This window comes from Channa argus, chromosome 3 (assembly GCF_033026475.1).
Source record: "Channa argus isolate prfri chromosome 3, Channa argus male v1.0, whole genome shotgun sequence".
Lineage (NCBI taxonomy): Eukaryota > Metazoa > Chordata > Actinopteri > Anabantiformes > Channidae > Channa > Channa argus.
In genome coordinates, this window is record NC_090199.1 from 16,228,922 (window position 1) to 16,472,714 (window position 243,793).

Here is a 243,793-nt window from a genome sequence, read left to right on the forward strand (position 1 = left end):
TCAGACTCATCAACCTGTCTGATACTCTTTTCACTTCTAGAACATTCCTCACAAACATAACTCCCACTCCATTTCTCTTCCTGTCTCACCCATGGTAGAAAAACTTGAACTCTGCTCCTAAGCTTCAAGCCTTGTTACCTTTCCACCTGGTCTCCTGGACACACAGTATATCCACTTTCCTTCTCTGCATAATGTCAACCAACTCTCTAGCCTTCCCTGTCATAGTCCCAACATTCAATCTCCCTAATGTCAGTCCTGCATTCTTAGCTTTCCTCTTCTCTCTCTGCCTATGAACACACCTTCCTCCTCTCCTTCTTCGATCAACAGTATCCCAATTTCCACCGGTACCCTGTGGATCAACAGCACTGGCGGCGGTCGTTGTTAACCCAGGCCCCCCCCCCCCCCGATCTGGGATGAAAGTCATTTTCGGTGTGAAAGTCATGATTAAAATTTTTAATTTGGCATGTGTTTTACGTCAGATGCCCTTCCTGACACAACCCTCTGCATTTATCCAGAAGTGGGACTGGCACCAGTCCTTTGTCATTTAATAAGTTTGCATAATTATATATTAAAGGGGTTTCATCACAACTCAACTGTCCTGGTTCTGAAAAAGACACTGAATAAAAGATGCAGTAAAAACATCAGCTGATGATACTGAATGCCTAAAAGTTCGGAGTAAAAATGTTGATCATCACAATACTAGTTTTAAGTATAATCACATGACGTACATCATATAGTGTCAAGAGGAATTGTTTGGGAAATGTGCTTACCCTTCTCCTTTGCAAGAGTGAGATGAAAAAATCTATAGCATTCTAGCGCCTCTGAGTTAGAATCTTATGCCAAGAGCAAATTACCCTATCATAACATAAATGCTGCAAGGAACAGGAAACACTTAGCCCAGCTCTATAAAATAAAAAAAACATGCCAACATCTCTAAAGCTAATGAATTCTGTTAACCCTTAGATGAATGAGTGGGTCAAAAATGACCCAGTGAGGTTGTTTTCTTTTAATATCTTCATAATGAAAAGTTGTTTCATAACCCAATTAAGTAATGCAATAAAATTTTGTACCTAATATTTATGCATTTTAGGAAATTGTAAGTTTTGTATTACTACCCCAATCTTCCATAGGTGCACTCTGGAATTTCATGTTTCTTTGACTGTCAGGAATATATATATTGAAATATATATATTCTGTGGACCACACATACTATAACACATACTCTTAGACGCGGTAGTCACAAAGGACATGCACATAAATTTCTGAGGTAAAAATAATGAAGCGATGTGCGATTGTGTCATTAATGTCTATTGTGTGAACGAGTGTGTTTCTTATCATCTATCATTAAATTTGTTTATTTTATAGTTTGCAAAACTAACTAGCTAAGATTACTGTATGTATTGCATGTGTGTGTCTTTGTGTGTGCGCATGCATGTCTGCATTTATTTATATAGCTACATATTGATCGATGGTTTGCTTGTCATTCAAATCATTCAAGTAAAAAAGATGGTAAAGTCAACAGTCAGTATTGAAATTTAATGTAGTTTGTCACAACTGCATACAGTGATGAGTCAAGAGGGCAAGAAAAGAGAGTTACTCACACGCACACACGCATATACTCTCTCTCACTAAGGGCATGACAGGGCACTACTACCCTATGTTCCGGCTACAAATTGAAGTTTCCTTGAGCAAGACACTGAACCCCAAGTTGAACCAGACACATATACACAATACAAAATGGATGTTCTCATTGTTCTATTGCTGTTGTGTAATTTTACATTGTTCAATTAATTAATTAATTGAAATTATTCTTGTGTGGACAAAAATATAATACAAAAACAATACAAATGATTATTTTTAACCAAAATAACAAAAGTGGCATAAAAACACACTGATTCTAAGATGGGTCATTTAGGGTCCAGTCACTCGTGGATCTAAGGATTAATGTTTTTTTAATTTATACGCAAACAAAAACCCATCCATCTCTCTCATATACTCTACAAATGGCTAATGCTGTTTTAAGGTCCTTTCTTTTTCATTGTTGCAACAAGAAAATGTTCAAACAAAGAAGCTTTTCAGCTTGTTATAACATAAGTTGCACAGATATATTGCCTTATTAACCTTTTTTGTAAAGTATGTACTTTTGTATAATCTTAAAATGTTTTTTCACAGTTAATGTTGTTATATTACATTTTAACTCCATAAATATTTTAGGCAAAAGAATGGAAATGTCCACCAACAACTTGAAAGTGTGAATCAACCTTAGATAAGTGTGAGTTTGTGTATTTAGTATGTGTATTTTTTTGGGCTGATTGATCTGATATCAAAAAGACTGTTAAGGGTTGGGATCTAGTTACATTAAGAGTGTATTAATCTTTATTACCCTGCATTCTGTTCTACAGTATATTTATATATTAGTTTTTTTTATTACAATTATTTCTTTGTTTTTTGTATTGTGTTCTACAGTATATGTTTTGTTTTGTTTGGCTTGTTTACAATTATGCTCAATGTGGCAGCATCTGAATTTTGCTGGATTCACATCTTTTCATGCAGGGCAAATGTTTACGTGCTAAATCATGTTTCTGTTTTGTTAGCAAAATAAGCAATATCTGCAGAGATTCTCACTTATGCGGGTCTTGGTATGTTCAAGAGCTTTTTGATGCCAGATATGTAGCAATGAATTCCCAACTGATCAATTGAATATGCAATAAACACATCCCACAGAAGTTTGTCAGAAGCACCATCCTGTTGTCACTACCTAAACCTAAACTACCATTGACCTAAAAATCGAAAAATATTTAGGATTTATATAGATAGATATTGTTCATAGACAGTTTTGTAATTATCAAAGTATGTGGTTGTTTATCCTTTTTCTTGTTGCATGGTTTAATAAAACACTAAATCTGCTGCATAAAGAAAATATCGATTAAGTTTCAAGGCCTGTGTTTGTTAACATTGAGACGCACCCTTTTCTCTCTGTCTAACTCAGCTGAGTGCAGTTTCTGTGATGACTAAGAGACTGAGAGAGACTGTTCACTAGAGGCTCACCACCACCACCACAGCCACCTGCTTGTCATGAACGAGGTCTTTGTGATTGACATAGCTATCTCATCTGCCTTCCTCTCACGCCCAGTAAACACTGTGGCCTAAAAGCAGTGACCTAGTCTGTCTGATGAGAGCACACCATAAACTTGATTTTAAAGTGTTCCCAGAGACAGCATTTTAAATTTCAGTTGGAGTTGGAAATCACCTCAATTAAATTTGTTCCCAGAGGCAAATCACAACTGGAGTCACTGACTCAAAGGTCTCCTTCAAAACATAGGAAATATAAGAATGCGATTTACTTGTCCTTCACCTCTTTAGCACTTTTTCTTCTATTTTCGACCTTTCTTTATTCAGCTCGGTGCTCAGTTAGAAGGTATGGTTTACAAATCATAAAAAAAATTATAGTGGGGTTTTCTAATGATCAGACATCTGTACATTTAAAAAAACGGTAACAATGCATTAAAAGCTGGTAGTTGTGTTTAAAATCATGTTGCTATGAATTGTTGGTGGTCTTAAAGATACCACATATAACAGCCACTTGTTTTAATGTAGGTTATTTATTCTCTTTTCAAATGCAACCAATGCAAAGCAGCCACTTGTTGTGTTTCTTGTGTTGTTTTGTTGTTTTATTTTTGGAAGGAAAGTAAAGGCTTTAAGTGCAGCTGCAGGCTAGCCTGTTGGCAGCTGTATGCTAATGGCTCGCCTTGTTTGTGACTCTGAAATCAAAGAAAGGCTTATTCTGGTCAGTGCTGGCTTCAAGGCTGTCAGCTTTAGGAATGTAGTAAAACAACGAAATAAAGAAAACTAATTTAATTATTGGTTTCGGTAATGGAAATCCTAGGCAAGATGCAGAAAACGATGTACATATATGCCAGTTAGTCATTTAAGGCCCTGTGCTAAAAGCCTGTTTTTACTTTACAGTAAAACTATAATAATGCATTTGATGCGGGTTACATAACATACGTAACATAATATTTAATGCATTCTAGCTAGTATAATTATACCTTCATCAGAATCAAATTAAATTTCAATTATTTATCAAGGGGGATCCAAACTTTTGATTTGAATATGATTATCATTATTTTACTGTACATTTTTCATGCACTCGTTGACCATTTTCGTTACTTCTGATGATGAAGGAACAGTGGTTGTACCTGCATGTCCATTATTATTATATTAGCTGTGGGGTTGTTTGCATGTAATTTCAGTGTAAGGGGAAGCACACATAACCCTAAACCTAAAATAATATCAATGCACATTCAGCTAGTGTTCATCACCAAAAATGGTCAAGGAGTGCATAAAAAACGTAAAACGTTTATACATGATATGGTATATATTAATAAAAACTATATTAGTGCAAAGGTTTGCATCCCCATAGTTACATTCCTAAAAAATTACTTAAATTAATTTATTATAAAACAATATTTGCAATAGCTAATAGGGCATTAGAATATGGTAATGATGATGCCCAAACTTCTTCTGTGACTTCAAAGAAAAGAACTTTAGAAGACTTAAAAACAAAAATAAAGAAGAGGTGATCGTTACTGAATGTTTCTCTAATCACTGTTCCCTTTCGCTGCTTTACCCCCTGCCCTGATTGTAACCTTTAATTTTCTCCCCACATTTTTTGGGTCTCTCTTCACTCTTTCTCTGTATTAATTCCCCTCCTATCTCCCTGAGTCCCCCTTTACCTTTCTCCACTCCCTATTTTCCCTATTTCCCTCCCTTCTTCTCCATCTAGGCTGTGTGATATGTAAATGTTCAGACAGCTGCTCTCGTTCTCTGAGTTTTGATTCAGCCATCAGCGTAATTAACGGCTCTCCAAACTGTGACTCATCACAAACGAGGTGAGAGCAGCTCTGTCAGCCAATGAGCACTGATTTCCTCTTTGCTCTCTCTGTGGCCTTTTCTCTCACAGACATGATAGAACATTTACTCAGACATTTACTGAGACATTTGCACACCTATCCCTAAAACATACTCTTAAACATTTGTGGTCATCTCCCAATGGATTAGTTTCCCTGCACACTCTTCTCTCACCCCTCTATCTTCCTCCACGCCTTCCTGCTTCTCTGTTCTGTCTTTCCGACTCCACCCTGCAGTAACTTATCTGCTCCCTGGCCCTTTCTTCCTCCTTGACCCTACTTATCTCTTTAATGGGGATATCAATTAACATGGTAACCTGGGATCGCCCAAGGCCCCTTAGAGAATTGATATATAACATCTAAAGCCACAAAGACAGTCTCCAATGTGCCCATCTGCTCCCTTTCTAGCCCTTTCTTCTTTCCATCCTTATTTTTCATCTACAGTGGTTTAGAGGGAATGATTAATTTTCTCTGAAACATTGTTCTGTGTTTGAGGCACTTGCTATTTATACATATAGGAGAAATGTTTACGTTGTGTTTTAATAATTTGGCAGGAGCTGGCAAGCCACATCTGCACACCTATCCCAGTATGTTGCAGACGCACACTCTGTTTTAACAACAGGGCAGGTGTGTAGAGTTGGCTGCATGGCAGAGAGGTCTGTGGTGAGTGGAAAACACATGAGACAGACACAATTTGTTCTAGTGCAGGTGCAGTGTAAATAAAACAAACAAAGATGTGACCATACATGTGCAATCAGTGGCTTTTATAAAATTGTTTTGCCTTGCATCAGTTCCCCCACTTCTCTAAAAGTGAAAAGCTGCAGAGGACTCGTTGGCAAGTTTTCTTGCAAAATCATCTAAAATAAAGATCATGCTCCGATGTTTTGATGGATTAACTTGTTTGTAGTGTTTATGCTTGTCTGACTGTATTGTTAAATGCTTTTTATCATTTGTCATTTTTAGTTAGGTCACGACAATGGGTATAAATTAGCTGCTGAGCTAACCTTGGAACATTTACACTGCTGTTGCCAGCATCATTAATGTGCAATGTCCCTTAAATAAATAAACAAAATTCCTACAGAGAAACTGGGCTTGTTGGTGTACACAGTGCAGTGCGGGAGAATCTGCCAATTCTGAAGATCCCAATGGCAAATAGGGATTATTGTGAATTTTTTAGATAGTAATGAATGATGTTACTACCTTTTAAATAAAAATAGCTTATCTTGTAACAGTGCGTCTAGGAGAGAACAATTAAGTAATTGCCTTATTTTTCCCATAGTAGCTTTCCATAACTGTGGTAATCAATCAATAATTGTTAGTGAAGCAGTTCATTACAATCCATAGTTTTTGTTTTAAATGACATCTAGCAGTAGTGTGAAACAGCATCAGTCTTTTCAGCATATGGCCCCAATGTTAAAGTAACAAAGCCTTCTAATATTGCCACAGTAATTATGATGGTGGGGGGGAAAGGAGCAATAAGATGACATTTTTATATATTGTACAGTGAGAAGAGGGTGTGCTTTTTCTTTAAAAAATGACTTTTAAGTCTAACCAAGTCATTTGTGTGCCCTAACCAAGCCTTTACCACATCACATCATAAAAGGCATCTCACCATTAAAGGTCAGCGTAACCCTGTGTCATAAAAATTACTTGCTGTACAAAGAAACTGCAGCTGCAAATGTTTTTGTAAAATGATTTTCTTTTAAAACAACAAGGTTATGTTGTTAACTTACTGAAACAATAAGTTGCAAATATATTATTACTGAGAATATCAGTAAATTGTTCTCACACAACTTACTTCTTTGTGTCAAAATATCTGACCTTGCAATTCACCATCCACTTTTTACATAAACCCTAGTACACATACAGCTTGTCTGTCCCTACACCTAATCTTTGTAAAAATGCATAGGGAAGCTATTGTTATTGCACTTCTTTTGGTGCCAGGCAATAAATTAATTGATACAGTTCCTTATAATGGCACCAAATTGGTGGCTAGTTTTCTGCAATTTTTTTGAGTCTAAACACTTGAACAAATAAAAAAAACCCAGTGGTTTGGTTAGGGATAGGCACTAAAACGTCAGAGTACAGTGTGGGCACTATATAAAGATAGAGTTAGTACACTAAAAAAGTGGTGGTTTACATTAAAAATCACTCCTCTCTTAACATAACATGTCACATGACTGGATGCAAGAACAACGACAGCAGTAAAAGCTGAAGCTGAACACTGGACTTGAACTCTGGTCTCCTCTGGGAAAGTCCTTTTTTATGTGACTCATCCAACTACCCCATACGCTTCCTGACAACATTTTGAAGGTCTAAATGGTACTTGACGTTCATAAATTTACTACAGCCACTATATAGTAAGACTGTGTAGCTGTTGGTCATTTTTGGCTACTGGTACAAATGACCTAAAAATCATATTTTGTGGTGCTCAGAATCAGGCAAAGTTGTTTCAATACAGCTCTCCAAATACATACTCCAATACATGGTATTTTGGGTAGATGAGCGTTAATTCAATTTTGTCTATATGCTCTTTGGTGCTTTTTAATAATTCCTGAAATAATATTATAAAGATTAGAAAAAATAACTACCCAGATAAAATGGCTAGCTGTCAATCTTGTGCCTCAATTAATTTCCAGGGTCTTTCTATGTAACACGCTATGTAACAAAATGTAAAATGGTAAGGATAAAGTCTGTTTAAATGAAGTGCTGCTTGACAGATTGCAGTTTAATTGTTTGTATTGTTATTCTTAAGCCCAGAGATATCCCCAGAGGACACACAAACCTCCTTGAATATAATTAGCATAAAGTTTGTCTTTTTAATTTCAGCCAACCCATTATTATCAAGCAGCGTTCAATGATATCAGTGTTTTTCTTTTACATTAACGCTGGTTCTCTCTTTCTGTGGAGTCCCCTGGCTGAAATTTGGTGGGACACCCGTATTTGAAGTGGATTGGCATGTGGGTATTTTCACTTAATAATTGGGTGAGCAGTGTGTTTCTTTTCTAATGGTTTTGTCCCTCTGGTTCCAAAATGTGCTGCCTTTCAGACTGGTTCCTCTTCTTTCAGTGCAACATGATTAGCAGGACTACCAGCTCCGTTTTTGCATTTACTAAACGTTTTTGCAGCTACTAAACTGCTTTTAACAGCTCTTGAACTGGAGACTTTGCTGTGTTCATTAATGATGTGACCCCCATGTTTGGTTGCAGCATTACTGTCTCTTTCAAGTTGTAATAAAGGTGCTTTAAATGTGGCCTGATTGTGTGGACTGAGCAAGCTGGGAATGCTAAATCTGAGCACCAGGCCTCCAATCGATGGCCAAATTTCGTATTGTGGGCACCACATGTACTTTGCAAATAGGAATTTTTCATAACAGCAATTATGACTTATTATAGAGAAGCACAGGTAGAATATTAACAATGACTCTCCTGATGACATGGGGATGAGAAAGGGTTGATTCTTCACAGTGTGATAGTGAGCCAGTATGCACATTACCAGGAACCTGATGCTGATGTCAAAATGTCTTCTCGGAAAATGCCCATTAGTTGAATTCTTCTAAATTCCACGTGCAGTGACTTTGAGTGCAGGATTTGAGAAGCAATTTCAAAGAATGGACATTGAAACACTCAAGACATGGCATTATAACTGTTGAGAGTAACACACTCCATCACTAATACAACACAATTACAATACAATTACAGCAATACAACAACTAATAACACAAAAATATACAGAGATCAATTAGTGCTTCTTTAGCACACATTATTGTCAACATCCAGGTTTGATTCATTTATTCAACACATAAACACAAACCAACAGTGGAAGCATTTCACACTTTTAAAAGACATTATTCTGCCAGTGTCACAATAGTTTCTGCTACTCTGATTGTAGATACTTTCTGATGTTTGAAAGGCTTTAGCTGCCCTGTCATTATCCTCTTCTAATACTTTTCACTGATTGCACCCTTAATAATAGTGAATCAGAAGCAGTAGAAAGCACAGGTAGTAGACACAGGGGTGAACAAAGACGTTATACAACTATGTGTTTCACATGAGACACTTACGGTGTGCTCACACTGGGCAATCAGTACTGTGCCTAAGCATGTTTGACCCCCAAAGTCCAGTTCATTTGAAGAGTGTTATCGTTCTGTTCCTGGCTGAGGCACAGGTCAGCGTACCTTGCTCTGGACTGCTTGAAGAGGTGAGCTCATGCACAGTTCATTTTGACTTGACAGAGTACACATCACTGTGATCGCTAACAGGGTCTGAGTACGAATTCTACGACTCTTCCCAAGCTCGGGCAGGCAAAAAGAGAAAAGTGTCAGGGGTACAATCATGCTCTGGCAGGCTACGAAGCAACCAAGACCTTAGAGGCTGCAGTGCTGAACATGTGTTTAGTTGCTGTCATGCTCACCTTTAATTGAAACAAACATGGTAATTTTTTTCTTAGCCTTCCAACAATGGACAGGATGACTTGACCTTATAGTGTGAAGTTACGTTAGGCATCTATTTTCTACTGTCACAACGTAAGGTCCCAGGGTCAACAGTGAAATGACATCAATTTTTAAATGGAGACAGAGTTGGGAGGTGATGACCTGTAGTGACACAATGGGACAGAAACTAATATTAATAGAATTATTGATATTCACAGTTATCTAGACAACACACCTTAAATCCCACCAACACTTCATTGTTGTCTCACACAGATAAGCACTGCTAAAAGGGTTTTAGACTAATATCGTATTGGTAATTTATTTTGCTTCCTCCAACATTTAAGCTTTTATATTAGTCTGAGAATCAATTAGGGGGGAAGAAAATATGTTCATCCATTCCTTAGTAAAGATTGTAGCCTAGAAGGACCTGTGTTCAGGGTGTATGCAATGTCAAAGACAGCAAACCAATTTTTAAACTTTTTGCTCGAACCAATCCTGCCACTGATGTGGTCAGAGGGTGAGTTAAACCGTCACCTCTGAGAAAAGAAATTCAAAACCAATCAGAGCCGATCCCATCTATATCCATTATACTCTGAACTGGATCAATAGTGACAAGGTCTACAGCTCATCACTCTGGGACTGTCAGCAGGAGAAGCCCTAATCTAGGAAAATGGCTGGCCACCAGCGTGAGCTGAAGGAACGTATAAATGAAATATGGATGTTTATCAAGCTAGATAAGATTTATTTAGATGTGTGTGATTAAGTGTTTGATGTTACACTTTGAACACAATATGAGCCAGGGCTTTATCAGATGGGGAGGGGAGCTAGTCTCTATGTGTATGCGTTAGGATGTGCATGTGCGTTGTCTTTTTTCCCCCTTTATGGTGTTGGAAATGCTTTTTTTTCTTTCTTATTTAAACCATGTTGCTTTGGTACCCCCTGAGATTTCAAACCCCTGGGTGGTCGATATGGCCTAGTTTTTGAATTTCCTGCTGCACACAGAGAGGCACACAAACAACTGGCACACATAGTCAGCCCCACTCACTTAGGGCACATACACGCACACGGTAACACTGATCTTGTAAGCGCATCGACAGAACACGTATGAAGATGCTTTATTCTGTCCTTTTCATTGCAGAGAGGGCAAGGAAAATATCTGAAGAGGGAAAAGGGAGGAGGTGAGAGATGAAGAAGGGTATGGAAAGTAGGATAGGTGGGTGTTAGGGGGAGAAGGGGGAAAAGGATGGAAGGAAAGGGAGGGCTGCAAGTATAATAATGTGTCACAGTATATGGAGCCGAGCCAAAACACACGCTGTGAATAATCTGTGGTGGGTTTTTGCTGAGCCGGTTGTTGTAGCATTAAAAATATAATGCCAAATATGTCCCAGTGTCTGGCTTGCCTTAATGATGACAGCCCAGGGGATGGATAATTAAGACGGAGGGATGGGGAGTGTGCCTCTGTAGCTTTAATAGTTTTCCAATGGTTGTTAGTCAATGTTATAGTATAGGAAATTGATTCTTTGACCAGCTCGGTGACCCCACGAGTGCTACTTTAGAGCAGAACACACTCCTGATTGGGCAGAAAATGTGGTGGGTGAACAAAATTGTATAAAATACCACACTCCACATGGCCATGTTCACGTAACAAGCTAATCTTTAAGGACTGCGACTGTTTTAAATAAAGCACATGTAAGTTCTTCAGTCCAGACGAGCCTGAATAAGAAACATGTACCACGAGTTTCCTCGCATTATTTAAGTGACTCAAGAAAGAGAATACAGATAGACAGATGGATACAGATATAACAGCAGGCGCATAGTAATAAGATTTATCACCTTTAAATCCAGGTTTAGACCAGTCTAAAGCTACTGAAGAATTGAATCCCAGAGTGTCTTAAACAACCCACTCTGAAGCCAACGTAGCTTTTGCAAGGAAAGTCTAAAACTTTAAATCCACAAAGTAAGAGCTTTATAATACACACTTCTGTCCTTATGACTTCCTCTGCCCTTTCAAAGAGAAATGAAAAGGATCTGACTGATAAACCCATGATCTAACTGACCAGTTTACTCCCTAAATCACATGTAGGGATGTATCTTTCACTCACTGCATTGTTAGCGACATACACATAGGTCATATAATGTTAAAACATTGTCTTCCTTAGTAAACAGTTCCATATAATATTGGACAGCAAAAACATGTACCAGTTATGTACCATACAGTGCAAGCATGGATCAATATCCCAACATTTATAGACTGTTGGAAATATCACTACAAAGACTCCAATGAACCCACATATATACATACAAATACACTGAGATGCCCAAGTACAAAGCTGACGTGCACGCACACACAAAAACACGCACACATTTCATCCCACATGCTCTGTAAATAGAGAGCAGGATGTTGCAGACATTTGGGTGCATGAACAAACAAGAGATGATCCTAGAAAGACAGTGTGAGAGAGAAGGATAGAGAGAGAGAAAGCAGAGCAGGAGGGATGAGAAAAAGGGGTAGAGAGACGATGGAGATGGAGAGAGAGAGAATGGAAGAGCTAGGGGTAGGTGGACAGATGAAGTGGTGACTCAGGAATGAGATATGAAGAGAAAGATTCACCACTTGGAATTATTTTCCTCCTCCTACTCCTTTCTCCTCTCTCGTGCTCTCTATGGGCAGGGAAGGTAACAAGAGACAGACATGGATCTCACCCTGAACTTTGCCCTTAATCCACCAGCTCCATTCATCTTCTCTCCTCTCTGCCCTGTCCTACCTGGTTTGCTTCTTTCCTTTGTTTGTGTCCTCCTGCAGGACGGTGTCCAGAACTCTACTACTATTTGTAACAGCAGTCAGCAAAGATCACGATAAAAATATAGTATGAAACCTTTTCTGATATTCTTTTACACCAAACACAGGTTATGGTCCAGACTTATGTCAATGTGGAGAGGAGCTGGTAAAGCCTCCTGTGATCCAGGCTCAATGAACAGGTCTACCAGAAGGAGATTTTATTTTCTAAAAGTTTTTGGACCTGAATCGAGAGAAATTTAAGATTTTTTTTGTTTGAAGTAGAACAGAGTTTCGAGCGCAGTGGATTGATTTCATGTCTATTGCTAGAGCTAGCTTAAGTTGCATGTGGCAGCTTTAATATAAAACCGGGTGTCATGAAAACTTGAAGCATTAATATTGCTAGTGCTTGACACTGTTCCCTCTGACCAAAAATCAGCTGAATAACATATAAAAGATTTGCACCTGCACAAACTGTTAAACTCCTGTGATGATGCTGTAATAGGGTTCTCTCGTAGGAAATTGTGTAGCCAAGGTACCGGGATGTTATGCATTGTGCCTCATAAATAGATGATGGCCTAAACAATAGCCACACTAAAAATATATGGCATTAATGGCGCGAAACAGCACATCTGCTCTTTCTCCACGCAGGCCACGCAAGTTTTTACTTCATAAAAGTTGATGTTGCTGTTTTACGATGAGGTTGGACATCATTCAAGACAATGTGGCCCGCCTCTGCTATTAAGCTCTACTATAAAATAAAAACCTGCCATGCAAGTTAGTAGACTATTAAGTATTTGCTAATTTATAAATTTTATACTAAAGTACGTATTGATTGATTTTTGCATTTTTTATCTGTAAAAGACAAAAAAGAGTAAACATGGAGATCACTTCCTCCCCAAATTCCCAAGACAGTTCCCACAAAAAATAGTAAAAACTTCATCTGTGTGTGTATGTGTGTGTGAGCGTGCCTGTGTTTGTGTGTGTGTGTGTGTGTGTGCAGGACTCACAGTTTTCCTGGTGACATTCAGCTTCGGGGCAGTACCAGTCTCATTCCTATTGGATTGTGAATGTTAAACAGGGACCAGGGCCTTCGTGGGTATGCGTGTTTCAATTGTTTACCATGACTTTTAATGAGTTCACGTGGCAGGTTTCATTTTCTTTAATGCATAAGTGGTTAGTGTTGCATCTCCTGGCCTACCTGAATAACGTTTAAGTGGAGCCGTTTCAGTTCACCTCTCTCTCTCTCTCTCTCTCTCTCTCTTTGTCTCTCCTTCTCTCACACACTCTTTCTCTCTCTCTCTCTCTCTCTCTCTCTCCTCCGGAGCTTATCTCGGTGCGCATCGTCAGCATCAGTTTGAAGTCAAATCTGTCAGCTGCTGCCTTGCCCGGTTCCTTTTTCCGTCTCTTTCACTCTGTGTTGGTGATCCCGTCTCGTTTAAGAGGTAGAGTCCCGGATTAATGAGCTAAATGTGTGTAATTATTGATGTACTTTTTGGGTGGGAGCAGAGAGTGGGGTGCGGTGGGGGTGGGGGTGACCTCGATTACAGCCCAGGATGTGAGCGTCTATAGGCTGACGTGCTTTCTCTCTTTACCTTTTCTCTGTGCAGTTCAGTCGGGACTGTGGGAGCGCGTCTGATCGCTGTCTTCAACTTGGGCTGAAGAAAGAAGGGGAAACTCCTCGGGATTCTCCGTACATCGAGCTCTCATCCGGATATTCTGGTGAGCACACTTTGGCCACAATTGCTGCTCGGTTGTAATCTTTTGCCTTTTTTTCCTTCCTCCGGCTGTCATTCGAAAGCTCTCTTTCTGATTTGTTGTACTGATTTGAAACGGGCGTGTCCAAATAACCCGGGCACTTTAGTCTTCTTTTAAATTAACAACTTAAAGAGGCATGTCATGACTTGTTTCCTCATGCCAGAAGCTGAGAGGGAGCGTGGTAGCGCAGCTCCACCGCGGCTCTCTTTTAAATTTGTACCCCATGGCTGCGAAGTTCTGCTTATTATGCATGGAAATTAAAGGTGCCCATTTGTGACAATTATCAGTCAGTATTCCCATCACGGAGGGCGAAGAGAGTAAAACACAGGCAGCCAGGGTGCAGGAGTGGGGAGAAAGAAACATTTGTGGGATCCCTCAGGGAAGTACTGCTTCCCACCTTTCATGAGAGGGATTTTATTAGGCTTTTATTTCTGAAAATGATGACATTGTCTGATGTTCTACTAAAGCTTCTGCTTAATATTCTATTATTGTCAGTGTCATTAGTCCCTATTATAAAGATAGTGACATCCTACAGTACTGCTGGCTGTGCTGTAGGCAGAAATCTATGGGGCCATTTGCTGCTTTTATTGTCCTGTTTATCAATTAAGCTTGTCTATAATGGAGATATCACACTTCCTCCAACATAAAACATTACTCTCCCACACACCATCCGCTAGCATCTCACCTCCCACATAGCCACACTTGCTGTCCACAGCCGATTATCTGGTTATGTGCCACCATTTGCACTAATAGAGAGTCCCTACTTAATGTAATAACAACTTGATCTGTCGACCCATGCACAACAGCGGGCCGCTTAAAGGCTCATAATCGGTGTCATCAAGGGCAGATTGAGAGACCGGAAAGACACAGAGGGCATGATAAAGTGCCTGTGGAGGTTGTGTTATTGTCCACGTACAGTTTAGTGGTGTTTTTCCTGATACATGTACCCACAAGTGTTTCTTGGTGTGTGTGTGTGTGTGCTGGCTTTGCTCAGTTATGTGTATGCAAAGAAAGAATAAGTGAGCAAAAAGAGACAGAAAGAGAAAGAGAGAGAGAGAGATTATGCTAACTCAAAGTATTGGAGGGAAAGGAAAACCCATGTAAGCAGTTTTTCTTTGAGCTTCTATATTTTTATATTTAGCTGTCAGGGCCTTCACTGATACACACTGGGCTCCTCTGGATTTGACATGCTTGTCGCCAGCATGAGGTTTATGTGGAAGAAGGCTACCGCTTATTTTAGCTTAGCTATACGACTGCAAGACAAACAAGAGGATTGACCGAGTAAAGCCACAGACTTAAGCACAAATGAAGCCAGCTTCAGATGACACGAGAAATTTGAGGCTCCACTGTGTTATGTCTCTGCTCAATTCTTGAAAACCTGAAGTGAGAATGCAGAAGGAAATGATATTTTTCCCACAGTGGGTGAGCTGTGGATATTTAATAATCAGACCTGATTTCATGTTTCTAGCTACATTTAAGGTCAGCGTAATATACCAATGGAAATTCATTTCTTTTGGAGAGCATCCCCTGTCATCGCTCCTCAATTTACCTCCTGCGCTCTCTTCAGATGAGTTTCGGTCTGGGATTCACACATGTTTCTGCTGAGATTGTGAACTTCACTGTAGACATTGCCAGGCAATCATGCAACAAACCGATCATTTAGCCTTAGCGACCCCCATCAGTTTTTGTCAGGTGAAAATGAGATGATGTATTCTCATGACGAGCTGACACAGTATAGCTGATGGCAGTCAAGATGATGATGAAGGTGATGATAGTGTTGTTCTAGCTTTTCTTATAGCTTTAATACTGTTCGGCTGATTATCCCTGCAGAAACTAGATCCTTTCTTAAAGTAGGTGGGTAGGTGCATTACATCATGATGATAATAGTGTTACAGAGCTGCAGTCAGTAGTAGGGAGCTGCCTCTTACACTGGAACAAGATAAAAAAGGACTTGATTTCCCAGAATGCTCTTCACTCTAAGAGCTATGTGACTTGTATTTGAGCAGAGGCAAATACCGAGTTAAAGTCCTCTTGCAAAATGCAGACAAGTTGAGAAGCTTTTGACAGCATAAAAGAATGGATCTACTTGCGTGTGGTGTTGTTGTAAGGATGGTGGGCTGGCAGTATCATTGCAGTCTTAAGAACATGACAGTCCGTGCAAAATTGTTGCAGCATACAAAGCCGGTCCTGATTTTTCCATGTGACAGATTTTGTGTGTGTGTGTGTGTGTGTGTGTTTTCTTTCCTCGGGTTGTTGTTTGTTCTCTCAGACGCACACTTAATAAGTCACTCATAACAGTCAAATGTATATGCATACACACAATACAGTATCTAATTTTTAACATGGCCAAATATGAAAAACACAGAATTCAACCCATTCTCAAAGACACCAAGATGCACAGTGATGCTGTCACACTTGCCCACACACTTAGGTAAAACCCTATTGTTTCTTCCACGTATCCACCTGTTCTGTCATACTGTACATGGCCTTGGGCTTAAAAATACACACAGACTCACAGTTTTAGCAGGGACAGCCCTGGTGTGCTGGCGGCAAACCAAAGAGCTGATGATAACGAGGTTGAAGTTAGTTAGGATTTTAGCTGCGCCTCAACCTCCTAACACCCTTTCTAAATCTGATTCATCCCAAAATGAGATATTTTTCCAAGAGAGGGAGATGAAAACACACTCTCTCACCCTCTGTCTTTCTCTTTCCCTCCCTTTTTCCCCTGCCAAATACAGTTGAGCTACCCCCCCTCTATTACTCTCATACTCTCACACACTGTTTCACACCCCGTTCCTCCCTCCCGTTCTCTCACATCTCTCTCTTCTCTCCTCCCCTGGCACCACGATGTGTTTCTCTTTAATTGAGATGCATTTCAATGTGGTGCAAATTAGCTCTCTACAGCTCCAGTCTAAACTTGCAACCTGTGTGTCTCTCTGTGTGTGTGTGTGTGTGTATGATATACATATATGTGTGCATGTGTAATCTATACCTATGTGTGTACATGTGTGCCTTTATTTGTGTCTGTGTTTGTGTGTGTGTGTGTGTGTGTGTGTGTGAGTGAAAAGAATTCCCACATTTGAAAGTGAAGGCGCTACCTTCCTGTTCTTATCTCCAACGCATCTTCTGATGCTTGTCTCCCACAAACTTACATTTTTAGTACAGCATTAATAACATTCACTGGTTTGGCCTTCTTTGGTATGTGTCTCTTGAGGAACTGACTTGCTCGCCCCCTTCCCCCTTTGGATTAGAATTCTGATCTGTGCCTCTGAGAGATGACAGTACATGGCAGCTCATTAGGGAGAGGGATGGAAATCAGGAGGGTCAGGGGGGTTTTAAAGACATGTTTCAGTTATGCAATGCTTGTCTCCTCAGCTGATATGATCTGGTACTGTTTCGCTGAAGGAAAAGGCAGGATGGTGATATCTGGAACAACTAGATAGCTAGACAACTCAAAGCATCAGAAAATAAATCAGAGGTGTTGAAGGTGATTAACAAGAGTGAAGAAACAATAATTAACAAAAATAACACTTCTGCCATGTTGGCTCAGTTTACTTGTTCTGACCTTTCTCCAACCTGCCATCTTGTTATTTTCTTTATTTTGTATTATTATTATTTTTTGTTAGATTTTAAAATGTTATAACTTTTTAGGCATGTGAAAGCTCTTCAAAAGAAAAAGTTAAGTATTATCTGGCTGAACAGCACCCTATAAGAGCAAGAGGATGGTGACCAGTGAATGGCCAAAAAGTGGTCTGGAGTTACATCTTAAATATAAAATTATCATAACATCTGAACAAACATTAAAATTATGTAGAAGATTAATATCCTGGAGCGGGTGATGTCTGGTGTATCCTTGTCTCTGTTCATAAGGTTCTTTGTGCCAACAGGGTATAAGTGTGAACATGGTCATTTTATTTCATGTGCATATTCATATGCACACAGACGCATACAGTATGTGCCTGTGAATGAGGGAGACGAGTTGTTAGGGAGAGTGATGCTGACAGTGGGATGACCTTGGGGCTCCCAGTCTTCCTCCTGTCGATGAAGGGAATGACTTAGTGCCTCCCTCCCCACCCTTGATGGCTCATTTATTATCATTAGGCACACAGTCAAAAGATGCTGCTCAGGCCCTCAAGACAGAGTGGTATGTTTGCGGGTATGTGTGCTTGTCTGTATGTTTGTGTTTCTGTATATGTGTGTGTGTGTGTGTGTAGCACTGGGAGTGAAAGACAACAGGACAGCGAAAGAAAATTAAGTCTTATGTCTTACTAGAAGTGCTGCATGTCTGGGCATATGTGTGTATCACTGTCTGTTTGATGCAGACACGTTGCCTGTCAGTCCACATCTGCCTGTGAGACAGGAAACTGTTCTGTATAAATAATGGTTTGTGCCATAATCATAACCTTACGTCACCTCAGCCAGCCAGTGAGCAACATCAGTGGTATATGGCTACACCAGGGCGGCCTCTGTGCTATCGTTTCTCAGGTTGATGGATGGAGACTTCTGCGGGCCAGTCAATACCCAATCTGAGCTTCACTGTCCTGATTTAAGATACAGCAGCACCCAGGTGACACACTCAGAAGCACGACACTTTAATCACTCTGAGCATCAACTCTACACTGCCAAGATTGGTGCGTGAGTTAGTGTGTGTGCGTGTCTGTGTGTGCGTGTGTTTGTATTAGTATCTCTCTCAGTCAGGCACTGCTGTAATCACACAGCGATTGACTAGTGCCTGCACTTTGACAGAGTTAACATTTTTTTACAATGTAAAGGGAATAACATTACGTTTATGAGGGAGGATTTATGCCACATGAAGCTTGAAATGTAATGTACTGTAAGAACACATATAGGAAGTGAGAAAAAAATGTGTGACTTTATGTTAGCCGTGTTGTAAAAAGAAATAAAGATTGCAAGAAGCCTCGTGTACACTAAAATTTAGCACAAAATACAAATTGTTGTTGCTACTCTATGAAGTGTGGCATCCTTTTCCTGAGTACATGGTGGTTTACTGGATTTACAATTTGATTGCCAGGGTTTTTTTTTGCTGCGCCCTGTCTGTGCCCTATATGATTTATTTCAGCTCTGGTGAAACTCACTTTAAAGTCACAATTAAAATGTTACTTATGCTCAGTTGTCAAGAGCAGATGTTAGAAGGAAATATGTAAAATACTTTGACACTGAATATTTTTGAGATAATTTCAGTAGGAACATTGTCAGTGAACAGTTTGAGTTCATTGTAAACGTGTCTCTACTGTATTAATGTTGCGTAAAAACTAATAACTCTTTCTCCTATTTTCTCCTGCAAACGTTCTTTTAATTACTATTCCTTTGAATAAACAGTGTTGCACATGTTTGTGGCAAACATGTTATACACCCATGGATTGTGCAAGGATGGAAAAGTGAGAATATTAGAAGTGAAAAGGTGGACAACCTAAATTTAGCACCTTAATGTGTACAAGCTCCCTGCAGTTGCAGTTTATGAGTGCATGGTGCAGGAGAGAACGCTTCAGTACATGTGGTAATCAGGGGAAGATTGTGCTTGTATGAGTGAGCGGCTGAATATCACTACTTTATCAGAGTAATATGTTTGCAATGGTTCAAATTGTTCCCCCTTGACATGTCATCGTTCGTATACATACACAACACAGATTTACTTAAATACACAGATGCACACACATCTCCAGCCCCTCCAGTTTGACTGTTAGTCTAATTTATGAGGTGCCGTTAATTTGGCCTAAACGCTCGTTGCGAGACCTCACTCCTCTTTCATCCTTCCATCTCTGCATCCCTCATTCTCTTCCTCCCTCTCATCAGTCACTCGGCAGAGTAAATCAGAGGGGTGGTATTGCACAGCAGGCAATACATAGACTGGACACCTTGACTAATATATGGCTGTCCTTCTCTCTCCCTCCCTCTTTTCCTGTCTATCTAGCTCTTCCCATCCCTCCCTCTCTCCATCTTTCTTGCCCACTGTCTAAATCAAATTTGGCTCCTCTCCTCTCCTTTGTTCCTCTTTTAGATTTGCCTCTTCCCCATTTCTGTCTACACTTCTTACGCCTCCCCTGTGCTTGTTTCCTGTGCACTTTCCCTGTGCTCTTTTCCTTTTCCTCCACCCACTGTATCCACACTTCCTCCTCACGTCCTCTACCTTTCTTCCTCTACCCTCTGCTCTCTTTCTTTACTCCCTTACCTTGCCTTGCTCCTCCTTGCCACCTCCGTCATTCTCCTGTTCTCATGTTAGGTGTAAATTTAGAACAGAAGGCATGAGGGGATGCTTTGTGTGTGTGTGTGTGTGTGTGTGTGTGTGCATGAGAGAAAGAGAAACTCTAGATGAAAGCTTCTCCGAGTCCCCATACAGCACTCAGATGGGGCTGATTAAAAACCTAAAGCCTTGATTTTCATCCTCATTTAAGATTCACATAAAATCTCATGTGCACAAGGATATATGTACACACACACATGCATGCACATGCATTCACACATTAACACACATATACACACAGAAAAATTTCCCCCCTCATTATCTTCCTCTTATTTCTCTTTTGTTCCTTATTCCTGTCTGTTTTCTCTCTCTCACTGAATGTCTGAAGGTGATTCTTGCTGATACATTTGAAGCGAATAGAAACAAAGTCAAGTATCTGAGACTCCCTCATCACTTTACTTCACACTGTTCTCTCCAATTCCATACATGGCACACACTTGGGAGTAACCCAGTGCTGTACTCACAGTACTGGATTGCCCACTACCATCATACATCACTGTCCATCTTCCCAGCTCTCTCTCTCTGTTGTCTCTTTCCCATTTCTACCCCCCCCACCCCCCCAACTCTCAATCGTTCTGGTTTTCATGTCTATTTATTTGCCATTTTTACCTTCTCGTTTGTCATCTGTCACAGAGTTTCTCTCTCTCACTCACACACTAACACACACACACACACACACACATCTACTGGCTATGGCTTTGTCCTTTCGAATCTCTTTTCTTCAAATTCCCAGAGCACTTAGAACTTAGCTTTTCCTCAATAAATGTAATGACATCTTCCCTCCTGTTCTCTGCCACATGTCCCTCCACCTTCACTATCCCATGGTAACAATTAATATGTATTTAATTACTATGTCATTGACCAATGTTCGTGGAATGGTTACACTTTGGTTAAGTTTAGGCCTGAAACACACAATAAAGGTGCAAATAGTTTGAGATAAACTTTGTACTTTTTTTACTGTTTACTTATTAAGAACATTGTAGGATACTGTACATTTCTAATCTATTCCAGCAGAATGGACTAAAAGCAAGTATAAAATAGTGCCCAACTATCCACCCTATCAGTAATTTGTAGTATAATTAAAACTGTATAACCGTTCCATTTGGTAAGGTTTTTGGTGATCTTGACATGCAGGTTGTTACAAAGAGTTTGAGCAATGATGGAGAAAGTTGTCTAACATCCTTTAAGTTTAACTCTTGAGGAAAAATTCTATGTACTGGAAGTATGTCTGAAAAGCAAATGTTGAATGACATGACTGCATGAATTAAAAAAACACAAATAGATAAAAATGGTAGAATGCACAAATACACGGATTGACACATGAGAGCAACACGTGTCTTCTGTCCTCTCATCACGGTTCAACCTGTTCAACTTAAACAACAACAAAATTCGGTCACAGACATGGAACTGGCAAATCAACTATGAATCAGCTGCATTTTCTTGTGTGAATCTATTATATAGCTGTATCCCTGTGAGATCTCTGGGAGCCAGGCCAAGTGTCTCTGGCTGTGCCATCTCCATTCGCTGTGTGTCTGTTCAGTCAGCCCAACAGAAGACAGATAGAACCACCAGTCTGCTCACCCCTCTAGTCGCAGCAATGTAATCAGACCTCAGCAGCCATAAACCACCAGCTATGGACACTCTGCCCAGCCCGCTGTCACAAACACACTAACACCTACACACAGAAATACAAACCCGAGTGCACAGCTACAGACAAATTAATTCAACTCACAAGGACAGATTTGTGCACACAAGCCTAGACACAATCTGTAAACACACAAATATGAAATTGACACAAATGTATGCTGCTACATTGGCACATACATGCATACATATCTGTAGATGTTGACACATATGTGAACACACGTACAGTAGCATGAAGCAATGTGTCGAGTGCTGAGTGGTGGTCCTCTAGAAGTTAAAGGTTTTTTTACACAAAGCATAGTCCAACATGCCCCGTTCTGGCGGGCAGGAAGGATGTCTTCTGGCCCAGGGGGCATACTGCTCTTCCTGTCACTGGTTTGTGTGAGTGTGCGTGCGTGCGTGTGTGTGTGACTGAGCGCTGTATGTGAGCATGAATGGACTACTGACTATGTGTGTGTGTGTTAAGTCTTGTGTCTTAATCTTCCATCACTCTTTTAGCAACTCCATCAGTGTCTGTTTCCCCTTCACCACCGCCTGCCTCTCAGGCCATTTTGTGTCTGTTTGCCTTTTTGTTATCTTGTATCTTTTGTTCTCCTCTTCAACAAACTAACACTACGTCTTCCTCTCCCATCGCCCTGTCTTTCTTCACTCTCTCTCTCTTGTGCTGTAGCTTTGTGGTGTAAAGGATGGTGGATGACTGTGCTTTAGGAGATTTACTGCTGGATCCTGTCTCTGTCAGGTGTCGAGACGAAAGGAAAGCGATGAAGGGGGAGAGAGGGTGAAGCAGATGGAAGATAGAGCAGTGCACAGGGAGATGAAGAAGGGATAGAGGGGATGGAAAGCGAATCTGAGAACGAGACCATAGAAAGGGACGAGAAAGAGAAGATTATGTGGGAGAACACAGAATAAAAAGAATTTGTAGAATGAGTGTAGAATAGAAAGCAAGGCTGCAGCATGTTTTTTAAACAGACAGCGAATATAGTTTAACACAGTGGCTCTGTACTCACATAAACCCTAAATGAGTCCTCTTTGTCCTTTACGTTTCCTCCATACTCTGTTTCTCACTGTAACATTAACATACACACACAAACACCATCATGGATACGAACTAATTGTCAGTTTCCGGAGTAACTTGCTCTTTCACTGACCAGAAACCAATTTGTGCTTCTTGTTTAATGCAAAGATTTGCTGATGTCTGATTCTTATTTAAAACCAACTCTCCCAATGGTAAAGCTCGGCGAGCCTTCAGAGGGGTTGAAATCGCAGCTGAAAGGCCACTGTGGTTGTGTTTAACCCACTAATAGACCATTCATAAACTTTAATGACCCCCATGAGGAAACACACACACACACACACACCTACAACAATCTAACTGGCTCAGTGTAAAGCAGAACATAAATTCACAGATGCACACAAATTACACTTCTCTTACTATGCTCGAGCATGTATTGCATTTTTTACATAATTCTGACATCACTACTACATAATGGGCTTTGTTTGAAATGAAATATGGTGGAAAAATGTGATACTGTATCCAGTCACTATACAGCAGATGGGAGTTCCAAAATCTTACTACTGTGGCCACACTATGGTCTAGTGAATAATATTTTTTATAGATTTGCTTTAATCAAACACAAATTCCACACTATTTTAATGAGACATACTGTTACCACACTGTTGGCTGTGGTGTTATCAAGGAAATGCTCATAAAAGTGCAACTGCTCCTCATCCTGCAAGGCCAAAAATAGCCCTGCATCAAAACAACACAAGGGGCTGCTTTGGTGTGGGCGTGTAGCTACAGGTACTGTACTGGTGAGGAGATGAGATACAAACCAGGAAGTGCAGATTGAAGCCTTATAATATAAGACACTTAACAACAGTTTATGCTCCTGTGAGGAAGGACTTTACAACTCTGGAAAGTTAGAACATCAGCAATAATTTACTCCTCCGTCTAGACGCTTATGAGGTAAACAGTAAGATTAACACATTGCTATACTGCACAAGGATATAGATTCACAGAGAAACACACAGAACTGAGTCATCAGTCTGTAAGAAACATACTCATGATTTAAGTGTTTGGGTTCGTAGTAAGAGTATTTGTCTTTCCAACCTGACTTTAGTATTGAAATACAGCCTTGTGATCACACTAGGATGCATTTATTGTCAGGCTCATACACACCATGACTGGTGGTTAGGTTCACACTATGTTAGTCTGTTAGTGACAGCAATGCTGGCAGCAATGTCTGCACAATCTGGACACCTCATGTCATTAAAACATGGCTCATCTACAGAATGCTCCTGCTTATAATGAACACTGTTTTCCCAGAGAGACTACGAGAATGGCAAATAACACATTTTGGCTCACATTCAGACTTAAGTTAAGAATGTGCAATGACGAAATGAGAGTCAAAGTGTGCAAATTAGTACTCAGATCTCAAATTTATGTTTGGACAAATGCCAAGAGAGTCAGAGTTAACAATCACTGTTTAACTTTCCCTGAAAGAATATGTCACTTGTCTAGCTTAATACCTGAGTACTTTTCTGTTAATAGCAAGTCTGCAATGTATTAAGTTAAGTACTGCTGTTTCAGTGACTGGTCAAATCACTATGCTAGATTTCATTCGATTATGTCGCTATTTATATTGGTTAAGAATATATTTCTTTAGAATGTTTGTAATGAAAATCGACCATCAATCTATCTCTATTTGACGTCCAAATAAGTATTGTGTTTTGGTCTCAATACAATAATTGTGATCGCTGAACCAAGTGGTGCAGTCAATATATTTGACTACGCTTTAAAACACAATATTACATCGTAAAGATATAGTCCAGCACATCTTTAAAGATGGGAACAACTTGTATAGCTTCACTGGCAACCTTTTGCATACATATTTGCATCTTGACATTCTGCAATTAATTTGACCCCAATAATTGACAGTTTATTATTTTATTCCATTACACTTGTCTGTCCATACTTCAGAAAAAGAACACATGTTTTGAAAGTAAACTAAAAATGATACATTTGTCACCCGAAGGGCAGCAAAAAAAAAAAGCACTCACAAACTTATATTTACATGTGGATAAGCTGACCACACACACCGTAAACATGTGAGCATGCATGAATGACCACATTATTTGCTGTGGAGAAAAGGGAGAGAAAGAGAGAGACAGAGAGAGAGAGAAGAAGTAGAAATGGACTGAGGCCCCCATCTGTCAGAGAAAAAGGACAGGGTAGGAGATAGACAGCAAAAGAGAGAGAGAGAGAGAATGAAGGGGGGGGGGCATTGGGGGGGTACTGACAAACTGCAAACAGCATGTGGATGTACAGACACAGGCTGTGAGACAGACAAAAAAGGGGGAGGGCGAGGGGGCACTGAGACAGAGAGGAAGCAGGGACAGGAAGAGGGAATCATAGGCAGCAGCCTGAGAGAGTGACAGAGTGCAGTCCTGAGAGGGAGAGTGTGTGGGTGAATGTGAGAGCAGTGCTAGCTAACTCGTCTGTCAATCCGAATCTGTGATTGACACCTCGGGGTCCAGCGCTCCTCTCTTAGCCCACTGGTTCTTCCTGTCAGGATGTAGGGCACAGGGTCACACACACACACACACACACACACACACACACACACACACACACAAAGAGAAGATTGAATACCTTCGGTAAGCTGTGTGATACACACACACACCCTCACATGACGTAAATATGGCGTAAATGTACATGCTCATATGTGCAAGTGTGTCTCTTTGTGTCTGTATACTCACACACACTAATGGCAGACACACACCCACGTGCAGGCGGGGTCTTGCAGAGGTGAAGTCTCCTGTGGCATCCACTCTTGCTGACTAGACCTTAACCTTTGACTTATGACCTTTGACCTTTCCACTGTCAGCAGTACATCTTTCAACTGGACATATTTTTCACATCACACTGTCTGTCTGTGGGGAGGTGTATGTGTGCGTGTGTGTGTGTGCATGTGTGTGTTTATTGGGTTTTCATTTATTCACATTGTATTGTTTATGCTTATGCTTCAACCTGTTTGAAATTTATCATTTAGGTTCTCGTTCTTTCCTGTGTGCCTCCTCTCTTCTCTAGCTCACATTCTTCTCTTTTTCTACATGAGAAATGGCATAAAACCTTTTGTTTTAGCATAGTTGATTAAGATGTAGTTACTGTACACACAGGTGTTTAAATACCATACAACACACCAGTGTCCTTTGATAAAGGAATGATAAAACTATGTCGTCTACATTACCGTGTGGCAGTCACGCTGTGCGTTTACGTGTATTTGTTTTTTGTTAATTTGCAAACTCAACTACAAGTTTAGTTTTTTCAGACCAACTGTATCTGTGTTCTTCAGTAGATTGAGTTTGGTGATTCATCTCGTAACCTAAATACAGTATTTCAGTCTCATAACTGCAGAAAGTCATTAAAGTGAGGAGAAGCAACCTTTCTCCATTAAGTGGTCGTCTTTAAATTACTGTATAATCCACAATTGGTATTTTGGCATAAACATTTATTCTGAAACTGCTGTTCATTGTTATGAGAATTCTCCGTGTCCTTGCAGATATGCACAAGGTAACAGGCTTTAGTGTTGTTTTATTTATTTTTTTGTTCTCCTTGTTGTATACGTCTTTCTTACAGTATGGAAGTCAACTGGAATCTTAATTTATGCGTGCATTTAATTAAAAACATACATTGTAAGACCAAACCAAAGGTCAAATCTATGCATATTTAATCAGAGATGGAGTATTTGCATAACACAGTGTAGTGCTATAAATAAATACATTTATAGCAGTAAAATTAGGTATTTCAATTTCAATCCCCATATAACTGTTCATGTTGTTTTCTCTTTAAACCTGATATTGGTCAATTTTTATAGCAAACATTGACTTTCTCAAAAACTAACAGTTTTGAAATCACATATATTACACTTTTTTGAATCAGTGTGGCTTAACACCTGCATTGGCACTGGTGTGAAGACGAGCGATCTGTTCACTCAGCATTGGTCAGCGGAAGGAGATGAGATGCACCGATTGTTCCTACATTCTGTGCTCTATCCGTGCAGCTTCCATGTCTCTTTAAAAAGTATCACATTCAGATTTACACGCACACTAATGAGAGGAGGTGTCCATCCGGCACTTTGTGTATGTGTCTTTAACTGTTGCAGCGGTAGGGGTTTGTGACTAATGGGGTCATTATTGATGCTGAGTCAGGATTACCGCTGATTGCGATGGTTGGATACCGACCTAACGAGTGTACAAATAAACACATGCACTCTCTCTCTCTCTCTCTCTCTCTCTCTCTCTCTCTCTCACTCTCTCTCTCTTTGTGACTTTCTGTTACTCACACACAGACACTCACCGAACACACACACATTTTTTCATGCTCTCATAGGTGCACTTATGCACATAAACCTCCCACCTCAGCAACTTACTTAGACATCCCTCTCTCAACTACACTAGACCTCTTGCTCTTGCACAGACACAGATGCACACACCGTGAGCTTTGTATAACCAGACAGATTGCAAGTGTACAAACGATCCCTACACGTACACATACACACCTAAATGTACACACTTACGTCCATACATTAGTGTACAATACAGAATTACTGTCCCAGACACAAACCAGTGTTTGGTTCAAAACAGCTGTGAGAAAAATATTCTCCATTAAGTGCGCCACAGCAAATATTCAGAAGTGATACTTAACCTTGGGCAGTAAACGCTTGTTAGAATGAAAATGTTCGTCTGAGACATCTTGTACAGTAGGTGAAAATACATGAGCTATGAAAATGTGACTGAATGAAATAAAACAGGATGAAGTTACAGCATAGCATATTGTATTCTCAGCTTTTTTGCTCTAGAGATGAGCAATGTGGTTGAAAGCAATATCACATTACTCTAACAGTAATGCAATTATTGTTTGTAGTATAACTGAGTTTCAACATGTTTAGCATTGCATTAAGCACACCTGTTCAAAGGGATATTCATTTTTATATATGAAAGCCTGTTTACTAGTCATGTAATGTTCAGCCCATTACAAATGTTGTATAAGTGCTTTATAAGTCAGAGGAGATGATTCTGAGAAATTTGTGCTTTCAACACTATGAATAGGTCAGTTTTCATTTGTCAGTCTCTTGTTAGATTGCTACATTTTTTAGTTTATTATTTTATTCATTTTTATATGAATTATTTAAAAAGTAATGGTATTTTATGTATAGCTTTATGCATTTATTTATTTTTTGTTTGCCCCATGAATAAAAACAAACACATTCCCAACATTTATAACTAAACGTAACTAAACATTTGGCTATGTGTCAGTGTACATATGTGGTTGCATCTGACGTGTCTGGTGTTGTGAAGTCCCTCCATAGGGGTTGCCCTCTCTTGACTCTCACTAAATTGTATCTTCTCGAACCTTGTTGAATATACGCAGGTTTGGTTCATTGATTTATTGCTAAAGATTGAAGCAATGTGTAAATGTTCAGTGTATGTGTGTGCGTCTGATGTGTTTCCATGGTTGGATTGGGCTTCCAGGGGTCATGCTATTTAGCACATGAATTACACTCTCAGAACTGTTTATTCTCAATAATATCTCAGCAGGACAGCCTCAGGTTTTAATCAAAGCACAAGTGGTGTTTGTGTGTGTGTGATGTGACAGTGTTCTCTCTTCCTGAAAGCCACTGTAGTTTCAAAATCAAGTCTTTTATGAAGTTCTGCTGCTGTGGGCAAACCATTAACATTTCATGTCACCCTGCTTTACTCTATCTTACTCCTATGGGTATGAGGCAGAAAATCCCCCTGGAATAATCCCTGCTACAGTCTGCAAAAGCAGACCGAAGTGCCCATACTTTGTTTATTGAAACCTGTGTGTGTGTGTGTGTGTGTGTGACAAATTTAACAAACAATATAAAGTTGACAAACTAGTGACCCAGAGCTCAACCTGCAGTGTTTGAAATGTTCATTTTGACAAACACATTTGCATAATGCCTATGAAAGAGCAGTTTTTTGTTTTGTAAATCGTAGGGGAGATTTTTACTCTTAAGTTTCATCACTTTGCCAGACTTTATAGTCTTTTTCTCTTGTTATGTCCTCACTCTCTTAACATTCACCACTCACTTGTCAGCTCTGAAGTGCAGCTTGCCTTAAGTATAAGGATTCAGTGTGTAAGCTCATCTCATTATCCCCGTTTGTGCGTGGATGCGTGAGTGTGTGCATTTGCCTGTGTATGTGCTCTTCATGTAGGAGTGTATAACTGACTGTGAGAGTGTGAGTGAGTGATGGGTGTTTAAGCCCCCCTCTCTTGCACTCTGTTTGAAATAAAGCGACAGATAATCGCAGGGCTCTGGCGAAGCGAGCTCATCTGAGCGCCAATCGATACGGGTGCCATAGCTTCAAAGCAACCCTTCAAAGTGGAGAAATAGCCATATGCTCTACGTGCTGTGTGTATGTGTGCGTGAGTGTAAGTGTGTGTGCATGACAGACACGGAGAGGGTGGGATAGTCTGAGTAAATGTGTGGTGAAAAAGAAAGAGAGAGATCGCGAGAGAACAAATTGGGGAGGGGGCAGAGTCAGTGAGTCTACAGATGAAAACTGTTTTCATTTCATAGCAAACATTATCATATCACAGTTGACATGTGAAGTGCTTGTGATGCAACTGATGTCGCTATTTAAATTGGACAAAATCATTGTTTCGTTAGCTGGTAATCTCCTGATATTATGTCTCTGTCATCTTTTATTCAGCAAACCGGCAGCAGCTGTGGCCTTTGTTGAGAAAATGGGCTGGGAGGAGACACATACTTGTAGACACACTCACTGACAAAGAGTTTAAAGACCTGGAGATATTGTGTGTGTATGTGTGTGTGTTATGTGTGCGGCATGAGTGAAGCAGAGAATAGGTTTTATACAATGTACCGAGAGACAGTAGGAATTGAATGTGTGCAGGAAAGAAGAGTGTGAGAGAATGACAGAGTGAGAAAGACGGAAGGGGGTGTACAGAGATGTATTTTAGTGAGAGCGAGATGGGGAGAGAGATCCCCAAACCATGCTGTGTTTAGCAGTGCCATCTCACCTTTCTCAAAGTGAAAATGAGAATGTATTTTTGACTTGACTGTGTAAAAAAAAAACTTTGGTGCGTGAGTCTGAGTGTGAGAGAATTTGTTTCTGTGTGCGCCAACATGTGTAATCTTAAATCTAGTGTTTGTGTGTGTGCGAGTGCACACGCGTGCGTGTGCATGTGTTGTGAGTGTGAAGATACTAATGTGTGTGTGTCAGCATGTCTAATTAGCTGAGACAAGCAGGTGTAAACTAGTAATTAATGACACAACTGACTGACTTTATTATCTCCACATGAGCGTCTCATGCTGGCAGTACAAACACACATACATACACACACACACGTAAACATGCTTTACATTTGGAAATTCATATTAAAATCATATTCTGTATGTGTGTGTGTGTGTCAGAGAGAGTCTTTACTACACAAAAAAAGTAGAGTAAGTGGACACAATCATCACACGTCGCCGTACGGCCACTCAAACACTCATTTAGTTTGCAAATGGACTCATTACTAATGAATCACAAGCTGCTTTAGAGCAGGCTGAGCACACAGTAATGGTTTGGCCATCCTCCAGAATCCAGACACTACCACACTCACACACTCACACTTTCACACACAAACACACACACACACACAAACACACTGACAGAGATTGAGAGCGAGTGTCCAAAAGCCCCAATTACCTTCACATCCAATGTAAGAGAACAAGCTAGAAAGCTAATTACAAGTCCCACACATGTAGATGGAAAACATTCAAGCACACACACACAGGCAGATTATATGTCACCAGAAATAGCATTTTTTTGTGTTTTTTTTCACTGTGATTGTTAGTGGTTACAACAAGCTCATTATGGGGAATATGCTTGTGTCATTGTATTATTATGAAAATCCTGATTATAACCTATGAGTCGATCTTTATTAAATCATCAATAATAGTGTATAATTTAGTGAATCCAGTTTTAGGCAGATTGATTTACAAATCAGTATTTTGCCAGGCTTGAATGAGATCAAATTATATTAGATGCCTCCAAATGCACAATGTTGTCATTCAGTAAGTGGAATAAATATGTTTTTTTATTTATCGTTTAAGAACTATCAATCTTGTCTCATGATGATTTACCGAGGCATAAATATTGCTGATGCTTTGTCTGTCTCTCTGGTGTGCGAGCGAGTGAGATGGCAGTGATTGGACAGAGTAATTGGACCTAATGAATATGTCAACAGCCTGTTTCTTTCTCTCTTCATTAAACACAACTTGGGTAGATTTACTGTGCTTACCCAACTTAAAGACTCCATCAGCAGGCGACTTTTTACTGACACACACAAACAATCTGCACACGCACACATACACATACAGCTTAGCTCAGTAGATCAATGGCCCCTTGGCCAATGTCTCCTTAGGGAGGGTAATCTATCTGCTCCTCACTAATGAAACACTCTGATCCATCCGCATAAGTGTAAGTGTATGTGTGTGTGTGAGTTTGTATGTGCGTGTGTGCGTGTGTAGGGATATGATGACATGTTGTTTGTTGTTAATTATACATTCTAGGGTTGTGTATGAACATTTATAATTGCTCTACCTTCATTCAACGTGCATTGTTAAACAACATAGTTTTACTTTTTTTCACCTGTCAAGTTGTTGTGTGACAGGTAAAAAAAACTGTCTTGTTTTGACAGTGTTCGCTCTCTTTGGTGCCCAAAACAAAAGTCAGAATTGAGTTGAGTTTGGTTGAGGTTTTCATTTAAACTTTCAATTCAGGCAAAAGGAGCTATTACCTACACATCCTCACATCGACAAAGGAAGATTTATACCCACAAAATGAATTTGCAAGAGATATTCCATAACACCCTTGTGAACAGTGATTTCTACATTTGTCTTTGTGCTTCATTGGTTAAACCAATCGGTTTATAGCAACTTTGTGTATCACTAATGTACCACCGTGACCCTTATGAGCTTCTACTTACAATTCAATGACTCTTAAATTCAACTCACAGGTTAACTAAATGGTCCCTGGATTCTATTTTGGTGACCTTTTCACAAGGAAAAATTGCTCGTCAAGTGAGCTCAACCTTAATATGACAGTGTGTCAAGATACATTTTTTTTTTTTATAATACAAAGAAACGTTTTTATAGCCCTAGTTCATCTGCCACATGTATGGCAGCCAGGAGAGTGCAGCTGTATGAACTATAGTAGGTCAGTGGTTGGCAAGAGAAGACAAACACCCAACAAACCAGCACATTTACTCATTTCCTCTTTGACTCTATACCGTAGGTAATGAAGTTCGGAACTGGGAGGGCAAGAGAAGAATAATTGTTGTACATATTCCTAAGATTTTGCAAATCCAAAAAAGCTATTTCTATGGTATTATTTGTTTCTTTAAACTCTGTAAGTTGTCTCCTAAACAGCCACTCACAGGCATATTTAGGAGCAGCCTCTCTATGCTTGTCAAATGATATTCAGAGCAGCATAAAAGGTTTCATATTCTTAGTCAAAGTTGTCAAAAGCCACCTGGACTCAGAACTTTATAAAGGTTAATATCATTCATGTTTTTTGTTTTGTTTCATTTCAAGTCGGATAAATCAGTAACATAGGATGTGTTTAGTGAATCTGTTTGTGATTTCACATCATTCAGAAAATATTCTTTGGAAAGTATAAATGTGCAAAAGAGAAACTTTTTGAAATTATACTGTAGGAATTTGAATATGTGGAACAGTTTGTGGAATGAGACATCCCTTAAAAGGATGATTTTTAGGGACTTAAAGGCTTCTCTAGTGCAGATAACTACATGGCTGAAGACAGGAGGAATAAGACATTGCAGACAAATGCACAACAAGCCTGCTTGTGAAATGTAATCTGGTCTAGCACTTTTTGGAAATCTCTCCAGTTCTATCTCACACATTCTCCTATGAAGTGTCTTGAAAAGTTGTTCTGCATCTGCAAGGAATAGAAATCTAATTTCAGTCTTTTTGCTCTCCTTCCCTCTTGTTCCTCCCTCTCTCCCCTATCTCCCCCATTTTACACCCCTTCTCTTTGCAGTTTGGCGTGCTGAAGTGCTTCTTAAGGTAAGAGAGAGTCTCATTGCGTGTTTTCCTTCTCCGCTACTTTCTTCATCTGATTTTCAACCCATAAAACACAGCATGCCATCACCACTTGGCACAGTGTGTGTATCACGAAACAATCTGCGTCCTCAAATTTTATTTGGCTCAGGATCCTGCTTACTGAAACACAATAACATTGTGTTAAGATAACAAAGAGACACTCTGGGTAGCACTCCCACTGCAAAGTCATGATCAGAAATGTACAGAACTGAATCAGCAGCACCCTCTCTGGGATACTTTTTATTGGTATTATATGGCATATGTGATGCATTTCATCCTTTCTTTGTGAATACATAATTTTAATCAATAAGACGTAGCATAAAAAGCAACTATGCGTGAAACACACACGATAAGAATGTACAGTAAACCCTCTTTAACATTGCGCAACTGAACCTGCCCGTCAGAAGCTGTTACTCATAACAGGGTCTTCCTGTAAAAAAACAAACAAACAAACAAACAAAGAACAACAAAAAAAAACAACACAAAAATGCCCTTTAAAGGCAATGCCACTATTATTGTTTATTTATGGGTTACAGTTTTCAGCTTTTCTATATCTCAACTTTATTACTTTCAGGCTTGCATGCTCTGTAATAAAATCAGCAGACTCACAATACTTTCGAAAGAAAATTAAATGTGCTACAATGCCATACAACTGGGCCTGACCTTGGTTGACTGCAGTGTGAAATGTGAGCATAGGGAAACCCTGTGGTGTGTTGCAGTGCTTTGGTTTATTTTATTTTTTTATCTTTTATAAATCTGTCTATCTTTTGGATGTCCTCAGCTTAGTAATTTCACTTTGTCCAACTTGGTGGAAAAAATGGATGTTCCTAAATTGTATCTTTCTTTATTAATTGATTCTTTACATAGTTGTAATTTGACAAAGAAACACCAAATGTCATATTTCACAGGTGACAGGTGGTATTTTACTGTGAAAATAAATTGAAAAAATACCCATTATATATGAAGACCCAAACTTGGTAAAAGATGGTAAAAAGTTTTGTGAAAAGCCAAAAATATTACTGAATGCATTAATGAAAATATGGTCAGTTAAATAATTAAAATGATGTGTTAAATAAAAGAAAAAGAGTTAAACTTTTGTTTTAGCCACTTATTAGTTGGTTTATTTATTTTTGGGTAATAATGGGGAAAAAATATATAAAAAAACTATTTTATTTTCTCTGTTTAATATCTCCACTTTAATTAATTAATTTTTAGGGGTCTAATTTCTTTAATAAATTCTGTCAGTTTGAGGGTAATAAATATTATTACATTTAATGGAAGTTTCATATAATGTGCCTAATTACACCATATTAGACTGAGCCACACACTCTAATTTTGTTGCATTTGCAAAAATAGAACAACTATCATTACCTTGGGAACACATCATTTCTGACACAACTTCATACAACTACATACTGAATCAGCCTGAATTAGTAAAAAAAGGTGGTCACAGTGCCCTTAAACTTCAGATTTGAAAACTGGTAAACTCAATAAATCTGTTTTTACAGGGATTTTCTACAAACAAGTATTGCCATCTGAATCGTTTGAAAGATGCTTTTATCCCATACAACTATACAAATATTAAAAATAACCATAACAGATACACAACTCAAAACAAAAAGAAAAAAAAAACATTTGGCTCAAGTGGCTTGTTAAACTTTTTCCTGCATTTGTATACAAAATACTGCTACATATCAATATTGAGAAAATGCTGTGATACTGTAATTATTGCTGAATTTTGTCCAAATCACCCACACCTCCTCAGCACTAAGGACAAGTAGAGAGGGGGTTTGCCAAATTTTCCAAAGAAGTGAAGGCATAAAAAACACCACATTTGTAGCTATAATGTTTTTATCAAACACGGGCTAGTGTTTGCTCTGGTGCCCAAGGTTATGTTAAGGCATTCTTGTGTGTGTGTGTGTGTGTGTGTGTGTGTGTGTGTGTGTGTGTGTTTGATGACATGTGCCAACATCTTAGTCTTTGCCTCCTTACTTGTTTGTCTGTTTCCCCGTGTTTGGAGTGGACCCTGTTGGGACTGTCTGTAGAGCCTCATTAGTGGCTAAGGTTTGGCTGGTGTGCTGCTACTGAACATTCACTCAGGGGCACAGAGTCATATGTTACTCTACTGCTGGCCCATCTTCCACATTGGGCCTCACTTGAGACTGAGTTTTGTGTCATTTTCTGTGCACATGCATCTTTGTATGGTAACGATGTCACCCTTTGGTTGTACTAAAGTAACGTTATGAGACGAACACGAGTAAAACAGTTCTATTTTATGCTAGAAACAAAGATCCTTTTTACTCACACAAAATGATGCATTGTTAAAAATCAGGACGGGTTCTGATAGTATCTGGTTGCAAGTTGAAAACAAAATACCCATACTCATGAAACACTGAAGTGAAACAACCCCCTTATCAAACTTTTCATTAGAATTTGTGGCATTTCTGATAACTTGAGAATGACGAGTGCTTCACCTCAGCCCGACATTACCTCGTCTACTGGTGTGTGCCTTCAGGTAACATTAACTGTATCATGCATACAAAACACGAGTGCACAATTTAATTGATATTCACAGAACTATAACTTAGATATATTATATTTGCCATGCTGTTTTCACTTTAGCGTCTACGGCTACTGCTGCAAGACAGGCTGCCATAGAGTAAACACCAATCAACCTCACACAAAGAGGAAACATTTGTGAAATCACTTTTTCTTACGACTAACAGAGATTTACATTTTGTCCAGAATCTTGGAAAAAAAACATTTATAAGAGATTCAAAAGGATTTGGATTTACTAAGAGGATTCTGAATGGGATTCAGTGACATGCACCGCCCTTCCCAACCAGACAAAATCCGGACAACCAAGCCCTCCTGTGGTAAAGTCTGAACTGAAGTAATCTCTAAAATATATAAAGTTGAGAGAGAGAGTTAAGCCTGTTTTATAAGCTGTATTTGTTCACATTTAGGCAAACTGGCACCAATACTGGTACCTGTCTGCAAGTATGTTTAGAAATGTTGTCATAGTTGTAAACACACATATCACTTGGAAACAGAAGAATTTCTAAAGGACCGAAGACATTACTTATAATAAAATAATGATGTCTGGTTTAGTACATTAGTATCATTAGTTCCTTACACCTCTACACAGTTGGAAAGCCTTTGCTCCATATACTGCATAAAGTCACTTAAATGAGTTCCACTTTGGCCACCTGCAGCATTAAATCAGACTGTTGCACCACAAATAATGACATAACTAGGTGACACTGACAGGTAATTTTGCTAATATACCTGTAAGACTTCTATTGCTAATAGATTATATTTGTTTGTGTGTGTGTGTGTGTGTGTGTGTGTGTGTGTGTGTGTGTGTGTGCGTGTGTGTGTGTGTGTGCATTACCTAGATAGGCCCAAAGCAAGTATTTTCTTCCTAACTGAGTTAAGATCTTTTGGCAAACTGAGGACATTTTGTGAGTCCTACAAAGTGCGAAGCCCTATTTGTGGGTTAAGACTATAGGTTTTAGGATTAGGGTTAAACAATTACTTGTGATGCTTAGGACTATGGTAAGGGGCTAGGGAATGCATTATGTCAATGAATGTCTTAACAGGAATAAAAAGGAATGTGTGTGTGTGAGTGTGTGTGAGAGAGAGAGAGTAAGAAAGAAAAAGAGAGAGAAATTGTGCAGCTGTCAGTAAATTCCAGTCAAGGCACTTAAATTACTCCAGATGGCAGGTAAAAGGAAACGATGAAAGGTAAAAATTTGCCAGCTGACGAGTCTGGATGTCAGCTGATAACATGTTGAGGCTGTTTAGATAATTCAAAATAATAGAACATTTCTACCGAGGCTGGCCACGGATTCAAAGAGTGGCACACAGACATTTAAAGAAATAAACAGGCAGACTGACAGAAATGTAAATAAACATAGATAAGCAGATTTCCCCCTGCATAAACTGTATGTATACAACAGCTTTAAACAACTGAAATTGTGTAATGTGTTGTGTTCATAATAAATCTCATTTACAGCCTTAGCTTTAATAGCCTCGCTCAGCAGGAGAAAGGTTAATTGTCACATCCTGTTACAAATAGACAGGACACCTCCCCCTGTCAAACACACACAGACCATGAAAGAAACATGTGTGTCTGTATATCTGTTATGTTATATATACAGTAGATGTAATTTAGGATCTGTTTGTTCTCATTTCTCTCATCAGTCCGCTGAGACTTTCATTTATTTTTCCTCAGCTCACTTCACATCCTCTCTTGCTGCTCTTTTTCCACCAGCCATGTTCACACTGTGACAGGACTAATGCTGCAAAATTCATTCATGGTGTCGTTCATCAGGAACAGATGGACAATGTCCCTTTGGATCAACTTTCTTCCCTTTGCTAGAATGTGTGAATTGAGCAGGTTTATCACATTTCTTTAGAAAAAGACCCAGCACAATTCTAAAACATAACGACAGATGAGTGGACAGAGGTGTTCAGTGGGTGTGAAGCAATGAACCACAGAGAGTGATTGCTGTTGTGTTCTCTGGCAGAAGCCAAACAGTTTAAAGCAAAGGAAAAAAAGAAACTGACATTTCAAAATGATCTACAAAGAAGTTGTAGATTTCTTTTTCCTTAAATGAACAACACTTCCTTAGATCATAAACCATTTTCTCAGTTCTCTTTTAATGCCATCCACTCAACTGTGGTATCAACTTTCTCCTGCAACATTCCCATCAGTTTCTTTCATTGAGTCTTCTGTCTTGTTTGTCTTACCCTCCTATTTTTGTGCACATCCACCCCCTACTTTTGTTGTCTTCCATCCACCTCCCCTCTCTATCCTCATTTCATTGCCAGTCTAGACAGCTTCACCAGCAGGTGTTGGGAGAGGTGGAGAAAGTAGGGTGAGAAGGAGGGAGGGAGGGAGAGAGGAAGGGAGGAAAGGAGCCAAGGGGATAAGGAAGACTGAGCAAGAACAGAGAGAGATTAATAGATCAAGCAGAGAGGCGTATGATGAAAGTTTAGAAGAGTATGGAGAGGAAAGGAAATGAAAGGAAAGTAGAAGGATAGGTCAAGTTAAGGTAGGATTGGAGCAGAGAGGAAGGAGGGGAAGTTATGGGGGAGAGAGATCTTAGTAAATCAGGTAGGTGCCCTGAAGAGGGGATGGGTGTGGAAGAGGCTATTTTAATGCAGAGTAGAAATCAGGTGCTCGATGTGGGGGGAGGAAAAAGTGGCAAAGAAAAGAGATAGGAGAGATGATGGGAGGTGTTGAGCAAAGGAGCAATGAGTGAAAAAGAAAAGTGTGAAGGGTAGGAAGGATAGGAAGGAAAGACATTGGTAGGATGAGAAGAGGGATAAGTATCAAGAAAAGGTGGGGGCCAGATGAGAAACAGGAAAAAGCACCAGGATGTATGGATAGATGGATGGAGTGCGTGTAGGAGAAAGGACGGGAACAATGTTGCTGTGCTTTTACGGGAGGACACCGGCTGCAAGGAAGTGGGGTGGGTAATAAGGCTATAGCTCATTCCTGTGGAGGTGTGTGTATGTGACTGTGTGTGTGCACGTGTCTCAGAAAGTCTGTGCGTGCACTAGTTGTGTGTCTGTGTGTGTGCCTAGGAAGCCGAGAGCAGCTTCTATCCTATTAGTGACTACCTCTCACTGGATGACTTATATGCACCTCGTTTTTCACCAATGGGATGACAGCAGATGCTTGGGAAGAAACAAAGAAACACACACACACACACGTTTTTACAGTCACATGAGCAGCAACAGGAAAACTATGCTCCTGACACTGTCAGTACGTAAAAACCGACAGTTTACAAAAAAATTTGATTGTGCCAATAAAAAGCAATTACCCCCTTCTCAGTCTTCACCTTTAATTTTTTCTTTTTCAGCATTGAATCGTAGTCAATTTAATTTTGGTTCTTGACAAAAACAAAATTACAAAACAACCTCATATCAAGGTGAAAATCCCCCTCTGAAAATAATATTGATTAAAAATATATTACAGAAATTAACTGCGTAAATGTATCTTTCACATATTCAAATGATCACTGTTGCAGCCAGTTGGTTTAAGAAGTCACTCATTTAGATAACTGAGATTTAGATAACTGGAAATAACTGGAGAAATTAGCCATGTGCTCTTGTTTTAAGGTAATTAACCACACAGGGCTGGTTTGAGATATGTGCATTCATGTGTTTAAATTCATTAAAAGAGAACATTATATAGAAACAGGAATAACATATTTTGTCCTGTGAGGTTTTTTACCTATTCTTTCAGATAATGACACTTTCTCATAGAGATTTTATTTTGACCAGGGACTTTTTTAAGCTTTACCAGGAGTTGAGGCAGAAAATCTCAGGAAACTTGATAATATGGTACTTTAAAGCAGGCTGAACAGCTAGGGAATATATGCAAATCTAGGCATCCTGGATAGACATCTTTTGCTTTTTTCACTTATTCTTTCAGGACTTGTAAATGTTTTGAACAGCAACATTACTGAAAATGAAAATAGGATTTAAAATCTAATTCTGGACCCGAAAAAGGCAGTACTGTAAATTGGGTTCTCCTCAGTATTTTCTAGCTCTGTCACTTTTAAAGAATTGGCAGCTGCCAAATGTACTTGCAGTCTGAAAAACTAAAAGTTCGTTCAATAAGAATGTTGCTCAACAGATTCACGGCATAGGTAGACTCCACTACACTTCTAAATGTGTCAAGGCTATGAGGGGGTAAAATGCTAATGGAAATGTTTTCTTGCAGCACTTTATTCATTTGTTACTACTCTAAAAATATTCAGATCGAGTGTAAATAAATATATTCCTCCTAAGCTCCTAAGAGTGAAAAACAGCAACTTTCTAAAACCATTAAAAGAAAAATGAATGTGAATGAGTTTTTTTGCCACCTCATAGAAATCACTGGCCAAACAACTGATGGCCACCTAATTCAGAATTTTCTGTTTGTTGGCTTATGTGTTTAAGCGGTGGGGTACAAATGGTGAATAGCTTCTTTTGAACTACAGTACAATGTTTGGCTTTGCTTTGATTATCTGTCAGTATCTGTCAATTCATTGAGTTCTTTCCTCTTATATATTTCAGCAATTCCAATATTTATGCCTCTACACCGGGGATAGCTGTGGTCCACTTCTATTCAAGGATGAACTGATTAAGTTTGGTTGCTATGAATCAAAAGTGAAGCTCACTGTCAACTTAGCATCTCAGGAATGCCTGGAGTGAATTTCATTACATCTGGCACAAACATCTACCTGGATTCATAGATGAACTGATTAGACAGTCATCCAGGTAAACTGCAATCTTACTGGATGGCAGAGTCACACGACCACAAGGTGGTAATTCAATGTCTCTGATTCTGTTCTCAAATTCTCACAGCATCCATTAGTATTTGTTCTGCTGCACAAACCACAGCTCCTCAACACTCCCAAGAAATTGTGATATTGTCCTCCTACAGCCCTGAACAGGATAAGTGGTTCAGATAATGGATGGATGGGCAGTGTTGAGAGACACTCTGTTCTGTGGATGGATTTTTAGTTATTGGCGTGATAACAAATGTCAATTGAATTGTGACTGACGTTATACAACTTCAGCTGGCTGTAAATCTTGTCATGAATTGATATATTGGCCATGTTAGTTCACCCAGGCTAAGATTATTTTCACAAGTACCATTTGAAAATTACAGACTCGTCTATGTCTTCTGTTCAGCTAACAACCTTGAACACTTATACTGGGTGTCTGAGTGCCGTATAATAAGTTGCTCCGGGGAATTTTGTAATTGCAAGGTATTTAACAAAATCCCCTGCTATTTTGCAAGGTTTTGCAATTTTGACCTGTCTCCATTTTTTTATTTCATAAAACATTTTAGACTTCTAAAACAGCACCTCTGTATCAGAACAATAAATAAATCTAGTGAGCATTTAAAAACAATTTCAAACTGCATTTGAAGAGAATGAGGAGACAATGATACACCCGGCATAGCCACTGGAAATCATTTCAGTTAAAACTGGGTAGATGATTGGTACTTTAATAGAACAAAAAAATCCAAAAACATTTTAAATAGACACACATACACACAGTTAAAACCTCTTTTCAATCGCCTCTTGTCCTTTAAAGTGAAAGTTCATTTGTGGTATTGCAATTTACCATCTCCATGGTGACATTTCCGGCTCAAAATGAAGACTGACCCTTTTAGACTCCTCACTCGCTGGAGTCCAAGCACACCCAAGGACTAATGGTTTGAAGAAAGAGGATATAACAATCTATCCCAATAATTTTTGGCATTTTAATTAAATTTATGCATATTCTTTCCTGTGAAGAATTTGGGGCAGCTGTATCAGTGAGAGGGGGAAGAAAAAGAGAGAGAACTAGAAAATGGGTCACTTTGGCAGAGGGACTGAGAGGCTTCATTAGGAAACCCGTTGCAGTCCTTCTGTGGCCATTCTAATTCTGCTCCAGCATTCCCATTCAGCACTCGTGGGAATCTTATATCAGCCTAACATTTGTGACCTCGTCAAAAGCAAGAAATAAGCAGGTGTCAGGTCATGCTGGTCTCATCCACCACCACCTCTCTGACACCCTGCCACCTTTCTTTATTTAATCTACCTAAATTAACGCTGCAGCTCACTCACCCGGGAGAGAAAAATGTCAGGTGTTCTTTACTCAGAACTGCAGTATCTCGGTGAGAAAACTCGCAAGCATTGTCTCAGGCCAGTAAACAAATTAGGATTTGTAATTTTGCCTTAAAAAGACTGAAACTACGAAAGATATGAAACAGGGGCCATCACTGTCTCTACTTTAGAGACTCTTCCTTCCTCTTATCGCTCATTTGCCCTTTCTCATTTGCTATAATTCACCTCATCTCCCTTTCTTTTCTTCAGTCCATAACACCCATTCATTTTTCTTGCCTCACTCTGTGTTGTAGATACTTTCTTTCACTTCTTTTGCTCTCACTTATTCGTTTTCTTGGCCCCAAGCACAGTAGCATCTAATATGTCTTTAAAAGTAGGACACCACTGGGTAATTTGTTGCACCTACCAAATGATATTTCAGGATTGTCACCATACAGCCATGACTACAGGGCCAACCTAAGCACACAATGGTGTCTGCTGCTCTGAAGAACACTCAATGCGCTTTTCTCCTAATTGTAATGTTAGATTGAATTTGAAATTATAGGATTATTGTACAAAGGCATGACACCGTTTCACAGCAGGGATGTGTGTGCCCTTTGTTTAAGATGTATCATTACAATACACAAATCCACTACATGAATTTAGCTTAAAGTCAGCCTCTGTTGTAGTTTTTCTTTCTACCTGAAGGAATTCTTCTTTAAGGTTCAGCATTTCTCTCTTTTGTGGGGCAGCAGAAACATTTTCAAGGGATTTTCAGTGTGAGTTGCATTAGCTATGTTAATGTGTACTGGAGCATTGTAACCCGACTGCATTCAAAATGCCAGATGCTTTTAAAAAAAAACAAGTTTTCATTGTAATTTAGGATCATGTGACTTTTTGGTCCCCCTTATTTCTGTCTCACTGGTTATTGGATATAACTTTGGTCAAATAATGCTCGGGCTTTTTTCAATCTCAAGCACCAGGTCACTTGTGGAGACTCAGTTGAATTATGCAGATATTTTATCATTCTTCCCCATGAAACTCTCAAACATCCTTCCAGGGGCAGATTAGATGCCTATCCATTGGTGTAAACTCTCACTCGTCAGAGACACACACATTTAGTAAACAAGTTCAAGTTGTTTATGCTAAACTATGTCATGCCGCTCTGAGGGTCCCTGTTGCCAGTATGACCTGTAATAACCTCCCTAGCATTCTTGGCAAACTTTGATCAGTGCTGCATACACACCTCAAAAGAGTAAACATGTTTACCAAGTTACATTTGCTGCTGAAATATATTTTCTTTAGAAAATTACATTACTGCTCCGCATATGATTTTGAAAAATTTCACACTCCATTGCCACAGTGAATGAGAGAGTGCAGCTTGAGGGTGGTTGTGTCTGGATGTAAAGTTTGTAGGTAATCATGTCAGTGTTATGGGCCTACTGTGACACATTTAAAGTAGGGCTTAAGAGACAGCCATCTGATGTTGGCAGCGATGCACACCCTCCTGCCCTGCTTACCCACTTGCCTTGATGTTGAGTCCAGTTGACAGAAACCTAAGAAGAGTGTTTCACACATGCTGAGTGAAGTCAAACCAAAGTAGAGCGAGTTTGACTGAGCTGCCCCGGTTAGGGTTAGACATCAAAAAATTATCTGGGCCATTGCTGTGCAGATCAGCTCAGAAATAGTTTGGTTCTTGGTGTGAAAATTGTATAATAAAGCACTTAAATACGATGCAGCTTTTCCCTGAATCATTTCAGCCACCTACAGAAATGTTGAAGGTTAAGTCAAGACAAAGCAATGCGAGATACTTGCATTAAAATACTACCAACATTTTGACGGCCAATGAATAGACACATCAGATATTAACATAACAAATTCAAAGGCTACTCTGAAGGCCTCCCATGGGAGTCCTCAGAGGGATTCAAAGCTTCTACATATAAACGGGTTTGCCAGCCCTTTCACTGCAGGTAGCACTATATTAATAAAAAAAAAAAAAATCAGGGTGGAAACTACAGTAATGCCGTGTCCACTAAAAAGAGGATAAACATAACTTGTCCTAGCCGATAGTGCAAGAGCTGCAAACTGAAATTGCTTGCACCAACATGAGCTCTCCAAATGATCTACTTTCCAAAGTCTTTCTCTCCTGCACAAGGCTGCTGAGGCTTTAATTACTCCTGCTAGGCCAGCACAGGTGATGCACATTCTCACTAACAAGGTGGTTTCCAACCAGGGAGCACTGAAACCCAACAGGAAAACAATATGATAGAGAAGGAAACTGGTGCCCACAATTGAAGGTAACCAATGCTTATAATAATCCTCTACCCAGCTGATTTCACCAGCCACGGTTAGATTGTTACAGGAGAAACATAGTGCAAGTGGAGAGGAATCCAAGGAGGAATGTGTCATCAACTGAAAATAAAGTGTGAACTACTTTTCACACGTAGTGCACATACATTTGCTACAGTGCACATATGTATAAGGAAGGGCAAAACTGGGATATATCATAGGTCTTAGACAGATCATCACTACCAGGCAGAAGCACCTATTCCCCAAACAGCTTTCAATTCTGTTAAGAGAGATGTTACCAGTATCACTTGAAACAATGTGTTTACAGGCCAAAGGAAAGCAACAGTATAGACATGTGTATTGTTTTTTTATGTGCAATTAATTTGTTCTTGATCTTTACATCATCAGACCCTGCAGATAATGTATGCTGCCATCATTGTCTCTGCCCTTATTTAGAAAGTCGGGCAGCAACAGAAAACAGAAGTGGTGTAACAGCACAAACTAGTGGTGACTCTTTATTATGGCACTTTGCTTAAGTTTCCAGTGACTGAATCATTCTAACCATCTTAATACTGTAAATAAAGATGTTGTATAATATCCTGACTGTGACTGGTCACAGTAAGAATTAGAATAGGTCATAACTGCTCACATTAGATCCTTACATTGATATTTTTTTACTTATGTACTGTAGTGACTGACTCAGCACTACTGCTGAGGTACATTTGACTTAAGGAGGATCTCTTAACAAATAAACTGTGTAACTCTGCTGCACTCCAGAGATGGCATAGGATTTAAGAATAACGGTATAGAGTCACTCAACTTGCAAACCAAGGAACAGCAACAACACGGTGTGCGTGCGTAGGTGCGTGTTCATGCACGTGTATTTGGTCTTTTTTGCTTACGTTTCACACAAATCAGTACCAGTATTCATATGTGTCCTAATGTAACCCCTTTCATCTGTCTGAGTGTGTACTTATCATACTGAGGTGCTGTATGCTTTTCTCACTCTGGCTTTCTAGCCCCTCATCCCCTCACAGCCTGTAAGGCTTGTAAGTAACTGATATGGAAGTCTTGAAAGCCTTAGAAGCCCCCACTGTAGGGGTTGAGCCATTGCTGTCCATTTGACTTGAGCCCAGGGTTAGCATGGGAGGCTTCAATCCAAATACTATGACACACACACACACACACACACACACACACACACACACACATGCACACACACACAGAAGCAACTACAAGCAGATAAAACACAAGGAAGTTAGTTGAAAGACAGACTTTGCTCAAAGAGCACTTAGTTCTGGAAGTCTAAGGCTCTGTTCCTAATCCCTTTCTTATTTTTCCTCTCCCATTTCCTTCCCCTTCCCCTTCCTCTTTTCTTCTCCCTGTATGTTTTATTTCTTTCAGGAGAATTCTGGGGTGATTTCTTACTCTTTCATTCCTCAAGGATGAAGCAGCACAGCGGACCTGTGTATTGAAACAGGTAGGCTGATTATCACGACGACCTTCAAACAGACGCATAAACACACAAAACATTTTCCTTCTCTCACTGTCAAAAGCATATTTGTTCCAGGCCAGTTTTGATTTATGTTGCTAACAGGCTGTGCCAAGTCCACAGAGAAAAACACAGAGAGTACAACATATAGTACAAAAAGAAAGGGAAAGCATTTCTTCTGAGGAGAGCCAAGGAAGCACAGAGAGAGAACCATCCTCATAGATGTGAAGAGCGAATAAAGACATTGTTGACAGGATGAAAGTTTAACGAAACATCAGCTCCCCACAAGAGTGGCAAATGTGCTGCCGCCGCAGTGGACAGACAGGAAGAAAGACATGCAAAGAGGCAGACTGGCAGATAGGACAAGACAGAGCAGAGATCCCCAGCTGTTTTTAAAACGCTGCCTCTGATACATTATTGAATATGCAGCTCTTCAATGCATCACTGAGCTCTTCTCTCATCTTAGCGCTCAAGTTTGCATAGCGTCACCATTCTAAATATAAAGCGTTTGCTCACCCCTCTTTGGCTTGTTAAAAGATGCAGAGGCTGCATGTAGGCTGTGTGTGTTGCTCTGAGTGGCACATTTTCAGTTTTAGTTGACTTTGTGACTCATTTTGGTACCAAGCCTCAGCAAAAATAGATTTTATCAAATTTGTGAAAGTATTGTAAGATGATACGCAGAGTACGCTAAGGCGAGCCGAGCGCTTCAGTGGGAGTCGCATGTTCTGTACAGTGAAGGAAGTCAGACGTTACCGGGGGGATTGATTTTTGGATCAGACAGCACAAGGAACTAGTGCAGCAATAAATTTGCACACCTTGAATATCCCACCCCTTTCCTTGTATTTGTTGTCTCGGTTTGTTAAGTTGGATTTGGATGAATGTCAGTGTCATGGGACCTAGTTTGGATGGAGTACCAGGTCTTGTCTACAGGTGGCAGCAGTGCAACATACCCAGCAGGCATGCTTCTGTAGCAGATTCATTTGGCCCATTTTTTTATAGCAAATCGCTACACATATTTCTTTGTCTCATTCAAATCAGGATTTCAAGCAAATGATTCTTCCTAGTCAAGAAAAGCTGTGGAAAACCAATCAAAATGTTGCTAACAGTTTAAACTCTCATGAAAAATATTTTCTTTTCCAGCTCCCACTTTCAAACTTCATGTTTCAGGATGAACCATGAGCGAAGGTAGGATAGTTTTCTTTAAAGATGTTTCTGTGCATGTGTGTGTACAGGTGTAAGCTTTCCTGTCCATTTGTAAGAAAATGTGCACATCTGGGTTCAAGCGCTGCTGGGGGTGCATCGGTGTATGAAGTTGTATGTACATATGACGGTGTGTGTCTCTGTTTTCTGACAGATGTTGTAATGACATGATTAGCCCTCTGGCTGCCAGTAGCTCTGTGTGAGGTTGCTATAGTGACTGTGGGTTGAGTGTTGGGTAGGCCAGAGAGGATTATGAGGGTGGAATAGGAAATGAAGTGCCTGGTGCCTCCGGCCTGCGTGTGTGTGTGTTTCTGTCTATGTTTGTGTGTGAGTGAGTGGGTGTGTTTGTGTGATGTTTATGTCAGTTTGTTTGTATCTGTACAAAGAGCGCAGCAATGAAGAGACACTCATCTGTGTAATTGGGAATTTGATCAAGAAAACTCACTCAAACACACAATCTATCATGTAAGCACATGCACACTCAGACACACGCGCGTTCACTCTGTGTAGGAGCGACAGAGACAGGGATCCTGTAATGACTGTAGAGTGGGCTGAGGGTGACCTGCTCTGCCTCAAGACTAACACCATGAGTGGGTCGCACTTGTATCACTTATCACTTAAATTGCAGCGTCAATGGAACTGTTGTGCAAACTGGTACAAGCATGAGAAATGGCCTCTGCCTCCATGAGCACAGAGACTGTGAAACAGTGCAGTTTGAATCACCATGCTACATCAAGAACAAAGCTCAGGTGCAGAATCTTTAAATGGACCTCGTTTGAGTTTATTTATTAATTTTTATTCTGAAAGGCAACATGATTCCATAGACTTTTAAAAAACTAAGCCGGTGGCCTACTGTTGCTGAAAAAACAGCGACAGACTTTAAAGGAAACTTCAGACAAAGGAATTGGGAATGTTATTTTAGGAAGCCCTCTAGGTCTGCAAAGAAAAGTCCCAAGTTAGAGCCAACTCTGTGGAACAGACAACCAAGCAAGCCCATTTTAGAAGCTGAGATTCTCACCAGCTACATGAGCAGTGTTTCTCTGATATCTGAGAGGACACCAACAGCAGAGGAAAGGCCCGATGATGCAGAAAGAATGAAAAGGAGCACCAGGATAACAACAGTAACAGGAGATGGAGGCTAAATTCAAAATTGATCTTTAAAAGTTAAAGCAGCATGAGTATGAGAAAAGGTCATCATTAAAATAAGTATAAGCCGAAAAAAATGTGTTTATTATTATCAGTTTTACATTCTGGACCAAGATCTAACTTTTCAGCTGGAGGAATGTGACTGAGAAGGGGCCTCTCTGAAAAGCTGCCTGATTGAAGAAGTCACCCTTGCAGTCTGGACATTGAGCAGGTCAGGCTTAGAGCTGTGACACAGGAAGCAGACATTCAGGCATTGGCTGCTGTTGGGGCTATCACTGAATGTCATCCTACTTTTTGCAATGTGTTGGCAGTAGTCCGACATTTTAGCCGATTCAGCATGTTGAATCAGGCTGGGTCGTGCCAGTGAGAGACCACTTTTTAAGCTAATCACTACATGAGAGACTCCATCATATTAACAATGATAGAACAACTTATATATTATAACTTCTTATCAGACACATTGCCCTTTGGTTTTAGCTATAAACTGTCTGTGGTGAGTGAGAATGGTGTGAAAATGGTGAGAAAAGGCTGCTTGTTTTTAGTTTTTATATCCACTGTCTTTTGGTTTCCTTTTTTCCCATGCAGGCACTAAACATACTGTACATGCTGGCTAGCAATTGGCTATACAGTAATGTGCACAAATTAGTACCCTCTTACTTTGACAAAACAAGTAAAACAAAGAATTTATTTTCATAAATATAATCTTTAAATCACATTCAGCTAGTACAAATGTTTCTTCAACAGAAATTTAGTTAATTTTTAATTAATTTATAAAGGGGGGGAAGTAAACTGTTTAAATGTTTAGATTTTTACTTAAACTTTTAAATAAACTTTTTGACCTTTTTTTATTGTATTTTTTTCTGCTGATGAAGGAACATTTATAGTAGCTAAATCTGCATCAGTATTACGTTAGTTTTAAGTCTTTAGTTTGCATTCCCTTACACTGATACTGCAAGTAGAAGGGTGCAAGCTTAATCGTAAACCTAGTACAAAAATATTGCTACTTAAGACAGGAGTGATTTATAAACTATTTAGTAAGTGTAAAATTAGACCTTACAGGTGCTAGAGGAAAGGGAGCAGGACTTCAGTACGAAGATGGGGAGTAGCTGGACGACTCATTTTGCCACAGCTTTTTTTTTTAATATGAGGTCTGCGTAACACTGGGAAGGAGTGAGTGTAATGATCTGATAACACCAATGCTCAATTTTTATTGTGATTTTATTATGATTAAAGAATCTGTATTAAGATGGAGTGTCACATCACTGTGGGCACCTGATCTGTGAGTCAGTATTTGAAACTGATGCAGCATTTTGCGGTGTCTTGGTTTAGACAGTTACATGGCCAACAAAACTTTAATTCATTGATGGCCAGTCATCTAATATATTTTCCTATATATCCCATATATCCCATATATCCTAGTAGTACTGACTTGTTCCTGAGAATTCAAACAAAGCCAATTATATATAAAGTGCAAATTATAATGTTAATGCAAATATGTAAAAATAGGAGATTGAATTATTAAAGAATCGTGTGACAGGATGCATTAAAAAAAAAGATTATATTTTAACTGAGGTGATAAACAACCTGTCAAAACTCTGATTTCGTTGATGTGCTAGAGTACCTTAAGTGAACTGATCTCATTTTATGTAACAATTTAAAGCAACCCTCAGGCTCTGCTGCCAGTTCACAGCTATCTCGAGAGTGTGCAGTCTGCTGTGCATAATAGTCATTGTGAGATGTATAATGTGCTGTACCATACAGGGCTGGCTTCACACAGGGATTACACACAGATGATTCTTCAATAGAGAATTTAGTCTCGGGTAGCTGAGCTTAATCCGTGCCGGTGGACATGGACCACAGTGTTGTGGAGCCCCAGCCAGATATGACAGAGAACAGAGACCAGTCAGATTAGTTCATATTAGGAAGAGGGCTGAACTTGAAGCCACCTGACACAGTCTCTCTTGACAGTACCTTCCAAATCTCTCTACTATCTAATGCAGTCTGAGGGAAACATGCTTCCTTTTCCATCATTTTGACTGCCTCTTTCTTTCTCCTGCTCTGTTTCTGCCTCTCTGTGTGAGTATGAGAAAATAACAGAGAAAGTGTGTGTGTGTGTGTATGTGTGTAAGTGTAAGTGTGTGTGTGTAAGTGTGTGTGTGTGTGTGTGTGTGTGTGTGCGTGTGCACTTCAATAGCCTGTACATTTCTAGGTCACTCATAGCCTTGTTCCCATTGTCTCCGATGCTGTAATTACCCTCACGTGAGTCACATCTGATAATTAGGATGGTCCAAGCAGAGCTAAGCCACACACACACAGTGCACATTTACCATGTGACACACATACACACACATCAGTCATTAGTGGAGAGCTTAACATGCAGTACAGTGCTAATGGGATTATCATTGCTGAGGGTCTCACTTATCAACCTCTTACCTCCTCTTAGAAGAGGTTCTTAAATGCAGAGAAGAACTGTTCATTTCTCTATGAATTTTTACATTCTTTTTTTCTTCCATCTATTTTGAAACTCGATGAGAGATTTAAGTCACTGTGCATTTCATTTCCGTGTCCCTGCTTGAGCCCCCTTATATCCTGTCTGTCTCTTCAGTCTGCTCTCAAGTAAAATGCCAAAATATCTGGGTTTGAAGCCTGTTTTACCTCTGACCATCTTATCATCCATGCTTGTTGTCAGAATTTACCTGTATTAAACCTGTAAAAGAACAATAGTGATGTCTCAGGATGTTGGAGTACACCTGTACATGACCACAACAGCAAAACCAGATTTTTAGGGGCTGTTAGATTACTCTTCTTTTATTTAAATGTCTAAAAATACATTTTATAAATTATTTTCAGGACAAAATTACTACTGACTCCTTAAGGTGTCGTCTTTGTGCCCCAAGTCACAGATTGCCGGTTCCATTAGTGTTTTGGTTTGTTTGTTTTTGTCAAATAATTTTGGCAGATCTGAACACAGAAAAGAATCATGTACATCTTAAGAATAAAGCATAAAGTGGACCAAAAATGAGTAACATAAAAAAAAAAATTCTCTCTGATTCTTTGATTAATATCACCTTTATCTTTACCATTGCGGGAGTCCTGAACCCCCCCCCACCCCCCCCAACCCCCCCCCCCCCACCCACAGGTTGGGAACTATGACACTGCTATAAAAGGTACACAATATTTAGACAGTGCAAGATATACAATGTTTTGAAGAAATAGTGTGCTGTAGGATGAACATTTAATCTGTCCCAAGAACAAAAAATCGAGACAATTAAAAATATGTTTATTCTGTATGTACAGCAATCTGGATAAAGTCTGAACTAACTTTTATTTGTTATTTACTTACTCATTTGTTCGGTTTCATTCTGTAGTTGCATTCACATGTAATATTTGCCTCTCTCCATTTCAACCACTCTCTTCCTCTCTCAAATGCACCCATTTCATCACATTATGTAAAACTAATATTACCCCTAACCATTCAGTTTTTACTGTTTATTCTTCTCTGTGCAGTGGTTATAGAGATATTGACAGTGTAGTGTAGAGTGATTCTGTCCAGGTCACTGTGTTGAGTGGTTTAATAGAGACAAGTGGAGGGCTATCTATGGCATCACATATATTGCAGAAGATGTGGGAAAGAGAGGCCCTGCAGAATCCAAACGCTTAAATACCATGACTCACATTCAGAGATGTAGAGACATGACTCACACAAACACATGTGAATACACACATACACACAGAGGCAGTGGATTAAGATGGGGATTATGGAAGCGTAGCTGTAAAACGGGCAAAGACAGATCAGTGTCATAGTTCATAAACACACACACACTGGATATGTATTAAGAATGTACAGTAAGATGGATGTATTCTGAGGTGGATGGCATAATGATTTGGGTTCATGCGTCATGACTGTGCAGTATACAAGCTTAAATGGCAAAGCAGTTCAATAGGGCAGCAAAGGAGCTTTAGCAATCAATTATTGAGCCAGAATAACAGAAACCAAAAGCTACAAATTTCATGCCTGTGTGTCATAAAGTATTTTAGAATGTTTATAAATCTAAGTTCAATGTTAAATGGCCTTCAAAGAGAACTATGATAAGGTTTGTGATCTTGAACATTTTGACTTATATCCAGAATAAACTCTACCACAGCACAGCAAAAGAAAACAGCCTTGCGAGACAAATGCTCACAGCTCTGAGGCTTTATCCCAGCACAATGCTGCTTGATAACATGCCAACAGCGACTATGCTAACATGCTGTTAAAGTAGCTCAGCTCAATATATTGTTTACCATGTCCACTGTCTTAGTTCAGAGGCCTACAGGTCTTTGACCTGATGATAGCACTGAGTGAAATGTTAAGGAATAAATTGGTGATTTCAGTTCATCCCTAGTGCCACATGATTGTGTGTACCATATATAATAGTAATCATTTCAAGACCACTGAAATTTCACACATGTCGTACAGCTGAATGCAATGACCATATACATGCACACCCACATCATGACAAAATGGGTGGGAAGAGTTCACCTCTCTGCTATTTGCCACTTAGCCTTGGTAATTTAAACAAATTGCCCAGTCAGAAACCCTGGGCTGCTGTGAATCAGAGCAGATACAGCACAGCAGTATCTGGGCCTTCTATACTTTGTGCTGCTGGAACTAAAATGCAAGGTGATTCTAGACCCTTTCTGATACATTTCAGAATCGGGTCACAAACTGGTGACAGCTTGGTCACATCCTGATCATACATAATTCAGCATTATTTGGCCGTCTACACGTCTGTCCTGCTGCATCATGCATGTTTTGGTCACCAGACATCTGCTATCAGTAAGCAGCTCACTGGAGGTCTCTGGCTCCCCGTGATCCATCTCTAACAACTGTCAAACTTAATTATCAATCTCTCCTTCACTTTCTTTTATGTTCACTCTGCATATTTCCGCCTGACTTCCTCAAACTCTCCCTTTTTTACCCTCCTCCTCTTCTACATATCTCCGCTTTTCTTTCAGTATGCTGAAATATATAACTAGCAATTTGTCAATCTCTCTCACTATGACACACACATGGACACACAAATACATGCAGAGGCATCCAGACCGCAAGAGCTTCTGTGGTGTATAATGACAGATAATTGGCTATTGTGGGTTTGCCCTTGGCAGCGGGAACCAATCACAGTGACAGCCACTTCTCTATGACCCATGTGTATGTGTATGTGTGTGTGTGAATGTGTAAGCCCGACCATCTGAATGTGTACGAAGCACTGATTGTATTTAATTTGTCTGTCTGTCTTTGTTGCTCTGTGTATAGAAGTAATTGCTAGACTAGCGTATGCAGCATGTAACTAACAGCTCTCTTTAAGTTTAGATCCCTGTCATTGTCGCATTTATGTAAACATAAATAACCTGCTCAGCACTATGCTATGCATTTCACAGTGTGTGTGGACAGATAGTCTTTTTCTGTTCAGAGGTATATTGAATTATACTGTGTGCACCTACACAAATGCACTGCCATATTACGTATGTACACGGGTGTAACCGCTCTAAAATATTCTTATTTTGTACCACTCACTGCTTCTCATTTCACATTCTCAGGGTTTTGTACAACTGCCTCAAGAATCACCGCTCTACACAATGCAGCCTTGCTGTTCTTTACCAATGTCACAGCTGCTTGGCTTGTCATTCATCACTCATTTTGAAGCAGTCAGCAGCCCTGGTTAATGGTGTGCTTGCTCGCCATTTGTATGTAACCTGTTGACTCCATCTGCTCCAAACTGATCTGAATAATGATTTTCTTTCTGGAAAATAATCCTGATGTTTTCGTTCACTTTGAGGTAAATTCTAGCTGCATCAGCAGCACCAATAGTCCAAGTTACTCACTAATTTACATATCCACTCCTTTTGATTTTCCTTTCCTTCCCTATATCATTCATGCATGTATTTCTTTGTCCTGTACTATGTTTCTCTCTCTGCCACTTCCTCTTCTCCTGCTATTTCTCTCTCTCTCTCTGTTTGCACAGATTTTAATTTCCGCTCCTTCAGTAGTTGGAGTGCTCATCCAACCCATGCACACAGCCTAAATGAGATCCTGTATGTGCATGTGATGTGTAGCAAGGCTTTCACCCTGTTAATGTGATGTTTTCTGTATCGCTAATATCTGCTACCATAAAAATGTGCACGCTTGCCCGAGTGCATGGAGGAGGGGCTGTGTACTTCATAATAGGAGCCAGCTCTATATTCCCAAATGCAAATTCCTCTATGTGAAAAGAGCAGGCTGGATGTTCATCATTCTATACTCTCTTCTTAGTGTTCAATCAGAGCTTTTTTAAGGGCTGCAAGGCAGCTCACTCCAGCCTTCTTTTTCCCCCTGTCATTCCCTCATATTCATTTTGACTCAGCACACAAAAACACAATCACACATACACACAATCTTCACAGCTATACCTTCCTGCCTTTTGTGGAAAACAGTGGATCCGTCTCTTGTGTGTGATTAAAGTGCATAACATCGCATGTAGCCTGAGTGTTTCTTTGTAATGATGCTTAACATTCTGAACCTACAACATATAATTTTGCCCACCCAAGCTCATCTGTATTGTGTTTGTGAAAATCAATTCTAGCAATGGAGGTTTTTACAGTTGTGTGTATATAGATATAGAAAAAAAAACATTTCTGTAGATTGTGATTTCAAATTTCTCAATTACTTCATTTTCCACAGCTACACCAGAGGACTGCCATTGTCAGAGCCAAATCAACATGTTTACCACAGGTGTCAAAAGACTCAATCATTGCCTTTTAGCAGCTGAATTGCAAAGACATTGTAATAGCAAGGTTAGGTGTAAAGAAAATGGAGACATAAAAAATGTTTTTGTCCTCGTAATGTAATCCAGAGATATGATTACAGATAAGGAGATAGATTTTGTATACGCACAATAAACGAGCCAGCAGTCTTTTCCCTCTCATCCCTCCTTCTGCTCACACTCTCCTTCATCTTAACTGCATTAGTGTCCCCCTGTATAAAATTATGGTTGTAATTGTCCAGGTGCAACAAATGAAGGTGCCCTCTCTAATACCACCCAACATATTAATGGTTAGCAGCCGCACAGGCTTTTTATATGGGTAAAAACAACTAGAGAACTGGAAAACACCAAGTACTTCCTAAAGGAAAAAGGTAATAATAACATGGTGTCTGTGTGTGTGCATTTGTGTAATATGTCTATTTGTAAATGCATGTGTCACATTTCCACCTTATTTCGTGTCTGATGGAAAGTCCTCATTAGTTGAAGCATTTGGGATGTTCTTCTGTGCGCATATGTGTGGACGAAGGTGAGGTTCAAGTGTCTATTGAAGGATAAGAGGTCAATAGCATTTGTGGGGCACTAATGAAGCATCAATGATTAAAGCATGTGTCTGTGTGTGCCTTTGCAAACGGTGAAAGTAGATGGTGCTGTGGTTCTCTATGATGCTGAGATTAGAGGCAATTATTGAAATGTCATGGCCTTAATGGGCCACTGCTCGGCACCCCGCTCATGAGTTGACTTTCAAAGTGATGGAACAAGGAGCTGTTTGCTGGATCGCTCATCAAATCATACCTCTCTACTTCTTCACTTCTGACACAGAAGAGAATTTAGAAGCTCACTATTCCCTTTTATCGAGGGGCAGGCCAGGGTGAGTTGACACAGTAATGTTCTTTAGAGCTGCAGCTAATGAGCTTTTCCTCAATCTGTCTTTATTCTATAAAATGTCAAACAAACATACTTAAATTGCTTGTTTTTTAGTACAAACTGCAAAACTACTGTATTCGCTTCACTGATTAATGTAAATGCAGTATTCACTTTTTGAGAGGCTAGAGCTAGTGAATTTTTAGCAATTGAGCTTAACAAATGTTGTAAATGAGTAATCAAATATCTTCAGCTCTAATAATCCTGCAGACTCTGTATTTCTCTAATGTCAGTCTGTGGTAGCTCATCGGCCAGTCTGTCAGGAAATATATCTTTCTCAATTCAAAGGTATAAGTAATCCAACTAATGATGTTTGCTTTTACAGCAGGTGTTCCACTACCAGGACATTGTGCATGCTGACTCACCTAAATTTAACGGAGCCATCATTAATGTTATTGGCCACACTTCTCATTGTCCTTGTTAGGATGAGTGGACACATCTGCTGGGGAGAGATCTGGTGTCTGGAGGAGAGAGTTCAGGAGATGCAGTAGATACCATTTCTCCAGTGCCCCAGTAGTTAATTTTTTAAAGTAAGTCGTTGACCGCTCAGCAGGTACACAAGAGCTAAGTTTACCTAAGAAATATTCACCATAGTTCACCAGTCCTTCTAGTGCCCACTTCAGGCCAAAGCTTACCAGTTACCCAGAAACTTTGAACGCAGTAAATTCGCCAGTGTAAGATATCCAGTGACAAAGTCTATAGACTTTGAGTCTATTGAGTAAGATCAGCCCCAGTGTTGGTGAGAATATCTAGAATAGGATTCGCCAATGTAAAGTGTGCAGTGTCAATGCAGATAAACACTTCAGGTGTGAGGCTGAGCTATATGCACGCAGAGACAAACTTAAGAGCAGTGTTACTGTTTTGTCAGTGATACTATATATAACTAAATAAAACATATACTAATAAAGCTTTAATATGTTTTTTTTAAGGTAATCATCAACATGCTTTGTTTGTTCACACTGAAAAAGCGATGCATTATAGTAGAGATTTAAAAAAGATCATTTATACATCAGACTTTAAGAAGTCAAATTAACTTATTTTAGTTACGTTACACTCTAGACATACAGTAAAAATAAAAATAAAAAACACTAATGTTGAATGTTTTAATTTCTATACTTTTAATACATCTTTATAAATACATTGTTGTTGTTGTTTTGACTAAACTGCAACATTTATTAAATGGAGTAAAGTATAAAATTCTAAATTCTGTAGTAATTAAAAAAAAAAACCACTGTATTGGGAATAAGTATAACACCTATTTAGAATAAATACCATTGGAATTTATTTTGATTAAACACTGATATTGTGGTGTCAAAAATAAATGACACTGTTGGTGTTATTTTCCTCATAGTGTAAACCTTGAGTCACACTTATCATAGTGTAAACTGGGGTAACACTTAGTGTAAAAAAAAAAAAAAAAAACTCTTACCAGAGCTGAATTGACGCTGAGGATTTAACACTACATTACGTGTAAACTTTAGTCTCTGAGGAGTGGGACCATATGTTCACTGACTAATTTTGAAAATTATCTCCTTGAGTGAATGGACACTGCTGAATTTACTGTGAACCCTTTAAAGCAAGAAAGCTGAGAAAAATTATTCTCTTTCACTGACTTGTGTACACAAGCTCAAGTTGAATTGTTGACCATCACTTGATAGCCAGTGTTTACTTTAATGTATGTCCTGGAAAACATCGCTAAGATTTTTGTGGTTATTAGCATACGTTCTATGTTAAAGTCATTGATCATGACTTTGAATTTATTTCACACTGGCCTAGTCACTCTTTGGCACTTTAACTCACTATTGATTATTTATAAAACAAAACTGCTTTATTTAATCCAACTAAACCTTTTTTTTGTTTTTTGTTTTTTGTTTTTTTTTTTTGCTTTGAAGCATTCAAACGATTCATAGAGCTAGAGGTAGGATATTGATATCTATAGCATGTGGCTGGATCAAAGGTGTATTTTATTAAGCCTGGTGTTATATCGACTGTAGACAAGGATTATTTATAATAGTTGTTCCTGCATCACTTAAAAGAACAGTTGACAGTTTGCATAGTATACATGTGTGTGAAATTTTGCATTGTTAACATATCCGTCCTTAAAGCATCCATGCATAAGTTCATTGAATATGGAGCCCATTTATCCATACTGTATATATTTATAAGAATCAATATTGAAATAAGAGCTACTAGGAGTGTAGAAATGTGTTGACCCTGAGAGAGAGAACATAGGTGTTAATCAGCCAAATGAGAACAAGAACAGAATATGCAACACAACCTGTAGCACGTACATTAAAAGTAACCTCTTCGTAGTCTGAATATAATGGTGCCTCACAGCTCAGTGCATGTGTGTGCATTGTGGTGCTATGTCATGAGGCCCATCAAATACTGCTCCAGATTCTATTTTAGCCAGTAAAGTTATCTCAGTCACAGACCCCTTATCGCTTATTGTGCTGACTTATTATCTTTTGAGTGCATGCGTGTGTGGGACTATAAGAGTGTGCACAACTCTATTGTGTATTTGTGGGCGTGTGTCTCTGGTGTGTGAGCTTGAATCTATACGTGTGTGTCCCCAGCCTAAGGTTGTGTTTTCTTGTACCCACTGAGCTGAGAGTTTCTGCAACAAAAGCATGTTTATGCTCCTCCATCTCATTTACATTGCGCTGATGGGAATCTGCTGCACCACTGATTGTGTTTGGTGTTCTAGGTCAGCACACCCAGATAAGTCTGAGTGCGTGCACACACACGTGTGTGTTGGTGTGTGTGTGTGGTGCAAGCATGTGCTTAAACACTGAAAGCATGCTGTCTATTTTTCACTCACTTTTGCAAAGTTCCTTCTTTCTAAAAGTTTTTACTTAACACCCCCCCCCAAAAAAGTCTTACAAATTGTATGTCTGTACGGCAAACAAATAAACAAATATGCATAAATGCTTCACAATTCATCAAAGCCAGTGCAGTTACAACTTGCAGTAAAAGTACATGTACTGTACACAAAGCTGTAAATCACTCACAGGCATACTTGTACAGGCATACTCACGTTGGGCACCTTAAGCACTCAATGCTGCCCCGTATCTGAAGATTTTTGATCTTTTGTTAGAGACATCACACCACTCACTGTGCTGCACTTGAAGCTGTTAAGAGACAAAACACATTCCTCACACTCAAACTGATAAATAATAGTAAAATGCAAATTGTTTCCTGATAGCTCCTTAAAATCCCTCCATGGACTCTATATTTTGAAACTGTTGCCCTAATTAACACGAAACATCCAGGCAGTATTTGAGTTTGCCAAGGAGCTGCTTCTCAATCCAGATAACATCGCCTCTACTCGCCTCGGCTAAACTGTGCCCATGATTGCCCCTTTCCTAATCTCCAAAACCCTACACTGTCCCAGAGAGCCTATTTAGTCTGCTGAGAAAACTCAATTGAGATGTTTATCATGGATGGGGTTTTAATTTTCACAAAACAAAGACAGAGAAATATAGTCAGTAAAGTGAGAGGAACACAAAACCTGTATTGATTTCTTGTACATCTAGGACCTTGTTTGAACCTGCATTTCATTTCAGGACATTCTTAATTTTATTCCTGTTAATTTCATATAATGTCCAAAAATGAACACAACATGTTATCAAATGGCTTTGATGGCTGCAATATCACCATATGGGTTTTCCTCCTCTCCATTCCTACTGGGACAATTTCGTCCTTACCGGGAGAGGGAGTGATGACAAAACAAACCGGCGCCTTTTGGCGACTCCAGATCGCTCCACACTACATTACTGACTCCCCAGAGTAACGTCGCGGGGGACTTGCGCGCCAGCCACAACTCCACTCATCCACCTGAACGAGTCGTAGAGAATTATTGGAGCGAGAGAGAGAGACCGAGGGAAAGAGAGAGAGAGAGAGAGAGGAAAAGAGACGCACGGTGGTGGATTATTTGGGCAGAGCGGCTGCAGCCACTGTGGATGTTACACAGGCAGACGACGGGCTGAGAGCTCGAATCTATTCAGACTGCGAGTTCTTCCAACGACGGCGCCGGGCAGGATGCTGATATGGTGAGCGCGTCTCCCGTCATTTAATGCGCAATTTCTATTATTGTTGACCTGCACCGCAGAGCGCCAACTTCTTAAAATGTATCTCATTCCGGTGCAAAGCGCCTGTATGCATCTGTGCTTATCTGTGTGTGTGTGTGTGTGTGTGTGTGTGTGTGTGTGTGTGTGTGTGTGTGTGTGTGTGTGTTCAGTCCTCCAGTGTCACAGACATATAACTGACAGCTAATATCTGCCCGTTGCTTTCTCCCCAACACGAGTTAGTTGTTTTATTGATGTTTCAAGTGGTCGCCTTGGCTTTGAAGTGCAACTGATGGAAAATTACTGTGATATTTCTAGGCTATTTTCCTAATTTAGGATTTGGAGCGTGGTGGAGCCAGACAATAATGAGTTCATATTGATCTTAATTTAGCCCAATCACTGATGTTCATTGTAGCCTGCCATGCATTTCATAAGGTTATTCATATAATGGCTTACAATACACCCAGTACTGATCTTGTTGTTCTTTATGTCCTGTGTTGCAACAGAAATATGATTATACAGTAAACACTGTTTTGGTGTCATTATTGCATTGCACCATCATCTGATTTACTGGGAGATTATTACAGTTCTTGTGGCTATAGGGTGGATCTTGAAATGAGGTTTTTAATGCTAATTAGAGATTAGAGAAGCTGTAAACCGCTTGGTTTTTACTGGGGTTGGTGCTCCCCCTCAAAACATGCTCAGAGGTATTTTCTCACGACTGAACCAATGCCACTGGCACAGAGCAGACTGGATGGACATTTAATGGTGAATACAGACTCAAGGAAATAGGATTTGTTAATGGCTGTCAGTCAGTTCAACCTGTTTTACAGCGGGCTCCCCATGAATTTATGCAAAACTGCATGAACACTTAAGTACTCCAGTAGGCTACAGTAAATTATTTTGCTGAATTTCTGCCTGTGGATTTTACTCTACCAGCCTGTGTCCAATCCATTCAGACATGTTTTTAAAAGGTTACTGGAATACTGTCTACAAATAATGATAGTTGAATCCCATGAAGCACAGCATGCTGAATACATTAGCTACTTTCACCTGTGAGACACACTGATTGCATACAGTTTGTACTTGAAAGCTTTGCTGCAATTTTGCCACATTTATATTTCTCTTTATGCCACGGGCATAACTTAATGACTGTAATATGCTGTGGTGTGCTGTGTGTCTCTGTGTATGAATCCGTGATTGTGTTCAACAGTAGTCAGCAGCCTTCCTGAAACACTTTCTGTGGCAGAATTACAGACCTCACTAGCTCACAAATCAATCATACAAGTGCTTTAACAGCAATTACGCATGGGTATGTGAATGAGAGATATACTTTCATGTATTTACCTGATCTTACATATGCATAGTTTCTCTGCTAAGTGCTATAATAAAATGTTGCTATTAAAACCCACACAATGGGAGCCATGTGCAATGATTTTAGTGAAACATCCGAAATTACAAACAAATTTATTAACATGTCATTTTAATATATACGGTGCTTTTTCTTGGCCAAATGTATGTGTTTGAAGGTGAAGTGACAATTTTCTAAAATGGGATTTTTGGGTTTTATGATGTATTACATTAAATATAAAAACATGTTTGCTTTTTAAATATGTAATGAAAAGGACTGAATATGCTGCACACGTATGATGTGCTTGGGAACATTAGAAGAGTGGACTACAACCTGTTTTACAACCATGCCCTGCTACTCTCAGGTCAGAGGTGCCTAGTCACACGCCATTCTGTGGATGAACAAGGGCTTTACCCCAGCTGATATTGCACTGTGTTTATGTGCTGCATGTGTGTGTATGTGTGTGTGTGTACATGCGTGCCAGTGCAGCTGTTCCTCCTCTCAGAGAGATTAAGTTTCACAAGATGTGATGGATGCCAGTGCCTGCAGAGCCAGCTGTGTGAGTGAGTGTGTGTGTCTGTGTGTTTGTGAATTACATGTTTGTCAGCACAGTTCGAAATTTTTGTGTTCATACAAGCATCCCAGTGTGCGTACACACGTATACATATGTATCTCTGTCACTGACCAGAGGGTTGGGTCAGGTTAGGAGAGGTGATGTTAAGGTCAGAGGTGTCAGGAATTGGGCGGGTAATTATAGTGACTGTGACTTTGGTTCCCACAGACCAGGCAAATGTAGTCTAAACTAAGAAGACATGAGCAGGATGACAGGGCCAGATTTCTGCTTGGGTCAAACTGTCCTGGTACAAACACAGAACCAAGCCAAGAAAAAACAAAACAAAAAACAATATGATATAGAAGAGAACCAAAAAAAAATTTGTCTTTCAATCAGAGGTTGGGCTTTTCTGTCTGGTCAGTTAGGGAAGTGAGAAAACAAACATACATTTTCAAAATTATTCCCAAGAATCACGCTGTAAATGTAAAGATTTTCGAAGAAGCTATTTTGAGAGACAGCCTTGTGCTGACTGTCAGAACGGGGAGGCGGGAGGCTCCTTCTTCAGCTGCAGTTAGCATGCATCCAGCTGCGTTGCTGCTTGCAAAAGTAAAAGGATGTGGAGCCGAGAGGAGTGGAGGAGGTGGACGAGCAGCTGAGAGGAGTGGGGGAGGCACAGCGACGCTATTGATTTACCTGGCAGTCGGAGGGGGACAGCTTCCAATCTATCTCGGCTCTCCCTATCATCTGTCCGTCCGTTCACCCGTGTCTCTGCCTTCTTGTCTTTTTCCGTGTCTGACTTCTAGATTGCCCTCTACTCTCACGTTCCCTATACTTCTCCAGCATTTCAGCCTAGTCAATAATGTTCTTTTCTGTCATCTCTCAGTTTGACCCGTTTGTTCATGTTTTACTCTCATGTGTTTATAGCCTACCCAGACTTTTTATTTTCTTTGTCGTTGCCCCCACGCTGACATTCTTTCTGTTTCCATCCATCCGTCGTGCAATCACACCCACATACAGACTGTGAATGGGTAATTAAAAGCAAAGTTGTCTTCACCTGTGGAGAGTAGCATATGGTGAGATATTAAAAATTTAACTTAAGACTTTGCTTGCTTCATCTGTTTTTGACTTAGGCGGTCTAGTTTTCTGTGGCTTCTTTCTGTAGGTATGTTTTTGTCTTTTGTCTACTTTCTACCTATCGACTTTCTTTCCTTTTCATGGTTTCCTTTGTCATTTTTTTTTAATCAAAGCACTGTAGTTGTACATAACAAGCAAACAATTTTGCTCACATTTTCAGCAGTGTTCTCTTACCCTTCCATAACTAAGATGTTCCAGCATTAGATTTCCATAATTAATACATGTGCAGTGTATTCTTGGTGTGTCTTTATTTGTGGAAGGTTTTTCACAGAAAGGAATAAGATATAAGTATGTGTAATAGGAAACAGACACAAATATAGAAAAGAAACATAAACACATAAAGAGACAGAGAGAGAAGAAGAGACCATGTCAGAATTTGTGGTTGGGGTGATCCCTTTGCAGACCCCCCCCCCCCCCCCATTTGTTGCAATCAGATGGAGACACTCTGAAGGAGCCAGGCACAACCACAACAATGCCATTTTCCAACCGCACTTACACACACAGACAGACACACAATATGAGCCAAACATGTTGAGCCTTCCACAGTCAAGCCTGAAGTGTTTCCCTCCTCTTCCCACTCTCTGCTCTCAGTTTCTTTCTCACATTTATTGTCTTGATCTTCCTGTCTCTCTCCTCTTCTTAAATGTTTGTCTTCTCCTTGTCTCTTTCTCACCAGCGCTCTTCTCCCTCCCCCCCTTCTTCTTTCCCCATGGCATGCATGATGGTTTGACATAGCAAACTGGTGCCAGACCACAAAGCTTTATTTTCCCGCTGCAGTTCTTTCTCCTTCTCTCTCTTTCTCTGCCTCCTATCTGTTTCTCCCCTCCTTGCTTCCCGTTCTTACTACAGTTTAATCTGCAGCGTGGGGCTTAGTGGCATGGCTGCAGGACTTCCACATCATTGCTTTCTCCAAGCCAGAGGATTTGCTGCTGTTTGCAGCTGTCTAGTTTCTCTGTTTTCTTCATTTTTAAACATAAATTATATATTTTAGTTTCCCTTTGCTTGGTGCTCTCTTCTTATGTGCCCGCCTGTGTGGAATGTGTTTGCATTACATCGTATTATTCCATTATTTCATCACTGTCCCATCAACAAGCTGTAAAACTGTGAAATCACTGTCATGGTTTGTTTTTTTCTGCTGCATATAGCGTAGATCTAAAGATAGGGCTCTGAGCCAGTGTTTGCTCCCGTTTTGAAGTGACAGATTATGTAACTTTATTTATTTAAATTGATGGTCATCCAAATATCTGTGCTTTTGGCAACGTCTTTGGTGCAAAGCGGTCACTGCCGTGGTATTTTCCCAAAGATTAGTTGTAGGTCAAACAGTACAGCCTGTTATTTTGCTCGGATTTTCTCTTTAAGCTCTCTCTGTAGGTGGGACTCCTTTCTTTCTGCAGCTGTGGTACAGCAGATCTCACAGCTCATGCTAACTCTGCTAACTGCTTTTGCAGCTCCAGGAGAAACATTTATCACTTCATGTGCCAGAGGATTTTTTCCTTGGAAACAGCTCCCCACCTCCAGGTGTAAAGAATAATAAATGTAAAAGCCTTTCATGTGAACTCACTATGAAACACTATTGTGTTATATCAATCAGAAGTACCAAAAACTGACTTTTATATGAACATTTTACAGATTAATAGGCTAAAGTGAAGAATTTTCCAGTCCATTATACGGTAAGGGCAGAGATTTTTTGCTCGGTACTCTCTGTGGGAGTCTTTACTTCTGTTGTCCTTGTCACGGCAAAGCATCAGTCCTTGGACAAGTCTCAGCAGCCTCTCCGTTCACAAACAATAAGGCCAAGCAGCCACTGGACGCCTCAAAATGGCTCCCACCAATCACCTCCTGCACATTAATTCTATTAGTCTCTCTAATTTGTCTGTTTGTCCAGGATTTGCCGTTGCCAGTGTTCGTCTGTAGATGTGTAATTAATGACTTTGATTGTCCTTTTTGTTTGTTTTCACCAATTGAAACAGGATTGGATTGTTGAGCTGAGCTTTTTCTTTTGTCCCTTCATTTATCCTTCATCCTGTTGTCATTCGTTTCCTCTCTTCTTCTCTCTAGGGGACTGAGAGTCAGACACAAATCCCATTTCTTGTTGTTCGTGTTTAGGAATTATGTTCTGTCTCCCCATTTCCCCGAGACTCCCTAAGGCACCTGGGATTAAATGATGTGTTTGGTGTGTTTGTGTGTGTGTGTGTGTGTGTGTGTGTGTGGCCTTTACATTTAGATTTGATTGTGTAAGGGATTTCTATCCGGAACAATCACAGTAAAGACTGACCTCAAATGAGGTTTAAAGGTTTACAGGATGTGAGTATTGGCATGCCATGTGGGCTGTGGCTGTGTGAGTGTGTGTATGTATGTGCAAGAGGATGAATAATCTTTTTTTCAAGCCCTAAAATTACTAGATATTCTCAGTCCTCCGAGAACAGCGTGCACTGGGCATGAATGCAAGTATTGAAAATGTGACCTGAAATGTCTTGCTGTAACTGATGGATTTTGGATATGTGTCTCATTTATACAGTTGTGTGAATATGTCAGTGTGTGAATGTAAAGAGCACGTACAGCACTACATGTATGTGGCTGCATGTTCAACATGTCTTCACTGGTTTGTTTTCTGGAATGTGAATAGTCATAAACTGCATTTAGGCCTTTGGGAAAACCTAGTGGAAAAGTGATATGGTGTCACTATCAATCAATACGATAAACATAATACGAATGCTAATATCATAAGACATCCCAATGCTTTAGATAAAAACGTACCAACAGAAAGTCTCTGCATGATTATGCAGTGCCCATCCTTCAACTTGTAAACATGTGCTATGAAACCATTTCCTTTGCTCTAATGTATCCCAAAACCCCTACTCAGCAACCCCTCAACTGCTCCATTCCTGGACAGCCTTTAGACACAGGAAGTGCCTTAGCAGGTCTCTCAGTTTCTCAATATTAAATTAAATCTGTCATTTAATACATCCCTTGGTGTAGAGATTGGCATCATATTCCTTGTGCATCCCCTGAATCTCCCAGCCAAAGCAAAGAGACATATAACCAACTGCCGGCCTCCCCCGTGCCTTTCATAAGAAGCTCCTGTAATAGGTTTGTTGAAAATAACAAGGTTGACTTCTACAGTTACAGACGGGGCTCTGCTTCTGTGTCAGGTTAAACATCAATAAACTGTGCAGTATTTTTCAATGGAGCCTTTTTTTTTTTTTTGCTACTTACAAAGGCATGCAGCTGAAAACTAAGAATAATGTTGTGTTTGTTTGTACCTTGTTTTGTTCTTCAGTAATGAAAATTATGAATAGGTTGTATGAAGAGTAGTAAGTACTGTATATACTATAAGCACAAGATGCAGTGGTGTTAATAAAAACCTATTTGGGTTCATGAAGACACAAAACAAATTGCTCCACATTTTCTCCATTTCATTGGGTTGCTTTTCAAACCCCTCAAAACTAAATGTTTCATTAGTTTAATAAATTCTTGCTTTAATATGAGATGTTTTTAGGGAACACAGAAAGCATATTAAACTGCTTTTGGTCAAATAAGTTAGTTAATGGGCCAACATTTGTGGTAGAAGCCTGTGGGTTTCTATAAGCAACCCAGTGACACTTTAGTCAGGTTAAGAATCCACTCAAAGCACGGATTGATTCCCATCATTTTGCACTGTGCAGCCACCTCCTGACCCCACTATTGTCTTTGCTTCCCATTGATTGTGTGCAAGTTCACGTGCAAGACGGCATGTTTTGTTTGTTTGTTTGTGTGTGGGTGCACACAAAGTACAAGCACTTGAGTTGCCTCCTTTTTCACAGAAAGGCAGATATAATAGGGCAGTGTCAAAACTACGACACACACATGTATGTGTGTACAGAGTAAAAGGCACTAAAACGCAAGATTATAACTTAATCTGACATTTCTTGGCTAAAATGCTGATTCACCGATTAGAAACCAGTCTGTCATGCCAGCAGTGTGAGAGTGTGGGAGAGAGAAAAACACATGATGACATATAGTGTGTGTGTGTGTGTGTGTGTGTGTGTGTGTGTGTGAAAGAGAGAGAGAGAGAGATTTGCAGGTAATCTTAACGTATGCTGCCTGCCACACCACATAAAAGAAAATAATCATCTGAATGAGATGAATGAGCTACACCTCTCTGGTTGGAATTCAGCAGTCAACCTCTATATTGGCAAAGGTGCACACAGACAACACATACACAGATAACAGACACAGTTTTTCATAAGCTTGCTTATCCCATATGTACTGCCCAACTCATGAATCCACACAAGTACACACAACCTCACAAGCAGCATACATTAAACTCAAACAAATTGGTTGCCCAGAATGCACACACTCTGGAACACGCTGATATTTTTTTTCCTGTTGTGGCGCGTGCTCATTTTAAGAAGCAGAGCCTTGCCGATTTGCTCTCCTCATAGACTATTTAGCTGCTTCTCTTCTGCGCTGGGTGGCAGCCAGTAAAATGGTGGCGCTCATTGTAGAAGGCTGTTGGCTACCATTGATTTGGCCCAGCAGGTCTCTGAGGATACATACTGTTGCCCTGCCAGCTAGGCCTGAGGAAGGGGACTGTGGTGTTTGCAAGCATGTGTGTGTCAAATACAAAAGAGATGGACTGTAAACTGCATTTATTGGAGCGTACAGTGGTGCAGTGCGAGAGGGCAGCTCTCTTGGTGAAATTCGGCTCTGCAGCCTGTCTGCACTAACTATATATTCTGAACAGTTAAAAGCCTTGGGGAAGACTCCAGGAAGGTCCAGAGCGATCAATTAGCCGTAATGCTTTTGATGTGACTTGTTGTGTTTACCCACAACAAGAGAGAGAGAGGAGAAACAGCTTATTCAGAAAAGTGCTCATTTCTCGAATACTTCCTCCATATTTTGCTGTCATCTCTCCTCCCATTTCCTCTCAATTTTCTTCCCACACTTTGACTCCTCAGACAAGCTTTGAAAAACAAACAAGGGGAAGCTGGCTTCAGACTATAAATAATGCAGGCAGAGATTGGGGTCAAATAATTTGGATTTCACAACACATACATTTGCCTTAATGGGAGCCCGTGCACATACTGTACACGGAGACACACATGTTCATGTTGCTGTAGTTGTGGAGGCACTCATTCTCATGATGCACTGTAGCCCCTAACTGTATCCCTCAAAACTAAATGCCCAACCGCAACGGTTTCCCTAACATTGTTCAGCCATTTGAAATTGTGAAATGTAAAAAAGAGACTTCTGGCATGACTTCACCTTCTGTCAATGTGCACGGACGAGGAGTAGCAAGCTGCAAAGATCAAATTGCTAACAACACTTGCAGATGCTTGATGGTCCTAAGTGAGCAGGCAGTGTGATAATCATTACACACTGTCACATATACAGCCAAGCACACCCTTGACTCGCTCTACTGTACACTGGCTGTTTACTGTCTCGATGTCCCTCGATGACAAAGCGTGACAAACGAGTCTGTTCAGAACACATTTAGGTCTCGTTGCCACCCCACCAGCATCCTCAACCTCCCACCCCCCACCCATCCTTCTCCTTTTCATAAGTCCGACAAGGGCAATTCAGCCATCTTCTCCATCCACAGCACCTATCCATCAGCACGCTGCCATAACCCGCCGCTGCTCCGTGACAGATTGCTTTTCATGCACTGATGTATTGGCCCATCAGACTTTGAGGAAGTGACAGATTAGATCATTATGCTCCTTTATGATTATGTGTGTCTTGTTTTTGTTTTTTTATATATATTAGGGTTTATCGGACACAAGTTTGTGTTGTGTCGTCTAAAAAATATTTTTCATTGTTATTTCATTGCTATGTAAAAATATTTTCAATTCCAAGAAGGGAGACAAGGAGACGAGAAGAGCGTGGACCTGAACATGTGCAAATAAAACTGTATTTCTTTACAGGGAAATCTCTGAGGACCCACCTTTGTGTGCTTTTGTGCTGCATAATCTTGCTCTTGTAATTTCTCCCCCAACTGCTAAAAGTAGAAAAATCGGTTAGGTGTGGCTAAGTGGATTCCCTTAAGTGAAAAACTGATGGTGGAAAGAAAAAGTTTGTTTTTGAAAGTCTTTCTCTCTTCATAAGGACCGATAAAGAAATCTGCTGTATGATATGCATCTGTCTTATAGATTGAAACATAAAATTCTGTGTTGAAACTCCATTAAAGTCACAGCTGTGCCAATGTGAAACCGTATTGTCACCATCTGGCAAATTTTAGTATCCACAGGAAAGATGAAAATATTCCATAATACCAATTAGGCCAGAAATGAATAACTATAGGCCAACTCTTTACCAGGTAGTATATATTTTTTCATTTTATTGTTTTAATATTTGTTTGTTTATTTGGTTCTACTATCCAGCTAAATCATTTAAAGTGTATAGGCATACACATAGTATGCATGTTACTGAATGTTACAATATATGTCATGATATGTTTCTCTTGTTTATCCTACTTCTTTCTCTAATAGATTACATTGATCTGATTGTCAAGCTTGGAGATGCTTTGAAGCGACTAAACTGATTTTATTTCAGCGTCCTGTGTTTCTGCAACTTTAGGAAAACTGTGAAACACACATTATATATGTCCATGGGCTGCAAACACCTGTCTACCTTCACTCAAAGTATGACATTTTAAAACTTTTGCTATGAAGTTTTTCATTATCTCTTACACTGAAAAACAAGCACTGACCATGTGCCAATATCATTGAGTATCACATTAAAACCTCAGATTCTGCAGATTCCTTTTAATTTTCCTCTTTCTCTAATTAGACTTTTAACAAATTTGCAGTAAAATGCATCACAGACGTATCTACTACTATTTAGGAGTCAAAACAATGAAGCGGATGTTATAATTTTTTATGGAAATATTTTTTTCCAGTAGATATGATTTACAGTATATAAGCTGTTTTAAAGCTTGTCTCGTTTAGCCTATAGGCTTTCTCCCTGCCCTCTGACTCCCAAATTCCCTCTGATGGTACAGTGTCATGATTGATGATGTTATTAAGAGCACACAAGAAGGACTTGATTTGATAAACACCACCTTCCCCACATCCATCTTTTTTCAGCACATGAGTGTGGTGTGTCTGTTTATCAAACATTAAGCTACAAAGTACATCATTATGTCTGTGTTTACTATCAAATACTTTTTGTGTTCCTGTTATGGAATATGGCTGTACAGTTTGCCACATATCAGAGTTTCTGCATGAGTGGGTGGGTTTGTGTTGTGACAGAAGCTTTCCCATTTCCCATGATACCCTTCTTCTCCTCAGTATTCTTTTCATGGCCCCTTCTTCCTTCTACTGCAAGAGAAGCTCTGCACTTCTCCCCAATAGCGACAATGTACCATACAGTTTCTCTCCTCTGATGCCTTCAGATCAAACACACACAAATGCACACTCAGAGGAAAACACATGGTCCATGTACTGTATTCCTGCACAGCGCCCTCCATCATGCACTATCTTTCTGACTTGTTGAGTTCGGTTACTATACTATCTTGCATTGTTCTCTTTACATTTCACTCAGAATTGGATGAAAGTAACTACTTTTACTCTGTAGTAGCAATATGAAAAAATATTAGTATCATAAAATCACACACACCGTACTGGTGGCTGTAGCCTTGTATTTAGTGGTGATGATATGAGAGTGATATCTAACTGCATCACAAAACAAATTTCCTGTTTCTATAAGTCCGCCCTGAGTACTTCTGCCACTGCTACTTTCTTTCTCTGAAAAAATACTCTTCCTTCCTTTTCCTTTTCAATTTCTTGGAATAGTCTCAATAACTTTGCAGTGACATGCATCACAGCTATATAGGACATGTTTTTGCAATAAGATCCATATTTGTTTAATAATACAGTAGTCATGTTTCCCAGGGAACCCAGAGACCCTGCTGTTATATAAAGTGCTGGAGCCAGTTGAGACAGATGGAGGACTGATAGTAGCAACCAGAACTTTTTTGGAGGTTGCTTGGGAAATCATGTGAGCCTATTCATCCCTTCTGCAAGACTTTCTTGATCACTCTTCTCCTCCTATCTCTCCTTTTTACACACACACACACACACACACACACACACACACACACACACACACACTGTAGGTCCAAACTTTCTTCCTCAATGACATCACTGAGTTGTGGTGCCCCCAACGGCAGAAAGCTTAGCAAGGGCGGAGGCACTCGCGCTGGCGCTCATGTCTGATTTGATTCACCCTGACAACCAAAGACCATTTGGGAACCCTGTAACCACGGCAACTCCCATCACAACATTCTGGGTGGTTGGTTGACGGGGCCAGTCAAGACTGGTGTTCCTTGCATCCATTTTTAATGTGTAGTATACTTAGTCCTTCTTCTTGGACGTGTCTCTCTGCGGTCCCATCTCCAAGAAGAAGAGGCAGCCACACTTGGTGGTAAAAAAAAACCCATTACATATTTATTGTCCCCAGTCTTAATTATTGAACCAGAGGGGATGTGGGTTTTGCTCTCTGTCTCTCTAGCGTTCTCTCTCTCCTGTCTCTCTTTTTAACTTGGAGGGATGAAACCTTCTCTCCCCTCCGTCTCTTTGATGTCTCTCTTTTCTCCATTTGACAGACCTCCATCCTAATATACTATGCAGCTTCACATCCAAACGAAATAACCACCATTGGAAAAAATGAGGCAGCTTTTGTTGTGGAACATTACACAGTAAATTCACATATTCTTACAGAAACCGGAAAAATTGATGTGTGTCATATATGTGACATTGCTAAGTGCGTCAGATCTCAAGTTTTTCTGAGGCTTGCATGAGTTTAGCAATTTTTTCTTAGCTCATATAGACATCTAGTTAAGAATTTTCATTTGGTGAAGCTGGATTTAACTGTACTTCTTCTGCAGACTTCTTCCGCACTTTAATTGGCAACACCATATGCAAGATGTAATCTTCAGGCTCACGATGCATTTCTAATTATCGTGTTATGTTTAGAGTTGGCAAGTTGGTTCCTCAATTGGCATGCACAGCAAGAAACATCAGTCGTTTTAAAACCCTTGTATAGTGTTCATGTCTTAGCATTTCCCTGCATGTTATTTTGAGTCATAGTCATGTACTCCCACTCCTACGCTGGCCAAAATCAATCTGAGGAAAAAGGTTTTGTAACCCCATCCTTTTCTCTCAGCCATTGTAACATGACATTGGAGAACATTGATCAAAAAGTTTATTTTTAGACTCAACTGTCCACCACCTCCCCTTTGACCTTCAAGATGGTGTTATTGTTATTCTTTACACTGTAGCTGACTTGTCAGATTACATCTATCTCCATTTCTGTGGCAGATAAAACTTTTCCCACTTTTTCAGGTATCATTAGATTCTGCCTGTCCTCTGGATTTTCTCTTTTGTGAGCTTGTATCTACATGGATAAAAAGCAGTGATCTTTCCACTGTGATTTAAGTTGTCGAGCGTCCATAAAGTCACCTTGAGGGCATCATGGAGGAAGTGTGACTTTTTACATACACACACAACTCTTCTTTATCTGGCATTAGTCAGCCTAGTGCTCATTGGAGAGGAAAGTGTTTTTCTTTCAGAAAAGGAAGGCCATCTCTTGAGTTGTGGTGCACATTGGAATTTAGTGAATGCATGAAGCATTGTTTCTGAACTGCTGCTTCCTCCTCCTCTGATTCAGAAAAAAACTGAAAGTTCACGCAGTCATAGTTGTGCGTGTGTGTGTTTCTGTGAATGGGTTTATGTTTGCCTCATGCTGAAGACCTAATGCAGTCACTGCAAGAAGAGCTCTTATTCAAAGGCAAAGAGTGTAAGGTCAAGGGGCTGTACTGTTTATACCAAACTAAAGAACAGAATCTACTCAACGCTTAGTTTACATAGTGTATTATACAAGAGGATATGGAATATAACTCAGGCAGTGTTTGGATAAAAGGTCCATTTATATAAGGGTTAGAAGTTTTGGAGGAAATCCATATTTTATTTGATGTTAGTCCTGCTGAAGGGCTGATCACCTCTTTATTCCACCTGCTTTGGGAGGTCATCCCATCAGCTAGATCATTAGTTTGTGTGTGGGTGTGTGTGTGTGTGTGTTTGCACGCGCTTACAGTAGTATGTGCAGGGCCAATGCAGTCATACCATAACAATACTGCAGACTCATCCATCCATAGATCTATGCTTCCCTCCATCCAGCCATGAACTAAAGCACTTTATAGAGATGACTGCCTTCGATGTGCCACTTTCCCCACAGCACTAAAGGCTCTCTACTGTACAGTGAATGCCACTGAAGACAGCCTGTATTTTGAAAATAGTTTAGAACACAAATATAAGCAAGAATATCAGAAGTATGAATTAAGTAAATGTTCTAAAGTATTGTACATAATGTCGTGGCAAAAACTGTAAGGCAAGTTAGGAGGCAAAAAGGCAACTTACAAGTGAATGATAACGGTGAATTTAATCAGCAAATAGAGAAACATGCAGAGCAGAACAGAGCTACACTCTAGAGCGGGTCAATCAGATTGACCAAGATGTGTAGGTTGTTCAGCCTTTTATACATACAACTCAACAGCTGGGTTCACACAAAGAACAAAGGGATGAGTCAATGCAAATCAACCTTCATACAATGTGGTCAGGAGTCTTAATTAACAAGTTCATGTTACTTTGTCCTTTTGTCTTCATAGTCTTTTAAGTTCTTGAGATCGATGATTTGTGCTGGTTCCCGTGGGCTCCCTTCTGGGAAGCAAATGTTCAGGTGTAGGTAGTTTTATAGTTGATATCTACCTAATCACTTCTTTGTGTGGCCAGAGACAGGATGTCTTGCTGGGGAGCAAAAGGTAAGGAGGCACTGGTGTAAGCAGGTTTGATAGTGGGTCTGTGAGAAGTGTGAAAACAGTGAAACAGTGTTACCTAAATTTTGAAATTTCCCTCACACATAATATATACTTTAATTCAATATTTATTTTTTTATATTAATAGAATGTCCGTAGCGTCTATAGCCTAAGCTCATAAAGTAGAATGTACTTTGATCATTTCTATGGTTGTAAGACATAATGTACAATATTGATATCAGCAACCTGAAAGCTAAATATTGTTTTCATTATTGATTATGAAATATATATATAAACACAAGTGAAGGGTGAAAACCTTTACTCATAAAGCATGATTCCATTGTGGTTTTGCTGCTTCCACTAAAAGCTTCCATCCTAGCTGCAGTTACGCAGTGACAGATACAGAATCCCTGTGTACTTGACCACATTACTTGAACTTTTCCCAACTCCTTCCCTCCCTCTCACACATTCTTCCTCACTGGCATTAAACTCCCTCTCTTTGACCTTCATGCCCCTCAGCTGGTGCTCATATCTCATCTCCCTCTCACCTCCTCCTCCCATACCTCCCTCTGCAGTCCTGCTGCTATCTTTACGATCTTCTCGCTAATGCACCGCTCAATTAGCCTCCGATGAGGTTTCCACTAAAGACTGGATACGTAGGTAATTACATGTTGTCATCCCCCCACCTCTTGCTAATCCACTCAACCTTTCTCCACTCCTCTCCGTCTATGTCCCTCTCCTTCTTTCACTCTCCATATCATGGATGGATGCCAGAGGTGGTCAAGTGGAGGCCCAGGATGGTCCTGTTAGTCACAGCTGGCCTAACCCTTCTATTGCTCACATTTAGCACTTTGCTTAGTGCACTTTTTTGTGTTTTTTTTTTTACCCTGCATGTCAGTTCTGTTGTATGGGACACTTTATCATCAGAAGGAGAAAAGTAGAGCCACCCACAGGCTAAATGCTGATGAAATCCTGCCTACTAATAGAGAGGATAAACAGGACCAGGTGTTTTTGTCTGTCAGAAAACATCAGAGAGTGGGGTGAAATAAGTGATGACAGGTGGAAAGTAGTGGGAGGGATTTGTACTTTTGTGTGACAATTAGAGAGCGTAGGCACTGTGGCTCTCGGCTCTGATGGTTATTGATGCGATCAGACTGCCTGCTTCAACACAACAGTCCATAAGCAATCTGTGAAGCTGGTGCAATGTATTATTGTGCATGTGTCTGTTGAGGCCAAGGGAGGAAACGGAGTATTTATCAGCTTTGAGGCAGCTGACATAAATTGGTCCAAACTTGTTATCTTAGGGTTGCCCTCATCTGTTATATCAACAATAACAATATTTACTGTGATATATAAATGTCTATTCAACACCATCTTTCCAGGCAGACCAACAAATTCTGGTGTTGTCAAAGTCTGCCCATTATTCAACAATGTTGTCGCCCCGTGGATTTTCATCTTTCATATGTTGGGGCAAGGTCGCTGTCATACAAGAAGGATGCTGAAGAGGACTATGCTTCTGTATGGAAGAATCAATGGAAAAGCTTTAATTCTAATGTCTAGGAAATAGAACTAAGACAAAACGGAGCGATGACCCCATATTTGAACTTTGAAATCAAAAAATAAATAAATAAAAAATAATACAGAATACACAAATACATTTGTGTATTCTGGATAGGAATGGAACAGTTACAATCCAAACGGGTAGACTTTGGAAATAAAGAAGCAGTAGAAAAAGTGGAATTCCATTCCTATTTTGGATATACACGAGAATATCCCCCCCCAAAAAGGATATTTCAGTGTTCCCTTTTTTTTTGGAAAAAAAATACTATATTAGTGAGACCACTAACACACAGCCAAAGAGTAAAAAAGTACAAAGGAAAAAAATTACAGTTTTTGGGAGCCTTTGCGAATGGAAGAAAGAACAAAAACAGATAGTGTGAAAGTGTGGTAGTGTTGGTTAGAAGAGAGAGGGACAGGAAAATGAGGGAGGGAGCGAGGAAAGAGGGTGAGTGAAAGAAGGCAATAAACGAAGCTCAAAATAAAGGGAGGAAGGGAAGGATGGAGGGAAGCAGGGAGGGATGTTTAGGGAACTAAAGGAAGTGAGAAGTTGAGTATAGCCAGAAAGTCTAAATCATCATCAATCACATTTTCCCCTCCTCACTTCTCAGTTTGTCTTATTGATTTCTTGTTTCTGCCAGTGTCCTGAAAGCTAACTCAAATTACTTCTCAGAGTTTTTGGGGCTCCATCTCCCTGTGAAAACTACTATTGGGTCATTTGTTCTCACAGCTATAAGGCGCTAAGGTATCAGTATGTTCTAAAACGGCAAATGGTGTAGAAGACAATTTTCAAACAAAACACACTCATCTTAACGCACTTTACATCTGTCCATTATGTTGTGGGAAAAACAATGAGCACCAATTCAGGAATTAGTGTTGTATCGATCAGACTTCAAGTCATGATTTTTATTGTTTAATCAAATTAGAAGTCTAGGTGCTTTTTTTCCACTAAATGTTAAACATTTGACTTAGAAAGCTCCATTTATAGGGCATTATAATTAATTATTTAAATGTATGGCCTTTTCTTCATCCAGGCTTAATTAAACATTATCCTAATACTGCTGTAGGAAGTGCATCTCTGCTGAGCCTTTTTGAGGATGGAGTTGATAATATTCTCCCACCTCTAGTCTTTGGTTGACATCAAGAAAACATTCCCTCCTCCTGAGATTCGCTGTCATCTCGATATAATGCTGTCCCATCTTAACTACTGACCTGTTTGCCCTGTAGGATAACTGCAGCGGCTCTAACAGGGACCATGTGATTGTCTGACAGGTGGTTCAATACTAGTCATTCAAAGGATTTCATGACCACAGATGTCAGATATGTAATTTTGTTAGAGGCTTTCTTACTGTTGGGGCTGTAGAGTTTTGGAAGGTTCAGGAGACTTCACACAGCTCTACTGATCTGTTGAACATTCGGGTGAGGGTTTCAGACAGAAGGGGCTAATTTTATCTGGATCTGTAGACTTCCTGCTTTTCTGTGGAAGAATCAGCTCACCTCCTTCTCACATATCCTGAGGGTATTCAGGGTATCTGGATACAGAGGTGAGGGAGTGATTGCAGTCGGGGAATCTACAGGGGGAGGTGGGGGACAGAATGCAATTGGTGTTTTGAGGTGGACGTAGGGGGTTGGAAGGGCTGTGATTGTGGCGAATGTTAAGATGGTGCAGGTGAGGGCTGGAGTGTTGTGTCCTTCACAACTTTAGTAAATTTAATTCGGTCTGTAATTTGTAATGTCCTGAAAGCCTTCCCACGCTCATAAACTGTTTTTTAAATTGTTTGCATAGTTTCTCTTGGCCACCTTGATCTCTTTGAGTCAGTGAATCAGTGAATTTCTGGTCTGCTTGTACAGAAGTCTTTGCCAACTTTTATAAGCGGCCTCTATGGTCTGGCCCACTTTGAACCATGGCTTGTTGTTGTTGCTGTATGGATGTTAGGTCGTGGTTGGCACAAACATCTCTTCACAAAAACTGATGTACAATGTCACTGTGTTAGTTGGGTCATCAGGTTTTCAGCTGCAGCTTCAAAAACACTCTGTGCAGTCAAAGAAGTCCTGTGGCTCTTGCTTTGCCTCACTGGTTCATCTCTACACAGTGTTACAGATTTTAGTTTTTGCTTATAGGTCGGGGGGGAGATGAACCATGCAGTGATCTGAGTGACCCAAAGCTGCTCAGGGAAATGAGTGACATGCGTTTTTCCGTACAGTGTATCAGTGATCCAGTGTATTATTGTATCTGATGGGGTAGTTTATGGGTCTTCTATATTTAGAACCAGGGACCTTCTAGCTGTGAGGTGGCAGCACTAACCCCTCCACCACTGTGCTGCTGTAAAACGTACTAGTCAAGCAGAAATTGTTTTAATGCACAGATATTGTGAAAGCCAAACCGAAGCACTGGCAGTGAAAAATGACATCCAGGTAGACTTATTGTTGCATCTGAATCAGGTGCATACAAATCTATGGAAAATGTAATTTATGTGCCTGTCTCCACCCCCACAAAATCAGCATCTGACTCGCTTTTGAGAAAGTTAAAAAGGCAGTTTACTTGAGGTCTCTTCCTCTCTCTCTCTCTCTCTCTGTGTTTGTGTGTCTCTCTCTCTGCCAGATGCACGTAAACACAAACTTAGAGTACAGTATACATACAGCTATTACCAGCTGAGTCACCCTATGCAGAGGCAGTTAAAATCTCTGCCACAGCATGATGTCATCAGCTACCATCCCCACAAACAGTAGGGGTAAGATCAGTGTGTCACGGAGGGAACTGTTGCATTTTGCTGGTATTTTGAGAAATCTTATTTCCATACTGCTTGTTATCTGTCTGCTTCAGGCTTGTCTGAGCATTTGCAAATTCTTCAGTGAATGACAAGCCGGCGTCTTCAACTTGTTTGGCAAAGCTCTGGTATCAATTTAGGTTGTTGTAAATAATCAAACGATGTGTCAAAGTTGAAACCACCTACATTAAGACAGGAAAATCTGAGAACAGAAGAACTGAAAACCTTTAGGCTACATTTAGTCGGGTTTATAAAACATCAAACACTTCTAGTGCTGCCTTACAATATGATTACAGTGAGAACAGGCAGCAGACAGCACTGTCAAGAATGGGACATTAGGACAATACAGTGGTGGACCCAACAGTTCTCAAAAATAGACATCCTGAGAACAGATTCCATATTTCTTTGTGATGAAAACTGGGGTCCCTTTCATATTAAAACAAATATGAACTGACATCTTTTATGAAATCCTCCTGCATCATCAGTGCTACATGGACCCTCGCGAGAAATTTTGATGAGGGATTGACTCCCTGGGGTCACAGTGAGCTTGCTAAAATAATACATTGTAAACAATTATGGCAAAGATTGTATATTATAAATGATAAATGACCAAGAGCTGGAAAGAGGTCAAGAAAGAAGTTAGGAGTTACTTATTTCCTTAATGTTACCTTGGTTACTGAGTTATCTTCTGTATACATATACATTATTTTTAGTTTATACAGATCTCTAATAAGTGAAACTCCTTGGCAGCTCATGCCAAGAAAGTTGATTTAATAAGACTTTATATTTTGAATTCATGGTAAATATCACATCTGTCTTATAATAAAGTCCTGTGGTCAGTCTAGTTTCGTTTTCTTTTGTCAGAACACCGCTGTCCTTTATGGAAAAGGGGGAAAACACAAACCTTGTTTTTCCCACTCAGCTTATCTTGTTTTTCTTGCAGCGCTATGATGCAACAAATACAAATTGACATTTCTGTCAGTATACAACTGTTTCAATAGGGCAAATAGAATAAGTTAATTAGTATGTCTAATTGCATTTGGTGGTTCAGCTTTGGGAATATCAAATCAAATTAGGATACTCAGTGTTCTTTTCCATGGCACATGGTTTGCCTTAAGCTATGCTTTTTAGGATCTGTCTTTTGTCTTTGTCTTTATCTTCTGTTCTCAACATCCCTTCCAGCTGTACTAGGCCTTTGCTTTGTAGTCTATCCTTCTCTCTTCCTCATCAACCACCCACATGTTCCTTGTTTTTTTATTTCCATTTTTGGAACTCATTCTCTCTTTTAACTTTTGCTTCAACTTTTGCATCATGCAACTTTTTAGCCCCATCTCTTATTAATCGTTATAAAGCCTCTTTATAGGCCCTATTTAACCCAAAATGCTGCAGCAGGAGTATTGACTGGAATTAGCAAAAGAGATCACATTTCTTCTTTATTAACTTCTCTTCATTGACCCCCATAAAATCCAGAATAGAACATACAATCCTCCTTCTTGCATACGAAGCCCTTTATGGTCAGGCTGCATTGTATCTCAAAGATCTCAAAGTACCATATCATCCCAGTAAACAACTTTCATCTCAGAGTGCAGGTGGTGGTTTCTAAAAGCAAAATTGGAGGCTGTTCAACCAGCCCCCAGGTCAGACATGGTCTTTTAATACCAGGCTTAAAACTTTCATTTTTGATAAAGTTTATAGTTAGAATTGGCTTGGTGACTCTAAACCAGCTCTTAGTTATGCTGCTATGCACTTAGGGCATTTACACATACGGCTGCAAAACTTTGGGCCAGAAGCAGCTGCCCAATCACTGTCAATGGGAATCCAGCTGTGCTGCTGAGTACTATCCGCTGGGTGCTTGACATGCAACAGGAGCACAGATGCACAGATGCACTGAAATTTATTTTAATATGCTCTGACGCAAATCGGGAACATTTTGACTCAGTCAGAGTCAGTTTGTACTACCTGGCACAGTTCGAATTATAAACTGAAAAGTGGAAACATTGATCAAGGTTGTTTTCCAATTGATAACGATGTGCATTTAATATATGTGACGTATGTTATTAAGATCATGTTTTTGGAAGTGGAAACTGAAGCAGAAAGTATCTTTACCTATAGTGGATCAATTATAAAGGAAAAGCAGGAAAGGGTGATCATTGTAGTTTCCTGATTGTTAATGTGGTGTGTTTAACATGCTATGTAAATTAGTGGGCCAGAATAAAACTGGAACAACTTTTACAAGCAATTCACCACCATTGTTGGTGTCTGGATACAACAGCTGCCCAGCCAGAGCAGAGTATGTAGATAACCTGCTCAGCACAACACATTCCCAGAACTGCAGCTTCACCAGAGACAAGTTACAGGCAAATATATTGTAGCTGTACTGTGTCCATGAATGAATAGATATCGTTAGACTGCTGGAGACCCCCCCCCGGTGCACCCAGCTTCTCCCCTACCCTTTCCCCTCCTTTCATTGCATTTACTGTATATGCAATTGCATTTGTTTTCCTGTACTTGTGTTTCTCCTTCTCTGTGCCTACCTTTTTACATGTATCCCCAGCTTTGGAGCTATGGGATGATTGTAAAAACTCACGATACACCGATCAGACATAACATTAAGATCACCTGTGCAGTTTAATCCAATCCAATACAGTGGCTCTGCCATGAATTCTACTTTTACGAAGTTATAATTTCTCAGTTTTCACTGTAGGTTGAAACTATCAGAAAGGTGATAATGTGTTTATTATTGAGTTCAAAGTGGATAGTGGAGTTGTACTGGAGTGCATTATAAGTAGAGGTGGTTCTAATGTTTTGGCCGCCCTATTTAAAATGAATGAGGTATGACTCCAGTATGACTCAACTGGCACTTTGAAACAAAGGCCCACTCGAACCTTGGACGTTACAGTTATGTGCCTCTTAACCATTCATCTAACTGACGCCCCCTTAAATACTGTATTTAATATTTTAAACCATTTCATGTTTGTTATTATTATTACAATAGAGGTATTGTATCTTTGTTTTAAACCAATTTGGAATTAGCAGAATCATTTTACATTTTCTGTTTTTACAGAAACACTTTAACCCCACTTCATTTAAACATCCACTAAATTGTTTACAACACACTATTGTTTGTAATACATTACAATACACTAAAACGTGATATAGATCATTGTTGTACTCTTATGTTATAACTTTTATGTTTGTTTCCCCCTTTTTCGCCCCACCGTTCTTCCCCCATCCCCATGTGTCCTTCTGTCTGTCCTGTGAAAAACATAAGCTAGTCTGTCGTTCTATGAGCCAGTCTTTGTTCTGTCAGAAACTATCCCAGAGATAAGTGTGACTGATCGCTGCAGGCTCAGGCAAACTGACAGTGTATAATTGAGTGATAGGAAGTAATGTAAGTGAATTGCTTGGAGCTAACCCTCCGATCTACAGAAGAAGCTCAGACACCAAGGGAAGCTTTCAGTTAGGCCCTCAGTAATACTCGCAAAGACATTTTGTATTTTGTACTTCTGTTTGCCACTTTAGTTCCATTTTTCCTTACCCTACACGCCTTTTTCCCATTTCTGTCTCTTTTCCTCTTTGCGTCTGTGTCTTTCTCTCTCTTTCTCCCCGTTATCTTAGCTCTTTAATTAACATGGCATGCTGTGAAGTGAGATACTAAATAATGCAAGCTTTTCCAGTGACATCGAATCAGGCTGAGTGATTAATGGTGCCACACACACACACACACCAAAACAGATGCCCTTCTTTATCAGTGATCCACTTTTAACCAAAATGTTGCAGAAACAAAATGAAGCATCAGCATTTGAGCTGTAGCTTCTGCTAAGTACAGATGAAGTTGTGGAAGTGAATTGTTTGTGGAGATTTTCTGTCATTCAGGTTATTCCAACTGTTATTCCGAGGCAGCTCCATTAGCTTAAGGTTCATGAAGACATTTCACCTCTTGCCCAAAAGGCTTCTTCTATTAGGAAGTCCTAACACCAAAATGAGTGTAATAATGTAAATGTATATGAATTATTCATTGGTTAAATCATTAAGAAATAGTATGTAAAACTGTATTTTCCCTTGGTTGTGATGAGATCCATTAGGCAATTAAATATTATGCCTTTTATCTTGTGCCCATATCTACTGTTGTAGTTTAAATTATGGTGCAGGGAACTCAAATTGTGCATGGAGAGATCTAGGTTATCCCAAAGCCAAGTGAAAATCTAGTATGGGTTTAGTTGTTTGCTGCCTTGAGAGCTCTCTGTTCCAGCATTCTTCTACCCCCACCCTCCTTGTCTTTTTTTAATCAGATGGCTTGTTCAGGAGTGGAGGGGATTAAGACTACTGCTGCTGTTGCTGCTGTGGCTGCTGATGACTCTCTCCAGTGTTGAAATGCCTGCAAACACATGCACATACAAATAACACAGAAACATGCAACTTGTGCGAGCTAATGTGCAAGCAGTTTAGCAAAGGCACAAGCAGTATATACACACGTAGATGCATGTAGATGCAATGCTGACGCATCAACATTTGCTTGCACTTCAAGCACAGCCTCACACTCATGCAATAATGCACCACACATATCTAAACACTCTCTCACTCAACACTGTCAGTTTCTGGACAGCAGCAGTGGCCTGCCATGTCTCATTGTGCCATGTGATTTGAGCTGTGAGATTTTTGACACACAGAGTGACGCCGATCTCCTCTAATGCCAGATACTCACACCAGGCACTGCAGATGGCAGAGACAGACAGAGCATCGGAGACCTACAGGAAAAGGACAAAAAAAGAAAGAAAAGAGAGAGGAATAGTAAAAGACTAGGTTGAGAATAAAGGGAAATGAACATTAGAGAGATAGAAAACACAGATTTGATGATATTAAGAATATTTAGGAAAGTAACTAAATGATAAACGTGAAAATAACAGGTGTGTGTATGGTACAAAGAGAGAAGAAGTGATCAGAGGGAGGGGTAGTCTAAGGATGGATGTGAGTTAAGGATGAAAGGATAGACTTTCACTTGTATGCTGATCCAACACTGTGTGCAACATAGCCAACAGATAAGACCCATCAGTCTCCTCCTACTTTAATCTCAGCATCGTAAATCAATCTCTCGCTCCATCCTTCCAGCCCTCCATTGTAATGCCATTCATTCCTTTTCATCAATCTGAAATTATGCTGTTTTGATGTACATTTGGAGGAAATCCGGTATTGAAGTATAGCCTGCTTTGTAGATTGTATAACAGGTAAAAACTAAAGCAGACAAATGGAGGCCAATGCTTACTTGAAAGACAAAAAATTAACTTTGAAAATTGACTGATTATTAAAAGGTAAATCTTTGCCATAAGTTGATATTCATCAGCTACTTTGTGAAGTCTCGCACATGCATACACAGATGCGCACACACCAAAACACACCTCCGGCAATGAGTGCACGGTCCTAATGAAGCGTGAAGAGGAGAGGCAGCTGCATAACTGGGGTGTAAAGCCTGGAGGGAACGCACACACTTCAAGTCTGTGTGTGTGTTTGTGTGTGTGTGTGTGTGTGTGTGTGTGTGCGCGCACATAATATCTGAAACTCTCCTAATTTGGACTTTTTGAATGATGCTAATGAGTATATTTTCCCTTGATTCTTTCTCTCCCCAGGTTGTGAGGGCCTGTTTCTATCTTCCTGTTGTACAGTGAGGCAGTGAGCTCACGGTGGATACAGCATGCATGTGTCGACATATCCCATGATGCTCTCTGCCAGTCCAGGCCTGCTCCTCCTCAGCTTCCTCTTCCTCGTTGATGCTGACTGTAAGTCCTTTCACAGTCTCACCCATGTAGTTCGCACACAAACATTTGTCTTCTTAATAAGTGAGAAGACTCACGGAAACAAAGGCTTTTCATAGCCTCTTACCTTAAGTTCAGTTATGCTTTCTGCTTGTCTACAACAGCAACCATCCGCAATGGTCCCATACTCTGTCCGTAATGGCAGTGCGTCAAATGTGATGCACGTGCGTATCCCCATTTGTAGTAGGAATAGAAACATGCACATCCGTAATCTACCTGAGCACTATGAATTGCCCTTTAATCGTAACTATCACAACTTAATGCTCAACCCCAAACCTAATATAATCCTCAGATCAAGTGTACATCATCAGTCTGCCCTTTGGGTTTTCAAGGAGTAGCCAAAATGTCCTTACATTGATTGTCCACACAACCCTAAAAAGACATGTACACAAATATACACATATGTTCGATACAGTACATTAATATGGATTAAAAAGATTATACTGTTTGAAAATGGATGCATGCATAAATTGGGGTATGAATGACCTGATTTTCTTTTACAAACCACTCCATCCCTGATGTCACTTCCCAACCGTATGTTTGTGTGTGTGAGAGAGAGAGAGAGTGCATTCATGTGTGTGGAGTAGCAGGTTTGATACAAGGCCAGCTGTTTTTGTCCATCCCAGTATTACTTGGCATGGATAGACAGCCCGCATATGGCAAATCAGATAATTTCTCTATGGCTTGTGTGATTGTGTTTATACCGCCTGTGTATGTGTGTGTGTGTGTGTGTGTGTGTGTGTGTGTGTGTGTGTGTGTGTGTGTGTGTGTGTTTGTGTGTGTGTACAAAAGAGAGAGAGAGAGCATTAGTTGTGACTTGTATGATGTACTTCTCAGCGAAGATAATTTATGAGTTTAAATAGCAACTGCAACTGATTATTTTTGGATTTAATTGTTTTTTTCTAACCATTTTCCAGAGCCTAAAATGACATCTTCATGTAGCTTGTTTTGTCCAAAGGTGTTCAATTAAGTATACATCATTGACATTAGAAAGTGACTTTAAAAGCTGTTATATCAATTAATTGTTTCATCCCTGTAGTAGCTTTAATAACACAGTGTTATTCAGCTCCATGTGTATAAATTCAGTTTAAAGTAATAAGTGCAGATAAAAAATTTAATAAAACTCACTTTGTCATTTTCTTCGTTTTTTCTTTTTATTCTTAACTTGTCAGAGGGTGTCCTTGCAATAGCTTTCTAAAGACTGCTGCATCTAATACACAAGTTTTGGCATCTCCATCAATGACCTATTTGGATGGAACATAATGGTAATGGGAGGCAAACAATAGAAATATCTGACCATTACTAAGATACTAATGTGCTTGTAAGCATACATAGTGTCTACCTGTGTAAGAGAAAGTGTTGGCCCTGCATGACTTCCCTGTCAATTTGTCAGGATGATGAAAAAGCCTAACACTAAGGATAAAAGAAATGAAGACAGAAGTGGAGAGTGGGAGGACTTAAAGAAAGAATAGACAGAAAGGAAATAATGAACAAGAAAGGAGGAATAGAGAATTAAGTCAGACAAGCTCACTATGCTGACTGTTAAATATCTGGGAGTTGTCTTGTCAGAGACATGAGTAATGGCATCTAGCAGAATTTTCACTTCCATATCAGTTTTAAAAAAACGTTTGTTCCGTATGTGTTAATGCATTATGGCAAGGAGAATGATTGTAAAGAGGAAAAATGTGCAGCATGTACAGCACTGACTGTCGGTTGGACAGGAAACACAGCATAGATCCAGGCTTGTGGCTTTGCTGTGCTGAACATATATCATCACTACCTCACACAGAAGCAACACAAGCATATGAACACTCAAGTATAGGTTTCAGGCAGCCATTCCCGTCCTTCAGCGTTTTACAAGTACACAGTTACACAGAGCCTAGTAAAAGCACCCACATCCACACACCATTCTTGTTTTCTTTTCAGCCTGGTGCCCTCTTGTCCCCCGTGTAACTTCCAGGGTCGGCAGGTACGGGCCCAGTCATTCATCAAGATGATGATGCTCCCAGACTTCCTCTATGAGGGTTATGGGAGCAGCACAAATGCGACGAGGATGGAAAGGGTTCATACTCTGTCTCCTCTGTCTATATTTTTCTTTTTTTCCTGCTGTCATCAGATTCACTGTGACTTTTTCTATTGCCTTTTTCTTGCTCGCTCTCCGCCTGTTCTCAGCACATCCATATAATTTGGTGAGAAAGGAAGGACAGAAGGCTTGAGGGGGGGGGAAATGGAGAAAAGGCTGTTCTTTTCCCATTTTATCTCATTGTGTATGACATGCAATGCCTCTTTTAATATCAACAGTGGGGACTCAGAGATTTGAATGTTGAGATTTTAAACAGACGCTTCTGGGGCACTGACATCTTTTCTGTGTGTCTACATATTTTGAAATGTTAAATGCACTCTGAAAAACTGTTTTCAGTTGTCCTTATCCTCACTCATACTTAATGAATGCAATACAATTCAAACAGAAGAGGGTTTTTAAATAGGGGCCTCATATTAGTTTACTCCTCTGCGTATGGACAATGGCATAATTTTTATTAAACTTTAAAAACACCATTAACACATACGCATTTATACACGTTACACCCATATACACACTAGTGGATGGGGGGTATTAAGATGCAATCAGATGGAACAGTATCCCATGTGTATAGTTGGAAATTTTGCATGACACTGAACCATATGTGCAATCTGCACAGAAGCGCTGGTGTAACAATAAAAGCGGTGCTTTGTGTGTGTGAATGAGTGTGTGTCTTTTTTTATTTTTTACAAATTTAGATCTCACTTTTTTACTCTCTTTTCTCTCCACTTCTCTCTCTTTTACCACTGTTTTTGTTTCTCAGTGTGTTAGTGTGCGCGTGCGTACATATGACATCTATCTGGTGGATTAAGAGTAAAGCCCTGATCCTGTCGCAAACTAGGCCACTGGTCCGCGTACGCATTGAGATGCCCTGTGTGCGGGAAACTGCATCTCTGCGTGTGTCATTGGCAAAAACAAGAAACAATGCAACTACAGGGTTCGTTCTGCTGACCCTTGTTTGCCCCAAAACCAACAAGCTGTCGTCTTTCCCTTCGCAGTTTGAATGTAGCAATAAAAACTCAGGCTGAAATACAACTCCACGTGTGTGTGTGTGTGTGTGTGTGTGTGTGTGTGTGTGTGTGTGTGTGTGTTTAACAGAACACAAGAAAACAGCTCCTTTTTAAGAGGCTACTGTAAGGGAAGCATTGCTGAGTTGCAAGCCAGTGCTTTAGCAAGCAGACTGTACATTTCTGAAAAACCAAGCAAGTGTGGTTTAGGATTCTGCTTATGGTGGCTGTTGACAATGTGAAACTCTTTACCCTCTTTACCCGTTTCATTTATGTTTTAAAAAAAAAAAGCTGTTAATTTCCCATTCCCACTTTTTTCTGCAGAACTTGATGTGGGAAAACACAAGACCATCAATAAAACTCAAGCTGGTATTCTCAGTGATTGAAATTATGACCTTTTCATACATGACATATTAGGCCTGTGTACAACATTGGAAACATGAAGCTTGCTCATGTCGTAACTGATTGACCTGCCAACATTTAACGGCACTGCCAGAACTCACATGGCCTTCAGGCTCACTGGAATTTGAAAGTGATTTGGGGCAATTTCACATAAAATCAGTACCTGTTTCTTTGGTATTTTGTAAGCTCTTGAGCAAGGCATCAAACATACACATCTTAGACAGGAGCATGGTTAGGTTCTCTTCAAGTATTTTATTTCGCTTTGCCTCGGGTGCGTAAGTAAGTGTGAGTGTCTGGCTTTCTACAGAAATCAATGTTTCAAGTTTACAGGTCTAGTGTTCTTTTCTTTTGTATTTTAATAATTTCCAGTGTACATTTGACATTCCCTCCAGAATTTTGTTTTTGTGAATGTTGCGGCCTAATAGGCCCGATCTAGTGAAAAAGAAATTTGTGATGCATGTTAAGGTGTTTTTATGATGTTGCTGATGATTGCAAGGTAATGCAGGATTCACAAGGGATTGGTTAAATTAATTGTTGCTATTGCAACATTGCAAATTCTTGGAGGGTCTGATTTTAACGAGTGACACCTAAAGGTTCATTTGCAAAACAAATTATTTAAGTGTTATTAACTTTTAGCTCAGCTTTGTGTATATTTAGGGATAATTACTGTGTGGAGCTTATCCTCTGACATCCCATTCTTGCTCCGTATGGTGAAAATAAGAACAAACAGTAAGAAAATATTTGTGTTTAGTGCCACTATACGTGTGTGTCCTTGTATGTTTACACAATAATTTTTATGTATGCAAGCTTGGCAGACAAGAGATTAGATTGTGATAAGTATCCAGTTTCGTGCCAGCTCCTTGTTACTGATGGATGAGGTGCTGTCGGCATGCACTGGAATGAGATGAAGAGGCAGGGTCAGAAAGGTTAAGAAAAGGTTGCTGCTCCAGGGATTAGTTAAGGGTGTGAAACAGCATCAACCATTTATTTTCGTTGATAGATTGTGTTAAGTTTCCTTGATTGATTGGTATTGCCTGAATCACTGAAAGTGGAAAGAAAAGAAAGATCCTGGCTGACATTATAATCCACAACCAGTCTTTTGACAGTTTGGATCATGATAGAGACTAATTGATTTCTCATGGGGCCTGGGTAGGTATGATTAAATGACCACGAGACAATTTCTGCATGTTTAGTCATCAGTTTGTCCTATTCCCAGCATTACATCCTTGGACCACAATTATACACAAAGCACAGAAAGAAAATCAGAGATCTCTAAAAGAACATTTTAACATTTTGGTAAACAGAATTAGACCATTTCTCTGGGAAATGTATTGGCTCAATTCTGGCCTTTCAGTGTGAACAGCAGCTGGTTAGGTAAGAACAAAAACTGTAAACATGGAGAAACTGCATCTGTCCAAAGATGAAAACAATTAACTACCTGCACCTCTAAAGCTTAGTAATTAATATGTTTCATTAAACTGTAAACAAAAAAAAAATGCAAAAAGCAATTCACATAGGTTAAGTCGGTAGTATTAGATTTACAGCTGTAGGATGAAACCCAAAGACAATATTTGACTGATGGTGTTCAGCTTTTATTAAAAAAAATTTAAAAAAGAAGCAGAAGGCATAATAGTAAGATCAGACTGTGTAATTTCAATCAAATTCCACATTCAAAAAATGTAGAAAGTTTTCTCTGCTTAACTGATTATTTAAAGTGAGAGGAAAAGTCTACAGTCAGTAGGAAATAAGCAACTCCAATCAATGCACAATTTTCCTTTTATGTGCTTCTTCCTAATTAGCATGCCACTTATCAACTAAACTAATTTCAGTCATTATCTAAATAATTCATGGTATATTTTCTTGAATCATTACTTTCAATGTATTAAAATTCAGATCTAGTGATGATGTGCCATGTGCCATGCTCTACCTTAAAAGTAAAAAGCCTCATTCAAATGCTTGATGACACCTATCCATCAACCACTGTGCAAATTTCTCTCTGTAGAAGGTGGCAGAAATAGGACACTTTACAAACACATCACATAATTTTCTTAACTCTTACACACACAAAATAAAAAAAAAATAATGATAAAAATAATTTTAAAAAATGATTGCTGTCAGTGCTGGAGCCAGGATTAGTTAATTTTCAGCCTAAAGGGCATAACATGTCTTTTAGAGTCAGTTGTATCATACGCAGTTTGTAGCACAGTGACCCTTTGGACCCCCCCAGTAAGATCTCCATCATCATCTATCAACATCAATCTCCGAGCGAGACAGATTAGACGGAGAGAAGAACAGTCTGTGTTGATAGGGAGAAAAACGAAGCACTTGTACTGCTGCAGCTTCTCAGTGTGCCGCATGGCTGGCTCACAGCAGCGAGCCTATTAGCAGCTAGCATAGCTGTGCACTCATCTGTGACCAACAGGATCTGACTAGCATTAGCTTAGCATTAGCCTAGCAGGTGCACCCATCTGTAAAGAGGGCTGGATAGTATTAGCTTAGCTCCAACGTGCCTGAGCAGTGGTCTGTGAGTAATGCACTGAGACCAGTACTGAGAAATCCCTCTGTTCTTCTTCATGGGAAGCTAGCCCTGACCCAGTAGAGTTGTGTACCCAGTGGGTAGCCCATGTGCTTCTGACGACCTGTGTATAAAACAAGACCCTGTTTGATTAAATCCTCCCCTTGTGTTTCTAACAAATTAACCCCGATTATCCAGACCCTGGGGCAGCTATGGTGGTTAAGTGGCATGCTAATTGCACCCACATTGCCATCAGAAAAACGTGAATTTATGCAATGCTATGGCATCAGTGTAAAAATGATACAGCTAAGACTCCTAAAAGAAACTGCAGATATGAACTGCAACAGTGAAGTGACACATGCAAGTCACGAGCAACGTAATTATGTTTAAAGAAAAATGTGTGTGAAAAGACTCTTTAGATAGATAACAATAGATAAAAGTTGAATACCACCTTTAATGTGATTTTTTTTTTTTTTACAAAAGTTATGGCAATTGTGTAGAGGCTTATTGAATTTTCCATGTTAAAATGGAACATTTTGCCAAACCTTTTCCAATTATCATATATGTGTGCTGCAGAAGGATGATAGCTGCCTCTCTGTGCTCATTGGCCCCAGCAGTCCAATTTAATTTCCAGAACGAAAGCGAGCAGCTGATAATTTGCTCTTAATGTGTCGGTTTGATGTCAATGTGTCTTAAGTTATGGTTCTGGCCAGCTGCCCACCCACTCTTGAGACTATCATGGCCCTGGCTCAGGCCCCAATATTGGCCTCGTTCCTCAACTTGTCTGACAAGCCTGACTCAGTTCTCATTTGAGAAGTCATCAGCTAGCCACCCACCACCACATAACAACACTATACTGTACAGCGGGATCTTTCCCTGGCCAAGACTGCAAATTACTCATTACGTGCCCAACCATCAGTATGAGCAAACACAGGCAAAACGTAAGATGTGGCCATAGTTGAACCAACATCCAGCGTTGCCTTACAGATGTTTCAAAACTTTCTGACAAAAATACTGACAAAATGTATAAATGCACATGCAACCATGTCCACACACACCCAGGATAATCTAGTAATGTGTCCGAAGGGGATGCTCCTGATATTGAGCTGATCAGGTAGTTCGATATCCATTTATTCCCTTCCTCCTGTGGGGAAGCAGAAATACTGTAGCACTAGGCTCAAACACACACGTACACACAGGATCAGCTATCGCTAATGTCTGGGCATACCCAGCTTCTGACTGTGTTTTCCTAACAAAAGCTCAACTTGCTCATTCCTTATTCTTATCTTCGGTTCGATTCTTAGTCCAGCATCTCAGAGCTTCTCTTTAACAAGTACATGTAGAGTCAGGCAGATTGGGTCAATTCTGTGTTGCTGAGTCCATTGCATTTTGTTGATTTGACTTGTGTGGAAAGGCTTGTCTGCTGGATGCTTTTTCAGATCAGATCAGCAAAGCTATTAGAAGGCACAGAAGATGTGGCCTCAGGGCGCATAACATTTGCGGCCGTTTGGAAAAGACGGGCACGAATTGTTTCTGATAACACGCTGCGCCCCCCCAAATTAAGTGACACAAATATCTAGTTTATCTTGTTTGAAATCTCATTAGATCATAAATATAGATTCATTCTTACTTTCAAAATTTTCCCAGGTTTTCTACATCTAAATTGGCATCAAATCTTGTAACCCAGGGATAAAGCACACATACACACTCAGCACACGGTTATACATTTCTTAGTGTCATAAAAGTATGGAAACCACAAATTTATCACACTTTTAAAGATCACCTTTCACACACCGAGCTGAACGTCTTTCTCTTTTTCTTCACAAAAACATGCAGGTTCCATTCTTAGTCTTATAGAATATCCCAATCTTAATACATTGTATTCGTAAATCATACTCCCTGCAGGTTTGTGCTAACATCTGTTCATACAAACTCAATCTCTCTTGCTGTGTCCCTCCAGGTTAAGACAGCTTCTGCCAGCTTCAGGTTTTCCCTGTAGTCTCCTGCATAGTGCCATTAGCTTTATTTAGTCTTGCTATTTGTCTTTCCAAAGTGCTACTCCAGTGAACATCCATCCAGCCCATTACAGTTTGCAGGTTTATTTAAGGCAAGTTTAAACAAATACAGTAAGGTGGTACAACAAAATAAAGTGCATTGATTGGAGGTCAACAGGCTGGTTTTCACCTGATGTTTGTGTAATCCTATTCTCATGCCAATCAACTTCATCTGTTTATTTTATTGTAAAACCCAAAAAGACACAAAGTTTAGATGAGTTGAGAGATAAACTTTCCCCATGGAATCAAAGTTTATCGCACATCTTCAGCCCTGGCTCGAAAGTGGCACAGAGATGGGAGTTTATAATCCCCGTCCCTGCCATCTGTTGTGTAGATCACATCCCACTCTATGGCGACCTTTATGTAGGCCACCCTCCATCCACCCCTTTGATTGGCACTTTCTAATTCCATGCAAATCTCTTTCTCTGCTAACCCACTCAGTAGTTTTCCTTACGTCCATCTTGGGTCCGATTGAAGAAAAAGAAGACGCTCGTGTCTTTCTTGTGTGGATTTTCCAAGTCTGTCATCATTTTTGATTTTACTGACGTTACTCTACAAACATAGACGCATCACATTCCTCCCCTAACACAACAAATGATCCACTAAGCGTGAGCCCCCCGCTTTGTCCTTGGCCCAAATTTCAGTGCTGAATCCTAACAAACAGCATGACCAAAAGACTCTGATGATCTTGTTGAAAGGGAGAACAATTAGGACACTGGCAGGGAGCAAAGAATAGGAGAAGAATTTGTAGACAATGAATTTGTAGAAGTTACACACAGACAAGGTAGCACACTGGAAAACACAACAAGGATGCGAGTCCATAACGAGAGATACGGAAAGAAATGAGATGAGAGGAATCGCAAGAGTGAGTTGGAAGAAGTGTAGAGCAGACCCCCATCACCACCCCTTCATTAAGTCAGTCAATGTGACAGGAAGACTTATGTAACACCCACGAGATGAAGAAAGAGTAACAAGGAGGAGGATGAAAGAAGGAGCTGGGAGAGCAGCTGTGAAAAGGAGGAAGGAAGTGATTCAGTGGCAAAGAATTAGAAGCAGGGTGTAGAGATAAAGGAGTAAAATATGAGAAAGAGAGAACATAAGACAATTAAACAGGAGATTTATGAAAAGAGGGATCGGGGCTAGAGAGATAAAGAGTAGGGAGGAAAGATAAAAAAGCAATTGAAAGATCTACCGTGCCTTTTAGTATGGCTCTGCTGGCTTTACACTTTTCATTTGTTTTGCGGGGGAGAGATTAGCAAGAGGATTAAGAGAGTGATTCTCCCGCTCCTCATTCTTTCTTTCCCCTTCTCTCTATCTCCGATGGGCACACGCACATTTGCTCGCTCACTCATGCGTCTCTCACGCACACATTTGCTTGTTTGGTTCAACTTAGATCCAAATGCAGAAATTTTCACAGTTGAAGAAAAGACCTAAAGGATTCATCGATTATCTGTTGTTGTCGATTGACTAATATGGAGCATACAAAGTTGGTGGAATACGCACACAAACTTGTGTTGTATATGCAAAAACAAAACGACACGCAAATGGACACACTCACACATCCTGTACTTGGTGCAACCGTTAGTGTAAGGGATTGCAATTTCCAGTTTCAGTAAGTAAGTAAGTAAGTTTCAGTAAGTCCAATGTAACACTTGCTAATCCGAAATTAGTAACTTTTTAATGGTTGATGTGTCATGAGTAACTCTGGCTGTTTGGCTGTTGTAAGCACTGTCTCTCACACACACAATCTGTTCTGTTCAGTCATTGAAGCAGATTTGGCCGTGAGCCACTGAGGTGTGGAGGTGATTGGGCAGCTTGGGGCTCTCGGACCATGTTTGCCAGTACATCTGGCTGGCTTGCTCTCTTTCTCACCCTCTCTGTGTTTCGCTCCCTCTGTCTTTCTCGTGGCCACAGCCTGCTCATCTTCCTCCCTCCTTTCACCTCTGTTGTTCGTGCTTTCTATTCGTCACCCATTCGGCTCTCCATCTGTCTCTCACTCGTTCCTCTTTATCTCCCTCGCTCTCCCCACTCTTTCAGCACTCTCTCGTTCTCTCCTTCTCTCAAAAGCTTAGCTTTTCTCCCTCTCCCCCTCCCTCCTTTTAAACAGCAAAAAGCAATTTCTCTCCCTTTGTCAGGGCAGTTGGCAGTAAGCCCTTAAGTAGGGATTTTCTGGTTTGGCTGGAATGCCATTAGGCGAATTGGCGGTGACGTGCCGTGACTGACGTGCCGAATCTTTTTGATGTCATGATGTCACAATCCAGCAGAGGCTGTGGTTATGATATTGTTGGCGTCCCCAGAACGAGGGGCTTTAGTGGTCATGTCAGGAGTAAGTCTTCATAATTCCTTTATGGCACAAAAATATTAAGCTCCTTTGGTGGTACAGGGACATTGGGTGGAACTTCCACACGTGTACAGAAAAAAAGACACACATTGACATGCACAACTGCACATTAATACAGATATAGATGTACACGTAGTCCAGGAATGGTTTCACAGTATATCTCGTGCACAAAAACACACAGAACCAGCAATGATGTTCTGCAATATTCTGATTTATTTTAATGACATTGTCCATCTTCTTTTGGTTTAAACAGATGCATATAGCTGACATCCCCCCTTTACACACACTTTTTACAAAACAACACATGAATAAGTGGTATTCCAGTTCATTTACAGTAGAAATTCATATATTGTATGTTGAGCAATCATTAATATAGTGATGATGGTGATCTTAGGTATGGATGCTTGTCCTATTAAAAATACTATGTACAAGCGGTGTATGTCCACCGCCTGTCCTTTCTACAACAACTCTTAATGAACATGCCCTAACTTTAAATTGCATTTTTTTCATGCAGCACCTCCAAGATTCACACGAACCCCAGAAGACCAAACAGGAGTCCAGGGGGGAGTAGCTTCCTTTGTGTGCCAGGCCACTGGAGATCCTCAGCCCAAGATTGTCTGGAACAAAAAAGGCAAAAAAGTCAGCAACCAGAGATTTGAGGTATGATGCTGAGATATTGATGAAGGAAATCTGCACCTGGGATTTCTGCTAACCTCATAAAATGTTGTAAACTGAACACAAGATGGGTTAGTATTGCAAAACGGAGCCACATCAGAGGTGTAAAGCAGCTTTGCAAAGCAGTGGTATCTGAAAAAACTTCTGAAATTGGTGTCAGTTATGTTAAAGTATTCTCTTTAATAATATCTTTATGCATGTTTCTCACAGCAGACATTTTGATTGGCACCAGCTTGAGCTACGGTTATACATTCATTGAGTAATCAATGAACAGAAAATTAATCTGCAACTATTCTAATTATTAAATAATTAATTTTACTCACTCTTGAGAGCTAGATTTAAAAAAATCAATAGTAGTCTTATTTTCTACCATTAAGGATGGAGACACCCTAAACAAATATGAGTACTCTTTAGACGCCTGGTAGGTCAATGTCTTTTCTTTTTTACATTTCTGGATGGAGCCATGCTATGCACCCTAGCTAAAGATCATGTTTTGTGTAAGCCCAAAAAATTCCACCCATACATAGCCTCTCATTTCGGTGGATTTGCTTCTGTTTTGTCATATGTGATTTTCAAATGGACTCTTGGCGAACAAATCATTTGAAGATGACAGACTGGGTTCTGTAAAATTATGACAGTGATTATTTCATAATTTCCTGACATTTTGGATAACAAATGGCAAACGAAAATCTCCGGGTTTCACCCTTATTAATATTTAAGATAATTCCTACTTAAAGCTTTGCATTGCTATGTTACATTTAGATCAGCCAATTTTAGAGGCCTGTTAATCTGCATGCTGACTCTGCAGATGTCAACAAAGCCATAATTAATATTATTAAACACACGTGTGCTTTTCCTTTGATGACAAGTCAGAGTGTGTTTAGTGCATTTAAAGTTGACATTGATGTCAGTAATATTTTACCTGCTTTTTTGTCTTTTGTGGTCCAAAGGTTATACAGCTGTGTGAAATGCTATCTACTCCAGTTCTTTCATATGTCAGATGATGCCATGGGCAACAGCATATGAGATTCTTATATGATCAGCCTTATTAGTTTCCCGAAGGCTCTAACTTTTGATTATATTTCCCCACCTCTCCAGTCACTATCAGATAGAGATGTTGAACCACCCGGTGTCACCCTGAGCTATAGGTGCTTTTCCACTTTAATAAGTTGAGCTTCCTCTCAGGTTTAAGTTCATCTTGGTGTCGTCCTGTTTGTGATTAAATCACTCGAGGAGATATTTTATTTTTAATCCACCCTATATAAGCTCCAACTAGCAACTGTATATTTCTCTTTACTGGCCTGTCTGTTGTGAGTTGTTGTGGGAGTTCTTTGTATTTGAGTTTAGTCAATGGAAACCTTCTGAGAATTCTCAATCCAAATCTTTTTAAACATACATGTTTTAGAAGTATGCAACAGCAGTTACGATGTACAATCCTGTAGTTCTGAACCATCTGATATGTTCCATGAGATGAAAACATGAATAATTCTCTTAAAATTCTTCTTAAAATGTAGCTAAATGTAAACTTATAAAGTAAGTACCATGACTGTCCAATGTCAATTAAAATCTCAAATGTGACCAGTGATAGCTCAAAGACATTAGATTCAGGTACCTTGTGGCTAAGGAATAAGCCTGATTTGGGTTGTGACTTGGGAAGTAATAATAAAACCAAGTAGCAACACTCAAGGTCAACTGTGTCTCAAAACAGCAACAATGAAAGCTGAGAGTGAGCCACAACAGGAAAGAAAACCAAACTACAAGCTGCCCCTTTATTTTGAATAGTCGTTTGATTGGTTTGCTATTGAAATATGAACTATAGCCATTTAAAGCCCTTTTTTTCCCCACTGACAGGTAATAGAATTTGACGATGGGTCTGGTTCAGTCCTGAGGATCCAGCCTCTGAGGACTCCCAGGGATGAAGCAATTTACGAATGTCATGCCTCCAATTCTGCAGGAGAGATCACTGCCTCCACTAGACTAAATGTGCTACGAGGTCAGTGTGAACACACACACGCACATGTACACACACCTTACTTTAACTATACAAGGAGAATGATTGACAATGTCACAGCTCAATATACAATACTGAACCATGTGACTGTTTTTACATTTCTGACATTTATTCTGCTGTTTTCACAGCCAAAAATAAACCGTTAGACAAAATGTGTATTCATGAGTTCAAACATTTTTTCATGTGTGCAATCATGTTCTATTAAATGTAAATACCTATACTATGCTATTAGTAATTCATTAACTATTTCTAAACCATTTATGGATGCTCCATACTGTATGAAGAGTTGTAGTTGTTGACATCAGTTAAACAATAAACACTTACACTTACATTGTGTCTAACCCGTTAGCTGGTAATTACTACTAAATATAACTGCTTAATAGGTTCAAGTACGAGTAAGAACAAACTCACATTTAATTATGCATTTGTATATCCGACATGAAGCCCTCACCTACTCATGATACAGTCCATCCTATAATCGTTGCGGTCACAACTTCCTCAGCAGAATGTTTTTGGGGAAAAACTTACTAAGCTTGTCCACAACTACCTACATCTACACACTATACCTGCCGATAATGTTGTGCCATATTCTCTGCCATGAGCTCAACAATACAGTCTTTTCCAGTGTTGCTATGACTTTTGATTATGTTGGTAGGAAGAAATTCGGTAACGTTGCTGGAGTCTTCCCCCTGGTAAATGCCCCTGAACTACAAAATGTATTCACAGAAGTGTTCGAACAATGACGCAGGTGATGCTGTTTTTGTCTATGTGTACACATTGGTAAACAACATATCTAAAGCCTAAGGTAAAGTAGTATAATGCTAGACAATGTATGTGTAGAGGGTCATCAACGTAAGATCATAACATTGGGGATCAGCTTCGACAGTTCCCTGGAAATCTCTTGTAATCATAATGACAAGTGTAGAATAAAGCTTTTCTTCCGATGTTGATAAACAATAAAGGCAAGTGTCAGCCTGAGTCCACTGCAGTGGATGGTTTTCTTAGTGTTAGCATGAGTCCATTAATGCAGATAGTTATGTTAGTGTTAGTGGAGTCCATTAGGAGAACATTATGCACCGGTAGTTTGAAGCTCAAGAGTGTCTTAGTGAGTGAAGCTGCTCGATGTGGATAATCACATCGCTTGTCTTTACAGTACATGCTCGTGGGGAAAGGACGGGCAGCCTATTGCACTACCATGTTTTCTCTCTCTACCTTTTGTCTCTCTAAGGGCTAATAACAGTTACAGTGTCTACAGTTCTTCCTTTCCACTCCCTTTTTATTCTGTCTCATCTGTGTTTTTGTCTCCCCAATTTTATTGTCTCTTACTTTCTCTTTCTTTCTTTTCACCCATTTCTTGCATCTTTTTGTACACTTTTCTCCATTTTTCTCGCTCCCTGTGTCACTCTCTCTGCCTCTCTTCATGCTCTTAGGTCTACTACACAGCAGCCTCTAAATTATTCACATTAGACCACTCTTTGCATCCACTGTGCCTTTCCGCTTCATCCATCCTGAATTTTTGTGTGTGTGTGTGTGTGTGTGTGTGCGTGCGCACGCGAATGTCTATGTGTGGGCATGGAGGTGTACTCAGTCGCTTATGTACATCTGTATGTGCTTGTGTGTCCCTGCATCTATTTTTGATTTTGTCTGCCTCCCGTGATGGAAACTCCGATCTGCTCATCTTCAACGTTTTTCTTTGTAGGGAACATAAGCACTTATGGTGGCGCACACAGGCAAATACATATACACGCACACACAAAACACACTCAAGCAAATATATCCTCAATCTAAGGCAGTCAGTCTTTATGCAGTGATTAGCCTCTTTCTACTTCTCTGAGGAGTCATTGTGTTGTGGATGAACAAGAGGCCACATGGGAGCAACTAATAGCCCCTGATAGACTGTCAGTCCAAATGTCAGTTACAAAATGCACACACACGTGTGTTCAAACGAACACAGATTCATGCACACACACAACGTCTTGTCAGTCATGTCTTCCTGTCTCCCCCGGCTCTGTAGAGGCACAGCTCCAGTGACTGACTGACTGGCAGGAGGGATCCAGTGTTAAGGTCAGCCAGCTTAATTACTGAGGATTAGAACCAGGCTAATTGAAATCTTGGCTTCCAGTAAATGGTCGTGATTGGCAATGGCTAAAATAATAATGAACTGCAATAATGCAATTATATCCTTTAAGATCCAGTATACAGGACGATACTGTATTATTCATGACTCAGCAAAACGTTGGCATGTGTTTATTGGAATATATCTGAATGAATGTTGGACACAGTGTTTAGGTCCAAAAAGAAAAGTAAATCAGAAGCTAAATAACATTATTAAATTATAGGTAAAGCACTTTATTTTGCCAGCAAAGTATTTGCTAAACAGCTGTGAAGATGACAACATCCTACAAACATTAAAACCACCTCTTTTGTCATATTAATATAATCTTATATTCGGCTATACCTCAAAATTTTAGCTCACTCATAATGCATTTTCAAAACTGGACACTTAAAAACATTATACTTCAGTGAAACAGTTTGCTATGTATTATGGTGTTAATGTTATTGTATGTAACTATCATACTATTTGTCCCCTGAGTCAATCCTGATGACATAAGCAGGTTTCTGTGCAGGTGCACATATTAGACATGGGAGACCAATGCAGTAGCCAGCCCGCTGGAGTTCCCATGACTGTAAAACCAGACTTTACTTGCAGCCTTCCAGATTTACAGATGACAGAACTAGTGAGGGATGTGTGTGGATTTCATTTTGGGTCTCATATAAAGAGCCCAGTGTTCACACAGCAGTTCCCATGATTGTGCGATCAGGCTTTACTATGAGCTGTGAAATTATCTGGATCGCTCACAGTGGAAACACTGAAGTGGGAGCACATCCAAGTGAAACAGTGGGATGTGTGGAAGGCTCCTCACTCAACAGAGTCTAAGGTTACACATCTGTTCTGACCTCAGGGGGTTCGGAGCTGTTACTCTTCAGCAGCACTCTCACACACACACACACACACTTTGGTTTTGCTTACACCTGTCCCTATTACAGCTGGTGGGAGGCTGATTATGTGCGTGCATTACCGTCTGTGTGTATGTCCATCTGCTCTTTTAATCAGACCTTAAATACTTTCAAATACATGACTTCACATGTTGTCATGTGTAAACTAACAAGGCTTTGTTTATATGTGCACAGTATAGTGACTGCGTCTTTGTGCACCTGTAAATGTGCATGTGCATCCAATTCATGAGCAAACTCCTAGTGTTGCTTGTCTAAGTTTGCAGCTCCCTGCACACCTGTAGCTACACATCCACATCCAACTCTTGTTTTTGCACATGTGTGAGTGGCAGTGAAACAGAGGCAGACAGAGATGCCTGATCTCAGGGAGTAGCATTCTAACTGTGCGTCCTTAGTGTTTAGTGCAGTGTCCCACCCAGGTAGATGAAATAGAATGGATTATTCCTGCCTATGAGGGGCTGGCTTTGAAGTAAGCGTTTGCATAATGAAAGCAGAGAGAATCAGGATTATTATGCTGTATGGGTCCCCTGTGCTCTCCCTCTCTTTCTGTCTGTTTTTCTCCTGCTCACTCCCTCTCTTTTGCTTTCTGCCACTCTGTCTTTTCTGTTCTGTTCTCTCCCCCTTTTTCTCTGTTTATACACTTTTGCTTCCCCTCACCAATCGCCCCCCCCCCCCCCACACACACACACACACACACACACACACACTCTTACGTGCAAACACCTTCTTATCCTGTTCCCTTGGTTTATTATGCCTATGTTTCCATTTGTCAGGCGTGGTGATTGATTGAAACCGGAGCTGTTAAAAGGCCACACTCGCACACATGAAGCCGGTTTCTCACAACCCATCGGCTACGGTTCGATGGGCTAGTACCTGAATTAGCATCTCCTTGGTGAGGTTCAGTGCTAGGATTTCCCATTAATGAGCCTCTGTGTGGTTGAGAAAGATAAAGTCACAAGGGAATCTAGGTTTTAAAAAATAGAGTCAAATTAAAATAGACTGCCTTCTAGATCAAATACATTGCAAACATTCAGGAACACACACTCCTTGCTCATCTGCCTTTTTTATCAATGTCTATCTTTATCTACGTTATTATGGATGACTCATGACTCTGACATTTTACCTTGCAGTTTTAAAGTATAGCCTTGAACTAAGTTAAGAATTTGTTTTTAAAAACAGATTTGCTGTGAACCAACTGTAACCTCTCAGTGTGGCTGAGTTCATGCTTCCTCAAAGCATTGTCCCTTTCCTTTGAAATTTTCCACTTCAACTGAATGAAGGTAGCCCACCGCTTTGATTTCCTTCATCACAGTGGAATTAATCTTTGTGCTTGATTTAATTGCCTTGAATGTCTATGAATTCACATTTGATTTGCGAACCCAAAAGGGTGGATATGTCTTTATTGGACCTCGGCAATTTGATTTTATGCAAGGTGTGAACTTGCAAAGAAGGTTACTGTATGTGCAGTAAACTAAGCTGGACAAAAAGTGCAGCTTAACTGCTACATATTCCTGGCAGAATAGAAAGTATTTGATTTTCAATTGATTCTTTTTCAAGAAGAAGTCGCCTTAAATTGGCAAATGTAGTCAAATGTCAGTTATTCCATTTGACCTCACCATTGGATTCTTCAAAAGTTTTGCCTCCAGGCTCAAGGCTGATGCAAAACATATTTTGTCTCTAACTGGAATCTCAATTTAATTTTGGTATTTGACCGGCCCATTGCACTTAAAATCTTTTCACCTGTGTAGCATCAATTTTTAGGCTCAACCCATCTTTTCATTATGTTATCTCTTATACTGAAAATAGTTGATCTGTTAGATGTTATATAAAAAACCTGAAATCCACCAAAGAGCATCATCCCTGTTGCCAATCTGGCAACACAGGTCAAAGGAAGATTCAGTAACTGGTAAACTGACAAAAGGAAAATGTCAGTAATATTAAGAACTGGTTGTAGCCATCAAAAGGTGATGTACTGCAGTGTATATTCTTAATATATTTAAATGTGGATCTTAAAATGATATGTCGGACAAATAAAAGGTTAGAATGCCCGAGCCAGGGACATTAGTCCAGCTCTGAATAAAGTCAAGATTATAAACATGTATAAAGAGAACCCAACAATTCCCCCTGGAGCAAGCCATAGGCAACAGTGGAGAGGAAAAACTCCCTTTAACGGAAGAAACCTCCAGCAGAACCAGGCTCAGGGTGGACGCCCATCTGCCTCGAGCGGTTGGGGTGAGTGGAAAGGGGAGAGAGAAAAGAACAGAGCAACAAAAAGCAACAACAAAACATCGGGCAGATTGGTAGGACCAATAGCTGCACGCTGGAAGACACACAGCTTCAAAGCCGGGGGACACCTGCAGAAAGGGACAGAGAGAGGGGGACAGAGGAGGACAAAGACAACTACGGGAGAGAACACACAGAGTTAATGACATACAGTGGTGACAATTGCGGGGTGAGAGGAGAGGAGAGATGGTCAAGAGGAGGAAAGGAGCTCAGTGCATTGGGGGGTGGGTCCCCCAGCAGTCTAAGCCTATGGCAGCATAACTATAACTAACTATATGCTTTATTAAAAAGGAAGGTTTTAAGCCTAGACTTAAAAGTAGAGAGGGTGTCTGCTTCCCGAATCTGAACTGGGAGCTGGTTCCACAAGAGAGGAGCTTGATAGCTAAAGGCTCTACCTCCCATTCTACTTTTGGAAATTCTGGGAACCACAAGTAGGCCTGCATTCTGAGAGCGAAGTGGTCTACTGGGATTATATGGTGCTATGACGTCTTCTATATATGATGGAGCCTGACCATTCAGAGCTTTATATGTAAGAAGCAGGGTTTTAAATTCTATTCTAAATTTAATGGGAAGCCAATGGAGAGAAGCTAGTGAAGGTGAAATATGATGTCTCTTGCTAGTTCCAGTCAGCACTCTTGCTGCAGCATTTTGGATTAATTGCAGGCTCTTTAGGGAGTTACTGGGGCATCCTGAAAGTAGGGAATTACAGTAGTCCAACCTAGAAGTAACAAATGCATGGATCAGTTTTTCGGCATCACTTTGAGATGCTCCTAATTTTGGCAATGTTCCGTAGGTGGAAGAAGGCTGTTCTAGAGATTTGTTTTATATGTGAGTTAAAGGACAGATCCTGATCAGAAATAACTCCAAGGTTCCTTGCAGTAGTACTGGAGGCCAGACTTATGCCATCTAGAGTAACAATATGGTTGGACATCATATCTCTGAGATTTTTGGGCCCAAATACTATGACTTCAGTTTTGTCTGAGTTTAAAAGTAAAAAATTGTGGGACATCCAGGCCTTTATGTCTTGTAGGCTTGAAGCTTTATTAACTGATTATTTTCATCTGGTTCCATAGATAAATATAGCTGGGTATCATCAGCATAACAGTGGAAACCTATGGAGTGTTTTCAAATAATGTTGCCTAAAGGAGACATATATAAAGTAAAAAGTATTGGTCCTAACACAGAGCCTTGTGGAACTCCATAGCTAACCTTTGTGTGCATGGAGGATTCATCATTAACATGAACAAATTGAAATCTATCAGACAAATAAGATTTAAACCAACCTAGTGCAGTTCCTTTAATCCCAATTTCATGTTGCAGTCTCTGTAATAAAATGTTAGGATCAATGGTATCAAATGCAGCACTAAGATCTAACAGAACAAGTATAGAGACTAGCCCATTATCTGAGGCCATGAGAAGATCGTTGGTGACTTTTACCAGTGCTGTTTCTGTACTATGATGAACTCTAAATCCTGACTGAAAGTCTTCATACAAATGGTTCCTATGAAGGTGATCACATAATTGTTTTGCAACTACTTTTTTTTAATTATTTTAGAAATAAAGGGGAGATTAGATATTGGTCTGTAATTGGCTAAAACACCTGGGTCAAGACAGGGTTTTTTAAGTAGTGGTTTAATTACAACTACCTTATAGGCCTGTGGTACATAGCCTGTTTCTAAAGATAAATTGATGATATATAATATGAACGTATCTATTAAGGGTAAAGCTTCCTTGAGCAGCTTAGTGGAATAGGGTCTAGCAGACAGGTTGTTGGTTTAGATGAGGTAATAATTGAAGTTAGCTCAGAGAAATCTATGGGTAAAAAGCAGTCTAACAGGGAGTGGGGCCTTATCGATGACTCTAGCACTGCTGTACATGAAGATCTATCTGTAATTTTTGGGGGGAAGATCTGGTGAATTCTTTCTCTAATAGCTACAATTTTATTCATAAAGAAGGTCATGAAGTCATTGCTGCTCAAAGTTAAGGGAATAGTAGGCTCAACAGAACTATGGCTCTTAGTCAGCCTGGCTACAGTGCTGAACAGAAACCGGGGGTTGTTCTTGTTTTCTTCTATTAATGATGAATAATATGCTGTTCTGGCATCACGGAGAGCTTTTTTGTACATTTTTAAAATATTTTTCCAGGCTAAATGAGATTCTTCTAAATCTTTCCAGAGGACCAGCTACCCCCGGGGTTCCCCACCATAGACATGGGTCCCCAGCTGAAAGTGGTGGAGCGTTCTCGGACTGCCACAATGCTCTGTGCAGCTAGTGGCAACCCTGACCCAGAAATTACCTGGTTCAAGGATTTCCTGCCAGTCAATACATCCAATAACAATGGACGAATCAAGCAGCTCCGCTCAGGTAACCAATGCTTTTGTCCTTCTGATCTTTATCTTCCTTTTAACCCCAGCTTTAAGATTGTTTTATCCTTCCTACTTTGCTTTTATGCCTCGCTCAAAATCCGGTCTTTACCCCAACCCCATTTTTTTTTTTTTTATATCTCCGTTCCTACGAGGCTTCTATTATTTTTGCCCCCATTCACCCCTTTTCTTAATGCAGTTCCACACTCCTCCTGCAGTGGTTACTGGCTGTGTTTCTCAGCTGCCCCTCTCTGCTGCTGTGGTTTGAGCTGCTGTGTATCTTTGCCAACCCTTCTAAACTCTTCAAGGCCTCACAAGTGAACCCCCTTCTTTTCTCTGCTTTTCTCCAAACTTTGTGAGGTCTCCCTTTGCAAATCACCATCACAAATGATTAAATTTTTCACTTTGTAAAAACATCATAAAATATTTGTAACAGCAGGCATCAGTGCACTGCTTGTGTCTAGTCATATCTCAATAAATTTCTCTTTGCAATGTAAACACAGGTGATGGTGGCATGTACCGAGGGATTGGCCTTACTAAAATAGCTCACTGCTGTGACTAAACAAACAAGTAACCTTTTGTTTTTCCTATTTCTTTGAAAATGTGTCTTGCGTGGGTGTGAATTTGACTCGCAATGTATTCACAGACAACGTTATTTTAGGAAGTACGTAAACAGAATTTGTTAAATTCAAAGACAAATTACTTTGAAACACACTGAATATATTGTATAGAAGTCAAGCCACTCGCTCCATTTCAACCAGTTTTTCTATAGCCACAGTAGTGTGTAAATTCTCCTTCCTCCTCAGTCCTCCTTCTGCTTCCAGGGACCAACTGTGTACCCAAAGCCCCTCTCTTGTGATGGGACACCTAACTCCCTGGTTTCTATATGGATAACAACCTCCTTGCTTCTGTCCCTGTTTTTGTTTTTGTTGTTATTTTCATTCTCTGGCTCAACCCCCTTTGTCCTGCTCAGACTGCCACTTACCTGTATTTTACCAAAGAATAGAAAGTAAATAAAAAGCTTTACAAAATGTCAAGTGTGTTAGCCTTGCTTCTTCTAGGTGATTATTACAAAGTAGATGACTTTTACTATTCCGTTAAAACAAACTTCTGTGTAAATTATCAATATTCATTACTGCTTTTTGGCGAGGTCCAGTACTGTTTCAAGGTGTTTCTGCTAAGTCAACTCCTCTGTGTAACCAGTGGTCCGATTGTAATGCCATGTCTATGCTGTTTCTTTTCTCTTTATATCTTTTTAACCACAGAGTCCTTTGGTAAGTGCTTCTGTTCCGAGGCCCACACCCTCACTGTCCACTTCTCTATATACTGTTCACTAATGTTGCTACTGTTTCTGCTGCTGCCCACCTTTACAAATGTTGGAGTGTTATTAAAATGCATGGCACGCATTTTACTAACAGTCACAGATAGAGATAATATAATATAAAGCGCAGATGCACACACAGAGAGAAATACACAGCCATCTCTCCAGCCACCCACACATTGTTTGTCTAATGAAACATGGTGTACTGTAGAAGCTACAAACACACACATACAAACACTCACATATCCTGTGTCTCTATCACCCTAGAGGTAGATGATCTCACCCTCACCTGTGCACCTGCAGCCTCTCCACACCCAAAGAATTACAATAACTTTCACCTCACACTCACCCATTTTTTCACCTTCCTTCACTTCCTTCACTTATTAAATTATTCTTTCCCTCAGTCACTCACTCACTCACTCACTCACTCACTCACTGTCCTTTACTCACCCACTTACTCTGTCCGCTCTGCTGTATAGAGTTACCAGTCAATAAGCCATCAACTCTAGATTGCTGTTAGGTACTGTAGGCCTCTGGTGGAAGCCACTAGAAGAAAATCAATGGCTACCAGGTTTCAGACTTATAGACGTTGGCTGTACAGTGTAGTGAATGTACAATATATATAGTAAAGCTGTTAGGTACGAGTAGTGGTCTGACAGTCATCCACTCTTCAATACTTTTAAACTTATACTTAAAGCAATTTGTAACATTGAGCATTTGAAATCTATTTGTGAGATGTTTTTTATGAGATGAAATCAGAATGACACCTCTGTAGAGCTAAAATTATTGTTGATTAATATAGTTGATTAATCTACAGCATTATTGAAATGAAAATCCTTATATGGTTTAATATTTTTCAAGAAAAACATGTCAGTTTGATTATAACATCTTAAATGTGAGGCTTTTCTGCGTTTCTCTGTTTTTGTGGGGTTTTTTTTCTTTCTTTTACTTTCTAAACTGCAGAATTTTGGTCTGTTATTTTATCCATGTATTATATCCAAGTGCCTTTATTATTTCAGTCCAACACATACAGTAAACAAAACATCCTTGTAGCTATTTTGCCTTCTCTATTGTTGAAGACACTAGTGTGCATGATGCACCATCTCGGTTTGAGATATTGAGTGCACAAACTCACATTGCGCTCTTTGATTCTGAAATGACATCAGCTTGACATTAAGGCTACTGCTGTTTTAGATTTACAAGATTTCTCGGCTGTCAGACTCAGCTGTGACCGTGATGAAAAGATTTTGACTTGATGTCACATCACTAACCTTTTGCCAGTTATTTGGAAGATTAAAAAAAAGTACACTAGAAAAACATGAAATCAGTACAAACAATAGCGACGCAAGGTCAGTTTTTTGAAGTGTTCAAGTGTTGGAGAGTGGATTTTTTTCCTTTAGGAACATTTACAGTATTACTTTTAAGTAGTACTCAGATTACACATTGTTTTGATCTAGATAGAGGACACCAGCAGTTTAGGACTTAGGGCCTTTAAGTCTACTTAGTGTCCCAGTTTACCCCGCTGACAGCCACTGCCCCACTCCTACAATCACATCTGCCCTTGCTGCAAATTAATAAAATCCAATCTATAACCCATCTCCTTATAACTCTGTCACTGTCTGCCTCTCTGTCTATCTAATATCTTTCTCTTCTCAGGCTTATTCTGTCTTTATTTATTCTGTCTTTTTCTTTTATGCCTCTTCTTCCTCTCACTCTAAGGTTCTATATTTTGAGTCTTTCTTTCTAAGTTGATTCTTCTCCTTTCCAAGTTACTCCCCCACCCCACCCCCCACCCCAACTTCCCCTCTCCCTTATCTCCTTCTCCTGCTGTGGTACTAACATTTTCTTCTTCTTCTCCTTCTCTAATCTCGTGCATTCATTGCCCACTCAGGTGGCACGCCCATACGAGGTAAGACTGCTGGGAGGACCAACATGACACAGTGGCCTGATTCCTTTTCATCCCCTGGTTCCTACTTGTCTTACAGATCTGAAAGAATTAAAAAACAGTTCTGCGTGGGTTAATCAATATGGGTTTTAGTCCAAAAGACTCAGGACTCTGCCATATTGGTTAATACTTATTCAGCAGGTTCAGATCTGCAGTAGGTGCAAGTGGGGGAATTGGAATTGAGCAAGTGATTCATTATACTATGACTTTTACTCACCTCCCCTATACTCATCCTTCATCCTCTCTTCATCCTATCATTTGTCCATCTCTGCCTCGACATTCACTCTAACACAGAAATCCATTGCTTTCTTCCTCACCATATTTTGATTTTTCTTTTAAATTAGTTAATTTATTTTGTATACATCAGTTTAACATCATTTAGCTTTTTTACATTTTCTTTATATTCAATCTAAAGCATGGTGTGTTTATGACTTATTTGTTTGATGCTTAGTTTTGGATGGTAAAACAAAAATTATCACTTATGCCTCAGTTTGTTTGCTTTTTAAATTTTTTACGAACTGATGTTGTTTTCTCTTTTGTTTTTGGGTCTTGACCTAAGCCTGACCCGGCCTCTCCTTCTACCTTGTCTTATATTTGCCCAATCAAACGTTCCCGTTTGGTTTTCCCTCCCAGCTGTTATTCGCTCAGCCTGAAAAGTCCAGATGGTGAAGACTCAGACACTCTTGCAGACATTAGTGTGCTCACACATACGTAAACACACAAACACACACATTCCTTCATGTTTTTTACCATTACTTCCTCTTTTCTCTCTCATTACCGATAAAAAGCCCCAAACAACCACTTTTTTGATAAAGTTTTTATGGGCGCTTTTTTGCCTTACCACACCATCTTTTAAAAAATAAACTCTGGTTGACTTTTTTGACAGTTTTTCTATTTTCAGGGAGCGAGAAAGCATCGGTCCCTTCCCAAGGCTTTGCGTATGTCGTCCTTTTTTTTTTTTATCTGTTGGCCTTGATGGAGGTCTGTTGATGTCTTTGCCTCCTTATTGGGTGTTTAAAAATGACATCACACTCCTAATCCCATTGGTGGATGTGAAAGGGTTGGGAATATCTTATTGCTATGGCAATATCTTTGTCAGAGTTTATCCTTGAAAACTGATTTGCTCCCTAATATAACTGCATCTCGATTTTCAGCAAAGACTTTTCCAAATAACGAATTTGTGACTGGATTTCTCCACATTTTGCTGCTTGGTTTATTTGTTTCTGCCTTGCATGAAGACTCTGTTTTTGTAGGCTTTGTGTCAGTGCTATTTTTTTGTTTTGTTTTGTTTTTGTTTTTGTTTTTGTTTTCTTCCCATTTTCTAATCAGGAAGCTGATTCTTATTTTGGGCAGAGTCTCCCTGACAGTGGTAGAAACATGTTTACATGTCCCTAAAGATCTGGCTCCCTTCTTAGTCCTGTGTTCTTCATCCAAAGTTCAGCCTGGTTTTGCTGAAAACTCTCTCAAACTCATTTATTGTACCTTTCTACAGTTTTTAACATTATTGTGTTGATGTAATGATGGAGCTTATTCAATAATCTGATGACTTTTGTGTTATTGGTTTTCTTCCTCTCTATTTTTCTGTGAATTCTCCTCTCTCTATCTTCTACTCTTCGTTCTCATTCATCCATCCCTCCAGGTGCCCTCCAGATAGAAATGAGTGAGGAGTCAGACCAGGGGAAGTATGAGTGTGTTGCCACCAACAGTGATGGGACACGTTATTCCACCCCAGCTAACCTCTATGTCAGAGGTAAGATGAGGATAAAAAGTACTTGGATTCGTTCATCACAGAGATAATGGATGTGAACTCCTAGACATCTTTTCAAAGATAATATTCATAAGATTTGTATATACACATCTGTTAGCAATGTTTGTATCCCATATTAATATGAAATTATGCTGTTGCTGGGATTTATATTTGTTTAGCTGCAGAGTCATAAAACAGGGTAGTTTCAAAATAAGAGCTCCTAAATGTTTCATTCCGGCTATTAATCTCTCTGCCCTCCCTCTTTAGCCTTTAGACCTCAGAGAAATACCAAATCATTGTCTGGTTAAGACTTGTGTTTCTCCCCCAAATCTGACAGGCATCTCACTTCCTCAGGCGCTGTCTACTTCAACACACACGCATACCCACCAAAATGTTGAGTCTTGAAGACATTTTTATTCCTGGGGCCTTTTGCTCTGTTTTCTGCCCGTTCAGAAAAATAAATAAATAAATAAAATAAAAGGGCTTTAAACAGTGTGCTTTTCTGACTGCAACATTGCTCTTAGGGATATGAAACCAACGCACATGACTGGATGCACACACATAAATAATAATAAATAATATGATAATAAATGCACACGTCATTGTCATAAATTTTATATATATATATATATATACACACACACACACTTGGACACACAAACAGTACAAGGTCAGCAATGTGCATCTTGTGTAATGGGTTTCTCATAGGTTTTCTCTCACTTACATGGTCTCAACCCCTTCATGGAAGGGTCCTAGCGTTGGACATTACACAGCAGCTTTGCTTTGGACAAGTCTCATCCACTTATCCTCTAATTAGCAAAAGTTAACAAAAATATAAGCCTATAAGTTAAAAGTAGGTATACGTTCCATATTTTACAAAATACAATAAAAGAAATGGGTACCTTCACGGAGGTGTCCACAGGAAAAGACTGTACTGCTCGCAAACACGTGGTAAGTAGAGGCAACTTAAATAAACATAGTCATGGTACTTCCTGTTAGAACTTATATTGTTATGTAAAAGTATATATTCTGACTCTTTACAGTAGCATCAGTAACATCAGTTTAACAAAATGATTGAGAACATAAATATAACTAGTAGAATAGAAATTGCATCACACCGAAAGGGACAGTGCACCCGCCAAAATGAAGGTCTACTTGTATGGAATTTTAAAATAATACAATATGTCCCGCAAATAATACAGCGCAACAACATTACTCGACTACACTTGCAGGGGCAGTAGAATCTTGCAGTGCTGCTCACTGACTGTTTGACAGTGTAGAGAGACAGTGGAGGCTGCATTAAACAGGAAGACTTTAACCAACACACTGGCCAATTGGGGTATCTGGTATTTTCTCTTTTATATGCTCATATCTTTCTTTTTTTCTCTTTCTTACTCTCTTTGTCTGTCCCTCTGTATGTTGCCACCTTGCTGTGCTCCTTTATCTAACTTGTTTTCTCTCCCTGTCTCCTGTCTCTTCTCTGATATTTCCTGTCTGTTCTCTCCTCCTCCCACTGCACTCTGTCCTACCTCCCTCTGCAGAGCTGCGAGAAGGTTGGTACAGTAACGACCGTGTGGTTCTTTTGAGTCTCTCCTGAGTATTTTCTTTTCTTCCATTAAACTGCCATTTGTGTTTGTGTGTCTCGGCTGTTTTATGTGCGGTACTGAAGGTTTAAACCTGCCTGTACAGTTTGCTCCTTTGAGACACACTGTACCCTGTGTTCATTTTTTTTTTCTCCCGTGAGTGCATGTGTGTTTGTTGTGAGTTTGTTGTGAGAGTCTTTTGTGTTTCAGTTCATAAAATATTTAATGGAGCACACCTAAAAACACTATGAATAAAACATTTTGATATCACATGAACCCTATGGTGGTGTATCAGACTGTCTGAATGTTTGCAGTCTTTTTTGAATGCCATAAAACCTAATCTCAGAGCACAAGGCACAACAAAAACAATAATAACTATACCGTGTTTAGCCCCTGATTGTTATCACCTGCGCTTTGCTGAACGTCACTGTCATGAATTTCTAATTGTCTGCGTTTTTCTGCCTTCCTGCTTTCATTGCTATTTGGTCCAGTGCGCCGTGTCCCCCCTCGCTTCTCCATCCCCCCAGCAGACAGCGAGATCATGCCAGGGGGGAATGTCAACATCACCTGCGTGGCAGTGGGCTCACCCATGCCCTATGTAAAGTGGATGTTGGGTGCAGAGGACCTGACACCAGAGGATGACATGCCTATCGGTCGCAATGTCCTGGAACTGACGGACGTGCGCCAGTCTAACAATTACACCTGTGTTGCCATGTCAACTCTTGGTGTGATTGAGGCAGTGGCACAGATTATTGTGAAAGGTGGGTTCATCAGCATGTAGATGAAGAGGGGCAATGGTTTGACCTTGCCTCAAGTGAGACTTTGGTCATCACTTGATTTTGAAGGGTGCAGTGTATACACACCGTATATGTATATGCTGATTCTCATGGATATTTAAATAGAGGAGGTAAACAATGCACATCTCTATTTAGTTGACAAACATGGTTTTTAATTTGAATTATGTTTAAACTCTCTTTAAAGTGAAGTTTTGAACCCGCTGGATTTCTTTTGTCCAGCGGTCAAACTAATTAATTTGAATTTTATTTCCATTGTTTCAGCCTATTGCTGAACTGATCTTACCATTTAATTGTAGATTCTTTAATAAGCTGAAGTTCCAAAAGCTTTTTTATTATTAAATTCTTATTCTTTTCCTCTGGCTCAGCTCTACCGAAGGCTCCTGGTACCCCTGTGGTGACAGAGAGAACTGCAACAAGCATTACTCTTACCTGGGATTCTGGCAACCCTGAACCTGTCTCCTACTATATTATACAGGTGTGACTGGCTCACATCCACTAAAACACTGTGCACTTACTTGCACACTACCACATTGGCAGTACAGCATGTGCATGCAACTGTTTTAGAGACACAGAATTTAAGACGTTTAGATTTTACATGAATTGTTTTTAACAACCTTATTTGAAGAGGGGCTGCAAAAGAAAGCAGCCTCTTGTCTCTCATTACAGTACTAAAATCAATCATATTGCTTTATTGAAAGTGTTAAAGTGTCTTTCAAGTACTTTATTCTTAAGGAGGGATGAATTAAAATAGAAAGAAAAAGAAAAAAAACAACAGTTTAACCAGCAGTGATTGAGTTCTCCATTCACTAAAACCAGGGTGTGTACTTCATATGTGTGTATCTCATCTTTATGTTATTGCATTAATACTTAGTCGTTAAACAAGAGTGAGGTGTTTGCAGTTCATTGAGTAACTGGTTTGTGTGCGATAATGTGCATACTAAACAGTCAACATGTAGCCTCTGTACAAAAATAGCTTTAAATTAGCATATTCTTTTCTCCTGCCTCTTTTCCTCAAGCATCGTGCTAAAGGCTCAGAGGACCCCTATAAAGAGATTGATGGCATCGCCACCACACGCTACAGTGTGGGTGGCCTCAGCCCGTACTCTCATTATGACTTTCGAGTGGCAGCCGTTAACACCATTGGCCAGGGCCCCTCCAGCGATGTGGTGGAGGCTCGCACAGCTGAGCAAGCTCCCTCCTCCCCTCCACGACAGGTTTGGATGAAGCCTGGTGTTGACAAAGATAATGTTTTTGCAGTAATATACTTTATAATGGTTTTCAAGGATGCAGTTTTGCTTCTCTTTGAAGAAAAAGTTGGCATGATGCTCCGTCCGCATTTTCAGCCTAACATACGTGCTTTCACTTGGAAGAACTTTACCTCAAGCTGTTATAACTTTTGATTAGCTGCCTATTATTTAGTATTTTACATAAACTCTGATATTAGTGTGTTATTTTAAAACACTATTCTTAAGTTCCTTTTCATTTTCAAAACCATAAAATGATAGTACATTTAAATCCCTGAAGTACCCTCCTTTAACCCTGCAGGTCAGAGGTCGTATGCTCAGCACAACAACAGCAATTATCCACTGGGATGAACCAGAGGAACCTAATGGACAGGTGGTTGGCTACAGAGTGTACTACACTTCAGACAACACACTGTCAGTCAACCAGGTGCGTGTCTGTGTGTGCATGGTTTTTCTTTGCATGTGCCCAGTACATAATTGACCATCGGTGTGATTCACACATTGTATCGTGTGTTCGTGTTGTGTTGTGTTGTGCAGTGGGAGAAGCAGATGGTGCGCAGCGCCAACTTCATAACCATCCAGGGTTTGACTCCTAACAAGACTTACTACATCAGAGTGCTGGCCTTCACCTCTGTAGGAGATGGACCCCTGTCCCAGGACCTGCAGATTATAGCTAAGACTGGAGGTAAGATACAAGTAGCGAGGGCAGGTTGTCAGGTTTTATGTGTGTGTATACTATTGTACAGAAACAAGCTCATAAACAAGCAGGAAAATTACAAGCATCAAACAAATGGCGTCCACAAAATACAAGAAAAGAAATATTCATATGTGGTCTTATGTTTCTTTTACCAATCCCGTTTTTCTTCAAATCTGTAGTCCCATCCCAACCTTCAGAATTTAAGGGAGAGGCCAAATCTGAGACCAGTATCCTGTTGTCCTGGGTGGCCCCACCTCAGGGTGGGCCTGACAACCAAATCACAGGATATGAATTGGTCTATCGACGAGCTGACGACACTGAGGAGGTGAGGAGGGACAGACTGATGGATTGGTAACGGAGATTAGTTGTTAACATAATGAATTAATGGTTGGCTGGTTGGGTGGGAAGATTAAAGGATGGGTGTACAGACTGATAGATAAATGGACATATTTTCTTCGTCTCCCTTCAGAAGAAAGTGAGCTTTGAGCCCGCCACCTCCTATCTGTTGAAGAACTTGAAGCCTTTTTCCACCTACACCTTCCAGCTGGCTGCCAGGAGCAAGCATGGAATTGGGGCATATACCAACGAGGTGTCCATCGACACACCACAGACGCGTAGGTCCAACCGCACTTGCTGCTGTTTGTGAATGCGTGTGTGTACGTGTCCGTGTACGTGTGTGTGTGTGCAATTTAAAGAGAGTGAGAGCTTTATTTTGACAGTGCAAAAATTTGTTCAAATATAAAGTCAAAAAGAGCATATGTACTGCAAGATCTGAGCATCATACTGTAACATACTACTATGTGGCAAACTGCATTTGGTAAAGCATTTTGCTGTTACATTGTTTTTGCATTGTCATCATGAATCCAGACTTACACCGACCTCAGATTTGATAACTTAACAAATATATGACCATATGCCTCATTTGTGATTTCTACAATTTGATACCAGTAATAATGTTTTAGCTTGCAGCGATTAAGTGGCAGATAGCAGTTCTTAATTTGTTGGCTATCAACCTGAGGTCTGTCAGACATTCAGTAAAAACAAGGTAAGAAGCCAGAGGTTTGTAGGTAGAGATCATGAAACTCCATCAAGGATCATGCACAGAGGCTTGGGTAGGCTGTAAGGACAAGTAAGTTATGGGCAGGTATGTCTGTGTGTTAAAACTCTGGTGAGTGTTTTTTGTGTTGCATCTCTTTGAAGTCATTCACTCGTTTTCATTAATCAAACATTTCTACCGAGACAGAAGTTTGACACCTATCATTCAGTATCATTGTTCAGCCATCTTGCTTTCTAGTTTCAGGATCATTTTTCGTAAGAGCTTCTGTTCTCCAGTGTTTTGTTTTCATTTTATGTTTCTTTGTCTTTTGTTCTCTGTCTTTCATCTGCTCAATTTCATCTCCATTCCTCCACGGCAAACCTTACATCTTTACCTCTCCACCCACCAAAAACAAACTGCACACACGACCAATTAACATTTACCCAAACTACCCCAATTGTGCTTCCTCAAAACTGGCCACTCAGTTCCTTCAGCACCTCCCCAGGGCATCACATGTATCAGTCCCAGTTCTACCAGCATCCTGGTAAGTTGGGGTCCACCTCCTCTGGAGTTTCAGAACGGCATCATTACAGGATACTCCATCCAGTACTCCACTACTGAGGGCAACAAAACGTCTAAAAGAGTTGATGCAATTCCTCTGGAAAATTCTCCATATCTCCTGGAAAACCTGGAGAAATGGACTGAGTATGGCATAACGGTACGGGCACAGACGGAGGCCGGGGAAGGACCAGAAAGTTTACAGCTGCTTATCCGCACCGAGGAAGATGGTATGTTCCAAAACAAACCCTGTGCCTGTCTTACGATGGTCACTAACAATACCTAGCTGTAACTTTCAGTCAGCTCAGAGCACCCTAAACTAACCGAAAGCTGCTTCCACTGACCAGTAACAGCATTTTGTGTCTCTTTGAGCTGCAGTCTAAATGGATGATGCATTTCAGAACCACTGTCTGACCCTCTACTTTTGAACCCCCCGAGCCCCTTTTTCCTTCAGAACTACCAAAAACCTCCCGCACCCAAAAGTCTCTTCCTGTTGGTCTCTCACCGTATTCTTATGTCAACAAACCCTTTTTTCTTTTTAGTCTTATTATTTTTTTATTGGTATCTTTTTTTCCACACTTTCCCGCTTTCTGCTAAAATAACGTCATTTTTGGGAAAATGGGTGGTTGGGATTTTCCTGTTGTGTGATATTAGCCACTCACATTACCAAAGCAAACCTTTTGGCCTTTGCTGTACTTTGCCCTTTCCTCACCTCGGCTTTTCTTACTGACCATCTCCAACTCCTCTCCAGTTCCATGACAGCTATCTAAATATCTTTTCGCTACAGTAACTTTAGTCAATGTATGTTATTGAGCCTACAGCAGTTTGTAATATTTCCTCACCAATATCCATGCCTAATATAACATCCTCCTAATCTCTCCACTAAGATTTTTTTCTGACTCCAACTTTTTTTAAAGTGCTTATGTGTGGGTCAGACAGATAACCAGAGGTGGCTGGAGTTTTTTTTTTCTTTTCAGTATTTTTTTATTTTCTTTTTGAGAGAAGTGTATTTCTTGGCACCATGAGAGAGGTTTTTCTTGATAACAGTATTTTCTCTTTGACTGCTTGCCACTGTTTATCTGCCCTCGGCAACAAATCCTTTTCTATCTGCCATTCTTATCGTTCTCTACATTTGCTTCTTATCCTCCACTGCTTTTTTCCTCCATGTTTTTTTCCTCAAGCACTCTCATTTTTTACTATTTTGACTTTTTTTCCCTGATATCAGAGCAGTTTTAGACTTTTTGGATTGTAGAATTTTTACCTTTTTTCCAACTTTTGAGTATTTTTACCTGGCCCTAAAATCAATCTATTTTTGATTAGACCTCTTAATTTTAGAGGTTTGAGTACCCATCACCTGTGACCCCTGACCTTTAACCAAAAATGCATTTTTAGTTCCAAGTGGTCCTCCGCGAGGGGTGGAGGCAGAGACTGTGAACACTTCAGCCATTAGGGTGAAATGGCGAGCACCGGCGCCGGAACGGCAGCACGGTCAGATCAGAGGCTACCAAGTCCATTATGTGAGAATGAACTACGGAGAACCTCGGGGTCAGCCCTTCATCAAGGACATCCTAATAGAGGACTCACAGGTAAGACTAACATTTACTATTTGGCAGCTCATAATTAATTTATGTGTGCCTCCTAAAGCACTAAGAAATGCTTTATATCAGCAGTAATGTACTGTGACATTTATTATGAACTGTAGCATGCCTAAAGCCATAAAGAATCCCATGGGCTTACTATATCTTTATAAATAAACATATTAAGCATAATACTAACTTACAATTGCTTAATTTTGTTACATTTAAATTTTATCCCAAATGTAAAAAAAGTTTGACCTCCTTATCTCTTTTTCTCTATACTGCTCCATCATTCAGTGGGGATATGATGACTCAGCTGAGTATGTGAGTAAACTTTTCTTTTTAGTTAATAGTAATAGGAGTGTATGAAGAGTAGAAGAGTCATATTTATGAAACTGGAAGTTTAAAATCTCTTAGGACCAGAAAAAGAATTTTAAATCCAAAACCAAGAAAGAGGTTTTTTTTTTTCATTTCTGCATTCTGTGTTCTCCAGGATTTTTAATAAAGGACCACAGAACAATACATAGATGACTGATGAGTCATTTGTAGATATTGCCAAAATATTATGATTATTTATTTGATCTGCGGGCCAGGAAATGAAGAAAACATTTGTATTTATTGTTAACACGGAGATAAATGTAAACACGTTCCGAATGTTTGTGTGGTTAAATTACATTTTAAGCTATGCTGATAGACAGTATGTAAATTCTGACTTTTGGTGAGGGGATTGTAATCCAAACTCCCAGGACATTTCCCAAAAGCAGCAGCTAGGTGAAAAACAAAAGTAAGTCACATAACTTCAAAATGTACTTTGTGGCCCAAAACACATGCTAAATAAAGTAATAAGTCTGCACCTGTACATACTCAGAAAATAGCACAGAATTGCACCTTAAGTCGTCTCTTGGACTGGGTTTGACCAGTTTGACCTAGACTTTTTTTATTAAATTGCAACCCTGAATTTGTCCTGAGGGCACTTTTGCCTTTTGCAGCTGACAAAGCTTTTTGTTGTCCTGCAGGAGGTGGTTCTTGGAGACCTGAAGGCAGATACTTCCTACTCTGTATCAGTGGGGGCTTACACTGCCAAAGGCGATGGTGCTCGCAGCAAACCTGTTACAGTCTGCACAGCGATCCCACGTAAGTGTACACAAAGCTACAAAGCACAGACACACACACAACTAGTAATGATGTTCGCAACTGCGCCATCCCTAATGCTCATTAGAGGACATTAAATCATTGAAGGGGTTTATGTCACACCTTACTTTAGCAGTAAGAGGCCTGTCATTTGATGCCATATTATCGTATTTTGCAATTTTGCTTGAGGTTTTGAATAATGTGTTTTGTCATTATCCTATAATGACCATTTCATGATGCTCTGTCGCCATTTCTCTCTTTCTCTAGTGCCCGAAAAGCCTAAACTGAAGTTGAACCACATTGTCTCAGGCAATGCTCGGCTTGACTGGGAACCACCTCCAAACCCACCAGCCTCCCTCCTAGGGTACCGCCTCACCTTTGGCCGCATTGATGTCCTGCCTTTTACAGTAGTGGAGTTCCCCTCCACGGAGACTTGCTATGTTGCTCATGACATCCACAAGGGAGCTAAATATGTGTTCAGACTGTCTGCCCGTAACAAAATGGGGTATGGAGATGAGGCAGTTGCGGAGATGACTACTACAGAAGATGCTCCAAATGGATACCCAGAAAATGTTATCTCTTTGGAGGCTACTGCCACCTCCCTCCAGCTGGCGTGGAAATCAGTCCCACTTATTGAGCAAAATGGAAAAATTACCAAGTACTCAGTGCTGTACAAGGATATAAACAGTCGGGGGAACGCCTCAGAAGTTGTGGTGCCCGCTCCAGGGTCAAGGGTTTTGTTGGAGGGTCTGAATGCAGACACGGTGTATGATGTCAGGGTGTGCGCGTTCACTGCTGTTGGTTCTGGGCCATATAGCCCCAGTGTCCAGTTTAGGACGCAGCAGCTAGACCAAGGTAGGACTCACAATCACTTTCTAACCACCCATCTTCATTGCTCAGGATGCAAGTCGCGCTTCCTTAAGTCCCACATGCACACGTAGTACACTCAGACACTCGACATCTGGTGAAACATCCTAAGTGTCCTTTTTCGTTGTCTTGTCACTGTAGTCTTAGACCCATCGTCCTTTTCCCAAAACAAGGTAAGAGTCTTGAGTCTTGGGTGATTGTCCCTGTGCAGTCACATTCACTGTGTGTTGAAAAGAGCAGATAGCAAACCTGAAACTGGTTCTAGACAATGAAACACAGGTAAGGTCTTCATGTGTGGTTCAGCAGAGAGCTTAAACAAGACTGTGGAATCATATTCATGTCTTTTGTGTCTTTTTTATGTTTTTCTGCCTTTGTATCTTAGTTTTTGCCACAAACTTCAGAGTAAAAGCTGCGATGAAACACTCAGTTCTACTGTCATGGGAGATCCGAGAGAAGAACCCTGCCCAGCCTTTCACTGTAAGTAGATGTGCTATATACCATATTTAAATATAAAGTTAAATCTAATAATACTAATAAGAGCCAGGTCAGGTGTTTAAAAAAGGAGGGGAATTTTACGTTCTACAGTGGCTCACATGGGAATTTCATGAATTACTTAAAATCAAACCGCAACTAAAACAAATTTGGGAGCCTTTACACCAAAGTGTGAAGTGCTATATTGTGCATTTTATATTATTACAATTTTAATAATTGAATAAAAATGATAATTACAATAAAATGTGCCTTTCAAATAATGTAATCCACCCCATGTCCAGATCCTATATGGAAAGGGACAGTCTGTTGAAGTGGACGGCAAGCAGACCCAGAAGCTGATCATAGGCTTGGAGCCTGACACTCAGTACTCTTTTCTACTCACCAACCGGGCCAACAGCGCCGGAGGCCTGCAGCACCGTGTCACTGCCACCACAGCCCCAGACATCCTGAAGACCAAGCCTATGGTGCTGGGAAAGACGAACGCAGATGGCATGGTGACTGTGCAGCTACCAACTGTACAGACCACAGCAAAAGTCAGGTAGAGATAGAAGACAAGTGAGGGATGTGAGAATGTTAAATTACTGGTTTGATTTAGTAATGAACAGATGTTTGGATAATTGTACAGAACTTGTCAAATGAATTGTTCTATAGACCCTGTGTGATCATTTGATTTTCCTCCTGATGCTGCTTTTTGTTTATTGGTCTACCGGGAGGGATTTCTCTAAGTTGGCAGTAAAGCAAGTCTGAGAACTCCCACAACAGGCCAAATGGGAGCTCAAAGCTAATAATCTCATCTGCTTTTTATAACCAAGAACAAATATACAGTAGATACCAAGTGGAGGCAGTGCTTCTTATTCATTCTGAAAGCCACAGCCTGAATCACTCCACATTTGACTCACTTTATTACAGCCATTTTCCTGTAGTTTGTCTCTGTCATCTCAGAAGGGTTTTTGAGACCCAAACTATGTTTTGCTCTTCCCCAGTTTAGGCGACTTAGTCCAAGATGGTAACAAAAATCAGCTGGATGTTGAAGTCTCCAGACGGGCATTTTTCAAAACGTTTTTACGTTTTGGAGCTGTGCACATTAATCAATGTATCTTTCCATCTAAATCCAAAACTGCCTGATTTAGTATGCACACATTATTTCACTCACTCTTTCGTCTTTAGAGCTTTAGAACATTCTCATTGTCTCACATTTGACATAAAGAAAGCTTGCTTTCTACCTCACACAGTAGTAAATTATCTACTGAGGACATAAATTTGATTTCTGTGCCCTTCAACAAGTGCTCGTGTTCTGACTGCTCCGGTGATGTTATGGTCTTTGTTTCACTCGTGGCTTCAGACATGATCCTACTGTACGTTCCAAAACCACAATGTTTAGATTTACACTGTCATGTCACAGCTGCTGCTGCTACTGAAATATACTAGTGGAACAATGTGTTCAAAGCGGTTTCTTAAAGTAGACTATTAGAGAAACAGCTCTACTTATTTTGGGAAATAGACTTTCTTGACAGTTACATGAGAAGATTGATACTGATTAAGGCAGTGGATGCTGAGCTTAGCCCATTAAAGAACCAACCTGGCTCTGTCTGAATATAACAAAACATTGCCTACATTGCCTACACTTTTGATATAGAAGAGATATATTAAGTTAAATATTAGGCAGATTTTTTATTTTCTTTCGTTTGGAAAGAGCTGCACTGCAGCTGTTTCACCCTACTTCCAGTCTTTATGCTAAGCTAAGATAACTGGCTTAGCTTAGCATAAAGACCACCACTTTACCACTTTCATTAAACTGTCTCCCAGAATAAAGAACATTTGTAATCACCTAATGTACTGTGCAAGTTGCCATCGTAAAATGGGTTCAAGTCTTTCACGGTGGCACATTGACATATGGAAACGAACTGGAAACGGCCCAACAACTCTGTGATAAGCAGCCACAAATAAGCTCAAATGAGTGTTTCTCCCGAAATGTCAAATTATTCCCTTAAATCTTAAGTCAAAGGTCTGTTTTTTTTTTTTTCTCCAGGGACTGAAAAGTTGAGGGAGTGTCTAGTTCATGATGTATGCTGTAAGTCTAAACCCAGTTTGTGCTGTGTTTCAGGGGTTATTATGTGGTGGTGGTGCCACTGAAGAAGCAGAAGGGGAAGTTCCTGAATCCCTGGGATGAACCCGACCAGATGAACCTGGACGAGGTGAGAGGTCCTGCAGACAAGAGACGACGCCAATAAATATTCATATGAGAAAAGGCTTTGCAAACGGTGGTAGTCATGTTGATAAAAAATGAACAGTATTAAATATGATGAAGTAGATACCTTAATAGATGAAAATGTGCTACAATAAGGTATCCAAACAAAATCAAAGTCACATACACAAAGGCAAATGCTAAATCTACTGGCAGTTTTTTTCCTCACCTCTGTTATATCAGACTCTTTATACCTTATTATGCAAAGGTAGGCAACCTGGCCATCCAAGGCCTGTTCAATCCTAACAATACTTTCATCGACCTTCTCCCATTTAATTCCACTTCCTGCCTTTTTCTAAAGACTTCATCTGCCCATTGTGTTTTTATGAAAGCACATTCATTTGTGCATGAGATGAGTTTTAACTGTTTTTATAGTGCCCGCTGTCTCAGTGGATAAATGTGGTAGCAATTCGGTTGATGAAGACGTTTGTGCTGCAGTGATAATTCTCCATACAGCCCACTGTTCCTCCACTGATGAGTGTTTTTGTGTGGGGTGTAATTGCCAAAATGCCCTTCTTTTCCAATTCTATTCTGTCATAAAAACTCACCAATGTAATCTCCAGATATTACGCAAATTATATATTTAAATTATTATTTATGAAAATAATGTTACAATTGCAAAAGATGACTAGATTACTTTTTATGTATCAGGGAAATTAAAATGTTGAATTGTGGTGTTGCTCTGATGGCCTTTCATATTTCACCGCGCATGTTAGATGAAAATAATCAAATGTTTCATTTTATTTCCCCTCTTTGTATCATTTCTAATATTTTATGTGAAACTTTTTGCTAATTCTCTCCTTTTCCCCCCTCTTCTCTTTATCCATGTCAACCCCACCCTCTGTTTTCTTTCTTTTCAGCTCCTTAAAGAGATCAACAGGACCAGTGTCAGTCGTGCCCTTCGCATCCGCAGACAGGCTGCCCAGTCAGATCCCAGGGCCTATGTCACTGCTCAATTTAAGACCCTTCCACTGGAGTTCACACTAGGTGACGGACGAAACTACGGCGACTTTCGCAATCATCCGCTGCAAAACGGACAGGAATATGTGTTCTTTGTGCTTGCACTTTTAGACCTTTCTGAGAATGTGAGTGAAAATACAAACACACACAGTTTACCTGTTTGAATACAGTGTGGCCTAATGTCAGTGTGATATACCTAATTAAACATATGTCTTCCTGCAGACCACGTATGCAACTAGTCCTTACTCTGATTCTGTTACCTCATCGGATGTGGATCCCCAGCCAATGGTCGATGAGGAGGAGGGGCTGCTGTGGGTTGTGGGGCCTGTGCTGGCTGTTATCTTCATTGTCTGTATTGTCATCGCCATTCTTCTCTTCAAGAGGTAAGGACAGCATGAAGTAGCCAGAAAGAAGCTACTCTACACTGGTTTAATAAAGCACTGGGTTACCGAGAGAAGGTGAAAGAAAATCTAAAAGACAGAGGATGAAAGAGTTTTAGCCAACACAATAGATATTCAACAGGGAATAGCTTATTTTTATTCCCATCATGGCTTGTTGGTCATCTGTGTTAGCCTTATAGTGTATTCTAGGTATGCTTCATGTATATTATAGTTAGACTGTTTCATCTCAAGCAGCAGTTCTCAAATCACCTTTAACAGAGCAAGGTCATAAACAGGTTATCTCTCAGACAGGTAACAGTATGCAGAAGTTACTACACAGGAGTTTTGCAGAGGTTCTAAAAGCAGGAGTTTAACCAAATTAAAACAATGGCAACGTGACGTTAATGTTAAAACTTACTGTTATTTATTGCTTGTCTTACTTAGAAAATTCATGCTCCAAGTTTTAAAAAATACAGCTCCTAAACCTTATGTATAATGTTGCCATTAAATTGGTTTTACCTGTGGCCTACTAGTGGTGCTGCGTTTTGTTTTATGTTTCACTATTTTTGCATTTATAATAAGCTACTAGCAGTTCCAGGAATCGTGTTGAAAGGTAACCTACGACTAAAAATATTCCAACCATGTGTTTTTCTGTAGTAGTAGGGTAAATTTATTCGAAAGTCAGTGCTTGACTCGACTATGTGAAAATATCCTCTTCAGTCCAATTCAGTCCCATTTCCCCTGTATCACACGCAGGGTGACATGATTGAGGTGGTCTAAAACATGATGAAGTTTTAGATCGCTCTCACTTATGATCCCTGAGGTTTGTGTTTATACAGATCATTTCAGTTTCATTGTTCTGATAATATTTTGCATGTCTACGTGGAAACTAGTGCAGCTGAGTTTTGTAGCTGTATTAGGCTAAAACCTGGTGGTGAAATCAATGAATCTACACATTTTCTGTGCAGTGGTAAGTGCGATCAAAGTTTGATTTTTATGGCACAAAGTCTCAGCCACATCTTCCCTTTAAATAAAAAAAGCTAGATTTGTAATGTCTTTGGTTTCTATGCACAAAACCTGTTCCTTTTCACAAACCAAGTTAAATTCTTGCTGTATAAACGCCATCTCCCGCCTATTACTGACCTGTTAAGACACCTCTGGAGCTCTTATACATTGCAATTATTCCATAAATCCTGAAATGACTAATACCTGAAGTAAAACCTAAAGCTTTTTTCCAGCCCTCTTGGATCATTATGTGTTTCCATTTTATCTGTAGCATTTATGTAGCTTATGGGATATTTATTGCTATTTTACACGTCTGTAGTGACACTTAACATCAAAGTCTGTTACCAACTGGTGTTGAGTCTAGTTTGCTTAGAGTTTGCTTAGCGTTTAAAGTCACTGTGTGTATTTCTTAATTAGTTATTAAATCTATACATGAAGCAAAAATAGCAGTGGAAATTACATTGTCACTCATTAGCATTATTCATGATAGTCAACGCATTTCCTGGCTAGAGCTTTGTTAATGCACATGAATGATTGCTGCGACTGATGGCATGGCAGCATTATCAACCTTGATGGAAGTCCAAAGTTCATAAACCCTGGGGTGGAACCTGTGGTGACTTGAAGGCAGTAATATCTCAGATGTTGCTGAGTTGCATATAATGCCATACGTGTGGATATCACAGCGAGAGTGTGTTTATAAAGTGTTAAACAGTTTTTATCACTTTGATTTACATTCCCTGTTAATCATTGTGTCTACAGCAGGTGCTATTTTACATATCTCACAGTAGTAATAAGAAAATTATTTGTTGTAATGAAAGAGATAGAATGGGGAGTGCAGAATTGCTTTAGTCGCTGATGTGGTTTTGATTGGATACTAATATTATTCATCCTTGTCTGTTCTTTTATCTGCTCCTCTGCCTGTTTGGATCCAGTAAACCTGACAGGTAAACAAACACTTCTTATTACTGTTTCCTCATGGCTACAAGGTTTTTTTCCTTACAACATTTGGGAAAACGCTTTAGATGCCAGAAGAGGCAGGATTATCCTGAAGTTTCTTTAATGACTGTACAGTTAGTTTTGGTGCAGGGTTTACTGTACAACTTGCAGAGTACAGTTTATTCAGTGAATTGGATAAGGATATGGGCAAAAAATCTAATTTCAAAAAGAACACTGCGGCCACTGCACTGTGTAAGGCTGTTCGTTTAAAAAGTCTTAACTAAATATAAATAATATGATAAATGCACTGTAAAAGCAAAGAAATTCTAAGAGGACATGTCACTGGTAAAGAGAGAAACACGCAGGAAAACTATCCAAGATAATGAGCCTGTCATTAGCATATAAAAGACTGCAACACTAAACCCCAACCTTGGGTAAAATTTCAACCAAAAATTGCAGAAATACAGTTATTCTTGTAAATGCCAAGGAAGCTTAACACTTGCTTTAATGTGGTCCATTTATTTCAACACAATTTACAAAAATTGAGGTTATGCTTACATTTACCAATCCCTCATTTTACCACACTCTTACAGACTCAAGGTTCAATTTATCAGGTTAAAGTGCATGCGGATGTGTTTCTGCAGGAAAAGAGCTGAGGCTGAGGGCAGGAAGGGCAGTTTTCCCTGCAGCAAAGCCATGTCGTCCCACCATCCCACTGATCCTGTGGAGCTACGCAGAATCAACTTCCAGACTCCAGGTAGATTGGACACACCAAAACACAAATACACATAAACTATGCATTTGGATGTGTGATTTCCCAAGTATTAGTTGTATTTGTATAGATAAGGTTAACCTTGATGTCGTTTCCCTTTTCAGCCTACTGTGTATCAGTGTACCGTGGTTATCGACGTTTGTCAAGTTAGTTGGTCTTAGTCAACCACAGATCTTTTTCTCTCCACTTTCATTACATGCCCTCTTGCCACATTCCTTCTTATCTTTCTTTTTCTTGCCTTCCTTCCTCCTTTCTCTTTCATATTTCCATGCTAACCTTCCATCCCACATAGGATGAAGCTGCTTGAATTGACAACATTTCATAAAAATGTCTCTGGAAGACTTTCTCAAAAAGCCCATTTCTTTTTCATGCTAAATTTTTAACCGCCTGTGTCATAGTCTTTTTTTATCCTCACCAGCAGTGTGCATATACTCGGAGGACATGTTATTGTGCCTCAGTAACTTTCAGAACACGCACATTATTCTTTCTGTCTGCCTGGAGAGATAATGGTCACTTAACAAAAAAGAAAAAAAAACCACTTCCATTTGCTTCCTCTGCTGACCATGGACAGAACACTAAACAACACCTCCTCTGAGACTCCTAACTCTTAACATTTTCCTCCGAAAGAGTTTAGTTGTATGTGTACCAAAATGGCCTCTTTTTTATTTTCTATTTCTGTGCTCGGCAGGCATGGCAAGTCACCCGCCCATCCCCATCTCTGAAATGGCAGATCACATCGAGCGCCTCAAGGCAAACGACAATCTCAAGTTCTCTCAAGAGTATGAGGTAGGAATGCTGATTATCTGTCCCTGAAAATCTGTAACTTAGGAAATTCATCTAGTTTTGATGTCGTCACACACATATTTATCGTTGAATCGTCACTTTTTGCTCAGTTTCAATTTCAGTGACCAGCGCTGTAGACTGCGCCTCACATAGTCCCTGCAGTTACGTTGCATTTTGATTTGTCTTCACAGAGTGATACGAGATGAAGCAGAACCCATTGTTATCTATACAAATATATGAGGGAAATTGAAATTGCAAGCTCGAAGAGAGTTTGCTTACAGCCAGATGGCTATCATGCTCTCATTTCTACGCTCTGGTGGAGAAAGAGAAGAGAGAAATAAAGAAGTAGCAACGAAGCACAGAGTATACAGGAAGCAAGTGTAGTCTGCAAAAAGGACACTTGATTACTTTCCATCAACTTACAGGACAGTTAATGTGGAACAAAAAAGCAACTACTAGGAGATAACGATATTCCTGAAGTTGGTGTGCTCAAGTGTGGCCCATCACTAGTAATATTTCCAGCATGCTGGCTGTGTTGTATATAGTACTAGCATTACAATGAGCTCCACAGAGAGCTATTAAAGTGGTAAAAATGTTTTCTTTTCTTTGCAAAAAAATTTGTTTATATCATTTAAGCCTCTGGGTGAAGGAGCAGACATAAGGCTCTAATTGGCTACCACAAGAGAAAGACAAATTGAGTGTGACAGAGATACATATATAGAGGAAGACAAGGACGCATTATGCAAAGAGTAGAAAAACAGAGCGAGGAGGTTTTAGGGAGACAAGTGTTGGTAGAGAGGATAGCGAAGGGTGGAAGAGACAGTGAGGGAGAAGCCGTATGTAATTGTGGTGTGAGTTGGAACCACTCAGTTGAGCCTCACATTCTCTGTGCATGACTGTGTGCTTTGTTCGGTACTGAGCCCTTAATGAGGGAACGAGAGAGATGGATGGAAGAGGGACTGAGGGGAGAGAGAGGCCAGAAATGATTGTGGTGTAATAATGAGGCACACATGATGTTGGGCAGTGCACAGAAAGCGGCCTCAAACACGCACACACATACACACACACACACAAACACACACACACATACATTCACTCATACAGTATCACTTCTGTCCATTTTTTCCCCAACCAAACCATAATTATGTGTCGTAAAATATTCAGAATTGCTAAATTGCTCTGGCTCTCTCCTCTTCGTCCCTCTCCATTGACAGCCCCACCATGACCTCATGTCTGCCTCTCCCAGCTAACAGCAATGGTTACACTGTAATTACCCTCCAGGAACTTAATGTGTTGGTTTAACACAACCATCCTTTCTCTCCCAGAGGAATTTATTGTGCTTTTATTATATTTCTCTGGTAGCTAAATTTTTTTTCAAAAATGGAAAGTCCCAAGATCACTGTTGTTTCTTGAAATGGTATATTGTATTTTCCTGCATCCATGTCCAATATAAGGAATGCCTGATTAATTTTCAATTTGTATATGGTTTTTAATGCTGGTGTTATGAATGTGTACACTGGGCTGTCAGCTCATGTTGTTGAAATGTCCAACTCTTGCCTTATAAAATGCCATATTCTGTATTTTAATAGAGATTTGGCATTACTCACATTTAAATCATTGTTTAATAACTTTTTCCTTAGCATGCCTTAGCAAAGACAAATTGATTATTCCTTATTATATATAATATCCCAATAAAAATTACATAATACATTTTAATGTGTTAGTTTTTTAATAAAGCAAAGCATCTCTCAGAAAGCAGTGACTCGCGCATGCAAACACTGTCTAAAACTACTTTCAATCAACTTTATTAAAGTAAAATACATTTTTATTATCTTTGCTCCAACCTTGACTCATTTTTCTTGTAGTCCATCGACCCTGGACAGCAGTTCACATGGGAGAACTCCAACTTGGAAGTTAACAAACCAAAGAACCGCTATGCTAACGTCATTGCCTATGATCACTCCAGGGTTATACTGTCCAGCATTGAGGGTAAGATGCTCTGGCACTGTGTTTGTGTGAATCTGTGTGTGCTCTGTTAATTGTACCAGGTGTTGGAAGTGAGGACATTTTTAAGAGCTGATGGTATTTTGATAACATCCTCACTTCATCAAAGCCCAATGCAAGGTTGATGAGCTTGATTTCAGAGTCAAGGGTAGAGCAAGAGTTTAGATTGGGCATCTATTTGTGATGGTTAAGGTTGTGGGTGGTGGTTAGAGTGTGAGCATCATCCAAAGTGTACACGTATACTGTAGAGAGAAGTATAGGTGTATTCATTTGAGTGTGATGTGACGTCTGTGCTAATTTGTCATCATTATTCATCAATCATTCAATTCAATCATTATTGAATTATTAATCAATCATTATTGAGGTACAGTATTATTAGTTCAAACATGGCTTTTATTACCAGTTCCTAAACAATGCACACATGCTGTACCTGTATCAGCTATTCACCATAAAAATGCTAATTTTATGATTCAGACAAACACATCATCTGCTCTCATTTGACTATTTTGATTTCATGGATATAAATCAGGCTTGCATCTTATCAATAGCCTATTTACTGATATTTTATTGGTGCACCGATTTTCTTATTTTGTCTTTTTGAACAGTCTAAAATGAGATGGAAAAAAAAAAGTCTCAGTCCTGTTCTCAGCACATTTTGAAGCACACTCACCCACCTCAGCAGGGAAAGACCTGAGGCAGAGAAACTGGCAGCTCCACTGTGGAGAGAGGGAGGCAGTGGGAGGCCAAGCCCAAACAGATGAGCCTTATCTGGGCAAAGCATGTGTGAGCAGCCCTTCCACCCCCGCCTGTCCTGGAGCCCTGGCTGTCTGTCTTTCTTTCAGCTTAGAAAACACATATACTCTTGAGCATGTCCAAACACACAAGAGTGCGCACACACACATATTCCTCTATAGATTCAAAACACATGCCCAGGATGTGCACAAGCACAGATATGCACTTTTGCTCTTAGTCTTCTCCACACATTCATGAACACACTCATTCCCTGCCAAGCCAGCATAGCCACCAAAGGACTGAAAGTGTGTGCGTTTGTGTGTGTGTTTATCTGCACTGTGCTTCTGCTGTATTCCCTTACAATAAAGTTGTAGCACAGCAAACCATTTAGCCAAGCTGTCTTTTAAAGACTGAGGTTGATAAACATATGTTAGAAGCTCATCTTACCGTCTGTCCCCATCCCATTTGGAAAAAATGGTATATTCACACTGGACCCTGTTATTGCAGTTTGTTTTTTTGTTTGTGTGTTGCATGGTGGCTCAGGCTTTTATGACTCTACAGGCCTGAGTTGTGCTCATAATATAATCTGCTAGAAGAGAATCAGCTGCAGGACATTTTTCCTGTTGGAATTCTGACTTCTATATTTTATAAACTACAATCAGACAACTCAAATAGGAGTTCTGTGTCCCATTTCTTCAGAATCGGGTCACGGCTGAACATGTGTGCGCGCACATTTATGTGTATGTATGGTTGAGTACTTTTGTGTTTTGGTGTATGTGTGCATGTTTGAGCTGTGACTCAGTGATTTTGTGGATTATGGTATTAGGCCCCAGATGAGCAGGACTGATCCTAAATCAAACACACACAGTCGGTCTCTCATACCACAAACACACACACAGACACACACACAATCCCTTCCAGGACAAGCAGTGTCAGCTGAGTCTTGCACAGAGACGGCCTTACAGTCACATTGCCATTTAAAGCGACACATCCAGAGTATACTCAGATTAGGCCCGTGATCGTCTTAGCATGTATTATAAAGCAAGACGGCTCAACAATCCAACACCAAAGGATGCGGGGACCTGTGAAAACATTAATCTCCCTGCCATGACCCCAGATGAACCACACCCTTTATTACTGGAACATAAAACTGCATTCATAGCAGTAGACTTTAAATAATCCATGTAGATTATTGCACATTGAATCAGAATAAGAGTCAGGTTCATCTGCAAAGAAAATTAAATGAACAAAGAATATCTCAGTGCAATTCATTATACACATAATGCAGTACATCAGTAAAGACAGTCAGTTGTATCTTTCATCTGGGTCCCTCTTTCTTTTATTTCAGCCCATCATTATTTATTCTCCTTTTTTCTTTAAACCCTCATTCTTTTTTACACTCTGGATAATTTTTACTCTTTCTGCAGGTGTCCCAGGCAGTGACTACATCAATGCTAACTATATTGATGGCTACCGCCGTCAGAATGCCTATATAGCCACTCAGGGCTCCCTCCCTGAGACTTTCGGAGACTTTTGGAGGATGGTCTGGGAGCAGCACACAGCCAACATCATCATGATGACCAAGCTGGAAGAAAAGTCACGGGTAAGAAAGGAGGGGGTGGGATAAGATGTGAGGATATGTAGCAGAGGGTTGGAGTACACAGTATAGCATCATATAGTAGAATAGGACATTTGTTGGTATGAGGTACAACATGGTAGAGAAGAAAAATAGCTGGTAGGAGCATACACAAAATCTACAAGTGTTAAAGCTTATTCCATAATGACGATTATTAATGATGAATAAGGCAAAGATTGTGGCTAGACTATATAATGCAAAAGTTGGAAAAAAATAATTGTCTTATACAGTATATTGTGTACTGTATTAGCATTGACTTAGCACTGGTCAGAAGAAAAGAAAAGACAATTGAACAGGGTAAAGTAAAACGGTGCATAGTGCGATGGAGCATGGTAAAACTGTAATGACAATGAAATAAGAAATATGGAGTATTGTGGAACAAGGGAAAGGTGGATAAGAAAGGAAAAAATAACTGGCTTATAATATGAAAGAGACAACAATAATTAATAATGGGAAAAGATGAGTAGAGCAGGATCAGCAATAAGGTTACAGTTCACTAATGTGAGAGGAAATAAGCACAGTGAGGTTAGAATTGAGCAAGGATAAAAAGAGGATTTGACACGGTTGGTTTGACAGCAGCGAGAAGGTACATGGCAGGGCATGACATTCACTTTTTTTTTAAGATTTGGAAGGACGATATATTCCAGATGGTTTTAAGAGAACAGGACAGTCAATGAGAGAACAGAAGAGCAAGGGCTAGAATGTGTCATGTCATAGAAAAATAGTTGGTAGAAACCAAAGATCAGCTGATGTCACTATGAGGACTAAGCTATAATTGGCATGAAGGAATCAGAGTATGGAAAAACAGGGTGGGGATGTAGGATAACACAAATTTGCATCTAGTCGGTCATAATAAAACACAAGAACATACAGTAGAGTCATGACCAAGACCCGGGGCAAATACAGGTATTGCTAAATTGGAGTTAGGTAATGAATTTGAAACCAATTTGACTTTGGGGACATTTTGCTGTTGTTAACAGAACATTTGCTTGAGTAAAAAAACAGTGTAATGAGAGTGTCATGTTAGAATTAAGTGAACAAGAATGGCTCGAGGTATGAATCATGATTAAGTGCTATCCAATTATGTCCAGAGCCCTGTTCAGAAAATGATCCTCTCCTCTCATCTGTGCTTCTTTTTCTATTAACCTGTGCCTTGTGTTAAAACTCTGTTTCCTTTTCAACTTTTTCCAACTGTCTCTGTTGTGTCTGTTTGACCCTCAGATGCCCTCTTATTTCTTCTCTAAGGCAAGACCTCTCTTTCTCTCTATTGCTATACCCTTTAAAATATAACATCACCTCACTTGGTTTTCTCCTCTACCTTTTTTTTCTCTATCCAGTGCATTTTTTTCCTGCTGATTTCCTCCCTTTTTTTCTGTGCAATAGCCAGTGCATTGAATGAGAATGCTGAATTGTTTCAACTCACCACAAGGCGCTCATACTTAACTAGGTCTGAGTGGTTTTATTGTAACCACTGCAGTTCAGACACAGTGCAAATTAGTGTCTGTAGTTTGCATGATCACACCCACAGCTGTTTTTCTTTTTTCCTTTCTCGTGGAATGAAGCATAGACTACATAGCATTAAGGGACGACGTTGTTTTTTTATGGCTGCATCATCATGAGGAGTATGATATTTCGTTTGTTAGTGAGGTACTACTGTTAGAGACTATTACTGCCTCATAAACATGATAAATCTTTAGTTTGTGAATGTTCAATCCAATAATGTAGTCACAAGATCATGCAACAATGAAAACGATCAATTTGTATTTAGTTAAATGTCTATTATCAGCCCACTGCCTCGATATGTACTGTTAGTGGGAGTAGTGGGCTGTTTGTTCGAGAAAATAACTTAATCTCATTTAACACCTCTCAACATTATGCCATTATGTGTTTACGCATTAACAACTCAGATGATCACAGATGGTGCCACTGTGGGAATCTTGCCAGTATCCTTCCTTTTAGCACCAGTCAAACCGCACAAGAGCAGGGTGCAGTTATGCAGTTAGCCCATATATCATTGCCTAATATAGTCTTCACACCAGGCAGTTACTGCGATCCTGTTTAGTCGTTGGCAGCGGTCTAGCCCCCCTACATGGACGACCATTCCTGTCCCTACAGTGTCTCAAGGTCTGCTGGGAAAACAACAGTTGAAAAGCTGTAATTACAGCCTGAACATCCTGGGCCAAAACGCATAATCCCCAGTCTGGAGCAGTGGAATGCAGAGCGAGCTGAGCTGAGCTCCCTGCTGCCTTTGATGTGAGGACTGGAGGGATCAGCACATAGCGTTTGGTTTGGCCTGATTCTGCCAAGGCCCTCCTCCCCTTTTTTCTCTCCTCTGGGATGCTTTTTCTTCTCATCTCTGTGGTCTCTGAGGCTGAGCTGAAGAACTACAAATATGACCGCTTATACACGGGAATTCTATTTGTTATGGTGACTCGGAATGCTGGGATTTGGTGTGGTGGGTGTAGTTTTTGGGGATTTGTGAAGTTGGAATGTAGGGCAATGTACAGCGTCACATTTGTTATCACTGGTTTTCTGAGCACCATGGTGGATCTTTGTGAGAGCCCACCATCCTACGGCGAACTAAGGCCACAGTCTTCTGGCTTTTGAAGCACACTCCAGAAAGGGGAACTCTCTCCCCTGTGTGTCTCTCTATCACTCTTCACTCTGCATACTTACTAAAACCCCTTTTACACGCTGGGTTGTCTCAGTATGCACATTTCTTTTCTAAACAATACCTTCTGAATTTTGCTAACTCTCACTGATCTGCTTTAACACTCCCCTTCTTTCTTTGCCTCTGTAAACGTGCACATGCACCTAAGTCAGCACTCTGTTCTTCTCTTCTTTCACAGAAAATGTGAACAAAAATATACAGGCTGCTTTGCATCTCTCACAGCTTCTCCCCTCTTCACCTCTTTTAGGTAAAGTGCGATCAGTACTGGCCAACCCGGGGCACAGAGACCTACGGCCTCATTCAGGTCACTCTGCTTGATACAGTGGAGCTGGCCACCTACTCTGTCAGGACCTTTGCCCTTTACAAGGTAGCCTGAAGTGTGCAGCGGAGTGTAGTGGGGTTGTGTGGGTATTGATCTGATTAAATATTCATGCAGACTAATTTTTGCTGTGACCATGTCACAGTTGAATGTGCAGTTGCTTGTATTTGTGACCCAACTTGACAAACCTGAGAACAGAACATTTTAAAGATCTTCTACTGTCAACAAATCCCACAAAATTAGCCAACCACAAGTGAATTGTCAGATTTATTCCTTTGTGCCATACACCACCACTGTAATAATACACAGCAGAGAGAAGGCTCAACAAACAGCCATCCATTCATTTTCTATACTGCTTATCCTCTACATACATGCAGAGCACAAGCTGGACAGGTTGCCAGTCTATTACTCAGGCACATGGACCTCATAGCAGCTACACACAAAGAAGAACCTAGATCCTTCTTGCCGTGAGGCTGCCATGTTAACAACTGCTCCACTGTGCCACTATTGGCTCAAAACTACAAGGCCCAGCTATATTAGGAGACTACTAAGCCACTATTTTATGAAACAATATTTGATGTATTACGTAGGAATGATTTGGCCTGGAGCCATAGACCGGGGTCAAGAAGTAGTTCGGGGACAGTAAGGAATTGTTGGCTTGGGCATTTTTTAGGGATTTGTTGACAATAGGAAAAAATATAAAAGCCCATCAGCTTTATCTTAAACACCCTTGTATGCTTGTACAGAGCGGCTCCAATGAGAAGCGTGAGGTTCGTCACTTCCAGTTCACAGCCTGGCCAGACCACGGGGTGCCTGAACACCCGACTCCTTTCCTGGCTTTCCTACGTAGGATCAAGGCCTGTAACCCTCCAGACGCAGGACCCATGGTTGTACATTGCAGGTTTGTTTGAGCAAATGTTTTTGTTAGTTATTTATGCACATTTTTTTAGTTTAGATACGTCTTATGCTTCACTGAATCAAAACTATTCCTAAAATCGCAGAGAGAACAAAAAAAATTAGTGGTCCCCAGAAAAAAGGCAAAACAAATATGGTCCTTAATTGGCATTATTTGTGTGTGTGCTTGGGGTTTACTTGGCATAATCATTTTCAAAAGCCCAAGAGTCTGTAAAAATCAAAAGTGTCCAAGAGCACTTGTATAAAATCATCAGGTCCTGCCATTACGGAAACCCCCGACCATCCTCACTGGCTTAACATTCCTCCCTTAACAACCACCATCCTCTCTTAGGTTGAACAACAAACGATATTTTCCATAAGCAGCTTTATTGTTCACTACTTACTGTTTAAAATGATTATTTGGGTTCATGAGTTTACATTGAAATAAGCTGCTGTCTAAGCAGCAAGACCCTCAAGCTTTGTTTGATGAAAGGGAAGCTGCAATTTGCTCTTACCAGTGAGTGAAGAAGAGAGAAAGGCAGAGGGTAGCACAGGGAATATGGAGCAGAAGCTCTTGGGAGGAAGAATTAGTGAGGTATAGATGTGGGTGGAGAGAGGGACGAGAGAGAAAAGGGGAATCGAGACAATGATTGAGAGGGAGAGTTAGTGAAAGGCTGAGAGTTAGAGGAGGAGTTATGTGCAGAATGAGAGAGAAGGTGAGGTCAAATCCAGGACGCAGTGAATGGAAATGATGAATTAAAGGAAAGGAAAGGTGGATGGAAAATGGAGTGTAAAAAATGTCCAAATGTGAGGTGAAAAGTTGCATCGCTGGTGTGAGAGTGCTGGAAAGGTACTTAGATGGATGATAGAGAGGCAGGGAGAAGAGGCTGGGAGGGGGGGTGAAAAGGTTGGCAGAAGAGGAGCTCTTCCTAATCTTCCGTAGCAGTCAGATGGAGTATCTAACAGGATTATCAGTCAAATTTAATTATCCCAGCAAGACTCCATCATAATGTGCCTTAACATATCAGCCGTCCTCTATCAAACAATGGACCAAATTTCATTCCACCCAAATGACACACACACACACACACACAGGTATTAATTTAACCATATAAAGAGGTTTCTATTCACTTGCAGAAACTTGCTTGGTCAGGGTGTTTTACCATTTCTGTACTAGCACAGCAAAAATGTGAAGTGTTTGGGTGGGCAACTAAATGTATTATATGTCTGGATTGTATGTCGATAGGAGAGGATATCTTCCTAATGCCAGTGAGATGGTGATGCTGACTCATCGCTGATGTCAATTTTTATGTCCTCTGTTGAAAATATTGCTGGCTGGCACCTTTGTGATACTTAGTTGATTTAGGCTCAGTATGTTCGAGCGTATGCACTATGCAGCAGGAGAGATTGGTACCATGTTGGACAACACACTGAGGAAAACAGTTTGATAAACATTTCAAACCCCAGGTTATGTGAGAAAGTCACCATCTGTCTCCCCCCCCCCTTTTTTTTTTTCCCTTTTCTTTTGGCTCAGTGCTGGAGTGGGTCGCACAGGCTGCTTCGTCGTGATCGATGCCATGACGGAGCGAATCAAGCACGAGAAGACCATCGACATCTACGGCCACGTCACGCTGATGCGCTCTCAGAGGAACTACATGGTCCAAACAGAGGACCAGTACATCTTCATTCATGATGCGCTGCTGGAGGCCGTGACCTGCGGAAACACAGAGGTCCCCGCTCGGAACCTCTATTCCTATATCCAGAGGCTGACACAGATTGAACCGGGAGAGAATGTCACTGGCATGGAGCTGGAGTTCAAGGTCGGGAGTGTTCACCATGTCCCTGAAAGTTATAAAATTAGGTCCAACTGACATATATAATAGTTTGCCACTTCACTGGCCTCTGTATGTGACAGCTACGCTTTGTTCCCCTTCACCTCCCAGACTTCAGGGTCAGCTACACAACAGCATGCCTGAATTTGATAATCTAGAGATTGGTTGTATCAACAGAAATTATGATGGGCTTCATGTCAAAAATGAACAAGCATATTGTCAAAATGTATGTAACTTTTAGTAAGTAAGTGTATTTAGTATATTGGCAAAAGTTAACAGATTCAACTCCAAGCGTGTGGAGCTACAGCCAGCAGCTAGACAGCTTAAAACACCTGACCTGGCTCTGTCTAAACAGAAGTCTCTTGCATCATCCTGAAAGCTTAAACAAATGAGATATACTGTATTACTTGTTGAGCCGTCCAATTACTCACAGAGATCTTACTCCTTGCAAGTGAATAAGCATATTGCTAAAAAGCCAAGATTTGTTGTCCATGACGTATTATGTACAGTATGATGACAAATACAAACCTACAGAAAAAGGATGGTATTTTTGAAATTTTAGGAATTTTACTTCCAGACCAAACAAAATATATTCAAATGGAAAAAAAGGAAAGTCAATAAAATGGAATACAGGGAGATCTGAAATACACATCAATGTCTACAGTATTCAGTAGCTGTTTTGGAGCTTTCGGTTGTTTGATACCGTCCACAGTTACTCAACTGAGTTTGCTGTGTTGCCACATATCATATAGAACTGTAGATGTAGATTGTCCAAGAGTTGCAGGACTTCTCAGGCACAGTTTTCCCAAAAGAGAGATTTAAATTCTGATCTTCGATACAGATTTTGGCAAAACAGTGTCACCTCCAGATGTAGTAGGTGCCTGTGCTGTTCATAGGAACATCGGCTTAAAAACATATGCATATGCATGTGTCCATGAACCTGGAATTCCTGACCTTGAAGATCACTGAGCATCTCTCCCAGAGCTGTTGGAGGTTCAGCTCACTGAAAGATTCATATAGTCAGGATGGATGATTGGATTTGAAGGAGATTATGGGATTGCACTTCTTGAGTCCAAGGTAAGAAAGTGCTAATTGGGGGTTTCAGAGGCATTATGGTATTAGAAGTTTGACAGGCATATTCCGAAAAAAACAACAAAACAAATAATATAGTCCGGAAAGTAGCAGTTCTAATAAAATCTTTGGGAAAGGTCATATGGACATTTTCAAACATTTCAGGAGCTGATCAGAATTTAAAGTAATAACACCAGACACAGACATCAATACACAAGCAAGAGTAGAAAGTACATAAGGGATTCAAAGTGTTACAGAGGTGTGTTATTTTCATTTTATTCTCACAGTTTTTATTTTGTTTACTCTGTTATTTACTTCTTGCCAGACGCAGACCCGTCTGGTCTGGCTGGGTGAAAAGAGAATAGACTCTATCCATGCAGGTGTATATTGGAAGCAGGTGGCTTGTTTTTTTTCCCCTGAAATGGTTTATGTCTGATCCGTTGTTGAGAGGGCAAAGCTAACGCAAAACGACTCTAAGCAATCTCCTATGCTCCAGCATTCCTGTCCTGATTGCACCGCTGACCCCTGCAATGACAATGAACTGAGCGTTCACCGAGATGTTTGCTCAGCTTTATATTGATGGAAAACATATGCCAGGGTTGTCCCAATCACCAGATCTCTCATCTCACTTGAACACTTATGGAGCATCGTTTCATTACTATTATACCGAAAGGGATGGAAATTCTCACAGAGCAGCAGCATCGCAAATGAAATCAGAAAATAAAGTAACTGAGCTGCTGTGGAAGGTTACAGTAACCCAACACCCTATTAAGGCACACTGTTTTTGTTTTCTTTCACAGAGAGTTTACTTGCCAACATCCAACCTTAACAGCTAAGTGATGAATCATATCAGAGTAGTGAAAGGTTCTTTGTTTTCTCTAGACCTTATTGATAAGTTCAGGCCAAATTCAGACAAAATGATGAAGAATTACTATTGTTGACACTGGAAACTGAGTTCATGGTACCCAAATGAACTAGTGAACCTGTGGTTAATGTGGGATTTTCCATCCCGATCTGTCTGTAAGAAAATAAGGTACTGCTGTTTCTCCCACAGTGCTCCGGTAGCCACCAATGTTCGAGACTCGTTTCATGAGACCCCATTGTTTCCCCACTGAGTCTGCGGTGTCTCTGCCTATTCTCTCTTGTTCCGTCTTTCTTTTTAAGCCATGTCATCCAGTGGTTGAGGTTGAGAGAGGGTGTACTGTCTGTGTTCACATCTGTCTGTCTGCACGTATCCATATGAACGTGTGTGTTCCCGGCTGTCTTTTCCATGCTGCAGGATCAACTGTGGTTCACATATGTGCATTGAGACAGTGTGGGGCCTTGTGGTTTCCTGCCCCCTGAATCTTAATTTTCTTCATCTTATTATATTCCCCTCTTCCATTGCCTACTGCTGCCCTTGTCCCCCGTTATTGGCCCTTCTTTCTTTATACCACTGAAGACGTCTGACTTAATATCTTCCAGCTTGCACAGTGTGGCATATTTTCTAATTTCAGTTGTCTAGTGTTATTTTAACCAAATTATTTTTCAGTTTTCTTTTAATCCTTTCTTGCTTTTTTGTGTGCTTGCTATCTTTTACACTGTATCAGGATCTGTGAAAGGTTTTTTGTTCTATATGGCTACTACAAATTCGAATTTCTATTTTTTTTTTTCTTCTCTTTATATTCCAGCGTCTTGCCAGTGCGAAGGCACACACATCACGGTTTGTGAGTGCCAACCTGCCATGCAACAAGTTCAAGAACCGGCTGGTGAACATCATGCCATATGAGACCACGCGTGTGTGTCTGCAGCCAATCAGAGGAGTGGAAGGATCTGACTATATCAACGCCAGCTTCATTGATGGATACAGGTCAGAGACACCTGAACAGAATCTAAATTAGTGTGTCATTTCTTATTGCCCTATAGGTTTTTAGAAATTACTCTCGCACTCACTATATGATAATCTGTGTATTTGTACGTGTATTTGTATGTAGGCAGCAGAAGGCCTACATAGCAACCCAAGGCCCACTAGCTGAGACAACTGAGGACTACTGGAGGATGCTGTGGGAGCACAACTCCACCATAGTTGTCATGCTAACCAAACTGAGAGAAATGGGACGGGTATGGATGCATAGACACGCACACTTGTAATCAAGTGCCCTGTGTAAGGTAAACTGTACGTGTTAGGATGAATTTGCTGTACTGGGAGGCAAAGCTTTAATAATCTCTCATAGTAGAGGATTTATCGATTGTGCTGATTGCTGATAGTCTGTGTCCTTACAAATATCTTTAAACTTGACTCACTATGTGCCAAAGATTAGCAAGAATAAAATAAAAGGATGAAAGAGGCTCTGAGGGAAAATCTAGACAAAGAGACCATAAAAATAATTTAAAACAGAGTGCATCAACCTGATGATTTACTGTGGCTAATCATTTTCAGGTTTTCATTTTCGAAAAAGTGAGACTTTGAAGGACTGACTCCCACATTTGCTCTTTGTTCTTCCACTGTCGGGGGATATAACTCTGTTAGCAGATGACTTTGCACTGTGAACTGTGACCAACAGTTTCTTAATGTAGAAGTAAAGACTGTTACTTATAGATGTTGGTGAACAAAAAAAAAAAAAAAATCAATGTTGCTATTTTTGGTGAATTGCTATAAACAGAATAGAAATCATAAAGCCACCATAAAAACTCTATGAGAAGCCTTGAAAATACATGCAAGACAGTGACAGGCAGAGAAAGCAAGCCATAGTGGTTTGAGTTATATCTCCCGAACTTCAAATATCATCGAGTGAATAATGAATTGCACACACAAGGAAGACATTTTCATGACAAAGTACCAAGAAATTGTTTTCCTCAAGCACAAAACTGGTCAGGTCTTAGCTTAAGCGTCTGTGCCTGTGTCATCCTGCAGGAGAAGTGTCACCAGTACTGGCCCGCAGAACGCTCAGCCAGATACCAGTACTTTGTGGTGGATCCCATGGCTGAGTACAACATGCCCCAGTACATCCTCAGAGAGTTTAAAGTTACCGATGCCAGAGTGAGTCATCAGTTTGTTCTAGACATCACTGGATGTGCTGTGTCTTTTTTTTTGTTTGTTTGTTTCTTTTTTTTTTCTGTATTAAAAAAAAATAAGACGCTTTTGCTTTTTTTAGGATGGACAGTCACGAACGGTTCGTCAGTTCCAGTTCACTGATTGGCCAGAGCAAGGAGTGCCAAAGTCAGGGGAGGGATTCATTGATTTTATCGGCCAGGTGCACAAAACTAAAGAACAGTTTGGCCAGGATGGGCCAATCACTGTGCACTGCAGGTAAAATGCATCCTTCACACTATCTCCTGTGTATTTAATCATGCTTAGTGTTCTGTAAGTCACACATTTGTAATTAAGTAATTAAAGCATTTTTGCACATCTCACATGAAATCTGATGGATAACATATCTGAGCACTGATGTTTTGTGACTATTGGGGAGTTAAACGTACTTTAAATTTACAATTCAACTAGAACTTTTTTGTAGATTGATAAATGTCACATTACAAACCGTACAAGCAAACTGACATTGAAGGTCTGTTAAAATCATATAGCTCAAATCCTCTTTGTTTTAATTTGATAAAATTAGAAGGCATGTGCTTTTCTTCTTGCTTAAACCTCAATATTAGAGTTTAGAAATTGTACTATTGAGGGCAATTGTCAGAAGTGCGTCATTTGAAGAAGGATTGATAATGTTGATAACTGTGTGAACAGTGCTGTTAATAATACTCAACTCCAGGTGAGAAATGTATCTAGTTCTGAATATGTCTCCACCTGTCCACCATCAGTGCTGGCGTAGGGAGGACCGGCGTGTTCATCACCCTCAGCATCGTACTGGAGAGAATGAGGTACGAAGGAGTGGTAGACATCTTCCAGACTGTCAAGATGCTGCGTACCCAGAGACCTGCCACCGTTCAGACTGAGGTGAGCTTCCCCGCTGTTACTTCCCTGCCTTGCCTTCTAGCTGATGCTCCCTTTTTTTTGGCAGACAAGTTGTGCATATTTTGTATGTATCTGTTCCACTCCCTGTCTTCTCTGACTGACCTGTTCTGCCTCCCTCCAGGACCAGTACCAGTTCTGTTACCGGGCCAGCCTGGAGTATCTGGGGAGCTTCGATCACTATGCAACATAAACCCAGCGGCTGTCTCTCATACCACATTCCACCTAGTGCACTTTTATTAGGTCGCGTTCGGCCTGAATTAATGCACTAGGCTGCGATGTGTCTTTGAAGATTTTGCCAGCACATGCAGAGTGAAGAGGGACCATTGGCTTATCCTGTACCCAGAAACAGCACCTCTAACTGAGCCATAGCAACCTGCTTGACAAGGGTGTTTCCTTCCACCCTCAGCCCAATCACACCCATTGGTCAGTCTGAAGAAGCAACTTCAACCACTGTTCCAATCAGAATACTTGATCAAATGTAGATTTTTTTTATTCGTTTTAGTGCTTTTTGTGAGCACCCAGATTACTTTACATGGTTTGGGTGTGGAACTCTCACCTCGTCCACCACCAGTGTAGCATCACCAACGCATAAACAGGACCTGGCTGCAGTGTTTACCTGTCACAGAAATGTTTGATTTTTTTTATATTTTGAGGACTGTCTAGTGGGAGTGTTCACATCCATCTGATGGAAGCCTCGAGGACTGAATGAGACTTTCGAGAACCAGAAAATTGCCAACAGGAGACTGAAAACCCAGAGCACACAGTATAAACAAGACAAAGACCACACATCCCAAAAAAAAGAGACACCAAGATGTGATTTGTTTTGGAAACAGACTCTCGTTTCCTGTGAAGAAGATATTTCTACTATACAGATCCACCAGTTCAACCTTATGCTTCATGATTAAAGATAAGGGAAATTTGAAAGAGGTTTAAAATGCATACCACAAATTAAAACATTAATTTAGTTTTTTAGAAATATATAGAAATGTGACTCTTTTTTTAAAAACTGGGTATTGCTAATGGCACGTTCTGTTTTTTTTTTTTTGTTTCGTTTTTTGTTTTTACAGATCCATGATTTTGACCCCACCGACCATACAAAGGCAAAGGTGTATTTTCTGTCTGTGTAAACCAGTGAGCTGTAGCGATTTAAAAAAAAAAAAAAAAAAAAAAAAAAAAAGTGATACGGTACTGTTTAAAAGTGTAAAATCAAATCTAGTGTGGAAAAAGTTCACAATTCTATGAAAAACACCATCATTGAGTGTCACGCTCCTGTATTCTTATCCCACTCTCTTTTTGGAAAACACACATTCGCATGCACACAGGACTCCCAGCCTCATTTCTATCTGGCCTGTGATGTCCGAGACCTGAGGAAAGCCTTTACTGACAGGGACCCCAGAGGTACAGTATTAGCCCTGCTGCTACCAGAATAATCTCGCCAAGTTGTTCTGTGTGCACATTGGGAGAACCCAGAAAAAACACAGCTACGGGGAGTATGCACAGAAAACAACATATGAAAAGAAAAACAATGTATGTGTCCAAATAAGCTTCACAAATGTTTCTCAAGCAGGGAAGTGAGAAAGGGATGTAGAAAACAGGGTGGGATTCGGGGGTCAGGGAAGGGACGATTCTCTCACTGGAATGCTCACTTATGACTTTTCTCTCTCTGTCTGATTCAGTGTGCAATAAGTAGATGTATTATATATTTTTGTGTCAAGTCACTAACTGCAGTTATATGCCATGATGAGGATGATGATGATGATGATAATATTGATGATGGTGCATCATTTTCCACACACAAGGATGTTACACTTGGTATGGTTCCCGCCACAGTTTAGTGTGTCCAAACAGAGCAAAGACCTCTGACCTCTTAGGAAGTCAATCTTTTACCATGTCACATCTCCTGAGGGTGATGTCATCCACCTGTGTGTCACGGCAACCGACGAATGATCATAATTCAAAAAGCATCTAATAAGTATTTTGATTTTAGATTTATAGTGCCTTATATTACACGCCTATTTTGATAAAGTTACTTTAAAGCGTTTTTGTGTATTTTATGTATGTATGTATGATTGTATGTATGCGAACTGAATGTCTGTGTATATGATTTTGTTACGTTACAGTATGTGAAAGTATCTTGTGCGTTCTGTTTTCAGCTGTGAAATTTTGTACGGAAGGCTCTGTGCAGGCTGGATAGTTGTACATCACTTTCAACAAACTCCATAATCATCTCTCTTTAAATCAAAAGAAAAATCTTATACAAGGCTCAATTACAGACAAAAATATGTGGTTTCAAAATAAGTTACAAGCAGGATGGTCTGATAATTTTGGACATAAAGTGTCTATGTCGACAACTTTTCCATCTTTTTTTGCTGGGACACTTGCACAAACTTTGTGCATATACTCTTTCATGGAGACTTCAGTTCGCCTGCCATGACGTTTTGGCCGCATATGCGACTTTGGCGCCGACTGTGAGCTGGCTCAGACAAGTTATACTTACTCAGCTATGTAGAAATCTCTATAAAGCTGAACCGCCCTGGCTGTCTTTGTCAGTTTTTAGAAAAAGCAGTATCACAAACCATACTGTATGTATCTCATCTTCTTTCACCTGGAATCTGTCAAACTGGTCATTTATGTTCTTCATTTTGATGTGTGCAGTTTTCTATCTTTTCCTGAGAGACGTTCAGGTGCTACATCTCCAAAAATACAGAACCTACAGTATTGGGTTATTTTTTTCTATCTTCATTAACGCTTGACCACTTAAGGGATCACTGTCAGTTTTCCAACATCTTACAGTAACCCCGTTGTCGTTTTTGTATGCATGGTAACACTTTTGAGATGCCCCTTTGGTCCAACCTGTTATGGGAAGACTTGCACTTTCTCTCTTTGTACTATGCACTAATACTAGTATCGTATTATCTCTGAACCCCCCCCCCCCGCCCGCCAAAAAAAAAGAGTTTTACTTGAACTCAGTAAAGATGGACCCTGTAATGTTCACATGGTTGTGTATATGTAAATAACACGAAACACAGAGAGTAATTGAAATGCATTAATAAATGATTAAAGAGTGAAAGGAAATGTATCAGATATGCAGAGATATAAGAAAAGGATATAAAAGGATGCACCTGAAATCACAGTTTTATGGCACAGCAGTACGTGCAATACATCACATTGTGGATTCGTTGTACCACAAAAGTGAAGTTTCACAAAGAAGTGTTCTATTTTACCCCCAATGTATCATGTAGATGGATAAAACTGGAGTTTATCAATTGTATAAAAGCAAAAATATGGTGTTTCTTTGATCATTTACCTCCAATCGGTCTGTATATGTAAACCTCCTTTCTTTTATTTAGTTTTTCTGCTTTGAGTCAACAAGTGCTTTTTATTTTCTTACATTGGTTCTCGGGGTGTGTGGAAACCGAAAAACAGGTCTGTATGAATTTCTGTTCTTTGTCGACACAAGTTTCATTTGTTACAAATAAACTCGAGTGAAATAATTGCTGCCATTGTTGTTTTTATATCAGTATTTTACAGTTCAGTTAACAGTCAGAATAATAAAGATTTTAAACAATATAGTATTTTGACAAAACTGTAAAATATTTTAAATTGAGACGTTTCCCTTTTTAACCCCATCTTAAGTCAAAATGATTGTTTTGGTATTTGTGACCACTGTAACCAACTATTAATAACTTAACTTAGATTAATAAATCTCATTTAAATGAGACCTTGACCATATAATCAGTGCCAATAATTTTAAAGGTTTATAAATGTATAGAAAATTCAAAAAATGTGCTTGCAGGGATGTCAATCACATTTCTTAACTGATGGGTGCAGTAGTATGCTGGGGCAGTTGTGAAGAGGAGGAGAAACGTGTTTGCTTACTATGTGTTTTGTGGATTTGATCAATGATCATCAGTAAAATTTATTGAAAAGCTTATATAAGCAATGAGCTTATGTTTAGGACCAGCAGGATCCTAGGATGACAACATGCTGGGTATTAGGTATAATGTTTATCATGTTTAAAAAAAATGTTTTAATCTGATCAGATTGATATTATATATCAAGCAGTCAACACTGGGTAGTTTCACACTGAAACAGATATGTGCTGTATTTGTTTCTCCATTTGGCCACTAAACAATTTATTAATTCTACTCAATTACTTATGTGGAAATAAAACCAACACATTTAGTAGTGAAAGATAGATGTTCACATTAAGCGTGTGCCAGTGTTTCTCCACATGCTACAGCCACTAGGAACAGTGGCAGTTCAGAAAATATCACCCAATTAGTCAGTTGACTAGTCACAAATATGGGGGAGCAGGGACAGACAGCTGGCTAAATATCAGCTGGGGAAAATGTTCCCTCACTACTGTCCTCCTCCGATAAACCTGGATTGCTCCTTATGTGGGTGGAGCCCCAGTAAGTACGGGCAGAGGCAGAGAAGGTGCCATCCCCTGCCAGAATCACAAGGTGGTACGTACCTGCCGTAGAACTTGCAGCATAAGGAGGACTGACCAAACTTGAAGCTGAAAAAAATTATTATAAATAAATAAATACACTTTTATTCTTCTATATAGTCTATTTACGTTGGTTTCATATATTTTGTCATAATAGAATTTTGTACCAGTTGCAACCAGGCAGATTATCCCTGCAAATGGATTTTTACGTGGGTTTATTATTTTTTTGTTTATGAATATTTGGTTTAGTATGGTAGATAAGTTACATATTTGACAATTTTGACACTATACAAACCTTTGATAAACACACTATAGCCTATTAATCTAGAGCGTACATTTAAAAACTTTAAATTTGAGTTTAAAACCTCAAAATTGTTCAAAATCCTTTCCAAAATGGGCCACCCTATTTTGAGCATGTCCCCAGTCTGGCCACCCCAGTGAAAAAAAATTGTATCCTGCCAGTGAGCCATCTCCCCTTTCACAAATCCTTTAGAAAACATGACTCGTGGGTTTGTTTGAACTGTGTCAAAATGATAACGCTGGTTCATTTGTTAGTCTAAGAATGGAGTTCTTGGTTGTGAGATTTTCCAGAGGCGTATTGTTTCAATATTACATTTTTAACAGTAACAGCTGACGCTGATATTTCAGGCGGTTCTGTACCCGGTGCGCCGTTAGAACTAAAGTTCTCATAGTTCTACTACCGTATACTGAAACAACAGTTCTTACAGTGCTCCCCTCGGGTGTGTAATGAGCATTCCAGCCTTACATGGCTATAAAGTTTTAGTCTTAGTTATATCCATATCCGCAATCTTCAGGCTACCATCTAGTGTATTGAGAGCTGCAGCTAAAAGGGCCTTGCTCATTCAAATCGGAGTTGTCATTGTAAGGGACAGGGGGTTGTATTTTGGTGTCTCTAGCAGGCTGTAATGAGACTTTCCAGCTTCTAGGCTACAAGCTGAACATTCTACATCAGTCTTTCGACATGAGCTGTGTCATTAGATCGATTTTTAGCACTTAGTTCCTCCACACACTGTGCTGTAGTGAATCACATGGTTATTTGGAGCCATACATTTCTCTGTTTGCCATTCTGGCCCATATCTTTGTAGGCAGTTTGGAAAAGCACTGTAGTATGAGTTTTTTTGTTGAAGCTCTAGAATGGTTTGCCTTTGTTGGGAACCAAGTAGATTTACCTGAATTAGTGTCCACGATCAAAGCATCTTAGTCCTGAGCCAGTTAAATGAGGTCAAAATCTGAAATCGATCTAAATGGCAAAATTATAAACATATTAGTGTTTAATGAGGGAACACATGAAGCACAGACGACAGAAAGTACGTTACAACACTTCCAGTAACTCTACATACAGTAGCTTTTTAGTTTATCCTACAGTATTATTTAAGAACTGGTTTCATACCAAGTAACACACTATCCTATGACCTAAATTTTCATTATTTTGAATAACAACGTATTCACAATTTATAGCAAATTACATTAGATGGTCAGCAACCAAAGTCTTCCTGTTGGTTAGATCTGTTTAGGCCTCTTCACCAGCAGCCAACATGGATACAGAATGAACAGCACTAGTGAATTCTGCAACATTAACGATGGCCGCAACTTTCAAGTTAGCTACAGAGAAAGCAAAAAGTCAAAGTCGGGGAGAGGACATCAAAGCAAAGTGCCATGAGAAGAAATGTTTCAATTTTGTGAGATGTAAGTACAAGATAGAAGAAAATATAAATGAGTGTGGGAAGTTGCTGTAGAGTTCAGTCTTCACCAGTTTTCAAAACCTGGGGTTTGGCAGCTCGTTCCACCATCGTAGGACCACTGAGCCGAGGAACTTTGCTCAAGATCTTTAGCTGCGCGCTGTAGTGACCACCAGACGCTGTTCTGGGAAGTAAGTGGGAAGCATTGCATTCAACTGTGAAGAAGCTTTGGTATTGCAGATTCATTAGAACAGTTACTGACAGAGACGCACACACACGGAGCCATTGTCAGTGTTAATTAATTACACCTGCTTTCCTGGAAAGATAAGTGCAAATGTAAATGCTTGCTCTGAAGGATTTAAACACACTCACATAAGAGACATGTAAACGGGCCTTCACAGTGTTTATTTCTGTTAATTCATTGTCTATTCAATTAGTGGGATTTGCCCAATTTGGGAGTTCTTCTGATAATCCAAAGGAAGATGTTGGGATGTCTTTCTTTTCAAAATTTCACATACTGAAGGATGAGAAAACAATACAGGGGCAGTGCGGTAAAACCGTGTGGGCACAAAATAACAAAAAAACAAACTGAGGATAGCTGGTCTTCGTGCTTTGGCTCCAGCAAAGCCATGTAGTTTCCATGGGAGTACAAATCTTTTTGATGCCTCACCATGGCTACTTAAGATATCTCCTGGATTTCACTTCTTGTCTGTTCTTCCCGGCTGCCCAAGATCTGCTTGAAGAACGGGACTGGATCAGCTCAGTGTCCTCCAGCATGAGGCAGCATTATACAAAATGTACCTGCAAATGCATTTTTGGCTGTTCAACAAGGAAATTCTGACTGTATAGATGTGTGACACACCAGAAAGTCAAACCCTCATCTTTACATACTCTAAATCTTACAAAAAGCACACTAAGCACTAATATTATTCCACTCTAATTCAGTTTTACTTAAATTTATAAATGACAATTTATTAAAAAAACATATGTAATTTTTTATTGTTTTCCTTACAGCAGTTAGCAATAGTTTAACTATAGCAAGCCAAAAATAAATACAAATTTTAAATAATTCCAACAGTGTATTTCATTTAACAGAGCAACAGTAGCATTTCACGTTAATAGGGCACAAAATCCAAACCAACTGCACAGCTTCCTCTTTGAATATTTTGCCTCTAGAAGTCCTTCAAATGCAGTCATTTCTTGTTTTTCCTTTATTCCTATCATTGTCAAATTACACATTCACATATTTTGTCTCTATTCGAAAAATGCAGAGAGGAAGCTAGTGTCACTGGGTTTGGCTGAAGCAGTTAGACAATATTTACCATGCGGGAAGAAGCACTAAGACATGAGGAAAACACTACAAGCAAAATGCAGAAACGTTCAAAACCAAAACTGCAAATGACAGACCCCCAAAGAGCTACAATAAGCGAGCTAATTAGAAAAATCTCACTTTTGAATTTTTCATGTACAAAGAAAAAAAGCTTTTGTTTATTTCAAAAAGGGTGATGTGACAATTATAAGTCACGTGTATTTTCCCTGATGGATGTGAAAGCACGAGGCAACTGAGGCAACAATGCCCTCTGTTAGCCCATTCTATAAGAGTCCAGCAATCTAATCAGAAGTCTTCTCTGACCTGTCTCACCACCTAGCCACCAATCACTGATTGTATATTGTACAAGCACACGTAATCTACCATCAGTCTAACCCAAATCACTCATTCCCTTTTGCAGTTTCCTATGATTTGTTCACAGGAAGTTGGGTGGGCAATAGACCATGAAGGGGTACGAAATCCAAAAACTGTACACACAAGCATACTCACACACTCAGACAGCCTCCCTTGTATGTTACATCCACTGTTAATTTAGTGCATTCATTTGTTATTGATCCTTCTCCATGACTTCATTTCCCTTTGTGGCTGCGTTGCTCCCATGTGCTTTTGGCAGTTGTACGAAGGCCTGGCAGGGCCACATAGTCTTTCTGGAAGCGTGAATTAGGTGTTCTCTGCCGTTTCCTCTCTCCTTGTGTGGTAAAGAAGGTGTCCTGGAAACGCATGCTTGAGGCTGTGGACTATTTTTTTAAAAAACAATTTGAGAGAAAGAACGGCAATGAGTAAATGCGATGATGTCCCAGGTGGCAAAATAATTTTTTACTTTCACGTCAATAAGTATGTTAACTTGGGTATTAGTTCATCTGTTGCACATTACGTCTAATACTTACAAGTCTACGTTTCACCTTTTTAGGTAGGTCTTCATCTAAGGTATAGACATCTTCTCTCTTTGCCAGCACCTGAGACCCGTCCTCAAACTCCACCTGTGGCAACAATAAATTGTCTACTTACAGTATCTGTGCCTTAGTTTAAAAAAAATCAACTGCACTTACATAGGAAATTTATTAATAGTGCTTTACAAGTTGCTTTAGATAATCATGCAACAAATAATCAAAGGTGTAGGTTCCAACATCCAAATTATATTAGCACTTTGCACATATTTTACTTCTATTGAAGCTGTTTTGACAACAGGTATATAAAAAATTTAATCCAGCATAAAAGAAAAATGTCATGTCAACACATCAACAGTCTAATTGCTGTAATTTAATCTAACAGTTTTTTTTCCTTTCGGCTAATTGTGCGAGTTCAGGGTCGCCACAGCAGATCATTTGATTTAGCAGTTTTCACGCCCTTCCTGATGCAACCCTCCCCAATTTCTATAAGGCTTGGGATCGGCACGGACATGTGGTCGGAAAGAGCGGGGACAGCCACTCTACCAACTGAGCCACTGCCGCCCCATTACAAATTAAAACATACCTTGACAATAAAAAGTTCTTGTTCAGCTTTTTTTCGTCTGACCCATCTTAAACTGACTGTGTGCGTCACTGATGCATTTGTGCATAACTAATGGTTCACACCCAGCTCAACTAAATAAAGCTTTGAGTGGAGGCTGCATGGCTCTTAGCTTAGTGAATATTTCAATAAGTTTGAATAATGCAGATTGCCACTTCCCTCTGATCCTCACTCTGTCTTTTCTCTACCCATCTGCCCTCCCTCTTTGTTTTAAGATAGATTAGATACATAGATAGACAAGATAGATAGATCATATAGATCAGATACTGTAGATATAAAATGTCTATTTTTCATGCTTCCATCATCTTCCATCTTCTTAGTTTCACCTCCTCAAGTGTTTTGCTTTTCTCTCTCCTGACCTCTTCATATAAAGACCTTTTCAAAAACCTTGACAATGTTAGCAGAGTCACAATCATTCTGCCGCTGAGGGGAGTTAAAAAGTTTTTTGCTGCCTCATACTGACTTAAAACCAAGCTTATAAGTTTAATCAACACAAAACCCTAACATTAAACCTTTACGGCACGTCCTAACACAATAACTGTGGTTATGACTGCAAATGTCCATACCTGGTACATGTAGGAGATGTTGGATCCCAGGTATTTGGCACCATAGAAGAGCCCATCGGGCCATTTCACTTGGACAGTTTCCCCCACTTCAGGGGGACCAAGGGTCACACAATCTCTGCTCTAAAAATTCAAGAAAATACTGGTTGGTCATGTAACTCCCTTAATGTGTGTCGAAAACACCTCAAAGGTTTAAAGGAATTCAAGGATTTTTCACAATGGGTGGTTTGATGTTGAAAAGAGCTGTGCAGAGCCGTTCAGTTAGTGCTGGACTGAATTTAAACTTTGCTTTTCTATCTTCCTAAGCCATCTTGATAATAACTCCTGTCAAATAACTAAATTAAGCTTTAGTCAGAGAGGTTGTCCCAACCAGTTTGGGTGCACATACACTGGCCTGCTCCTCGCATTGTGTTTTTCTAAATACTTTGGATATAATGGCCAGATAGAAGCCTAGCGTCCCTTTAAAATATCAAGAGTAAATAAAGATTCCAACCCCACAAATTAGGATACGAGATGCGAACCACATATTTGTCAACTGGGCCAATCAATAATAGTGTCCTGATTCTCAAGAGTTATCTAAAGCAAGAATTAAAGAGATGCTCAATTTGTTGCCCATCTAAAAAAAAGTTGGTCATTCAAGTAAAGACTTAGAATTGGACGCAGTAACACATACTGGAAGTGTGTAGTTGTGTTTGTCAAACGCTACTTTTCTTAAGCAGTGTTAAGCTCACCAAGACTCAGTCATTACCACAATCACTTGAATAAACCCATGAATTTCAGCTCATCAAGAATGGTCATGATTATTTGTTGCTGCCATGACAACCCAGCAGTCCTCTGATACTCAGTTAATTTGAATGGCCTTTTCAGAAGTCCTTGGTGTTTCACGGTAATGGCAAAAATCTTCATAATGACAGAGGAGATTTAAAATGACTCTTGATCACATTGGCTTAGCAGATGCACAACTTAAAATAAGATTTAAAACGGGTTTATGGTGAATTCCTTCATGCAATGACCATTTAAGAACTAGTAATCATCCTCAAAAAAGGATGTTCCTTACAAATGAGAGACATACAACCTTAGACACCTGGGAGCCGACCTTTTGTGCTTGTGTCTAATTAAAACATTTCTCACCACTATATCCTCTGGGTAGGTATCGTTGGAGAAGGACCCATCATCGAACATGACCTCGTAAAACGTCTGGCAGGTGATCTGTGTGACCTTGGAGCTGTAGTAGCGCAGATTCTTGTGCTTGGAAATCACCGTCTGGCCCAGAGAGATGGACGCTTGGCTCGCTCGCTGCTTCTAGTACAAAGAGCCTTAATTAGATTCATGTATTACTATTAATACACTGTTAAATTACATTTCTTTGTGTTACTGCAGTAGTGTTAATACTTGTAGGGTCTGACATTAAAGTGACAAAATATTTTCTTTTTTATCTCTACTGAGATAAAAGCACGTAGCAATAGATTTATTGGGGGGGTTAATTACTCTTTTTGCCCGAGACTCACCAAGCTTTTTTTGCATGTAACTTTCAGTAACAAGCAGTAATATGTGAGTATCACTGTCTACTTCTTCTCTGCCTGCAGCCAGAGACACTTGGCTGTGTGTGAAGAGCTGAGCTCTGCCCTCGGTCATACACCAAGTGAGATAAGAATCTGTTCCAGAAAGTGTATTTTCACTTTTACTAACCTCAATGGTCTCTTAAAGTACTGATATTCCATGAACTCAGAATATAACAACTATTATTTTTCAATCTATAGTCAATATTTTCCTTTCTCATCCACATCAACCTTAGTTCACTTAGTGCTAGTATGAGGCTCAAAATTAATCCACTCTACTCTGCCCAACTATTCCTGCTCTGCTACAACTTGCTACACTTTGCCATAGTTTCAAGTATCATCATTATAGAATAACAATAAATAACCTCCATAACATGCCAATCAATCAGAAATAACAAAGATTCTCTGGTTGGTTAGAAAGGCAACCACTCACTCAAAAACATTTAGAAGTTAATATCTCTGCATTGCTGGCAGAACAAATCTGGGTAACAGGAGACTTCAATGACAACTTTCCACATTAAGAGCATTTTGAAGCACATTTCCAGAAAAAGAAATATGCAAAAAAGTAACATACTATAGCTTTAATTCAAAATAGTGCAATTTACAATTAAATTGCACTATTACAATTTAAGTGGAGGGTTTAGTTGAAGTAGTTACAACTGGACATTTAGTACATCCAGCTGTAGCAACAGTCATAAAAACGATTGGTATGCATTTGTCCAGCGGTTGTGCAAATGTGAATTTTAATGTATTAAAACAACTCCTTAGGTATCTAAAATGAGGCCCAATATCTCAATACATGGCCACACATAGCCATTTCTACTTTTACAATTTGCTATAGGCCAGTGCTACAACTTACAGCTGACGAGCTCCGTGATTGGTGTCTATGGCAGGTGATTGACACAACATATGGCCAATCATCAGGCTCCATCATTACTCCAGCAGCGTGGGCACAGGTCACATGAAAGGAGGTAGGACACCGGCCACATGAGCACTGGATGCAAGCACCTGCCTGCCGCTTCCCCACACAGCGTTTACGACAATAGATGCACTTCTGTAAACATACACAGACCAGAGCAAACTGTCAAAGGTCAGCTGGAGCTAGAATCAGGGCTAAACTGGTTGCATTTTATAGCTTTATAGCTAAAAAGTCCAAAAAATAATAACTAGAAAAACCAACAAAAGGTTTGTCAATCTCTCAACACTCCAATGTTTTGGTTCCCACATTAATTTTAAAGGGTGACCAAAACTTTAGACCCACATCTTAATGTAATGCACTCTAGTACGACTAGGCCCACTGTGACCTCTTTAATAAACATATGGTAGAATTATCACATTTCTGACAAAAGTAAAATTCGTGGCAGAGCCGCTGTATTGGATTGCATTGTACAGGTGTACCTAATGAAGTGGCCAGTAAGTCCTTTTTTCCCCTTCTACATCCTGATTTATTTATGCATGTTTGTAATTGCAGCTAATAGAAAAGAAATATGTATTTAACACATTATTATATCATGTTGTAGAGCTAATTTAAATACACAACATTGTAATTTTATCCAATCAATCTGTATCCAGTAAACCATTAGAAAAGTATTAAAAACTAAGTACCAAAGTACTCAGAGCCTTCACTCTGCCAGTCCAAATTGTGCTCAAGAGTCCACCTGTGACTAACTGAACTGACTGCAATTACTTCAGAAAGACCAGTTTATATAATGTCCAAAGTGCACACTGCATTGTAGAACAAAACCCAAGCTGTGAGGTCCTCCACAAAATCATTTTTGTCAAGGGTGTAAAACCAAGTTTTGAGTAGTTTTCCTTCAGTAAATGTAAAGTGAAATGTTACAATCAGGAGGCTCACAAAGCTGAGACCTACGGTCAGGGAAGTGACTAAAAATCCAACAGTCACACTAACAAGATCTTCAGAAATTTTTCGCATACGTGGAAGAAGATGCTGAAAAGATGGACTTGTCAGTAGTAATCCAATCAATCAGTCCTTTATGGTAAGAGTTATGTAAAAGTAATATGACAGCCTTCTTTGAGTTTGCTAAACAACATTTAGAGGATTAATTGCATAGGACAAAGAAGGCTAGAGAATTGGTTTACATGATGGAGAGTGTGATGCACTGTGTGCCTAGGAGTGAAAAGGTATTACGGGTAGGAGCTTAGGAGCAGGGTTCAAGTTGTTTCACCGTGGTGTGGATAGGTACAGAAATGGAGTAAGAGTTATACTGAAAGAGGAGTTTGTGAGGTGAAAAGATCAGACAGGGTGATGACTCTAAAGCTTGGAAATCAAGGCGTGATGATCAATGTTGTTAGTGGTTATGACCCACAGGTAGGATGGGAGTTAGAAGAGAAGGAGAAATTCTGGAGTGCGTTAGATGAAGTGATGCAGAGCATTACCAGAGGTGAGAGAGTGGTGATTGGTGCAGATTTCAAAGGACATGCAGTTGAAGGGAACGGAGGTGATGAGAATGTGATAGGCAGGTATGGTCTTCAGGACATAAACGCAGAAGGACAGATGGTGGTAGACTTTGGAAAGAGGAAGGAAATGGATACTTTCTTCCAGTATGGGCAGGAACATAAGGTGACATAAGAACGGAGGTAAAGCTCAGGTGGACTTACATTTTGTGTCGAGTTATAATCGACTGAAAGTTGTAAGAGATCAATGACTGCCAAGTATTGGTGGGAGAGTGTAGCCAGACAACACAGGATGGTGGTGTGTGAGGAAAATGAAGAGGACTGAGGCAGAGGAGAGGATGAAGTAGTGGAAACTGAAAAAGGAAGAATGTTGTGTAGTTTTCAGGGAGGAGTTGAAACAGGCTCTGGGTGGTCAGAAGGTGCTTCCAGTCACTAAGGTGGATTTGTACAGGTTGGTGAGGCAGAGGAATAGAGATGGGAGGGTTAGTGTGATTAAAGATAAGAATGTAAATGTATGGAGAAGTGTACTGGTGCCAATTTTTAAGAACAAGGGAGAAGCGCAGAGCTGTGGCAACTTCAGAGGAATAAAGCTGATGAGCCAAACAATGAAGTTGTGGGAAAGAGTAGTAGAAGCTCGGCTAAGGGCAGAGGTGAACATTTGTAAGCAGCAATATGGTTTCATGACTAGAAAGAGTACAACAGATGCAGTATTTGCTTTGAGGAAGCTGATGGAGAAGTACAGAGAAGGTCATAGGGAGTTGCCTTGGGTCTTCATGATTTAGTGAAAGCATATGACAGGGTGCCAAGAGAGGAGCTGTGGTATTGTTTGAGGAAGTGTGGAGTGGCAGAGAAGTATGTTAGAGTGATGAAGGACAGGACAGTTGTAAGGTTTGCGGTAGGGTAGGTTAGTTGGTGTGAGAGAAGAAGATGCAGAGGACAGGGTTAGATGGAGGCACATGATACTCTGTGGCGACCCCGAAAGGAACCAGCCGAAAGAAAAATAATTGCATGAGTGTAATATACATTGGTCTAAGGAGAAAAAAATGTAACGGTTTAACCTGGATGTGAAGTACTATATATGGTGAACACCAGCTTCTACTACTAACCAGGTTAATACCATCCTTATGGTAAAATGAAGAAATCCTGTTTACAAATGCACATGATCGCACACTAGGGCAATGGGAAATAAACAAAATCTGTATCTTCTGTAAAGACTTCATATTTCAAACTTTCTTTTGCAAACTACATATCTTGCCGCTGTTAGAACAGGGTAAAAAATAAAATAGATCTGAATTTCCAATTGAGAAATGTTGGATTTGGGCTTTAGATAAACAGATAAACAGTAGTGAATGAAAGATAAAAGATTGCTAAATGAATCATAGTTTAGTTGTGGCATGAATCTTAAATGATTTAAAATCAGGATGAGCCCCACATAACCATATCTGTGAACCCTACTTAATGGTCTGTTACTGGGTAAATAAAACAAAAGATACATCGATAATACAATAAGAAGAGCAAGACTCCTGTCATAATAATCAACAAAAAGATGTTACCGTTCAAACAACACCTGTTTCCACAATAAACCAGTGCTGTAGTCTTTTTTTTTTTTTCCCTCTTTAAAGTCTGTGAGCAGCACATAACTGCACATTGGGGAGCATATACACATACACATCCTATGCAGATACTCCCATGCATCCACGCACACACACTTGCACTCAAGTGAGACCATCTTTCAGTTTTGCTACACCAAAGAGCCCATCAAGTCCATTTTCTATACTGTGGCATTGCCTCCCTTCTCCTCTTCCACAAATCCCATTCTCCCACTAAGGGGAAAGAATGATGACATCCTCCCATTATAACAGTACTCACTGCCCATTCCTCCTTAACCCCTTTTGCATGCCTCCCATTTCAATGCACTTCCTTCACTCAATAAAACACCATCTACTGTATGCTCTCCATTTCACTTCCCTTCTCTGCTCCGTCTTCCCCTCTATTGCTCATTGCCCTAAGAATAATAGAGCACTTCACAGCTAGATGAAAGAAAAATACAAATGCAAAACTATTTTAAAGTCTCTGTCCTTATCAGCTAAGCCAATGAAATAAATGCCCTTTGTTCATTTCTTTGGAAAAAAAAAAATCAATAGCTAATCTAATTAGTTAACCTAGACAAGATTAATTAAATTTAACCTCTACCACATGGCTGAGTTCACCTTCACAATTATCAGCTTAGTCTACTTAATTCAGATATCCACTGAGGATCAGGAGGTATTGTACTATCAGAGAAGTCCTCTTTCATTTTTGCGAGTCAACCCAAAAGGCAGAGTGAATGTTAATTTAAAATGGGTCATAAAAAAACCTTAACTATATCCCTTTTTTCTTTTTAATGAAGTTTCTATTGCTCTGCAACTCCTCTATTTCTATACTGAGCAACTCTCAGTGCTTTTCTTGGTGACTAAGTTGGCCTACATTTCATAAAGTCTTTCCCTATACACCTCCTCTATTATGGACAGCACTGCACTGATGAACTGGCCTGACCGTCTCGCCTACCTATTCAGGCCAGCATGACAGGATTCTGACAGGCATGCAACTAACCCTGTGTCTGTAGGGGGGAGTTAAATCTGTGTTTGTTTGAGAAAAATAACTAAGAACCTGTAATTATTGGTAAGAAAGCAATGTGTATGAAAACATAAAGCGGCATAAATACAGCAACACTTTTGTTTTAATGTGTGTGAGTTTGAGTGTGAGCCTAACCCATTTTTCTCCTTGCCTGTGCCTTCTCCAGGGTGTATTTGGGTCCCTGTGTTGAGCCATGCGTTAAGAACATTCCCACAGTAAATTATGAATGTATATGTGTGCGTGCCCGTGTGCGTGCGTGTTGTGTGATAGTAAATTATGAATGTACTGGGCTCCTGCAAGGGCAATGGGTCCAACGTGTTGGACTCAGTGCTTCAAGACACGTGGCTCACGCAGCAAACACATGAAAGATGAGATGCACTAACTCGAAAGGTACACCATCCATAATCTTACTCAATGTAAATGTCAGTTTAGATCAAGTCTTTGCCATTATAACAGGTTTCTCTACTGCAGTATGTGTAAAGGGGCTTATTATTATGTTGAGCAGGCTATGGTGTTTTTTTAAGTTTTATCTTAACTTACAACTCAAAGAGGTTGTTTAAAAGAAGCCCATCTGTTTAATAATCATCAACTCAAGTGCAAGTCCACCCAAAAACTACTTGTGTTAACATGTTAATTAGAGAAAAATTGGCAGCGGAAAGACAGCAGCGGTGTGTCATCGTGTAGTGTGAGTAAACAGAGTAAACAGTCATAGGCACATCTTAAGACACACCTTCCCTAAGGGAAAGATGAACAATACTGTATGTGGATATGTATAATTTTCAAATAATTTTTCAGCTGTATGTCTTGAAAAAAAAAATGTGTAATCTGGTCTGAAGCGACAACTTTGGCAAATTGTAGATCGTTCAAAATTAAAACATGTCACACTGTACTTTTTCAGTTTATCAAAGTTTTATTTGAATGTTTTCAGCCATCAAGGCTTCATTGGGGTAGGAAAAGAAAAGCAAACATAAAACTTAGGAGCCTTTATCACATAAAAGGACAAAGGTAATTTATTCTTAAACAGAACTTGCAAGATCTAAAACATTTTGGCTCATCATGTGGATGTCAGAAGATTTTTATAAGTTCCTGTTACTTTAGTCTGAATTACTTTTTCATTTTTTGAATACTGAAAATTTGGCTTGTGTATATGCCAAGTGAATTTGTGTTTTGTGCAGTCAAATCCAAATTAGCTCAATTTCAATGTGGTGTGAGGAGGTATGAACCATATCCCCGTAAATACCTTATGGGTAATGTCACTCTGTCCACAAAGTTAGGGTGATTTTTTATTATAGCAAGAAAAAAGGCTAAACATTTGCTGCAGTAGTTTCTCCTGTTTGTTGCGTGTGTGACACACAACAAAGGTCCTCCGTTTTCATTCTCCTTTAACTATAATGAACTACAATATAATAGCATCACAAACTGCTGCCTCCAAAATGACCATACAGTTGAATCAGCAACTGTTTGAACAGGACTGCTGTCTCAGACCTAATTAGTTTTAGCCAGGTAGACCTAATAAAGTAGCAACTTACTCTATTATTTGTAGCTTTGGATACTAAATGTAAAGCAAATTAAATTGTTTTTCTGGGACTCCAAGCTCATGCCAAGATCATTTTTTGTGCCTTCATAAAAGGCTTGAGCTTCCCTTCAAAAACACATATTTCTCAAACAAAAATATTAGCTGCTCGTGGAAGGCAGCATTCATCTTTGTATTCCATCTTGTGTTAGGATGTACCTCTCCAACACTTTGGTTTCTGCTGAGCTCTCATGGTGCCTGCAGCACAGAGCTATCTATAGTGGAAACATGTCAGGACTGCTGAGACACACTCCAGCTCTCTCATTAAGCAAACACACACACACACACACACACACACACACACGTAGAGCAACATGCACACTAGAACAGCTCTACACACAAACCCCTTTCTCCCACCCACTAGTGGTTAATTATCTAGCTTTGATTGTAGGCATGTTCTTCTCACATTGTTAATTAGAACTGTGAACACTTCATTAATTAGACAAAGCCAGTCCTTAAGGACCTGGGGAATTCCAGTACTACATCTGTGTTTATGTGTGTGTGTGTTTGTGTGTCTCCCCTCACCAGTTTATATCGCTGCATGGGGATCCTGCTGGTATCAATGGGACTCCTCTTGTCTTCATTGCTAAACCTCACTTCTGGCAGTGCTACTGCACACATCACATGGGCCCACCTATATCACACATAAACAAATAAATGCTATATAAAGATTAAGATGAACTGTTGGAACTCTGAAGATCAGGTATCCGTATACAGAGCTGATCACAGGAGAATAGCTTGACTCACTTATCGTTTTGGGTTTTCTTCAGAGCACCACCTCTAAGGTTACAGAGACAGCATTCCTTTGAAAACAAAGTCATTATGAGTATAGTCATCTATCAGACCTTGTTTGTTAAGAAAGCATCAAATAAAGTAACACATGACGCCAAACAAATTAAAGAACACAACATTTAGATTTCAGCTTCATCTTTTGAAGCTTCATCCTCATTAGGTTGACTTTCTAAAAACATCTGTAGTTTTGAGTCATAAACAATTTTTCCAATAGCTTTGTATTTAAATGCACTGCTTATATAATTACACTCGATCACAACATAATTGTTACAAATGTTTAACAACAGTGACATCAGACAAAACTTGTCTTACTGCTGTAAAGCTTCCTTCTGTACAGCGATCACATGACCACTGTTCAGTGACATCATCTGCTGCAACACCATAGCAACCTACAAGAGAATAAGGGAAAAAAAAGGAAAACATGAAAATGTATACAAAAATGAAAAATGCCACTCTCACTTAAATAATACTAAATTAATTTAATTTAAATTTAAAATGAATTAATAAATTAATTTAAACTGGTCGTTCGTTATCAATTACCTTATTCACAGATGAGCTAAACGGACAGAAAGTGTGAGATGCTATTATCCACATATTGTTGACAGAAAGTCTATTTGTCTTGTCAGCCATGCCAGACCTGCACTGCTGTGACAGTATTTTACATATGTACATTAAATCTATAACCCATACAACTACTCTGACAGATACAGTAAAACATGTAGTAGTATATACAGAAAAAATAAATAAATATTGGTGATTTGTCTTTTGTGTTTTGGCACAGCAACAAAAAAAGAAGCAAAAATAAAAAGAAAAAATGTCTTTAACAGCAAAACATCCAGATTTTTAAACTAAGAAAAATGGGATTTTGTGAAATAAACACATTTATTTATTTATTGTCCACAATTTTATTTAATTTTAAATGTTCATATTCAACAATATTCTATGATCTTCCAGTTGTCCATCCAGTGTTTGCCATAAACTATCTGTATCTCAATTCAGGAGCAGCATCCTTTAAAGGTTGCATTTGAAAACCCACTGCATCACACCATTGTGAAAAGGCTTTTCCATTTTGAAGGCTTCTTAAAATGTACTAGTGGATCATTCACGGCCGAACATTTCCACAGTCCTTTGCATTCTATGTTTCGTTAATGTGGTTTGCTTTAATTCTTATTGTAGAAAGTTGTGAATTTTTAAAAAAAATGAAGTGTCAAACTTACACGAAAATCATGAACTATACCTTTAAAGCTTATATGCGTCTATGTTTGTCCTATGACAAAACCAAACCTAATATAATCTGATCTCAACTTTTCTTAAGTTCAAACAACAATAGGGAGAGAATACAACTTCAACTGGTATTGGAGTTTCAAAAGCAAATTTGTGGCTTTTTCCATCACTGTAAGATGATGTATGCTTCATCTCCCCTTCTCCCCCATTCATCTCTCTACATTCTGATACATACACTTATGTACTTACACAATGCATACACAACATTCTCATCTGTTTCAAAGTAAAAAAGAAAATATGAAATGGGAACAACAGCAGTGGTGAGAAAGTATGACGGATTAAAAAGGAGAGAAATAATGTCATTTCAAATCTTTGGATTCAGGACGGTGTATAATGCTTTCAAAAAAGTGTCCATAGGGCTGTTAAAGGGTGTGAATGAGAGACTGTGATAGTACAATATATTGCATTTTGCATCTTGTAGAACACAAAGGCTCCAGGGGTTTTTAGGAGTGTGTGTGAGAACCTGACTCACTGGCTTCGAGCTTTTGGACAGGAAGTAAGTGTGGTGAAGACAGAGAGTTTACCCTCATTCGGCTGACGAGGGAAATAAAATACTCCAAACCACAGAGAAGGGGGAGAAAGGGAAACAGCGAGGGGGGTGGAACATTGAGAAGAAGTGAGTCAGAATTTAAACCCACTGACCCTCTTACAGTGACAGAGAGACAAACACAACACGTAGAAACAAATAATGTGGCTTGGTGTCGTAGGTGGTTAAAAAGGCACAATGAAGTTTAGAAACTAAAACCATACTTTGAACATCAGCGTCACCCTCTCTCTCTCTCACACACACAGACACACACTTCTTCTCCCTTGTGCATATGTACATACTTGCATGGACTTGTAAGCAACAGCTTTGACAGTAGAGCAGCGGGGAGGTGCCATCTTCCTGCAGCAGCGGGTTAGTGGGAGTTGGGGGGCAGTTCTGCTCCCCAAAAGAAAAGCAGATCTCTGGGACAAGGGGCTTGGTCCTCCTCATGCCAGTACAGGGATGTGTGAAGACCTCATTTGGAGAGAAAGCTTTGTAGGTGTCTGTAGATGTGACAGGTCTATTATCCTCTGCTTTGTCTTCAGGCTGTAGGTAAATAAGAAGCGATAAGTAAAATTCAACAAGATAAATATTACAAGTAGACATGGGTAACTATATTTCCCATCTCCTCGTGATAAAAGTTCTATTTTGAGGCATTTTAAACTGAGGTAAATTATAGGACAAGGGTCATTAATACACAATGACTATAAAATCACTATTAATTTTAATCTGGCTACAGGGGTAGATATTACAACAGCACATTTGATGAACTCGCAAACTCCGGATCCTGTTTTTATTCTGTTATTAACCATCTGAGATGTTTTTGAATGATCAATCTTTTAGCTAGCTTCTTTTTTACTTTAGCCGTCACACTGTGCACTGAGGTGATAAAACACAGTAACTGTAAATAATATCACAAAGTAAACTCACTGGACTCAAAAATATGTCACCAAGGGCAGGAAATACTTGTAACCACCCCACCTCCCCTGGAGAAAAAAAACCAAACAGTAGCTCTATGGGGCTTTAGGGGGCGGCTGTAGGTCAGTTAGTAAGGCAGTCCTCCACGAACCACAGGGTCAGTGGTTCGATCCCCAGTCTCGGCTATATGTCAAAGTGTTTCTGGGCTAAACTGAGCAAGACCACTGACACCCTAACAGCCCATTCCCATCCCCAGGGGCGGATGTGCCGGTCCAAGCCCGGTAGAAATATGGGAGGGTTGCGGAAGGGCATCCTTCGGCATACAAACTGTCCCAAATCAACATGTGGACAATGATCTGCCGTGGCGACCCTGAACTCACGGGACAAGACGAAAGGACAAAATTTTAAAAAAAGCTGTATGTTTCTACCGCATATGAACTTGTTGTACTGATCTCTCCATCTTCAGCTCAGTCGTTACCAGACAGAATCATATTTTAACGTGTTTATTCTTAAGTTTATGTATATCCATGTGAGGGCCATATAGTAATAACTATACAGTATGGTGTAATGAAACGGCCTTGTGTATTAGATACAAGCATACACCAAGAGAAACGTCTGTGTGTTGAACTCCCTTTACCTGATAATAGGGCATAAACAGTGTGCACACAGCACAGAATGGCTGCATGGTGGCTGCATGAGCATTGTACTCCCTCTCTGCCGTAAAGCTGCTCTTCCTGCTCTGCCACAGGTAGATGAGGGGCTTTGCCCACATTTCCATTTCCTGCCCCTCCTCCTCTGCCAGGCTTGCTTCAGGGGGCTCTAAGTGGAGACAAAATAAAGCCTTACAATCTTGCAATCAATTTGCTATTTAACTGTGCCTCCTTGACTGTGGCCCAGCTGATGATTCATGCAACACCAAGTGCAAAACTCTTGTCTGGTAGTTTGTTAATTAAGCCTATTTTGAATCTGAAACAATCATGTGACCTGAATATCAAAAACATAGCATGCATTATTCTCACAGTTGACTTCAGCAGCATTAATAGACTTGCTACTAAGCCAGATCTAATCTATCCGAAGCAGTGACAATTTTCTCCAGTGACTTAAACATTTTCAATGAATAGGCGCCTGTCTGTTTGTAAAATTGCCCAAAATGATTGCGCAAAATGAGCTGTCATCATCATAAAATAGGCTTCTCACAGCTTTGGTCATTTCATGGTCATTTCTTACTCTGGGATAAACAACTAAAATGGTTGCTGAATTATTCATACTTTTTCACAGTCATGGAGATGATGAATGTGACTGTGTGTATATGCATTAATAGTTGTTAATTGAGGGACCTCCTCCCATCCTGTTAAAACTATGAAAACAAACAAAGAGTATCTATCACTAGATCGCTGTACTGTGGTAGGCCTAAATCTGTTTGGTTAATGTGTGCATTGACGTCAAAGTATCATTTAGGGGGACATAAAATAAGAAAAACGAGAGGGGAAGTGGGGACCACAGAGGGGAATGGTTCACTGGTTTTATAAAGCTACACTGTGAGAGAACCTGTTAACTACATATTTCTAAATGTTAAGTAAGGTCAGGTAATGTTAACTGTACTAAACCTACCAAGCCCATTCTACTCCTTAGAATTCTTTCTTTCTTTCTTTCTTTCTTTCTTTCTTTCTTTCAAATACCAACATGTATTTTGTGGCTTACAAATAAATTGTTCAAAACTGAGTTTTGGTCTAGGAATCCAACCGGTCCCAAAAAACGTTAAGGTAACTTGATTCTGGTTCGCTGCAATGAAACCAATAGAAGTCAAAGGATCATGGTTGTTGGACTGCTCCCATCAACTGTGTATCACCAACCACACAGGAAATGTACATGGGGTTTTATTTAAATGAGTGCAGCACTTGGCATTCTGAATATTAAAGCTTAACCTTAATAGTTACCTTTCAATGAACTGTGTGAGTGTGTGTTTGAATGTGCCCACCATCATCACTGGCAGCTTGTTGTTTGACAGCAGTGGGTACAGCCCTTGCGGTAGGTTTCCTGATTGGGTGACGCCAGCTTTTGGTGGTCCTCTTCACTGACAGGGCAGGGTACTGGCATGAACAGGCATCACATCAAGGCGTTAAAAGTATACACAACATGTATTTGTATAAAACTTAAGCAAGAAACTGATTGTGTATGATTGTGTTTAAAAGAACACTCACAGCACAAACCTCCCCAGGTTCCAGGCCTGAATCATCACAATCATTGTTACTTGTATCATTTTCCTCATCATCAGATGAATCACTGCTGCTCTCTCCCTTGGCACTACTTTGCTGCTCTGCGTCTTCGCCATCAGATCCCCCTTCTTCTATATCAGACACCCCATCCTGTTCTCCTCCTCCCATCCTGAGAGGTAAAACAGGACTATCTGAGTGTAGACTCTCTTGTGCCTCCCTCTGTCTCCCCAGCTCCCTGCACAGGGATAGGGCCTCAGGCCCATCCACTTCCCTCCTTTGGAGCTCATAATCTCCACAGATCCCCAAGGGCTCAACAGCACCAACTGAAACTAAAGAGGTGGGCTCGAGCTGGGCCCAGGTAAGAGGCCCACCTTCCTCTCCCTGGTTATCTGACTCATGAAGGTGTTGTTCTGTGTCCTCCAGGTCTGTGACCTCTTTGCATTGAGGTTCAGTCCACATAGTGTAAGGTAGAGGGTCATGTGTGAAGTCTGAAGGGAGCTCTTGGTGCAGACTCTGAATAAGAACAGCAGGACTCTGGGAATTTAAGTTCTTCCAGATGCTGCTGGAAAATGGTTTGGCCTCCATGTATGGATTCTGGGAGGTACACTGTGAAGGTGAGAATGTAGTGTGGTGGTATCTTAATGCTGTATGGCTGTCACTTTGAGAGCATATAAGAGGGGAAGGGGATGGGGGATGATTGATTGAGGTACCTGTTAAAAGACTTTCAGCATTGCTAAGATTTAAGATGCTGTTTCTTTGAGCTGGGTTTTTGGAGTCTTTCCCTTTATTTGCTACTTCTTTTAAGTTGGAGTGCTGCTCTGTTTTGGGTGCAGCACTGTGAACTAGCTGGTCATGGGTAGCATAACTCTGACCAGAAGAAAGATTTTCCAGCTTTATATGATCCTTTTCTGCAGCAATGTGTGGCATTAATTTTATTTCCTGGACACCACCAGATGTTATTTTGTGCATAGCATTGGTAGTAAAATGAGTTGTGTGTCCAAAACCAGACACTGCTGCTCTTTCACACTTATATGGAGAATCTAAATGCCAGTTGTTGGCATGTTCCACATTTAAGGAGCCAATTTCTCTCACATCCTGTTTGGATCCATGTGACAGTGGACAACCAGTTGGTGTCTCTCGCTGCAGTACAGGTGCAACCTGATCACTAGTAAGTGTAGATTTTGGGCCATCAATAAGCCCATCATCAGCAGGGGTGAGGGAGGGCATCTCTTGGGTTAGTACAGGCGGCAAAGAGCAGATTCCAACCTTATCTGTTAGCTCAAGTGTGAGCTGTGGCATATCCACAGAGTTCATCTGTAGCAGAGGAGGGAAAAGATTTTCCTCAGTGCTGCCTTTTTTTAGATTGCATTCTGGTACTGAAGGCGAGAAGGAGCCACATGATGTGCAACTACCCCCCTCTACTGGCTCAGTTTTGAGATCATAAAGTGCTTCTGTATTAGAGTGTGGGCTGATAGATTTTGGATCAACAACTGTGTCCATTAATTCAGTTGTAGCGGTGCTGTTTGTGTACTTCTCAGTACATGCACCTATACTGATGTCAGTGTTTGGTCTTAGCCTTAAAATGTCTTCTCTACATGAGGAAATAGTTGTCTGAGCTTCAGAATAAATGGGACACAAGCTCATCGGAGTCTCAGCAGAAGTGCTTGTTGCATGGGAAGATAAGCACAGTTTTTTTGCCTCCAGTTGAGGGATTCTGATAGAGCACCCCTGAGACATTAGGAGATCTTGCGATTCTTGTGAGAGACACTTGGACTCTATTATTCTCTCAGGCCATTGTCGTAGTCCTTCATGAGTCCTGGTCATGACCCCTGACCCTGAAAGGTGTTGAGGGTCAGTATGAATGACACTCTCTGCCTTTAGGTCATACTTTACTGATGAAGCAAGGGAGGTGCTGCAGTCAGGGTTATGGGATGGTTCCCTATTTGAAAATCCCAAACTATTACTCTCTACTCGATTTACCTTGACCACACACATCTGTCTGCAGGGACCTGCTGAGGATGAAATGATGGATATGTAAAATCTAAAGTTAAGTAATCAAGAACTGTTAGAATGTTTTATGGGCAGCTAAGAGAAAATCTTACCAGAAAGCTTATTCGGGCTGTGCTTTGATTCAATTTCCTTTTTCTTCTCTTTCACTTCTTCTTTGCAAGTTGTCCCTGATGCAGACTTTCGCACCTTGGGCCTAGAAGGGCCACCCAGGCCTTTTCTCTTGCTGCTGCCCAGAACTGAGGTGCTATCAAGGCCAACAGGCTCTTCAGTGGTTCGGAGGCGCTTGGAGCGCATACGAGAGTGGCTACTTCTGTAGGAAGAGAGAGAGAGATCGAAAAGAGACTGAAACACAAAACTGTGAGTAATGCTGAATAGCAATGAAAGCAGGAGGTTTTGGCAACTGCCGATTATTTTTAGCAGCATACGTGAAGTCATAAGCCAATGCACACAGTAGATCATCATAATCTATGTTGCAAATGTTGTCAAAAATTATAATTTACCTACCTTTATTGGGATCTGTGGGGACTGGTATGACAGTAAAGTTATTACCATCTGGACTAATAACACAATAGGCTGCAGCAGACTACTCTCTGCAACTGTATAGCATACAAAACCGAATAAACACTAACACTATGTAATCCAATACCCTTTATTAGAAGGTTCGGTCTTGCGGCGCCTCTGCAACCAGCTTTGCAGCTCCGGTGTTGTGCTGGGTGTAGCAAGTGTGTGGTCAATTGGTGCCGAATCTTTGCCCAGCATCCAGTTAGCATAACGGTCCGGCTGAAAACGCTTCACAAAAGGTTCCATTGAAATCTTTACCATGTCCTTGCTACAGGTGCACTAAAGGAGGGAAATTGGACACATGCTTTAAAGACTTGCTTTATACGCATGATTGCACACGTGTGTTCACTCCTAGTCCATTATTATAATTAATTCTGATCTTTCCAATGTTGTACGAAGTTGAAAATGTGTAATATAAATAAAACTAAAAGTGCATTAATCAAAGTCCTATAGAAGGACATGTTTTCAGCCATCTTGAATGCTGAATGTTACCTGTTTGGCGACTTTGCCATAGTCTATCCAGCGCAGAGTGGCAAAGTTGGTGGATTCAGCGCAGTTGAAGCCATGATTGAAGCCAGCATGGTAGCCGTAAGGGAAGGTGATCATGAACTCTCCAGCTTCCTGAGTAATCTAACAGTTCATGTTAGGTAGGGAGAAAGATTGGTCTATAAGTGAAATGCAGCAAAAAGAATTGTTTTGGTAAAATGGCATAATAAAAAGGGGTTTAAATGGCAAGAAGAGGAGAACCAAGAGTAGTTTTAAAGGGCTGAAAGCCTACCTTATCAAAGGGAATGCCATACTTCTTCAGTACGGAAGGAGAGATTAGCGTCATCTTGTGGCGAAGAAAAGCCTCGCACCCCTTGAAGCTATTGGGAAAGAAACCTAGTAGACACACACGCACACACACAAATTGCTGTATAAAAATAATTACATAATAATAATAATTAATTGTGTAACAGGTGTAGTAGCAATTTTCTTGCCCCTTTGGCAGGAAAATTATTAATGTGCATCACAATTTGGCAGAACATAATTTTCTATTATATTTAATAGTCATTATCAATAGTAAATTGATTGAGTAATCAAACACTGTTATATTGCTATTCATTTCCATGTATTATTGATAATTGGATGTCTCTAACAACTGTGCACATCTTCTGATGTATTATTTGTTGTAGTGCTGCTTTTAACTGCAAGAACTAATAATTACATTTCAGATTAACTTTGCATGGTTTTAAAAACACTGACATGAATTTCACATACTTGAAACACAAACAAGTTGGAAATGTAATTGAATGCATTACAAAAAAGGACTTTCCTAAAGTAGCTGGTCAATAAATTAGGCATCTCTGTATGGTTTACACCTCTTCTGCATGTTTTCAGTCAGAGTTCATTAGCATGATGTATCTTTAGCTTTTCCATTACATCTAGTGCCCTCTTGGTGCTGAGAACAATTTATTAGCTATACTTTGTTGTTTGATGCAGACCTACTTCTGTATGCTGCAATCATTATTTATTATTTACTTAATTACATCTCCTATCTTCATTCATATGGGAAGACAAAGAGAACTTCAATTACTGTTTTACCTGTAGCCAGACGCTCTAGCCTCTTCCCATGCTCAGGGGGGATAGCATACCTGTTACAGACAAAGAGATATAGAATAGTAGTAGTAATGTTTCACTCTGTATATGAAACATGCATATTTGCCTATGCATAGTGTGTACCACACACTGGCTGCTTTTTTCTGTAGAATAGACCATTTCAAGAGTGCCATCAAGTGGTGAATAAATGAATTATTGTAGGAAAGTTGAAAAACAATTTCAAGCACTGCTTTGTTAATAAACATGTTACATTACAAAATAAGATCTGAGGCTTTCATTAATACTATTATCTGCTAGCAATCTTTTAATCAGCCAAACACCTACAATTTTGAAGCCTCTACTTCATGACATATTAAAGTTTAGTCTGGTCTAGTCATTACTAGGTTTAGTCAATATAAAATGTTTATATTAGATTTTAGATGTTTAAATTTAAGATGAACCTATTTTGACCATATTCTGCATTTTCTTCTGACCAGATGCTGATCCAATACAAATTTTTAATTATTCCTAAAGTCGTAGGTGAGAAACCCACAGAGCGTGACAGAATTCTCTCAAGGTTTGACTAGGCGTTCCTTCTGACTGGCACCATCCGCCCTCGGGTATGTGACTTTCTATCATCATATCACCTGTCAGCATAATTGAGAAGTGAGAAACAGGGTGAAGGGGGCAGAAAACCTCAGGTAAAGGTGACATAGGAAGTAGAAGAGGCAGGGGATTGTAAAGAGGTGAGAGAGGTGCATCTTTAAGCAGTTCCCCTCCAGGGACAAGATGTCAAAATTGCAGCAAGATGAAAGAATGTATGTCTGTGTGTGTGCTCCATGATAAGATTATCCATGTGTGTGGGCACTTGGCAGCTCTTTGTGAATGTGTTTGTGTGTATATGTGTGTCCCTGTCTGGTTGTGACACTGGTCCCTGTGGGGTTGCAGGGCTCACTGCTCTAATGAGCAGAACTCCCTCCAGGGCAAGAGGGAGAGGGAAACAGAGCAAGCCAAACTGAAAGAAATAAAAGGCAAACTCCATTTTTAATCTACCTATGTTCTTAAACTCTTTTTTACTTTATTATTTTTACCTGATACCCTGTTTTTCAGGAGCTACTCGATCCAAATACCCGAGTTCCTGGTTGAAAATATTAAGTTCATAAGATAAAATTCTGTACATGTCAGAAATGAAAGAATGAAAAAAGTATGAAATTGCATTATATGATCCTCTATATTGAAGCCATTTTGTACCGCTCTTCTGGATAACGTGGAACTACAGCGACACACTGTCTAACACTGTAGACCCCCAACTTAATCTACAGCTGTGTTACAGAGTGCAGCATACACCTACAAACAATGATCATATAATCATTCATTTACACCTCTCCCTATAACTAACCAAAACTGGTGCTTTTTTTATGCGTTTACCCCTGTACCTAAACCCCTGTCCCACACTAACCAAGACTTGGGCTCTCCAAAGTGTAGATAGTTGATGCTGTACAGGTCCATATCTTCAGTGTGCCAGGAAAAAGTGGTCTTCCACATACCAAAGTATAGATACGGCGTGTTGACCCCCTGAATGGACACACCACAGTCCTCCTCGATGACATCCAAAATAGAGTTCAGATGGCCAATATTCCACTCTTCGACATCCTAAAAAAAATACAAAATGGGGATTAGAGCTTGGAGACAGGGAAGAAAATCTGCAACACAAACTTAATAGTGACACAAATTATGGAAACAGAAACACCAAACAAAACCAGAGAAAACAAATCCATCTACCTCATCATAAAGGCTGCCACTAACATCAGCACCATATATAGGAGAGACAAAAGTCAGGTTCTTCCAATATTTCCTCTCAAGATCTTCATAATTCAGATAGCGAGGTGTACAGTACCTGTTGAGAGAAATTATATTTATGTAGTGTGGATGCAGGACAAAACTTTCCTATTAATACATGCATTGTGTCCTACATTATATGGTAAAATTGATTTTGCAGGTAAAACAAGTTTTTTTATATAATACCAAAACCTGCAATTCACTTCCTGACATACGTTTATTTAATTTAATTTCCTCTTCAAATATATTTTTTCAGCTATGCATGAATAAACTACATTGATGATTTTGCCAAAAAAAAAAAGAGAGTTTACTAATGAATGTTGGACACTAGATAATCAATCAGATCGTTTATTCAATTGAAAAGTCCTTCGGGGAACTTACATGTCACTGTTCGCTAGTCGCCTGAACTCCTGCACGCTAAGAGGCTTCTTCTGGATGTTATACTGAGTGAAGAGCCCTGACTGCCCAGCCACCATCTGCTGGATGGGAGCATCAATCATCAGATCATCTATGTCATCATAGGTACGACGGGGTTTCCAGCCTTTAGGAGGGATCACCTGAGGGATTGTAGTACATCATTAGGAATCTACAGGTACAAAAAAATTGCCGTTAGTTGCTCATTTATGTATTTATATACTCCTTAATTTTTTTCTCTGCGTTTCTTTACAACACTCATCAAAATGTAGGCCCACAAAGGTAGAAACATAAAATCACCAACCCAACCAAAATATTGAACTCACTCCTATCCACCACATAATACCCAATTTATTAGTGTGATTGAAACTTCAACCAAATTGAGATTCAAAAGGAAAATGCTACAAAAAGGCCACCTTACCTTAGCCAGGCCTGCACGATGTGCACCCTGAGACTCCATATAAACCAAGTACTGGTTGAAGTCCCTAAACTCCTCTATGGTGGGCCTGAAGGTCATAATCTTGCAGGTGGGGTTTGCAGGGGTGTACACCTCTGCTACCGCCATCCTGCTGCCTCACCGGAAATATCCTGGCCCAAAAAAATACAAACAAAAAAAATGCTGAAATATGCACCATCATTAACTTTTAAATGTAAATGCTGCAGACAATTGTGTTAGGTAAAATATTTTCATAGCTGTGTTAGTTATATAGAAAAGTTTAAATGAATGATCAGATTATTAGTGGAAATTATAAACTATGTGGCAAACGCCAAAAATTTGAAAATAACCAGTTCATGGGTAAAACAAATAATCTGTTGAATCTGTTATTTACAAAGCAAAAATATAACATTCAGAATGGCTCTTCAAATAATCTTATTATGTGAGGCTTTGGCAGTAAACTTGAAGCAGTAGCTCCCAGATGTATTGAACCATACATTTAGATATTCATACTAACTTAAGTTAGTATAAAAGTTATTTAACTTTTATTTTTTAATATAATGCCTTGGACCAATATATAATCTGTAGTACTACATGTTAATTCAGACTGTGTGAGAAAGATTCTGCCTTATGTGTTGTTGAGAAATGTACCACTAGATGGAAGTAGAGATTTAACAAATGACGATTTGATCCTTTGATCCTTGCTGATGCCAACAACCCTTTTCAGATTTTTGTCCCATCCACCCCTACCCATCCCACTCCCAACTCTGACTTTACTGTGCATGCAGACAAAGGATCACATTGCTCCAAGAGAAGATGTTGTGTTTTCAGCCTTACATTTGTTCAAACCGCGCATTCCCTGCAAAAACATGTTATAATGGCGTGTGTTGGGTTATGTAACAATCATCGACAAGCTGCTTTTGAAAGTTTTTGAAAATAAATCTGCTCCAGTGTTTAGCCAAAAATCTGCCTACACCTTTACTGTTTGTTCAAATATTTAAACTGTTTCGGTGGTTCGTTAATGTTAGTCAGGCATGTCCCATTTTTAAAGAAAGCACCTGTTTTTATCCTTGGAAAAATAAATCGTTGGAATTAACTTAACTGTAGCTTCGCTTTTAATACTGCATGAGCGTCCGTGGCTGGAGTGATCTTTGTTGTCTGCCAAGAAAGCTAACTAGCAACTAGCCTACGTTTTATTATGATGCCAAGTAATGGCTGAACAAATAGCAATGCTTGCTAACTCAGCTGACTAGCTTATATTTAGATGGTAGACACACTGGGTAATCTTTGCGCTGAAACTGATACGTGTTCATGGGACCTGACTCAACAAAATTTTGGCGATAGCAGCAGTGAAAGAGAAAAACACAGCTAACTATTAAGCTAACCTAGCTACTACATTAGCTAACTTTTTAGTGCACGAGTCAATGGGTTTAAATGTCCCTCGCAAGGTGGCTGCAGACAGGCCCGTAGCGACCTCGCTATATGACTTTATGTGGTGGCAAACAGAAATGATTTAGCTTGACGTCTATACAATGTGTACAGTATCTTTTGGTATCATCCAAGTGCAGCAAAAGACAGACAGGCAGACAGACAAGGCACAGTGTGAAATGCCCACTGGCACAAGGCTGTGCCAACTTATCTGACTCGCAATGCTAACAGTTAGCTGTTGATAGCTTGGCTAACTCTGCAAAACAATCCTAAAATACACACAGCGTCAAAGAACTGTGGTTAAAAGCTAACGCTAGCTACCGTGCACATTTTTTTCACAAGTTGTTTCTGCGAAAACAAATAGCGTTTTACCTCGATTTACTGAAAAGGAATGGTGTTGCTGTTTGTCCCCTTCCTTGTTCGTCCAGCTGATTCACATGACAGCTGGTACGGTTGCTACTGCCGCTGCTGCGTGCGGTAGAAAGAGGATGCGTTTCACAGCGCCTGTAGTCCAGCTCAGCTGTGTGTGTGTGTGTGTGTGTGTGTGTCAGCGTGCGAACAGGCACGACCGCGAAGAACGGCACAGTGTAGTGGGGGAGACTTATCCAGGTACTGTGAGATCTACGAACCAGCTGAAGAGGGGAGCCAGAGATAAGATGTTGATGAATTAGAATTAGACATTAGCATATAAGAGCTATATTAATTTGGTCATGAATTGGTTACAACATATTTTTTTAATAAAGACTCATTATTCAGGAACTTTTTACAACAGAAATGGTAACAAAGGAAAAGTTAACACTTTTTGAGTCTGCCTTAAAACAACAAGTCAGGATCTCGTGAAGCAAATGTTACTTGCTGTCAGATTCATTTCAAGAGATGCTTCTAATGAAACTGACAAATGACAAATCCACACTCCTCCCTCTGTAGAAATGAATTTTAGCCTATCAAGCAAGCACTATCTTGGGAAACACAACCTGTACCTTTACACTAAAAAAGCCAACTTTGGTACACATAGACTTGGTCTGGTTAACTTAGCCTGCTGATGGTTCAGACTGCATTTGGTTTAGATGCTTTTTGACTAAACTTCTGCTCAGAACAAGGATGGTGGATATTGTAACCCAGAACCTAATTTGAAATGTTTTTTTAAAAAAGGATCTGATTAGGGCAAGTCTAAAGGAATGACTACGTTAACCAAAACTGTTGCAAGCCTGCTGTATTTACATGAGCACCTAACGTTTTAAAACAGGCTTGCAAAATTGTGAACCTATGCTTTAATTATTTCAGTTTGTCAAATGTAAAAAAAAAATGCTGCTTTATGGTCTTAAGCTCTATCAACTTGTGTTTTTGCTTAGTAATGTACATTCAGATGTTTGTCTGAGTTTATATTGTTTTTAATAACAGTTATCATAGTTTAATGTTTACATGTTCCTTGTCCATACACAGCCAACTTCTTGTTTAAAGAACAATGAGCTATTGGCTCACAAATGTTATAATTATAGACACTCTCATGTTATAACCCAGGCATGTGATATGAAAACATTCACATTTTGTGTCTGCTATAATTTTTCCCATAGAAAAACTAAACATTTGTACATTTTGTGTACAAAATGTGAGCACATAAAATGGTCCTTTTCAATAGATTTAACAGCTTAAATCAGCCTTGTAGTGTTAAATCCTGCATATAGAAAATTTCTGTAAAGTCATATCCCACAATGACTGAAGTTTTGTTTTAGATTAGAGGAATGCAATACAAATTATGCTAGAAAAACTGGAAACTGTGCACCAGTGTAGCCTAGCTGACAGGGGCCATATCTCGTTTTACCATTTGGTTCCTCCGAATGGTAAAATGAGATATGGACTGGGGACAGAAGAAGGGAGTAAGGTATCTGTTGTAGACAACCAGCGTTCTGTAAATCTGAACGATAAACACAATGCAATATAAACATATAAATAAATATGTTAAACGGACAGGCCATATATTAAATGAGGGAAATGCACCAGCTAAGTAAATGATAGAACAGTCGAGGAGGAGTGCAGTGTCCAGTGTACAGTCTGGTTTCAGTGGTTACAGTAATACCGACAGTGCATCAGCTTCAATTTAGCTTATTTTTTTTACAGGACATTCTAATGATTCCAGTCTGTGTCATGTGTGGGTGAGTGATGAAGCAACAGCTGAGGAGTGGTGCCGGTGAGCGCAGTGACATACGCTGAACGCAGGGGGCCGCTGATGACTCTGCAAACATGGCTGCCCAGGATGAACTCAGTAAGTTTCTCTCTGCGTTTTTGATGCTCGATAGCTCTTAAATTTTCGTATCCGTGGTTGTCAGAAATGTAGCCAAGGACGGACCTCTTTCAGTCTAATTATTAGAATGTTTTTAAGTAACAAAAAAAACGCTTCGTTCAGTTAGAAAAACGAAGGGAGGACAGATAGCTAGCTACGCAGCTAAGTTGCTAGCTAGAATGCTATCGCCAGGAGGCCGTTTGCCCAGTCATGGTAAAAAAGAACGTATCAAGCAGGGTCTTAATATGTTTCTAGTAATCTTAACTTTTCTGGTGTGGATTCGCAAATTGATTGTATAGGGTGTTTGGTATTGATTGCAAAGGCTGTCATCGGCAGTCAAAAGCCTTAATGTGATAGAGAAATAGTGAAATGCGTGCATAATCTGCCAGCTGCTGTTGCTAGCTGGGTGGTGAGCCATGCCAAGAGAAAGAAGGCAGGGCTGGGTGATGGGTGCCCCAACACAGCAGCTGACAGGACCGTTTGTCTTTGAGATGACTGTTTTAAATTGGGAGGCATTACAAGCTTACAATAAACCTAAATGTCTAACAGGCAGGTTTAACAAAACACCTACTCTCATGTTAGAATTCAAAGCTAGTTTTGGAGGAACCGACTGATAGTGTGTCACTAACACTAGCCCCAAAACAGCACATGAGAGTTGACCAACGTTTTTAAGTGTCTGTGTGTGTGTGTGTGTGTGTGTGTGTGTGTGTGTGTGTGTGTGTGTCTGTCTGTTTTAACAGATCAACTGGAGCGTGTGTTCCTTCGCCTGGGCCATGCAGAAACCGACGAACAGCTACAAGACATTATATCCAAGTTCCTGCCCCCTGTGCTCCTCAAACTCTCCAGCGTTCAGGAGGGTGTGCGGAAGAAAGTAAGAAGGGTGTTGCCCAATGATAGTAGAATGACATCCACATGCATATGGTCTCTAGCAAAACCATATAAGACTGTGAATAAATTTATACCATCAGACCCTTCGACTGTCGATGTATGCATCTGTTTCACATAACTAATCCACTAAATAACTTTCTTTGTCTCCTAGGTAATGGAGTTGTTAGTTCATCTTAACAAGAGAATAAAAAGTAGACCCAAGATTCAGTTACCAGTAGAAACTTTGCTGGTACAGTACCAAGACCCTGCAGCTGCTTCCTTCGTTACGGTAAGAGTTTCAGTTTGTGGTGTAATCTTATGTAGGAGTATGTATAATATATAGTTGTAATGTAATATGATAACATCCCCATATAATTTCCAATTTGATTTGTGTTTTGGTTTATTATAATTTAACAATAATTTAATAGAAAATGTTTTAAAAATACTTTGTGTTGGTGTGGTCATGTGGTGATGCTAGATGGATTTGACTCTTTCCAGGATCTGTAACTTGAAAGTAGACGTACTTGTTAAATTTATATATTTTTGCAGAATTTTACTATCATCTACATTAAAATGGGCTACCCACGTCTGGAGGTGGGAAAACAGTGTGAATTGGCCCCAACCCTCCTTACTGCCATGGAAGGCAAACCACAGCCACAGCAGGACAGGTGATGGGGAAACACATACACACACACACGCACATACCATAGATTGCACAAGAATATTTACTATTATTCCAGTAGGAAATTGAAACAAGGATTTTTCCAGATACCAGTGTTTCTCCTAGAAATCTTTCCAGGCACAGATCAAAGAGGATGATAGAAGGTTTGTGCAGATGCTCGAGAATATTTAGGTAGTTTCTGTGTAAAGGTCTAGTGCTCTCCTTGTTCTCTTCTTGTATCCTGTTCCTGAGGTATTTTTTCACCTATCAAAAGGGAGGGTTTGTCTTTGCTTAGTAGATTCTTTGAAACTTAAAATCCAGAGTTCAACTTTCCATTTGCTGGTTCACCTGCAGCTTGCTTTTACTGTGTACTTGTGTCACTGATTCATAGCATAGTAGTTTCAGGTGAGTCTCATTCATGTTGTCATGTATTCCCAGGTTGTTAGATTGTTACACGTAGGATAAACAGAGACATGCACCTGAAAACACTCCAAAACACAAATAATTATTTCTAAATCAGTGTATATTGGATAAATAAATTATGCCTGTCATGTAGAAGTCTCTTTAGCATGGCGACCTGCCATGCCTGTTATAGTATAGGGCAAACACTGGATATGATTGAGTTTTTGCTTTATTCACACACTCACACAGACACAGTGACTGCAATATATGTTACAAAGATACTGCTGCAGTTTGCCTTGCGTGTAATGTTAATTCTTCTTAACTGGCTTGTACATTTCCTGTCCATCCCGTCTTTCTTCTCTTAGCCTGATGCACCTGCTGATCCCTACTCTCTACCATATGAAGTACCCTGCAGACATTTCCAAGAATGCTTCTCCATTCAACTTAACTGAGCGTCCAAAGACCGTGCAGCTGCTGCTGGAGTTCATGCTAGACGTTTTGCTGATGCCTTATGGGTGAGTTCCTGCACTGTAGTTTTTTGCACACATGCACACACACAAGATCTAAACAAAGTTTGTTTTAGAAATCATTTTAATGTTTTGCTTTTAGTTTTGAAATCTTTTTATGGATTTTCACCAGAGTATATTTCTGATCGGTTTGGCGTGTTCCTCCTAAGATCAATTCTGATTTCCTGGTTGTTCCAGACCTGAACTAAGTCTGTAGTAGAAGTATGGTGATGCTGCTTTCTGTGTCATAAGCCTTCATCTCTGTATTAGTCTTCAAGGGGAGGTTAGACTATCAGACACAAAAACTTCAATCTAAAAACTAAGCTGGCCTAAGCTGGCCTCAATCTAAAAACTAAGCTGCCAATTAAGGTGTACAAATCCTGTTTAATACATATCACATTCTCCTTATGATCACTGTAAATAGATGCTGGTAAAAAACAATCGATGCATTGTTATGGACAATTTTGACAAGTACAGAAGGGCAGTATTGGAACTGACACTTGATACTGGTATTGCTATTGGTGCTTCTTTAGTTAGCGTTATTAGTTATTATTAGTTAGTTATTATTAGTGCATCGAATCAATTTATAATTTGAACAAGAAAGTTGAATTGTTATGTCTTTTAATCCTCTAGGTTTGTGTTTAATGAATCCCCGACTCGCCCCGCTCCCTCCTCCTCCCAGGGAAGTTCTGCAGATGGGGCAGTAACTGCAGTTGGCCAAGGGCTCCCCCAGCCTCCCCCAGGGATGAGTGTTTATGCTGCCAAAAGGGTGATTGGAGAGGCTCAGTGGAGTGCTGAGCAGCTAGAGCAGGTACCATAACTAGAGCTCTTGTATAGGTTGTGTTTGCATTTTTTGTCCATCTAGGCGGGTTGTGTATTTGTTTTATACTTGCTGCATAATGCTTGACTCTAGCGCAAAAGTTGGGACCTCATACTATTCAAAAATTATCTCTAAAAGTGAGCACAAATTCTTATCACATATCAGTTCAGAAATTGTCTAATGGCCACCAGCAATTAAACTGTTTATAATAGATTATGTCCAAGCTCCTCCATAATGATTTGATTGTAGATGTGCAAAGTGACCTACAGTGTTTGACTTGAGTATAAGCAGGTAACACTTTTATTCTTTGTTTCAACAGTGTAAGCTGGGGATAGTGAAATTCATAGAGGCAAGGCAAGTCCCAGAAGTGGAGACGGTCATTCACTTGGTGGTGGCCTCCAGTGACACTCGACACAGTGTGGCCACAGCAGCTGATCTAGAACTAAAGAGCAAACAGAGGTAGGTAAAGGGGCTAATCTCTGGTTTATAATTATGACACTTTTTTCCCAGAGTGAGTACAAGTATTTACATTTGAGTACTCGTCAAGACTGAGTACCTCTACAAGTACTAAACTTTTTCGCTTCTAGTATGAGTTGGTGGACAGTGAAATCCTTATTAATCCATTGCAGTTAAGCAAATCCGTTTTCAGTTTTGTCATCATCATTTATCTTAGCACCTCTAAACCACAGACATTTTTCCACCTCTGGCTACCTGTAGAGGTTACCGTGGTATCAGACACAATATTGGAGAGCAAGTACACAAAGAGAGGATCAGGCCCAATGCTCGATACTGGCATTGGCATCAGGACTTCCCCATTTATCCCCAAGTCATCAATTTACCAGTTTTTCCTCTAGCCCAATCATTTATAAATGACCAATTTTTCGTTAAAACTGTTTAGTTATTATTTTCTTTTCGTCATGTTATGAATGTTTGTTAAACCATTAGTTGGATCTGTTTAGAAATGCTAATAGTAAAAAGCTATATTGATGGAATTGATTATATCTTTGTTTTATTCTTCAGCATCATTGATTGGAACAATCCTCTAATTATCAACAAGATGTTCAAGGTGTACCTGGGGGATGTCCCTCTAAAAACAAAGGTTTGTATACTCAACATTCTGAAACATAACCAGTGATTTAAAAACATAAAAAGGAACATATAATAACTACTGTTCTGTGTGTACACTAGGGTGGTAATCTAAAGCAAGAGTTAAAACATGACCCCGTGAGCACAAGAGTCAAACTCAAGATCCTTCCACATCTTCTAAGGTCACGCCTAGCTGCAGAGTGCTTTCCAGCTAATATTCAAGTAGGATGTTGGTTCACTGGTGTATTTTTTTTTCTCTGTTTTCAAAACCCCATTCTAAATGGTTAACATTTTTTAAGGAAATGCTCCAGTGTTCTACCCAATCATTCTAATTGGTCACCTTTCTCACTGTAGGTTGTCTATGATGGTCTATTTGGAGCTAACACCAACAACAAACTGCTGTCTCTCACCTTGCAGTTTGTCCATCACATCTGCATGGTGTAAGAAAAGTTCACGTTTCCTTTGTCTCGATGAAATCGGCATGCATTTTTATATTTTGAAAAAATAAAAGTTACTTTTTACCCTGTTTTTCAGATGCCCTGACACTAATAAGCCTTTGGGCCTGATGCTACTTAATGGACTCACCAAGCTTATCAATGAATATAAGGAGGTAAAACTCAGAACAAGAGCATGCATTTATAGTAATTAGCAATTTGATGCAGTTTGAATTGTGGGTCCTTAACAAGAGTTGTCCTTGCAGGATCCTAAGTTACTATGTGTCGCCTACTCTGCTGTTGGAAAGCTGTCGAGGTGAAACCTTTTTTCATAGACGTTGCCAGGTCAGAGTTTAAATCTTGAGGATTTTAGAAATTATGCATATTGTGCTTTTTATCCTGTCTTCTAGCCGCATGCCACAGCTGTTTACAAAGGATATTGCACTTGTGCAGCAGTTTTTTGAGTCCATGTGCAAGGTAAGTGAATATTCTCTCAGCAGTCAATACTAAATAGGTTTAATTTACAACGTTTCAAGTCTTTCTTTAAAACCCTAGTTAGGTGTCTATATGAACACTGAAAGAGGTCTTAGGTGCTGTAGTCATTTCTTCCGTTCATGCTGGCCCACAAGAGATCTCTCTATCTGCAAGTCCTTTCCTGTGCAAAAATATCTTGAGATGTGTGTTGTGTGTCTATGGCTAATATAAGACTTACACTTTCCTTTTTATTTTTTATTTTTTTGCTTCAAGATGTCTCCTTGTTGATTTGCAGTGGAACGAAATTAAGAGAGAGAGGATTTTATGCTGAAAAGACTTCAATTTTGAAATGTTATTTAGTATGACTTATTTAAAAGGTTTTATGGCCTTCAGAAACTGGCCATTTTTGCAAACAGGGAGGAGAAGGGATTTTGGCCTTCATTACCTATATAGGAATCAACTTGTTAACGGATCTATGAAGGCCTTTATTAACAGAAGGAATGGTTACAGCCACCAAAAGACATTAAGGGATAGTCAGCAATAAAAGTTGATTACATAAAATGGTAACTTTCTGCCTGTGTTCTTAATACAGCCCAGTGGTGTGTGTGCTGTTGATATGGATTTTTCCAAAATTCTGTGTTTTTTAGGAGGAGCCTGATGTTCGTCTTGCCATTCAGGAAGCTTTGTCTATGATGGTTGGAGCTTATGCTAATTTACAGGGGGCACTGCTAAACCTGATGGAGGCCCTGGTGGCTGCATACATAGGAAAGGTGAGTGTATATTGCATGAAAAGATGGTGTATTTGGTTAATTAAAAAACATGTTGACTAGCTCAATAAACAATTATGAGGCAAATCAAGTACTCTGATTATAATTTTTTGGCAGCCGGAAGTGCAAGTTCGTCAGGTGGCCATGAAGTTCGCCAGCACAGTGTTTGCTCCTGATCATGTGCCATCAAGATACCTGTTGCTATTGGCTGCTGGAGATCCGTAAGTCCCCTCACTTTTCATCTTTTTAGCATCTTGAATGCACTGCAAGATGCTAAATGCACTATATGTATATGTGTGTGTGTACGTTTTTTTAATATATATATATATATATATATATATATATATATATATATATATACACACACACACACACACACACACACACACACACACACACACACACACACACACACGCGCGCGCATGCAGTGTAAGAAATAAAATTAACTGGCTTTGTGCGTTTTAGGAGGGAGGAGGTGTCTGGGGAGGCCCAGAAGGTGCTGAGGTCTTTTCCTACCAGACATTCAGAGAAGGAGGGACCCAAGCCAATGCCCTCCTTTCCTGACATGGTAGCCTACGTCCAGGAGAAGGTGAAGTTCTCTGCATTTTCTGTCCCTCATGAGGCAGTACATCCAGGTTACAAGGTGGTTGCTAACAAAAAAAAAAAAAAGATACCCTTATATTTTTTGATCTTGTCATCATCAGGCAGTTCAGAGGATCAAGACTCCAGCTAAGTACATTGTGGGAACTTACACTATTCCGTTCAACCCATCTGCATTTGGGGAGGTAAATATTGATTGGTGATCGGCTTGTCACATTCACAACATAGCAGATTTTGTTTTTACCTGTGGACACCAAGTTGATTTTTCTTGTCCAGACACACGATTGTCTGTCCAACTAATTTTTCTGTTTTCCCAGATTGTGCTTTACTTGCGGATGTGTTTAGCTCACAGTGCTGGGGTCAAACCTTTGTCCACACGTCTTGCAGACATGCAGGATGATGCACCAGCCATTGGTCGCTACATCCACAAACTTTTGTACTCTGAGCCTCAGCCTTCAGTGTCGAAGGTTTCTGAAGTAAATCCTGTTCATGTCTACATAGAATTACTGCAGCAACTGCTGTCTGCTGTAGGAGGTGAGAGGACATTACCTGCTCTTTAAAAGAATATGGTTCCAGAGTTATTATTGACTTGTTAGGCAGCCTGTGTAACACAGTGTTGTAGTGTGAGCATTGTAAACAGGATAAGATAAGTGTTTGACTTACCAGGATGCATTTATGTAATGAAACCCTACACATGGTGATTTAATATGTTAAACTTTATTGACTTCTAAATTGATATGTTTGTGCACATATTTCACTTCATCTGTTACCAGGGATCCCAGTTATGTACTGTCTACTGGAGGTGGTGTCTGTCTGCCCTGAGAAACTTGCTCCCAGATTTGTAGATAAAATCGACTGGATTAAAGTGAGTATTTAATTTATTTATGTTGTAATTGGATGTGGGATGCAGGTTATTCTACAGCAACTTTTAATTTATACTAATGGATTTGTAGAAACAGATATCAACACACCACTTAGTTGTCCTCTGATATTTTAAGACCATGAATGTAATTCACATTTAACAACTGTCAGTGCATTCAGCTGTAACATCAGATGTTTCCTTCTCCAGAGTCTGATGAACACAAATAAGGAGGACATGAGAGAACTTGCGGCCCAGTTGTACGCTGTAGTGGTTTCCACCATGTCTGGCAATGAGTTGCAGACAGCCGTGCAAAACCTGGTCAAAATCACCAAAGACAATCATGTATGTGACTTGTCTTGAGGAAACACTGGATAGTTTCCATGTTTTTAATTTTACCATGCTTGAATGTTTATTGCTTTTGTTCAACCATAGAGTCCCGAGACTCAGCATGGTGCCATCTTGGCTCTTGGCTACGTGGTGGGAAGGTACGTGAGCAAGAACAAAGCTGTCACCTCTAGTGACTCCACCCACAAAGTGGAGCAGCAAATGAGCATCTCCTCTAAAGAAGATGATGAACTTGTTGCCATGGCCACTAAGACAATCGGTTTGTTATTATTTTGCAACTATTTTCGGTAGTCAGAAATCCAAATATGGGGACACCCAGTTATGTTTGTATGTGTGATGATCCAGGTTCCTTCCTGGAGAGCAGTAGTGCCATGTTGTCAGTAGCAGCCTGTACAGCTCTGGGAGAAATTGGTCGGAATGGCCCCTTACTGATTCCTGCAGAGGGTGAAGGCTTCACTAAACTCTCTACTGTAGAAAACCTGCTGGCTTACATCCCTTCTGGCAAAGAGAGCACAAAGGTAAGCTGGTAGTCCCCAAATGAAATTTCTATTGTGATCCGGTTTTTTTTTCTTCTCCTTTTTAAACAAAGTTCGTCATTTGTGCTGACTTTTTTTATACTGTATGTTTGTATTACTGATACATCAGATGCTTTGTTAAATAATTTGGCAATCTACATCTCTTTTATTGACTGGATTTGTATCTGTCCTGTTTGTGTATGTGGTCCAGATGAAAGAGCGTTCAATCCAGACTTTGGGTTACCTACCAGTGGGAGATGGGGACTTCCCCCACCAGAAAAAGCTGCTGCAGGGACTCATGGACTCTGTAGAAGTAAGACATAGCAAGTGACAGCAGCACTAATATTCACTGTGCAGAAAACCAAACCCTAATTTGGTTGGTAAAAAAAAAAAAAGTTTATATAATCGACAGCCATTGCTCACTGGAATGTGAGATCTTTGATGCTTTTAAAAACATAATTTTATCATGGGGCGACTGTGGCGCAGGAAGGTAGAGCGGTTGGGCACCAATCTCGCAGTTGTTGCTTCAATCCCCGGCTCCTCCGGTCACATGTCGAAGTGTCCTTGAGTAAGACAGTGAACCCCAACTTAGTTTCTCTCAGTGAGCGTCGGCAGGTGTTTAGCAGCTCCCCCATCGGTGTATGAGTGTGTGTGTGTATGTGTGTGTGCAAAAGGGTGAATAAGAAGCGGTGTAAAGCGCTTTGAGTGCCAATAGGTAGAAAAGCGCTATATAAGTGCAGATCATTTACCATAATGACTTTCATTTTTCCATTTTTAATTATTTCTTCTCTTAAGGCCAAACAGGTGGAGCTGCAGTTCACAGTTGGAGAGGCTATAACCAGCGCTGCAATAGGCACCAGCTCTGGAGCTGCCAGAGACCCATGGACCTGTGCTGAGGACCAGTATAGTCCACCGCACAGTGAGTCCTTTCAGTTGTAATAGGGGTTTTAATTAAAAAACTTTTTGCATTGTAATTTCAATCTGTAAAGCATTAAATTATTTCCTGGTCAGTATGAACAGATCCTTTTTTTTATCAAGTATGAGGTAAGGCTGACTGTCCAAGTCACAGTGATCACATTTGCCAGACCATTTTTTGTGTGCTGTATTTTGTGTGTAATTGTCTCAGTAAAATGCATGCAAAGTGCTGGTCAGATGTGGGATATGCAAGTTTTACTTGTCTCAGCATGTATTTAAATTTAAATTTCAAAATGTATCTAATGTCAAATGCTCCCTCAACAAAAGTTTAGTCAATTAACAGCAGTTCCACTTTCTTCTCTTCCATGTTAGATGTGAAGACCAATGACGTGGTCCCTTGGGTCCTCAACTCTATCCTGTCCAAGTACATACCCAGCCAGAACCCCCATGTTCGGCAAGCAGCCTGCATATGGCTGCTCTCCCTAGTCAAGAAACTTAGCCAACACAAGGAAATCACAGTGAGTGTTGTGTATGTTTTTGAGATTTAAACTTTTTTGTTTTAAAGTTTTTATATGTATACTCACTTTTTGTTGTCATTTATGGTTTTCTTACTTTTCTTATTCAGACACATTTAAGGGAGATTCAGGTGGCATTCATCTCTGTTCTCTCAGACCCTGATGGTAGGACAGGACTTTTAAAGAGATTGCTTTTCCACTGCACTTGTGTAGCATTACAAAACAAACAGCCATTGCCCTTTGTTCCTTTTTCCTCCTTTTTTTTCATCCAGAGTTGAGTCAGGATGTGGCATCTAAAGGCCTTGGTCTGGTCTATGAGATGGGAGGAGAGGGTGACCAGCAGGATTTGGTATCTACACTGGTAGAAACTCTCATGACTGGCAAAAGGTAAGTTGACAGTTGAATAAAAGAGGAAGAAATTGTATAAAAAAGACCATTAAAAGGGGTTGTCTATTCTTTAGGATAAGAAAACAAGTCCTGAACATTTTCAGTATATGAGGATAATATAAAAAGTATATTTATCTTTGCCAACAGAGTGAAACATACTGTCTCAGAAGAAACACAAGTATTCCAAGGTGAAGGTTTGGGTAAAACACCTGATGGGTGAGTCACACAATGTTTTTTTTTCATCCACATTTAATGAAATTGTTGCAAATGAGGACATTTTTCTTTAGTTTGCATACATTAAACCTTTTCTTCTGTCTTGATGGTTGCTGGCAGCCACGGCCTGTCCACATACAAGGAGCTCTGCTCACTGGCTAGTGACCTGAACCAACCAGATCTCGTTTACAAGTTCATGAACCTGGCAAATCATCATGCCATGTGGAACTCCCGCAAGGTATCATACAGATCTTCTTTCTCATTGATTACATGTGTTTTTTTGTATTCCCTTCTCTCACCTCACCTCTTTATAAACTCTCCCATACAGGGAGCAGCATTTGGATTTCACATGATTGCTGCTAAGGCCGGGGAGCAGCTAGCTCCTTTCCTGCCCCAACTTGTGCCACGCCTGTACCGCTACCAGTTTGACCCCAATTTGAGCATTCGCCAGGCCATGACCAGCATCTGGGATGCCTTGGTCACTGATAAGACTCTGGTAGGACTTGGTGCTATTACAGAATAAGAGCATACAGTATAGAAGCATACAATAAAATAATGTAAACGAGTAACATGATCAGAATGGAAATATATGTATATATGCATGTTTGCTTGTTCTGATGTGTCTCAGGTGGACAAGCATCTTAGGGAAATCCTGCAGGATGTCCTTTCTAACTTGACCAGCAACACCTGGAGAGTACGCGAGTCCAGGTACAGCAACAGTAAAAGCTGTAAATAGCTTCAAAATATTCAATTAAAAAAAACAAAACTGTTTTTTGTATGCATTTCTCCTGACTATTGACGCTTTAATAAATTGTGTATTTCCATTCGATTTCATATGTCAATTTCTTGTCCTTTTGCATTCTTCCTCAAATCTCTTATATTTTGTGTACTTTCTGTGATCTCTGGGCTGAAAGTACAGTTTAATGGTTTTTGATTATTAAAATTATTGTAACTATGCAATTATGGTAATCATGGTATAATCATTGTCATTATAGTAATGTAGCAACCAAATTTGTACTGTTGCACTCTTTGCCATTTGTTCTGAATCAGACATTAGTCTTAATAAGAAAAGTCTTAAAAGTTGTGTATATTGATTAATTGATTTTTCCCAACAGCTGCCTGGCCCTGAATGATCTAGTTCGAGGTCGCCAGGCTGATGATCTCATTGAGTATCTTGCTGAAATGTGGGAGACACTGTTCAGAGTCCTTGATGACATCAAGGTGAGCAGGAAATTAGAATTAATGTTGCGTTAATCCGCTAAGCAAAACATTTATATTTTATTCAGACACCTTGCAAGACAAGATAGGATTTACACACGAGATGAATAAACATTAGACATAAAGATACTATGTAGATTCTATATGACATCCTTCTTAAGTATAGGATAAATATACTAAATAATATACATATAAATATTTCAGGAATCTGTAAGGAAAGCTGCAGATCTAGCACTGAAAACACTCAGTAAGGTAAGTGTGGTTTTTACAAGGCAGGCATATTTTGCTACTGTGTGTACATATAGTGTGTCTGTCTGCCAACACACTTTCTTTTGTGTCCAGGTGTGTATTCGTATGTGTGAGTCTACAGGATCTGCAGCTCAGAAAACTGTGGCAATACTGTTGCCTACCCTGCTGGAAAAAGGCATTGTTAGCAATGTCTCAGAGGTTCGCTCACTCAGGTAGTGTCTCCATCCACTGAGGTGACATTTTAGTATTAGAGTAGAGATTCACTGGGGTTTGATGTTTTTGCAGCATAATTGTTTAGATCTCAGGCAATTTTGAAGTTTTATCTGACGTCTTTTGGAGATGAGCTACCAATTATTGTCTTTTTTTGACAGGTTATTAGTTTTTTGAGCCATTAAACACCTTGTTCATCAAAATCAACTAGAAATAAATGTTTGGGTGCAATTTCCTAACACATTATCAGTCACAAAACTACCAGGTTATAATTATGTGCATTATTGTCTGTCTTCTTTTTACCCGTACAAGTATCCAGACTCTGGTCAAAATTAGTAAGACGGCCGGTGCCAGATTAAAGCCTCATGCTTCTCGACTCATCCCAGCCCTGCTGGAGGCCCTCAGCACCCTAGAGCCTCAGGTCCTCAACTACCTCAGCCTTAGAGCCACAGAGCAAGAAAAGGTAATTTGAGAATCTACTGCATCTTAAACCAGGTCCGCGTAGATAAAGTCTGCAAGTTTTACCACAATATAGATTGAACATTGTCATATTTTGTTTTCCTTTTTCCATTCACCAGAGTGCCATGGATGCTGCTAGACTAAGTGCTGCCAAGTCCTCCCCTATGATGGAGACCATTAATATGGTAAAAACATAAATGCCTCTACTTTAAAACCTGACCAATTGTAAAGAAGAAAGTTTTGTAATGATCTGTTTTGTGTGTTCATGTGCTCAGTGTCTGCAGCACCTCGATGTTTCTGTGCTAGGAGAGCTGGTTCCAAGGCTCTGTGAGCTGCTCAAGAGTGGAGTAGGCCTGGGCACCAAGGTACAATGCATACAATAATGCCCCGATAGCCATCTTCTTTGAATGTCTGTCTCTTTTAAAATCCATTAACCTTTTTTCACGAGATGGCTCTGTTTGAGTCCAACAGTTAATGTTTGTCTTTTCCTTAAAGGGTGGCTGTGCTAGTGTAATAGTTTCGCTTACAGTACAGTGTCCGCAGGACCTCACCCCATACTCAGGTACAGCACAAAGTTTCATCTGTTCGTGCGTTTTGCTGTTTGGTGCAAGTGAACTAATGACTTTTCTTTTTTTCATAAAAACATTTTGGGTGTGTATGTGTGTGTGTTTCCAGGTAAACTAATGAGTGCCCTGCTGAATGGTATTCATGACAGGAGCACTGTAGTGCAGAAAGCATTTGCCTTTGCTCTGGGGCATCTGGTCAGAGTAAGCAGCACTTTTCATATATGGTCTTATGACAACAGTGACACAATGGGTTGTATTTAGTGACTCCAAACCCTTGATTTGTTATACCGGTTTGCCTCAACAGACGGCAAAAGACAGCAGTGTGGAGAAATTACTACTAAAGCTCAACACCTGGTACCTGGAGAAAGAGGGTGAGGCACCAGAGAACAGAGAACTTTTTTTTTTGTTTCTCAACTGTAATTTTAAAAACGTATTAGTTGAACCAAATGGTAACTTTAGGGCTCTGCTTTCTTCTACTTTCTCTGGTTCCTTGACTCTCTCCTACTTCCAGAACCACTGTATAAGTCCTCATGTGCATTGACTGTGCATGCCATTAGCCACTACAGTCCAGATGTGCTTAAGGGACATGCAGTAGCGGCTCTTCCACTGGCCTTCCTGGGAATGCATCAAGAACCAGGTCCTGATGAGGAGAAAGGAGAGAGCCATGATGCCACACTGTGGGCTGAGGTGTGGCAAGAGAACGTCCCAGGTGATGAGAAATACCCATGTCATAATAATTAAATTATTATCTATTAGAGAATGTAGTCTAGATAAGACAGTATCAAAAAAGAATAATAAAGTTGGTTATAAGTAAAAGGAGAAAGCCATGATGCCACACTGTGTTATCATGGCTTAGAGAATATTAGAGAATGTAGTCTAGATAAGAAAGTAACGCAAACACTGCTTTACATTACTATTTATAACCACTGATTGATTTAATTTCTTCGCCCAAAAAAAGAATAATAAAGTTGGTTATAAGTAAATTCAAATATTTTACAATAGTTTACATATAGTATTTGGGAGCAAAGCTATGCATACGGTTTCATGTTTTCTTTGATTCCAGGAAGCTTTGGAGGCATCCGACTCTACATGACAGAGCTGATCGCTATAACACAGAAAGCACTTCAGTCCCAGTCCTGGAAGATGAAGGCTCAAGGTGCAGCTGCCATGGCAACTGTTGCCAAGGAACAGACAGGCTCATTGGTGGCACCCCACCTTGGCATGGTGCTAACTGCTTTATTGCAGGGACTGTCTGGACGCACATGGGCTGGCAAGGTAATACAGGACTTCAATATCGCATTACACAAAACAAAAATAAAGAAATAGTTGTTTTTTAAATTTGCTGTCATGTTCCAGGAGGAGCTGTTGAAGGCTATTGGATCGGTAGTCTCCAAATGCAGGTGAGCGTTGAATAACTTGAATAACTTTTTTCCATTATTTCAAATTTTATGTGAAGTACATTAATTTTATACTTTATTACTTCATTTTCCTGTGGGTTTTAGCGCAGAGCTACAGAAGCCTTGTATTGGCCAACCCACCATCTCTGAGGTGCTTGAGGTTGTGTTGAAGGAATGCTGTAAGGAGAATCTAGTGTACAAAATGGCTGCTCTGCGATGTGCTGGAGATGTGCTCCACAGCAGCCAGGAGGATCGTTTCAGTAACATGGCAGAGATCCTATTCCCTCTGATCAAAAAGGTTAAATCACTTTACTCATTAGATATTTCATCCTTACACAGCAAACATGACTCAAACTTCTTAATTCCAAACAGAGCTGCCCTGAAAGCGGTGGTGCATCCCCAAGGTCCATGGAGGATGATGATGAGGATGGAGATGAGAAGGAGAAAGCACTGCAGACTGAGGCTCTGCTCTGTGCTTTCCAGACTCTTGGAAAGACATGGCCCAGCAGCCCACAATCCCAGGGTAAGCTGAGTCAACTGCACCACTAAACTAGGACCACTGTTCCTGTATTTAATAGTTGAAGACGCTAAAGTGTTTACCCCAACTTGATCATGAAGACTCTTATCATTGTTCTAAATACAAACTGGAACATCTCACCTTCTGAAGATTGAACCTTGTTACCAGGGTCTTAACATAAGTGGCACTGCCATAGTGTTGCTTTTAATAGTATACAGATATGGAAAATCTTTTCACTGAAAGAACCTGAAACTGGCAAAAGTTATAAAAAGAAAAGGAAAAACGAATCAGAATTTGTTTTGGATTTTTGATGAAACTGAATATATGAAATAGTAAAAGGTTTCCCCCTGTCTAGGAATGGCTGATGTAACATGAGTGAAAACTTTTTTCTTAAGACAGGTAATGCTAATTACACAAAGCATTTAGTTTGAAATAGTACTATAATGAAATTATGTATGATCTTTTCTAACACCTGTCCAGGCCATTTATTTTTTATTGTCTTAATTAAAATTGATTTTAAATTAAAAAAAATTGAAGCAAAGTCAGATTTTTTTTTTATCTCTCTATCCCTTTTTTGTCAGTTTCAAGTCATTTCAGAGAAATTGCTTTTTCATGAAAGGGTACCACAAAGGTTGTCCACATCTGTAGACTTGACAGATGAATGGGCTGGTGGGAAGAAGAGATGTGGCTCCAACAAAGTAAACTGTGAAATGTGTCTGTAGCTCGATTCCAGGTGGAGGTGTGCAGCCTTATGTGTGAGAAGCTCAAACTAAGCACTTGGAAAGTTCAGCTCGCTGTTTTGCAGTCCATGAAGGCATATTTCCAGGGGTAAGGAACAACAAAGAAAGAATTAATTTCTCATATTCAAAAAATAATAATAATTAACCTGAGCTTTTTTGCGGGGGATAGGTTATTGCTGTTGGAGAGGGGCAATGAGGATTTCAATACACTCTCACAGATCCTTACAGAGACCTGTTTTGCTCTGACATTCCCTTTAGGTAAGAGTCACCTAATTTAACTACAATCTGCACAAATCTTTGACATGCATGTGTTTCATAACCATATGTCTATTGTTTTTCTTTCTAGAAAACAAAAGTTACTCATCTGTGAGGACAGAGGCTTTGTCAGTTGTGGATCTGATTGTAAAAAGAACTGGAGGTGAGTGTTTTTGTTAACAGTGTGTTGAAGTGTATTTATCTTCAGGTGTAAATTTAGCTAAAAAAAAAAAAACATTTTTGCGGAAACTTACAAATATTGTACACTGGTCCATCACAACATTAAATCCGCATGCTGGATTAATTGTTCCTTTACTGATTAAATATTTTTGTGTTAATGTTATGTTGATTAGAAAGTGAACAGTGGGACTGTGTGTCAGTGAAGAGTCGGGAGCAGCTGCAGCGTTCCTTGTCAACACTGCAGTCCGATAGCAGACCTGAGCTGAGGGATAAGGCCCAGGAGCTGCGCAGACACATCCAGAGTCAACCTTGAACACACACATTGCTCTCTGAATGAGCTGAGTACATAGTTAAAAAATAAAATTCAGCATCGACTTCTTTTAACTTCATGAGTTTAAAAAAAACACATACAATAGCTCACTCCTCTCCTGTCTGCCATCTTTGATACAGTTGTTTTCTCTTACATAGAAAATATCTCAATCCTCAAATTATGTATCCATGTTACTCACTGGCTCAGACACTGGCACATGCAATAGAGTGGTGCTACTCAAGCTGATTGGATTTTGGCTCATTAAACTTGAAGTAACCAGAAGAGACTTTATCGGAGTCTGAGCCCTAAAATGAATGGTGAAGGGCAAGGGTATTAAAAATGTTCATCTATTAGTTCATTTAAAGGGACAGTCAGATATTGAGAAATTATATATAAATTAGTGTGTTGGGTTTGTGGACACTGTATACCTAGAGCCCCAAAATGGGGACTTTAACTACCAAGGTTAATGAACAAGACAACAGTGTATTGTGTGTTCTTGAACAGAGATTATTAAAAAAAAAAAAAAAAAGTGATGCCATAGTTATTTGAATTTGTCACTTATGAAAATAAATTTATCTTGGTAATGTGGGCCAGTGACTTAACTTTTGTCTGAGTATTAGTTGTACATTTACAGTTTTAAATGTCAAAGGTGCTGAGCAGCACATTCACTTCATACTTACAGTAGTGAAATCTAAGTGTGATGTACAAACATACTGTAGCAAAGTCTAACACGTAATTGGAATTTCTCTTATAAGCTTACGTTCATGTGAAAACACACAAACAAGCATGTAGATGTATGGATTTATGTATTGGATTTTATCATGTTTTAGTCTGCAATAAAAAAGGTTTTCAATTTTATAAAATGCAACAGTTAAACTTATGGGTCTCTAGCTACAAGAACCAGATTAGAATTATTAGTACCAAACATCTTCTGCTATATTAACACATCATCTGCAAACATTGAGGTTTTATAGTACATTTTAATTGACCTGCTGGTTGCAGCATTTCTCCCTGTGCTTGCATGGGATTTCTTCACATACTCCAGTTTTGCCCCACAGTCCAAAGACGTGCATGTTAGGTTAAGTGATGACTCTATATTGCCCAAAGGTGTTAAGGTAAAGGTGCTGCATTTCCCCTGAATGGTGACATGACCAAGGTGTACCCTGACTCTCACCCAATGACACCTGGGACAGGCTCCAGCCCTTATGGGACTTTCAACAGCATAAGCAGATAAGAGAATCAAAAATGTATGTACCCATCTATTAAGTTAAAACAATCCCATTATTTACTGAAATTAATGTGCAGTAAATGTGAACAGGTATTGCAATATATAATATCTCATTTCTAACTATAGTACTGAATGTATTAGCAACTTAGTAAGAAAGCTGCCTTAAAGTTAAGTATAGTAAAATATAACACCACAGGTTGCACCCATCCTGCAAGCGGTGCCACTAGGTGGTGCCCATGTACATCCACAAATCCAGTATTTTGTTCTTTACTAAAGTGTCCTCCAGTTTGCGAGACACAAACTGCTATGAACCAAATCAAGAGTCAGTTAGATTAATATATAACCCACTTTATTTACTGAAATATATTGACAGGTCAGCTGCATATAAAACTGATCATTTGTAGTAAAGGAACATGAACACAGACGAGGGAAAACAGCTCTTAAGAATATGAAGAGTGAATAGTATCCCCAGAGAAAACAGGACAAATTATCAGGTAATAACAGAGCACATTATGTTAAGTTACATAATTTGGTTGTAAGAAAAAATAAAGGAAATTTAAAAAAATGGGACTCTTTCCTGTTAGGCTATTCCTTCTTAGCTGATGAGCTGCTTGTTTTTCTTGTCTTTTGGACGAACCTTGTCTTGACCTTTCTGAGGTAAGTTGGTATCACTCTGGCTGAGCGCAGAACGCGTTACTGTAGACATGCCGTCAACAAACTTTGTCTTGAAAAGCACATTGGCGTTGGTGAACATGCCATCCTTTAGGGAAACCACCACAAACTAGGGGACAGAGTTCAAACACATTTTTCAGACTTAAACATTCAGTCTCTCAATCATCCAGTATATTACTCCACAAGTCCAGGAATGACTACATGTTTCAACTTATAGCCTTCTCCACAATTATTCTGTATTTAGTGCATGGCACTGTGTGTTTTAACCTACTTGGGAGTGTCGAAAATGTGTGCGCAGCATCTGTCCGATATTCTGTGTATGTGAGAGATCCAGAGCCGCATCTACCTCGTCCAAGATGTAGATAGGAGCAGGTTTGAATAGCAGCATGGCCAAGATGAGAGACAAGGCCACTAGAGATCTGGAAAAAAAATAAAAAATATCAAGAAGAGCTGATTATCATCAATGGAAACTTGAAATGAACCGCATCTCACTAAGATTACTACTGGCCAAAAACAAATACTTGATACTCCATGACCACGGAAATGCTTTTTGCTGACCTTTGCCCACCACTAAGCTCAGTGAGGTTCTCCTTCCACGTGTTGCCCAAGGCCACCTTGAACTCAAGGCCCTCCAAGACACCACAGCCCTGGGGAGGAGCCAGCTTTGCAGTGGCCCCTGGCAGCAGAGTGGAGAAAATAGACCCAAAGTCCTTGTTTACCTGCAGGGAGAGTGAAACATGACAACCGCAGTGATGAAATGACCGTAAGACCATAAATGAAAAAACGTGTCCAAACCACAGTGAGACTTTACTTTAATAGTTGTGAGTCTAAAAACGTGATGTTAATCAGCATGATTCAAATTTTAGTGGGCAGCATTTACAGCGTAGAATATATTTAGTTAACATAGTTCTGATTGAAATAATAGCACACAGATTAGGGATATTTTACTCATAAATTACTATATCAGACCACAAAAATCAAATGGGAAGCTAAAAAGCTCTTACAATATGCATTTTAATATTGCCATGAATACATTTAAATACATTATGATATTGCATAAAAGGTTTAAGGTTAAAGTGGTTTATGGATGAAATGACCATATTACCATATCACCGACTTTTAGAGGAGATGTGGGACAGGAAAAAAAAAAAAAAAAAAAGTTAAAACAAAGCCAACCTTCTGCCATGCCAAATTGAGAGCTTCATTTTTCTTCTGATCCAGCTCTTCAATGGTCTGCAAGATTTTTGCTTTGTCGTTCTCCACAATCCTCTTCTTCTTCATCAGGTCATTGTACTATATTACAAGACAAATATCAGAGAAAGCTGTAACACAGAGCAGTCACTGACATAAAACAAGCCTTTCTTGCACACAGCCCTCCTGTGTCTTTGTCCTCACCCTCTCCTCTGCCTCGTTTAGCATGTTCATGGCCCTCTTGTTGACATTTCTCTCAAGCTTGGCGGTTGTCTCTTCCAGCTTCTTTAGTCGCTGGCCTGCTTCACGGGGGTTGTTGGTCTTGAAGTCATAAGAGGTATTTGGCTGACCAAAGAACTGTCGCTCTGCATGGATCCAATCGTGTTCCTCCAGCATCCGAGAAACCTGGAAGGGGAAAAAACAAAGCAAAACAAAAAAAAACATTAAGGCAAGCGGAGCAGAAAGATTTCATACACAAGACCCAAGTGCTTTACAAAAATGCTGCACATTACTGTAGAGGATGGAGTGGAGTTTGTTTGGGTTTTTGTACCTTGTCAGCAGCATCCTGGCTGTCTTTACGGTGCTTACTAATGTTGTGCTCCAGCTCCTTGATCTTCAGCTGGATCTCATTGTTCTGCTCCCTTATTTTATTTGCCTCTGTGCTCTTCGCCTGGAACATTTCAACGGATAAAGGTTGGCTGTATTAAGTAAACAATACACTTCAAAAATATATAATTAGTCTGTATTAAAGGATTGAGAAATAAGAGAACCTTCCAGATTTCTTAATTCTGTGCAATAATCTCAGTTATGAACAAAGTTATATTCACCTTGAGTTCTTTGTCCTGGGCCATTATTACTTCCTTTTGTTTGGACAGCTCCTCCTGGGCTTTACGCACTGACTCCTGCACAACGAAAGAGTAAATGATGAATGGCGAAAAGAGGAAGGTACATAAAGATGGCACCATAACAATTCTATGTATTACTGCATCCAAAAGTAACCTTGTTCTGGGATACAGTGCAAGCCATGCTGTCTATCTGCTCCTGGATGGCCTTCATGGCTTCATCCACTGCCTGAATCTGCTGCTCATAACCAGCTTGCTCTCTCCTCAGCTCCTCCAGCTCCAAGGTCACAGCATCAGACTCCTGCACACATGAGTCAAAAAAGATGAGGCAATTGTATTTCATTAGTTCACTAGGTGCACCAGCAGCTTCTGGTTGTTCTGTGAAAACAGATGTTAAAGTTCTGCATGGAGAGAATGCTTGTGCGTGTGTGTCTCCTCAGCATACCTGCTGCTTCTGCTTCAGCTTCTTATTGAAGGCATCAGCTGTGCTTTTGGCTGCACTGAGTTTTTGCTGAGCAGCTTTTAGCTCCTTCTCTCTCTCTGCTTCTGCATTCTTCATTTTGTTCTCCAGCACCTTGTACTTTTCTTCAGCCCGCTTCTGTACCTCCTTGGTGACACGCAGAGTTTCCTCACTCTCCTCTGGTTTAGAAAAATAAAATAAAATAAAATAAGTTAAATAAAAAATTAAATCACATTATGTCTAATCAGCAAAAACTGCATGATTAAAACAAGTCTAATAACAGTGTCTAAACTGCAATTTTCCATCATGCCTGTTCATGTGTGGAATCAATTATACAGTGTCTGCATTTAAACTGCCTGATTCAGTGATAGTAAAAATATGTTAGGAGTCTAACCAATGGCTTTGCGCAGCCTCTCCAGTTCCTCCTGCTGCTGGTGGAAGGAGCTCTGTTGCAGCTTGGCTTGAAGAATCTGTTCTTCTTCCACTTTCAGCTCATACTGCTGTTTCAGCAGTCTGTACCTACATAGAAAGAAAGAGTAGAAAGTTTTTCACAAAACACAAACACGAATGTAAATATTCTGTGGTTCTGAATCACACTGTTTCAATTTAAATAAGTATTTTGTGTTTGCGTCTTTATACTTCTCAGCGGTTCCCTTGAGGCTGGCCAGTTGTCGCTCAGTATCCTGAAGAACGGCCTCCTTTTTATACAAGTTGTCCTGAACCTCTTTCAGCTCCTGCAGGCTGGACAGAACCGATGCTGACTGGGAACGAGCACCTGGAAACAGAAAAATAGAGGAGAAAATGGAAACAAATAGGAAACACTTGATTACAAAAGTGTGTGTCTATGACTGCCACTGAAGAGTTATTCTTTCAGTTCTAGGGTGTGATTTAATTGAACCAGTCAAGTTAAAACCGTCATTTTGTGTACAAATGACAGTAATATTTGAGTGCCAAGAGCATCCGGCTGTGCCAGTGCCTGTACTATTGTACTTAACGACACATGCTCATGGCTGTGCATCCTCCGTATTCTCACCTCCACTTAGAGTTCCCTGTGGGTCGAAGATGTCCCCTCCAAGAGTAACGGTCTTGGTCATGACCTGCTTGTCAAAAGCGACTTTTTTAGCATTATCTAGGGTGTCACACACAAGTGTGGAGCCAAAGACATACTCCATGGCCTTACGCAAGTCCGATTCATAACCCACAAGTGACAGTGCTGTGTGGACATTGTCTTCTCCAACCTACCATATGAGGGAAATAGGGGAAAAGAAGTGAGATGGAGGACAATGAGTCAGCAAACAGACAGTTAAAGATCAAATTGAATGACTAATTTAATTTCCAAGCCCGGCATCATGTTGATCTCTCACCAGACTCTTGGCAGCATTGGCCACTTTGTCATTGAGTGTCTTAGCAGAGATCTTGTTCAGGGGAATAATGGTGTACCTCCTCTGCAGCTCTCCCTTCTCCAGCAGCTTTTTACCTGTCACCTGGTTAAGACACCAACTCAGGTTACAACTCAGCTAATGGTAGGATACAAATGCCTAAACATGAATGCACTAAATCACCATGCACACTACCTAGTCACAAACCTACCTCTGTGTCAACTACAATGTTATAGAGTCGACCTCCTGCCACCACCTCTAGTGCTGTTGCATAAGAGACATCACGAACTGTGATAAGGTTAGCTAGTAGCCCCTTTACTTTGCTACGGTCCCATCCTGGCTCTGGGTGCCTAATAGAGAGAGAGAGAGAAAATAAAGAAATGGTGAGTTAGATTTCTAATAGACTAATTGTCGTTTTTACAACTTCATTAACAGGTGTTGAGTCAACACAGACACAGACTTGTAGTTATAATTAGGCTATAAATGTTTATTAAAGCAAACAAAATTTCAGATTTTTAAAGTTAACAGTTTGCAGAATCACTCAAATCTGAGCCATTTCAGAAGGTATGACAGTTTTGGAGAGTGAGACAATTTTGTACTTGACGTTTTTTTAAAGGGCAATTTACCAAAATAATGTTAAACATAACTTGAGTATTAGGTTATTTAACTAGTGAGATACAGTTTAAACATTGTCCCCTCGAGGAGCTGAACTCCCAAAGATGTCTTCTGTTAGTCTGGCTGATTTGACATTTTATCAGTTTGAAGTTGAGCAGAGCTGCTCTATGCTGGGAATTATGTATGAGGATTTGCTGCTGATGTTTGTCATGGTGTGGTTTGTATATGACATTACACAAAACAGTAAATAAATTACTAATTAAATAATTTAGCAAGTTCTTACTTGTAGTCAAAGCGCAGGTTAGGGAAACGGGACACAAGACACTCATAGGTCTCTTTAAGTTTAGCAGCTTCTCTAGACAGCTGCCGTCTTTTGTCCAGCAGACTCTCCTCCTTCCCATCTGCATACAGACAGACACATTTCTACTGTTCTTACAAAGAGTAAAAAGGACTTAACTTAAATTACACACGCACATGCAGACACACACACACATGCAGAGACACACACATGCACATGCAGAGAAACACACGCACGCAGACACGCACGCACATGCAGACACGCACACGCAAACACAGTACCTTCATAGTTGAGTTTAGCTAGCTCAGCCTCTAGTTTCTCCTTGCTGCTTTTAACAGCCTGCAAACTGTCCTGGTCCTTCTTGTATCCACTGTCCATCTTTTTCACCTCCGCCTGTTTAGTCTTTAGCTCAGCCTGAGCATGTTTCAGGGTCATCTGGGCCTGGATGGAAAAAGAAGACGACTGAGACAAGATTCATTCTGAAAACTGATACCTACAATGGGATTTGCTACAAAAAGTGAAGATATTTCTAAAAACCTGATTATGCTTATAACTAATAGAAAAAACACATGGCAGCTATTTTCCAATTTCTTCCCCCCTTCACCTGCTTGGCTTCAGTGTCTGCCTTGCTCATGTCATTCTTGCAGGCCATCATCTGCCCAGCTAGTGTGGCTTCCTCTCCGTCCTCGTTAGTGGACAGACCTGCAGACACAGCTTTAAAATGCTGCTCAGCCGCCTCAAGTGCAGTGCTCTCCTTCTGTCCCTCCTCTTGTAGAGCTTGAAGCTTCTCCATCAACTTAGAAACCTCCTTTTCTTTTACCACAAGCATTTTCTTGTCCTGCGGATGAAGGGGGAAAAAAAAAAGATGTAAATGCAGCTTTTAAAACAATAGCAGGTCTAATCTGTCAAGTGTTTGTTTTGACAATCATCAGATTTATTATTAGCCCAATTTAAGCACATACACAGGTAGCATGATCCTTTTACCTCCTCCATGCTCTTCACAAGTTCCTTCCTCTTTTTAGTTTCATCCTTGAGATTCTGTTTTTTGAGGTCAAGTGCACTTTGGGCTTTGGCATCAACACGCTGGACATCAGCAAGAGCCTCCTCCAATGACTTTAATACTCCATTCACCTCCTACGTATATGCAGATAAACACCGGTGACAATGCAATTGTAGACTCAAATTTCCTTGCTCCCTGTTGTAGTTTGATGCAAGTATGAAAAAACTCTTCATTTTGAGCACTTGTCCAAAAATATTTGTAAAAGCAGTGCCAGTTTTTCAGGAGCAGAGATTCAAAATTTTAATAACAGATCACAAAAAGAGAAAAATAATGTGACAACTAATTTATAAAATGTCGTTAAATAGCAGCTAGTCTCAGCTAAAAAAAAAAATGGGAATCTCAAGGGAATTAAACAATGCATCCTAGTTTTATCTCTCCTCTGTTCTGTTGTACCTGGTCTTTTTTCTTCTGCAACTCCTGAATCTGAGCTGAGAGCTCCTGGACTTTGCTCTCATTCTCAGCCATGCTGGATTGCATCTTGGCAATGTTGTCCTGCATCACTTTCAGATTTTCTGCCGACTTCAGCTTTGTTTCCTCTGCACACACAAACAGCCAGGCCACATACAGTCGTGACAAGTGCTGGATCTCACGCATCAGCTTTTGGTACTCCAGGTAAGATGATCGTTCCTGTAGAAGAAAGGTCAAAAGAGAAAATGGATTATGGGAAACTACATGACATGAAATGTAAAATACTTGCCATCATATTTCCGAAATGACAAGGAAATGTGCAAATGTGGTTTTGCAGTTAATGTACCTCTTGCAGTTTCTGCATGGTTGGAGTAATTTCCTCATCCAAAATCTGAAGTAATTAAAAAAAAAAAAAAAAAAAAAAAAAAGGTGGGGGTTAGTTATTAAGCTAGCTGCAATTTGTGTAGAACAGTCAAAACTCAGTTTGGATGTCTGACATACAGTCTGAATCTCCTTCAGCTTTGCCTCCTTTTTCTCGATGGTTTTCTGAGCACTAATCTTTTTACATTCGTACATTCTAGTGCCAGCTGCTTCTTCAATCATGGCAAGTATCTGAAAGAATGGTAGTCATTAGAACGCATTTGAACAGCACGATAATGTGTGAAAGGAGTTTGCACAGTGAGTAATTTGTATTTACGTTACCTCTGGTGGCTTCATATTTAGGACCTTGGTGATCCTCCCCTAAAATATTTGAAATGTAAAATAACATAATATATATATAAAAATAACAAAATGTATATATATAACAAAATGTTTACATTAGGATTTTAATTACTGGAAAAGATTCAAGAGGGAATTGTTGGAGTATAAAAGCCTTCAAGTGCGGAAGATACTAAAGAAACAAAACTGACCTGCATGATAAGAAAATGTGGATTGTTTACATTGAGGCCAACAGAGCAGAACAAGTCTTGTACCCTGGTGTTGTTGGCATTAACTCCATTGATGAGATACTTGTTTCTGCCACCAATGACCACCTTCAAGAAAGAAAGGGTTGTTCATGACCTTGATATCAACTTTGCACAGTAATTACAGAACTTTCAAAACAATTCGTTGCTAACCTGTCTGGTGACTGTAATTTCATCGTGGGTTTCAAATCCCAGAGGACTCTGGCTTTTGTTGGAGTTATCAAACGTGATAGACACAGTGGCCTTAGTGATGCCACCCTGCCCATTTTTGTAAACCAAGTCCTGGAGGTTAGAGGCTCGTACCTTTTAAGTGAAAAGGAAACAAAGCAATAAATGACGCCATTGAGAGTTAATTTGCGGACTTGCTGCCTTAAACGTATTAACGTTAGAAGTCATGATCGTTCCATAAGCTAACTTAACTCAACTATACATTGTCCACTACAGTTAAACTAAACACAGAAGTGAACTTCTGTGTTACAATGGTAACGTTACCACAGACCAAGTTTCAATCTCACCAACTGTATCACAAGCAGCAGACTTACATGACTAAGGTTGGAAATGCCCAGAAGAAAACATATCGAGTCCAAAATATTGGACTTGCCGCTGCCGTTCAGTCCGGTGATGGCGTTAAATAGCGGGTCAAAGCCGTTAATCTCCGTCCTCTGTGCGTAGGACTTGAACCCTTCAATAATAATCGACTTGATGTGCATCCTTGGGCTGTCTTCTCTCCGTTGATACCGGAGGTAGGATCCGTGCAGTGTGAGTAGTAAATCAGTAAGTTAAGAAATAATGCACTAAGTCTCAGCCCGGTGTTTACAACCGTCAACTGGAAAACTCACTCTCCCCTTTTCTGACTTAAATTTTGGCGGCAGGCATGGGGCCGCTAGTCCGCCCTATCTGTGCCGGGAAAACACGAATACATTTAAAATATTCTTAACTTTGTGTTCATACAATTAATTTATCAGTAAAGGGAAAATATGGTCGACCCTAACATTTAATGTTAAAACACCGATTGACATATATTTATCTGTATGCTTGTTTTCTTTTCGTCAGGCAATTTTTGAGGCTACTAAACACCCCTGACTTGTTGCCTGTCTCAATGTTTTCACGCCACCTGTAGGTAGAAAACTTTAGCCCCAGGTGTAACAAGATACACTGACCAGGAATAACATTATGACCATGTGTGCAATGCAATGCAATCCAGTACAGTGGCTCTGACGTGAATTCCACTTTTGTAATTTCTCAGTTTGTGGTTTGAAATTAGATAGGTGATAATTCTAACATGCGTTTAGTTTTATTTTTTTAAACTTAATTGAGCTTTCTAAAATTTCAGCCACTCGTAGAGTTAGAAATACAGAACACATAAATATAAGACAGCAATAAGAGCAGTACAAGTGTATGGAATAAAAAAAGGGATATGGAGTATAGTCAGAGGAGGCTTAACTTAAAACAATAAGTACTGAGTGATATCGACATATATCTTCCTTGCTATATTATTGTACTTATTTTTTTAAGTGCTTAAAAAAAGTTTAAGTCATTGACAACTATGTTTTACTAAAGAATGCCAAATCCCCAGTTGCGTTTTCCAAAATCGAATGTCCTCCTCCGTAGAATGAGCCTATTGAAGAAAAAAACAATTTGTTCTTTGTTCTTTGCAAAAAAGAAAAATTGCTTTACGTTTCACATATTTTTTAACCCCTTAGTATTAAAGGAAAGAAAGGACAATATTGAACACATAAAGAAAGGAATTAAGGATTCTGTAACCTGGGTAAAAGTATTGATGAAGGCAGGAATGAACAGTCTTAGTCTTTAACATTTGTGTTAGAGCAGTAACCTGTCGATTGTATCAGGAATAAACATATGGGTATCAAAACACTACCTGAGTTTCTCAATGTGACTATGTAATAGCGTTTATGGGTCAACTTTTGTGTTGTCATTGAGAGCCTATCCATCCTTCAAGAATGCTCTCTTCGCCTTTCTTCCAGCTTCTTGGACTACCGAGCAAAACTCACTGCGAGCTTCGCGGTCCTCTCTGGAGAAAGCCCCTTTGAAGCGCAAGTGCATCTCATTGCAGACTCACGAATCTCTTGTTTTTTTTTTTTTTCCGTCGTACCGAACAGTTCTCATACCAAATTGATTTAGGACTGCTCTCCGTGTATTGGAGGTAGCAGCCTTGCTTTTTGGCCCAGGCGATGCATTGTGTCCACAACTCTAGTGTGTATACGACCGTATGCAACTGTTTCTCTTACAGCTTCTCCTTCCTTTTCGAGGAGACCATACAATCTCAATTCCATCTTCTTCGCAGGATTGTTTTCAGTGATATTTTGTCCTTTTGGACATCCGCAAGTTTCTTCTGAAGCACCTCGAATTCTTTCTTGTTTTCCTCGATTGTCAATGTATTAGCTCCAATGCGTCTTTCAAAATGTTTGAGAAGTTCACTCTGTTCGTCCATTTTTACAGTTAGGATTTGAATTGCTTGTAGAATAGCGGCTCCAGACCTTGCTTTTTCCTCACTCTGTGCTTTTATTTTTTTCGGGTTAGGGTTTTTTATTGGTATGTGAGACCTATTGGTTTTAAATTCCTTTAAAGTATTATCCACCTTAATTTCATCAACAGCTTCATCATCACAATCCTCTGGGTGAATGATTCCACTTGCTTTCATAGTGACTGTATTTTCTCTATTCTATTTATTCTGTTAGTGTATTAAATAATGATAATAATTGTGATAATTTTGTTTGGAAACACCTAAAAAATTCTATTTTGTTATCTTTTGTTGGTTTTATTTAATGAAATGTAGTGGATCACATTTAGAATTGCCTGCACAAACATTTGGTGGGGAAATACAACCTTTTTACTTGTTATTGGAGTTTAAGATATTAACATAATGAGCCTAAAAAAATGCAAAGTTCCCTTAAACCCCAATTTTTGTGGAAAGAATACAGTCAAGAGATGGGCAGCTTGGTTAATTATACAGCTTTGTCACTAGGGCATATCCTGCCACTGACTGTGGCAATGAGGCATTGGGGATGGATATAATCTAAAATATTCCATAAAAACAATTATAACACAAATAGAATAGAGAACAATTGGTAGCCTACTGTTTAATTTGTTCTCCATTTCAATTTCAAACACAATTTCACAATAGTACTTTGAGTAGATATTTCAAGGAAGAAGTACATAAAAGATTAAAGAAGAATTATAGGTTTACTAAATCATTAGCTGCTCAAAAACCTTTTGCTTGCCACAAAGAGCAGGGTAGTACTCTAATCCTAAACATCTCATGATGCATTCCTATTCATCAAGTAGTGTAACAGAAGAAACAAGTTATATAGCTTACAGTACAGCTGTTGCGGTTTTCTGACCAAAACACACATATACAGTACACACACCTTAATTGACACACACAAACTTGTACGTTGTTTCATTGCATTATGCGTCTAAGGGCACAGGACACATGGACAGACACACCAAATTGAATGCATAGAAGCATATCTGTGACAGAACAACACAGTCTCCTCTGTTGGAGTAGAAGGAGGTGGGCTTGATATAAGCCAAGTCAAAGTTCCGCAGGTTCAGTGACCTCTGATAGTGTTGGTCGCTGAGAGCCCCCAGGGCACGCACAATAGAGTATTTGGCTGAACAGCTGGTGGCTGTCACTGTCCGCACTTTGTCAAAGTGCAGCAGGAAACAGGGGTCGTCCTGTAGCCAGACGACACAGAGAAACAGATTCAGATAGGATTACTTATACAACCAAATACATTGTATGTGCTAAATCAGAGCTCACTCATTACAAACACCATTCATTTATCCATTATTTGTAACCACTTATCCTGCATAGGGTCATGGGGGGGCTGGAGCCTATTCCAGCTGTCATAAGGTGAAAGGACGGGTACACCCTCTGACAGAGTGAGATACACCGACAGACAACTATTCACACTCACATTGACACCTATGGAAAATGTTGTCACCAATTACCCTAACATGCACATGTTTGGACTGTGAGAGGAAACTGGTGTAACCCACAAACCCACACGAGCTCAGGGCAGAACATGCAAATTCCACACAGAAAGACAGCAGCCAGCCAGGGATTCTTTCTAGCTGTGAGGCAGCAGGGTTTTCCAGTCCACCGCCATGCTCCCACCCAGATATTACATTGTTAAAATAAAAATTGTGATTATGTGTTTTGATTCTGTACAAAAGATTGATATGTGCAAATGCTAATTTTGGGATAAATTACAGTGTTTTATTGATGAAAGTGTAAAAGTGGGATATTTATTATTTATGGGCCAAACTTTCTATAGAAAACTATAAGCAATTTTGCAGGAAAGAAAACTGAAATAAAATTCTTTCAATTACCACATCAGGGTCCCGTCCATCAATAAGAATCAGGTCTTGCAGTGACCAGACCTCTGTCCTCCTGTAACAATCCTGTATGCTGGAACGCTTGGTGTGGGACTTTTTGGATCCAGACTTTGAGTTCGGCAGAGATATCTGACATCGCACTATACATAACTGCACTTCCTTGTTTTTTCCAACTGCAGAAAAATGACACAACAGTGGATTTTTGAAGAACATAAACATTTGCAGCACAGAACCTAGACGAAAGCACACTACTGCTTAGTACATTATTAAAACACCATAAATTGTTTTGCATAGTTTTTACAGGCTATCAAGAACCAAATTGTTTGCACTAAAGCCTGTAAAGAAAAATACATTACAAATATAGATAAATGTTATAATCTTTACAATGTAGTATTTATGAACATTGTTTTTATACATTTTATTGAATGACAGCACATATTTAACTCATAAAAATGGCTTTCAATGTCAATAAGGTTATTTACCTGAAACACAGAGAAAATGTCTTCCTGTCGATGGCTCTTCAATCTCAATAAACTCCACGAGTCTTTGTTTAGCAGGTCGGAATAAAACTCTCTGCATCTCCTCCCTTAGAAGAGACGACATCACTGGAGCGATGGACAGAAAAATCAAAGCTGGATGGTGGTGAAAGGCTTGAAAATGACAAGGCAGGAAAACCACAGGAGGTGGGAGGAGAGAGAGGAAAAGATGAGGATAAAGTCGTGACAGTGGACAATAATGAAACCTGGCATTAGTTTGGGAGGGAGGTGGTATGTTTCCTCTTTCCAGACTTCATGAAAATATGGGGTTGTGTGTGAAATGAGCTCTTACTCCACACACACACACCACACACACACACACACACACAATAGTCATATTTCCATCGATGCAGTGGACCTTACAATGACTTAAATTCATTTCCTAAAGGCTTACCCTAACCACTCCATGGCTAAACCTTAGCCCAACCTTCACCCAAATATTTACTAATTCACGTGGGGACTTGCTTTTTCTGCGCAGGTGAAAGATGAGTCCAAACAACATGAGTAATACAAATAAACATACTTTCCACTATGCAGCAACTTTACAACATGTTCATCTTCCATGTGCATCTGTCATTAAAGTACTGTCTGTGTACCAACTTGCCAAGGAGGTATTTATTAGCATGGGAGCAGTTAAAGACTAATCTCTTCAAAATTTTAGTCTTTTACTGCTTCAATTAAGATCCATTATGATGTTGATATTGACTGATATAGTTTCCTGCAAATATGGATTTCAATGTCTGATTTTGCGCTTACTTGACTGACGTCTGTCTGACATAAATACACACCCTCTAAGAATATGTTATTTTTTCACTACAAACATAGGCAGTAAATCTTTCTGACTTTTTGTGTCTTTTATATCTCCCACCTCTCACTCATATCTAGATGTTGATATATAATATGGCATGGTGCCCAATGTTTGTCTGTGATTAAACGGTTGTGTGGGAAAAGGATGTCCCACAGCACTCTGCAGGGTTTCCATTACCCTGTAGTAATTCAATCTCTCAGGTACGAGTACAACTGGGGTAAAGCACTTAAATGGATGGATTTTACAAGCACATAAAGGATGCTCTACTTCTTGTGATCATGGCTCCACAGTACAATTAGATAGTTGTACTGACAAAATAGCATGGGATATGTTTCCATGAGTAAAACGAACCAGAGCAAACACTGATTTGATTTGTTCCCAGGAAGGAGTGTGGCTCCATTCGATTTGTCACAATTGTGAAAACTAAGATGGATCAGTCCACGGCTAAGTGCTTTATTGTTGTTGTTGTTGCTGCTGTTGATGATGGTTTTTGTGGGTGCTCACTTGAAAGGCTTTCTGCATCTGAGATGGAAAAATGAGCGGTTGGGCAGGAAGTTGGGAGGAAAGCAAATATACAAGTGCTGAATCTCATGAATAACGCATGAGGTTTACTTATCATAAACTTTATTTTCATCTGTCATGTACATTAAAAGGATTCTTATTTTTGGGGTAACTGGAAAGATTCCAGAATATCCAACATGTATATTCAATGGAACTACTTGTGTGTACATCTTTATCTTTAAGAACAGGAGAATAATTGTGATGATTTATAAGAAACATACCTATCACCAGTGTCATATAATTTGTCTAAATATCCAGCTGAGAAGCTAAGACATCAATAGAAAATTCAGTCATGGCAATTACTGTTGTTTTTGTGGCAGCCATACTGTTACTGTTGACCTCCCAACCTCAACTGCTGGGAGGTCATAAATAGTACAGAGGGGCTGGCAGCAAGGACGGGGAGAAGATGTGCAACCATGGAAATCTGGATTTAGACACGAATGTCAAAAAGAAGAAAACATGAAGGTATACAGTGAAGACCAAAGAGGTTTTCAATACTATAAAAAAAATCAGGAGTGGGAGAGAGACATGACAAAAACAGAAGATACTGCAAATGAAGTCAAATAAAGCAGTGGAAGACCAGAAGAAAAGAGCAGAGAATTTCAAAAAAGATGACATTGGACAGAAAAAATAAGAACTAAACATATACAAATTATGGAGGGAGGTGTGATGGGTGAAGGAGAAAGATGCGAAAGGAGAGGAAAGAATAGATCAGAAAATGGGATAATCCTTAAGAAGCAGGTAATAAGAAACTAGGTGAGACTTAAAAGGGTAAGAGAAGTCTCTGGGGCAAATTTAGTTTACAGTGAGGACAGAGAATAAAAAAATGGAGCCGGAGAGCTTTTCTGAGAAGGTGGTATAATGAGTCCAAACATGAGAAAAGAAATAATGAAGTTGGCATCATTATATTTTAAGTAAACTAGGCAAGAGCTAATGAAAACACTTCTCTAATGCACAAGCCTAATGCTGGAATTATGTGTGTCAATATGACACTGGTCCTGTGAACTGCTGCTTTCATTCTCGATATAGGTGCACACAGTACATTGTAACTAATGAATGTTGCTCAGCCTTTCATTAAGTAGTAACATTATGCTTTTGAAAATGAGACTTTTGGAAGGCATTTATGCTGATGTCTTAACCATGACCTGCACTACTACTAGAATGTGTTGCTACTAATAAATCACACAATGCTGAATTGCTTGCACTATTCCCAGTGTTATTAATAAACTTAGTATGCTGGTGTCATGACACTGTACTATATGATTCTCCCCCTCATAGGCTTTCTTCAGGTGTCTGGGACAATGCAGGACATAGGTGAAAACAATCATGATGCAGTCAGCTCAGGGAGATAATCTGAGAAGTGAACTGTGTCCCATTATGTGTAAGAAGAGGGCAGGTAGTGGAGCACTCATACTATAGGTTACAAAGGCAAGCTTAAGTTATGGCTGCCATTTTTCTGAATATGATACATTTTGTCAGAGGAGCTTTGAGGAAGCAACAATGAGGATACTAATTCATGGGTTTATTATAGGACCAAATTGTATAGTTCTTATGTCCTAAAAAAGTAACATTCTGTCATCCATAAAGACAGTGAACAGTCTAAACTGCTAAATAGCTATGGCCCGTATCTACTGCAACCCTTACATTATTTTGTAGGCTAATTGTAATGCTACCTTAATTATAACTGTGGTATTAAACTTCAAAAATGTTTACATTACTCGTATATATACTTTTCTCTGATTGATGCCTTTTGCGTATGCCATAGCAAATGAGAAGATTAGTAAGAGCAAATGTGGAACTAACGTAATTCCATAATCTAAAGTTTTTCTAAAGTAATAACTAGCACTGAAACGAATCTCGACATATTGTTTCATATTACGGGCAGTGCAGCTTGTAATTGGGTGACAGTAAAAGGGGAAACCCCTGGTCATCAGGCTGGGCCACACATTACCATGCTCTGCACCCTCCCGGCCACTATCCAATGTCACATTCACGGTTCATTCGCTGCAAATAAAACAGTGATTTTAATAATGCCTTTATATTTATTGTGCCAAATAAAATGAAATAGGCCAATGCCAAGACGAGAATAAACTACGAATTAGCTGTTTTAATAACTACTCATTTGGGCTGTATCCGTCAGTCTCTCTTTAGATTAATCCATCTGCAAATAAGGGCGCAGAATAACAATCTTGCGCTTTCATTCTCCTGCATAGCATAGGCTGTGGACTGGTCTGGCTGGAAAGTCCACGGAAAGACGCGGAGAGTGATCTGCTCTGTGGATCACTGAGCGATCCTCTCCGCTTGCTGCTACTGTACTGTACAAACAGTGCGCCGTGCTGTCGCCATTGCGCATGACTGTACGTCGTAACATGAAGTAGGCCTCCTGTTTTTTTCCCCAACCCGGAGTCCTCCTGGCCCCCACCACCTCGATGCAACGTTCAGGCAAGCACAACACGGAGGCTGCTGTCGAGTACTACCGAGGGTAAGGATTTTTTAAATAGATATCCAAAGCCAGCGGTGGTCGCAGATTGGGGAATAGCACGGCTGATGTGGTCGGTAAAGGGTGTTTTTTTTTGCGTGCGGAAGCGGTCGGACTGCAGAGGAGGCTTCGGGACTGTTTCTGCACGCTTGAGGGAGAGCAAGGCCCAGTGACCCACATTCAGAGCAGCCAGTGTCTATGTGTACGAGTGGGCGAGCGTGTGCGCATGTTTGTTCTCAGGGACTCTGTGTGTGTGTGTGTTTGTGTGTGTACGTACATCTGCCGCGAAAATGTTTCCACCATCGCTGGGTTTGGACATTTCTTCCCTACCGACATTTCTGTTTCTGTCGAACTGTGCTCGGCTCTGATGTTGACGTTCAGTTTTGTCGTGGTGTTTTTGCGGACCAACGGTACATTCTTACAGATTATTTTGTCTTCAGTGTCAGTTGTTGCGTGACATCTTTGCCAGGATAGAGACTGATACTCCTCCTGTTTGTGTTTCCACAAATGCGGAATACTTTACCTGTCCTGTTTGTGTCTTTCCGTAATTGTCAGGGTAGCGGGAGGAAATGGGAACAGTACGAGCCTGAAATCTCGGAGTTAACGCTAAATGGACAGTTTTCAGTAGCAAGCTTAGTTAGCCTGTTAGCTAGCTAAAACAGTTAATGTTATGGGATTTTCTCTTTCTGTTGTATAACTAAACACCTGTGGCACTAAAATATATATTCGATTATGTATATGAATATATAACAGTTTGTGATTGCTTTGGTCCACTGTTGTCTCCGCTGGGCCTTGGTGCTAATGCCGATGTTCATTCGTTGCCTTTGGTGTTCAGCGGGCAGAATCGCCCGATGAAGCTGCATTTAGTTGCCATCAGGAATACAGGACTGTAGGTCAGACCACAGTGGTGACTGTCATGGGGTCCCTGAGATGGTTCAACAAAATGCCCAATTGTATCGCACCAGCAAGGTGATAATAACACCTTGTACCTACTGTAGACTCCTTTCCTACAGTCCCATCTGGCAGTAATGTCCTCTATGAGGGGGTTCATTGGGGAACAGTGAGATTTAAGTGTTTGTCTCTGCTGCTGTCTGGGACTGTTTGACATGTTTGGGAACAGTAGCTTCAAACTGTTCACCAACACTTACGGAAATGTAGGGCGGTAACAATTAATCCAGTACCTGATCAACACAATTACTGAATTTACACCTACTCTGATAATTCAGTAATTAGTTATACATTTGTTAGGATAAATTGGCTTTAACCACTCAAGCCACACTTAGCCACACTTTGATGCTTTTTGTCAGATACAATAATAAAATATCTCTCGGTTTTGAACTGCCCGTCTGACATATGGAGCAAATGGTTTTTCAAAAATCCAAATAATAGTTTGTTGGTGCCCTGCTTGAAGTGATAATTATTAATAAAGAATAAATCTGTACCAGTTTGCAAGTGGTAATAAAGTAGTGCAATAAAGGATTCTTACAGCTTTTTGGTTTGGTTACTATTCATTATCTTATGTGATGGTAATATATTAATATGAGTTTTCGACTGATGGTAAGAGACATTTCAGTAAGAGACATTTTTAGCACTGGGTTGGAGATGTTAGCGTCACTCTCTCACAGCTGGAAAGTCATCAAAGGCCCTTCTGTGTGAAAATTGCATTCGCCTCCCCATGATTGCATGTGTTTCTTGTGGGTACTCTGGGTTCCTCTCATAATCCAAAGACATGCATGTTAGGTTAACTGGGGACTCTTAATTGCCCATAGGTGTAAATGGTTGCATTCAAAGATCAAGATTCAAAGTGTTTATTGTCATATGCACAGACAGAAAGCATGTTTCCCTGCACAATTAAATACTTACTTTGCTGTCCACAATAAATGTCATACAGTAAAGTAAAATAACCATAGTAAAAAACAAAAAAAGTAACTCTTTGGATCAGCCATGAGATAAACTGGCAACTAGTTTAGGGAGGACCCAGCTGGGGTCAGCTTAATGACAGAATAAGTGGTTAAGATAATGAATGGATTTATGAATTTAATGTAATCTTATAGTACTGTGAATATTGTTTATGTTTTGATTAGTTGGAATGGACAAAAAAAAAATTGGAAGTTGGCATCTTGGACATTTTTTGACAATTAACTAATAAAGCAGTATGTTAAATATCTTATTTCTTGGTTGCAGTCATAACTTCCTGTTTTGAACATGCAGCAATAAACAATACTCAGATTCTTTGTTGGGCTCTAGAATTTGCATTTATGGAAAAGTTTGCACATGCATGGTATTACAAGTGTGAATAAGTCTGGGTTTTTGTGTTGCAGGTGAAGTCTGGCTTACATCTGAAAAAGCTTTGTCTGCAAAGAAACATTCCATAAAGTATGTTAAAATATTTTTTCTCCTGTTTCTTTTAAAAACTGGGCTACTATACTGACCCCAGTTTGCCTCTTTGTTTTCATCCACAGGTTTGGTCAAGCACTATGTCTTTTCTTTGGTCGGGTGTGCTCATGTGACCCCAGTGACTTCTAGCAAGTTTTGACTGCAGAGTCGGCTTTGACCCCAAACCCTGTTTCTGACCCCTGAGGAAAAACGTTAACCCACAGAGTAAATAAGCTACAGTGGGGTAAGCAGTTACTATACATGCATCACACAGACACACATAAAGCTGTGTGTGTTATACACCAATCAGGTACATAATTAAAGCAACCTAGTGGTTATTTTAATATTGTAGTGGGCAGGGGTCAGCATTGGCACACGGCTTGTTCTACATCTACCCATACACCATGTCAATTGTACCTGGCATTCAACTTTACCCATGCTTGGACTCGTGTTCACCACAACATTAAAACTCCATGCTGTAATATTTTGGTTAATTAGTGTATAATATTGTTTTTTATTGATCGATGGCGGCTGTAGATCGGTTGGTAAGGCAGTAGTCCATGGACCACAGGGTCAGTGGTTCGATCCCCAGTTCCGGCTATATGTCGAAGTTTCTCTGGGCAAGACACTGAACCCCTAACCGCCCATTCCCATCCCCAGCTGTGCAGTGCCTGTCCAAGCCCGGTAGAAATTAGGGAGGGTTGCGTCAGGAAGAGCATCTGGTGTAAAAACTGTGCCAAATCAACATGCGGATAATGATCCGCTGAGGCGACTCATGGGATAAGCCAAAAGGACAAAAAATATACATACTTTTTAAACTGATCACCGACGATTTAAATCCAAACTTACATTACCACTGAAAGTGTTACTAAATAAAGAAATAATATAATAAAGAATAAAGACAGCTGCTTTAGCTTTCAAGATATCTGAACCATTTGGACATGCTGATTGCAATCAATTGAAGTTGACACACTATTAAAAAACATACTCAAGACATTATAATTGCATATCTAAGTACAAATACATAAATCAATACTTGTTGTATATCATTTTCTTTAGGTTTGACCCGCTCTGAATTTTGACCAGATCAGATAACATGTTTGTCAAATGTATGTTTCTTGTGTGTGTGCATGCTATAACTAATAAGAAACTCATTTTTCTGTCCTTTCAGGTGGTCTTCCAAATGCCTACCTCACGTCTAAAGAGCAATTCAATGCAGCCACAGCCCTGATCAGCAGCCACCATGACATCAAGCATAGGGTATGGTGCAAAACACCCATACACACTAAACACGCCAAGTGGTAACTTCATTAACACACTTGTACACGCAAATGCAATTCAATACAGCTGCCCTACTGTAAATTCTAGCTTTTCACAAAATTCATATTGTTAAAGTTTGTTGACATAATTGAAACATTATGGTGTAAATTCAATGTTATGCTTGTTACTGAGGTTAATGTTAAAGTTGGTGTTCTGCTGGACTACATTGTATTTTTTTTCGTTGAGTTTCATTGAGTTTTTCTTTGTTTGTTTTTTGTGGTCAGAAAATTCTAAACACCTCAGTGTAACTTAGTTTACTACTATATATTCTATCAATGACTTCAGTGCTAAATAGATGGAATTAACATATGTCATTAAAACAGAATACAATGGGTATAATAACATTAGAAATATAAAAGAATTATAATCATTATTACTATTAAATAGCATGAAACAATGAAATCTCAGATTGTTTACCTTTCAGCACAGAAGTTTTTTGTCCTTCGGGCATGAAATTTAATTAATTATATTGTTATTAAATATTGCTTAACAATTTTACATAACATATTTTAATGGACCTCTATTAATTGACATTTAGGTGAGCACACACCTTCTTGGCAAGCACAACATTTTCTCTGTGTGTGTGTGACACATATTTTTGTGTGACCTAAAATAATCCTGCTGCTGGCATTTAGCAATCCTCTCATTAGCCAACATCCATTATTAGCTATTATTAACAATGCATGTCTGCTTTCAAAATGTCAGCATCCATATACAAGAAAACACAAAGTGAGTTGGGAAAAACTTGGAAATGTCTGTAAATACTTTTTCATCTCATGTAGGGATGATTGTAGCATCTTTGATGAGTTGATGGAAGAAGATGAAAAGGACAAAGCAAAACGGTAAAACATCGCATAATATTTAAAGAATTGTGTACAGATCTCCACTTGTAGCTGTATATGAGAAAAGATTGAGGTCCTGAGAATTTAGGAAATACTATGTCAATAGCCATACACAGCGCACATACTGTTTCAATTTCAATATCTGCAGGATCATATGACATGTCTATGACTACAAAATACTTACAATCTGATCTTAAAAATCTTATCACTGTTTTTTTATTACAGCGTGTCCCGTAACAAATCAGAGAAGAAACGGAGAGACCAATTCAATGTCCTCATCAAGGAACTTGGCACAATGTTGCCGGGCAACACCAGGAAGATGGACAAGTCCACCATCCTGCAGAAAAGCATTGACTTCCTGTGTAAACACAAAGGTAAGGGATTTCTACCAGAAGTAGCAGTAGCACAATACTATAGATTAACTTCTGTTCATGAAAATTATCTAAAATTATCTTTTGACTTTGTATTGACATAATACATACCCTCATAATCTTAATTGAACACCACCTGAATACTAAGATTACTTTATGCTGACGCATTTAATCAGTGTGCATGGTTCCTTATAATCCTATCTCTTATGTTTATTGTACATAATCAGCTACCATACCACTGGTGCACTGTGTTATCTAGTGTTCTGTTTAACTCTCATGTATAATTCTGATCCTTTAAGTATAAATGTGTTTTTCTACCATGTTTACAACAAGAATAACTTCCATTTTTTGTGAGGGCTATTGTTTCGATGTTCTGTTGGGTTTTGTGTTATGTCCAGTTCCTTACTTGTGTTTTCCTTATTTGCTTTCCCTTTTTCCTAATTTTGTCTTTTTAAATTTTGATTGTTTTGTTTTCTCAGAGATTGCAGCTCAATCGGAGTCAAGTGAGATCAGGCAGGATTGGAAGCCTCCGTTTCTTAGCAACGAGGAGTTCACCCAGCTTATGCTGGAGGTCAGACATCTCACATTCTGTCCAGTAATCCTGTTACATTAGGCAACAATATATGTGTTTGTCACGTTTCTCCTGTGTGTTTTTTTATTCACCTCAAGTATATTTATATTTAATTTGTATAGTTTTAAATATGTTTTTTTTATTTTAGGTATTTTCTCTTTTGAAGTACATATTAAATCTCTGATTGGTACCAAAGTCATAAAAGCCTTCTTTATTACCTACTTATTTGCTGCCAACATTTCTCTTCGTTCATCTTTGTCTTCCCATGCCAGGCTCTAGATGGGTTCTTTATAGCAATAATGACTGATGGAAACATCCTCTACGTCTCTGAGAGTGTCACCTCATTATTAGAACACCTCCCAGTGAGTAATGCTCCTTCATTTGTCAACAATATGTGTATTAGTCATCCACATTGTTGCAGAACAAGATTTAGGTGGATTTCTGTGTGTGTGTGTGCGTGGTCATGTGTGTGCATGTGTGTGCGCGTATGTGCGTGTGTGTGGGTAGGATTAATTATGTCAAAAGACTGTACTGAATGGAGTTTGGAATTCTCCTCAATTGTGTGTTTGTATTCTCATGTATGTATGTGTGTGTGTTCACTAGGCGGACTTGGTGGACCAGAACCTCTTGAACTTCCTGCCTATTGGAGAACACTCGGATGTGTACAAGGCTCTGTCCACACACCCCACCGACCAAGAGAGCCTTAGCTCTGATAATCTGAAGAGTCAGTACCACCCAGTCAATTTACAGGATACTTCCTGTTTGTTTCAACATTATTCAATAATATTGTACTGTATTGTGAGTAGCATTTATTTCTATCATCTGGATTAATAGCTGGGGCCCTTATTTTATTTTTCAGTTTATATAAATGTGTTTGTTGTGTTGGCCTTTACATCAAAAGTAAATAGGACACAAACAAGGCAAACTAAACCAACTATATTGTAAATACAGTATATGTATATATGTACATATAGTATAAATGTGTCCAGTTCATCCTTTGTTCATTGGGAAGTAATTTAGTGGATTTAAAATAATGGCCCTCAGCCATCTTCTCAAACTGGAACAGCCTAACATAGAGCCATACTTAATTCTTCCTGCTACAACACATAAAAGTCTAAAAATACTGTCTTGTTTTTTTCTTTTTTGCCCAAGCCTTTTTCACTGTGTTTTTCCAGCTAAACAACATTTGTATTTATCAGTAATTGGTATTTTTGTGTGTGTGTCCATCCAGCTAAGAATCACATGGAGTTTTGCTGCCATATACTACGAGGAGCCATTGACCCTAAAGAAACCCCTGTCTATGAATATGTTAAATTCATTGGGAATTTCAAGTCACTCAACAATGGTGGGTCCCCTAAAAAGCAATGGTTTTTAATTCTAGTTATTTAAACAGTATAATTGCTATACTTACTAGATGAGCTAAATTAATCAAATGACAGTGTCAATGTTGGCTATTTTGCATATCCAACATGCACATTATTAGAAAGTGTACCAGTACAAGACAACAAATGTGAAGCTCCTTATAGGTAGATAGATGATCAGTTGGGTAATACCCAATATTTTTACTTATTACTCTACCTTTTGTGTTTCATTTGATGCCCAACCTAGGGAGCCACACGGAACAGCACAATATATTCCTTAATTTGGTTCTTTGTGTTGTAGTTCCCAACGTGACAAGAAATGGTCTGGCAGGGGTGTTACAGCGCTCACTACAGCCTGCGTTTGATGACCAGGTGTGCTTTGTAGCCACAGTCCGGCTGGCCAAACCTCAGTTTATTAAGGTACACTGCAGAAACACATGCTCACACATACACATACAATCACAGTGAGCTTTTGTTTTATTACTATTTTAACATACCTTCTCTGCAATCATTTTGTTGATGTTTTTCTTTTTATATTTGTAGGAGATGTGTACAGTGGAGGAGCCCAATGAAGAATTCACCTCCAGGCACAGTTTAGAATGGAAGTTCCTCTTCCTAGACCACAGGTACACGTAACACAGGAACATGCACAATTCTTCATTGCTCCTTAAGCTGCCAGTTTACTTCACTATAGAGCTACTAGACCTTTCGAAGCCTACCCTTTATTTTGTTCATTACCATTATTCATAGTGATGTAATTTTATCTATTTAGAGCTCCACCAATTATAGGCTACCTGCCTTTTGAGGTTCTGGGAACATCAGGGTATGACTATTACCATGTGGATGACCTGGAAACTCTAGCCAGGTGTCATGAACAATGTAAGTGCTCAGATTTTCTCTCAGTTTTTTAATAATTCTTTGTTGAAGACCTGCTGGTTCTTACCGCTCTGTGTTTATCTGCCTCTGTCTCTGTGCAGTGATGCAGTATGGTAAAGGGAAATCTTGCTACTATCGTTTCCTGACTAAAGGTCAACAGTGGATCTGGCTACAGACACACTACTACATCACCTATCACCAGTGGAACTCTCGGCCTGAGTTTATTGTTTGCACACACACAGTTGTCAGGTACTGCGACTGAACACTGGCTCATCTTGACACTGACATTTCCATACAGTAGTTAAGAGTCTGTTATAGTAATTCATTCACTGGTGACAAAACAGTGCTAAATTGTCTTCACATTTTGCATGTACACTACCTTCTTAACTGTCTCTAACCTCATCTTTTTTTTTACTTCTAAAATTCAGCTATGCAGAGGTAAGGGCGGAACAGCGCAGAGAGCTGGGCATTGAGGAGTCTAACCCAGAGGTAACTGTGGATAAGGTAAGAAACTAATACAAGGCATGTTCATGGTGTTCATTTCTGTCATTCAGATTCATTAGGATTATACTATGTAAAAGGCAAAAACTCGTTTCTAATAAACTGTCTCATACAAGAAGCAGTCAAAAGCTATTCTTTGTTAGCTATTTTTTGTTTGTTAGTGATTCAACTACCACACCAGGACAGACTTACTTTAATCCTGTCATACTTGTTATTTTTTTACTATTTTAAGATGTTGATCTACCATCTACTTATTAGCATGTTTTGGTCCGATATCAGGCTAGACCACATGCAGCGTATTTAATGTGTCTTGACATGACATCAGTTTTTTTTTTTTAAATATCCTTTATTCATTTATCCAACATTCCACCTGCTTTTCCCTTTTAGAGTCAGGACTCGGGGTCAGAGTCACAGCTGAATACATCCAGCCTCAAGGAGGCTCTGGAGCGATTTGACCACAGCCGAACACCATCAACCTCCTCACGGAGTTCCCGCAAGTCCTCATCACATGTCTCTGATAACACTTGCACTTGTAAGGGCACAAACATGCGTACAAACACAGACAGTGGCACCCACATATTTAATAATAATCATATACCCTGACCTATACTTCACGGAAGAGTCAGTGACACATTATTGAGATTAGTGGCAAGACAAAGCCCTGCAGTAAGTTAATGGTTATATTGTCAGCTCCTCATCAGTTATTCTCTCTCTGCAGCAACAGCCTCAAAGCTACATATGGACACGGCCACACCTCCTCGGCAGGCACTGGCTTCAACCATGGACATGACACCAAAACGTCGTTCGTCCATCAGCAGCCAGGTGAGACTGGATGATTTGTGGTTTTCACATAGCAAACCTAAATGAGCAAGAGAAACAAAACTTTTATTGTAAGCAATAACATTCTGGTTAACGTAAACTGATTTATGTGACCATAAGGAAGACAAATAGAAATGGACATTAATTTACATAATGTTGTTTTATAATAGATTAGCATTAAAGGAAATCAGACTTAAGGTATTTGTTTTTATTTATACAGTTTTCTTGATTTTTTGTATATTTGCAGTCTATTAGCTCTCAGACCACAGCCCAGAGTGTGACTCCAGGCATGATATCTCAACAGCAACAGCAGCAACAACAACAACAGCAACAACAACAACAACAGCAACAGCAACAACCACAGCAGTTACAAACAAATGTACAGGTGACAGTGGTGGCACTATAGTTGGGTCATTTCATTCTTAAGTGTTAGTGAGTCAATTAATTAGCAAGGTGACAAAAAAATTAAATTGTAGCAAATTTAACAATAGATTATTTTAGTACCTTATTTACCTTCAGGGGTTGCCGCAGCAGAACGTGTTCATCACGTTGATTTGGCATGAGTTTTTCCACCGGATGCCCTTACTGCAGCAACCCTCCCATTTTATCTGGACATGGGGCTGGGGTAGGGCCACATCTGGTGGGGTGGGGTTCAAACCTGCAGCCCTTTGCATCACAACACAATTCTCTACCACTGATCCACCAGGACCCCTCTCAGCTTTCAGAATAACCACCATTAAATTAAGTCTGCGTTTTGATCCAGCTGATGGTGCTTTTTTAAATGCTGTAAGAAATTTGTAGTGTTACCTTGTGTCATTGCTGCTATGCCCGGCATGTTCAGTACAACAAAAACTGCTCTAGATAATTAAGTCATTGTTTCATTTTGATAGTAATGTCTTCTTTTGCTGGTCTAGAAAAGGCTTTGCTCTCTATCTCAATCAGGTCCTCTACAGGTTTATATGAAGCCAGCAGGGACACCTCTGTAGCCTCTAAAACAATCCCAGGCTGTTAATCACAATATCAAGAAAAAATGAATTGAATGAATTGTTTTTTTTCTCTTCCCCCACAGCCTGTGATGGAGTTTTCAGCGCAGGTGAATGCCATGCAGCACCTAAAGGAGCAGCTGGAGCAGAGGACCAGAATGATCCAGGCCAATATCCAGCGGCAGCAGGAGGAGCTAAGACACATCCAAGAGCAGCTGCAGAGAGTCCAAGGACAGGGCATACAGGTTAGCTGTAGACACGCACATATAATACCTGTCAAGGCAGTAGGATTTTAGATTGTCATATGTAACATTTATGTACAAATAGGTATCTTTTATTTTGCTTCTCCCTTTATTTTAAAAACAGCTTAATTGCATAGTGATGTTCTTGCATAGTCTTAAAAAAACAACAAGTTTAAGTTTTTAAAATTTGGCATTTTATTGAACCAAACTACCATGCAGTCCCTCTTCTTTTTTTATATCTGTCAGTACATCACACTTTGTCTTTTCCTGTTATGCTGCACCTGGCTTTGCCTGACCTAGATCAAGAGTAGAATCATGCATTATGTATATTTTTTCTTCTATTCAGAGAAAAGTGCCATAAAAGACAGTGATTCACTAACTGCATATGTACCACATAAAAGCACCTACTCTCAGTCTTTTATTATGTTAAATATAGACACATAGTTTTGTTTTTTCTATCCTAACAGATGGTTCTGCAGCAGCAGGGTGGAGCGATGAACGTACAGCTCCCTCAGGTGGGGTCAGTCCAACAAACAACTGCGCTTACCAGTCAGGTCCAGCAAACAACAATTAACCCTGTACATTCAGGCACACAGCAACTTACCATCCAGCAGCAGGCTCCTCCACCTCAGCAGAACCTACAGTCCACCAACGCTCTCACACAGGTGGGAAACCCAGGAGACAAGTGTGAACATTTGCATAAGTTCTAAATTTCCTGGCTGCATTTTGCATGACATGTAATTGTAATTCCAATATGTAAGTAAAAAGAAAAGAGTTCTTTTAAAATCTGAGGTTATATATTCACTTTTGCATACTCTGAAAACACCAATCATGTGCTAATTTCTGACATTTGTGAGTCACAATTATGTGGAGAAACAAAATGCACAGTTTTAAGTTGTACTTCCCACTCAGATGTCCAGAAGAAGCCACAGGGAATACTGTTTGAGCATTTAATCATTCATAGAATATTCAAAGGTGAAATTCAAAAGTAATGTAATCTACTTTCTTTTTTTTTCTTTTTTTTCTTGGTGTTCTTTGCATGTTTCTCCTTTTCTCCAGCCCCAGCGTCAACCCCAACAAACTCAGCAGGGTCAGCCCCAGACTCAGGGCTCTGTTTCTGCTCCACTATACAACACCATGATGATTTCCCAGACAGGGCAGCCTAATGTGCTACAGATCAGCAGCACCCTGCCGCAGACCAACACACAGCAGGGCACAGCCGTGGCTACTTTCACACAGGATCGACAGATCCGGTAAGAAAACAAAATTCAGGCCTGATACTCGGAGAATACTGCCCCTCAGCCACCAGACCTTTCATTTGAAACCTAGCTGTTAAGCTAAATTTAAATATTATTATTCATGAATAATTTTTCAATCTTCATTTTCTTAATTTTACCTTCTCCAGGTTCCCAGCAGGTCAGCAGCTGGTGACCAAGCTTGTGACAGCACCAATGGCATGTGGCGCAGTCATGGTGCCCAGTTCCATGGGACAGGTGCCCATGTTTATGGGACAGGTGGTCACTGCATACAACCCTTTTGGTGGGCAACAGGTAAATACAAAGCTGAATGACTCATAGAGAAATTAATCAAAACACTTCTTTATATATTCTAATTAATTTAGTTTACTGCTCTAGTCATGTGGAAACACATCACCACTCAGCCAGCTGATCAGTTCTGATAGACTGTTAAATAAACAAAACATGCCTTTTAAAGCTTGTTATTAGTGGGGAACATTGGCTTGTTTTCTCTTCACGTTTACTCTTGAGGTCTTGGAATACATGTTGATATTAGTAGTAAAACATAAATCAAAAATGGTTCAATCATTAAAGAATTCTTTGAAGTGATGCTAATGTTAATCCTAATGGAAAGGATATATCTCCAATTATTAGGTGGTATACAATATTCCAAACAAATACTTTTTCTTTTTACTTCTATGGCTAGACCCTTATAAATTCTGTTTTAACCTACATGTCATTTCAGCAAGGAGGGCAGACCCAGACCTTGACCCTGCAACCGGCTCAAGCACCTCAAGGTCAGCCCGATGGCCAAAACCAGACATCTGTAGTGGCTCAGAGTGGCCAGCAGGGACAGCAGCAACAACAGCAATTTTTGCAGGTATCAATAGAGGGCAGCAGATATCACTGATTTAAATAAGTACTTTAAAGTTAGGCATCATGTTATGCATGTTTTATTATTTAGTTAAAAAGATCTGTGATTGAAATAAGATGTGAAATAATAACTCTTTACTGTCTGGAGCATCATTCAAAGTTAATGTTGTTCATGGACTTGCAGAGAGGACATTGCGGGTATTATTTAAGTTAAACTATATCTATTAAAAGGGATCATTCCTATATTTTTTTATATTCTTACACTATTTTTCTGGCAGGGCACTCGTCTTCTCCATAGTAACCAGTCGACTCAGTTGATTCTGCAAGCAGCTTTTCCACTCCAACAATCGGGCACGTTCACCCAGGCAACACACCAACAACAAGCACAGCAGCAAATACAGCAGCAACAGCAGCAGCAAAGGCAACAGCAGCAGCAGCAACAACAGCAGCAAAGGCAACAGCAGCAGCAGCAAAGGCAACAACAGCAGCAGCAGCAGCAACAATCTCACCACCAGAGACACCAGCAGCAACTGAAACCACATCCCCAGAAACAACAGAAAGCCCCGTCATCGCACAGGACTGACAGTCTTAGCAGCAAACCACAGTGAAGTCTGGAGGAAATCACGTTAAGTCAGAAACCAGACTAACTACACTGCGGACATTTGTTTTGGTCATGTGGCTGTCACCAACTCCCTTTTCCCTCAAGTTGTGGCCCTTCCTTTCTGCAGCTAAAAGAAATAAACCATAGGAAAGCAAAACCAGTGAGTTCTCAAAGAACTCCATCTAGGATTGTCACCATGGCAACAGGATGGATTAAAATCCCCTTTTCCCACACCGGAGGCAGAGTTGTGAGGCAGCTCTTATCTCAGTGGAAACCTCACAAAAATCCAGAAAATGCCTCAGCGCCACGGTAACGACAGACATTTTTTGAAGGTGTGTCAAAGTGGATTGACCATGTACAGATTTACTGTAAGATAAAAAAAAACTTGTAAATATCCAATATAGCCTAACAGGAAAATGAAATGTAGTATTTTATATGATTGCATGAAAAGAATAACTGTGTAAGCTTTTATTAGTCGCTTTTAAAAATTGAATTTTTACTTTGTTCATGTGATTTCTGTTCAAAGAAGGACGTGTTCCCTCAGACCCTCTTCTCTTTTCCATCTCTGTTCTCCAGAATAAGGCTTTAAAGGCTTTAAAGTACTGTTGGTTTGTTTAAAAAGGGTTGGGCTTGGGTTGTTGTTTTTTGTTTTTGTGGAAGTTTGTGTTTTAAACACTGTGTCTCTGAGACAAAAATGGCTCTTTTTAACTTTGTTATTACAAATTATGTTTGGCAGGAAACTAGATTACAGTTTAACTGAATTAGCAGTATGCAGGATGATCACTGTATGAATAACGGGTTTAGTAAATCCAAGTGCCAATAACATAGATTTTGTTTTTTTTTTTTTTTTTGATCAGACTCAAAGGCGCATATATTTTCCAACAAGATATTACCCCTAAAAAAGTTAATGCGTGTGTAAATAGTAGGGATTATTTTTTAACAGAGAGCCCTATACGTAAGAAACAGTATATCCTCACTTGATGTGGTTGTGTACAGTAAATCACTGTCGAGACATGTTTGTAATCTGTGGTGTGATTCTGTGAGCTAGTGTGTGTTTTGAGAAAACAATCTTTGTGTGCATGAGTGTGTGTTTGCGTGTGAGTGTGTCGCCCCTTGTGTCTTACAATAATTGACTTAGTAAGGATTGGAAGTTGCTGGATGGTACTTGTATTCTCAGGTATGTGGAAAGTTTAGCTTCTGCCTCAGTCTGGAACCAGACCAGGAAGGATTAGGCAGTGATGCTGCAATGGCCATAGGAAGAAACATAAAGGGTGTAGTGACTGAATCAAATTTGATTCAGATTTCTGGGTGTAACAGAATTAAGAGAGAAAACTTTTTTGGTGTTAACCCCAAGTAAAATGGACTGACCTCATTGTACAGTTAAACCTCTCTCTCATGGTATTCTGTATCATCCATGCTTCATCCTTCCTTGTCTTCCTAAGCCTCAGAAACCCTCATGCAGTTTAGTTCACTTGTCTCTCAGTTCTTAAACAGCAGTTAAAACTAGTACTGGGCCCAGGTCCTTTGTTATGGATTTGTTCTCAGCCTATGATCTACAGTTGAAAGCCATATCAAACAGAAACGCCTTGGATAGGAAAAAGTATAATAGTTGGCAAAGGAGCATTTAGAATGTGTTGTTTTGTTGCCGAGTGTAGTAGTAAAGTTTGTGTGTGTGTGTGTGTGTGTGTGTGTGAGAGAGAGAGAGAGAGAGAGAATATAGTGTCTCCTCTTCTTTATCCTACTTCTTGTATCACTTGGGGGTCAATATTGCTTCCCCCTGGCGATAGCCAATCAGTTCTTGCGTTGCAGTATAAAGAATAATTGTGATATTCAAGAAACTTCCTCCTAGGTTGGGCTCAGTATTCTGCAAGCCTGTATGTGGGATAGCTCAACTTGAATACATGTTTGCGTGAAAAAGAGTTTGTATGCATGTTAACTGTCACTGTAATCCATTATATTTTAATATAGAAACAGATGTGTGACAATGGATGTTTGGCAATTCACAGCACTGGTCACCTGTCAGGTGATAAAGAAGATAGGTGCTGTTTTGGATTTACAGTGGCACACTGCTTAGCACTTACAACAATAACTTCACATCAGACCAATCTTAAATACTAACCCTCAGAGATGCAATTTAATTTTGAATAGCACTGTGTGATACATAGAAGGGCAAATTCTCATCATGATTTTGTCCAAAAACAAAGAAATAGTTGAAAGATTTTATATTGAGGGTCTTACTGTTTGACCAAGGTCTTCCACCCATCACATAGCAGGTATAGATCCTGTGTAGATTAGTTTGTGTTTAAGACATCACTCTAAAAGGGTAATGTTGAAATGTTGATAGTTTGTGTCACTGATACCCAGCCCAAAGAATGTAAAGGTGTTATAAGAGACTAATGGATGTTGTAAATGTTGATTATGGAGCGTATTTGACAGCCTTTGTGATGAAGGAAAATGAGGGGTGTGGGAAAAAAAATATCTGAAGTACAATCTTATTTACAGATGTTGCATTGTAAGAGAAGATCAGGATGTTTCACAATCACAAACTTTTATGTTTGTGCTTTTGCAACAATCCTATGACAATGTCTGGTTGTAAAAAAAAAAAAGTTTTATAAGCTGTTCAAAGTTGACGTGTAGGATATTTAAAATGGTTTTCCATTGACAAGTCAGCAGCCCACGAACCCCCCCCCCCCCCTCCCCCCCCCCCCACACACACACACACAGACACATACCTTTCCACAACACAGTTTGGTTCTGAAGAGTCCTACTTCTATTATAATACTGTACACAATACACCAAACTAAGAACACCAGTATTCAGTGTAAAATGGTGCTATGCTTACCCATACTGTATGTATGTTAATCCCATCTACTGCTCTTGAACTGTGCTCCTTTATCTACCCCAAAGTCTAATGTAATAATAATCAATATTTTGAAGCAAAATGTTTGCTATTATTATAATCCACCCTCTCCCTTCTTGGTCAATTTGAAAATAAAAACAGTTGCAAATATTACCTCATGTCTTCTGCAAATCTGTTGTTCTCTGATCTGTTATTAGTGACACAATGGGTATGTCCCTTGTGATGGCAATGTCCGTCCAGTCCAAACAGAACAATTTCAATAAGTGTTGGGTGGATTTTCAATGACATTTTCAATATCAATATTGTTTACAATATCTACAGTAAACGTCTTGCTGATTCCCACATGCCAAATCCTCATTTCTGGTTATCCACTGACTTTAGCTCTAGCAAGAGGTTCACATTTGTGCTTTGAGTGAAATGTTTCAGTTGCTTTAGGATAACTCACTATAAAAATCAGATACCATGCTTTTATGCTAAACTAAGATGGTGAACATTATAGCTGGTGAACACGAGCATGTTCACAGGAACGTGACAAAGAAAATAGACACTTTCCAGTTGGTTCTACCATCACAGGTACTTTATTATCACAAGTCAATCAAACTGTATCAAAACTGCAAGAACCTTAAACCAACATACATAAGGTCTCATCTGGCTTCTGTCTCCACATAACTGTGTAACAACCAAATGCATTCCGTATTTAAAAAAGTCTAAAGGCACATCTCTATTGTATTTACATTGCATACATATTTCACAAATAAATTGCGTAAAAACAGCACACAGTTAATCCTAATTGTCTAGCCCTGGTGGGTTTGCTAAAGAGACTGAAACTCTCCCTAAAGTACATACAGCAATACACCAATTGGTCTTTTTATAAGTCACAGTATTCAAAGCTACAAAGCACAGGCAGGAATCATTGTTTCATTGAATTATTGTTTGTGTAACTTACGGCTTCGTTTTTTTTTTTAATCAGAAGTTTTCATTTGCATGCCACCTTGTTTATGGCTCATCGGTTGCAACTTCAGATCTCCTATCTAAAGGGCTTTTATCCCAAGCCCTTATGAAATCAGATTTACAGCAGGCTTGCTGACATCCTTCTATTTCTGTTATTCTGCTGACTCCTAAAGTTAATTAAGTCCTTTAAAGAAACTGTGTGACATTTTGTGATATACACCTATTCACATTCTTGCTGAACCGGACCAATGCATTAGAAGATTGATGTCACTTTTATATGTTTGGCTACAGTGAGCTTAGCATTTGGAAACAGAGGGAACTGTGTGGTTCTGTCCACAGGTACCAAAATTAACCTATCTTTATTGCTGAAGCTCACTAATTAACTGGCGGGTTTGAAATCTTTACACCACAACTGGACTTTTACAATTTTACACACATTTTTTGGAACGAATAAACGCACAAGATATTATGTGTTAATTAGCTGGATTTAGAGGTGATTTTGTTATTGTTGGATAACTGCCTGCTGGCTTAGACGCTATCAGAAATGAGACTTGTTTCACCTACAGTAACTAAGCAAGAATATAAGTGTATCTCACCAAATGTTGTTTTGTTTTTTGAAATAGAAGACAATTCTGCCAAAAAGACTTGTTGTAGTCTTCTCATCACAGCACAAAGTGCTTATCTATGCCTCAGTCTAAGATCATCTCCTTAGGTCGGGTAATTACTCATGCATGAAGTCTCTGTTTTCCCAAAAGAATTATAAGATGTAATGTAAGGCTGAATGTGAGCCAAAACTCCAACTGCTGATGTTAGTCGTTTGTGTTGGAGTGCTGCTTTTTATAGACTAGATGTGCACCTGAAATGCCCACCACAGAGATCAATAAGCCAGTGGAAGTTTAGATAGAGGCCAATACTGAAAGCCCAGTGCAGGGTTGGATATATACAGTATCTATGTGTGTTTACATGTGCGTGCGTGTGTGTGTGTGTGTGTATGTGTGTGTATGTGTGTGTGTGTGTGTGTGTGTGTGTGTGTGTGTGTGTGTGTGTGCATGTAGGATGTAGGAAGGCCAGCGTTTGAGAGTTAGTTTGAGAGAATGTGTTGTTAATAGTTCACAGACTGTAATTGGCTCTTGTACAGTAGTTTGTGCAGTACCAGGACAAAATAATGAAAAGGGTAAAGAGTTTAACAGTATGTTTCATAGCACTGTGTATGTGTGTGTGTGGGTGTGTTAGACATAGTCCAAGAAGACATCAGCTGTGCTCTGCAGTAAAGGCTGGGTGGGGGCTGTTGTACTGCAGACAGAGCTGAGCCTCCGTGATGGTGCCCACTGCTGCTCTGGAGGCCCGGGAATATTGTTCAGTGTCAGATACACCTGAGGAACGACACACAATTTTGTTGTGATATTTAAAGTTGGGAAAACTTTGCTTTACCACAAAAATATATTTCTAAAAAGTAATTCACGATGTCATATGTGCAGTAAATGTATAAATAGTTTTATACACTGTCACAGGAGATGAGAGGTGAGGGATGGGAGCTTATTATTGTACACTTTTGCCCATAAAGTTGGAATAAAATATTTTTTACCTCTTCTTGTACAACTATTGTGACAATGTGATTTGTTCTCGATAGATAAAGTGTATATCTTCTCAAAACTTTATTGATCAATATGTTCCAAACATATCAGAGTATAAATTAAACCACAATTAACCTTTGCAAAAAAGAGGAATGGGTCTGAAAACAAAATTATTCTAACTTTATGGGAAACAGTGTATTGACATTGTGAACATTAGGGCGACACCCCTGACATACTTTTGAATACATAAATACCTCAATTGTTTTTATTGTATCATCACTCATGGTGACAATGATATTTGAAAAACAGCAAACAAACAAGTGTTCTCTATTAGCTCTAAATAAACCTGTAGTGATGAATAAGAGCCTGGAACAGTACTTCCATGAAGTTTGGATACTCTGTGATTTTACATACACACATATTAAAAAATAAACTCTAATCTTTCTTTTGTTTTTCTTAAGACTTCACATGTTGCCTTTAGGTTCACAGGCTGTTTGGGACTCGATGTGTAAAGGTGGTGGAGTGCCGTTTTAATTAAGTATGGGTAAGAAGAAGTGACCAAAGTACAGTAAAACTTATGTGTACATGGTCTGTAGTTATGAGTTCCAGAACTGCTACTGCATGTAATACTTTTGGCAAAATGCAAAAAAAAAAAAAAGCCGTTTGATATACTTACATTTTTGGTGTTTTCTGACAGCAGCAGTTCAGTCCTCTCCACCAATTTTTTAAAGGAAGGCCGTTTCAAAGGGTCATGGTTCCAGCAAGACAGCATCATATCATACCTAGCAAGATAAAAGAAAGATTAGCTTCAATCGGCCTCATGCAAGAACCACTCATACCAACAGATTTACTATTAACTTCACAAGAGATTTAGGTGAATTTGTGGCATTCATCAGTTTTATCATATTTAAAATGTTCTCCTAGGTAATGAAATGCATTAGTCGTCCACACCTTTCCACACCTGTCACAAACAGGTTACCTTATTACCTTAGTACCATATTTGTTTGACTTCAAAGTCATAGTGACATAAACCGAAGTAATTTGGAGTAAAAAAGAAGTTGATTTTAAATGCAGCACACTGGCAACAACAAAGAAACGAAAATAATTTTCTGTTTACCATATTATCATCATTGCCTGCCAGTTTAATGGTTCTGTAGCTACTCACTGCAGCACCTCTCTGCCTCTGGGTTGTAATGCAGGTCACTGTCCATAACCATCTTCTGTTATGACACTTGACTAGTAGCTAAGATCTTCTTTACTCCAGTATGTCAGTGACTCTCATCCTTTTGACCACATTAAACCGTATATGTATATGCCTTGGAAAGACTATTTCTCAAAAATGTGTTGCGCTTTAGCTTGATGATTTCTGAGAACTGACTTGAAACTCTGCTGTATGAAATTACTCCTCATTTAGCCTCATCTGACATCTTTGTTAATGAAACTTTACCACAAAGCCAATCAAGCAGCATTGTATGGCAGTTTTAGGAGTTTTTTTTTTAGGAGCTAATGATTAATTCTTGGGGACATGCAACTCCTCTTGAACAGGTGTCACTAATTCGTCTGGAACAAGCAATTTATGACAATGTTAAGAGAATTTAAGAGAGTTTGAAGAATATGAACTCATAAGAACGAGGAGAAATCTAAGACAACAATACAAAAATCTTCTTGCATCAATGGTGAGGGAGGGGGAAAGCTCAACGGAGAAGAGTGCCTTGATTGCAAGTATTATGCAAGCTTAAAATGCATACTGTAGCTTTAAATTAGAACTTGCAGTATCAAACACTTACATTTCAACAGGAGCAAACTCGGGCCTGTTCATTCTATGGCCCTCTTGAATCATCCTATAAAATGCTGACCCCACCTGCATCCCAGGGTATGGGCTGGTACCTGCATCACAGACACAAAATCCCACTTTTGGATATAAAAAAAAACAATGGATTCATATGGTGATATAACTTTCTAAAATTAAAATTTGCATCACAATCAATATCTTTTTTTATGAATAACTCCACACATAAGTGATGTTGTTGCTTGAGAGCATCATCAGAGCCTCAAAAAGTGCTGGAAATGTTACCCAGAGAGAAAATTTCCCAGAGCAGGATGCCATAGGACCACACGTCACTCTCAAATGTGTAGACGCAGTTGAAAATACTCTCTGGAGACATCCACTTGACTGGCAGACGAGCCTGCAGAAATGCGACTGAGAGTGTGGGCAGTGTTTTCTTGTTTTGATTCATAAAACAATATGTCTTTTGCTCAACACATTCATTTGTGTTAACAAGTGATGCATTTCTAGAAATGACATGACAATGAGCAGGACCATTTTGTGTACATTTTTGCATTTTGATAATTTTTTATTACATCCAATTAATAAAGGTACTTATAATGTAGTACCTTTAGTTATACTGTATTTTTATTTTCTAATGGAGGCAGTGAGATGAAATCAAATGTTTGGCAAAATAAACACTGAGCTATTTCTTTTCTAATGCACACATATAACAGTGTCAAGGTGATCGTATGCATTTTTTGAAATAGTGACTTGCTCAGAAATGAGTATGTACAGATTTAAAAAAAAAAAAAACAGAAATAGGGAAGGAAGGAAAAAAGAAAGAAAGAAAAGGAAGAATTTAGCAAGGACACATGACCAGAGATGAAGAGTGACACACAGACTTACATTGCCTCGAAGCACGTAGCTGGCGTCAGTGGTGATGTCTCGCGCCAACCCAAAGTCACAGATCTTTGCCACCCTGCCATGAGTCAACAGAACATTTCTGGCTGCAAGATCCCTGTGGATACACTACACATACACACACACCAACATACACAAATTAACACACAAATACAAGCAAGAACAAACAGGGAAATTGGTAACGTTTGTAACCGGTTTCTCCATGAGTGACACAAAACAAACCCATACAAACAAGGTCAGGTCATTTATACAAACAAAAAAATAATGGTGCTTTACAGGATCAACATTTAACAGTATGAATTATGCTTTGTTTAATTTAGGAAATGGAAGAATAAAACAGATCTATATAAGCGTTTATCAATTTTGTCCTGTATATGAATGGCATTAAAAGCTAATTCTGCCTTTCCTATAATAAAATAACTGAGTGTTGCTCAGGTGGGTTCATTTGGTTGCTCATAAAATGCATGTTTTACACCAGAGAAGTTTATTGGGGTCTAAAACGTTGTAGGTGTACCAAGACGCCAATGTCCATCTTTAACTATGGCCATTATAGTCTTGGTCGACCTGCTCCTTCGATTGTGTTGTTAAAACTTCTCACAAAATCTCACCACAATTCTTTTGCAGTCAGGCTAATAAGATGGATTATGGTTAAATGCATTACTCCTAAATTTAGCACCATAACTGTTCAAACAGTCCGGCACACAAATAGTCATTGTTGTTACATCTCTCTTCATGTGGGGAGTAAAAATTAGATTTGAAAAAGTTCATATTTAATGAGATTTGCATATGATCAGTACTGACATTCATCTACATTAGTAAAGGTTTTTTGTAAAACATGTCAATGAAAGGCCATCAGCAAAACAAAAAAAGAACAATTGTCAAAGAAATATATGTTTAAGTATTAAAGTTAATGTCTAGACTTTAATTGTAGTCTAGACATAAATGGATAATAGCAGCTAATTTAATAAAAGAAACAGTAAGTAAGTAAGTAAAGTCAGTAAAAGGCAGACAGGAGGACAAGAGGGTTATCATTTACATTTTAAAACAGCTACTTAAAGCGTATTTATGTATGTGAGAAAGCTGTTTCAATGTGTAACATAACATTGATTTTAAAAGCAGCTTTAGCATGTTTAGGTCAGACTGTAAAGCACTGTAGGCTCAAAGCTAAAACACAACTTATAACCTAGGAGCAGTGCCTTTAAATCTCTTCTGTACCTGTTCTAGATATAATAACATAGTTGGTAAAAGCCTTACATTCTTGGAAGTAATGTACTCCATTCCTTTGGCCACCTGGTAGGAAAAGCTTAAAAGATCTTCAGAGTCCAGAGAAAGTTCATCTATGTCATCTAGATGAAGAATATATTTCTGGATTAAGTGAATAAAAGTGTTAATAGATGCACAATACCACTTCAAAGCACAATGTAGAGAGAGGGCTTTTCTACCTGACTGCGAGGACCTTTCTTTCTCAGAGGGACGCATGGGCATATATCCTGCACCAGTCACCTCTTTGCTACAACACACACACATGTTCAGTTTTGACATGATAAACATGTAGAATTTGTGTTGTTACTATTGACAGCAAGCACACATACGCACCTTACAGGCTCAGGTTGGATGTTGTGATAGTAACCATTACTGGCTTGGGAGTTTAGGAAGGACTCTCTTTTTTGGCGCAGGAAGTTGAGGAGGTCGCCATAGCAACAGTATTCTGTGATCACCAAAATTGGGCCTGGCAAGATGCAGAGATAAAAGAAACCTCATCACTCACTGATTTTATATCCACATGCAGATGACAATGGGAGATAAAAAGATGAAAAGAAGCCAAATTTGACTGGCATAAGACACTGACATTAGTGTTTTGTGTTAAAACATACTGAACAAATTCATGTCAATATCAATGAATTTGGATTTTTCATGAGCCCAAATATATAAAACATCTTAAGTGTTTAGTGTTTACCTCATATTACCATACTCATAATGCTGCATTATGATCAATGTTGAAGGGCAGACAGATTGATGATATCGATTGACTGTACAGTAAATTTGTTACAAGTCAAGCTGCCTAATACTTAATGTCCAATATCTGATTTTTAATAAAAGGCTGGTATTGGCTGGGCAAATAAATTTGTATCAGCAAATAAGCAGTAATGTGCCAATGTTTTAGCCAGATGTTCTAGATGTTCCGATATATGTATGGATGTTTAGATTCTTCACAGAATCCTCCTAATTTTATTGTGCAGCAACACAAAGACTCCTAACATCCAGTCACAATGAACCATTTTTAGAAATAGGAGAAATAAGGGCTCATGAAACAGACGGTGTAGTCCCTGATCTCACTCTTATATAGTCTGTCTTGGACTGTTTCAAGAGACAGAAACAACTTCGGCAGCCTAAATACACAAACCAACAATGGCAAGGACTCCAAGATGTTTGGAACAACCTTCTGTGCCAAGTGCACAAATGTACTGAGGAGAATTGTCACTATTTTAAAACTAAAGGGGGGCTAAAGTAATAATAATGTAATCTAAGGATATTGTGATATTAGAAAATATTTAATTGATAACAAATTTATTCATTTATTCATTTAGCTTTATTTTTGAGGCATTCCTACTTTAATCTTGGTAAATTAAGCAAAACATAAGTAAATTATAAAACTTGTACACAAATGCAAGATATTTATAGAGTCCAGAGGATGAACAAATCCAAATTAAATTTACCAAACAAATCTCTCACATGTTAATTTCCTATTGATTTGCTCCCCTCACCTCCGACAGTGCAGGCTCCCAGAAGGTTAACAATGTTGAGGTGGTTTCCAAGGTAAGTAAGGACCTTCAGCTCTGACATCAACGCCTCCTTCTCCGTGGAGTAAGCATTGGCTGGGATGACATCATCACAACTTTTATAAACTCACATCTTTTACTTTTGTAAAAGTACTAGTATGACAAAGTCCCACAGAAGCATAACATTTCAAACTGATGTGCAATATTTTGGCATCTCATAAGCCTTTAAATGCATTGATCGTTTGCATTAACATGATTTCCTAGATCATATTTTATTGCCTAGTCTCATCTGTCTGCCAAGGGTCACAAGATAAATATTGTCATGAGAGAAATAATGAGCTTTCTTTCCAAACAATTATTCACATGAAACATTACGTTTTTGGTGTAAATGTTAACAGCTTATATTGTACAGACAATTTAAACCAGGTAAAACCCCTGGTTTAAAGGATAACTTCACATTTTTTTAACTGTATCTTAAGGTGCTCATATGAACAAGTCAATGAAACAAGTTTTACTTGCTGTAAATATTCCTCCTAATGCTTAATACTTTATGAGATTTCTTCCTAAGCCACTTCCTATGTACTGTACTATAAGTGAGCAAAAAGTTCTTTGTGCAATGATACACTGTGAGGCCTACATGTAGAGTTAACGCCTAAACTTAAAACAGTCATGGTTTTAGCAGGTGTGTACTTCAGGAACTCCCAACATAACTGGTTGGTGTGGCTAGAGGTGCAATAAAACACACCAACATCATTAATAATTCAAACAGAGAGGGCAACTAAACACTGCTGCTTAACTGCTGTTACACTTTATTTACTGTAAAAATAAGCTGAGTAAATATAGCTGATCATTTTCCACTGCAACATGCACAGTGCCACATATTGTTTATTGTTACATGCAGACACAGAGACAGACAAGACAAAGACCAACATGCTTACGTTTGAGCATCTTCACAGCAACTGTTGTCACAGTGTCTGCAGAGCAGAGGCCATAAGCTGTGGCTCTCACTACTTTTCCAAAAGCCCCAGAGCCCAGAGTTTTACCTGTGAGAACAAGCGGGCACACACACACACCAATCCTTCATCATTTCACAATAATATACATACAAGCAGGCCTGCAGATGTGTTTTAAACCTACAATGCTACACAAACGTGGACGTACCGAAGCGTAGTTTCTGTCGAGGAAACTCCCATTTGGAGTCGTACGGTAGCTGGGTGGGGTCAATGTAAATGTAGTTGTTGCCATAGATGCTGTCAATGACCTTCCACTGGATCTGGAACTTAGGTTTCTGTTTGAGTTTTGAGAAAAGAGATTTTTGCAGAAAACATGACTTAAGATCAGCTTCCTCAGATTACTTGTTCCTCTATATGGGTCTACATACGTAGCTCCTGACTTTGGCCTTCTCTTATCGCTCTTCGATTCACTTTTACATTACTCAGTGCACTTTAGTATTTCAGCCTGTGTCTAGACTATCCCCTGATGATCTCGCTGCGGATTCACAAACTAGTTCTCAAGGAGTCTGACTCATCTGAGTGCAATAAAAGCAGCATGTTGTGGGGGTAAATTAATGGCTCAGGACGTGATCAGAGTGTCAAAAAAGACTTTAGCTAAAGCATGTCTGCACTCTCAATGGCTGATTGATTCATTTCAGATTCATTAGGAAACATTCATATTAATTTAAAGAACATTCTTTCACTGCTGTCTGCAGACAGTCATTACCAAAAAGAGCACAAAAATGTGTGCGATCTAAACAACGTGCTTTTAAATCGAACATATTCTGAACAAGATGGATGCATGAGTCATTAGTAAATCAGAGTGGGCCATTTGCCAGAAGCTATTGCACCCATTACTTTCTATGATACAAACTGCCTATTAGCGGTACTAGATCAACTGGATTTAACAATGATACCTATAAATTATGAAGCTAATTGATGGATTTGAATGGGATTGCTGGCCGTAGATGTATGTGGTTTATGTGTGATTTTACTTCCCTAAGATTAAAATAGGTCATCATAACATAAGATTACATAATATTTATGACTACCATCCTATCTTACCTGCATGTACTTATAGAGCAGCACCACTAGAATGAGGCTCAGTAAGATGCCAGTAGCCACCATGCCAGTTAGAAGAGGAGTGAAGAGTTTATGGGGGACGATGCGCTCTGAGAGGAAACACACACCAATTAAACCAAATGGAGCACGGAAAGTATAAACAACATCTTACCAGTTGTTTACGTTCACACAGCCACATCCTGTTTCTCCAACATTAGACAGACAACTGCAGCAGTAGCGTTTGTTTGTGTGACAAGGATTAGCTAGTCTACACCATATAATCCCTGCTTGCATAGTCAGCACACACTAATCTCAGTCAATCTGTACCCAGTAACCACACACCTGGGCTCTGCAGACCCAGGGTCAACGGGTGTGTGTGTCTGTGTGTGTTTACTATGTGTGAACTAATGCAACACCTTTGTGGTACGGTACGTATGAGATAATGTCTGTACAAAATCGCACTTTATCAGTGTGTGTATGTGTGATTGTGTGTGCGTGTGTGGGTGAGTTCGTGCCACAGTATTGTACCACTGATGGAAAACAGCGTGTAAGCTTCTTCGCCCTCTGTGCTTGCCACACACTCCAGGGTGTGGTAGTGTGCGTGCTCTTTGCTGATGTTCAGTCGGCTCTCTACTTCACTCCTGCCGAAGGCAGACTCTGTCACCATGGCAACCTCCATTGTCTCCCATTGTGTGGCATTGGGCAGGTGTGAGCACCTTCAAGAAGTGTTATAAAAGCATTTAAGACATCTTATAAAGCTTTTCTGCTTTATCTTTCAACATATTCATTTATTTGCTCCACAACAGAGCAACTGAGAGTGTTCACACTTCATTAGACTGATTATGGAAGTGCTTTTATTCCTCTGTTGATACATTTCTGCGGTTTCCACCTGTTCTCTTTTAATGTCAATTTTATCCTTTCACAATGCCATTACTTTCAGCGAATGAGTCCCTGGAGGGTGTTCCTTGTATAAAATTGCAATCTTGTAATTTTGTCTGTTGCCTCTGGCACAACCTTTTTCTATCTCCTGTCTTCATGCGCCATAAGTTTCTTGATGGTTCTCACCTAGGAGTCTAATTGCAGTTTTGTTTTCTGTTACCAGTCTAACTGACTATCATTAAACTCCACCAATCTCTTTATCAGAGTGGGTGTCAGAAACATAATAGAAATTTCAGTCTCATTTATCCCCAGTGTACAAAGTTGCAAAGTTGCAGAATGTTAATTTTATGTATTAACTGAGACAAACAATAAAAATGCTGTTTTCTTGATGAGGAATTTATCCTACCAACTTCAGAAAATAACAAAGTGTATTCCCAGAATGATGAGTTTATAATCTAGTTATCACAAGAGAACAAAACTAAGTAGTATTATTTCGGGGCTCAAAATAATTGAAATGTTATGTTGAGTGAAAACAACTCCTGGCTTGTCTGTCTGAATGCTAATGAGCCTACAAGATGACATAATGCTGTTAATCAACTTTTCAAATCCCATGAGCACATCCTGGTCCCAGAGGAACTGTCAGACAAGACAGAAGATGAGTCAAGTGTGAGCTAAATGGTACGAAATCACACTGCTGTTCACTTAGAGCTTTTAATATGGGACAAAAGACATAACCGAGCATCTTAAATTTTATAATATTATATGTATGGGACTTTATTTCAAATGAATTGCTGATACCCTCCAGGCATGTGAGATATTGTGATCACAACAATTAATACAAAGTGCTTGTGCTTGCAATTTACAACATCATAAAAAATTACAACACGCATTACAATTCGTTTAGAAAAGCTGTTGTGAAATAATGCATTTTAGTTTGTAATAAGGTCTGCAAAATCCTGGAGGTAAAAGCAGTAAACAAAATTAAAATTTTTGTCAATGACTATCACTGGCAAAATGCAAATAATGTAATAATTCATTACACGATGCACCGATTGTATCATCTAATGGAACCTATGCAAATATGGAGAGAACTGCTTCTAGCTGTGAGGGGACAGCACTAACCACTGCACCACAGTGCTGCTCTGCTTTTACCAAACAATTGTCTCACGCATCATTTTCAAAATATGACAGACTATGAATCTTTCCACATTAAAATCAATAAGGACAGACTGATACCGCTGAAGCAGCAAAACAAACCATTAAAGACGTCAATGGTTGAAATCCCTTTCATTTTGATGCAGTACCTGCAGCTGTAAGCAATCTAATAACGCCAACAGAGCAAGATGAGTGCTTGTTTAGACAGTGTGATATATTTCAGGCATACCTTGTGTTGGGCAGTTGACAAAAGTACCAGCTGATTTTAGGGACTGGATAACCTGCAGCAATGCATCGCACCTGTCCATCAACAGGCCCTTCCTGGGCGATAATAACAGGCTTACCTTGTAGACAAGGAGGTTATGACAGAAATGAAAGATAACAAGGAAATTTATTTTCTAGTTAACAATAAGCTCTTGATATGTTGTTTTAAAATATATCAGAAGATCATGTTTGTCATCAAACTCAGATGCTCAATCACTTGGAAACTGTGCTGAAAACTGTGAGAGTTACTTACTGCTGACGTACACATGGAACGAATGATAGACAGACGCATCCTGGTGACTGGCTGAGAACTTATAGATCCCACCCTCCGTGCCGAGAACCCTTACAAGTCTCAGCTCATTCATGTATCTGATGAAACAAACGTACATTTTAGAAACTGGGTTTGCACAAGCATGAGTGTTTACGCTCTGGAATAACTTTGGAACTATATAAATGTACTCTACCTGTATTTGTGCCGGTGGATTGTGATAACATGCTCTGTGGTGTTCAGGAGCCTCATGCCATTGTGAGACCAGGACAGGGAGGTGGGTGTAGGATATGCATCAAAATCTACTCTGAGGCTCAGGCTCTCTCCCTCTTTCACAGCTGCCTGGACTGGATCTGGACTTCCTAACATAGTAATAAACCCCTGATCTGAGAAACAGAAATATGCACACAATAAAGTCCAGATGTGGCCTTCATTCATAGTCCAATTCAGCACAAGTCTGGGGGGGGGTGGGGGGGATATGAAAATGTGTGAAGACAACAGGACAGAATCTAAGCTGGACAAACTCTAATTATTGTTGCTCTTACTTGTTGCAAGTGTGTGTATATTGTCTGTACCATACAAAATTTAGAATTCATAAACCATATAGATTATCTACCACTGAGTATTGTTGTACTTTAACATGTAACAAAAAACCAAAAAAATGTTGTCTGTGAGTGTTTTGTTTGTGACTGCCTCTGCAAACACATCGACATGCACAGAAACTTTCAACACTCACCGCGGACATCCAGCTGCACCGCTGAGTCACTGGTGCCCTTCTCGTTGTGGGCGTGGCAGCGGTAGGTGCCTGAGTCTGATCGGCTGACGGCTGTGTTCAAGAGGGAGGTGGCACGGTGATAACCGTGAGAGCCAGACAGGATGTGTGAGGTCTGGGACTCGTCAGGATGCTGCAGGGAATCAGGAGACAAGGTGTGAGGTGCCATATTAACAGACTGAGAACTTTGAATGGATTTTTACTTTAAAATAAAATCCAGGGCTAGAGCCAGAATTTCAGAAATACTGGGGTAAATGAGTACCCCCTGGCCATCCACCAAGCTCTACAAAATCTCTGAAGCATTTAAAGAAATCACATTTCAAATAATATTTTCCTTAAAATGTATGTATAAAAATCAAGACAATGTAGACAGACAGGCAGTAATAGACACAGCCCGATTAACCTAATCAGACGCCTTATATCAGTCTCACCGCTGTGGAGGGGAAGTCCCACTTCAGACTGAAGTCAGGGTTGACGTTGATGGAGCTACAGGTCAGCTCAAACTGTTCTCCTTTCCTTAGGATAACGGTGTCTGTCTGGGACAGTTTGATCACCGGAGGTACCTGAGGAACTGGATCAAGGCATGCAAAAGTGACGTTATCATAACTGATGTATTGGGCAATCTATTTATATTAAGCAGTGTCACCTATTGTCATTGCAAATAACTATAGGCATGCTAACAGTGCACAAAAACACACAAACATTCATACAGTATCATATACTTGCACAAGCAGACAAAGATAAAGATGATGATTTATATCTGTTAATAAATGGCTGCTAACGTCTCTTTAGTGGCTGTGTTTGACAAAGACAGCTGTAACTATATTTACCCACAAACTGGCCTTAATGCACTGTTGCAAAGCTTTTTATGGCTTTGTTCACTTTTCTAACCCCTGTGCCACTCCCTAACTCTCTCCCTAACTCTCTCCCTAACTCACTCCCTAACTCACGTGTCTTTGCAGACTGCCTCCTTCAGTCAAAAGCACATTACCATTACTCCTCCCAGCTTGTGTCTGTATTGCTTTCTTTCCACTGCAGACCAGAGGAAAAGTGCAAAGGAAAGTGAAGAAACATAATCAGCTACACCCCACTTCTTTTTAATATATCACAAATAAGAACTACGAACCAAACATCTTTTGCCAAAAATGTCTGCATTGTGAATAGTAAAAGGCTAAATTTCATTCCTGTGTCTACCACTTATGTCTGCCAGGATGAATTACGGCCTCTTATGTACGTAGCTCTATGGAAGGCGATGTCTGACTGTAGGTCTCCATTCTGGGTCCGACTGGGCAACTTCCTGTGTTTCAAACAATTTTACTCTTTACTCTGATATTTACTAATTGGCCAGAGACTTCTACACTGACTTTGTAGAACCTTGCTGTTGTTACTATCTGTAAAAATGACTGTGGTTCCCTCGTCCTCTCATGGGCGGCATGTACATTTCAGTTTAGTTTCATTAACACCCAACTGGCAAATGTAGTAAATCTATGCTACATGGAGAAACTCTCTCTTTAGGAAACATTAAATATAGTTTTTGAGAACAAAAATGTTATCCTATCCTGTCCATCATGTCTCTTACTTACCAAGCCGTACATCCACAGTGTACTTGATAGATGCCACTTTGATGCCACTAAGCTGTCCCACGCATATATAACAGCCCTCATATTCCTTTCTCATATTGCTGATGACGACACCTCGCTGGAGACTGCTGTGGTAAGTCATATTGAAGGGCAAAGGTCGTCCATCACATGTCTGCAAAGCCAGCAGTGTGATCTCAGGGTCGGTCACAATACAGGGGATGGTGCAGTTTTCACCTGCGCGCACCAGGATGAAATTCACGATGGTGCGCTGGAAGGCATTCTGTGGGTCTGAGGAGGTGAGAAAGACATGGAGACTTGAATTAGTAGACGTTATTCATACAAATACAATCACAAATCTCTTCCCTTATCACCAGCAACTCACCTTTCACATAAACATAGATGGAGCTCTGTTCCAGGGTGTTGTTGTTGACACACATGTAACGTCCCATGTGGTAGGCCTGTACTGCTGACACCTTCACAGAAGCCACTCCACCCTCCTCCATCTCTCCCTCCAGCCTGCGAGCCCGCTCCCGCTGCCACCTCAACCTGGGCGGAGTGCCAGATGTTGTGGCATTGTCATGACAATGCAGCTCCAGCTTCCCTCTCAGGGGAATGACTATGTGAGGCCCACCGGGGGATATGAATGGCTTGCACCACACTAGAACAGAGGGCAAACAGGATGGCTGACATATGGTGGACCTGAATGCTATTTCTTAAAGGATGTGATGGATTCACTGTGGTTAGAGTCCCACCAAGATGAACACAGACTGCACTAGTATACAGTAAAAAATTGCCTTATAAGTATTACTTTTCACAAAGTAGAATTCAAACAGATGTAAATGTATGAAATGAGGAAAAACAGGGCAGAGTAGTAAAGTTGCAACTAACTGTTTTGCATTACTGATACAACCAATAATAAAATCAAGATTATCTATTAATAATCTTAATGAATCCATTAATTTAGACAATAAAGTGTTTTTATTTGACACTGCAAAAATGTGTACATGATACAAAGAAAAACATAAACTCCTTGTAACAAGTTGTAACAAAAAAGCCTTGTGCTTAAAAAGCTAAATGAGAAATAACCCATCAAAACATTTGCTTTGCCATTTTTTTATTGATTGACTAAACAATCATTTTAGTTTTACTCTACACTGAGTCCTTTCAGCTTATCCCGTGAGTTCAGGGTGGCTACAGTGGAGCATTGTCCACATGTTGATTTGGAACAGTTTTTACACCGGATGACTTTCCTTACACAACCCTCCCCAATTTCTACTGGGCTTGGACTGGCTCTGCACAGCTGGGGAAGGGAAAGGGCTGTTGGGGGTTCAGTGTCTCGCTCAGAGACACTTTGACATATAGCTGAGAGCAGAGATTGAACCACTGACCGTGCAGCCTGTGGATGATTGTTATACCAACTGAGCTACAGCTGCCCTCAGTTTTACTCTACACTGAGTAAGGAATAACGTAAATCACAATGTAGTGGCTAATGTGATGGTTAAATAGGATGGTATGACTGGCACAGAGCCCCTTAAAACAGAGTGCTATAACCGCCATGGCTCGACTGAACAATCAATAATTATGAGCTGTCCACCCACTGAGTAATCATGCATTAAAGGCTCCTAATCCACTGTCTAAAGATGAATAAACTAAACTAACAGTGTCGTCTCAGATTAATCCCCACCCTACACCAATACAACTGCTCCATCTTTATCTTTTTCTTTTGCAGTTTTCCACATGATAGGCACGAAATGAAAAGCAGAACTTGCATGTGACTGTTGTCGGTGCCTTCCGGCCTGGTGGGACTAAGGAAGCAAGGGGAGGCATGAGGATGCAAATGTGTTCGATATCTGTGTTTTTGCACACTGTCAGTGCATGTTTTCTGCTGATATCTGTACGAATTTGCGTTATGATAACATGCGTATGATACCGGGTATCTTTTGCACATGAGGCTTAAAACCCAAAGCTTTCGCCCCAACAGTGAGAGTGGTTAGATGTCAGGGAGCTGCAGGATGAGTTCCTGTTAAAAAGAAAATGTGTTTTGCTGTTCTTTGTTCCCTGTGCAGTGCAAGGGCGCACAACCTAAACCCCCCTTTTTTTTGGGGGGGGGGGGGTTAATAATCGTCAGTAGCAAGCGTGCGCGCGCACACACACACACACACTTGTTGCCTGCCGGGGCACACAGCCCAAAGGCATCTCCTGTACCACGTACCTTGACACACAGTTATGCAAATCAGCCCCGATATGCTCTGTGAATTTGAGCTGACATGCTGAGCAGACTTGAACTGTTACAAAGCTCTAAAAGTAAACCGCAGAAATCCTGTAAGCACATACGCGATTCAGGAACATGAGACGCTGCACTCAACAAATGATGGACATTGTTGTCCATCCAGCCCTTCTCCTTTATACACCTGAAGTGGTCTAATTAAACAAGGAAGACACTAAGCAAACAACATGTGAATAGGCTTATAGTAGATTTACAACATTACCACAGGTGAAAAGATTATTTAATATTGTGTCATTACAAAGTCTCCCACCACAACGATCGTGTGGTATAGCGATAACATAAGGTCACAATTACGATGTTTGATAAGATAGCCAAATAAAGACTGACTAAAGCAATGTATAAGCAATATTACAATGCTTTCTGTAGGGTTAGCGTGTTTTCTTACCTGTTAATGGCAGAAAAATAAAGTGATAGATAAAAACAATCCAGCAGCACTTCATGATCAGGCGGTTTTGAAGCCTTGTAACGTTACTCTACTCCATGGGATTCAACTGCATAAATAAGGATCCTGTACTGGAAAGAAAAACCACCGCTATGATAACAGAACAGGTCCCTGCACCGCACAGAGCGCACAAACGCAGTGATCCTCCTGAATTTCACTGGAGGAGCTGCGTTGGATCCTTGCCACTCCTTTCTGTCCCGCATTGGCTGGAGACTGGCCAAGGATATGAGTCGGTTATTACCGAAACACACACACACTAAATACACTGCATAAAAATTATGCGGTATCGAAACCGCTGGCTGATAAAAACGATTGCCTATTCTGTCCAAGATCGACTTAGATATTTTTCAGAGTGTTGTACAGTATTATTGTGGTGACTGACAGCTTCTTGTAACAGTTGCTGAAGTTCCTGGTCTGTGTGTCCTGTTGTGATGACAGCAACACAGTCGGGAGGAGTTTCCCTTGTGATGCACATCATGGACTTTTCCCAACTGTAATCAGCATTGTCATTATTATTATTAAATGAGGTCTCATTTTTGTTTTGACAGATTTAGGTAGTAGGAGTCTGTTTTTAAAGTGTTTACACCTTTTTATTTATGCCT

General features: G+C 39.7%; 7 protein-coding genes across 49 annotated transcripts; 3 read left to right on the plus strand and 4 right to left on the minus strand.

Moving 5' to 3' along the window:
- Positions 1-13,431: 13,431 nt before the first annotated feature.
- ptprdb (protein tyrosine phosphatase receptor type Db) lies at positions 13,432-144,823 on the plus strand. 30 transcript variants are annotated; one of them, XM_067497222.1, is made up of 46 exons: positions 13,432-13,563; positions 13,729-13,840; positions 32,877-32,902; positions 45,229-45,304; positions 46,457-46,501; positions 83,215-83,364; positions 94,314-94,459; positions 96,326-96,467; positions 103,958-104,146; positions 105,411-105,419; positions 107,358-107,375; positions 109,051-109,161; positions 110,700-110,711; positions 111,233-111,502; positions 111,904-112,013; positions 112,555-112,752; positions 113,084-113,209; positions 113,320-113,467; positions 113,659-113,804; positions 113,949-114,093; positions 115,001-115,303; positions 116,466-116,659; positions 116,948-116,974; positions 117,667-117,784; positions 118,049-118,636; positions 119,031-119,125; positions 119,422-119,678; positions 121,245-121,335; positions 122,246-122,470; positions 122,568-122,728; positions 124,663-124,674; positions 125,311-125,423; positions 125,543-125,584; positions 126,127-126,224; positions 128,087-128,210; positions 130,385-130,560; positions 131,815-131,838; positions 133,512-133,631; positions 134,330-134,484; positions 136,012-136,297; positions 139,051-139,229; positions 139,354-139,480; positions 140,274-140,399; positions 140,515-140,669; positions 141,176-141,311; positions 141,451-144,823. In XM_067497222.1, the coding sequence occupies exons 6-46, from the start codon at positions 83,280-83,282 to the stop codon at positions 141,517-141,519; spliced, it is 5,856 nt and encodes a 1,951-aa protein (XP_067353323.1). In that variant the 5' UTR covers positions 13,432-13,563; positions 13,729-13,840; positions 32,877-32,902; positions 45,229-45,304; positions 46,457-46,501; positions 83,215-83,279; the 3' UTR covers positions 141,520-144,823. The 30 variants fall into 30 exon arrangements, with proteins under 30 accessions (XP_067353323.1, XP_067353330.1, XP_067353333.1 ...); XM_067497229.1 differs by lacking the exon at positions 131,815-131,838; XM_067497232.1 differs by lacking the exon at positions 125,543-125,584.
- A 2,233-nt stretch (positions 144,824-147,056) lies between these two features.
- kdm4c (lysine (K)-specific demethylase 4C) lies at positions 147,057-173,627 on the minus strand. Of its 11 annotated transcripts, XR_010913880.1 has the most exons (23): positions 173,422-173,624; positions 171,607-171,773; positions 171,153-171,328; positions 170,715-170,829; positions 170,392-170,585; positions 168,939-168,988; positions 168,133-168,236; positions 167,847-167,984; positions 167,440-167,633; positions 166,886-167,103; positions 164,769-166,795; positions 164,546-164,657; positions 163,205-163,386; positions 161,952-162,195; positions 160,152-160,228; positions 159,795-159,850; positions 159,573-159,681; positions 153,303-153,497; positions 152,016-152,186; positions 150,888-151,007; positions 149,700-149,792; positions 149,302-149,549; positions 147,057-148,283 (listed from the first exon to the last, which is right to left on the minus strand). XR_010913880.1 is itself a non-coding variant. In XM_067497853.1 (22 exons), exons 2-22 carry the CDS (start codon positions 171,748-171,750, stop codon positions 149,382-149,384), a joined length of 4,875 nt encoding a protein of 1,624 aa, XP_067353954.1. In that variant the 5' UTR covers positions 171,751-171,773; positions 173,422-173,625; the 3' UTR covers positions 147,057-149,381. The 11 variants fall into 11 exon arrangements, 10 of the variants coding, with proteins under 10 accessions (XP_067353954.1, XP_067353953.1, XP_067353956.1 ...); XM_067497853.1 differs by having other exon boundaries at positions 147,057-149,549; positions 164,778-166,792; positions 173,422-173,625; XM_067497852.1 differs by having other exon boundaries at positions 147,057-149,549; positions 164,778-166,795; positions 173,422-173,625.
- A 1,552-nt stretch (positions 173,628-175,179) lies between these two features.
- On the plus strand, positions 175,180-192,664 carry ecpas (Ecm29 proteasome adaptor and scaffold). The gene is made up of 49 exons (XM_067497257.1): positions 175,180-175,312; positions 176,071-176,201; positions 176,370-176,486; positions 176,747-176,865; positions 177,626-177,775; positions 178,400-178,577; positions 178,906-179,045; positions 179,607-179,685; positions 179,775-179,894; positions 180,027-180,112; positions 180,207-180,282; positions 180,373-180,422; positions 180,517-180,583; positions 181,228-181,350; positions 181,465-181,568; positions 181,814-181,937; positions 182,053-182,133; positions 182,266-182,482; positions 182,722-182,813; positions 183,018-183,152; positions 183,243-183,414; positions 183,501-183,673; positions 183,882-183,983; positions 184,466-184,589; positions 184,958-185,103; positions 185,211-185,265; positions 185,373-185,487; positions 185,635-185,703; positions 185,821-185,938; positions 186,029-186,196; positions 186,329-186,408; positions 186,816-186,921; positions 187,123-187,170; positions 187,261-187,379; positions 187,690-187,840; positions 187,956-188,021; positions 188,112-188,201; positions 188,332-188,398; positions 188,512-188,603; positions 188,707-188,773; positions 188,914-189,111; positions 189,466-189,677; positions 189,759-189,802; positions 189,905-190,097; positions 190,172-190,322; positions 191,039-191,144; positions 191,226-191,314; positions 191,403-191,474; positions 191,665-192,664. Exons 1-49 carry the CDS (start codon positions 175,291-175,293, stop codon positions 191,802-191,804), a joined length of 5,544 nt encoding a protein of 1,847 aa, XP_067353358.1. The 5' UTR covers positions 175,180-175,290; the 3' UTR covers positions 191,805-192,664.
- Positions 192,665-193,361: 697 nt separating this feature from the next.
- Positions 193,362-201,796, minus strand: smc2 (structural maintenance of chromosomes 2). The gene is made up of 25 exons (XM_067497258.1): positions 201,462-201,796; positions 201,073-201,222; positions 200,866-200,988; positions 200,657-200,695; positions 200,456-200,566; positions 200,301-200,345; positions 199,940-200,173; positions 199,471-199,620; positions 199,091-199,324; positions 198,768-198,927; positions 198,472-198,589; positions 197,785-197,923; positions 197,559-197,678; positions 197,228-197,432; positions 196,834-196,969; positions 196,589-196,713; positions 196,180-196,373; positions 195,892-196,035; positions 195,720-195,794; positions 195,443-195,562; positions 195,097-195,297; positions 194,878-194,994; positions 194,260-194,420; positions 193,973-194,120; positions 193,362-193,810 (listed from the first exon to the last, which is right to left on the minus strand). Exons 1-25 carry the CDS (start codon positions 201,627-201,629, stop codon positions 193,625-193,627), a joined length of 3,603 nt encoding a protein of 1,200 aa, XP_067353359.1. The 5' UTR covers positions 201,630-201,796; the 3' UTR covers positions 193,362-193,624.
- Positions 201,797-203,705: 1,909 nt separating this feature from the next.
- On the minus strand, positions 203,706-206,171 carry exoc1l (exocyst complex component 1 like). The gene is made up of 3 exons (XM_067497260.1): positions 205,764-206,171; positions 205,276-205,454; positions 203,706-204,618 (listed from the first exon to the last, which is right to left on the minus strand). Exons 1-3 carry the CDS (start codon positions 205,882-205,884, stop codon positions 204,349-204,351), a joined length of 570 nt encoding a protein of 189 aa, XP_067353361.1. The 5' UTR covers positions 205,885-206,171; the 3' UTR covers positions 203,706-204,348.
- A 3,355-nt stretch (positions 206,172-209,526) lies between these two features.
- On the plus strand, positions 209,527-225,649 carry clockb (clock circadian regulator b). Of its 4 annotated transcripts, none has more exons than XM_067497262.1 (24): positions 209,527-209,668; positions 211,987-212,041; positions 212,128-212,285; positions 213,213-213,301; positions 214,144-214,203; positions 214,429-214,577; positions 215,054-215,145; positions 215,418-215,507; positions 215,749-215,869; positions 216,377-216,490; positions 216,808-216,926; positions 217,050-217,132; positions 217,279-217,385; positions 217,484-217,631; positions 217,811-217,886; positions 218,271-218,415; positions 218,602-218,705; positions 218,950-219,087; positions 219,772-219,930; positions 220,395-220,592; positions 220,987-221,180; positions 221,333-221,477; positions 221,908-222,042; positions 222,314-225,649. In XM_067497262.1, exons 4-24 carry the CDS (start codon positions 213,285-213,287, stop codon positions 222,641-222,643), a joined length of 2,724 nt encoding a protein of 907 aa, XP_067353363.1. In that variant the 5' UTR covers positions 209,527-209,668; positions 211,987-212,041; positions 212,128-212,285; positions 213,213-213,284; the 3' UTR covers positions 222,644-225,649. The 4 variants fall into 4 exon arrangements, with proteins under 4 accessions (XP_067353363.1, XP_067353366.1, XP_067353365.1 ...); XM_067497265.1 differs by having other exon boundaries at positions 218,950-219,081; XM_067497263.1 differs by lacking the exon at positions 209,527-209,668 and adding an exon at positions 209,869-210,075.
- A 402-nt stretch (positions 225,650-226,051) lies between these two features.
- Positions 226,052-243,578, minus strand: kitb (KIT proto-oncogene, receptor tyrosine kinase b). The gene is made up of 21 exons (XM_067497261.1): positions 243,135-243,578; positions 240,845-241,120; positions 240,466-240,750; positions 239,314-239,453; positions 238,847-239,015; positions 238,307-238,496; positions 238,096-238,211; positions 237,808-237,922; positions 236,073-236,260; positions 235,548-235,654; positions 234,652-234,778; positions 234,429-234,533; positions 233,476-233,586; positions 232,307-232,439; positions 232,153-232,220; positions 231,965-232,056; positions 230,696-230,818; positions 230,096-230,207; positions 229,809-229,908; positions 228,698-228,803; positions 226,052-227,820 (listed from the first exon to the last, which is right to left on the minus strand). The coding sequence occupies exons 1-21, from the start codon at positions 243,187-243,189 to the stop codon at positions 227,677-227,679; spliced, it is 2,862 nt and encodes a 953-aa protein (XP_067353362.1). The 5' UTR covers positions 243,190-243,578; the 3' UTR covers positions 226,052-227,676.
- Between the last annotated feature and the right edge of the window lie 215 nt (positions 243,579-243,793).

Bases quoted from the DNA above. Each gene is read 5' to 3' on its own strand.
- ptprdb (XM_067497222.1), top strand. From the start codon at position 83,280: ATGCATGTGTCGACATATCCCATGATGCTCTCTGCCAGTCCAGGCCTG. The intron at 94,460-96,325 runs GTATGATGCTGA...CCCCACTGACAG, and splicing joins TCAGCAACCAGAGATTTGAG to GTAATAGAATTTGACGATGG. The intron at 141,312-141,450 runs GTGAGCTTCCCC...GCCTCCCTCCAG, and splicing joins CTGCCACCGTTCAGACTGAG to GACCAGTACCAGTTCTGTTA.
- kdm4c (XM_067497849.1), bottom strand. From the start codon at position 171,750: ATGGCGGTAGCAGAGGTGTACACCCCTGCAAACCCCACCTGCAAGATT. The intron at 168,989-170,391 runs GTTAGTGTGGGA...TGTCTGTAACAG, and splicing joins TTTGGAGAGCCCAAGTCTTG to GTATGCTATCCCCCCTGAGC. The intron at 151,008-152,015 runs GTGAGAAATGTT...TTGAATTTTTAG, and splicing joins CCTACCCAGAGGATATAGTG to AGCAGAGATTGTGTGACCCT.
- ecpas (XM_067497257.1), top strand. From the start codon at position 175,291: ATGGCTGCCCAGGATGAACTCA. The intron at 181,351-181,464 runs GTGAGTGTATAT...ATTTTTTGGCAG, and splicing joins TGGCTGCATACATAGGAAAG to CCGGAAGTGCAAGTTCGTCA. The intron at 184,590-184,957 runs GTGAGTCCTTTC...CTTCCATGTTAG, and splicing joins CCAGTATAGTCCACCGCACA to ATGTGAAGACCAATGACGTG.
- smc2 (XM_067497258.1), bottom strand. From the start codon at position 201,629: ATGCACATCAAGTCGATTATTATTGAAGGGTTCAAGTCCTACGCACAG. The intron at 197,433-197,558 runs GTGAGAGATCAA...CTCATATGGTAG, and splicing joins CCAATGCTGCCAAGAGTCTG to GTTGGAGAAGACAATGTCCA. The intron at 193,811-193,972 runs GTAGGTTAAAAC...TCTGTCCCCTAG, and splicing joins CACATTTTCGACACTCCCAA to TTTGTGGTGGTTTCCCTAAA.
- exoc1l (XM_067497260.1), bottom strand. From the start codon at position 205,884: ATGTCGTCTCTTCTAAGGGAGGAGATGCAGAGAGTTTTATTCCGACCT. The intron at 205,455-205,763 runs GTAAATAACCTT...ATTTTTCTGCAG, and splicing joins ACATTTTCTCTGTGTTTCAG to TTGGAAAAAACAAGGAAGTG. The intron at 204,619-205,275 runs GTAATTGAAAGA...GTCTGGCTACAG, and splicing joins ATGGACGGGACCCTGATGTG to GACGACCCCTGTTTCCTGCT.
- clockb (XM_067497262.1), top strand. The intron at 215,508-215,748 runs GTGAGTAATGCT...TGTGTTCACTAG, and splicing joins CATTATTAGAACACCTCCCA to GCGGACTTGGTGGACCAGAA. The intron at 215,870-216,376 runs GTCAGTACCACC...GTGTCCATCCAG, and splicing joins TAGCTCTGATAATCTGAAGA to CTAAGAATCACATGGAGTTT.
- kitb (XM_067497261.1), bottom strand. From the start codon at position 243,189: ATGAAGTGCTGCTGGATTGTTTTTATCTATCACTTTATTTTTCTGCCA. The intron at 236,261-237,807 runs GTATGCCTGAAA...CACTTCTTGAAG, and splicing joins TGTCAACTGCCCAACACAAG to GTGCTCACACCTGCCCAATG. The intron at 232,440-233,475 runs GTGAGGGGAGCA...GCATCTTGCCAG, and splicing joins GGGAGCCTGCACTGTCGGAG to GCCCAATTTTGGTGATCACA.